The sequence below is a fragment of the Eptatretus burgeri genome, chromosome 4 (genome assembly GCF_056783735.1).
Source record: "Eptatretus burgeri isolate ZD-2024b chromosome 4, Ebu_testis_v1, whole genome shotgun sequence".
NCBI classification, from domain to species: Eukaryota; Metazoa; Chordata; class Myxini; order Myxiniformes; family Myxinidae; genus Eptatretus; species Eptatretus burgeri.
Genome location: NC_140964.1, coordinates 119,264,732 through 119,538,605, shown reverse-complemented (window position 1 = coordinate 119,538,605; position 273,874 = coordinate 119,264,732). Strand labels below are relative to the sequence as shown.

At 43.7% G+C, this 273,874-nt stretch overlaps 8 protein-coding genes and 1 pseudogene across 14 annotated transcripts in view; 2 read left to right on the top strand and 7 right to left on the bottom strand.

Annotated features, from left to right (window-relative positions):
• The window catches only part of LOC147028984 (solute carrier family 2, facilitated glucose transporter member 1-like), a 180,269-nt gene extending 164,487 nt beyond the window's left edge, over window positions 1-15,782 (top strand). For all 3 annotated transcript variants that reach the window (XM_085879884.1, XM_085879882.1, XM_085879883.1), the window contains exon 12: window positions 15,380-15,782. In XM_085879884.1, coding sequence (XP_085736010.1) covers window positions 15,380-15,385 — 6 coding nt within the window. In that variant the 3' untranslated portion in view covers window positions 15,386-15,782. The remainder of the gene's footprint in view (window positions 1-15,379) is intronic.
• Window positions 15,783-23,244: 7,462 nt separating this feature from the next.
• IER3 (immediate early response 3) lies at window positions 23,245-26,570 on the bottom strand. Its single transcript, XM_085879880.1, has 3 exons — window positions 26,446-26,570; window positions 24,606-24,855; window positions 23,245-23,803 (listed from the first exon to the last, which is right to left on the bottom strand). The coding sequence occupies exons 2-3, from the start codon at window positions 24,843-24,845 to the stop codon at window positions 23,645-23,647; spliced, it is 399 nt and encodes a 132-aa protein (XP_085736006.1). The 5' UTR covers window positions 24,846-24,855; window positions 26,446-26,570; the 3' UTR covers window positions 23,245-23,644.
• Window positions 26,571-38,487: 11,917 nt separating this feature from the next.
• Window positions 38,488-61,545, top strand: MPC2 (mitochondrial pyruvate carrier 2). The gene is made up of 5 exons (XM_085879879.1): window positions 38,488-38,734; window positions 48,505-48,545; window positions 49,700-49,784; window positions 55,331-55,442; window positions 61,208-61,545. Exons 1-5 carry the CDS (start codon window positions 38,638-38,640, stop codon window positions 61,242-61,244), a joined length of 372 nt encoding a protein of 123 aa, XP_085736005.1. The 5' UTR covers window positions 38,488-38,637; the 3' UTR covers window positions 61,245-61,545.
• A 3,347-nt stretch (window positions 61,546-64,892) lies between these two features.
• Window positions 64,893-153,503, bottom strand: LOC147028980 (ras-related protein Rab-39B-like). 3 transcript variants are annotated; one of them, XM_085879876.1, is made up of 10 exons: window positions 151,808-153,503; window positions 139,565-139,619; window positions 138,454-138,607; window positions 137,911-137,950; window positions 137,512-137,621; window positions 113,446-113,547; window positions 94,815-94,921; window positions 92,716-92,825; window positions 81,541-81,721; window positions 64,893-67,142 (listed from the first exon to the last, which is right to left on the bottom strand). In XM_085879876.1, exons 6-10 carry the CDS (start codon window positions 113,453-113,455, stop codon window positions 66,897-66,899), a joined length of 654 nt encoding a protein of 217 aa, XP_085736002.1. In that variant the 5' UTR covers window positions 113,456-113,547; window positions 137,512-137,621; window positions 137,911-137,950; window positions 138,454-138,607; window positions 139,565-139,619; window positions 151,808-153,503; the 3' UTR covers window positions 64,893-66,896. The 3 variants fall into 3 exon arrangements, with proteins under 3 accessions (XP_085736002.1, XP_085736004.1, XP_085736003.1); XM_085879878.1 differs by lacking the exon at window positions 137,512-137,621; XM_085879877.1 differs by lacking the exon at window positions 139,565-139,619.
• Window positions 100,281-100,421, bottom strand: LOC147028981 (signal recognition particle RNA; annotated as a pseudogene).
• Window positions 153,504-160,453: 6,950 nt separating the features above from the next.
• SOD1 (superoxide dismutase 1) lies at window positions 160,454-171,828 on the bottom strand. The gene is made up of 5 exons (XM_085879875.1): window positions 171,632-171,828; window positions 171,457-171,544; window positions 168,451-168,520; window positions 168,052-168,169; window positions 160,454-160,712 (listed from the first exon to the last, which is right to left on the bottom strand). Exons 1-5 carry the CDS (start codon window positions 171,713-171,715, stop codon window positions 160,605-160,607), a joined length of 468 nt encoding a protein of 155 aa, XP_085736001.1. The 5' UTR covers window positions 171,716-171,828; the 3' UTR covers window positions 160,454-160,604.
• A 15,549-nt stretch (window positions 171,829-187,377) lies between these two features.
• On the bottom strand, window positions 187,378-223,658 carry DNAJC8 (DnaJ heat shock protein family (Hsp40) member C8). Of its 2 annotated transcripts, none has more exons than XM_085879873.1 (9): window positions 223,495-223,657; window positions 223,285-223,386; window positions 219,345-219,401; window positions 212,455-212,521; window positions 203,190-203,284; window positions 201,142-201,216; window positions 200,862-200,953; window positions 200,171-200,246; window positions 187,378-187,826 (listed from the first exon to the last, which is right to left on the bottom strand). In XM_085879873.1, the coding sequence occupies exons 1-9, from the start codon at window positions 223,609-223,611 to the stop codon at window positions 187,686-187,688; spliced, it is 822 nt and encodes a 273-aa protein (XP_085735999.1). In that variant the 5' UTR covers window positions 223,612-223,657; the 3' UTR covers window positions 187,378-187,685. The 2 variants fall into 2 exon arrangements, with proteins under 2 accessions (XP_085735999.1, XP_085735998.1); XM_085879872.1 differs by lacking the exon at window positions 187,378-187,826 and adding an exon at window positions 195,857-198,367 and having other exon boundaries at window positions 223,495-223,658.
• LOC147028978 (uncharacterized) lies at window positions 222,541-223,200 on the bottom strand (the record flags this gene model as incomplete). The annotated part of the gene is made up of 1 exon (XM_085880277.1): window positions 222,541-223,200. A coding segment is annotated over one exon (660 nt), but the record flags the coding sequence as incomplete, so codon positions are not given.
• Window positions 223,659-233,763: 10,105 nt separating the features above from the next.
• The window catches only part of LOC147028976 (uncharacterized), a 163,636-nt gene continuing 123,525 nt past the window's right edge, over window positions 233,764-273,874 (bottom strand). The window contains exons 10-14 of one of the 2 annotated variants that reach the window (XM_085879871.1): window positions 265,740-266,009; window positions 257,402-257,563; window positions 248,631-248,723; window positions 246,690-246,759; window positions 233,764-241,253 (exon numbers count right to left, since the gene is read on the bottom strand). In XM_085879871.1, the coding sequence (XP_085735997.1) occupies window positions 241,234-241,253; window positions 246,690-246,759; window positions 248,631-248,723; window positions 257,402-257,563; window positions 265,740-266,009 (615 nt within the window). In that variant the 3' untranslated portion in view covers window positions 233,764-241,233. Of the gene's footprint in view, window positions 241,254-246,689; window positions 246,760-248,630; window positions 248,724-249,807; window positions 249,918-257,401; window positions 257,564-265,739; window positions 266,010-273,874 lie in introns of those variants that run through there. The other variant, XR_015057788.1, reaches the window with a different exon arrangement.

The following is a 273,874-nucleotide window of genomic DNA, read 5'->3' as shown; positions in this document are numbered from 1 at the left end:
TTCAATGAACACTTTTGGTTCGTGTTTCCATGACTTTTCTGGAACTGAGATATTGAAATTTCTTGCAGATTTGCCGGCGGATTACTCCACATACTTTATTGTGCCTTTATGTATACAGCTGTTCTGACATGAGTTGTTTGTTTGTTTTTACATCCCCATAGTAGGTGGCTCAGACTTTCTGTTTCTACTTTGCAGAACCTACACCTGTCCGATTGTTTCAGTCCTGCCATTTTCTCAAAAGCCATTCTTATTGTGTCCCTGGTCTTGGGCATTTTTGCAACAGCTTTGCAACAGCTTTGCATAACCCTAACAATTCCACCAAATGCACACAAAAAAAAGAAAACACAATTCCATTTACACAAAAAGCAAACATAAAAGTGAAAACACAGTGCAGAGCTAATACCGACTACCGAGCACACGGCAACACTTATACAATTCTACTTCACAGACGGCGCCGACAACACATACCCAAAACCAAGGAAAAGAAATCCCCCAAGAATGGGGCAGGCCTGAGGCCGAGACCGGGTCGGGCCTACCCGTCTGGTGATGAGACGCGGAGCGGCGATGGCCCCGCAACCCGCGGGCCTCGTGGACCGTGCCTGGCAGGGGGTGGGAACGGGGCCCCCTTGGTCGCACTATCTCAGCGCGGGGGGAAACAGGAGGGGGTTGCTGATGCTCGGGGTATAGAGGATCTTTATTATCCCTGGTGTGCGTCTCCACCTCGGCCAGGTCGCGCTGCCGGCCTCCCTCGGGCGTGCAGCTCCTGGCACCGACGCGAGCACCCCCTCGTCCGACTCTCTTCTTCTTGACTCTCCGACCGACTCTGACGCACACGACGAGCAGCTCCACCGCCCGCGAAGTCTTGACCCTTTGCTTCCGACTCTCCTCTTCTTGACTCTCCGACCCGTTCTTGTTTGCGACTCTCTCGTTCCGACTCCTCGTTCTCGTTCTGCTGACTCTCCTCTGACTGACGAACACCGTCCTTTTATCCCCCCCGTAACTTCGCCTTTGACCCCCTCCCTTTGACCTTTCACCTCGCTCCCCATTGGCCCGAGAAAAAGTGGGCGTGAAGGCTTTTTGATCCACAAATTTGCATATATCGATCGCCCTGGGGGCGGGGCCAAATCGCCCCTCGCTCACCGATTGGACGGCAAAAAGTGGGCGTGTGTCGTTTTTGATCCGTTTTTGAAGCAGAAAATCCGTGATTTTGTACACGCTGTTCGACGCGCGTTCTGGATGAGTCCAACACCGGTACCCACAGCGGGGCAAGAACGGTGGCGATGCTACGGTTGTGAGGTGTGCGTGAAGGTCGTGGCGGTTGTGGTGAAGCGGTGGTTGTGGTCGGTGGTTGATGTTGTGGTTGTGATCATGGCGGTTGGTCCAAAATAAAGATAGTAAAAGAAAAACGGCTATCCTGAAGAGTCGCAGCACGTATAAATGACATGTATTCCCACTAGACAACGGGTTTGGGCCTAACTACACATGCACTTACCGAGATACCTCACCTAAGGGACCTGAATGGTGGTTTGCGAATCTGGTAACCACAACACTACCCCCTTCCCTTTTTACAGACTCGTCCCGAGTCGTCAAATTTTCGTGTGCCATCATGTGTAGTTTTCCCCTAGTACATTTTACCTACGGATCCCTGAGTGCGACATTCATGGTATTCGTGTCCCCAAAATAAATAACCTGAGGGCTGCGTAACTATCCAAACAAACTCACTCATACGGACGACTTAAATAAAATTGCCGGCGCTAAGACATACATGCCGGGGGCGCACTCATATTTACAGTACATCTTACCTTAACTTACAAATTTTACACTAAACCATGGCCCAGGATCATTGACTCTGCAAAAAGAAAGCAGTTAGCAGGGAGCCAGGCTGCCCGCATGCAGTCTCTGACTTAAACAATGCAGGTGACAGGGAACGTGGCTGGCTGCTCACACGCAGTCCAAGGCCTTCCCTTTTGAACTGAACTCAATGAACCACAACGGTGCATGGGCTGCACAACGCAGTCTCCGTGCCAGCTCAAGTGGCACACGCAATGAGCACAACGAATGGATGCATGAACACAAACACAGTGCACGGGCCGCCACTGCAGGCCCGTGTTGTAGCTGCCAACAGGGCAGTTCTTGCAGCTTGCAAACTGTTGCCTTGCGGATCCTGGCGCACATGGAAATGAACAGGGGGGGGGCAAAGCAAAAATTGAACGGGGCTGGTGAACATGGGCAGTGGGCATGGCATGGCAAAGGTGATCAGGCAAACACAGCCCGCAGAAGAAGGCCGCTGCAGGCAAACACAGCCCGCAGATGAACTGGCCGGCACAGGCCTTGAAGTACCACAGCTGCAGATGAACTGGCCGGCACAGGCCTTGCAGCACAGCAGCTGCCGATGAAGTGGGCCGGCACAGGCCTTGCAGTAACACAGCCAGCAGATGAAGCTGGCCAGCCTTTGCCGTTCAGTGGAGGTTGGTGGAGGGAGTGCGGTGGTGCTGGCCACTCGGAAGGCGGGCTCGGACCTACCTACCTGTCTCCCTCCCAACCTATCGCCTTTGCCTGTCACTGTACATACCCACTCCCTTAATTTGTCAAACCCCAATTTAGCCCCAACTTATTTTTTTATTGTTTTTATTTTTACTTCCCCACTATAAATCGTCCCCTAACCCCCTTTATCGTCCTTGTTCGGCTAACCTATCCTGTCACCTAGCCTACTCCCAACCCCTACGTTCCCTTCCCGGAGGGGAACAAGGGAGAGCTAACGTCCTGTGTCGAGGCCCAACTCAAGCCTCAGAATGGCCTCCCCAGAGTTCGGTGATCTATAACCAAAGTGGGTCCAGCGGCCCACAACGACAGCGAGGGGATGGATGGTGCGGAGGGGTACATCTCCTAATCTACCCTATCCATTTAACTGTTAAACTACCCCGGGGCTTTCAACAAGCGCCTCTCGCTTAAACTATTGGTTCTAACAACCCAGATTCCCGTCGCCTGTGTTGGTGTCCTCACAATTTCGGGCCTCGCCCCCCAATTTTCTCTCCGTGCCCTCACACGGTCTCCTGGCTGGGACACGTGGCTCCCTTTGGCAGGCACGACCCTCTGCCGAATCTCCCGCTATGGCACCCCCGGGCACTACACTGCCTCCGAGCCTACCAGCTCCCTAACACCGGGGAGTGCCCCCCATGACACCTCCCCTGAAACGCACACGTGGCAGGCCGGCCTCCCGGGCCCCTTTCCGAGGGTCACCCGTGCCCACAACACTGCCCACGCGGCTAATGGCGCCCCGGGCCCCCGCACCAAGCAGGCGCACCCGTGCCCACCACTCTATCCCGGCCCCCCATGGGCCCATGGCCTACCGCGGCCGACGAGCCTGGTGCCCGGGGTACCCACTCAGCGATACTCACCTTTCGCAGCCACGCTCCCAAGCCCGTCAACAGGGCTCCTGCACCCCTCCAAATGGGTCTCGAGCCTACTTTCCCACCAACAGCAAAACGACCTCCATATTTCAATTTGACTAACCCAGCTAACTCACTCTACACTGACCCCGGGGTCCCTTGGGCGGGAGTCACTCCTCCCCCCAATCACTCATCGCACCATGCATTCCCCATTCACTCCATACACACAGACCCGCTGGCCTCACTCACTCACCAAGCACATGCTTCCACCTCACAACCCACAACTCTTCAACACACACACCGCTGAACTCTGCCATCCTCCTAACTACATCCCCTAACTAACTCGTGCTCCCACGTCGTCCCTTATACTACAGCACGTTCCTTTTAACACTACGTAGCTAAACTACGTCCCCTCTACACATCCACTGTCTGTCACTGTCTCCGAAATAAATCATTTTATTTCCCAACCTAAATCTCATCTAAATCCCTCTAACTAATCCATTCCACGGACTCCATGAGGACTTACCCCTGCCCCATGAAGTCGGTCTAACTAAGCTAACCCTTCCCCCTAACTAGTTTCCATCCTGTGCCCAGGTCAAGGGGGTCTTTTACCCCTTGCCCAGGAATCCTGTACACCCGAAAGTGAGGCTTGCTTTTCCCTTTTTTTTTTTTTTCATGCGCAGCACCTGCGCGGCAACTCAGAGCTCGCGCACTTTGCACCTGTCCGTGACGTCATGCAGCTGCACGTGTTCCTCGTCCCTCCTTGGACGGTGCCATCCGGCAGAGATACCCCTCCTGCCGGATTCCAACCCCACGTGCAGCCATGACGTCACCGTGCGCATAAAAAAAAAACACAAGCCACACGTCTCGAGGGGTTCCCCACGCGAACACATGTGCTTTGCCCGTTGGAGCTTTACACACACGATCGCGTGGAGAACCCGTCCGGTCCAAATCCATTTACCTGCCTAACTTTGTCCGTCCGCGGGATCGGCAAATCCACCGCGTGCGTTTCCGGACCGGGACTTCACTCTCGCAAGCGAGCACGTGGTGGTCTCGTGCGTTGCACAGCACGAACCGCGTGCTCACTGCTGGGTGAACCCGGCACGGTCCACGAAACAACTACAGCCGCTACCCGGCTTTCTCTCCTCTGTCGCCGTCTTCGCCATTCAACCCACGCACACCTGCGTGTTACGACGCACACAGTCCACTCCATCACATTCACACCGGGAGACGCGGCTGCGTGCTCCCGCATGCCAACCGACATCTCCCTCACATACCGCTCTCTCACACACACGGTCTCCCTGGCACACAGCGACCTTGCACACGGCCGTTCACTCACGCGTGCGGGGGCACTCACCCGCGGTGCCTCACTCGCACTCCGTGCCTCATCCACACACGCGGGGGCACTCACCCGCGGTACCTCACTCATACACACGGCGACACACACACGCGGTCTCTTCCACACACGGTGCCTCGCCCACACACGCGGGGGCACTAACCCGCGGTGCCTCACTCACACACAGCGTGCTGGGAAGCACACACTCCGGCACACTCGCCACCACACCACTCACACGTGGTGCCTCACTCATACTGGCCGTTTCACTCACACACACGGCCTCACTCACACACGGTGCCTCATCCACACACGGCGTGCTGGGAAGCACGTACTCCGGCACCATCGCCACCACACCACTCACACACGGGGTCGCTTCCACACACGGTGCCGCACTCACACCTTGCACCACACACACAGGGACAACCACACTGGGGATTCGTGTCCCCACAAGGGTCTCCGGGGCCCCTACACCCCCAAGCTTTCCGTGCACCCGTTCACAGCACTCCTCCCCTCAACCTCGCAAAGCACGACCGAACTCACCTGGTCGTGATCCGCCTCAAGGGGGCAGACTCCCTCCCCTCGTTCCTGGAGGAGGCCATCCAGGTGCTCGCACTGGGTCTCTACACGCTCCGCGAGCTCACCCCCATTGTCCTCCACTACCTCCGTGTGTGTGTGTGCGTCACTTACCCCGTCTTCATCGTGTTGTCTCTCCTCTATTTTTTCTGTCTCCCGTGTCTCTATACATTTATAAATTTCTGTTGTCCCCTCCTGTCTATTAGTCTCCGCTTCTTTCTGGCGTCTTTCCCTTATCTTTAAGTAGGTCAACCTTGCTTTCTCTTTAAGTCGCTCCCGTCCTTCCCTGTTTTTCACTCCTTGCTCTTTCACGATCTCCGCGTACCTCATCCTTGCTTTCCGTATTAATTGTTCTTTTCTCTCCCTCGCAATTACTTTCACCTCGTCTCTTGTCTCCCGAATTACTTTTTCCTTACCCGCCTCCACCGCGGGCCTGTCAGCCGTTGCACCCCCTTCCAGCTCGTTCGTTCCGACACGTGGAGTCGCCATTTTAAGTTCCCTGCTCACGGCCTTCATGCCCGCCTGCAGGCTTCGGCCCATGTTCTGCGTCTCACCCCGGAACTTTTTCATCTCTTCCCTCATTTGCTGTGTATTCGCATCCATCGTCGTTTTCACTTCATTTGTATTTGTATCCATCTTTTCATCCATTTTTTTCATATTCGCATCCATTTTTTCGATCATTTGTTTGTTCATTGCCGCCAGCATGGCGCATAGCTGGGCCATGTTGGATGCACTCAGCTGAGCCGTTTCGGCAAGGGTTGGGGAAGGGTTTTGGTGGAGAGGGGGGGGAGGTGTCATACACCGCGGCCGCTGCCGCACCCACCTCGGGCCCTGGGTTCAGTTGGGCGAGTCCGTGTTCCTGCGCAATCAACATTTCCTGCTCGGGGATTCCATCCTGAGCCATGGATTCTACACATTCTACATCCATTTCTAATACCCCCGGCTCCCGCTCGCCTTGAGACGCCATCTTGCTTCTCGTGAAGGGTTAATTTGCTCGCTCGTAATTTGGAGGGAATCGGGGGTCGCTTCTCTCACCCCTGGACCGATTCCCGTAAATTTAGCCGGAGACAGGAGAGCCCGTTTTCCTGTTCTCCGATACCAGTGCCGCGAGGAGGGCGATGGATTTGTATCCCACTCCTGACACCAGTGTTGCGGTTTTCGCGCCCGCCGGCGTGCGACGGCCACGTAACTCGAATCGCGGCACGTCGCCCACCGGACGGACAATCCAGTCGTGACCCTCTCGGACTAACGCCGGGAACCAGTCACGGGTGGACCTTTCGGTCTCACCGCGATCGAGCCAATCAGCCCCCGCGTGGGATAGGGTTGCTCGCCAAATTCGAACTACCTCAGTACCCACGCGGAGGGTAGACCGGGCGATCGCACCTCGCCGCAGGTCGACTTCGGACACGGGCCACTTAAGCGACCCGTTCCGTACTATCAGAATAACCGAGCGGTGTTATCGTCGACCTCGACGGTTCGATTAATTATCGGGCGTATTCAGCCCACTACCAACCCTTTACGTGAAGCAAGATGGGGATTCAATGGAGGAAAAGACGAAGCGAAGCGGGAGAACAGTTCAACAATAAAGCACATTTATTCGCGACGAACGGAAAGCACACAAATACAATTCCACCAAATGCACACAAAAAAAAAGAAAACACAATTCCATTTACACAAAAAGCAAACATAAAAGTGAAAACACAGTGCAGAGCTAATACCGACTACCGAGCACACGGCAACACTTATACAATTCTACTTCACAGACGGCGCCGACAACACATACCCAAAACCAAGGAAAAGAAATCCCCCAAGAATGGGGCAGGCCTGAGGCCGAGACCGGGTCGGGCCTACCCGTCTGGTGATGAGACGCGGAGCGGCGATGGCCCCGCAACCCGCGGGCCTCGTGGACCGTGCCTGGCAGGGGGTGGGAACGGGCCCCCTTGGTCGCACTATCTCAGCGCGGGGGGAAACAGGAGGGGGTTGCTGATGCTCGGGGTATAGAGGATCTTTATTATCCCTGGTGTGCGTCTCCACCTCGGCCAGGTCGCGCTGCCGGCCTCCCTCGGGCGTGCAGCTCCTGGCACCGACGCGAGCACCCCCTCGTCCGACTCTCTTCTTCTTGACTCTCCGACCGACTCTGACGCACACGACGAGCAGCTCCACCGCCCGCGAAGTCTTGACCCTTTGCTTCCGACTCTCCTCTTCTTGACTCTCCGACCCGTTCTTGTTTGCGACTCTCTCGTTCCGACTCCTCGTTCTCGTTCTGCTGACTCTCCTCTGACTGACGAACACCGTCCTTTTATCCCCCCCGTAACTTCGCCTTTGACCCCCTCCCTTTGACCTTTCACCTCGCTCCCCATTGGCCCGAGAAAAAGTGGGCGTGAAGGCTTTTTGATCCACAAATTTGCATATATCGATCGCCCTGGGGGCGGGGCCAAATCGCCCCTCGCTCACCGATTGGACGGCAAAAAGTGGGCGTGTGTCGTTTTTGATCCGTTTTTGAAGCAGAAAATCCGTGATTTTGTACACGCTGTTCGACGCGCGTTCTGCATGAGTCCAACACCGGTACCCACAGCGGGGCAAGAACGGTGGCGATGCTACGGTTGTGAGGTGTGCGTGAAGGTCGTGGCGGTTGTGGTGAAGCGGTGGTTGTGGTCGGTGGTTGATGTTGTGGTTGTGATCATGGCGGTTGGTCCAAAATAAAGATAGTAAAAGAAAAACGGCTATCCTGAAGAGTCGCAGCACGTATAAATGACATGTATTCCCACTAGACAACGGGTTTGGGCCTAACTACACATGCACTTACCGAGATACCTCACCTAAGGGACCTGAATGGTGGTTTGCGAATCTGGTAACCACAACAATATATATATATATACCTTCCTGTTCTTTTATCGTTTTCCCAGTTGTCGGTGTATATTTGTTGATATATTGTTTTATGTTTTTCTTTTGTCTTCTTTGCAATCATTGGCGTGATACTTGTTGCCGTTTCGGTTTCATGTGTACCATCTTCTATGCGCACCTGTTTTTGGGAATTTTTTTGTTAAGGCCCTGTCACACCTTGATGATTTAACCAGCGTATGCCTGACGTATGAAAAATTTGGCTAAAACGCTGGCACACGTCGAATACGTTTTGGGTAAGTTTGTTTACATTAAGAGCATGCTGGCATACGTCATAGTACGCTGGCATACGTCGTAGTACGCTTGAGCTGTTAGACAAATTTTCCATGCTTGAAATTTTTCGACATATGCCAGCGTATGACTCACACGTTCTTCATACGCTGGCCATAAGTTGTAGGCACGCTACGCGATCGCTGACACATGTCGACACACATTACTTGTAAGTTACTCATAAGTCGAAACGTGTTGAGGTAATGTTTAGCATACCTGAAACTTAATTCTAACCTATGAGTAACGTGTTGTAGGCACGTTACGCGATCGTTGACACACGTTACTTGTAAGTTGCTCATAAGTCGAAACATGTCAATGTAATGGTTAGCATCAGTGTTCCAGACTCCCTGTTTTTTTTTTGTTTTTTGTTCTTCGATATGATGGTGATGTTGACACTTCGATTTCTCGTGCGGTTATAATATAATAAATAGGCTGCCGCTCAACGATTTAAATCATAACCACACTAGAAATCGAAGTGTCAACATCACCGTCATACCGAAGAAAAATACAAAAAAACAAGGAGTCTGGAACACTGACGCTAACCATTACCTCGACGTGTTTCGACTTATGAGTAATTTGCAAGTAACATATGTCGACGTGTGTCAACGATCGCGTAACGTGCCTACAACTTATGGCCAGCGTATGCGGAACGTGTGAGTCATACGCCGAGTACGTCGAAAAATTTTCAACATGCTGAAAATTTGTTGACGTACTCGGCGTATGACGACGTATGCCAGCGTGCTACGACGTATGCCAGCGTGCTCTTAACGTGTACAAAACTTACCCATAATGTATTCGACGTGTGCCAGCTTGGTTCGGCAAATTTTTCATACGTCAGCATATGCTGGCTAAAACGTCAAGGTCTGACAGCGGCTTGACACTTCGATGTCTAGTGCGGTTATGATTTGAATCGTCGAGCCGTAGCCTATGAATAGCCTATGCCACGTGATCGTCGCCGATACGCTGCCGCGCTATGCATAAATTAGACTATCGTTGGGCATAGGTTGTAAACGCCGACAACACGCTCAGCATTCGTTGGTATAAGTTATCTATATGTGATTGAAACGTTCTGTGTATGTTACTATATGTTATGCATACGTCCAACTCATAATGAATACGTCCAAAACTGGGAAAAAAACACCAATAGTTCAGCGTACACGAGCGTTTTGCATACATTTTGATACCTTGCCATACGCTGGCTAAAACGTCAAGGTGTGACAAGGCCTTTAGCTGGGTTTGGGCTACCTTTTCTGGCTTGCTGTTTGTCTTCTTGTTTGTGTTTGTTCAAATTGGATTTGGTTGTCTGTTGAACTTTTGACGTACTCAGCTAATCCTACAGTTGTCATTCTGTGCACTTAGTTGAGTTACGTCATGTCGCTGCCTCCTCATCTTGGCAGGTACATTCTTGGGATGCATTGGTTTTTTTGTCTAACATTTTGTGGATAGTGAGGAATTCCTTGTTTTGATATCTAATTTGTTGGTTTCTGATTGTGGCCAGTTTATTATTCAGCAACTGCATTAGAACACTGGTATTGCGAATTGGTTTATGGCTTTGATTTTGTTTCTTGGGGGTGGGGGGGGGGGAGGTACATTTTCTGGATCATCCTCATTCTATGCAGGTATTTTTTGGTAATCAACCTGCGTACGCGAAGCAAAAAGTGTGGCTAAGCAATTGGTTCATGTCTGTTTCATCCATCTGTCTTATCAGTTTACGATTGAGGAACAACATGTTCAAATTGAACGTTATATTTTGAACACGAATCGGAACATGAATAGGAAGACAAATTTCTCCTTTTACCATACTTTGGCTTTGAATACGTCCCAATCGTGTAAGCGCAGATAGGAGTGAGATAATATTTTTACTCTGTTTGCCTGCCTGGCAGGTAAACAAAATTGAAAATCTTTCTAAACAGGAAACTTACTGTTTTTTTAGGATGTCATAAATGACACAAACAGGCACAAATAACTAATGCAATGTGTTAGAGAGGGTAATGGAACAGAGTCTGGATGAAACGGTAGTAAAACCACGAATTAGTTTATTTATACACGTTTAAACTTTTACTTAAATCTCACGATGTACTTGAAGACTGTAGAACACAAATCACCTTCAAAATACTTCTAAGAACCTGCAGTTTTGCAGTATTTCAATTTGAAATAAAGGTTCATTGGAGTGGTTTTCAGGAGTGCTTCTGGACCTCTTTTATAGCACAAAATGTTGAATATTTTTTTAACGATCATTAAAATTATTATTTTATTTAAATTGAAATACTGTATGTACTTGAGCATTGCGTAGGGTATCGTTTTCTATGAACTCTCTAGTTGTTTTGTGCATTTGTTTTGGGACTTATTTGGAGGCCCTTTTCTACTCCGAGATATCTGTTTGATGCTGCACTGTCTCGGTCCAGTATTTCTGGATGAGGTCGATTTTTATGCTGTCCATTTTTGTTGAATTACCATGTAAACATTGTATTGGGATTTGTGGACCTCGAGAAGGCCTATGACGCTGTCCTAAGAGAGATGTGTGATGGCGACACTGAGATGGATGGGAGTCAGTGTGACCACTCCTTGGCTTTTTTCACAAGATCTTGGCTGTTCGTTGTTCACTTTGGCGTCTTGGTTTTCTATCTGTTTTCTTGGCGCATAGGTTTTCCATTATCATCGCTTTTCCGAAACCTTGTGAATTCTTGGCTTTTTTCATTGGCTCACCTTGGCATTTATGAAAATGAGGAGTGGTCACACTGATGGGAGTGCCAGAAGCAGAAATTAGGTTGTTGGAAGGGATGTACAAGCGAATGAAGGGAAGAGTTTTGGTTGGTCCAGGGATGTCTGAGTAGTTAAGCGTGAACGTTGGTTTGATGCAGGGAAGCACTCTCAGCCCACTCCTGTTTATCATGGTGATGGAGCTAGTAAGCAGGAAGGTAAACATGAGGGGTAGTATGATGAGGATGCTGTACGTGAACGATCTGGCTGTTGTGGTGGAGAGATGCAGGAAGTACTGGGGGAGTGGAAGGAGGAATTTTGGGTTGAAGATGAGGATGGAGAAGACTAAGGTGATGTGGGTCAGGTAGCAGATAAAATAAATGAATATTAGGTTAGAGGGGAAGGAGATCAGATGGAGAAATAGGTTTGAGATTCTTGGAGGAACAGTGACTGGGGATGGTAAATCCAAGGCATTGGTGTGGAGGAGGATTCAGGTGGGTGTGAATGTTTGGAGGGAGTAATGGTAGACAGAAGGATAAGGAAAATGAAAGGGAAGGTTCTGATGTCATGTATTACACTGGCTTACCTTTATGGTCTGGAAATGGTGGCACTGACAGAGAGACACCAACAGAGGCTACAGGTTTGCGAGGACAACTAGCAACTGGGTCAGGAGGATTGAGGCAGTGAATCGGGTGGACAGAAGGAGGATGGATGAACTGAGTGAGAGGATTGGTGTGCAGATGTGTTTGACTGGGAGATTGATGAAATGCTGGCTGAGATGTGCTGGCCACTGAGTGTGGATGGGAGAAGAGAGAATGGCAAAGAGAGTGGATATGTTGAGGGAGCAAGGTAGGATGAAAAGATGTGATTGAGATGGGAGAATTGTGTGAGGGTGAATATCAGTAAGGTGGGGGTGTTTGGAGAGTGGAGAGGGTTTGGTTGAGGACAGAGGGAAGTGGAGGAGTATCGTGGTCGAGGCAGGACAGAAGCTTGGTGCCATTTGACCTCAACCCTTATAAAGGATGATAGAGGATGATCACCTGTCTCAGCTGTCATCTGAGCACCAGCATTTGAACATAAATGATGCAGCAATATGTTAATCTCCAATAAGCTGACTCCAATGATAATTGAGGTAACATCGGTCAATGAGCGTATTGTGAGACTGAGGTCTTGTCACTCTTTGGGTGTCATTTCCCTGGTCTCTGTATATGCTCCGACTGAAGCGAGTAATCTCGCTGTGAAGGAGACATTCCAAGCCACTATTGAGTCTGTGGTTTATCAGTGCCAAAGGCGAGACGCTCTTCTTGTCTTGAGGGATTTCAATGCATCAACTGGCCCTGACAGGGATGGTTATGAAGCATGTGTTGGTATCCAGGGTCTGAAACTGTGAACCAGAATAGCACTAAGTTCCTTGACATTGCAAGAAATCGTGGACTTAGGGTGGCTGGTTTATGGTTTCAGCGCCCACAGCCTCATCACTGAGCTTGGTATCCAATGCTGGTGGTGTAGCAAAGGAGATTGACCATGTATGTGCTTGTTGATGGTCACTGGAGAATGCTCCAGATCTGCAGGGTCTACTGGAGTGCTCAGTCCCTCAATACCAACCACAGGCTTCTTGTAGCAACTTTTGAGTTTCAGCTCAAATCTGGGAGAATGACACCATCCCAGACTAGGCTGGATGTTGGCAAGCTCAAGCAAGAGATGGTGGCTGAGGAGTTTGCGAACAGGCTGAGTGGAGCTTTGGGTGGTCTGGGTGTTTTGGGAGATCCTTAAGAGTTATGGAGTGCCTTCAAGACTACCATCCTCTCATCTTGCCAGTGGATGTCTTTGAACCCACTGTCAGGCAAAGAAGAAGGGAGACTGAACACCATTGATCAGAGTCGCAGAGCCAAGCTTAATGGCAGAGCTGAGCTGTTCAGGGAATTGAGGCGTAACACTACATTTGCTGAGGGTGGATAAGGAGACCTGTGTGCGAGGGATCTTTGAAGGGGTAGAGCATCAGCTGTGGTCAAGTGATTCTCGCCATGTTTCAGAGGAATTTGTGCATTGTGGTCCTCCATGCCTATTCCTCAGTGTACAGCAGTTAGAGTAGAGGATGGTGAGCTATTGACAGAGTGTGAGGTGAAGGCCTGCGGGGCTGGTTACTTTGAGTGGCTGCATCAGGCTGACCCACCAGCTATTGAGTTGGATGTCAGGGGTGTTATTATCCCTATGGCTGACCCTCCAATCAGCTGTGAACTGCCTTCGTTTGTGGAAACACAGGCTGTGGTGAACTAGTTAAAAGAGTGTAAAGCTCCAGGGATCTGTGGCATCCATGCTGAACTTCTCAAGGCTGGTGGAAATGCTGCACTCATGTCATTGCACGCAGTTTTGTGCTATGCCTGGAACACAGGCATCATCCCAACTGAGTGGAAGAGGGGCCTTGTTGTCCCTCTCTGGAAAGGGAAGGGTGATCACCAGGAATGCAACCACGACCGAGGAGTGACGCTGCTCTCAGTGCCGGGCAAGGTTTTACTCGGATAATTCTTGAAAGGGTTCGCCACCATCTGCTTGAGCTCCAGTGCCCAATGCAGTCAGGCTTTACACCAAAGAGGTCGATGATTGACCGTATCGTTGCTTTTCAGGTCCTCGCCGAACGCAGGAGAGAGTTTAAGCAGGGGCTGCTTGCGGACTATGTTGATCTCCACAAAGCATTTGATTAAGTGAGGCGGGATGCCCTCTGGTGTATTCTGTGTTTGTGGGGTGGTACCAAAACTGATTGATCAGATTTCTGAACTATACTGTGGTACTGAGAGTGCTGTGAGATGTGATGATACCATCTCTGACTTATTTCCAGTTGTTACTGCAGTTTTTCAGGGGTATGTACTGCCTCCCATACTATTCAGTGCTTGTATGGACTGGATTCTGGGGAGCATGTCAGAGAGAGCAAGTTGCATTGCATCATTTGGAAATGTCAAGATGTCTGACCTTGATTTTGCAGATCATGCATTCATCTTTGTGCTGACACTGGATATCCTTATGGGGGGCATCCAGGCACTAAATGAGGAGTCAGAGCCGCTGGGATTCTCGGTTTCCTGGGTCAGATATATGATCCAGCCTTTCAGTGACATCCTGAATGCTGCAATCTTATCTGTTCCTGCTTTTGGTGAGGATGTTGAGGTTTCAGAGATATTCACTTACCTTGGCAATGATATTCATGTCTCCAGATGTGTTGAGCCAGAGGTCAATAGATGTTTGGATCAGGCCTGGGAAGTGGGAAGTAATGGGTTCACTGGATGATGGGGGGTGGTGCTGTCAGTACCGATGCAGGAGGAGAAAAGTCTGAGTCTTTAAGTCCTTGGTGCTATCAGTCTTGCTCTATGGATGTGAGACTTGAACTCTGACCAGGGATCTGAGACGGAGACTTAATTCCTTTGGTACCAGGTCTCTTTGGAGAATCCTTGACTATCACTGGTCGGACTTTGTGTCCAATGAGCGGTTGTTGAGAGAGACTCAAATGACATTTGTTACCTGTGTAGTCCGTGAGCGTCAGCTGTGGTTGTATGGCCGTGCGGCTCGTTTTCCTGATTCCGATCTTGCTCACCAGATTCTGCTTAGAATTACACTGTGTCAAAGTGCAGAGTTAAGAATATTTGTGTGGTTGGAGTTTAGGGACAATTTCATAACAGATTACATTGTTTACATCAGATAAGGAACTGTAGACTAAACGGACACTAACCAATCACGCTCAGCTCCAATTAGTTTCCATGGCCACCACATTCCTGCAGATTGCTGTAATAATGAAGTATTTTGCAAGGCTTCACGCTAAGACCAATTCTCAAAAGGCCATGAGATAAGTCCACTGGCCAGCTCAACATTGACCTTTTGCACAAAGCCACTGGATTGGCATGACACCCAGAATGTTCTGGCAATGCGGTGTGCTTTAAAAAGTTGCGACATAAAAGGCATTGTAACAGAGTACAGTCACTCTATAATGTCAGTTAACTGTGGTCACAGTGTTCTCCAATAACCAATAACAGAATTGGAGTCGTAAAAATGTACTGATCAAGGAAATAAAGGTTAAGTTTGACTACCATTATCCAACTAACTTCACATGTCGACATATTCTTACGTGCATTCAAACATGTGTAGTGGTTTCTGGGTCACCCTGGATAACTTATTGACAGTAGTATTGATTTACATCATTTTGTGCATTTCTCTGCTCTTGCAGGTGTGAAAGTGCCACATAGCAATTTCTGTGTCAGCCAAATATCCAAGAAATGCCGAGAGTTTTCGTTATTGCGACCGAGATGGAGAAAGCGAATTGAGGATTTGGACACAGCACCACACGAGACCAAGACTAAAGGTCTGTTTTGGAAAAAGATGTTAATTTTAAACTCATCAGGTGGTAGAATCTATTCATCAACATATCACTTTGAACATTATGCATTTACCATGTGTTAACGTTGCACAGGAGTTTTACACTGCCACGCATCAAAGCATGTGCATTGTGAATTGGCAAAAAGGAAATGCACATCAGCTGATTTCAGGTTGCAGAATCAACATTGAGCTTTGCAACCAAGACTACTTTGTGACATTATGACGTGTGTGAGTAATAAAATATGGTCTTCTCATTCGTGGCATCTTTCATCCTTAAACCTTACTGCTCTGTGTTATTCTACACAACGCACATCCTCGGTCTTCTCCAGATTCCTTCTTGATGCATCTAAACGATTGCAGCCATCTTTCATGGTGGAGCTTTTGTCACGGCATTGATTCTCGTAATACCAATTTTCTGCTTCTCTGACCTGCTTCCAGACCTCAGAGTGAAACTGATGAGCCGCAGATAACTCCACGTGGCGTGACAGGTTGTTAAGCAACCGCAGACGTAGTCCGAGATGATTAACTTCGGTAGGGTCCTCGCGTCAAAATTCCGCTTTACCTACCCAGCAAATTAATCACCCCAGATAAGGACTGTGCTTCCAAGCACTCCATTATTACCAGTCAGAACAGCAGAGTGAGACCGTGACTGGAACACTGGCTAGTACTTACCATCACAAAACTGCGGGGCAGAACTCCCATTCACTATTTACACTCTCCGTCTAATCAATGGAGGAAAAGATGATCGGGCAGCTTGGAAACACTTTATGAAAGATTTGGCCAAGGACACACATCTACAGGCAAAAACAGGTATTTACAAAGAAAAAACAGTGACACAGAGAAAGATGTCACCCCTAACAGGTAAGCCTCGTAGTCGGTCATCTTACCATAAATGTACACACACAGGCACTCAATCTTTCTAGGAGAAGGAGAGAAGAAAGGTTGATTGACAGAGAAGCAAAGTTGGTGTGGTATGGTGTCGACCCTGACCTCACCTGCACGTGAATCCAGATGGCTCATGTGGTAATGAACAGTGAGTGCGAAGTGCAGGTGGAGGGTACAGCGTATGTGGGTTCGTGGAATTAGAGTTCTGAAAATAACTGTTGTGGACTCTGTTAACACTCCGCAAACCCAGGTTGAGTGAGTCAATGAGGCACGTCCACTGGAACATGCAAGGGTGTAGAATGTGTGTATAAGATGTGTCGGGAGAGAAGGCAGTTCTCGTGAGAATCACTGTTGACACTTTTCTACGCTCGAGAGTTGATGGTTGGTTTTACAAGGTGAATAGGAGGTACTGTCAGGCTTGGAAGCCCGTGTCTTCATGCTCTGCTCACCTGCTGCTCTGTGCCTATCCCGCTGCATTTCCAGCACTCGGTGCTTTGCGTTCCCAAGGCGCAGTGCTTGGCGTGGTTCACCCTGAAGTTGCTCTCGAATCAACTGACCTCTTGAACCAACTCCACTTGAGCTTCTCTCTCCTCTCCTCAGAACTGGACTCCACTCTCCTTCGAGAATCGACTCAACTCTCCTAAGAACTGGTCTCAACTCCCTTCTGAACTGCTCCACCAGGGATTTCATTACCCTCGCTTCTGTCGCCTCTCATGTCCGCTTTTCGTGATCCAACCACCCAATGTGGCTGGAACTCTGCTATCCAGTCATTGTGATTGGTTCCAGGGATGCGATCAGCGGGGCCGCTGGTACAACTCTGGCAGCCTGGCTCTGGTGTGTTAGATGCGTCGCACCGGGGTCTTCCAAAATCGCAACAATATTTTTGCTTTAATTTTTTTTTTTCTCTCTGCAACCGCTTGTCCGATCAAAGCGAAACTGTAAACATAGGAGGGATTCCCTGTGGAGAATATTTTATTGATAATGGTGACATCATAGGTTACATGGTATGGCAGTCATATTGGATTAAAGGAAAAAATTTGGGCATCTCCAAAACGGCTCAATGAAAAAAATTGAAACTTGGCATACGTCATCAACTCCCCATGAGTTATTTCGGATGATAACGATGATGTCATCGGTGAAGTGGTATTCCAGCCACAATTTGATGAATCAAAACCCTTATACAAAAAATCTGGCACTTAATACACCTGATCTACAACCGGATGTGAGTGACAAATTAATTGTATGATGTCATCGGTTACGTGGTCTGGTGGCCATATTGGATTTAAAAAAAAGATGTAAAAAAAATCTTCTTCTCCTCAACTGCTTAACAGATTGATACGAAACTTCATACAAATAATTGACTAGCCATGGGGAATATAGTTTGAAATTATTTTCATATTCACCTTCATTGATGCAGCCTGGTGTTGGCTTAGTGGTTAGGGTGCCTGGCTTGGGATCCTAGTGTTCTGAGTTAAAGCCATATTTTCCACTGAATTAACACCAGGCGCTTGACTCAGCCTGCCATCCTTCCGAGGTCGACAAAATGAGTACCGGTGTTCTGGTCCCGGTGTATGCCCCGGTTAGAATAGGTGTACCATATCCCTGTGTGTCATAAGAGGCGACCAGGGTTGGCGTCAGGAAGGGCATTCGGCCATAAAACATTGCCTCAAGAAGGGGACCATAATTGCATGGAGCCCGCAAAAAGCTAACCCCTGCTCAGCAGGGAAAAATGGCTTTAAAAAGGCTGTTTTTTTTTAATTAACCTTCATTGATGTAATTTAGCCCTTGTCTGCACAAAAGTGGGCGTTCGATATCCTAATAATCAATCAATAAAACTACAGATAATGGCAATGCATCTAACATAAGAGGGTGCATGGATAATACTGGTATATAGACCATAATAGCAGTGATCCATAACAATAGCACGTTCGGTTAACGATGGTATTGGGGGGAGAGGGGGTTATTTTGTTATCCTTATTCAAAATATCTTTTGCTGTGTAAATCAAAACACCTCATTGCACGAGAAAACATGGGGACAGGAATATTGTGCAGGACTCCAAATGGTAGAGACTTGTAATCGCCTCTCCCACCTGGAGCGACGCTACACAACACACATTTACATGGAGAATTTGTGTTCCCCTCCACCCAGTGTGACCACTCCTTGGCTTTTTTCACAAGATCTTGGCTATTCGTTGTTCACCTCGGTGTCTTGGTTTTCTATAGGTTTTCTTGGCGTAGAGCTTTTCTATTATCATCGCTTTTCCCAAACCTAGTGAATTCTTGGCTTTTTTCATTGGCTCAACCTTTCCATTTATGAAAATGAGGAGTGGTCACACTGCCTCCACCTCCTCCCCCCAAAGACCACCGGCAAAGATAAAAACTCCCCTATGCACTAATTGTGGTCATGTGATCCGATGTAGCAAGTTTGGATGTAATCGGCCCATAACTGTCAGAGGAGTAGCATGACAAACAAACAAACAAACAAACAAACATCTTATGTGCGGTTGGTGGGAGATGGTTTTAAAATTTTATGCTCGCAGCTGGTGGGAGATGGATTTTGTGCCTGCAAAAACCGCGAATATGCGAGGCACAGGGCTGCGAAGGTAGAACCAGGTCTCATTTTATGAAGAACGAAAACGGGGGGGGGGGGGGGTCCATGAATGAGAATCCACAAATGTCGGTGTTTCACGGTATATGTACTGGCAGGATTGCCTATAGAGGTCTCATACTAATGTCTAAGCGGTCTAGACTGGGTTTGAATCTCGGCCCAATCGTAAACTGTAATGTCAGTGTTTCGCAGGCAGGGTGATTCATCATTTTGTGTGCCATCCCTTGGATGGACGTTTAAACTGGGCGTTCCCATCTTCCGGCATTAGTTGGTGAATGCTAAAGATTCCACGTTGTCTTTCGTGAAAAGGAGGTGAGTTATCACCAGCACCTTGGCCAAATCCCAAAATCCCTGCTCGAACCTACAAAGGGCATTGCATCAGTGGCAAAGCTGCACCCTCAGCCAATGAAGCTACCCTGAAGCCTTGTGCAGTATATGAAGGAAGAAGATTTATATCCTGACAGTGAGAAATTGAGAGCTTCATGTAAAGTGCAGCTCCTCCGCCAGGTCATGGTTCAGTTCTCTCAAAGTGGAAGAGACAATAGCCAGGGAGAGGAATTAATGTGTCAAGGATGTGTTGTGGAGGAATGATTCTGTTAAACAGTTGATGTCCGGATTTATCAGCAGTGTCCTGGATTGAGAGATGTGGCAGGTTGGAATGGAGGCCTCGGATGTTTGAGGTTCACACAGCGAGGGAAAGAGGAGGAGGGGTGGAGTGGGAGAGGTGTAGAGGGTGTGGAACGGGTGGGAGGGTGCGGGATGGGGGAGTAAGAGAAGAAGGAGCGGGACGGGGCGGGGGGGGTAATATGGGAGGGTGGAGGATGAGGGGTGGGATGGGAGCTGGGATGGAGTGCGCAAGGGCGTGAAGCCTGGAGGGGGTGGGATGAGGGGTAAGCTTTGAAGGGGTGTAATGAGGAGGAAGATTTGAGGGAATGGGGTGAGGGGCATGCTTTGAGGGGAGGAGGTGAGGGGGAAGCTTTGAGGGAGTGGGGTGAGGGAGGATACATGAAGTGGAGGAATGCTGAAAAGTGGGCACATAGTAGGGGTGGAGTTGGAAGGGCATGGGCCTGTAGATGTTGGGGAGGTTACTGACATGGAGGGTTTTGACACTGTTAAAGGACTTTTCACCTGGTCCACGTGCTAGTAATCATGGCCACTCTTGCTCGTCACCTATACAAATTATCTGACTGACCTGCATACCCCCAAAGCAAAGCATGGGAAATTATGACAATGGGAAAAGGTAAATTAGCACAATGAGTCGACCACTTCGAGCGCTGAGCCGACCCCAAGGGGTCCAACTCCAACCCTCACCACCACCAGCTCACACACCTCGATGGACACAGCCTTACACATCGTGGCAGGCTTGGCCTTGCATATCACAGGTTCAGCCTCACAAGGTGCAGGCTCAACCTTGTATGGCAGCAGGTGCGACCTCGCATGGCACAGGCTTGACCTCATGTCGCAGGCTCAATCTCACGCATTGCAGACTCGACCACTGACTCGCACACCACAATGAGCTCTGGGTCACACATCACGGGGCCAGGGAGCACCGACTCGACCCCTACAGGGTACAACCACATCTCCACGAGGGCCATCTTGCACACCATGGTGACTTGTCAACCCCTGCTCATCTTTCTGCCTGGCCCATCTTGTGAAGCGTCTATCTTTTCCAGGGCAGGTCGACATTGACACCAATATGATGATGATCCAGGTCATGATATAACGAAACCATCCCTCGGTCCATCTGTCCAGACTGATTTATCTTTGGGTTCTCAGTTTCCAATTTCTCTTCAAACCAAATTCATTTATTGATTTTTTTTTCTTGAACCTTGGCACCAATCTCATACATCCTTCCCTCTAGTTGGTATAATTTCGTGTACAATTTTTTTTGGGGAATTTCTGGAGTTTTTCGTCCAACGACTCTTCCATATTCGTTAATTTAACTCCCATCTCGTCTTTTTGTCTGTTTAGTTTAATCTCCGAAATCGTTAAATTTCGTTCCAAATCTACAAACTTCGCCTCCATTTTATTTCCCAATTTTTCATTGCTTTCATTTATTTGTGCCCAATCATGCCATTATAGCCCATGCCCACATCAGCCCATGCCCATAACATTTTTCTTGCATGTCCAGCTTGGCTGTTTACTTCCTATCATTTTGTACTAAAAGTTCTACCGGATCAATATCCATGAAATGTGACATGAACTTGGCTGTTTTTGCTTTCTCAGGATGACTTATTCTACAGTACATGTAAACGTAAATACATAACTTGGGTGAATTTATATCAATTTTATCCTGATAAATTTCAACTTAGTCACAATATAGCAGCCAGGTGCCTAATTCAACGTCAGAAGTTTGATCGCATCTCTCCACTCCTCAAAATACTTTAGTGGCTGATGACAACATGTGGATTTTTTTTTAAATATAGCTGATAAATTTTAGAACCAAAAATAAATTGGTTCCTTCCTTCATTTCCAATTAAATTAACAAGAAGAAACCTCTGGTGAAACAATGGAAATCTTCTGGTCGCTCCTTGCACAAGGATGAAGACTTTTTTTTCCAGTCTATTTACCTCCGTCACCGCATGTGAAGGAGGTTATGTTTTCACCCATCTCTGTCTGTTTGTTTGTTTGTTTGTTTGTTTTTGTGCACGATATCTCAAAAAAGTTGTAGATGGATAGGGCTGAAACATGGTGGACACGTTGGGTGTGTGACCATGATGAATTGATTCAATTTGGGTGAAGATCCGAATCCGGATCCAGATCTAGATATGAGAATTGTTTAATTTTCAAAATGATTTGTCACCATTGAGAGAGAGGGCCAAAAACGATGTACAGAATGATATTTCAAAAATGTATAGGGCCTGATATGTTCTCGTGGATCAGGCATTACGTGGTGGAGGTATGCGCTCTACAGAGTGCCCTTCCAGTATTCTTCATATTATACATCTTTCATACGATTGTCTGCCTTTTAAAATTCACACAGCTCATTCATGGTTTTTATATGTCTCTCAACATCCTCTTTTCAAAAATAACATTTTCGTATTGTTCACTTTTCAGGTTGGAGAGCACTTTGAGATTTCACTTTATAAATTGATTACCAACTGACATTTGTTCGATTATCCAATAAAAAGTGCCTGCGCCTTCCAGAAAAAAATGTATTCTGTGTTGTAAATTCAAATCTCGGGACAAGTCTGATTCAAACCTTAGTTCAAGCTTGTGTGCATGTGGTGAGTTGTGAAGCAGCACCCAAATGGTAAAAATCAAAATCGTTTTTTTGTATACAAGGTCGAGGCTCGTATCAGAGCTAACACAAATAACGTACAACAAGGGGAGGAGACAAGGAGGGTGGGAGAGGGAAGCACAAAAGTGGGGAACATGGGTTAAACTGCAGTGTGCATCTTGGACACTGCAGGGACTTTAAGGAAGGAAAGCAGGGAATTTGAAGGAGGAGGGTTTGGATGGGGGAAGATAAGAGATGGCGGTGAACAGCTGTTTTGAAGACCTGGAGGGAAGAATGGGAGTTTGTTCCAAAGATGTGGAAAAAAAAAGTGGAATGAAAGAGTGAAGGTGCGCAGTGATTCTTGATTTTGGTAGTTTTACAAGAAGGGGGTTGGTGGCAGACCTTGAGCACCCTGCAGAAATATGGGGGGGGGACATATCGCAGACAGAGCAAGGGGGGCGAGGCTGGGGAGGAGACGGTAGAAGACAGAAAGACCACCGACCTGCCTGCGGTAAGAGAGTGAGAGACCCAAAGACTCAGCCTCACCGCGGGAGATACCAATGATCCTAAAACCCCTGGTTTCCACAGCATGAAGCCGAGAAAGATGAGATGCGGGAGCAGTACTCCATCAGGCTGTGAACGAAAGCTTTGTAAGTGGTTAGAAGCTCAGGTTGGCCAAGGAAGGACTTTGCACGACAGATGATTCCAAGTCAGCGACTGGCTTTGGAGGCCAGGTTGGAAATGTGGCTTTCCCAGGAAAGATCATGGCAGATAGTGAGACCCAGAAGTTTGAACAAAAGAACTTCAAGAGGATTGTTGAGAAAGTAGATGGGGGGAGGGGTTCCAGACAGTCCTTTTGGAGAGACAAAGTGAGTGTGAGATTTGTCAGGGTTGAAAGACATGTTCCACGTGTTGGTTTTTTTTTTTGTGATTTTATCCAGATCGGCAGAAAGCGAAGAAGCTGCTGCTTGCCGATCTGAGGGATGATAGATGGTACGGCAAGTTTAAAAAAAAAACTTCCTTCATTTATTTGCACAAATAGAAAACCATATTTCATGATATAAATTAAAATAAATACGAGCTTCTATTTGCCACATGGCAAAACAAAAGAGATTTCAATCTCAAGTTCAGCACATACATATATAAATAAATAAATAGAGAAAATACATAAGTGAGAGAAAAAGTGTCATTTAGAGCAGTGTCTGCCTGGATATTGAAGGCATAATAGGCCTATCCTTTGGTGGTACATCAATATAAATACAGTAATGTATAATAAATAAAGTGGTTTTAACATCAAGTAAACAATGTTTAAGACAGTTTTCTTTTTTTTTGAAAACAATAAATAAGTTTGTTGTTGAAAGTCTGTCTGTCTTTGGAGAGATCTCTCTCCTCATTTAGTGAAGTCACTCAGGAGCCATCCAGTGGTGATCAACTCTGTCCAGTCTTGCAGACCAATCAGCAGGTAGGATGTCATCCATAGTCGAGTGTTCCACAACTGTAATCTCATTTTCACTTTGTTTCGTGCCCATATCGGGTAGCAGTTCTTCTTCAGCAAATAGAATCTGTATTGAAAGAAGATCAATTTTAGTAATGTACATTTTGAAATACCATATAGCGTCAGACAATATTGAGGTTAACGTTTTGCCTTGTTTACATCTACACAAGCTATTGCCATCATATTCGGTCTACCCTGTCAAAACCCGAGCATCATTTAAGTTCTACCGTGGAATATGCACGAAAACAAGTGAATAATGCATCCTTATGCAACCTATACACCGATGTTGTTTTCACTCGTACACATGAATATGTTACGTATTGACGAGACAAACATTCACTCAGCCCTGTGTGATCAAATGAACAAAATATCTCATCCTGATCCCAAATTAGCACAAGAATGGTTTCAACACCACAAAACCGATCGATAAATCAGGCAGCCAATAACTGATAAACTTGAATTCATCACTCAAATGAGGGTGTTTGTACGTATGTGGCATCGGAAGCTATTTCACGAGCATTGGATTGTGTATACAAAAGGGTGTTAACTCCAAAGTACAAATGGTGTTTATTTCTTTTCAAAACGACATTTAATTATATTTGGAGACAGATGGCTCCTCCTATGGTTTGCGTGCGAGAACTACGGCCAATTGATCGTTGTACACGCAAGTTGCGTTGAAAAGCAACCATTACAGTCATCAATCACCACTAAAGTTTAAGAGTTCTTTAAAGCTAAATGCGTTCCACATTATCAATACAAAATGCTTGCGCTCACAAAAAAATAATAATAACAAGAAATAAACATCACTTCCTTGCCGACAGGAAAAGGACCGAGTTTAATATGCGGTACATGATGAAAAATATATCTACCTGTGCAAGCATGATGATGGCGACAAAGACAGCAAGACGCCGAGCGGGGTTAGGATGACTCCGTGAAGGACGATGAGCTGGAAGAGATGGGTAAAGCACGCGAAGCGGTCGGCGGCGTGGTTTTGTCGAGGAACGGTGACGAGATCGCAAGTTATCTGGAATTTTCATGAAAGAGCCCTCGTCCACAACATCGAAAGTGAACATGGTGGCAGCAGTTGGTGATGGAAGGCACGATGACATTCTGAAGAGGCTAAAATACAAGAGGGGAAGGAATCATTTTAAAGGTCACTCACATGTAATAACATATTGCACAAGGACATTCAAAATGTTCGACAAAAATTTTAATCCAAAAAGTAGAAACAATGATAGTTTTCATGTTATATTATGTGCCTTGTTGTACTTATTTCTGTACATCTTGAATATCATTTTATCCTTCCATGTGTCCCGTGTCCACTCAAGTTGCTGCATTATTCCAGAATTGTTTTTTTTTGTCTCGATGTGATATCAAATTGACAAGTTGGATTACACGACGTTTTAACATCTCTGTTATTGTCGTGTTTTTTTTGTGAAAGCAAACTTTACTGGAAATGACACATGACAGGAATTAAGGAAACCGAGGCGTGCATGCTGGACACGTCACTGGAATTTTCTTCCGCTTTCCCAACGTCCTGGAGGATGTGGGTTTTCCCGACATTCAGCAAAAATGGAAACGCTTTGCATGGGATTGAGATGCAAAGAAAGTCCAAATTGAAGTGCATAAAGGCCAAAACATGTGGTCCTATTTTAAAATTCTTTGGTATGACTCAAGTGGGGTTTGAACCACTGACCTCCCACACTCAGAGGGGACACTCGAACTAAGCATTACACCACCGAGGCTAGTATTGATTTTCGTTCGCCATCAAGACAGCTTACACAAACCTACTTACTAACTGTTTCAATCTTGTGGTGTGGTCACATCACGGCCTTAGTATGATTAACTGGTGCCAAGTGAAAGTATTTGCCAACGTTGATGTCGAAGCCGAATTAAATGGTTGATTTGGGTCACATGGATAATGGAGCAAAGCAAATACACAAGTTACAAACAAATCAATATAACTTCAACTGAAAGATATGAACAGTTAAACTTTTCAATGCTCAGTCATGCTGTCCAAGAGTGCTTGCTGATACCAAGAAAAAATGGGGGGAAAAAAAATCAGGCTAACCATGAAAAACTCATGAAGAAGGGGGCAGAGAAACAGACAACTATTGTGAGAGCAATTATTTGAGGTTACAAAACAGCCACGTCCACAACACACCCAGCTCATCCTCAAACACACGCAGCTCATCCAAGTCGACATTGTTCAGTCGTGACGTCAGTAACCTGAACCAGGTGAACTGGTTTTCCCTTGCCACGGTCCGTATGCAGGTGTGCAATAGCGTGAGCACCTTATATCACACGATTGTGCAACACAAAGCCAAACTTTTCGTGTTACATCATGTTTATACAACTTTGAGAGATAGGATAGATTACAACTCAGTAAATAATGCCGTAAAAAAAAAGTACTTTTCACGTCGAGAAATATAAAAACAAGAAACTTTTTTTGAAATCACAGGTATTAAAAAAAAGGTTAACTATCCATACTTTACAATAGTTTTTAAAAACAATTAGGCCAATCAAATTTTTGTTTCGAATGAAGTTCCCACGGGTTTTCGTGCACCCGACTCTCCAGGTACCGCTTCCCAACCTCTCTTCCCAAAAGCAGGAACACAAGCAGTTGTTCTTTTAACATGTTAAACCCAAACACGCCAAGTAATCGTTTTCCGATGTGTGATGTGATCATCGTGTTGAGTGCAGACTTACCTCGCTCGTGGTGTACTACGTGCCCTGCGGTAATCTCGACGCGAATGGAAGGCGAACCACTAGTGGAGCGGGATATAAAGAGTGCGCCTGGAGGCGTTGTCCATTTGAGGGGGCGTGGTCTATTTGAGGGGCGTTGTCCATTTGAGGGGGCGTGGTCTATTTGAGGGGCGTGGTCTATTTGAGGGGCGTGGTCTATTTGAGGATCGTGGAAACAAGTTAGGTATTTTTTTGGGGGTGGTTTTTTCTGTTCAGCAGCCCCACAGCAACGATGACGCAGATGGGTGAAGTTGACTTTGTCTCCATCTCCAGTGAAGTCCTCGCCACACAAAGGGAAGGAACTTCGCCAGGGTGCCGGTGATAACTCGCCTGCTCTTCGCGAAGGACAGGGTGGAATATTTAACGTCCACCAACGAATGGCGGCAGAGACGGGACCCAGGACACCCAAGTGACACTTCCATGAATCGCCGTTCCTGTTTTTGTATTTTTTTTTTCCTCGTATGCAGCCTGTTGCTGCTGGGTGGCATCATTCCTGGAAGCGAACCTCTTCCACTGATGCAATGCTCCGTGACCAGTCAGCTGGTACTCATTTTTCCAACCTCGGAAAGATAACAGGCTGAGTCAATCGCTGAACTGAAAATACCAAGAACGCTCATTGTCATTCACAACACACGGAGCACGGTGTCGCTTCCGGGCGCCATCTTGGTCAGCCCAAGATGGAGCACGGTGTCGTTACTGGGCGCCATCTTGGTCAGCCCAAGATGCGCGGTGAAGGCGATTTACGTGTAATTTGGAACACGATCACGTTATTTCACCTTTTGTTCGATCGTTTATCAAAAGTAAACTTATCATCAATAACTATAACTAAAACACTTTCCTTGATCTTTTCCTTTTCACAATCGAGTTCGAGAACAAATCGTGTTCACGTGGGAGCGTCAAGAACTCGGGATCATTGGAATGAAACTTACAAACATCAAATCTTCCCGTTTATTACACATCCAGCATAACCCGCGCTCTGCGCGACATGTTGGGGTGGGTGTGTTTGTGTGTATGTGTGTGTATGTGTTTGCATTTGTGTGCGTATGTGTGTGTGTGTGTGTGTGTGTGTGTGTGTGTCTGTGTGTGTGTTGTGTGTATGTGTGTGTTTTGTGTGTGTATGTATACGTATGTGTGTATGTGTGTGTTTTGTGTGTGTATGTATACGTATGTGTGTATGTGTGTGTTTTGTGTGTGTATGTATACGTATGTGTGTTTGTGTGTGTGTGTGTGTGTGTGTGTGTGTGTATGTGTGTTTATGTTTGTGTTTGTGTGTGTGTGTGTGTTTGTGTGTGTGTGTGTGTTTGTGTGTGTATGTTTGTTTGTGTGTGTGTGTATTTGTTTGTGTGTGTATGTGTTTGCGTGTGCATGTTGTTTGTATTTGTGTGTGTATGTATGTGTGTGTTTCTGTTTGAGTCTGTTTGTGTTTGTGTTTGTGTGTGTGTGTGTGTGTGTGTGTTTGTTTGTGTTTGTGTGTGTGTGCTTGTGTTTGTGTGTGTGCTGTCCCTCGGATGGACATAACAATGGACGTACTGTCGCACATTCGCCTCTAAGCTGTGTTGCCTGGGTTCGAATCCCAACCGAGCTATACACCTACAGCTAACACTAAGCAAGGCCTAAATACAGGATGTTCTCTTATGGAAAATTACCATCAGATGTTTTATGTCCACGAGTCAGTGAAGGTGGGGTGTCATCAACTCAGTTCGGTAGCTTCCTTTCGAGGGAAAGGAAAGCAGGAACAGCTGCTGGCTTTACATTCCCTCTGAATGGTGTTTTGACATGCACTCTTGTGAAGCCTGGAAAAGCAAACATCTCTGTCGTTGGTATGTGATCTGTGATAATTAATCGATCAACGAGTGAGGTTTCAGCACTGCCACACCTTTCAGGTGGAATGGCCCAGTGCGGTTTAAGCAATGCCACACCTTTTAGGTGTGGTCGTGAAACGGAGAACTTTGGAAAATTACTCAATACTGATATGCAGTCATGGATTTTTGAAAGTTCGTGTTTTCGTGTGTGTGTGTGTGTGTGTGTGTGTGTGTGTGTGTGTGTGTGTGTGTGTGTGTGTGTGTGTGTGTGTGTGTGTGTGTGTGTGTGTGTGTGTGTGTGTGTGTGTGTTTCCTCCATAACTCCAGAACTATAAAACCTAGCAGCCTGAAACTTTGCATGCCCACAAAGAAAACTCCAAGGAAGTGCAAGAGTGGAAATTGGGTGTTTGAGTTAATTAAAACACCCCTTTTAAAGATAATTAACGGCCTAATTTAATTATATTCTTCATCAGGCGATCCTCGGCCACCGCAATCTATGGGGGTCTTAACGCGTTTCCTGGGTAACCCCGCTGGGGTCTGAAGCCGCCATGTTTTCTGGCTTGATCAACCATGCCTTGATTTAGAACAGGCCGCAATGATTTCTTAACGATAAAGTATTTTTTCACTTTCCTCACTCATATCGAATGCCTGTTCATCAGAGCTATGACTCTGTATATATCACTTTTGTAAGTGCTATAGTTATCAAATTAGGAGCTTGGAGCGATTTCATGCATTATGTGATCCAATTTTCCACAATGAACTCAGACGGACTAATTAAAGTATATCATCGAAATATTATTTCTTTTTTGAGGATCGGATATCATCTGGTCTTACAAGTGTTCAAATCTGTTGTGAAATCTGAAATTTAAAGAAACAACTTAGCCGATATACCTATTTACTTTAAGCAAACAAGGCTACGTTCCCTCTTTCTCCCGAAATACACAAGAAAATGTGTAATTTTCAAAGGATTAAACTTTTCTTTTTCTACTATTTGAAGAATTATATTGAGTGAACAAAAAATTAAGGAAAGTAACAAAATTAACTAGCTTTATTGAGATATATGATTTGATGCATTCACTGCGAGACCTCGCATCCTGTCCCCCAGAGGGACTGATTATCCATAGCATCTGCCAGATCTGTGTCTATATTTTCGGAGGTTTCACAATGTGTTCTCCAGGGAAACAAAGCAAATCTGGTGAAAAACGGACGTTTAAAAAAAAAGTTATTATGTTTGTGTGGACGCCGAATTGATGTATCATTTTACACGTGCACAGACGAGCAGGCAAGATGGTGGGTTATATCTGCAATGTTTATATCATGGGTGACAAGGCTATGTTTCCTCTTCCTCCATAGATACACAAGAAAATGTGTAATTTTCAAAGCATTAAACTTATATTTTTCTACTGTTTGGAGAATTATATTGAGTGAACAAAAAATTTAGGAAAGTAACAAAATTGTCCAGCTTCATTTAGCCAAATAATTTAATGCATTCTCTGCAACACCTCGTGTCTTGTTCCCCATTGGGACTGCCTATCCATAGCGTCAGTCAGATCTGTGTCTATATTTTCGGAGGTTTCGCGAGGTGCTCTACAGGAAATCAAAGCAACTCTGGTAAAAAAACGGATGTTTTAAAAAAAAGTTAAAACGTTTGCGAACCAACGTATCACGTGAAGCAATGTACCTGAACCTATAGACCACGTGATGTGCATAGACGAGCAGGCAAGATGGCGGATTATCTGCAACGTTTATTTCACAGCTGATTGAACTTTGCGATATCTCCAGGGTTGTTCTGCATTAAGCTGCAACTCTGTTGTGTATAAAGTCATGTTATTTCACTAATTCATTTTTTTTTCAACAACTCCTGCGTGCACGGTGAAGGCTGGCTTTAAAGTCAAAGGGATGTGATATGATATGCAGTGACAGCCTGGCTAACCATTCCTTATCAACCATTTCATTGGAGTGCTTGCATGAGTGCTTAAGCCACTTGCTGAACGCCTTACAATCGATAGCGGAACTGCACCATGCCATTCAGAGTGAGGGGTTCATGCTTCGTCATCCTGAACGCGATTTTCATGCTTTGTCACCCTGAGCGAGTAGTTAGTGTACTGCCACCCTGAGCAAGTGGTTCGTTCTCCATCACCCTGAGTGAGTGGTTAGCGCACATGTCACCCTGATCGAGTGGTTCATGCTCAGTCACCCTGAGCGAGTGGTTCATGTTCAGTCACCCTGAGCGAGTGGTTCATGCTCCATCACCCTGAGCGAGTGGTTCGTGCCCCGTCACCCTGAGGGAGTGGATCGTGCTCCATCACCCTGAGCCAGTGGATCGTGCTCCGTCACCCTGAGGGAGTGGATCGTGCTCCGTCACCCTGAGCGAGTGGATCGTGCTCCATCACCCTGAGCCAGTGGATCATGCTCCGTCAACCTGAGCGAGTGGATCGTGCCCCGTCACCCTGAGCGAGTGGATCATGCCCCATCACCCTGAGGGATTGGATCGTGCTCCGTCAACCTGAGCGAGTGGATCGTACTCCATCACCCTGAGCGAGTGGATCGTGCTCCATCACCCTGAGCAAGTGGATCATGCCCCATCACCCTGAGCGAGTGGATCGTGCTCCGTCACCCTGAGCAAGTGGATCATGCCCCATCACCCTGAGCGAGTGGATTGTGCTCCGTCAACCTGAGCGAGTGGATCGTGCCCCGTCACCCTGAGCGAGTGGATCATGCCCCATCACCCTGAGGGATTGGATCGTGCTCCGTCAACCTGAGCGAGTGGATCGTACTCCATCACCCTGAGCGAGTGGATCGTGCTCCATCACCCTGAGCAAGTGGATCGTGCTCCATCACCCTGAGCAAGTGGATCGTGCTCCATCACCCTGAGCAAGTGGATCATGCCCCATCACCCTGAGCGAGTGGATCGTGCTCCGTCACCCTGAGCGAGTGGATCATGCCCCATCACCCTGAGCGAGTGGATTGTGCTCCGTCACCCTGAGCGAGTTGTTCGTGCTCCATCATTCTGAGCAAGTTGTGAAATAACACCTGATTTCCGAGCCATTTGCTGTATTAACTTATTTTCTAAATTTCTGAGCCAAAATTTTTTCCACCCGTAAAATGCAGCTGTTTATGAAGAATAATGTTTGTGAACATACCCCTGAAATGTCTATATAAATGTGATGTTTTTATTGGTGAAAGCCACTCAAGGTTTCTGGGTTGTATACAATGCATACTGTAATCTGTAATCACGCTGATTCCAACCTGCTGATTCCCGAAAAATTGCCGATATCAGCCAAGCATGTGCGTGCGTGTTGTTCATAAATCATAACATATTCTCTCTGCTCACTCCCCTCCCCTACCCTCATCTCTCTCTCTCTCTCTCTCTCTCTCTCTCTCTTTCTCTCTCTTTCTCTCTCTCTCTCTTTCTGTCTCTCTCTCTTTCTCTCTCTCTCTTTCTCTCTCTCCCTTTCTCCCTTTCTCCCTTTCTCCCTTTCTCCCTTTCTCCCTTTCTCCCTTTCTCCCTTTCTTCCTTTCTCCCTTTCTCCCTTTCTCCCTTTCTCCCTTTCTCCCTTTCTCCCTTTCTCCCTTTCTCCCTTTCTCCCTTTCTCCCTTTCTCCCTTTCTCACTTTCTCCCTTTCTCCCTTTCTCCGTTTCTCGCTTTCTCCCTTTCTTCGGTTCTCTCTTTCTCTCTTTCTTTCTTTCTCTCTTTCTCTCTTTCTCTCTTTCTCTCTTTCTCTCTTTCTCTCTTTCTCTCTTTCTCTCTTTCTCTCTTTCTCTCTTTCTCTCTTTCTCTCTTTCTCTCTTTCTCTCTTTCTCTCTTTCTCTCTTTGTCCCATCCTTCCTCTACCTCCCTCCCAAAACACTTCAGCTCCCTCCTCCCTCATCCCTCCTCCTCTCTCTCCCCCATCTACCTCCCTTCTCCCCCCTTTTCTCCCCCTTTTCTCCCCCTTTTCTACCCCCTTTTCTCCCCCCTCTTTTCCCCCACTTTTCTCCCGCCCTTTTCTCCCTCCTTCTTCCCCCCCTCTCTCCCTCTCTTTGTCCCATCCTTGCTCTATCCCCTACCAAAAAACACTGCATCACCCTCCTCCCTTATCTCCTCTATCTCTCTCTCTCTATCTGTCTGTCTCTGGACATATCCGGATGGTGGTTATGTCTGGATGGGGTTTGTCTCCAGACGTGTTCGGGCAGTGTTCGTCTCCGGGCAGTTTTTATGTCTGGCGAGCTTAGCTCTTTACGTGCCCAGGCGGTGTTTATGTCCGGACGGGAGTTTGTCTCCAGACGTGTCCGAGCGGTGCTTGTCTCCAGACGCGTATGGGCGGTATTTAAATCTGGACGTGAGTTTGTCTCCGGACTTGTCTGGACACGAGTTTGTCTCCAGATTGGAGTTTGCCTCCAGACCGTGTTTATAGTGTGACTGGAAGAAAATGGATTTCAGACATTATTTTGTTTCCATCTTCACTGTTATTCTATGCAGAATCATATTGATGAGACGGTGTGAATCGTAATTAATGCTCCACCACACATCTGCCTTCCCTTCCTCTCACCTCATACTGTCTTCCATTCCCCCACCCCTCTTCTCTCCCCCTCCCTCCTCTCCCCCTCCCTCCTCTCCCCCTCTCCTCTCCCCCCCACTCCTTTCCCCTCCACCTCTTCACTCTCCCTGCTCTCTCTGCCCCACCCCTCTCTCCCTTCCCCACCCCTCTCTCCCTCTTTTTCACCCTCCCCCCTTTTGAATTACCATCAGTGAAGCGACGGGTGGTATTTGCTGGTGTGGAATATCACACATTTCCTTTCTGGATTAAATGCCCTTTTGGACATTTTCTCTGAATGTCTCCTTTTAGGTCATTGTGTACTTTTTCCTTTATTTTATTTTTATTTTTTCACAAATACATTTCTCGCACTGAAAAAAAACGTCATGAAAAAAAGAAGTAAAAACAAGACATAAAATGTCATAGCCCCTGTTGTTTTAGTAATTTTGCTGAATGGAATTAAAGGGCTTGCCCATATTTATGTCCAACTAAAATGGCCGCTAGTCTACGAGTCAGCCATCTTTGATCAGATCACAAAATAAAGTGAGGGACAAGTGTATGCCATCATGTACTGTGCTTGTGCCAAGTTTGAACTAAATCAGAGTATGCATATGTGAGAAATGTTTGGGGACACATTTAAGTAACAAAATGGCTGCCAGTTGGCCATTTTGGATCTTGTCTTGAAAAAAAAATGATGTGCTTATGTAAACCATCATTCTTTACCTATGTGCCAAGTTTGAACCATATCGGTAAATGCATGTCCGATAAATGGTTGAAGACGTGTTCTACACCTGTTTTTTTTTACAACTGAAATGGCCGCCAGTCGGCCATCTTGGATCAGGTCAGGTATGGGAGCATGTGGCAGAACAGCGCGTCGCTGCGTCCACTTTCCGCCGGTACTCCAGGGGCCTCTGTCTGGCCATCCCCCAGGCAGATGCCAGGCCCATCCCCATCTCCTTGAGATGATGGTCAACCTGCTGCAACCACGAGGCACGTGGTCGGCCCACTGGCCTCCTCCACTCATGAGACTCCCTCGCTGAGAGAATCTAGTGAGCAGGATCAGCGTCAGGAAAATGAGCCACATGTTCATACAGCCGCAACTGACGCTCACGGACTATGCAGGTAACAAATCTCATCCGAGTCTCTCTCAGCAACCGCTCGTTGGACACCAAATCCGGCCAGCGATAGCCAAGGATTCTCCGAAGAGACCTGGTACCAAAGGAATTAAGTCTCCTTCTCAGATCCTTGGTCACAGTCCAAGTCTCGCATCCATAGAGCAAGACTGGAAGTACCAAGGACCTGAAGACTCAGACTTTAGTCCTCCCGCACAGGTACCGGCAGCGCCACACCCCATGATCCAGTGAAACCATGACTCCCCAGGCCCGACCCAGATGTCTATTGACCTCTGACTCACAGCCAGCAGAGACATGAATATCACTGCCAAGGTAAGTGAATCTCTCCACGACCTCAACATCCTCACCACTAACAGACACAGACAGGATAGCAGCATCCAAGATGTCACTGAAAGCCTGGATCTTAGTTTTGACCCAAGAAACCAGTAATCCCAGCGGCTCCGACTCCTCATTCAGCACATCGAGGGCCCCCAAAAGGATATCTAAAGTTTCCGCAAAGATGACTGCATCATCTGCAAAATCAAGGTCCGAGATCTTGACATTCCCAAACGATGCACCGCAGCTTGATCTCTCAGACATCCTCCCTAAAATCCAGTCCATACAAGTGCTGAAAAGTGTGGGGGCCAGTACACACCCCTGATGAACTCCAGTAACAACTGGAAATAAGTCAGAGATGGTACCACCACACTTCACAGCACTCTCAGTACCAGAGTAGAGTTCAGACATCAGATCGATCAGTTTTGGTGGCACCCCACGGAGACCAAGAATCCTCCAGAGGACATCCCGATTCACTGAATCGAACGCTTTACAGAGATCGACATAGGCTGCAAGCAGCCCCTGCCGAAACTCTCGTCTGTGTTCGGTGAGGACATGAAGAGCAAGGATATGGTCAATCGTTGACCTCTTTGGTGTAAAGCCTGACTGCTCTGGACGCTGGTGCTCAAGCAGATGGTGGCGAATCCTATCAATAATTATCCGAGCAAAGACCTTGCCCGGCACTGAGAGCAGCGTCACCCCTCGGTAGTTTTTGCAGTCTTAGCGATCACCCTTCCCTTTCCAGAGAGGAACAACAAGGCCCCTCTTCCAATCAGTTGGGATGATGCCTGTGTTCCAGGCAGAGCACAAAACTGCATGCAACGACACGAGTGCAGCATTTCCACCAGCCTTGAGAAGTTCGGCATGGATGCCACAGATCCCTGGAGCTTTGCCCCGTTTCAACTGGTTCACCGCAGCCCGTGTTTCCACAAGCGATGGTGGACCACAGTTGATTTGAGGGTCAGCAACAGGGATTGAAACACCCTTGACGTCCAACTCGACAGCTGGGGGATCAGCCTGGTACAACCGCTCAAAGTAACCGGCCCAGCGTGCCTTCACTTCAGACTCGGCTGTCAAGAGCCTACCACTCTCTGCTCTAACTGCAGTGCTCCGAGGGATGGGCTTGGATGAACGCAATGCGCGAATTCCCCTGTAAGCGGGACCAGAATCACCTGTCCACAGGTGATGCTCTACCCCCTCACAGATTCCTCGCAAATAGGCCTCCTTGTCCACCCTCAGTGCACGTACAGTTTTACGCCTCAGCTCCCTGAACAGCTCGGCTCTGCCAGTAAGCCTGGCCCTGCGACTATGGTCAATGGTATCCAGTGTCCCTTGAGAGACAAAATTCTTCTTTGCCCTGCGGTGAGTTCCAAGACATCCACCGGCAACATCAAGGACGGTGGTCTTGAAGGCACTCCACAACTCTTCAGGACCCCCCAAAGCACCCAGACCCCCCAAGTGTCCACTCAGCCTGTTCGCAAATTTCTCAGCTACTCTCTCATCCCTGAGCTTGCCAACATCCAGCCTAGGCTGGGATGGTACCATTCTCCAGGATTTAAGGTGCAGCTTTAGAGTTGCTACAACAAGCCTGTGGTCAGTATTGAGGAACTGAGCACTCCGGTAGACCCTGCAGTTCTTGATCATCCTCCAACGACCGTCAATGAGGACATGGTCAATCTCCTTTGCCACACCGCCAGCGTTGGAATACCAAGTTCAGCGATGAGCTGTGGGCACTGGAACCATGAACCAGCCACCCTAAGTCCATGACTTCTTGCAAAGTCAAGAAACTTAGTGCTATTCTGGTTCCTAGTTCCTGACCCATGGGGAACAACACACACCTCATAACCATCCCTATCAGTTCCAGTCGATGCATTGAAATCCCCCAAGACTACAAGTGTATCTCGTCTGGGGCACTCATCAACCACAGACTCAAGCATGGCGTAGAATGCATCCTTCACGGTGAGATCACTCGCCTCAGTCGGAGCATAAACAGAGACCAGGGAAATGACACCTAAGGAGTGACGAATCCTTAATCTCATAATACGCTCGTTGACCGGTGTTACCTCAATTATCATTGGGGTCAGCTTATTGGACACAGCTACAGCAACTCCTTGGGTATGGTAACCATCAGAGCGACCAGACCAATAGTAGGTGTAACCACCCACCATTATCTCGCCGCAATCCGGTCTCCAAACCTCAGAGAGAGCTGCAATCCCGATGTCCAAACGCTTGAGCTCAGATAATAACAGAGACAGGTGATCATCCTCTCTTAGGGATAGGACATTCCAGGCACCCACCCGAAGGGACCGCCTCAGGTTAACCCAAGGAGACCGCCGTCTGGTGGACGACACCTCAGCACCACTCCGACACACTCTCCCGCAATCTGACCCAGGGATGTTACCCCGTGGTTTCCCTCCTATCATCAAAGATTGGGGTCCCGAAGGCTTTGCCCCAATCCCGTCATCCGGTGAGCTGCCCTGCGAAGGGAAGCTGCACAGGAGGTACTCCCACAGAGTGGGTTTTCAGATTTTTTTGCGTTTTTGTGTTTTGCGGAATGAAGGGTTTTACGGTGGCCGGAGTGCAAATCCTGCCACCAACCTCCTAATAAAAAAGTAACCCAACTGCAAGAGGACATCCGCAGACACAATTGGGCACTAGATATGGATGGCCGTTGGCTCACAAGGAGCTCCTTCGCCCTTTGACAGGTTTTGTTTTTAATCCTGCCGGGTGTCCATATCCAAACACCCTCCTCACCAGAAAACCTGGTGGGGGAGACGGTTTAGTCACCGATAACCCGACCATGGAACAGGTTAGTACAGGTTTACATGGTACCTGTAGCAGGTCACAGATCTAACCTGACCTGACATTAAAGATCCTGATCTTGGATCTGATGTCGAAAAAAACATGACGTGCATATGTAAGCCGTCATTCATTATCTGTGTGCAAACTTTGAAGAACATCGGTAAATGCATGCCCGAGAAATGGTTGAGGAGGTGTTCGACATCAGGGTTTTTTTTACAACTAAAATGGCCGCCATTCTTCCAGTCGGCCATCTTGGATCTGATAGAAAAATATTGTTCGGTGCAAGTGTATGCCATCGTTTACTGTGCTTGTGCCAAGTTCGAACAAAATCGGACCATGCATGTCGGAGAAATGGTTTGGGACATGTTTAAGTTACAAAATGGCCGCCAGTCGGCCATCTTGGATCAGATGTTGAAAACAAATGACGTGCATATGTAAGTCATCATTCTTTATCTGTGTGCCAAGATTGAACAACATTAACCAGGCCGGGTGGTGTAGTGGTTATGTTAACCAGACAGGATGGCGTTATGGTTATATTAACCAGACAGTGTGGTGTTATGGTTATATTAACCAGTGTGGTGTTATGGTTATATTAACCAGTGTGGTGATATGGTTATATTAACCAGACAGTGTGGTGATATGGTTATATTAACCAGACAGTGTGGTGATATGGTTATATTAACCAGACAGTGTGGTGATATGGTTATATTAACCAGACAGGCCGGTGTAATGGTTATAATAACCAGACAGGCCGGTGTTATGGTTATATTAACCAGACAGGGTGATGTAATGGTTATATTAACCAGACAGTGTGGTGTTGTGGTTCGAACATCCGCTCTGAGTTTGCGATGTCACGATTCGAAACCTCCGCTGAGTCACACCAAACTAACCAGACATTAAAACCCTAACTTGTCGCCTCGTTGGATGTTGAACGTTTGGAAATGTGAAGAACAGATCACGGACAAAGAACCATTTATCACACAGACAATGTTTCATCGGCTGAATAACCTCCTCGACGTCCTCCTCCTCCTCCCCTCCTCCTCCGATAAAATTCCTCGTCAGAGCGAGGATCTTGACCTTACGTCATCAAGAAACACTCCTTTCCTTCCTTCCGTGTAAACGTTTCCTCATCAGGATGATTACACCACACTCCGATATTTGGTAACCTGTTATCATCGATGTCATTTGATATTTTGATGTCGAATCTCTTTATTAACCCCCTGATCCTGAGGTGAAATATTTTTTTAATCCCTTAAAAAAAAAAAAACACCTATTCTATTCGATGCCACAAAATGGTATCCGGTGGGTTTTTACACAAGGGTTATGTTTATAGACGCGTTGCACACACCGCACGTTCTGCTGAACAAGTGGAAGTACAACAACGTACGTATTAAATAGATAGTACTTGACTAGACTGTTAACTTTTATGAGACCTGAGTCGAAAATATGATGGTGATCGGTGATTGGTTGATACAATCAGTCGGCATAAATTAATCAGTGTAGGTCATCGTCAAAAAAAAAACAACAACAACAACGGCAACTACAACAACAACAACAGCAGCAGCAGCAGCAGCATCATCGCCTCCCATGAACATGGCGTTGCGGGTCGCCTGGGTTCGTGCGATGGCGATGATCGACTCAGCGCTGCCAGCTAACCTGCAGTTGATTTGGAGACACCCTGCGGGTGAGAACGATGAGGGCGATGAGGGATGACAAAGCGTTTTGTGTAATGTGTTGGTGAATGATATGTAGTTTTGGTTGAAGGTCGTTGTTGTTTGTCGTTCCATACCTGTTATCGCAAGGTTGTTCATATCTGTAGGAGGACCTCGAGTGTGTTTTTTGGGTGCGACCTCTGATATATGACAGAGAGAAAATGTACTGAGACGGTGCAACAACAAATAATAGAATGATACTAACATTAGGAAAGAGTAGTGACAGTTGTGGAGTGAAGTCAGTTAGTTGTTGGTTACCCTTGTTATCCGAAGATGGTTGTTCATCTGCAGTCAACTCGTTTCTGGTGCGGAAACTTCTGACCAGACAGCAGCCGCAGTCGAAGATGGCAAGTGGTGTCATCTGGTGTCAAGGAACCTCCAAGAAGATCAGACCACCCTCCTGAGGTCGGATCAGTCGGATCGTTTTAAAAATGGTGCATTCAGACTTACCTGCAGTTGAGGTAGGAACCTGTAATTTGTTCAGGGTGCCGGCGATGGCTCGCCTACTCTTCGCGAAGGACACTGTGGGATCGTTAACTTCTTTCAAACGAATGCTGGCAAAGGGGACTGCCGGTTTCGTCTTCTTTTTTTTTTGTGTACGTAGTCGAGGCTCTTTGAAGAACTCGAACACGGAACGGATAAGGATGCAACAAAACGAAAGGAACAGTGGGAGAAGGGTGAAACACCAGCAGCAGGGCAGAGGGAGAAAACAGCCTGCGACGGACAAACAAGGGACGCAGGCAATGAGGAGTAGGGGAGAATTCAAGGGTTGGACAAGATGGATACAGAAGCAAAATTTGGGGAGGGAGAGAGGGGTGTTTAACAGGTGTAGAAAAGATCATTGTTTTGGAAGAGGGGATGATTTGAGATGGTGGTGAACAGCTGTCTTGAAGAATGAGATTGAAGAGCACATGTAAGGTGGTTCCACAGGTGGGGAAAAAGAGGAATAAATGAGTGGAGGTGAGCAGTAGTTATTGGTTTTGGCAGTTTTACTAGGAGTGGATTGCTGGTGTGCCATGTGCATCCTGCAGATATCTGGGGGGGGGGACAAAGAATGGAGAGGGCAGTGGGTGTAAGTGCAGAAAGGAGGTGGAAGAAGACTGACAGACCACCGACCTGTTGGCGATGATGATGTGATAGGCCCGTAGACTCAGCTTAATCGCGAGAGATTCCAATGATATTGAAGGTCTTTGTTTCCACGTTGTCAAGCTGAGTAATTGTAAGAGGCAGTGCCACCAGCTCAGAGGGGAGAGCAGCACTCCATCGAGCTGTGGATGAAAGCCTTGTAGGTGGATAGGGGCTGAAGTGTGCCAAGGAAAGAACTTTTCATGACTGAGGATGTCCAGTTGAGGGAATAGTGGAGATCGACAGTCTCCAGAAGGCTTGTCTAAAGCTGAGTCCTTAAATTCACAAAATATTTTAACTCCCAGATAAGTGTTTTGTTTTTGAAAATATTCCTGAGATGTTTAACCACCTGTCGAGGCCATTAAATATTTAAATTTCCAAAACATGAAATGGTACTTTTCAATATCCCATCGTCCATCATCCACTACCATCCATGCTCGTCAATCATCGAATTTCAATGGTGTGAATCGCACTATTTGCCTGGAATTGAAATTGGAACACTGTAATTTAGTTGTCACCAGTCCAGTCACTCCCTCCTCTCGAATTTAAGCATTAAAATATTTTCATGAATTCATCTAGTGTACGTCATCGGGTGCCATTATCTGGCATGCTTCTTTGTAAAAAAAAAAAAAAAAAATTGTATATATTCAGGTTGAAATTATGCATGAATTGTTCACCTTGCAGTGCCTATAGTAAGTCGACACCCCCTTTCAAAATTTTCACATTTTGTTGTCTTATAATCTGGAATTAAATTTCATTAAACCAGACTTTTCCACATCGTAACCCACAACTTCCTAGTGAAAAACAAATTCCAGAAAATTAATTTAAAATACAAAACAAGAATATCTTTGTTGGATAAGTGTCCACCCCCCTTATAATAGCAATTGTAAATTAGCTCAGGTGTAACCAATCACCGTCAAAATCACACACGAAGTTAATTGGCCTCCACCTGTGTTAAATTGTGGTGATTCTGATTATTTAAGAATAAAATCAGCTGTTCCTGTCAGTTTCCTCTGTTGCGTAATGCATTTCACAGCAAAGACTCAACCATGAAACCAAGGAGCTTTCAAAAGACCTCCAGGATAAAGTTGTGGAAAGGCACAGATCAGGGGATGGGTATAAAAATATTTATATCCCTTGGAGACAATCATTAAGAAGTGGAAGGTGTATGGTACCACCAAGACCCTGCCTTGATCAGGCCATCCCTCTAAACTGGATGACCAAGCAAGGAGGAGACTGATCAGAGAGGTCACCAAAAGGCCAATGGCAACTTTGAAAGAGTTACACACCTTTATAGCAAAGACTGGTCATTGTGTGCATGTGACAACAATATCACAAGCACTCCACAATTCTGGCCTGCACGGTAGGCTGGCAAGAAGGAATCCATTACTAAAACTAGAGGGGGAGCACTCGGAAGAGTGCAAAGCCTCCACCGCCAATACTGCTAGGTCACTCAAGTGAACCTGACATCCTATTCATTCAATTTGACGTCAACAGTGCTCATAGAGTTATAGTTTGCAACTTTCCCTTTTACTTTTAACTTTTACATACTCAATTCATTCGTCATAACTAGATTCCTTGAGACAGAAATTGATTTTACGTGGGTATATCCACCTGAAGTTCCAAAATCAACCGCAATTATAATTAACCTCCGCCATCTTCGAAGATGGATGGAGGTTACTGTTTTCACCCCTTTCTGTTTGTTATCTTGCCAAAACGAAGTTTTTGCAAGATATGTTAGTCAGCTTGTATGTTTTTTTTTATTTTATTTTATTTTTTTTGTTTGTTTGTCTGTAATCATGTATAAATCACTCTGCAGAGCACAGTTATCATTGGAAATTTTTGTAACTTCGCATATCAGAGGCCTATAGAGGTCCCTTTCAGCGCATACAATTTTGAAGGTCAAGGTCAAAGGTCAAGGTCACTTTGTCGCAAATCAGGGGAGTCGACGAAACCCTTATTTTTTGAGCAATTTTGATCGGATCGTCTTCAAACTTCATGGGAATATAGATCATGGTTTGGCGCTCAGCTGATTAATTTTTGGTGGCGATTGGCCTTGACCTTCATGGTTAGCGCCGAAGGTCAAACATATTTGACCCCAAGGTCAAATTTTCAAGTTTTAGGAACCATATCGTGTAGTACCTCAAATTGAACACCTCGATGAGTGCTTTCTAGATATGTCAAGCTTGAGACATTATGGCGTCATTTGGTGACGTTATGAGGCAAACACATTTTTCATGGTTACTCTGTAGAACAATTCTCATCAGAATCTCTCGTAGGGAGATATTCCTCAAGGAGTCGCTCCTGGTGGATAGCAGCTCTGTTCACCTCAGTGTGACCTTAAAGAAGTCACACGTGGTCACCTTTTGGCAAGATACGGGTCACCCTGAGGTAACATTGGTTTATTTGTTTGTTTGTTTGTGAACAGTATTACGGAAAAACTCCTCGACGGATTTCGACGAAACTTGGTGGGGGGGGGGTTGGGTATGGTCCAAGGATCATGCCATTAAATTTTGGACTTGGTCCCCCCCCCAAAAAAAAAATTGTTAGAGAAAAGAATTTTTTTTTGCATTTCTACAAGTTTTAAGTGATTTCCAACCTCCCCCCAAAATTTTTTTTTACCCCTCCCCCCAAAAATAGAGAAATTTTTTTTTTATTTTGCATTTATACATGTTTTAAGTGATTTCTTAAACATCTGTTTATTTTGTCTGTCAGGTCAGGTTCGATCTGTGACCAGCTACAGGTACCATGTAAACCTGTACTAACCTGTTCCATGGTCGGGTTGTCGGCGACTAAACCGTCTCCCCCACCAGGTTTTCTGGTGAGGAGGGTGTTTGGATATGGACACCCAGCAGGATTAAAAACAAAACCTGTCAAAGGGCGGAGGAGCTCCTTGTGAGCCAACGGCCATCCATATCTAGTGCCCAACTGTGTCTGCGGACGTCCTCCTGCAGTTGGGTCACTTCTTATTAGGAGGTTGGTGGCAGGATTTGCACTCCGGCCACCGTAAAACCCTTCATTCCGCAAAACGCAAAAACGCAAAAAAATCTGAAAACCCACTCCGTGGGAGTACCTCCTGTGCAGCTTCCCTTCGCAGGGCAGCTCACCGGATGACGGGATTGGGGCAAAGCCTTCGGGACCCCCAATCTTTGATAGGAGGGAAACCACGGGGTAACATCCCTGGGTCAGATTGCGGGAGAGTGTGTCGGAGTGGTGCTGAGGTGTCGTCCACTAGACGGCTGTCTCCTTGGGTTAACCTGAGGCGGTCCCTTCGGGTGGGTGCCTGGAATGTCCTATCCCTAAGAGAGGATGATCACCTGTCTCTGTTATCATCTGAGCTCAAGCGTTTGGACATCGGGATTGCAGCTCTCTCTGAGGTTCGGAGACCGGATTGCGGCGAGATAATGGTGGGTGGTTACACCTACTATTGGACGGGTCACTCTGATGGTTACCATACCCAAGGAGTTGCTGTAGCTGTGTCCAATAAGCTGACCCCAATGATAATTGAGGTAACACCGGTCAACAAGCGTATTATGAGATTAAGGATTCGTCACTCCTTAGGTGTCATTTCCCTGGTCTCTGTTTATGCTCCGACTGAGGCGAGTGATCTCACCGTGAAGGACACATTCTATGCCACACTCGAGTCTGTGGTTGATCAGTGCCCCAGACGAGATACACTTCTAGTCTTGGGGGATTTCAATGCATCGACTGAAACTGATAGGGACGGTTATGAGGTGTGTGTTGGTCCCCATGGGTCAGGAACTATGAACCAGAATGGCACAAATTCCTTGACTTTGTAAGAAGTCATGGACTTAGGGTGGCTGGTTCATGGTTTCAGCGCCCACAAGCTCATTGCTGGACTTGGTATTCCAACGCTGGTGGTGTGGCAAAGGAGATTGACCATGTCCTCATTTACGGTCGTTGGAGGATGATCCAGAACTGCAGGGTCTACCAGAATGCTCAGTTCCTCAATACTGACCACAGGCTTGTTTTGGCAACTCTAAAGCTGCACCTTAAATCCTGGAGAATGGTACCATCCCAGCCGAGGCTGGATGTTGCCAAGCTCAGCGATGAGAGAGTAGCTGAGGAGCTTGCGAACAGGCTGAGTGGACACTTGGGGGGTCTGGGTGCTTTGGGGGGTCCTGAAGAGTTGTGGAGCGCCTTCAAGACCACCGTCCTTGATGTTGCCGGTGGATGCCTTGGAGCTCACCGCAGGGCAAAGAAGAATTTTGTCTCTCAAGGGACACTGGATACCATTGACCAGAGTCGCAGGGCCAGGCTGAATGGCAGAGCCGAGCTGTTCAGGGAGCTGAGGCGTAAAACTGTACGTGCACTGAGGGTGGACAAGGAGGCCTATGTGCGAGGAATCTGTGAGGGGGTAGAGCATCACCTGTGGACAGGTGATTCTCGTCCCGCTTACAGGGGAATTCGCGCATTACGTTCATCCAAGCCCATCCCTCGGAGCACTACAGTTCGAGCAGAGAGTGGTAGGCTCTTGACAGAGGAGTCTGAAGTGAAGGCCCGCTGGGCCGGTTACTTTGAGCGGTTGTACCAGGCTGATCCCCCAACTGTCGAGTTGGACGTCAAGGGTGTTACAATCCCTGTTGCTGACCCTTGAATCAACTGTGGTCCACCTACGCTTGTGGAAACACGGGCTGCGGTGAACCAGTTGAAACGGGGCAAAGCTCCAGGGATCTGTGGCATCCATGCCGAACTTCTCAAGGCTGGTGGAAATGCTGCACTCGTGTCGTTGCATGCAGTTTTGTGCTCTGCCTGGAACACAGGCATCATCCCAACTGACTGGAAGAGGGGCCTTGTTGTCCCTCTCTGGAAAGGGAAGGGTGATCGCCAAGACTGCAACAACTACCGAGGGGTGACGCTGCTCTCAGTGCCAGGCAAGGTCTTTGCTCGGATAATTCTCGATAGGGTTCGCCACCATCTGCTTGAGCACCAGCGTCCAGAGCAGTCAGGCTTTACACCAAAGAGGTCAACGATTGACCGTATCCTTGCACTTCGTGTCCTCACTGAACGCAGACGAGAGTTTCGGCAGGGGCTGCTTGCAGCCTATGTTGATCTCTGTAAAGCGTTCGATTCAGTGAATCGGGATGTCCTCTGGAGGATTCTTTGTCTTCGTGGGGTGCCACCAAAACTGATCGATCTGATGTCTGAACTCTACTCTGGTACTGAGAGTGCTGTGAAGTGTGGTGGTACCATCTCTGACTTATTTCCAGTTGTTACTGGAGTTCGTCAGGGATGTGTACTTGCCCCCACACTTTTCAGCACTTGTATGGACTGGATTCTAGGGAGGATGTCGGAGAGATCAAGTTGCGGTGCGTCATTTGGGAATGTCAAGATCTTGGACCTTGACTTTGCAGATGATGCAGTCATCTTTGCGGAGACTCCATATATCCTTTTGGGGGCCCTCGAGGGGCTGAATGAGGAGTCGGAGCCGCTGGGATTACAGGTTTCTTGGGTCAAAACTAAGATCCAGGCTTTCGGTGACATCTTGGATGCTGCTGTCCTGTCTGTTTCTGTTTGTGGTGAGGATGTTGAGGTCATGGAGAGATTCACTTACCTTGGCAGTGATATTCATGTCTCTGCTGGCTGCGAGTCAGAGGTCAATAGACGTCTGGGTCGGGCCTGGGGAGTCATGGATTCACTGGATCATGGGGTGTGGCGCTGCCGGTACCTGTGCGGGAGGACGAAAGTCCGAGTCTTCAGGTCCTTGGTACTTCCAGTCTTGCTCTATGGGTGCGAGACTTGGACTCTGACCAAGGATCTGAGACGGAGACTTAATTCCTTTGGTACCAGGTCTCTTCGGAGAATCCTTGGCTATCGCTGGTCGGATTTTGTGTCCAACGAGCAGTTGCTGAGAGAGACTCGGATGAGATTTGTTACCTGCATAGTCCGTGAGCGTCAGTTGCGGCTGTATGGACATGTGGCTCGTTTTCCTGACTCTGATGCTGCTCACCAGATTATCTCAGCGAGGGAGTCTCATGAGTGGAGGAGGCCAGAGGGTCGACCACGTGCCTCATGGTTGCAACAGGTTGACCATCATCTCAAAGAGATGGGGATGGGCCTGGCATCTGCCTGGGGGATAGCCAGACGGAGGCCCCTGGAGTACCGGCGGAAAGTGGACGCAGCGACGTGCTGTTCTGGCACATGCTCCCATACCTGACCTGCCCTAAGTGATTTCCAACCCCCCCCCAAAAATTGTTACCCCCCCCCAAAAGAAATTGTTCGAGAATTTTTTTTTTTTGCATTTCTACATGTTTTAAGTAATTTCCAGCCCCCCCAAAAATTTAGAGAAGGAATTTTTTTTTTTTTGCATTTCTACATATTTTGTGATTTCCACCCCCCCCCCAAAAAAAAAATGTTGGAGAAAACTATAACTGTCAGCACTGTTGACATCATATTTAATGAATAAGATATAAGGTTCACTTGAGTGACCCAGCAGTATTGGCGGCAGAGGTTTTGCACTCTCCCGAGTGCTCCCCCTCGAGCTTTGGCATGTTTTTTTTGTTGGAAATCACTTATAACATGTAGAAATGCAAAAAAAAAAAAAATCGAAGTTTTGTTGAAAAAAAGTTGGAAAAATCTTTTTCTTTAACAATTTTTTTTTGGGGGGGGGGGGTGGAAATCACTTAAAACATGTAGAAATGCAAAAAAAAAAAAAATTCAAATCTTTTTTCAAAATGGCCGCCATAGCGGCCATATTGGATTTTGGACCAAGTCCAAAATCTAATGGCATGATCCTTGGACCATACTTAACCCCCCCACCAAGTTTCATCGAAATCCGTTGAGTTTTTCCGTAATACTGTTCACAAAAAAACAAACAAAGGGGTGAAAACAGTAACCTCCGATCTTCGATGGCGGAAGTTAACTTGAGGGGGAGCACTCTGTAGAGTGCAAAACCTCCGCCGCCAATACTGCTGGGTCACTTAAGTGAACCCGATATCCTATTCATTGTAGGTCAAAACGGATCAGACTCTACTGAACCACGATTTAATAAACTAAACTAGATCGACGCGCATGTAGAAATACAAAAAAGATAAATCGCATTTTTTTTGAAAAAAATTGCAAATTTTTTTTTTTTGGGGGGGGGGGTTGGAAATCACTTAAAACATGTAGAAATGCAAAAAAATCGAATGTTTTCAAATAAAATCGAATTTTTTTTTGAAAAAAGTAAAATTTTCCAAGTTTTTTTTTTTTTTCCAACTTTTTTTTTTGGTTGGAAATCACTAAATACATGTAGAAATGCAAAAATTCAAATTTTTTTTTTCAAAATGGCCGCCATAGCGGCCATATTGGACTTTGGACCAAGTCCAAAATCTAATGGCATGATCCTTGGACCATACCTAATCCCCCCACCAACTTTTGTCGAAATCCGTCTCGGACTTTTTCCGTAATACTGTTCACAAACAAACAAACGGGTGAAAACAGTAACCTCCGTCCATCTTCGATGGCGGAGGTTAAAAAGCCCACCTTGATACCTTTTCAAGGTCTGCAAAAAAAACTCTGGAGATTCTGAAGCCATGTGGCAAAAAAGTTTTGTGGTCTGACGAAACAAAGATGGAGCTTTTTGGCCTAAATGCACAATGTTACATTTGGTGCAAACCCAACACAGTACATTACCCAAAGAACACCATCCCTGCTTTAAAGCATGGTGGTGGCAGCATCATGTTATGGAGATGTTTCTCATCAGCAGGGACTGGGGCACTTGTCAGGATAGAAGGGAAAATGGATGGAGTAAAATACAGAAAAATCCGAGTGGAAAACCTGTTACCCTCTGCAAGAAAGCTGAAATTGGGACGGAAGTTCACCTTTCAACATGACAATGACCCGAACCACACAGCCAAAGCTACACTGGAGTGGATAAGGAACAAAAATATAAATGTCCTTGAATGACCCAGTCAGAGCCCCGACCTAAATCAAATCAAAAATCTGTGGCATGACTTGAAGATTGCTGTCCATCAACACACTCCACACAACTTGACTGAGCTTGAACAGTTTTGTACAGAAGAATGGGCAAATATTGCCCAATCAAGGTGTGCAAAGTTGGTAGAGACCAATCCAAACAGACTCATAACTGTAATTGCTGTTAAAGGTGCTTCCACCAAGTATTAACTCAGGGGGAAGGACACTTATCCAACCAAGATATTCTAGTTTTGTATTTTTACTTAATGTTTTGAAATTTGTAGAATTTGTTTTTCACTTGGAAGTTGTAGGTTACGATGTGGAAAAGTCTGATTTAATGAAATTTAATTCCAGGCTATAAGGCAGCAAAAGGTGAAAATTTTGAAAGGGGGTGTATACCCTTTATCGGCACTGTATAACTCTGCTCGTAGGAATGTACTTAACATTTAATGGAACAATAAAACGTTGTAACGATAACAATACAATGAAATGTTATAAAACTTTGCATGCGATGTGTTACAGGATAGTTGAGCATGTACAACCTACGACATTTTATACCCTCAATGTTCCTTATATGTACACTGTATATGATTTAGTATTACTCCTGTGATAGTTTGCTGTAAAATGAATTGAGTTACAAGAAAAGTTTTTGTTCCAAATATTTATGCATATGTACTAACTTGTTGCCTTCATTCCTCAGGTCCTCAAACTGTGTTCTTCTGGGCACCAATGATGAAATGGGTAAAAGATGGCTGGAAGGGTTCAGGGTGAAGAAATAGCAGAGATGATGCTGGGGGTGCATGGAGGTGCATTTTCGGATAAGAATGGTGTTCAGCAGATGAAGATGATCGAGATAGTGTATCAGTCTAAAGAGCACATATCAAAGATGCCACATTTGAAGGAAAATATATAATTAAAAGGAAAGTAAACTCAAATCTTTTTCTTTTTCTGCAGGGTCTAAAGCTTTTAAGGAGCTTCAACAGAAATCACACATGCATGTAGACAAATAAAGGAGACCACACCACACTGGACCTGACCTAGGAATAAACAACCACTAAGCTTGGGGAAAGTAACATTAATTTCCAAAATATATATATAAAAAGGAAGCACTCTGAGTACCAGCGACACAATCTTTGTGATGTCATTTTTTTTTCTCCACACTCGACATAGCAATTAAGGAGGAACATATGGAGGTGATCCATGCTCCATCCTTTAAATGTCCGGGACAAAAATTAAATTGGAGCAGAAGCTACCGAGTCTAGTTTCCTACCTTTGTTTCATTCAATAGCCATAATAGATACATGCTAGATTTGTACCATGTTTTTGGTTTGTTCTATGTTATTTGCCACTAAGCTGTCTAGCCTTGGTTTGAATATCTGCCCAGCTCTAAACTCTTGTCCTGGTGTTTCACAGGCAGAGCGATTCATCGAGTGTGCCGTCCCTTGGATATACGTTAAACTGGGCGCCCCGTCTGCTTAGCATTAGTTGGTGGACATTAAAGATCCCACAGTGTCTTTCACGAAGAGTAAGTGAGCTATCGCCGACACCATGACCAAATTCCAAATTCCTGCCCTTACTTCCTCAAGCATCTGGACCGCAGCATCAACTCTAACTTTTAATGGGCAGACTATATCAAAGCTTTGGGAATTATAAGTAATTATATTGTGGGAGGCAGCAACAGCTATCTGGCCAAATATGTGTACGACTGAAAAATATGTGCAGATATTACTCTTGTTTGCAGACACATCTCTTTGGTGATATGCCCATTTAACATTTGGCAGCAAGAGTGGAAACTCCACTTTGATTTCTGGGTTTACTTTCCTTTTAATTACAAGACTGTGAATGATAAAATCAGATGTTTCTTTTTACCTCTTCATTCTACACTCTATTTTTAGGGACTAGTTGTAGCCGGTCTGGCTGACCTAGCGCGACCAGCGGAGAAGCTCAGCACTGCACAATCTGGTGTTCTCACTGCAACCGGTTTGTATTCTTTTCCTTCACGTCCGAATCCCTCCACATGACTCCTGCTTACCTGTTCCCATGCACCGTTTTTACCTTTCTGTGAATCCATCCCATTGTATGTTTGCTACCCTCTACATTCTTGTGTCTCACCTCAATTTCCTTCTGCATATCTGCACATTTTAATGCAATTTTCCCTTTTGTGTATCTGCACTATACCATTTTGTTGTTATTATTTTTTTAAATTTATTTCCTCCTGTGTGTGTGTGTGTGTGTGTGATTAGGTTTTCTTGTCCTATAATTTCTTTATGACTGATTTTAATCTGAGAACTGCCTATGACATTTTCCTTTACTTTGCTTGAGCCAGCTCACCTGGGAAAGTTTATCATAGCCAGCATGTCCTCAAGGAGTATGCTCAGACTCCAACATTGCCAATGTACTCTAAAATAATTGTGCAGAGGTAATACACTTCTTTGAGCTCTCTATACTCGGTTTGATTTCTGAACGAACAACATACTGTCGAATTTGTGCATCACAGGCAAGGCGTTGTATCACGAAGTGTGCCGTCCCTTGGATGGACGTTCTACTGGGTGTCCCATCTGCTAGCATTGGACGTTAAAGATCACACTGTCCTTCACGAAGAGAAGGCGAACTTTTGCTGGCACACTGAACAAATTCCACATTTCCATTTTGAAAGCAAAGGCAAATCATCCATTGTAATTCTTGCCATGGGGGCCGCACTGATTATATATATATATATATATATATATATATATATATATATATATATATATATATATATATATATATATATATATATTTTGTTATGGATTTCAGAATCCGGTCTGATGAATGCACCCACACATCCAGGTCCTCAGACAGTTATTTCCTTAAATGCATGTTCAGATTATCCCCATCCCCATGTCTAATGGGATCTTAAATGTGATGCGTTGAGAAGCGTAAAGGATAGATCCCCTCTCTTATGGGAAGCCTTTATGACAGACACGTTCACACACATTTCTTTCACGAGCTCTGAAGCCCGCCCTCATTCTTCCTCAGCAACATTCTTTCGCGAGCTCCGACGCCCGCCTTTTTTGAGAGTGCACGGGTTGTCATGGTAACCGTGCGCAAGTGGGGTGGGGTGAGCTTGAGGCGGACTCCGTCCACGGAGACGGCCCGGAGATGAAAACAAATGGAGGTCCGTTCTGAGGGGAGAGGAAAGCAAAGGGCGAGAGAGGCGGGGAGAAAAAGCGGGGGCGAAAGAAAGTGGGGCGAAAGAAAGTGGGGCGAAAGAAGAGAACGAGAAGTGAGCTTGAGAAGCGAGCAAGAAGCGGGTGTAAGCACGCAAAAAGAGGAGAAGGAAGCGAGCGTGTGGTGCACGTGTGGGTGTCTGACCAGTGCCAACAATGAGACAATTCATCCTTCCCTGTGCTTGGGCAAGCGAGCGTGTGGGTGTGAGCAGCGCCGCCAAGTCGGTCACTAACAATACCAGGGTCTAAACCCACGACAGACGATCTCGGTGACCTCCAGACTTCGACTGGCGTTCAAGGCTGTTCGCGAGAGGGTGCACGGCAAAGCTGGGTGCTGGCGACGGACGTGACACACACACGCACACATTTCAGGATGTTTTCACTTCACGGACGACTTTCTCGTGAGCGAGACGATTCTTCCCCCCCCCCGCCCCCACGAATGATCTGTTCCCTGTTTAGCTGTAAGTAAGTCAACCCCCGATTAGCATCTGCTCTTTGTCTCTTTCCTGGCATTTTGATTGATTTTGCTTTGAAATTTATTCTTTATTTACCTCAGAAAATAAAAAGTTGTTTTTATTTATTAATTTTATTGTTAATAAATTATTTGTCGACTTCCAACCTGTCTGTGTTTGGCCTTTCCTTCATTGGTCTAGCATTGTCCGAACCGAGATAGACTGGGAGGTAATTACCACAGATTTGACCAAAAATAGTCGGCACGCACCAGCGATTAAAACGCTCAGCCGCCCTAATTAAAATCTAATCAGATAATATTGGTGCTTTGCCGAGGGCGCGCTCCCCGCTCAGGTAACCACGTGACCTTTAGTTAAACAGAATAATTAGACGGCGGACACTGGAACTCGTGGTTGACTGGGTGGCGTTTGTGGTTCTAAAACAACCCACCGTACCACAATGTTAATTGTGAGCGGTGGTCCCAGGTCCGGCTCTACCGAGGACAACCGGGGATTAATCCCCCTGAATGACAATTCACGGGTCTCGTTACCCGTGGCCGTAACAAAATATATATATATATATATATATATATATATATATATATATATATATATATATATATATATATATATATATATATATATATATATATGAGCCTGGTGTTGGCGCAGTTGTTAGGGCAGCGGCTTGGGATCCAAAAGGTCCTGAGTTCAAACCCCGTTGGGCCACTGAATTAATACACCAGGGGGTTGACTCAGCCTGTCATCCTTCCGAGGTCGGCGAAATGAGTACCAGTGTACTGGGCCGGTGTATACCCCGGTTAAAATAGGTGTACCATATCCCTGTGTCGTAAGAGGCGACCAGGGTTGCGTCAGGAAGGGCATCCGGCGTAAAACAGGTGCCAAATCACAATGCGGATCATACGGATGATCCGCTGTGGCGACCCCTAACGGGAGCAGCCGAAGGAAGAAGAAGAAGATATATATATATATATATATATATATATATATATATATATATATATATATATATATATATATATATATATATATATGTATATATATATATATATCATTATTTTTAGGTTCTTGCTCCCCTTATAATCTTGGGCTGCTTCATTTTCCCATCTGAGCACTACTCATGATACTGCTGTTCCAGATATGCTGTGTTGTCTGTTATATATTAATATCCTGTTCATGCATTGAACCTTATTGCATTGTAGAATCCTCATTGAGCATTATTGTAGAAATCTTCCACAAGGTATCTGTGAGTGGTTTATCCACTCGACTGTAATGATATGCAGGGGATATTAATCCGCCCCAGGTTGCTCATTGTGCAAGCACATAAACCCTTCATAACAAGTTAATGGTGGTGGCCCTGGCCGTATTTCATGACTTCCAGACATGGATTGGAGCATGGAATGACTAAAAAAAAAACTTTTAAAGAAGCTGAAAATACCTGTGAGACAGGGGTGTGCCTCTGCACAATGAAACTGATGGATAACTTCCTGAACAACTCGTCCAAAAAGTTGATATATCACAGTGTATGTTGTAAAAACTTCTGATGTGGGCCTGTAAGAGGCCAAACGTTCGTCGATGGTGCGTTCCACCAAAACCTTCCTGCTTATTAACATGAAGTGGGAGGGTGGGAGTGGTCGCTGTATTGGTTGTAAGTGCCGTTATATATGTATATATGTATATATATATATATATGTATATATATATATATATACCGGGCGTAGTGGCATGCGCCTGTAATCCGGCTACTTGGAGGCTTGGGTTGGAGGATTGCTTGAAGACGGGAGCTCTGCACTGGGCCACGCTATGAGAGGGTGTAGGGCAGCCCGGAATCATGGCGAAACCCAATCCTTATCCCTGTGTCGTAAGAGGCGACCAGGGTTGCGTCAGGAAGGGCATCCGGCGTAAAACCTATGCCAAATCAGTATGAGGATCATAACGGATGATCCGCTGTGGCGACCCCTAACGGGAGCAGCCGAAAGACTAACAACAACACATATATACATATATATATATATATATATATATATATATATATATATATATATATATATATATATAGTTAGGTTTTTGGTCCACAAAATAAATTTTACTAGATTTTGCATCAGTCGGTGAAAGGAGAAGTGTGTGTGTGTGTGTGTGTTATAACCACGACAGCCGGCTAATTAATTATATTCACAGAAATGGTACGAACGTAACTCTTCTCTTCCACAGATATTTCTCGTGTTCCTATATTTCTGTGCATTTGGGAACAACAATTCTGGTTTTTTCAAAACCATTTTGAAATTCAAATTTTGAAATTCAAAACCATTCAAAACCATTTTGAAATTGCCACTCTTTCGTTTAAATGCTGAAAATTACGTTTGAAAGACTATTTGAATCACAGATTTCATGCCAGCAACGGTAGGTTAAAAGTACCCGGCGAGCAGATCCGAGTCAGTGTTAAAACGCACACAGCATGTGCGCAAAAAGCCTCATTTAGCATTCATACACCATTTCGATAGTGCCGTTTTCAAATTTCCTTATTTTATATATATATATATATATATATATATATATATATATATATATATATATATATATATATATATATATATATATATATTCAGCATTGATTTAAGGCTCCGAGTGGAGCTTGTACATAACCTGCACACAAGGCAGATATTAGGAGACATTTGTGTACTTTCACATGAATTTGAAGGACACATGCATATAGTATGTGATTTATAAACCTGCGTTCTCAGTAATCGATCCATGGGAATGCTAAACAAGGCCAAACAAACACATCAATATACTTTATTTTGTGGGCTTTTAATTTTTCTTCATTTTTATTTGCATGTGTTGTAATTTTATTTTTAATTCGTGTTTTTTCTTCTCCTTTTTACCACTCTGCCCGAATTGGGCAAATATAAGGGGTATTGTCGTCACAGGCGTTGTCCGGCGGGCGTCCGTCCGGGCGTCTGTCAACTTTTGGTTTCCGTCATTTTAGAGGAGAATGCCTTGTCCGATTAAATCCATTTTTGCAGGTTATGTTGGGGTTGAGTAGAGGAAGGTTCCTTTCAAAATGGGCGCTACGATTTTCAATGTGGCCTCCATAGCAGCCATCTTTAAATTGGCTAATGTTGATTTCGAGAAGCCTTGTCCGATTAAATCCATTTTTGCAGGGTGTGTTGGGGCTGGGTAGAGGAAGGTTCCTTTCGATATTCAGTGCGATGCGATATCTAATATGGCGGCTAGGGCAGCCATCTTGAATTTGGTTTCCGGACAATAACTTGAACGGCTTCACACATTGATTTTATTCTGGCGAGGTATAATGGAGTTGAGTAGAGGAAGGTTCCTTTCCAAAATGGGCATGCTGCGATTTTCACTGTGGCCGCCACGGCAGCCATCTTGAAAATGGTTTCCGTCAATTTCGAGAACGCCTTGTCCGATTAAATCCATTTTTGCTGGGTGTGTTGGGGTTGAGTAGAGGAAGGTTCCTTTCTAAAATGGGCGTGCTGCGATTTTCAATATGGCCACCATCTTGAAATTGGTTTGCGTCAAGGGGCTGAGGGGTTACGCCCGCTTTGTGGTGCTATTTTTAATCTTTAAATGCCAGGGTAATTGTCTTTTGCTGCCCCTCTTTTACGTTTCTGGCTGGTTCTTTTTCTTTGCATTAGAATTGCATCACCCACTTGTTTGTCGTTTGTTTTTGCTAATGAGAAACTAGTAAGTTGAAAGGGGCAGTTTAAGAATGGTGTTTATCGAGAAGGTTTGCATGTGACACTGCCTCTTTTCTGTGTGGTGTTGTATGCTTGTGTTTTTGGAGACTATCCGGTCTCTCTAATTTTGTATCCCTATCCCCCCATAGGTGTTGTCTGGTCTCGGTACTCCCTCGTCATCATTCCCATTAACTACAATTTGTTTGCTGTTAACTGCTTCCTCGCCTGTGCTGGGGGCACTCAACTGATACGCATATGGAGGTAACTCTGTTTTGTTGCAACCGTTTTCCTCAATTTTGCTTTGGGCATAGTGAACCAGGGCATTCAAATGTTATTGTCACTTGGTAGGGTTTTTAGCAGTTTGACACCTTTTTAGCTCGCCTTTTCAAAGAACAGAGAGCTATAGTGATAGCGTCGGCGTGAAAATGTTAGTTTTTGGTGCAAGTTATTTAGAAGCTTGCCATTCATTTAATATGTGTACGAGGATGCTGATATTTGACATGGAGGTTCCTTTGGAATACATTATTGATGTAGTGAAGTTGAAATTAAAAAATAATTTCAATTTTTTTTTAAATTTTTGACCTGTTTTGAACTTAACTTTTTTGTAGCACATCAACGTTAAAGTTTTTGGTGCAAGTTATTTAGACGCTTGCTATTCATTTAATATGTGGACTAGGATGCTGATATTTGGCACGGAGGTTCCTTTGGGGTATACTATTAGTGTAGTGAAGTTGAACTTAAAAAATGATTTCAATGTTTAAAATTTTTGACCTGTTTTGAACTTAACTTTTTTGTTGCATATCAACGTTAAAGTTTTTGGTGCAAGTTATTTTTTAGAAGCTTGCCATTCATTTAATGTGGACTAGGATGCTGATATTTGGCATGGAGGTTCCTTTGGGGTATACTATTGGTGTAGTGAAGTTGAAATGAACAAATGATTTAATTTTTTTTTTTTAATTTCAACCTAAGATGGTGTCAAAGCCACCCAATGCTCGCCTGTTTATACGAGGCGCTTGCCATTCATTTAATATGTGTACTAGTTTACTGATTACAATATACAAATACATATATTGCTTTAAAATTATTTGGATCAGACTTCACTGCAATGCTTTATAAAAAAATATTATTAGACTAGTCTTAAAAACGATAAATGTATAAACAGGTGAGCATTGGGTGGCTTTGACACCAACTCTCTGGTATTACCTCCACTACTGAAAGTGGATGGAGGTTATGTTTTCACCCCTGTCTGTCTGTCTGTCTGTCTGTCTGTCTGTCTGTCTGTCTGTGAGTGGGATATCTAAAAAAGTTATGGACTGGATTCAGATTAAACTTGGATAGGTCGGGTGTGTTGCAAGGACAAATTGATTCGATTTTGGTGAAGATCCGGAACTGGATGTGGCTACTAAAATTTGAAGTGATTCTTCACCATTGAGATTGGGCCAAAGACTATAGACACTGCCTATAGAAAGTCTACACCACCTTTCAAAATTTTCACCTTTTGTTGCCTTATAACCTGGAATTTAATTGCATTAAATCAGACTTTTTCCACCTTTTATTTTAACATCGTAACCCACAAATTCTACAAATTTCAGAAAATTCATTTAAAATACAAAACTATCATATCTTGTTTGGATAAGTGTCCACCCACCTTATAATAGCAATTGTAAGTTAGCTCAGGTGTTACAAATCACCTTCAAAATCACACACCAAATTAATTAGCCTCCACCTGTGTTAAATTGTGGTGATTCTGATTATTTCAGAATAAAATAAACTGTTCCTGTAGGTTTCCTCTGCTGGGTAGTGCACTTCACAACAAACATTCAACCATGAGCACCAAGAGGAGGAGGAGAATGAATGCAAGTCACCTGATGTGGTTAGGGTGGTGGGCTTGGGATCCTAGGATCCTGAGTTCAAATCCTGCTCAGCTGTTGAAGTAATACTAGGTGGGGGTTGACTGCCTGACGTCCTTCCGAGGTCGGCAAAATGAGTCCCAGCTTGCTGGTATCCTGTGTCGGAGTGGCGACCCGCCAAGGAGACTGCTTAGGCAGCACCAACGCTCTGCACAGAGTATGGTCCCAATGGATAGACGGATGGAAGTCACCTGATAACCACTGCCTTGTTAAAGAATTCAATTTACCAGTTTCTAAAGGATTGACATGATGGCTTATTTTTGAGAGTTTTGATTGGAGTTCAAACCAGTCGATTACAATCAACACCAGTGGGATCTGGCCTCTTGTAACGGAAAAGAAAGTAGCCAGAGAGATGAACATAAGAGAGTCGTGCACATCCTGTGGGAGGAACATTGCTGTTTAACACATTCTGGTGTAACAGTTGCAAACTGTGTGAAGAGAGCTGTGTTATTTGAATGCCATCCTCTGGTGTTTCCGGGTCCATGCTGTTTGGACGGGACGGGACAGGGGGGGGGACGAGGATTGCTTCGTGGTACTGGAGCACACGGGTCGGGCTGGATGAGGATGGTGTAAGGATCGCTGGTGGGAAGTGGGGCAGAGCTGTTGGGGTTTGCAATGCACCTGCATTCATTGCGTATCGGGTTCCATTTTGGAATCCCCGTCCTCAGGCAATTATGCAGGTACACCTCACCTTCAAGGTGTTCATAAGAGCAACAAAAAGTAAGGCCATAAGAATGTGATGGGACCCAGGATGTCGTTTCGTGAGCAGGCCAATATGAGGGAATGGGTCAAGAGGTGAAGGAGCAACGAAGAAAAAAGCTTGCGGAATTTTCATACAAATTATTTTATTTGTTTTTGGAAGTATTTTGAAGAAAACTAACTCGGGTGTCTCATTCTTGCTTTAAATGTTTTCATCAAAACCAAACTATAATTCTGAAACTATCAAAGCTCTTTCACATTGCAGAGCATGTTGAGATGAGACAAACGAAATAAAAACTCCATTCTTCTCGCCAGAGCTTTGAGAATATGTCGCGATCCTTTTTAAAAGACGATTACACAATACTGTAATTGATTACATAGTCATTTCAAAGTAGGTTACGTAGATTACTTGCTTTTACAGATTATATATATATTGTCGTGGGCTGGCGGGGTCGGGTGAGAAGACCACTGGGGGATCGAACAATGCTACGTCGATTCCCACCAGACTCCCTGGAATTGTAGGCCATTGCTCATGGATAATTCCGTGATGCGGCATTCCAGATCGGATGCAGCCGAGCGGCACTGCCAAGGACGTACCTGCTAGAAGGAACGGATTGTTGGGAATAAAGACCTGGCTAAATCTGGATTCGAACCATGCTGGACCAATGAGGGAAAAGACAAAGGCGAGCTGGGAACATTTCTAATGATGATTATTTATTTACAATAAGCGAGGAAAAGCATGTGGCACAACAGAGGTTTATTGGGTGTGTCATGCGGGGAAAGATGAGAGAGGTGTGGGGTGTGGCAATTTTACAAGCAACTTGCAAAGCAGACACAGTGCAGACTTGACATGAGATTAATAAAAGCAACAATCACAACAATAAAAGATCTTGTACAGGCTTACTTAATGGACAGGTGCCAACACTCTCAGACAAAGTAAACCTGATTGTGAAAGGGACTTTTGCAGCCAGGGAGGGAGTTGAGGTTACAGTTTCTCGGTACCTGAGCATTTCGGGGGAAGGATGCTACGTGGTGCGGCACCCGACAATGGTTGAGTTGTTCGGCCACAACCATACGTGTGGAGATTGTCTGCAGGAGGGGCTCGAGTGAAGAGCGGAGTACAAAGGGGTGGGGGGGGTGGGGGCAGCGAGAGATGAGCAGCAGGCAGGACCAAGCAAGAGGCCTTTCGTCAAGAAGCAAGGGGCGGTTCGACGTCGTGTCGACGGAGACAAGTGGCAGGAGCACTCACTCAATGACTCCTTCTCTCCTTCAATTCTCCTTACTCCTTCTTCAATACTCAAAAACCTCTCTCAATTCTCCTTCCTAACCCACTTGCAATTCTCTTCCCAACTCACTTGCAATTCTCTTCCCAACCCACTTGCAATTCTCTTCCCAACCCACTTGCAATTCTCTTCCCAACCAACCAACTACACAGAGGTCGGGGAGGAGCCTTGCCGAAACCTGACGTCATTGTCCGAGCCGAGCATGCCGATTGCACCGGCCCTTCACGTGGTCCGCCTTTCTGGGCTGGGTTTCAGCTAGACTCTGGTATGGTCCGTGCATATCCGGCCTTTGGCAGGTGGATGGTGGTGCAGCTTTAGCGTTTGTCCAGCCGAACGTCGGGATTTTGCCTCTTAAAACGAGTCGCTGGGTAGACGGTGGTACGCTGTGGCCAGTGAAACGAGGGTAGCAAGCGAGATGAAGGCACCGTGGATCGTAAAAGGAGGGAATAAAATAAAAGGGGAAAATGATTTATTAATCCTAACTAATAGCCCATCGCAACGCACTCCCTTGTCTTCCCACTAGACAAAAGGTATGGACCTAACTACACGTATATTAATGGAATAACTGACTGAAGACAACTGAATGTTGTATGCATACGGTTCCAAGAACCGTAACAATATATATATATATATATATATATATATATATATATATATATATATATATATATATATATATATATATATATATATATATATATATATATATATATATGATATGCCTGGTGTTGGCGCAGTGGTTAGGGCAGCGGCTTGGGATCCAAAAGGTCCTGAGTTCAAGCCCCGTTGGGCCACTGAATTAATACACCAGGGGGTTGACTCAGCCTGTCATCCTTCCGAGGTCAGCAAAATGAGTACCAGTATACTGGGCCGGTGTATACCCCGGTTAAAATAGGTGTACCATATCCCTGTGTCGTAAGAGGCGACCAGGGTTGCGTCAGGAAGGGCATCCTGCGCAAAACATGCCAAATCACTATGCGGATCATACGGATGATCCGCTGTGGCGACCCCGAACGGGAGCAGCCGAAAGAAGAAGAAGAAGAAATATATATATATATATATATATATATATATATATATATATATATATATATATATATATATATATATATATATATATATATATATATGTATGTCCTCAACTCTCCGACCATGGTGGTTTATCTCCATGTCTTGTGTTAAATCGTTGGACAATTAATTTGTTTTATAAAATGTTCGATCTCAACAGAAAGCTGCTTGTGTTTAAGTGTTTTCTTTTCTCGGCAGTGAGACCACTTAGTAGATGCCCAATGACACAAGAGGTCTTGGTGAACACCAATGAATAGTCCTCGACATTGTTATGTGACATGCGGAACATAGTGTTGCAGAGTTGTCGTACTTGATGTGTGCTGTTCAGATTTTTTTTTTTTATTTTTTTTTTTTTTTTACGTGATGGAGAGCTTGCTGGTAATCATAGTGTATTGTTGTGTCTTGCATTTAAAATTCCCGGCATGAGAGATTTTGGCATTTTCTGAATTCGTGACATTTGCAATATTTGCTTAAATGATTGCTAATAACATCCGGATCGTACTGAGATGCTCAGTCGTAACATTGTTGGTACATTTAATTTGTCAAGCCTCCGTTGAGCTGCATGAAATGTGAGTGTTTTCAAGGCCTACCCATCGAGGCTGTGAAATATTTTTAGGTGTTTATTCCTCCTCTGCTAAATTTCAGGATGCCATTGTAATTGGCTCCTTTTGAACAGCCATTGTAAAACAGCATTGCACGTGTGGTGTGCAATGTGATGTCATCAGAGCAGTGTCGTAACAGCTACAATTACGTGGTTGCATAACCTGCTGATTAACGAGCGTGCTCTTCCCATTTCTCTGAAGTGTTTTTCATCACCGGCCCCACAATTAGCACAATGATTCCACGTTGTTGCGCAATATTTCCTTTCTGCAGTATTTTCCTCCTCCTTTTCAAACTGACGCACCCTCACTCCTGAATGTGTATCGAAACTTGTCATGACTCATCGGAGATTTTGATGATTGCTTCCAGAGTTTCGCAATCTCCTCTGTATCGATGTGTTGCTTTTATCACGATCCATTTGCCTTTTTTTTTTAATTGCCCACGTCTGTTTACTTGTGTGTTGCAGGTACAATCGGAGCTTGAAGAATCAGGAAAAACAATGATATTGTCGTACTACCATGGCGCTCTTAAGATGACTTCAATCTCTTCCTTGTATTGTTTGTTCTGTTACAACTTATACTATAAAAAGTAGGTCTGAATTTTGTGCACAGTAAGATATGAACACCCAAATCATTTGAAGGTGTAATAAAGAAGGAAACAAATGTTAAGGAAAGGAGGGTTCGGAGGGGATAAAATGAAGATCTCTTGCTGTGCACAGTGGGATTTAGCACAGCAGCTCTATGATGTACAAAAATGTCATAACTCTTAAATTTACTTAATAAAGTTGTTCTGAATAATTATTTATATGCGTTTGAGGTGCGAGACTTTGATGGTGACCAGAATGTTGCTGACGGCTGTTATTGTTCGGATGGTAGTAATGCAGGGGTCGATCACTTGGTGAGTCGTTACACATTGAATGGTTACCTGGAAAGGTGGTAGCAGAATAAACAGTTGATCGTTTTAAATTGGAATTGTATCGGTAGGTTGAAGCATTTGGGAATAGAGGTTAATGGATATTATGGACGGACGGTTATTATTATGAATGGTTAATGGACGGGTGATTTTCTACAATGTGTTTTGTGATTGTGATGTCCGTGAGAGGGTTTTCACAAAAAGATTGTGCTGTTGCTGTTTGTTCATTCATTACCCGAAAACCATCTTCACATCCCCATTTCCCCCCTCCCTGGTCCCCAAAAAATAATGTTTAAATGTTTTTTTTCGTAATGCCAACGCATTACCAAACAATGGGCTAACATTGCCAAAAAAACCAAAACAGCACTCAGCAGAGCGCATACCTCCACTAGGCTGGACAGTTTGTTTTGTATCCTGCTGATGGGCTGGATCTGCGTCCAGACCTTCGCAACGCAACCAAAATACAATCAGCTTGTTCTTGTCACCTACCAACTCATCCACCAAGTTTTGTCACAATCCTAAAACTTTTCGAAATGTGCTGTCATTTTTTGACCCCATCTCCTCATGGTGAAGAATCATTCAAAAAGTTTTTGTATCCAGATCTTCACTAAAATCGAATCAATTTGTCCTAGTCACACACCATAAACTTTTCAGATGTTCTGTTCAAAAATAGATAGATAGACAGACAGATAAGGTGAAAACATAACTTCTGCCACTGAACAACAAAAGTTGGCTGATTGATGTGTGGACTGCAGTGTAGCAGCTGACACAATGCTTGTTTGTTGTGGGAGGTTCTGTGCAGCTTAAGCTAAAAATGATCATGGAGTATGGCAATGACATGGGGAAAAAATGTCTGCTGCATTGCATGCGTATAAAGTGATACTCTGAAGTGTCTACGATAAAGTAATTGGCATTTAAAAGCCATACCTTTTATTCACGAACATTTTCGTAACACAAAGACTGATATTTGCCAGAACACATCGATAAAGCACCAAATCAGATCGCCAAATTGTACTTTTCTTCAGCCAGGCCAGCACAATAATGGTTGAAGTGATTACAGTGATCGTAATGTGAGGAAGCAACATCGTCTCTGGGGTATTGCACTCAAACCACAGCTTTTTCAAAGAAATGTAACTTGTTCGGCAATCAGCAGTCATTCGCAAAGTCATTGCACGCACGCTGGGAAACTGCCATGGATTTCAAAGTAACTGCAGTATGCATAATTTACAAAGGAAAAGAGCTCAGAACAAATAGGACTAATCCCCCTGCCATCCCCCACAAAAACCAAATAAAAAAAAACATTGAAAACAAAAGAAAAGCATGTCGGGGTGGAATCCTCCAAAACAACCAAGCAAGGTAGAAATGACACCACAATCCTTTTACGGATTGCCATCACATCTTTTTTGTCATCTTTTTGCTCGTGAAACAAGTACATTGTATGAAGATGTCTTTGTGGGAGGGAGTTGTAGATTTGTCGTGTGAGTTCGTGTAATTGTGCATATTTGTTGTGTGGCAAACAGAAAAATGTCAAAGGATGTTGTAATGGCAATCCGGAAAACGATTGTGGTGGCATTCCTTCCTTGTTTTCCAGGATTTCATCATCATTTCATTTTTCATTTAAATTTTTTTTTGTGATTTGTACACTACATGGCCAAAAGTATGTGGACACCCGTTCTAATTAGTAGATTTGGCTATTTCAGCCACACCCATTGTTGACAGGTGTATAACATCAAGCACACAGCCATGCAATCTCCATCGACAAACATGGGCAGTAGAATGGGCTATAATGAAGAGATCAGTGAATTTCAATGTGGCACTGTCACAAGATGCCACCTTTCCAACAAGTCAGTTAATCAAAGAGCTGCCCCGTTCAACATGGAAATGTCTTGGAGCAACAACAACTCCACCACAAAGTGGTCGGCCACACAAGCTCGCAGAACGGGACTGCCGAGTGCTGAAGCGCGTAGCGTGAAAAAATCGTCTGTCATCAGTTGCAACACTCACAACCGAGTTCCAAACTTACTCTGGAAGCAACATCAGCACAAACACTGTTCGATAAGAGCTTCATGAAATGGTTTTCCATGGCTGAGCAGCTGCACACAAGCCGAAGATCACCATGCGCAAGGCCAAGCGTCAGCTGCAGTGTTGTAAAGCTCACCGCCATTGGACTCTGGAGCAGTGGAAACACGTTCTGTGGAGTGATGGACCACACTTCACCATCTGGCAGTCCGACGGACGAATCTGAGTTTGGCGGATGCCAGGAGAACGCCACCTGCCCGAATGCATAGTGCCAACTGTAAAGTTTGGTGGAGAAGAAATAATGGTCTGGGGCTGTTTTTCATGGTTCGGCTGGGCCCCTTCGTTCCAGTAAAGGGAAATCTTAATGCTACAGCGTACAATGACATTCTAGACGATTCTGTGCTTCCATCTTTGTGGCAACAGTTTGGCGAAGGACCTTTCCTGTTTCAGCATGACAATGCCCCTGTGCACAAAGCGAGATCCATGCAGAAATGGTTTGTTGAAATTGGTGTGGAAGAACTTGACTGGTTGAATTGGAATGCTGACTGCAATCCAGACCGAATCACCCAACATCAGTGCCTGACCTCATTAATGCTCTTGCGGCTGAATGGAAGCAAATCCCCGCAGCAAGGTTCCAACATCGAATGGAAAGCCTTCCCAGAAGAGTGGAGGCTGTTATCGTGGCAAAGGGGGGACCAACCCCATATTAATGCCCATGATTTTGGAATGAGATGTTTGACGAGCAGCTTTTCACCATGTGGTGTAGATATTGTACATCCTGGTGATTGTCCCTGTGTCTGCTCCTGCATTCTCTTCCTCATCCTCACCCACGTTCATTAACACCTGGAATATTTGTGTTCGAAAATAAATAAATTCATGGAGAAAGCAGTTTTTGTTGGACATGAATCAAAGGAATCAATGCTGCTAGCAGACTTCCTGTGAAATAATTACCCTCGCCAGAGGATAGGGTATTGCATTTGGGTCTGTTTGCTTGTTTGTTTGTCTGTCTTTGTTTGTCCGCACAGAACTTTCGTGTTTTTCTCTGCAACCGCTTGTCAGATCGAGATGAAATTTTCACCATTGGTGCGACGACTCATGTAGAATGTTTTAATGATAATAATTATTACATCATAGGCCACGTGGTGTGGCAGCCATATTGGATTTACCCTAAAACCTATAAAAATACCCCACTCAAAAGAAGTTCTGGCGAGGGACTGCAATTTGATTGTTCTTTTTTTTTTTTTTTAGCTCATATCAACTTGATAGCATTCTTTTGGTATTTGATTATACTTGTATGGGCTGTCACCAAGTTAACAAACAAATATTAGAATACAGGAGAGGTAAAATATTTATTTCTAACATCAATTCACTCCTTGACTGTTACTTATTACATAACACAAAAAATGTACCCCGTGGTTGATGAATTGGCAAATGGGCAGTAAGTGTACAGACAGCAAGTGATAAATCCACAAAAGATAAAATTCAACAAGACAAAATAAAAAATATATAATCAAACAAATGTTGTTCTTGCAAAGAGTAAAGAGACAGTAATTTTTGCCATCATCTTAATCCGATCTTTAAAATAACACTTTCTTCGTTCTCCGACTGTGTGGTTTTTCTTCATGGTCTTTTTGGATAACCTGCTTGAAAAATGGAAGTACCATGAATTGCATCATCAAATGTGAATGATTAAAGTGATGTCTGGAATTTGTAATGCAGGACTTCAGATTTAAATTTTGTTCCGTTTCTGCCTGGCATTCGCATCATCATTACACGCACGCTGTGAAACTGCCATGGGTTTAAAAGTAATTTACGTACACATTTCAATAATTTAGCTCTGTCTTTTTCCCTCTCACTTTGTCTATCGTCTCCTAATGTGCAAACACATTTATCCTGAGGGTATGAACAGATTGTCAGGCTGGTGTGAGTGCTTAAGCAAGCTACGACATTATCACAGCCACAATAAACACTAAAATCCAGAAGCTTTGTCACCTGTATTAAAGTCAAAACCGACTCAACATTACAATTCAAGATACCAATGGCGAGGGATGACCAATCAATAAACATTACCCTTGTTGATACCCATGAAGCCACCGTGCCGCAAGATGGGTGGCAAAGATAGAAAAGCTTCGAAAATGCTAAAGAGCCAAAAAGCTGATTTTCTTCCACCAAATAATTAATCGGACTGGAAACTCACTAAATTCCCAACATTTGATGTGTGCCTGCCAATCTTGGAGTTGGCTCGTTTACTCGTGAGACCCCCACACTCACTATCAAACTAGCTGACTCCAAGAGTGGCAGCCACTTGCCTCCCACCACCACACATAGATGTTACCAACTTGGTTATTAAAGTCCCCACGATGAACAGGATACCTCAAAGTTCGACTGATTTTCAATTGTCCAGTTTAGGTGGGATCCCCAACATCTTCTTCGTCTTCTTGCATATGCCAGCTTGGCTGTCAGGTAGCTATCATTTTGTTGGGGCACAACTATGCCATTGACGCTGAGCACCGATACCAGTACATTGGTATACTGATGACAGGCTGAGTCAACCCCACCTGGTGTTAAACTCAAACGGGGCTCAAACTCAGGACCCTAACTAACCACTAAGCTAACACCAGGCTTATCCTCAACATAGTATGATCTAATTAAATAATTCTGGAACTTTCTGAGTAAGCTTCACCTTGTAGTATACCTTGTCTGCTAGCACTTACTTATAGAAGTTAGAGATCGCACAGAATGTGCTGGCACCCGAGTGAAACTCCAAATTTCTTTCATGACATCAACCAGACAGGAAATGCCCACTGCCAGGTGGATTAGCCATCAGACAAATCTTGATAACTAAATTCAAAATCTGATGCAACAATGACCGTTCTAATTTGCCGATCAGCTAGGTAAGACACCTATGAAATTGTCTTGAAAAGAATACTTTTATTGCTGCATTCTTTGTGATGTGGAGCATTACTCCTTTGCCCTTTCCCTTCATTGGAAAGCATCTGAAAGTGTTGAAAGTAAGAAATAAATAAATTAAAACAAAAGGACAGCTGACTTTTTTTTTTTTAACTGATTTTATGAGCCTGCAATTTACCTTTATCTTCTCAAAAAAATTATAAAAAAGAAATGATAATGAACTAACATGACCAAATTGAGATCAGCATAATTTGTGATGCAATATATTATTATAAAATTAAGGAAATTCAGCACATGAAAAACAAAATATTTCTTTAGCAAGCACAAGGCCTGAGCCCTGCTCTGGCTTCTTCACTGGAATGCACAGTTGAGGGGACAATGCCACATGTCACCCCTGAGCCCTCACCCCCTGCTGGTACCAGCCCTGCTTTCACAGCTCCATACACTTCCTTGGCTAAGCATGTAAAAGCTTCTTCCACACCTTGGCCTGACAATGCTGAGGCTTCAGCATATGGCAATCCTTGAGCAGTGGCGTAGGCCTCAGCTTCTTGTCTGCCCACCTAGAGTGGTAAGGGAAAGACGTTATTGTGAAAAGAAAAAAAAGAAAGCATCAGTAATTACTTATGAAGTCACACCACAAAGGTGTTAGAATGCAACATTAAAATTTAAACATTAAAACATCAAATAAGTTGGTATCGACATAAATGTTATGGAACAGAGGAAAGTACAGTCTTTGGAAAGATAGCCAAACAAAACCACCAATTTATCTCCACCATAAACCACGGAAAGAGGGTTCACGCTCTTGAACTTATGGGCCGCATCATCAGCCACAACCTCTCTTGAGCAGACAAAGATAGCCTCCAGAAAAAAAATGACCAAGTATCAAACCTAAAAGCTAGCTGCAGACTGGGCATCCTTTGACGGGCCAAGTCCTTCCTTGGTACATCTGAACTTCTCCGCACAGACAAGGTCTTTGTCTGTCGCTTAATAAAGTGCTCTCCCTTTAGTTCCTTCACTTCGTACATGGTTCAGCTGGATGCTGTTGCATTCAAAGCTCAATATAATTGGGGTCTTCCACAAATAAGCAGAAGCACAAAGCCAACTGCTCTCGTTACAGACAGGTTCATGGTTTTTCTGATTTGTAAATCTGATTTTCTTTTCTGCTTTTCTGATTTTGGTGTTGCTCACTGGGCTTTTTCATCCCCCCATCCCACTTCAGTCGACCAAGGTCACACAGGTTTTTCTAGTAATCCCTACATTGTGAAACTCCCAAAATACAGGCTTACTGCTCACCTTCATTCCTTTCCTTTCCCACTTGTGGAACAGATCTTCTTCAATCTTCCCTCCTGGGCTTCAAGTTGGCCGTAGACCACAACCTCAGGACATCCTTCATTCCAGCTCATGATTTCCCCCCCCCCACCTTAAACGCTTCCCTACTTTTTAGCTCATCTGGAACGTAGTTCCGGGAAGCTTATGGGATGGCGCATTGTCTGTCTGTCAGTCCGTCCGTCCACAAACACTTGCAACTTCTTCTGAAACTACACAAGCAATTCCGATGAAACTTGACGACAACCTTCATCACCTGTGATATACCAAAGCTTGTTCACGACATTAAAAAAACAAATCCATAGGTATTTACTTTCTTCTCAGTTATATATTTTGTGGGTCCTCCATGCTTTCCAGTGGTTCCCTGGTTATCTTATCCAGCCACTACCAGATGAGCACCCAGGACCACCACGAGTTCTTGGAGCCCTTCTTTTCATCCTCTTCTTCTTTTGTATGCACAACAAGGCTCCAAAGTAGCATCATTGGTTGAGGGGCACAGCTGTGCCACTGATGCAATGCCCTCTGCTGGTTCGGGCAGAAATTTGTAATTTGTTCACGGTGCCAATGGAAGCTCACCGAGTTTGTGAAGGACACCATGGGATCTTCAACATCCACCAACAAATGCTGGCAGACGGGACACCCATTTAACATCCATCCGAGGGATGGTACACACACCCTGCCTGAGAAACACCAGGATGACAGTTTATAGCTGGGTTAGGATTCAAACCTGGGCTAGACAGCTTAGAGATGAATGTGCATATCTCTAGGCTATGTAGTCAGCCTGCTGGTTCAGGTAAGAATGCACATATTAAATGTGTAGTTTATGTTTATGCAGTTTTCAAAAATGATAAATTTGAAGGTGTCTCATGGTTCCTTGTTTCTAGTCTTGGTGTTATTGTTTGGAAGCCTTGATAGTTGCTCACAACTTTGTTTTTATTTTTCATACCTCAAGGTTTATGGAAAGCATGCTCACTATAATTCATGGACCGGTGTTTGTGTGTTTGTTTGTTTGTCACGCTACTACTCCTCCAGTTGTGGGTCAATTCCATCCAGACTTGCTACATATGATCAGCATGACCTCAAATAATGTATAGGTGTGTATTTATCTTCGTCAGTGGTTTTGTGAGGTGAGTTTAATGGTTCGGGTGGCGGGCTTGGGATCCTAGGGTCCCGAGTTCAAATCTTGCTCGGCCGTTGAATTAATACCAGGTGGAGTTGACTCAGCCTGTCATCCTTCTGAGGTTGGCAAATGATGATTGAGCCATTCGAGTATCCTGTGTCAGAGTGGCGATCAATCCAGGATTGTACCCAATAGCCCAGGAGACTGCTTTGGCAGCACCGACGCTCTGTGTAGAGTATGGTCCCAATGGATTTGGGGGGGGGGGGTGGGAGAGAGGGTGAAGGGAGGAGAGTACAGTGGAGGGGAGCAGATGGGAGGGGAAGGAAGTGAAGGGAGGGACACACGCACCCACCCAAATGTGTATCGTGTATAACCTCCTCCAGGTGGGAGAGGGTATTACAAGTCTCAACATTTACAGTACAGTATTCCTGTCCGCATGTTTTCCAGTGTAGTGAGGTGTTTTGAATTATAAGCAGCAGGTATGTTTTTGCTTCATGTACCTAACCCAGGTTTTGTTTTTTTGTGCATCTATAGAGCTGTCAGTTGTCTATACACCACCAAACTAAAGGTATGGAAGAAGATCGCCCGTAGCATGGGTACTTTGCTACTTCTTCTAACATGCAGGACACACATGCACTTGCACTCACCACCACTAATAGCAGGGAAAATAACTGCATGCAAAGGATTGAAAAATAAATAAATAAAAAGAAGAATCTTAAGGAATATTATTTAATGGGATTAAAGTAAAAGAGGTATGAAATGAAGAATACACACATTTAAAAATAATAGAATAACACATTAGGCAAAAAGTCTTTAAAAATCACTAAGCAGAGAACATCATATCAATTTCACCTCAAATGGTTATCCTGAACATGATGATTCAACTTGTCACATGACACATCACATTTCTTGGGAATTATGTTAAGAAGTGAAACGAGGTAAGGTGCAGAAACAGGTGCTGATATTCTGATGAACACCCTGCTGAAAGGTAACTGTACAAGCACAAGAGTGAATGAGAAGGGAATTCACGCAAGAGGTACGAATAAATGGGCAGAGGTCACTTATTGGTGTTGGATTAACGGAAATAAATTTGTTTATGTGGGACTAAACCATTATAAACAAGGACAAATGTGTCCAAGAGCCACGTCCTAAAGGTTTTGTCTTCACCAGAAGAAGAAGAACAAGAACAAGAAGAGGAAGAAGAATAAAATAACAACAACAACTTCCGATATTTCGTCACGTGCCTTGATTGAGCCAATAGCGAGACCCGTCATGGACGATCGTCATTCATGACGAGAAAATCGTGTATTTACGATATCACAATACATTAAATGGAATAATATTTAAATAGTAACGTGAACTTTTCGAAACTTTAAAGCAAATGTCCGAATATATTTAAAAGTTCATAATAGACGCTCTCAAAAGGCACCGTCAATGCGACGATGTGTACAAGGGTTTAGTATTTAAGGAGATCCGGATCCTGTATATAAAAGAGCCGCGTCCAAAAGGTTTTGTCTGAACAAGAACAAGAACAAGAACAAGAACAAGAACAAGAACAAGAACAAGAACAAGAACAAGAACAAGAACGCAGAGCTCTCTTATAGTTACGTCTCATGTAAATAATTTAAAATACCCGTTTCAGTTAATCTTCAATGAATGGAATATCTATCTCGACAGCATATAATGGCACTGGAATTAGTTGCATGGTGCAAAACACAACAGGACAACTGCACAGTGTGGGGGAAAAATTTATATTAATATATTTTAAATTGTAACAAATGGAGTTTCAGAAATGTAACTTTTATGCTGTAAGTTGAATTGGCTGTCATTTCTGGCCAAAAGACTTTTGCCCGAAATGATAAGAAATGTGTTGTTCTGGAGCAGAGTGACCGAGCTGATAAATGAACCTTTGCTTAGAAATGTACGAAGTGGCTTTTCGTCGAAAGGAAACGTCTACAGTGTGGGTGAATAGCCCCCAACCTCTCTCTCACGAAAGTATAAAATGCTTTGAAATCTGAAATTGTTTTCAGTGCAAGCACGTGAGGAAGTATGGTTTCTCAGTGGCTTGTACTCCTTGGAACTGACCAAGTACCAAGTTAGAATAAAACTCTCTGATGTAATGTAGAAGTAAATTGAATTGGGTTGGTCTAACTGTTAACTAAAGTAAGAATAAATGAAATAAAACCAAATAATATTGCAATCAATGGGGATTCTTAAGTTCATTGTACAAGGGTGAGAAGTGTATGGTGGATAATTAGGAAATAAATTGTTTCACAAGGAAGGAGTTGTGTGGACATCAGTTTTATCAGTGTCAATAGGGTTTTTGTAGGATTTTATAATCAAATCGGACAAACGTTAAACTCTGTGTGAAGTCAAATAGGATTCCACAATCGGCCAGTTAGAATCCTTCAGGAGGACAACGATCACAACAAGGTGGGTTAAAAAAATCCACATCAACAGCAAGAAACTTGACAGAACAAGTGAACAAAAACATGAAAAGAAAATGGTTAAAATTATCCACCTTAAAAGAACAAGCAAAGCACAGCAGGACAAACTTTTGTCACAAACAACATAATTGTGAGAAAAGCTAAAATAAGGTTCTCAAAGTATTGGTTCACGAAAAATATAAGTGACCACGATATTCGTTATTGTTGTGTGTCTGTCTGTCTGTCCCGAGCATAGCTCCGTGGGTTTTGATCCGATCCTGATGAAATTTTGGTGTGAGGTTTATATCATGATCTAGTTGTGTTTTCCTGAAAATGGGCGTGGTGCGCCCATTATGGGCGGAGCGACGCCCAAAAAAACATGTGTTTTTAGGGGGTAGCCGATTTCAATTTGCATGTTCTCCTAGGGGTTTTGTCAAATCTGACAGGGGTTTTGGTATTTGGTTAGCCCAATGGCACCTGCATAGCCCCACAGAGCTCGATTTTTCATTTACGTCCCAAGGTCAAGGTCACAAGGTCAGGAACTTAGAAAATTGCGATTTTGACATAAAAAAATTTCTTCTCCGAGGGGGTTGTCGAATCTGGCTGGGGTTTCGGTATGTGGTTAGCCCAATGGCACCTGCATAGCCCCACAGAGCTCGATTTTTCATTTTCATCCCAAGGTCAAGGCCACAAGGTCATGAACTTAGAAAATTGCGAATTGTGTTTTTAGGGGGTAGTCGATTTCAATTTGCATCTTCTCCTAGGGGGTTTGTCGAATCTGGCAGGGGTTTCGGTATTTGGTTTGCCCAATGGCACCTGCATAGCCCCAACAGAGCTCGATTTTTATTTTTGTCCCAAGGTCAAGGTCACAAGCTCACGAACTTAGAAAATTGCGATTTTGACATAAAAATCCATCTTCCCCGAGGGGGTTGTCGAATCTGGCAGGGGTTTTGGTATTCGGTTAGCCCAACGGCACCTGCATAGCCCCACGGAGCTCGATTTTTCATTTTCGTCCCAAGGTCAGGAACTTAGAAAATTGCGATTTTGACATAAAAAAATTTCTTCTCCGAGGGGATGGTCGAATCTGGCAGGGGTTTCGGTATTTGGTTAGCCCATTGGCACCTGCATAGCCCCACGGAGCTCCATTTTTTCATTTTCGTCCCAAGGTCAAGGTCACAAGGTCAAGGTCACAAGGTCATGAACTTAGAAAATTTCGAATTTTGACATAAAAAAATCATACGACCGCCCAAACTTTGAGAGCAAGGATGACAATATTTTTTATGCATAATCTTGAGGCCATTCCCCACCTAAAGTCTTGAAACCATTTTAATCTATCTCGAACACCTTGCCCGTGGCGCCCCCTTCAAGTTTGTTTTTACGCTGATTTCATCAAAGTCTGGATAATCCGAGGAGTGAGAAATGCCATATAGCCTATATGACGTTATATTGTTCCTGGAATGTTCCAGGGGAAGTTTTGCACCAAAGGTCATAATCCTTGACCTTTGACCTTTAAAGTTCACAAAGGTCAATTTTTCAAAGTTGTGGGAATCAAACCGAGTTTTCGACCTTCTTCGACGAACTAACTCCAATAAGCTATAGCACGTATCCTGTTTCCTTATTTTAATGTCCAAAACATTGTTTTGTGACCTTTAAAGGTTATGCAAAGGTCAAATTTTTAAAGTTGTTGAACGAAACCGGGTTTTCGATATTTTGCAGCTAATAACCTGTCACTCGTACCACATTATGTTGATCATTTTTATAACTTGGTCAAACATTATCACATTGTCTCATCCTTGACTTCTGAAACAATCTACATCATCAAATACCCCTCGTGAACCATTGTCATCTTCAGCCTTGTAATAGACTTATTTTACAGGATTAAGATTATGAAGAGGGTTAGCTATTATATTAAAAAAAACTGCTACCAATAATGAGTTACAAACCGCCACTACTATTGTCAATATTCATGCTCTGAGCTTTGTCAGGTTTGCATAGCATTACCAAGCATCGCCCTCACTAACAGAAAGAAAATGAACATGGATCCATTTTATTAGCTTGGGCAAAGAATATACATTGCAAGTTTGGATGTGGTCAAAATTATCGAAACTCACTGGCCATCTTGAAATAAATAGCAACCATATTGAAATATACAAACAAGTTAAAATAGTAAAGGTGTCCGAATAAAATTTTATGGGACAAAAATCAACATATCGTTGCGTGATTCATCATCATATACAACATCAACATCGTTATTCAACATTGCCTTAGAAGTGAAAACTTTAGGTCCATTGGTTTTCAATGACTCCCATATTGAAATCCAAAATGGCTGCCATAATGGGGACATTTTCACTTGGCATCCCTCCCTGAAAATATTTAATGTATGTTTAACTGGTATCCTGCCAAATTTCATGCTTTTATCAGAAAATGCACATTTATCTTTCATATTATAATGCCATAAATCTGTCCCACTACTATAAGGAATTCAAGTTTCCTTTGATTTAGATATTTCTTCACATGGTCAACCATATATTATTTGAACACCAGTTGATTGGTCAACATATTCTGATCCTGTAATTTAGATTACTTCTGTTGGACATGGTGAGGTGAACTGTGATGATTGTTGGGGATGAAGGAACAAAGTAATACAAAAACAAAATTTCAAACAAAGTCGGAGGAAAAAAAGACAATTTTGTCTCAAACTCAAGAACACTTGTTCTGACTACATGTTGAGTGGTCACGCAAAGCCTAGATGGAGAGAATGAACTAACCACACTTAAGAGCCTGTGTTTGAAATGAAAATAGAAATGAAAAGATTGGTAGAGGCAGAGAAATATGGAAGGAAAAAGAGGGATTAGACTTGGAGAAAATCTCCAGAGGGCATTACCATGGACCACCACCAAAAGGAGCAGTGCAGGTGGAGCCAATGGATGTAGCCGAGCAATCCAAGCACAAGCACATTCATCTCAGTGGATTGTTAAAGTAATTGCAACTTGGATACTCAAAAATGACGTTATGCAATCCACCATTATGGTTGGCCTTTGAGAAAGTTGAAGAGTAGCAAACAGTTTTCAGCAACCAAAAATGTCTGTACCTCACATATTTCTACATTATGATTGGCTTATGTTGTGTGTGTGTGTACATATATGTGTATATATATATATATATATATATATATATATATATATATATATATATATATATATATATATATATATATTTATGAATCTGGAATCCATGCGCACTCAACATTCAGGTCCTAAAGTTAGTTAGGCCGGTAAGTACGTGTGGAGTCAGGACCCCGTCCTTTTGTTTAGCAGGAGGATTAAATGTGTGCGTTGTGACGTCTTTAGTTAGGTTTTACATCCAACGAGCCATCCCAAACCTCCCCATCACACTCCATCACCACCCGCTGGCTGCTCCTACCTTGACTTTCCGAGAGGGGGGCCTCGCGGTTCCAGTCCTCGGGCCCCACAAATGATAGTTTTTGTACGGTGGGCCTTTCAGGGCAGACCCTCTTGCCTTGCGCGAGTGAGGCCACGTGGCCACGTGGAGAATATGGGGTCTCCGAACAGGGGGCATGGCTCCACCCCGGTAGGGTGCGGCCATAGGCCAATGAGGGACGGACAGTGAGATGATTCTCGCCAAGGCCCCTCCCCGTGTGGGAGGAGATATATCCCCGAGCAGACTCAGTTGTCGTTGTCGTTGGCACTGGGAGATCTGGAGTACTTGAGTGGTTACAAGTTGGTTGACGGTGGTTGGACTGGAGAGTGAGTGAACCAGCCTGTTGTGGAGCCTTGGTGGGTCCCGTCTGTGACCCTGATCTCTGCCCCCAAGCTCCGGTTGCTCCATGCGGCTGCCACCACGACTCACGAGTCCCACACGTGTGGCTGGGACCTTCGATGACCCACGGGTGCCAATCCGAACTCTGACCCCCAGCTTGTCTCTCTCTCATCGGCTGGGGGGTCCAATAAAACACTCCGGGGTTTCTTTTCTTTTTGTGTGTGTGACTGTGTGTGGGCCCGTCTATAAGTAGAATTGAGTAAGTGCTTTGAATCATTGTAAATTCCTGCTCTGCATATTCACTTCAAGTCTTGCCTCCTTGTCTTTTATTGTAAATAAATTATTAGAAATGTTCCCAGCTCGTTTCCGTCCTTTCTTTATTTGGTCCAGCATGGTCCGGGTCTGAGTTCAGACGGGGTTTCATCCCCGATAATCCGTTAATCCTAGCCGGCATGGCTTTGGCAGTTTCCGCTCGGCTGTAACCGAACCGGAGTTGGTAGTCGGTAGAGTGACCCGGTTTGAGAAAGACGTGCCGAGGGCGTGAATTTCCGGTAGCCAAGATTGCGTGGTTATTTAGGTATATTGGGATGTGGACAATTAACCCTACACCACACGGTGGAGATATTGGCGTTTCATGGTCGATTAATTGACCCGCCGGCTTTGGAGTTATCCGGAGCGACGGCCTATAATTCCGAGGAGACCGGTGGGAGATGGCGTAAACTTCCCCACCTAGCGGTCGTTCTCGCCACCGGCCAGCGGCCCACAACAATATATATATATATATATATATATATATATATATATATATATATATATATATATATATATATATATATATATATATATATATATATATATACATACATACATACACTAATAAAAGGCAGTGTGTGTGTGTGTGTGTGTGTGTGTGTGTGTGTGTGTGTGTGTGTGTGTGTGTGTGTGTGTGTCTCTTCCATAACTCCAAAACCATAAAACCTAGCATCCTGAAACTTTGCCTGCATACTAACAAAACTGCAAGCAAGTGCAAGACTGAAAATTGGGTCTTTGGGTTAATTAAAACACTCCTTTTCAAGATAATTAACGGCCTTATTTAATTATATCCTTCATCAGGTGATCCTCGGCCACCTCGCTGTCTGGGGTCTGAAGGTGTTTCCTGGTAACCCCGCTGGGGTCTGAAGCCGCCATGTTGTTTGGCCTGTTCAACCTTACATTGACTTGCAACAGGCACAACGATTTCTAACTGATAAAGTTTATTTTTCACTTTCATCACTCATATTGAATGCCTGTTCATCATAGCTACGAATCATTGTGTACATCGCTTTTGTAAGTACTGTAGTTTTCAAATTAGGAGCTTGGAGCGATTTTCTGGATTATATGAGACAATTTTACACGATCTACTCTCACGAATGATTGATAGTATATCATCGAAACATTATTTCGCTTTTTTGGATCAGATATCGTCCGGACTAAATTACTGTCGAAATCTGTTGTGAAATCTGATAATTTAAAGAAATAACTAGTCTTATAACGAAGCCGATATACATATTTACATTCAGCAAGCAGGGCTATGTTCCCTCCTCCATACATACACAAGAAAATGTGTAATTTCCAAAGCATTAAACTTACCTTTTTCTACTGTTTGGAGAATTATATTGAGTACACAAAAAAATTAAGAACGTGCCAAAATTGTCCAGCTTCATTGAGCTATATGATTTAATGCATTCACTGCAAGACCTCGCACCCTGTCCCCCAGCGGGACTGCCTATCCATAGCATCTGCCAGATATGTGTCAAGATTTTGGGAGGTTTCGTGATTTGCTCTCCTGGGAAACAAAGCAAATCTGGTAAAAGAACGGACGTTTAAAAAAAAAAAAGTGAAAACATTTGCACGGACCTCAAACTGATGTACCATGTGATGTGCACGTGCACCATGTAACACGTGCACAGATGAGTAGGCAAAATGGTAGATTCTCTGCAATGTTTATTTCAGGAAATCAGCTTCATTGAGCAGTTCGATTTAATGGATTCGCTCGAATGCTTGTTCATCATAGCGAAGAATCGCTGTATACATCGCTTTTTTAAGTGCTGTAGTTTTCAACTTAGGATCTTGGAGTGATTTCGTACTTTATATGATTCGATTTTCCACGATCGACTCTCAAGGACCCATTAAAGTATAACATCAAAATATTATTTCGGTTTTGAGGATCGGATATCATCCTGACAAAACAAGTGTCGAAATCTGTTGTGAAAACTGAGAATTATTTAAAGAAATAGAGAGTCTTATAACTAAGCCGTTAAACCGATTTACTTTAAGCAAGCAAGACAATGTTCCCTCTGGCATACATACACCAGAAAATGTGTAATTTCCAAAACATTAAACTTACCTTTTTCCACGGTTTGGAGAATTATATTGAGTGAACAAAAAATTTAGGAAGGTAACAAAATTAACCAACTTCATTGAGCTGTAGGATTTAATGCATTCACTGCAAGAGCTCATACCCTGTCACCCTGAGGGATTGCTGATCCTTAGTGTCTGCCAGATGTGTGTCTATATTTTCAGAGATTTTGCGAGGTGTTCCACAGGGAATCAAAGCAAATCCGGTGAAAAACGGACATTTCACAAAAAAGTTATAACGTTTGCGCGGACCCCAAACCGATGTACCACTCGACACGTGCACAGAAGAGTTGTAAAAATGGCGGATTTTTTGCAATGTATATTTCACAGGCGATTTAACTTTGCAATGCTTCCAGGGTTGTTCTGCATTATGTATCAGCTCTTTTCTGGAGAAAGTCATTTTTTCAACGAATACATTTTATTTCATTAACTGCTGCATGCCTGGTGAAGACGGGTTTTAAAGTTGAAAGTATCCTTTATGCGATAAAGCGAAAGCCTGGCCAACCGTTCCTTATCAACCATTTAATAGGAATGCTTTCATGAGTGCTTAAGCCACTTGCCGAGCACCCAATGTCGATAGCGGCACCGAGCTATATCATTCTGAATGAACCGTTCACTCTCTGTGGACGCTTTTGCCACACCATGTCATTCAGAGAGAGTGGTTCATTCTCCATCCCACTGAGCGAGTGGTTTGTGCTCCTTCACCCTGAGCGAGTGGTTCGTGCTCCATCACCTTGAGCGAGTGCTTCCTGTTCCGTCACCCTGAGCAGGCCGTTCGTGCTCCGTCACCCTGAGCGAGTGGTTTGTGCTCCGTCACCCTGAGCGAGTGGTTCGTGCTCCATCACCCTGAGCAAGTGGTTCATTCTCCATCACCCTGAGCGAGTGGTTCGTGCTCCATCACCCAGAGTGAGTGGTTCGTGCTCCATCACCCAGAGCGAGTGGTTCGTGCTCCATCACCCTGAGCGAGTGGTTTGTGCACGGTCACCCGGAGCGAATGATTCATGCTCCATCACCCTGAGCGAGTGGTTCGTGCTCCATCAACCTGAGCGAGTGGTTCATGCTCAGTCACCCTGAGCAAATGTTTTATGCTTCGTCACCCTGAGCGAGTGGTTCGTGCTCCATCACTCTGAGTGAGTGGTTCATGCTCAGTCACCCTGAGCTCGTTGTTGTGAAAGAACACCAGATTTCTGAGCCGTTCACAGTATTAACATATCTTCTAAATTACTGAACCAATTTTTTTTCTTCCCATCACATGCAGCTGTTTATAAAGATTATTGTTTGTGAACATATCCCTGAAACTTCTATATAAATGCAACGTTGCTTTTCAGTGAAAGCTACTCAAGGTTGCTGAGTTTTATATAGTAAGTACAGTACTGGAGTTGGTAATCACACTGAATCCAACCTGCTGATTCCCGAAAAATTGCCAATATCGGCCAAGCACTTGTGTGTTTCTATATTTGTTGTTTTTTTGTATAATTTGTCGAGGCGGCTCGTATGAGAGCTAACACACACAACGCACAACAAGGGTAGGGGGGGGGCAGGAGCCAAAAGGAGTGGGAGAGGGTAGGACACAACAGTGGGGTACAGAGACATTAGGAGATCTGTGGCAGGGAGAGGGATGGGGTGGGGAATATGGGGTATACAAGATGAGCATTACAGGCACTTTCAGGACCTTACACGACAGGGAACTTTTGGGAAGGAAGGCAGGGAATTTGAAGGAGGTGGGTTTTGGGTGGATTAACGGGGATGGAAAAGATTGTGGTTTTAGATGGGGGAACATAAGAGGTGGTGGTGAACAGCTGTTTTCATAAAGCATAACATAGTCTTTCTGCTAACTCCCCCACCACAACACTCTCTCTCTCCCTCTCTGTCTCTGTCTTTGGACATATCTGGTCAGTGGTTATGTCTGGACGGCGTTTGTCTCTGGACATGTCCGGGCAGGGTTCGTCTCCAGACGAGGCCTGGCAGTGTTTATGTCCGGATGCGAGTTTGTCTCTGGACGTATCCGAGCAGTGTTTGTATCCAGCCAGCTTGGCTCCAGATGCATCCAGGCAGTGTTTGTCTTCGGATGTGTCTGGGCAGTGTTTGTCTCTGGACACAATCCAGGCGATGTTTGTCTCTGGACGCGTCTGGGTGGTGTTTGTCTCCAGACTTGTCTGGACAGGAGTTTGTCTCCGGGCTGTTTTTATAGTATCACCAGTTGAAAATAGATTTCAGACATTATTTTGTTTTCATCTTCACTGTTATTCTCTGCAGGATCATTTTGATGCGACGGTGTGAATTGTAATTTTATGCTTCACTGCACATTTGCTTTCCCTTCCTCTCACCTCATACTGTCTTCCTTTTCCCTCACCCCTCCTCACTTCCCCTCCCTCCTCCCTCCTTTCCCCTCCACCTCTTCACTCTCCCCATGCTCTCTCCCTCTTCTCTCTCTTTTTCTCCCTCTCTCCTTCATTATTTCCATCAGTGAAGCGACGGGTGGTATTTGCTAATATCTAATATATGTATAAAGCTCTTTCTAACCACTGACTGACTCACTGACTGATATTAAAGATCGGTACCTTCCAGATGACATAGAAAACTGAAATTTTGTGCGCCGATGGACATTGAAGCTGGTACACTGGAAAAATTCACAGAATCGTCGGAAAACATCCAAAAATTAAAGCATAAGTATATAGAAAACAAATAAATGGAAAAAAAATGCAGGTAAGTGACTCGAGACAACGGGGAAGCATGGTAATTTTGTGTGACTATGGACATCGAAGCTGATACACCAGGAAAAATCGCAGAATCCTCGGAATGCATCAATAAATTAATAGATAAATATATGAAAAAAATTAAATAAGGTCAAAAAACATTCAGGTGAGCAACCCGAGACAATCAGGAAGCACAGTTCGTTATTGCTTACAATGTGTAAGCATACCCTGCTAGCATTATATGTGTATATATATATATATATATATATATATATATATATATATATATATATATATACACATAGATACATACACATGACCATACTCTGTGCAGAGCGTTGGTGCTGCCGAAGCAGTCTTCTTGGCTATTGGGCACAATCCTGGACGGGTCACCACTGCGCACAGTATACCAGTATGTTAGCACTCATTTTGCTGACCTCGGAAGGGTGACAGGCCGAGTTAACCCCACCTGGCATTAATTGAACAGGTGAGCGGGATTTGAATCAGGGCCCTCAGATCCCAAGACCACCACCCTAACCATTAAGCCAACACCAGGCATATACATATGTACATATGACGTATCTCAGTACCGCTATCGATACAAAAATCGATATCTAAAATATAAACTTTTACGCAAAGTTTTCCCAACGAGTTTTAAGCAGGAACTGTTGGGGACCGATGAGAACAGGCCAATATAAAAAAGTCTTATTCTGCTGTTTTCTTTTCATTGGAGTGTATTTAAGGCTCTCACTAAGTGAAAGAGACAAATATGAGAGGAAATGTATTTGTATGTGCCTCATACAAATTGTCACCATCCACATCGTTCCCCCACATTCCTCAAGAAATTACACCTTTTTCCTCTTTCCCACTCTCCGATACTTATTTCAAACCCATCCGTTCTGCTGTGCAATAATGACTGAATTCATCAGATCAGGTTCTCAGCCCAGATTCAGATCCTGGTGCAAGGAGTTTGGCATCTTTTCTAGATGGGCCCATTTTCCAGTGCTGCACGACAGCGACAAAGGTACACGTGTGGGGTGTTGATAAGTTGGAGTGCAGTGACGTACCAACATGATGTAAAACGAAACAATGAAAGCATATTAGCCGAGAAAGAAGAAAAATTGTGTGAGGATATAAAGAAAGTGAATGCAAGTGTTTCAAAAGGATACGGATAATTCTAAGCAATGAATTTTAGAGAATCAGGAGAACCAACCTGCCTCTCTTCAGCTTTGTCAGCCTTGTGACCAAGTAGCAGGAGCAGTGGTCTTCCAGGCTGTCCGTGCATACGTGCCTCTGCGAGCCATCTTGGGCAAGATTCAAAGGTTGCTCTGGAAGTCACATCGAACACTAGAATCCCCCCAACAGAGCTACGGTAGTACGACTGGGTGATGGAACTGGGATAATGGATAAGGGCCAAGTGGAAAGGAAAACAATATCTCCAGTGCAAACACACTTGAACTGTCTACCATATGACAATATCTCTCATGAAGAACACTGACCTAGAGAACAACATAAATGACTGTTCATTGCTGAAATGAGCAGTAATTTTTGAAAAGCAAGAGTTCAACAAAAATAGATCCTGAGTGAGGAGGTACCCGATACAGGTCTCTTATATTCTGACAGATCGATCACCCATCCTGGTGGTGTTGCTGCTGTTCCTCAAGAACTCCGTTCCTCACTGTCCACTACCCACAGTAACTCCTCCTAGCCCTCTGAATTACTTCTGCTGACTTACACTTCTCCGCATCAACAACTGTTTTACGACCATTTTCCCTTTGTACCTCCACTAACGAAGGTTGAAGGAGGTTATGTTTTCACCCCTGTCTGTCTGTTTGTCTTGTCTGTTTATCTGTCTGTGAAGAGGATATCTCAAAAAATTGTTGACGGATTTTGACGAAGTTTGGTGGAGAGGTTGGGTGTGTGACACAGACCAAATGATTCGATTTTGGTGAAGATCCAGATACGCATACTATAAATTTTGTTGATGGAGCCAAAATCGATATACAGCATGATATTTTAAAAAAGTTTTGGGTGAGTTATGACAAAACCAGGTGGATGAGTTAGTTATGTGACAAGAACAAGCCGATTAGATTTTTGTTCAGGTCCGGATCCAGATCCGGCCTATCAGTGGGATACAAAACGTACACTGTTCAGCCTGGCGGAGGTGTGTGCTCCACCGAGTGCCGTTGTGGTTTCTCATTGGGTTGATCGAATGATGGCATTCCTCCAAATGGATCTATGCATCACATCAGTTTTATGCAAACCCAAACATTCCTTATCTTTTTTGACAGTCTTTCTTTCTTTCTTCTACCACGACCCTTATTTCTTTCCTTACAGCTTCATATTTTGACCTTCATTGCATGTTCCCAAGTTCTTCTTCAGTAGTATTGATTCTTCGGTCATTTCTCCAAAATCAGCTCAGAGAGCAGGACCCCGTGTCCGTCCGTCCATCCGTATACGTATGTACATCCGTTAACATTTGACTAACATCTCCTCACAAACTACCTGACCAATATGGATAAATACTAAGTCATCAGTGTCCAATAACTCACAAGGGAATTGCAACCTTTCATTCTCCTTCAATTCTTCCATCACAATTACAAACAGTGGAGGACTTAAAATTGATCCCTGGTGTAACATCAAGCATTTCATCGCATTCTAATTTGGTCTTTATCATAGTTCTTGATTTATTTTATACATTCCCAGAACTACTTTTACCATTTCTTCAGGCATTAGTTTCCTTCTGAGAGTCCATTCAACACCTGCTCTTGATATAATCGATCGGATGTGTTTTGACATTGTCAGTGTGTGTGTGTATGTGTGTGTCCTCCATAACTCCAAAACCATGAAATCTAGTGGCCCGAAACTTTGCATGCATAGTAAGGGAAGTCTAAGGGAGCGCATGAATGAAAACTGGGTATTTGTGTTAATTAAAACACCCCTTTTGAAGATAATTAACGGCTTACCTTCATGAAAGGTCAATTCTGGTACCTCTGGTAGCTTGTACATGTTGCTGCATTTGAGCCTGGAGAGTAACTGCTGAAATCTATCGATTTGGGTTCTTCCGGACATTTTTGTTCTTTGTTCCTTTCACACGTCTTTCTACTTTTTTTTCACAATTCTCTTGATTCATTCTAATTCTTGCTTTTTCGTCTTTTTCATTACTTTTCTATCATTATCTAGCCCTCCAAGGACAAGTGAATTCTTGCAGAAATTTTTCTGTAAGGCTCACTTGGCTGTGCCTGAATGGGTTTGAGGGTAGTGGGGTCATGGCTGAAACCCCAATCTATCCAGGTTCCTCCTGATGACTCCATCTTTCCTCTTTACTTCTTGGGGTTCCCTCTGGGTCTTCAGTTTCATTATCCTTGGTCAGCCCAATTTCACCTCGCAGGGGTTTTAGCTGCCCATTTGATTCGGACGACTAAATATATGCCTTGCCTCGGAAACACAATCGATACTCACAGACTAATTAAGGTATGTAATAGAATTGATTCGGAATTTGAGAATCGGGTTTCGTGGACTAAATAACTGTAGAAATCTGGAGTGAAATCTGAAAAAAATTTAAGAAAACAGCGATTATTGTGACTCAGTGTGTAAGTGTATTTATTTAAGCAAAGCATTAAACTTAACCTTTTCTACTGTTCGGACAATTATATTGAGTGAAGAAAAGATTAAGGAATGTGCAGAAAGTGGAACTTCATTGAGTGCAACAAAAATAATTAACCAGCGGGATTGCCACACTCTACAAGCTGATTTTTTTTTGCAAGTCATGGCGATACAGTCCACAGGGGTCCTTTTTGTTTTTAGCAATTACATACGCAGTTTGCCTTTTTCACCTTTTTGAGCGATCAGCTTTCATTAAAAAAAAATTATTAATATAAAGATATTAATAGTTGCTGCAATATATTAATAGCCGGCAGTTGCTGAAAGCACGAAGAGGTACATAGACAGCATACATGGACGTGGTACAAATGGGTATATTGGGGTTGTAAAGGGACTCTCCGTGGGGCGTATATGTGTGCTTGCATGCTTGGTTACATGTGTGCGATGTGCAGGGCTCATGGATCAAACTCGCACACAGGCCGTAGTGTGTGGAGCCGTCTTTGAGGATAAGCGGCCATCTCGCGAGCCATATGCTTCGGCACACGGGGAGCTGACGTGTTGCGGTGCCGAAGCCATGTGGGATGTGCCATACAATGTGGATGTGAGGATCAAGTTGAGCATGCTGGTGAGAATCTGTGCACTTGTGCGAGTGAGAGAATGAGTATATCGCTGGTGCATGTGTATGATTAGCATGGACTACGAGTAGGTTAGAGGAACACTGTGGGGGTTATTAAGGACTGACGATTTAGTTTGGAAATTAAAATGGCTTCCCCAGAGTATAGCGTGCATGAATACAATTCGGAATGAGCCAACCGGACAGGTGCAAAACGTTGCTGCATGTGCGAGCATGCATGCAGGCAGGCCTGTGCCAAGTCGATAGCAGGTTTTAAATGCTCCTGCCTGGATTTATATAGAACCCGGTGGTTAAAAAGAAAACATTGTTTGGGAATGTTTTATCACTCTGGTACAATGCCTTCCCTTTCCCTCCCCTCACGCTACCTTCCCCACCCCTCACACTGCCTTCCTTTCCCCTCACACTGCCTTCCATTCCGCTCCCCTCATGCTCACCTCCTCTCAAACCACCTCCACAACGTACAACTCTCCGGAGGTCAAGGAAAGGAAGGGTTGTCAAACAATGTGCAAATTGGACAAATTAACACATCTTTTTAATCAGTCAGAACTGCTGCTAGGATCAATTCCGCAGTTTAAATTTTAAAATTCGGCTCAGGTTAAGAGATTCTCGAGTTTATCGCATGTGGAGAAATTAAATAAAGGCACAAACACTGCCGCAGTTTTTTCAATAATTTAAGGAAAACGCCTTTTCTTCCCTTCCCCTCCCCTCACAATTACAGGGGCCTGCGAAAGCATTCAGCCCCGACTAGTAATGCCACATTTAGATAAATTACAAAATTACGCAGAACTATTTTCTCCAAATGAACTTTTTTATTCATAACTGAAGAGATCAAAGTTAAACACTGTTGTCGCTGAAGAAGGTTACGTGTCAAGAATACCTGCAAAAAACATGTGCAAATCAAGATTTACTGGTTGTAAAAGTATATTCAGCTCCTTAGGTTAGTACTTGGTTGAAGCACCTTTTACAGCAATGACTGCAAGGAGTCTTTTGGGGAAGGTCTCTACCAGCTTTACACACTGAGATGGTGAAATCATTACCCATTGTTCACGTGAAAATTGCTCTAGTTCTGCCAAGTTTGATGAGGATCGTCGATGGACTGCAATCTTCAAATCTCGCCATAAATGTTCAATTGGGTTCAAGTCAGGACTTTGACTGGGCCACCGAAGAACATTTATTTTATTATTATTCAGCCACTCTTGTGCAGCTTTCACTTTGTGCTTTGTGCTTTGGATCGTTCCATCCATCCATCCAATGGCACCATACTCTGTGCAGAGCGTTGGCGCTGCCGACGTAGTCTCCTTGGCTATTGGACACAATCCTGGACAGATCGCCACACATGATACCAGCATGCTGGCACTCACTTTTGCTCACCTCGGAAGGATGACAGGCAGAGTCAACCCCACCTTGTATTAATTCAATAGCTGAGTGGGATTTGAACTCAGGACCCTTGGATCCCAAGCCCACCACCCTAACCATTAAGCCAACACCATGCTTCCCTTTGGATCATTGTCCTGTTGAAATGTGAAAGTCTTACTCAGTTTCAGTTTAATGGCTGATTCAATCAGGTTTTCATTGGGGATCTCCTGTACTTTTCACCATCCATAATCCCTTCTATCCTGACAAACTAGCCAGTCCCTGCTGATGAAAAGCAGCCCCATAACGTGATGCTGCCACCACCATGCTTGAGTGTAGGGATGGTATTGACTGGTTGAAGTGCAGCTTTAGCTTGTGCCAGACGTAACGCGTTGAATTTCGACCAAAAACTTCAATTTTTGTCTCGTCTGACCACAAAACGTTTCTTCACATTTGTGCATTTTCATTGAGATGCTTTTTCACAAATTCCATACAAGGTTTTTAATGTGTCTTTTTCAGTAATGGCTTCTTTCTTGCCACTTGCCCATGGAGGCCAGCTTCGTGACGGGAACGGGATATTGTTGATTGATGAACAATGACCCTCAACTCGGAAATAGAGCCTTGCAGATCTTTCAAAGTCATTGTTGGATTTACAGTGACATCCCAAAAGCAGTTTCCTGTTTACCCTGCTGCTGAGTTTGGATGAGTGACCCGATCTGGGTAGAGTCTGGGTGGTGTGGGAAATTGAATTGTTAATTGAATTTATAATGAGGTAAAATGCCAAATAGCTTCAGTTTGTGCTTTGAGAAAAATTTTAATAAACATACGCTGGGAAAGCTAGAAGAAGGCAGAATACACACATTCCTCTGTAGTTGTAAACACTTTGTAAAACCTTTTCTGTCTGCTGTCCATCTGGGTCAGCAGCAAGGAATCAAGTACTCTTTCACCGGGGCAATAAGCAAGCTCCAAGAACAGACCATTTTTTTTATCTTGTGTTTGTTATTCTAACCTTACGAAGTTCCATCTGTTGTTTCCCCAAGAGGTCTCTCTTTGTTTAGTTAATTTATTTTGATGTATTAACTACGCCGTGGAGGTATAACATCTATACTCGAAATACGCTATGTAAAGTTAAGCTTTTTGCTCGCGACATTGTTGTAGGCTAAGCTTCCTCTTGTGCATGAGAGTGTCTTTTATTCGTAACTGAATAAACAGCTTAAACTGAACGAAAGGGTTTTCTGTCTTGAGGTGGCCAAAACTGCCACGACAGTGGTATGATACATCTTTCACTTCTTTATGACGGATTTCACCAAACTCAAAGGGATAATGCGTGACTTTGAAATCTTCTTATAACCCTCTCCTGAACAGTGTTTCTCCACCACTTTACAATATTTCTGACTTCTTTGGAAATCCCCTTCATCTTCATGTTTGCCTTGTTGGTTGACCAAGTGAGTTGCACCTTAAAACTCCTTAGATAAGTAGGGGAGCTTAATTTTTTAAAAATAAACCACTGACTACATACAGTGGAAACATATTACACTAGTTTTGTAATAATTTTCTAATAAACAAATAATTTGCTCCTGAAGTGATTTAGGGGTTAATTAGGCAAAGGGGTTTAATACTTATGCAACTGATATTATCATCTGATTTTCTCTGTTCATCTCACTTATTCACATTTTATCTTCATTTTTAGCTTTATCACTTTGGAGTAGTTTGTGAAGATTATACATTAAGATATTACCATAGAGCAGATAGGAATGTATAAAGTGGCATGGTTTGTGTACGAGTAGTTAGCCATCTCAATGTAAGTAGGGATAGGTTAGCTTAAGAATTGTCTTGTGTGCATGTGCACCATAGAGGGGGAGGTGCATGGTAATAAGTAGTTAGGGATTATAGTTAACGAAATTGTGTGTAAAACCATCCTTCTCGTCCCTCTTCATCGCCTGCTCATCCCCGTTGCTGCCATTGCTGAGTCCCTCGGTTTTGTCCCCTTCCGGCCAGTGACTGAGTCTGGTGTGTGGCATCATAGTTTTTATTGTCATTGTCCATAATTATTTATTTTCAATTAAGTGTCCTCATTTCTTCCTCACCACTACCCGCCGTCGTCTTCTTGCGATTACATAATCTGTGGTTCTTTTTATTGTTTGGGTTACAGGAAATAAACCTGTTGATTTTACAAGAACGAAGTTTCTCGTGTCTCTCCTCACGACCCACGCATGCATTGCCCGCCATTAATTTGGAATGTCTCCTCAGGAGTCCTTCCACTCTCTCTTCCCCACCTCTCAATATTTCATCAGCGAAGCGACAAGTTGTATTTCCTAGTATTTAATATTCCTTCTCCATAATAATTTTCAGGAGCATTATTACCTCTGCCACCAAAGGTGAAGGAGGTTATGTTTTCACCCCTTTCTGTCTGTTTGTTTGTCTGTTTGTTTGTTTGTTTGTTTGTGTACAGAATATCTCAAAAAGTTGTGGACGGATCCGGGTGAAATTTTGTGGACAGCTTGGTGTGTGACAAAGAAGGATTGATTCGATTTTGGTGAAGATCCAGATCCAGATCTGGATCTGATAATTTTTTAATTGATTCTTCATCATTGAGAGAGGGCGAAACCGATATATAGCATGATATCTCAAAAAGTTGTGGATGGATTCAGATGAAACTTTCTGGGCAGGTTGGGCATGTGACAAGGAAGAATAGATTTGATTTTGTTGAAGATCCGAATCCGGATCTGGAGACGAGAATTATTTAATTTCTAAGTAATTCTTCCCCATTGAAAGATAGAGCCAAAAACGATATAGTACTGTACAGCATGATATTTCAAAAATGTATTGGGCCAGATATGTTCTCGTGGATCAGGCATTATGTGGCGGAGGTATGCACTCTACCAAGTGCCCTTCTTGTTTGACTTTGTATCTATTTATTTGAAATACAAGTTTCAAAAACATAACTGTTGATGTAGTAACTGTAATGCTACTCAGAAGTCACAGACACCAACTGACAAAGATCCATTCAAGTGGTTGCTGACCTGTACGTTCGTTCATGACCCTGGATTGCAGTCGTTAGAGAATGTGCTGGGTTCGGCACTACAGACAACGTACATACACCAAAGGGAAGGAAACCCCAAAGGTGTGTGTATCATCCCTCACACACAGTCACCCCAACATCATCTATTTTCTCCTATAATCTGTGGAATCAAGTCTCAACATGGATCAATTGTCAATCAAAAGAGGTGGTGTTGACATTGTACAGTAATTTAGTGAGGGCCACAACCAGAATATTGTGTGCAGTTTTGGTCACCACGACTCAGGAAGGACATAGCTGCACAGAGAGGGTTCAGCACAGGGCTACTAAATTGATTCTCGGCCGAGCTAGACTCAGCTATGAGTACCGGCTGAAGGTGATGGGAATTTATACACGAGAGAGGAGGTGGTTATGAGGAGATATGATGGATATGTTTAAGATAATGAAAGGTAGAGACAAAATAGGCGCAGATGAATAATTCAGCAGAGTAGGACCAGGGCCATAGCCTGAGAGTAAAGAAGAGGAGAGTAAAGCTGCTGTCACACCTTGACGATTTAGCCAGCATATGCCGACTTATGAAAAATTTGTCTAAAATGCTGGCACACGTCGAATACGTCATGGGTAAGTTTGTATACGTTAAGAGCACGCCGAAAAACACTGCCATACGTCGTAGTACGCTGGCTTTCATCGTTGTACTTTGTGGTTGTCCTCAAATTTTAGCATGCTTGAAGTTTTACGACTTATGACTCGCACATTCCGCTACGCTGGCCATAAGTTGTAGGCACGTTATGCGATCATTGACACGCGTCGACACACGTTACTTATAAGTTACTCATAAGTCAAAACACGTCGAGGTAATGATTAGCGTACCCGAAACTTATTTATAACCTATGAGAAATATGTTGTAGGCACGTTACACGATCGTTGCACACACGTTGAGGCACGTTATGCGATCGTTGACACATGTTGAGGCACGCTACTTGTAAGTTACTCATAAGTCGAAACACGTCGAGGTAATGTTTAGCGTACCCAAAACTAATTTCTAACCTGTGAGTAACGTGCTTTGAACCTATGTGTAACGTACCTCCAACGCATATTGACTTATGTAGATGTATTTGATTGACGTCTTCCAGATTACCAGAGAACTTACTGAACGTGTTTCTAATTTACAGCTACCGTATAATGGCGTATTGGCAGCGTTTAAAAAAAAACAAAAAAAAACACAATAACTTCCGATATTTCGTCATGTGCCGTTACGTCACGTCTGATTGCCTCTTCAGTTTGCTCATGTCTTATTCTTAGTTCCTCCTCTGTGAATATTTTCTGTTGGAGGATATTGTCACGTCGACGTCGAAACGTAAAAGGAAATGTCTGAATAGATTTTAAAATTCGTGATAGACTAAAAAAAAACAAACAAAAAAAAAACGACGACGTCGACGACGACGACGACGACGACGACGACGACGACTTCAGATATTTCGTCACGTGCCTTCACGGAGCCAAGGAGAAAAAAGAAAATGTGCCTTGACAGAGAAAATAAGTTTCGGGTGTGCTAAACATTACCTCGACGTGTTTTGACTTATGAGTAACTTACAAGGAACTTGTGTTGACGTGTGTCAACGATCGCATAACGTGCCTCGACGTGTGTGCAACGATCGTGTAACGTGCCTACAACATATTTCTCATAGGTTATAAATAAGTTTCGGGTACGCTAATCATTACCTCGACGTGTTTTGACTTATGAGTAACTTACAAGGAACTTGTGTCGACGTGTGTCAATGATAACATAACGTGCCTCGACGTGTGTGCAATGATCGTGTAACGTGCCTACAACATGTTTCTCATAGATTATAAATAAGTTTCGGGTACGCTAATCATTACCTCGACGTGTTTTGACTTATGAGTAACTTACAAGGAACTTGTGTTGACATGTGTCAACGATCGCATATCGTGCCTACAACCTATTACCAGCGTATGCGGAACGTGTGAGCCATTCGGCAAGTACCTCGTAAAATTTTCAGCATGCTTGAAATTTCATGACGTACGAGACGTACCACGAAATATGACAGCATACTTCATCGTTTTTCAGCGTGCTCTTAACGTATACACAACTTACCCATACCGTATTCGACGTGTGCCAGTGTTTTAGACACATTTTTCATAGGTCGGCATACGCTGGCTAAATCGTCAAGGTGTGACTGTGATGTTGACACTTCCAATTTTCAGGCGGTTATGATTTAAATCGGCGTGCGGCAGGTTTTTAACAGGCTACGCCACGTGATCGTCCGCAATACGTGCAGCACGCTATGCCTAAGTTAAACTATCGTTGGGCATAGGTTGTTAACGCTGACAACAGGCTAAGCATTCGTTGGTATAAGTTATCTATAAGACAACGAAACGTTCTGTGCCCGTTACTAATATGTTATGCATACGACCAACTCGTTATGAATACGACCAAAACTTAAAAAACATCAAAATTTCAGCGTACGCCAACGTTTTACATACATTTTTAGACATTGCCATTGCTGGCTAAATCGTCAAGGTGTGACAGCACCTTTACAATGGTAGTACGGCAAGGGACTTTTACTCAGAGAGTCGTTAATGCATGGAATGGGCTCCCTGGAAAAGTATGGCAGCAGAAACAGTAGATAAGTTTAAAATGGAACTAGATAGGTACTTGGAAGTTCTGGAGAAAGAGGAGTCGGGATTTTGGCACGACCTTTGGGTAGTTTGAGCATTGATGGGTGATTGTGTGCAAGTGTACGGAGTGCTGTTATTGGTGGGGTCTTGTTAAGGGGTGTTGTGTGGTTGATGTGTGTGTTTTTTACCCAAGACCATCTACACCAATGCCCACTCCCCTGGAAAGAAAAAAAAAAAACACAAAAATAAGAGCAAAAACCACAAAAACACTTAATTAAAAAAAAAAAAACATTTTACATTTTTCTTGTTTTGATCTGTTTTTGATAAATTGGTGTGGTGTTGATGAGGTGCAGGCATGATGCGCCGAACGGCCTCCACCTGCATCTAATTTCCTTGTGTGTCGGCATCTCCTGTAATAAGGCCTAACACAAGGCCTGTTGCTTTTGAAATTTAGAAAATCAGTCGCCTCCCTTTCTACTGCATTTGCTCCAGTCTAGCTACTTCTGCTCTTAACTCTCAACCACCACCCATCCCCAACAACCCTAGGATGCAGATGGTTCTTTGTATCACCACTTTCTTTTCAAACTCCCAAAATTCAGGTTTACTGCACAAATGAGCTCTTTTGTTATTCATTTCCACAGGATGTTGAACTGCTTTGCTGACGCTGTTCAATCTCACTCTTACCTCTATGTTTTCAAGCAGGCAGCACACTACCACCTCATGTTGTCTCCCATTACTTTCTATATATTTTATACACACAATAATCTCACCTGTCCGAACCCAACCTTCTTCCTGCAAGTCAAATACATCGGATGAATATCGGTACCCTCTTCCTGCATCTTACCTCACCATTGTCTGTCTGTCTCTCTCTGTCTCTCTCTGTCTCTCTCTGTCTCTCTCTGTCTCTCTCTGTCTCTCTCTGTCTCTCTCTGTCTCTCTCTGTCTCTCCCTGTCTCTCTCTCTCTCTTTGTTCATTCACCTGATTTATTGCCTACAACTATCTTCCAACTGCTCGTTTGTTGCCTATCTTGTATGAAAAGTTGAAAACATGCTAATGAGGAATAAAATTACAGCAAGAATTATTATTATACAATGAAATAGAATGTTTTCGAAAAATTGTAAGTGAGAAAAAAATTTACCGAAATCTTTCTTGCCCAGCTGTATCCCATAATTGCAGTTTGACCCTTTTTCCAGGCTCGAGCTCCAAAAGCCGAGAGAAAAAGTCAACTCCGACAGTTGGGTCTGACACCTGTTAACAAAGGAACTTGAAATTCAGCAACAAAAGAAATACATCTCGACAAATCTAAAATCAATCAGCATGGGAAATAATGTGAAAAATAGGAGATTTAAAATGTCAAGTCAAAGAGTGTAGTTAAACAAGGTAAAACAACATTTACAGGAGATTGTGTTAGGGGCAATATATTTATTTTGTGTCCATGATGAGGAAAGGAAAGGTGGTTTAGATAAGTGTGCACATGGTGCATATAGTGGTCAGGGCATTTTCCAAGGATTACCAATCCTGACCCATGATCTTAATTAACCTACCCTATTAACCCTTCCGAATCCAACCATTGAACTTGCTCGTTCTAGTGATATCTCTTCTCTCTTCTCTCTTCTCTCTTCTCTCTCTCTCCTGTTTGTTCATTCCCATGCTGATTGTGCTATTCTACTACAATTGTTGTCCTACTCACCCACTGCCAGTTCAACATTGGTGTTCAGCCACACTCTTGGAGGGAGGGGGGGGATGCTGTGTACATTCAGATGGCACACCTCTCAAGAAGCAAATCATTCATTCTCGTTCTGTGACCTATCATTGCTCGACAAGAGCAGCCAAAGGATATCTACAGTGACGACGGCACCAACTTCTAAGGAACCACCCGAGGGATGAAACTCAGCTTGATTGGGGTGAAAACAAGCAGCTCAGATTTTCAAACATTGTGATTTCTTGCTTCCTTTTGTAGGCTGGCACGACCACGACAAACCGCTCGCTTCTCTTCTGGATGTTGTCGAGACCGATGCTCAGAATATTCTTAGCACAACTAACTAAAAAGGCTGACGTGCAGTGTTTGCTTTATCTTTATCATCTTTATCTTGCTTTATTTGTGTTTGCTCATTTGGTCTTGCCCTCCACCCATCCTCGAATCAAGGCGATCGTCATCGAGTTCACACACACACTTTACGAGTTACCCCTCATTGCTAACCCAAGAAGTTTCAGGCTTTGCGCTCACACCACACTATTTTGTTAAATTATTTTTTGAACTTCTCAGCTGTGGAATCATCTCACATTGTCAATCCAATGCTACTCTTCTTTCCAGAATGACAAGATAGTAGTGCTCTGATCTCCAAAAAGTGTTTGTTAACCTCCGCCATCGAAGATCGAGGTTACTGTTTTTACCCGTTTCTGTTTGTTTGTTTGTGAACAGTATTACGGAAAAACTCAACGGATTTCGATGAAACTTAGTGGGGGGGGGGGGGTTAGGTATGGTCCAAGGATCATGCCATTAGATATTGGACTTGGTCCCCCCCCCCGAAAAAAATTGTTCAAGAAATTTTTTTTTTTTTTTGCATTTCTACGTGTTTTAAGTGATTTCCAACCCCCCCCCAAAAAAATTGTTACCCCCCCTCCCAAAAAAAAATTGTTACAGAAATTTTTTTCTGCATTTCTACATGTTTTAAGTGATTTCCAACCCCCCCCAAAAATTTAGAGGAAAATTTTTTTTTTGCATTTCTACATGTTTTAAGTGATTTCCAACCCCCCCCCAAAAAAATTGTTAGAGAAAATTTTTTTTTTTAAAACTATTTTTTCAACAAAATTTCTATTTCTTTTTTTTTTGCATTTCTACATATTTTAAGTGATTTCCAACCCCCCCCCCCCCAAAAAAAAAATGGAGAAAAGAACTATAACTCTGTCAGCACTGTTGACATCATATTTAATGAATAAGATATAAGGTTCACTTGAGTGACCCAGCAGTATCGGCGGCGGAGGTTTTGCACTCTGCCGAGTACTCCCCCTCTAGTTTTTACTGCAATTGCATTGAAGGTGGTGGCTGCTGAAAATTTTTACACATCCATAAAGAGTGCTGAAACCACACTTGATTTTTAAGTTGAATGGAATATGATAAAATCATCTAAAGCATCATGACATAAGTATTTTAAAATGTACCGAAATGTGATGAAGTACAATGAGGTTGTTATTGTATAGTTTATTGACTCAGCAATACAAATAATGGAAACACACCTGCACAAACCTTCCCTCTGTGAAGCGACGAAGCAATGAAGATTTCCCCACAGTGGAGTCTCCAACCAGGATTATTCGAAACTGGTATAACCAGATTGCTTCCATATCTGTAATAATAGAATTCTGTTACCAAAAAGCCAATAAAACAGAATATCACATGAAGCCAGCATTGCTTGTTTAAAGTTTCCTTCATTTTAAATTCACCAAAAATTGCTCATTCTGTACAAAATGGAAGTGGTGAAGGGATATACCTTTCTGTTTAAGATTCCTTACCGGAATATGCAACCTATCGCTGGCACTATGGCCAAATTCCTCCCCGAACGACTGCTGGGAAGGCAATGGAAAACCACCCAGTGTAACCCTTGTTGAGAAACTGCTTCAACAGCACCGACGCTCTGTGAAGGGTATGCTACATATATATATATATATATATATATATATATATATATATATATATATATATATATATATATATATATATATTTACGGTCACGGGATTCTAATCGCACTGACGAACCACCGGGTGGGTAGGGGAAGAGAGGTCGACGTGCCTGCCCATAACTTACGTGCCAGTCAGTGCATTAAAAACGACGCGCCATTCCAAATCTACCCTCCCAGATTTGGCTAAACAATGCTGAAGGGCAGTTTGGTTTTAACTAATCATGCCTTATCACGCCGATTCCCAATTTCCTACATATGGGTTTACATGTCGAATTAACTGACACATTACAGAACCCCCATTCCCACAGTGACTAGAAAACAGGTTATCATTAACAAGGCAAGGGAAGGGAGAGAGAAAGTGAGAAACACGATAAATAATTCACCCCCGCACACTTCGTAAGTGATTGGCTTACTTATCTAATCTTAAAGGCCTCACTCAGGTGACAGGACAGATAGAGGGAGAAGACAGGGCACAGAATAACCTGGGGGGGGGGGGCAAGTAGGCCATGCTTGCGCCTGATTTTGACGCCAAGATGTGCGGCCTTGAGCGGCTTTGTCCATCCCGCGATCTCCCGGCTTTGTCAATGCAGTGCACCACTGTGTATCGCGTACAGCTGGTAACCATGCCAAGAAAGTTGCAAGACCAGAGCGCCATGGCAACTGAAGCTGGACGCAGAGAGCAGGAGGTCCCATGGAAAGTAGGTCCAGGCAAAGACAGGTCCACGAATCAGACAACTTCAAAAAGACATGGTTATGAGCAAGGGAAGACTCTGCAGGAGATGGCCACCAGAAGATGGCCACCACCTGTAAGCTTCTGCCCATTACGTCTTTTATTAACTCCCAACAGGACGGGGCCGTGGGATGCCCATGACATGCCTATCGGCCACTTGCCAGGGGGGAAACGCCCCCAAAATATCAGAGTCTCTCACCCATTGAAGGTTCTTGAAGCATATCCTACTCATGGGGGTCATGTGGAAACTGCTTATTTGTGTTATTCAATGAAAAATACATAATGACACATTACAATGGGGAAAAGCCACTTGAAACACAAAAGTGGGGAAATGGGAAATGTGAAATAAACATTTCGGACGGAAGACAAAAGGATTTTTAGAACAAATTCGACCCTGCCCGTTGTTCACTTATTGCATATGCTTATGCTGAACATGTTCTATGAAAATAACTAGTATAATTTCCTCCACCATTACCACTTAAGCCATTTCTGTAACAATATCATGCAATCCACACATCACCATGTCCCACCCAGACAGAGTGCCCCAGAAACACAAAAACAAGAACGAACACACACATTCATTCACCCCCATACAAACAGGATACATAATTACCAGATCACTAGTAAATAAAAAGAGCAGAGGAGACCATCGATGTCATTGGCATTTTGTTGCTTAAGGTTCGGTACAACAACAACTCCCCTCATTTGACCTCTCACACTGGCACGTGACCGGAAATGAATTGTCGCCTTGGGAATAAAAGTCGACACTTGCTAAGGATTGGGGTCTATTGGCAAGGGGGAAGCCTGCTGGGATGCGGGAGAAACATCACATGAGATCGGATCTGCTCTTGCTTGTTTGTTAATAGATTATCAGGGAAGATCTAGTTACTTTTTTGGTGGGATGCACCTTTTTTCCTTAAAAAAGACAAGTAAGAATGACATAAAATGTCAAAACCCCAGATGTTTCAGTAATTTTGCCATATGGAGTGAAAGGGCTAGCCTATATTTATGCATAACTAAAATGGCCAGCAGTCTACCAGTTGGCCATCTTTGATCAGATCACTACTGTAAATAAATTTAGGTGCAAGTGTATGCCATTGTGTATTGTGTTTGTACCAAGTTTGAACAAAATCGGACCACGCACGTCGGAGAAATAGTTGGGGACACGTTTAAGTAACAAAACACCCAGCAGTCGGCCATCTTTGACCTGATCGCAAAAAAAATGACGTGCATATGTAAGCCATCATTCTTTATCTGTGGGCCAAGTGTTAACAACATTGTTAAATGATTGTCCGAGAAATGGTTGAGAACATGTTCAACATTGGGTTTTTTTACAATTAAAATGGCCGCCAGTCGGCCATCTTGGAATTGATCTCGAAAAAAAATGACGTGTATGTGTAAGCCACCATTCGTTACCTGTGTGCCAAATTTGAACAACATCGCTGAATGCATGTCTGAGAAATGGTTGAGGACGTGTTCGACACAGAGTTGTTTTTTTTACAACTAAAATGGCTGCCAGTTGGCTATCTTGGATGTGATCTCGAAAAAAAAAAAAACGTGCTTTTGTAAGTCATCATTATTTATCTGTGTGTCAAGCTTGAACAACATCGGTCAATACATGTCAGAGATATGGTTGCAGACGCACGGACATGAAAATCAAGACCAAATTAATTAACCCCGATTTCGGACAAGGTCAATGGGGCCGAAAAAATCATATATATATATATATATATATATATATATATATATATATATATATATATATATATATATATATATATATATATATATATATATATATGTATACATCGAAAAAAAAACTTTATTAAAGCCTGACGTTTTGAGCACAAGCTAGTTCTCTTCTTCAGAGGCATTAAGAGAGGGGTGGTGGTGGCGCCACGTTAAGTTCTGTTGGGGACGGTACTGTGTCGTGGATTGGCCCAAGTCCTCGCCAATCACAGGGCTCCCTGTATTCAAATTATTCTGCCGGTTTTGTTGGCATTGTTGTTGATTGTGTAGTACTTTGTATGTGGGATGTAAGTCGATGTGTCGGTTGATGGAGTTTTTCACAGGAATATCAGGCCTCGATAATATTGTGGTTCACCCTTCATGAACCTGTTAGGCCATGAGCCAAACCAGGTAATTTTTGGCCAACAGTACCATCCCAGAGGAATAATGCTCATCATAATTTTTGGCAGCAAGCCTGGTGTTGGCTTAGTGGTTAGGGTGGCGGCTTGGGATCCCAGTGTCCTGAGTTCAAGCCCTGTTGGCTGCTGAATTAACACCAGGGGGTTGACTCAGCCTGTCATCCTTCCGAGGTCGGCGAAATGAGTGCCAGTGTACTGGTCCCGGTGTATGCCCCGGTTAGAATAGGTGTACCATATCCCTGTGTGTTGTAAGAGGCGACCAGGGTTGGCGTCAGGAAGGGCATCCGGCCATAAAACATTGCCTCACAAAAAGCCAAATCCCTGCACAGCAGGGAAAAATGGCTGTAAAAACGGTCATATATATATATATATATATATATATATATATATATATATATATATATATATATATATATATATATATATATATATATAATTTTTGGCAGCGTATACATCTCCACAGTCAGTAACTATGTGAAAGCATTGCATTAGTGGTAGCCTTTTGTGTGTTATTCGCTGTTTAGTAACCCCATTCCAAAATAAACTTTTCTGAATCTGGCGTAAGACAGAAGACATTCTATTTAAAACCAATGGTTCTCTCTTATTATAGCATATATCTTCTTGAAAATTGTTAGGCACGTAGCTCATGTTATTTGCTTTTCAAAACAGTTGTTCAAACTAGCCTAGCATTTAGTGTTTGCAATTACAGGCACTGATAGTCCAGTGCTGATACATTGTAGAACATATGATTTTGTTTTCATACAAAGTGGTACGGAAGTTTTTTGCCCATACCCTAATTAATGGATACCATGGTTAAATACGTGAATTTGAAGAAAATTGAATCATAAACTAAAATAACCAAATATATTTTAAGTTAGATGTTTTACTCCAAAGAGTAAAAGGTGATGAAGTGACTTTTGTAGATGTCACCACTACAGTTTTGTCTGTGGCACTGAGGGAAGGAGATGAGGGAAATTAGGTATTTTTTCATTTGGTGGGTGGGGTAACATTGACTGCTATACTGATCTTAATGTACAACATACAAAAAATAAATTTAGATTTTTGGATTTCTTAATAAATTTGCTAAACACCCATGTAATTATATTGTTCCAGAACTTTTACTTACTTTCCACAGTGAATGATAGACAAATACTTTTCTAAAGGTGGTATGATTTATCACACAGGAAATAGACACTGATATACAAGTGTCACCAATGACACACCTTTCAACCTCGGCATGTTTAGCACTTTTTGTTGAGAAGCAAATGATTCCAGCAAACGGTGAGACAAAAATAAATGTTAATGTTTGACTGATAAAAAAAATGTTGTTAAGTTGAAGTAGGATGTTTTACCTTGTACTGGCCATTTTGAACAAAAGCTTATTAAAGGGTAGGCATATAAACAGGGTGATAACACACAAAAAGCTATCACCGATGCAATGCTATCACATATTGTCCAACTCTAGGGTTGTATACCTTGCCAAAAATAAATCACGATGATAATTATTCCCCCCACATGGTACCAACCAATGCGACTGACTCGTGGACTATGTGCCAAGGATGGTGGTTTGATTCCATGAGAATGTGGTGCGTGTGTGTGTGTGTGTGTGTGTGTGTGTGTGTGTGTGTGTGTGTGTGTGTCACGACAAAGGACAACCGGTCTTGTCACCTCACAGCCCGTTGGTGTTTGGTTAGCCGTGTGATTAAGCGTTTGGATGTTTGGCCAACATACTTGACTTCACAATCTTCACATGGTACAGTATGTTAGAGAATATACAGTACATGACGTTCTTTCTGTTAAATTTGTTCACGTGGTCCTTAAGTTTGACAGCTGTGCTCATGAGGATGATTGTGGTTTGTGGGTGTGTTAATGTGATACTGATGTGGTATGCGGATTGTTGTGTCAGAAGCATGTTGTATGTATGGAAATGCCACTATGTGTTGATGTGGTTGGATTGTTGCTGCTGTGGTTGGGTTTCCGGCAACAAGAAAGCACAAGGCGCACAGATCTATATGTTGTTCTTTCGGCTGCTCCCGTTAGGGGTCACCACAGCGGATCATCCGTTATGATCCGCATACTGATTTGGCACAGGTTTTACGCCGGATGCCCTTCCTGACACAACCCTGGTCGCCTCTTATGACACAGGGATAAGGATTGGGTTTCGCCATGATTCCGGGCTGCCCTACACCATCTCATAGGATGGCCCAGTGCAGAGATCCCGTCCTCAAGCGATCCTCCAACCCAAGCCTCCGAGTAGCTGGATTACAGACGCACGCCACTACGCCCGGTATATATATATATATATATATATATATATATATATATATACATATATATATATATATATACATATATATATATATATACATATATACATATATACATATATATATATATCCATCCACTGGGACCATACTCTGTGCAGAGCGTTGGTGCTGCCGAAGCAGTCTCCTTGGCTATTGGGTGCAATCCTGGACGGGTCGCCACTCCGACACAGGATACCAGCATGCTGGCACTCATTTTGCCGACCTCGGAAGGATGACAGGCAGAGTCAACCCCACCTGGTATTAATTCAACAGCCGAGTGGGATTTGAACTCAGGATACTCGGATCCTAAGCCCACCACCCTAACCATTAAGCCAACACCAGGCATATATATATATATATACATATATACATATATACATATATATATATATATATATATATATATATATATATATATATATATATATATATATATACACGTACACACGTAATGCCTGGTGTTGGTGCAGTGGTGAGGGCAGCGGCTTGGGATCCAAAAGGTCCTGAGTTCAAGCCCCGTTGGGCCACTGAATTAATACACCAGGGGGTTGACTCAGCCTGTCATCCTTCCGAGGTCGGCGAAATGAGTACCAGTATACTGGGCCGGTGTATACCCCGGTTAAAATAGGTGTACCATATCCCTGTGTCGTAAGAGGCGACCAGGGTTGCGTCAGGAAGGGCATCCGGCGTAAAACATGTGCCAAATCACTATGCGGATCATACGGATGATCCGCTGTGGCGACCGCCAACGGGCGCAGCCAAAAGAAGAAGATACACGTACACACGTACACACACGCACATGTATTCTCCACTAGACATTCAGTCAGTTTGCCCATTCGAGGAGGGTCTTTCCAGTTCAGCAAGGGGCTTCAAAATCAAATTGCCACCATTTGGTTCGCTCCGGATGTGTAGCCTATTTTGTAAGGCTAATGCTTTCTTACACTCTCATGGCTTTATCTCAACTCTAATTCGATACCTGATTTCACTTTTCATCGTCGCTAATATGGTTTAAGACAGTTGCAAAAAACGGGGAAAAAATTGGACGAAAAGTTTCCGTTTTTAGGCAAAAATGTATTTGAAGTGAAACGAAGGCCTGCAATATAAATTCCATTCAAACTCCCTCATGGCTTTATCTTAAATTTAATTTGATATCTGATTTCATTTTTGTAGTCACCACGACGGTTTAAGACTCAGTTGCAGCAAAAAGTGAGAAAATCGGACAAATATTGACATTTTCAAAGAAAAATTCATTCTAATAGCCATTTTGAATGTACGTATCTGGTCAGACGTGATGTGGGGAGGGAGAGGGAGTAATGAGAGGAGAGAGGAGAGAGATGGAGGGAATAATGAGGAGGAGGGAAGGGGGAGGAGAGGAGGGAGGAGGTGGAGAGGAGGGTGGAGGTGGAGAGGAGGGAGGGAGAGGAGGGAGGGAGAGTAGAAGAGGAAGCGTACGTGGTTTCCTGCTTGGGAAAACTGAAGTTCTGGATCGATAAACAACCAAAGAGATCAATGATTAGCAACCTTCAGATATGCAGTGCAAAGGGGGTCCTTGAAAAGAAGAAAGAAATAAGGTACATTCGAGACCTTTAGTACCAAAGCACACTTTTCTCCAATATGGTCAATTGCTCCTCAAGGACTGTGCTACACTCCCAGCTTATAAGAAGATTAATGGAAAGTTGATAGAGCTAATAATTAATCCAAGTCAAAAGGACAACATGCAAATAAAGTGTGACCAAACAATGGAAGAAGAAAATAGAGATAAAAATCAGTCGTGACATAAACAAAGGAAATGAGCAATTGTGTATCCTCCATGTATGAGTAATATGAAAATGAGAGATCTGGGACAACCCCAATGTAAGATTGGAGTCAAAGGGGAAAGGGAAACATTTTGACTATTTTTTTTTTTTACACCTCAATTTCTCCCTTGTATTACTTAATTTTTGTTATATAAAAGGGCAATACAGTAAACCCTCAAATATCGTGCGTTTTGACTAATGTCGGGCAAACTATTGTGTTCCGATTGCTTATCTCGGGATTTCATTTTGAGCAATATTGGTTTTTGAGCTGAGATGAGTCATCATTTGTGTCCCGTGCGTGAATGATATGTCACATTATGAGTGTTGTGTTGTTTCTTGTGCACTGTTTTTAATGAGCCCAAACATAAAGCAATGGACAAAGTTAGTTGTGCCAAAAGGCAGAGAAAGGTTATGACGTTGGGCCAAACTAATGAGTTGCTTAATTGGTTGTCTCGAGATGAAAGTGAGGCATCTGTGGGCCGGCATTATGGGGTCAATGATTGTGGATAGAACCTTCCCCATTGTTCCCTTCCTCATTCCAAAACCTTCATTTTTGTAACAAACCTCATTCCCAAATCTTCATTTTCCAATTCTGTTTTCAAACTTCATTCCCAAACCCTTATTTTCTGACACCCGGACTCGAACCTCCGTTCTCAAACACCCATTCTCAAGCACTTATTTTCTGACATCAGAAATTGAACCCCTGTTCTAAAACACCCATTCTCAAACCCTTATTTTCTGACACGTGGACTCGAACCCCCATTCTCAAGCACTTATTTTCCGACACCTGGACACGAACCCCCGTTGTTAAAACCACGTCATCTCACCAGGATTATGACAAAATCGTCGCCACTTTAGCGTTGTAATGGTTGTAGTTCTTTGCCATTCCAGCATCCAGTCAAATCAGATTAAAAGGAGGCACTTCCTGAAATGCGGTAACCAAATCAAAAGCTCCAGTTCAACCACAGTTTATTTGTATTTAAATGTCTGATTGTTTTATATTTATTTATACGGATGTACAATTGAATATAACTGTCATAAATCAAAAAGGCTTCGGTACTACACTGTTGTGGGCAAAAATATTGGCACCCTCGCACTTTTTTTCAAATAACTCACAATTTTCTCTAAAAAAATAAGTTGAAATTGACAGTATTTTGTCTCCACTGTTCTTTATTTCACTGTTAATATTACAGAAACTTTGTTTGTGATTCAGAATTTAATATATCCTTTTAAATGAGAAAATATAAAGAAATGCCATTGCCAAATTTATTGACACCCTTGACTTGATATGTGGTGTCACAACCTTTGGACAAAATACCTGCAGTCAAGCACTTCCTATAACCATGAATGAGCTTCTTTCACCTCTCCACTGGCAGTTTGTCCCAATCTTATTGTGCAAACTGCTCCAGTTCTCCCAGATTTGAAGGGTACCTTCTCCCAACTGCTGTTTTCAGATCTCCCCACAGGTGTTCAATGGGATTTCGATCTGGACTCATTGCTGGCCACTTCACAACAGTCGATTGTTTTGTGTTGAACCATTCCTGGGTGCTTTTTGAAGTGTGTTTGGGGTCATTGTCCTGCTGCAGGACCCATGACCTTCGACAGAGACCCAGCTTTCTGACACTGGGTTAAACATCGTGCTCCACAATGCCTTGATAATCTCCTGATTTCATGATGCCATGCACACATTCAAGGCACCCAGTGCCAGAGGCAGCACACCAACCCCAAAACATCACTGTACCTCCTCCATGTTTGACTGTAGGGAATGTGTTCTTTTCTTTGAAGGCTTCATTTTGTTTTCTGTAAACATGGAGATGATGTGCTTTAACAAAAACCTCTAATTTGGTCTCATCTGTGCCCACGACATTCTCCCAGAAGGATTTTGGCTTGTTCAGATGCTTTTTGGCAAACTCTAGTCAGGCGTTCAAATGTATCTCTCTTAGCAGAGGGGGTCCTCCTGGGTCTCCTACCATAGAACCCCCTTTCATGGAGTTGGTAACGGATGGTGCGAGTTGAAACTGTTGTACTTTGTGTCTGAAGGTCAGCTTGAATCTGTTTGGTAGTTGATCAAGATACTTCCTCCACCATTTGAACAATCCTTTGCTGCAATCTTCGATCAAGTTTTCTCTTGCGGCCACATCTCGGGAGGTTGGCTACAGTGCCATGGGCCTTAAACTTCCTGATAACATTTGGTACGGTGGACACAGGAACATCAAGGTCTCTGGAGATGGACTTGTAGTCTTGAGATTGTCCATGCTAGGCTACAATCTTGTGTCTGACCTCCTCAGACAATTCTCTGGTTATCTTTCTTTTCTCCATGCTCATTGCGGTACACACAGTGACACAAAACAGCAGAATGACTCCTTTTCTCTATTCAAACTGGTTGAATGAGTGGTTTTTATTTTGCAGGCACCTGTAACTCACCACAGGTGAGTTCAATTTCAAAGTAAAGGAGAATCACCTGCTTGAAATCAAATTATTTCTAACAACTTCTCAAAGGTGCCAATAATATTGTCCGGGCCATTTTAGGATTTCTGTTTGGAATAAGATAAGATTTAGCATTTTTTTCAGATTTTTTGTTTTGTTCCACTGCAAACCAAAGCAATAACTGCAAACCAGTTTTGTTCCACATTTGTGGATACTGACGGGCCTCGGTAACCATCCGCTCGGGTTACACATGGTTCGAGCATGGTAACAGCTCGTTCCGCTCAAGGCCTGCCGAGGGTGTGAATTCCCCGGTAGCTTGCCGCGTGGGTACTTAGGTATATTGAAGTTGGCAATTAACCCTACTCCTGGCGATTCATGGTCCTGTAAGGGACCCGTGCCTTCGGACTTATCCGAGGGTCACGACCTAAATTCCGGTGTGTTCGGTGGAGCCGACTCTACTGCTCCCCCTAGCGGTCGTGCTCACCACCGATACCTGGCCCCACAACAATATATCATACCCCAAGATTTTTCTCAGAAAAACTAAACACCCTTTTTTATAAAATCTAATTCCAATTGGAACATTTAATTGGGTATGTCCTGGTATTGTAGCTCACATTTCCGTATTTTTTGAATACAGAGCAGTTTTATTTAATCACTAACAAATACCACTCATCACTTTGCTGATGGGAATACTAAGAGGGTGGGAAAAGAGGAGGGAGAGGGAGAGAGGAGGGAGGGGGAGAGAGAAGGGAGGGGGGAGAGGAGGGAGGGGAGAGAGGAGGGAGGGGAGAGAGGAGGGAGGGGAGAGAGGAGGGAGGGGAGAGAGGAGAGAGGGGGAGCAAGGAGGGTGGATGATCGAGGAGGAGTTGGGAAGCGGAGAAGGTGGAAAAGTGAGGAGGGGTGGAGGAAGGGTAGGCAATTAGAATTGACAGGAAGGGAAGGCCGATGTGTGGTGGGGCATTAATTACGATTCATATTGTCTCATAAAAAATGCTTCTGTACAGAATAACAGTGAATATGGAAACAAAATAATGTCTGAAATCCATTTTATACCGGTCATACTATAAATACTGCCCAGAGACAAACACCACCTTGGCACGTCCGGGGCCAAGCTGTCTGGAGACAAACACTGCTTGGACACATCCGGAGATGAACTCCCATCCAGACTCGTCCAGAAACGAACCCCCGTCCGGACATGTCTGGAGACGAACCCCCGTCTGGACATGTCCGGAGACAAACACCACCTGGACACATTCAGAGACACACTCCCATCCAGATATAAATACCACCTGGACACGTTCGGAGACAAACACCGCCCGGACGCATCTGGAGCCAGGCTTTCTGGAGACAAACACTGCTTGGACATGTCCAGAAACAAACTCCCATCCATACATATCCAGAGACAAACTCCCGTTCAGATACATCCGGAGACAATCTTCCATCTGGACACATTGGGCGACAAACTCCCGTCCGGACGCGTACGGAGTCAAACTCCCATCCGGACATGAATACCACACGGACACGTTTGGAGACAAACACTGCCCAGATGTGTCTGGAGCCAAGCTGTCTTGAGAAAAGTACCACCCGGACACGTCCAGAGACAAACAATGCTCGGGCGCATCCAAAGACAAACACCGCCTAGACGCATATGGAGACAAACATCGCGCAGACACGTCCAGAGACAAACACCACCTGGACACGTCCTGAGACAAACACCACCTGGACACGTCCTGAGACAAACACCACCTGGACACGTCCTGAGACAAACACCACCTGGACACGTCCTGAGACAAACACCACCTGGACACGTCCTGAGACAAACACCACCTGGACACGTCCTGAGACAAACACCACCTGGACACGTCCTGAGACAAACACCACCTGGACACGTCCTGAGACAAACACCACCTGGACACGTCCTGAGACAAACACCACCTGGACACGTTCAGAGACAAACACCACCTGGACACGTTCAGAGACAGACACACACACACACACACACACACACACACACACACACACACACACACACACACACACACACACACACACACACACACACACACACACACACACACACACACACACACACTTTACCGATATCGGGAGTTTTTCGGGAATCGGCAGGTTGGAGTCAGTGTGATTACCGACTACAGTACGTACCGTATACAACCCAAAATCCCTGAGTAGCTTTTAACCGAAAAACAATGTTGCATTTATACAGACGTTTTGGAGGTATATTCACAAACATTGTGTGATGGGTGGAAAAAAACATTTGGCTCGGTAATTTAGAAAACACATTAATATGGCAAACAGCTCAGAAATAGGGTGTTATTTCACAACTTGCTCAAAATGACGGCACATGAACAACTCACTCAGAATGATGGAGCAAGAACAACTCAATCAGAATGATGGAGCACGAACCACTCGCTCAGAACGACGGAGCACGGAACACTCGCTCAGAATGACGGAGCATGAACCACTCACTCAGAATGACGGAGCACAAACCACTCGCTCAGAATGACGGAGCACGGACCACTCACTTAGGATGATGGAGCACAAACCACTCATTCAGGGTGACGGAGCACAAACCACTCACTCAGGGTGACGGAGCATGAACCACTCGCTCTGAATGACGTGGTGTGGAAAAAGCGTCCGCAGAGAGTGAACGGTTCATTCAGAATGACGTAGCGTGGTTCCGCTATCAACTGTAGGGTGCTCGGAAAGTGGCTGAAGTACTCAATTTAAATGGCAAACATGCAAATTAAATGGTTGATAAGGAACAGCTGGCCAGGCTATGGCTTCATGCCATATAGGATCCCTTTAACTTTAAAGCTGGTCTTCACTGCGTCTGCTAAGCCTGGTGTTGACTTAGCGGTTAGGATGGTGGCTTGGGATCCTAGGGTCCTGAGTTTGAGTCCCGTTGGCCACTGAATTAACACCAGGGGGTTGACTCAGCCTGTCATTCTTCTGAGGTTAGCAAAATGAGCACCAGTGTACTGGTAGTAGGGGCACTGCATCAGCGGCATAGCTGCGCCCCTAACCAATGATGCAACCAGCAGCCAAAAAGGCAGCACACAATGGGAACCACGCCTGCAGCAATAAAATAAATTAAATGAATTTGCTCAAATAATGACTTTATCCACAAAAGAGTTGCTGTTTAACATAGAACAATCCTGGAGACATCACAAAGTTTAATCGCCCATGAAATAAACATTGCAGATAATCCATCACGTTGCCTGCTCGTCTGTGCATGCGTCACGTGATCCATCAGTTCATGGTCTGCGCAAACGTGATAACTTTATTTTAAAACGTCCGTTTTTCACCAGATTTGCTTTGATACCTTGTAGAGCACTTCACAAAACCTCTGAAAATATAGACACAGATCTGGCAGACGCTATGGATAGGCAGTTCCTCTGGGGGACAGAGTGCATGGTCTTGCAGTGAATGTGTGAAGTCATATTGCTTAATGAAGCTGGTTTATTTTGGCACGTTCCTAAATTTTTTGTTCATTCAATATAATTCTCCAAACGGTAGAAAACGATAAGTTTACTACTTTAGAAATTTCACATATTGTTTTGAAAATACTCCACCGGTCAAAAGTTTTAGAACACCCCCATTTTTTAGTTTTTACTGAAATTTAAGCAGTTCAAGTCCAGTGAATAACCTGAAATGGTACAAAACTAAGCGGTAAACAGCTAGAGGTTAAAAAAAAGTTTAGGTTACCAAAAATTGAAAAATAATGTAAATTTCAGAGTTGGTAAAAAAGGCCCTTTACAGGGAACAAGTAATGGGTTAGCAATTGCAGCTGTTCTGCAGCAACATAAGTAAATTGTCTTGAAAGTTGATGAAAACAATTCCTACAGGTGTCCCAACTTTTGTTGATTCGTTACAAACCCTTTGTATGTATAAAAGCAGTGTTGGAACAGACTGTGTTGCTCCACCCTCTGAAGCATTACTTGGACAATATTGCTATCATAATAGCGACAAAAAGACAATCCGGGCGTAGTGGCATGCGCCTGTAATCCGGCTACTCGGAGGCTTGGGTTGGAGGATCGCTTGAGGATGGGAGCTCTGCGCTGGGCCGTGCTATGAGAGGGTGCAGGGCAGCCTTGAATCATGGCGAAACCCAATCCTTATCCCTGTGTTGCAAGAGGCGACCAGGGTTGCGTCAGGAAGGGCATCCGGCGTAAAACTTATGCCAAATCAGTATGCGGATCATAACGGATGATCCGCTGTGGCGACCCCTAACGGGAACAGCCGAAATAATAATAAGAAGAATGGCGAGAAAAAGACAATTAACAAAAGAAGACAGACAGCCCATTATAACCCTTAAAAGTGTAGGTCTTTCCTTAAGAGAGATTGCAAAGAATCCAAGGTTTCAGTGAGTAAAGTTTCCTACACCATCAAGCTGTTAGTTTGTGAGAGTCAACAGCTTGCGTGATAGGCAGCTCACAGGACAGCAGCTTCAAGCACAGCTCAACACTGGTCGAAGTAAGGAAGTCTTAGTTTCAACTCTGAAGAGAAGACTTCGAGCTGCAGGTTTGACAGGTCGAGTGGCAGGAAGAAAGTCATTGCTAAGATAACAAAATAAGAAAAAGAGGCTTGCCTGGGCCATGAAGCACCGCCAGTGGACTACTGAAAACTGGAAGAAGGTCGTATGGACCGATGAATCATAATTTGAAATCTTCGGTTCATCACGCAGGGTTTTTCTATGCCATCGAGTATGCAAAAGGATGGTTCTTCAGTGTGTGACACCAACTTTCAAACATGGAGGAGGAAGTGTGATGATCTGGGGCTCTTTTGCTGGATCCAAAGTTGGCGACTTACACAGAGTGACTGGCGCCCTGAACCAAAAGGGCTGCCACAGCATTTTGCAGCACCATGCAATACCCTCTGGTCTACGTCTAGTTTGTCAGGGGTTCATCCTACAGCAAGATAATGACCCAAAACATACCTCCAGGCTTTGTCAGAACTACCTTAGAAGAAACGAACAAGACGGTTGGCTTCAAATCATGGAATGGCCAGTACAGTCTCCAGACTTAAACCCCATCGAGCTTGTTTGGGATGAACTGGACAGAAGGGTGAAAGCAAAGCAAACTACAAATGCAACACATTTGTGGGAACTTCTGCAACAGTGTTGGGAAGAACTTTCCGAACAATATATTGATTTCCATTGAAGAAAGAATGCCACGAGTATGTTCGGCTGTTACATCTGCAAAAGGTGGCTGCTTTGATGAGTCAAAAATTGAGATTAAATTTTGTTCAACAAAAGGATTCCATGATTTCTTTTTTATCTGCAATTGTTTATTTGTTATCTACTTTAATTTCAGAGTACATTGAAACATTAAACTGCTTAAATTTCAGTAAAAATTTGAAAAATGGGGGTGCTCTCTTACTTTTGACCGGTAGAGTATGGAGAATGAGGGGCCATCACCTTGCTTGCTTAATGTAAGTAGGTACATAGCCTTAGTTATAAGACTCGTTATTTATTTGAATTATAAGATTTCACTTCAGATTTCGACACTGATTTAGTCCAGATGTTATCTGATCCTTAAAGACGAAATAACATTTTGATAATATACTGTTACGGATTCGCGCCCGCCGGCGTGCTGACGGCCACGTAACTCGAATCGCGGCACGTCGCCCACCGGACGGACAATCCAGTCGTGACCCTCTCGGACTAACGCCGGGAACCAGTCACGGGTGGACCTTTCGGTCTCACCGCGATCGAGCCAATCAGCCCCCGCGTGGGATAGGGTTGCTCGCCAAATTCGACCTACCTAAGTACCCACGCGGAGGGTAGACCGGGCGATCGCACCTCGCCGCAGGTCGACTTCGGACACGGGCCACTTAAGCGACCCGTTCCGTACTATCGGGATAACCGAGCGGTGTTATTCGTCGACCTCGACGGTTCGATTAATTATCGGGCGTATTCAGCCCACTACCAACCCTTTACGTGAAGCAAGATGAGGATTCAATGAAGGAAATGACGAAGCGAAGCGGGAAACAGTTCAACACAAAGCACATTTATTCGCGACGAACGGAAAGCACACATATTCAATTCCACCAAAAGCACACAGAAAAACACAATGCAATTTACACAAAAAGCAAATGCGACAATGCAGATCTAATACTGATTACACGAGCACACGGCAACACTTATACAATTTTACTTCACAGACGGCGCCGACAACACATACCCAAAACCAAGGAAAGAATACCCTCAAGGATGAGGCGGGCCTGAGGCCGAGACCGGGTCGGGCCTACCCGTCTGGTGATGAGACGCGGAGCGGCGATGGTGCCTCAACTCCGCGGGCCTCGCGGGCAGTGTCTGGTAGGGGGTGGGAAAGGGGCCCCCTTGGTCGCACTATCTCAGCGCGGGGGGAAACAGGAGGGGGTTGCTGATGCTCGGGGTATAGAGGATTTTTATTGTCCCGCGACGAGCGTCTCCACCTCGGCCAGGTCGCGCTGTCGGCCTCCCTGGGGAGCAGCTCCCTGCACGACGCGAGCACCCCCTCGTCTGCCCTCGCCGCCTCTCCACAGCTCCGTCCCCTTCGTTCCGACTCCAACGCACACGACGACCAGCTCCTTCTTGCCAACTCCACCGCCCGCGAAGTCTTGACTCTCTGTTCCCTTCCGACTCTACTACTCTCCGGACTGACGAACACGGTCGCTTTTTATCAGCCCCGTGGCTTCGCCCTCTCATCTTTGACCCCCTCCCTTCGACCTTTCACCTCGCTCCCCATTGGCCCGAGAAAAAGTGGGCGTGAATGCTTTTTGATCCATAAATTTGCATATATCGATCGCCCTCCAACGCCCTGGAGGCGGGGCCAAATCGCCCCTCGCTCACCGATTGGACGGCAAAAAGTGGGCGTGTGTCGTTTTTGATCCGTTTTTGAAGCACAAAATCCGTGATTTTGTACACGCTGTTCGGCGCGCGCCCTGCACGAGTCCAACACCGGTACCCACAGGCGGCGCAAGAACGGTGGCGATGCGACGGTTGCGAGGTGTGACGTGAAGGTCGTGGCGGTTGTGGTGAAGCGGTGGTTGGTGGTGGTAACAATGGCGGTTGGTCCAAATTAAAGATAGTAAAAGAAAAACGGCTATCCTGAAGAGTCGCAGCACGCATAAATGACATGTATTCCCACTAGACAACGGGTTTGGGCCTAACTACACATGTACTTACCGAGATACCTCACCTAAGGGACCTGAATGGTGGTTTGCGAATTTGGTAACCACAACAATACTTTAATTAATCCATGAGAGTAGATCGTGGAAAATTGCATCATATAATGCATTAAATTGCTCCAAGCACCCAATTTGAAAACTATAGCACTTCTAAAAGCGATGTATACAGCGATTCATAGCTATGATGAACAGGAGACATTCAATAATATGAGTGAGGAAAGTGAAAAAACCCAACTTTATCGTTAAGAAAGTGTTGCGGCCTGTTCCAGGTCAAGGCATCGTTGAGCAAGCCAATAAACATAGCGGCTTCATACCCCAGCGAGGTTACCTCAGATACGCCTTTAGACCTCATTGAGAGTGATGACAGAGGATGCGCCTGATACAGGATATAATTAAATAAGGCTGTTAATTAGCTTCAAAAGGGGTGTTTTAATTAACCCAAACACCCAATTTTCAGTCATGCACTTCCTTGGAATTTTCTTCCAATGCATGCAAAGTTTCAGTCTGATAAATTTCATGGCTTTGGAGTTATGGTGGAGAAACACTGACACACACACACACACACACACACACACACACACACACACACACACACACACACACACACACACACACACACACACACACACACACACACACACACACACACACACACACACACACACACACACACACACACACACTTATTTGGATAGAGAAACATTGTGATAAATCATTTAACCTCACCAAGTCATTTGCTTGTGCCGGACCTGGATAACTGATTAATTTGTAAGCATTTTTCATGTCAATATTTTGCATTATACTGTACTGCACTATACTCCTGTCACTCAGCGTATGCATTTGTATATTAATTGGACAAATCAAAATCCAACTCTTGGGATACACTGAAAGTTGATCCATCCTTTCAAACATAAACCATTTATATTAGTTTAAAAATTATGTCAATCCAATCCGATTATTTTTGAGATGAAATAATTCATATAAACATAATTGATCACAACATTTGGAATTGATATCTTGTGTTTGACATGTTTGATGAACACCATCTTTGAAGAATGCTACCAGTTCAATGGGTGTTGGAAGACCACAACTATCACAATAATATTAGTGTTGACTATTATAAATACATACCCAATGAGAACCGTTCCTCTTATTATCTTCTAAATTCATGATAATATTCTTCGTATTCTTCAGCAACTCAGTTAATTTGTCTCTCACACAGATTATTACTACATTTAAAATTTTCAATTTATCACAATATATATATATATATATATATATATATATATATATATATATATATATATATATATATATATATATATATATTTTAAGTTCTACTTTAGTCGTATTCTTCATAAAATTATTTAAACCAATCATCAATTGACCAAGCGATTGCTTTAACAGACAACATTATTTATTTAGGAGAAATAAATAATCCATTTCCTCTTTTAGTTAGTTTTACACCGGCCTGGTGATGGAGGAAAGCACATTGCCAACACAATTTTGCTTTTTCAGGCAGGCTTTCATGTTTTTGAGCAAAATCTACAATTGCACCACTACCACTAAGCTGTATGTTAATCTCTTTCTTACGTCTTTCCATCTCTTGTTGATCTTGGGGTTGAGCCTTCCTTTCGTTAGCAGTTTTTATCACTGATGAGATACCACCAGTCAAAGCTCCCGCTGCACCAAGACCTGCCAATAAAAGAGGGAGGGATATAAGAAATCCTTTACTTGTCTCCCTGACTGAATATGTATTCAACATAGGTTTTGACATTTTTACTTTAAGTGAACCAGTATCATTTTGGGTTTCTCCTGTTCTCTCATGAGCAAAACATCAATTCTTACAGCACATTTTCTTTGAAACATACTAATGGTAATCATACAGGGCTTTTGATTTTATTTCACAATTTTAGTTTATTAAGATTGATTTGATTCATATATACTCTTGTTGGAATTTTATTACTCATCTTATTTATTTACCATAAAATAATATCAATATCTATGTAAGATTAATCATAACACCATTTTCTACATTAATCAACATTTCAGTTTCTTCCAAAAACAGACAATTCACATCGACTTCTTCACTCTCTCTATCAATACATAGAGAAGTATCCACTCTGTTCGACTTTATCGGGTTTTTTAAGCATTCAAGTCAATCGCACAGATTGAATACATTTTAAATGCTTTTAAATGTGAGCATATCCAAAATAGGTTCTTTAAAAAAAACACAACAAAGTAGTCTATTTTCATAATAATTTCTTTGTAGTTGAAACCTAATTCTTAGTCCATGCAGAACTTTATCATATTCACAAAATCTAAATATACCTTAAATTGGAACTGCTATGGTAAAACTATTTTCTGTTTTTGTATCATCATTATACATTCCCTTTCTTTGATTATCACCGATAATGCTGCTGCTTCAACTTTGTGAGTTCCAATATACAAAATGAGCATTATTATCAAACATTTTCCAGAATAAACAATATACGAGTGTGATGTTTGTGTTGTTCCTGGTCTTATTGAATGTAAATTTACACAATAAACTCTCGGCAAGATTCAAGTAAGTTTGTTGATTGTATATTTCAAAGCCTTTTGTCGCATTTGTGTTCTAGTCTGTTCCAGTTATCACATTTATCTTGAAGTAATCTTACTTTTTAGTGGAGTTTGAGATGACAATAGTGTCATCCAAATTGGAGATAGTATCAATGGCTTCCATATTGTATTTTTAGTGCTTGCAAGGTATACGCAGCGCTGTCCATTGTGGGAGCGGGGAGGGGGGGGTTGGGGGTGGGGGAATACCTGGCGTTGCCCGGCTGGGAGAGCTTTTCCCGGTAGTGGTTTCGGAATGTCTTGGAAATTGAAAAGTTATTATATTGGGTTATTGGCTTCATGGTGGTTTGTTTACCTTTTGCCTGCAAGCCAGCAGCAGCACTGCCTGACCCCACATCCCAAAATACAGTTTATAGTGGCTTTTAGTGGCCACAAAACGGAAGTCAAGGCCAATGTGCGGGAGCTTAAAACCTTGCCCAGATTCTAAAGTACCTACTCCAAAATTTGGGGTTTCTAGGTGCTACAGTTCGGCCATGAAAAAATAATGTACAAATGTACAAACATACAAATAAGATAGATGTCATGGAGAGCACAATACTTACAAGTATCCTCAAAAAAAAAATTGACCATAAAAATAATTTGTGGCTGAATTCAGTGACCTGATAAACAAAACCTCTTCAAATTTCAAGTCAATTTGATGAAAATTGAGGATTTCAGAAATTGCACTTAAATTGTTGACCTTTGGCCTATGTTGACCTCAAAAATAATTGGTGGTTGTATTCAGTGACCTGAAATATAAATCATCTTCAAATTTCAAGTCAATTGGATAAAAATTGAGGATTTTAGAAATTTCACTGAAGTTGTTGACCTTTGGCCGATGTTGACCTCAAAAATATTTGGTGGTTGAATTCAGTGGCCTGATATGCAAATAATGTTCAAATTTCAAGTCAATCAGATGAAAATTGAGGATTTTAGAAATCTGGCCTATATTGACCTTCAACACCAGTGATGTACCAAAGTATGTCGACATCAAAATCTGTGCAGATTAGGGGGTCCATGGGGGGATTTTTGTCCCCCAAAATAGTTATTTGCTGTCTTCTCCAAAACTACACAAACAATTTTGATGAAACTTGACCACAATGTTCTTCACCTGTGATGTACCAAAGTGTATCAACCGCAACAAAATCTGCGCTTATTGGGGGGGTTATGGGTTTTTTTTGACCCCCCAGCCCCCCAAATAGGTATTTGCTCTCTTCTTCGAAACTACACACACGATTTTGATAAAACTTGGCCACAACATTCATCACCCATAATGCAACAAAGTGCATCGACCACATCAAAATCTGCGCTCATTAAACAGGTCTATGGGGGAGGGGGGGGGGTCAATCATGGTCAATGATGCCTCTGCGGAAATGTGTTGTGAGGTGTGCGGAGCCGCCAATCCACTCTAGTTCATTTTAGGGCGTGTTTAGTTTGCAAGTGATTAGCTTTTGCTGCTATATTGCAAACGGGATTCCCCAGGGAGTATTCCTATTCAATTAATACATAACCAAGCTACGTGTAACTGGAACATGCCCAGCAGAAACTTTTTCCCAGAAAAATATATTTTTTGTTTATTCCCTGAAAAAAAAAAATCACTTCTTTCTATGAAGTTGGAATTATTAGGAATCGACGTCGATTCCAGTTCACTACTCGATTCCTTTTGAATGCATGGTTGGAATTGAGTACTTTGAAATAAATTGCACCTATCAATATTCAGCATGCAAGCAAGCACACCAATGAAAGGGTTGATGAGGAACAGCTCGCTGGGTCATACTAAACACCATCCGTTGATAGCCACTGCCGGGACACATCCAGAGATAACCACTGTCCAGACATATGTGGTGATAATCACCATCCGGACGCGTCCAGAGATAAACACTGTCCAGACACGTGTGGAGACAAACAGTGCACAGAGATAAACACCGCCCAGACGCGTCCGGAGACAAACACCATCTGGACACGTCTGGAGATAACCACTGTCCAGACATAACAACCGTCTGAATACGTATGGGGATAACCACCATCTGGAGTATCAAATAATGTGCAGATACAACTCTCTGGACATTTACAAGTACTATAGCTGAAATGCAATAAGCTCGAGAATCTCTTCACCTGAGCCAAATTTCAAAATTCAAAATATGGAATTGACCCTTGCAGCAGCTCCAACTGCTAAAATAGAATACATATTCAATCAGAACTGCTGTCAAGGTCAATTCTGAAGTTTTATGAAATTTGGCTCAGGTGAAGAGATTCTAGAGGTTATCACATGTGGAAAGAAACTAAATAAAGCCAGAAATACTTGGAGATGCCTGGAATGTCAAACAATATCCAAATTGGACAAATCAACACTTGCCTTAGTGGTCGGAACTACTGCTGAGATTAATGAGGAAGTTAAAATTTTGAAATTCGACTCAGGTTAAGAGATTCTCGAGCTTATCACATTTGCGGAAATGAAATAAAGCCATGAGCACTGGCGTCTCCGGGCGTTTATAAGCATTGCGATGTATCGAGTGATTCATAGGGATGAAGATGAGGCATTCAATAATATGAGTGAGGAAAGTGGAAAAAAACAATTGTGAACTTTACCGTTAAGAAACCGTTGCGGCCTGTTCCAAGTCGAGGCATTATTGAGCAGGCCGAAATAAAATGGTGGCTTAAGACCCTTGTGAGGTGAATGCAGCCTGACAAAGAGTAAGCCCTTTTTTGGTGTTTTATGATGAGCACCTCTTTAATTATCTTCAAAAGGGGTGTTTAAATTTACCCAAATACCCAGTTTTCAGTCATTCACTACCTTGGATTCCATCAGTATGAATGAAAAGATTCGGATTGCTAGGTTTCATGGTTTTGGAGGAGACAAACACTGACACATATTCACACACTGACATTTATTATGATAGACGAGCAAAGGTACCCAGCGTTGCCAGGCAATGCCAAGTCTTTCCTTCCACCCCATTCACCTCCCTCCTACCACCCGCAACCTCCTTCAACCTCCACCCTTTCCATCCTCCTTCCCACTTCCACCCATTGTCCGGGATTCAACATACATCCAATGGACTACCACAATTAAGCACTTATTTAGCAACAAATATCACTCAAGGCTTCAGTAATGGAAATACTAAGAGACGAGGGAGAGAGAAAGAGGGGGGAGGCAAGAGGGGGGAAGGGGGGAGGTGAGAGAGAGAGAGAGGGGGGAAGGGGGGTGAGAAAGAGAGAGGGGAGGAGGAGGGAGAGGGAGAGAGAGCGACAGATTGCGAGAGAGAGTGGGGGGGAGAGAGAGAGCGACAGATTGCGAGAGAGAGTGGGGGGGGGAGAGAGAGAGAGAGAGATTGCGAGAGAGAGAGAGGGGGAGAGAGAGAGAGAGAGAGAGAGAGAGAGAGAGAGAGAGAGAGAGAGAGAGAGAGAGAGAGAGAGAGAGAGAGAGAGAGAGAGAGAGAGAGAGAGAGAGAGAGAGAGAGAGAGAGAGAGAGAGAGAGAGAGAGAGAGAGAGAGAGAGAGAGAGAGAGAGAGAGAGAGAGAGAGAGAGAGAGAGAGAGAGAGAGAGAGAGAGAGAGAGATATATGCACTTTATTAGGAGGGATGAGCGAGGAGGGGACAAACAGGGAGAGAGAGAGGGGTGAGGGGTATATTCTAAATTATCCTCAAAAGGGGTATTTTAATTGACCCAAACACCCACTTTTCATTCATAGACTCCATTGGAGTTCCCTTAGTATGCAGGCAAAGTTTTGGGGGGCGCTAGGTTTCATGGTTTTGGAGTTATGGAGGAGACACACTGACCGACTGACTGACTCGTCCACTGACACACTGACATGTATTATAGATGGGATAAAATATTGTTTTGGGAATGATCCTTAGGGGTTGTGGGAATAAAACTGTTTAGTAGAGTTCAGATATCTCCTTAATATTTGCTTCGAAGAAGTAAAACGTAATCAATTGTGAGGTTAGACATGTGTCACGATAATGTGTGGAGAGATTTTTGTTTTTCCCCACTGCTGCTGTTGTTCTATCCCCCACATCGAACCTCTGGCTGTGTGTTTTTCTGTCCTTTCCTTTGTTGTTTGCTTAAATGTTCTCCTTACAAAACTCTCACATACGAGTCTTGCAGCTCAAGACACCAGGAGAATGTAGACAAAGACACAGGAGGCTAATCGGCTGATCTCGTGTGATTGACAGTTGAAGGCAGCTCTAGTAGACAGACATTACGCCTGAGAGCACCAGAGAAGAAAGAGCTTTAAGGAGAACGGCCGACTGTACAGAGCTGCGACAGAGCAGAGGGTTTTCACTGAGTAACGCCTCATTGAAAGAGCTGTTACTCCAGGAATCAGCTGACGACACATCAATTTATAGCTTCATAACTGTTGCATGGCTTTCACACCCACTGGTTTGAAAACAACTTCCCGACATTGGTGTGTATTTCCTTGTACTGCACTTTATTTGTTGAATGAATCAAAGAGCTGGCCATGACATAAGAATCGTTAAGGACCGTTCATTTGCTTGTATTGTTTTGAGGGTGTGTATGAGTAGGGGTTAATTAGTTTGTTGATCACATGATTGATTTTTTATTGTGATTGTTTTTTTTTGGGGGGGGAGTCGAGGCTCGTGGAAGAGCCAGCAATAGTACACTGAACAGATCAGGATACAACAGGACAAAAGGAACAGGGGGGGAGAGAGAGAGAGAGAGAGAGAGAGAGAGAGAGAGAGAGAGAGAGAGAGAGAGAGAGAGAGAGAGAGAGAGAGAGAGAGAGAGAGAGAGAGAGAGAGAGAGAGAGAGAGAGAGAGAGAGAGAGAGAGAGAGAGAGAGAGAGAGAGAGAGAGAGAGAGAGAGAGAGAGAGAGAGAGAGAGAGAGAGAGAGAGAGAGAGAGAGAGAGAGGGGGGAGAGAGAGAGGGGGAGAGAGAAATGTGGGGAGAGAAGAGAGAGAGGGGGGAGAGAGAAATGTGGGGAGAGAAGAGAGAGATGTGGGTCGAGAGAGGGGGAGAGAGAGAGAGAGGTGGGAGAGAGAGGTGAGAGAGAGAGGGGGAGAGAGGGTGAGAGAGGGTGAGAGAGGGTGAGAGAGGGTGAGAGAGGGTGAGAGAGGGTGAGAGGGGGTGAGAGAGGGTGAGAGAGGGTGAGAGAGGGTGAGAGAGGGTGAGAGAGGGTGAGAGAGGGCGAGAGAGGGAGAGAGAGAGAGAGAGAGAGAGAGAGAGAGAGAGAGAGAGAGAGAGAGAGAGAGAGAGAGAGAGAGAGAGAGAGAGAGAGAGAGAGAGAGAGAGAGAGAGAGAGAGAGAGAGAGAGAGAGAGAGAAAGAGGAGAAAGAGGAGAAAGAGAGAAAGAGAGAGAGAGGAGAAAGAGAGAGAGAGAGAGAGAGAAAGAGAAAGAGAAAGAGAAAGAGAAAGAGAAAGAGAAAGAGAAAGAGAAAGAGAAAGAGAAAGAGAAAGAGAAAGAGAAAGAGAAAGAGAGAGAGAGAGAGAGAGAGAGAGAGAGAGAGAGAGAGAGAGAGAGAGAGAGAGAGAGAGAGAGAGAGAGAGAGAGAGAGAGAGAGAGAGAGAGAGAGAGAGAGAGAGAGAGAGAGAGAGAGAGAGAGAGAGAGAGAGAGAGAGAGAGAGAGAGAGAGAGAGAGAGAGAGAGAGAGAGAGAGAGAGAGAGAGAGAGAGAGAGAGAGAGAGAGAGAGAGAGAGAGAGAGAGAGAGAGAGAGAGAGAGAGAGAGAGAGAGAGAGAGAGAGAGACAGAGAGAGAGAGAGAGAGAGAGACAGAGACAGACAGACAGACAGACAGACACACCAACAGTAGAGCTAAACGCCAAGACAGAGGGAGGCAGAAAACCAATGGATGTGGGAAGGAATAGGGAGGAGGAGAGGATGCATGGGGTGGACAAGATTGATACAGAAGGGAACTCTCAGTAGGGAAATCTGGAAGGAGGGATTGGGCTGGGAATAGATGATGGCTTTGGATTGTGGACAATCTGAGATGGTGGTGAACAGCTGTCTTGAAGACCAAGAGTGAAGAATGGGTTGAAGAGGATGTGGAAGTTGGTTTGACAGGCAGGACAAAAAAAAGAGGAACAAATGAATGGAGGTGAGCAATGATCCTGGACATACTGCAGGTATTTTCACAAGATGGGGTTGATGACTTTAAAATTATTTTGTTTCTTTTCTGTGATTCTTTCTCCCATGCCATTTGCTTTTTGTTAGTAAATATACCTGGTCTCTGCGTTGGATTCTGCTGGTTCGGGTGTCCTTATTTGATGGCTTAGGCTGGATGTAGTGTACTTCGGAAGACAGGGTAAAACCAGCTCAGGCTGCGCTCATGATCAACGGGTACTCAGCTAGCTTATAAAGGTCACAAGCGCCTATCGGCGCTTCCTCGGGTTAGTTCCACGGTCCCAATACAAGCCGCATTGTTTTGGCATGACCCGTGCAACTCAAACCAGGTAACTGGAATGGGCTGCGACAATAACAATATCACTAAAATAAAATTCCCCATGTGGTGTTGGCAGGGAGCCGAGATGGGAAGCTTGGGTGCAGAGCTAGAGTTTAAGGTTTCCTGTCATTCTTCAACAAACATTTAGTCATGAGTTTTTAAAAAGCTATTACACAATATTGTTATGTTTGTGGGGGTAGATGGAGTTATCCCACAGTGAAGATAGGATTGGAGAGTATAGCATGGACTGTGGACGGGTGGGAGACATCTTGATATAATTTAAGTTGGAAAAACTGTGAGTTTAAGATTGTTTAAGTGTCACCAAACAGGGGAGGGGGGGGGTGGTGTCGTGTTAACTTGGTAGAGTCTTAGGCTAGTTTCTCCCAGGATGTGATTTGCCCCCCCCCCCCCACATAACCTTCTCCTACCTTTTTTGCATTTACAGGGCCAGCCATAAAGAACCACGTTTTTGCAACAACAACAACAACAACAACAACAACAACAACAACAACAACAACAACAACCGACCCAACTGCCGACAGAAACCAAACATTCCAGAGCAGACTAAATATTGCCTCCCAGGAATCGGAATCGATTTTTCGTCGTTTTGTCGTGTCCACAGCCGACACCAATTTGTCGTGTCCACAGCCAATGAACACCAGCCTTGGACGAATAGCCGAACGGTCTCAACTCCAAGGCGAAGAGCCAAAATTCTTGTGGTTATGACACGTGCAGGATGGAAAGCAGCAAAGGCGCTTACCTGTACGGAAGTACACAGGTTTGTTCTCGAACCCACAATGAACATGTAAACACAAGGAAATTCAACAATAATGGTTTAATAAAAATAAATCAGAGTGATCATGAAAATAAATCAGAGTGAAAATGAAAGATGAGGTAAAACTAAATCCGAATTTGAGACGTCTCCACTCAGACACAAAGAGACAAGGGGAAAGATAAAATAAAAGAAAATCCTCCCTTTATGCCAGCACTCAGCTTTACATCCAGAGATGACCTTTAGGAGGCAGGTGATTGTCGAACCGCAAAGTCACTATGCGGGAAGTGCACAAGATGGTGCGATGTCACTCTCTGTCACGCCACGTACGTGAGGTAAATCGTGCGGGCAATCCTCCTTCGCTCTCACTGTGTCCAAAATGCCACAAACCTCCACCACATTTCCTTCTCACAATTGAAATTGCCACACCGCTCCTTCTCAGTACCATGTCCACACACACCAAATGACGTCGCCTTCCTCCCAGGCCCGTCGCTAGGGGGGGGGGCATTTGGATGCAATGCCCCCCATGGTGCATCTGGTGCCCCCCACTTGTATGCCACCCATTTATGCCCTGTTTCACCCTGTGAACAACTTAGTGTTTAAGGACGAGCACCCACTGTGAACTACTTGTGTTAAAGAGTTCACCTGTGTGAATTAAAACCCTTATTCCAGATGTTCAACGTGGTGAATAATAAGGCCTTCTTGGATAAACTGTTCTTTAATAATATCCTTCTTTGAATAACAGTCAAGAGATAAGTGTGTGCTTGCCAGCGCATCTCAAAAAGCAATTGGCAAGTCAATACAGTCCAAGACCTCAAGATAAAAGATAATGACGCAAGCACCAACGCCAGAAGCCAAGACGACAGACAGCCGCAAAACCTTGTGTCGAATGTCGATGCTGTGGGTGGTTTTAATATATTGTTGTGGTTGACGAAATTCGCAAACCACCATTCAGGTCCCTTAGGTGAGATATCTCTGTAAGTATATGTGTAGTTAGGCCCAAACCCGTTGTTTAGAGGGAATAAATGTCATTCATGCGGGCTGCGACCCTTTTAGATAGCCGTTTTTCTTTTACTATCTTTATTTTGGACCAGCCGCCATTACTACCATTACTACCACCACCAACCATGTCTCAACAGCCATCACACAACAACCACCAGCCGCAACGCCGCTTCACAACAACAACAACGCCAACAGCCACGACCTTTACCGTCACAACTCGCCCTCGCAACCATCGCATCACCGCCATTTCCTCGCCGCTTGTGGGCACTGATACTGGACTCGTGCAGGGCGCGCACCGAGCAGCGGGTGCAGAAACACCAGCCTTTCCGAAGAAATCAGATCAAAAACGACTCACGCCCACTTCTGTTCCGTCCTATCAGCGAGTATGGGGCGATTTGGCCCCGCCTCCAGGTGCGTCGGAGTAATATCGCTATATGCAGATTCATGGATCAAAAAGCATTCATGCCCACTTTTCCTCTGTCCAATGGGGAGCCAGCCGGAGGTGAAGGGTCAGAGGTAAAGGGTCGAAGGTGAAGGAGCGAAGCCCCGGGGGCTATAAAGGGCCGCGTTCGCTCGCCAAAGAGTGAGTTCGGAGTTGAGTTGGGAAGAGCCAGTCAAGAGAGGAGTCGGAGAAGGCAGTTGGACGGAGCTGTGGAGAGTTGGAGAGGTGGCGGCGGCGAAGGCAGTCGAGGGGGTGCTCGTGTCAGAGTCGGGGAGCTGCGGAGAGGAGAGGCCGGCAACGCGACCGAGGTCGTGGTGGAGACGCTCGTCGCGGGACCCGAGCCAGGGAGATATCCTCCTTCCCCCGAGCATCAACAACCCACTCCTGTTTGCCCCCGCGCTGAGATAGTGCGAGAAGGGGGCCCCGTTCCCACCCCATTCCAGACACTGTCCGCGAGGCCCGCGGAGTCGGGGCGCCACCGCCATTTTGCGGCTCATCATCAGACGGGTAGGCCCGACGCGGTCTCGGCCCCAGGCCCGTCTGCCCCCATCATCCTTGAGGGTGGTCCTTTTCTTTTGCTTTGAGTATATGTGTTGTCGGCGCCGTCTGTGAAGTAAAACTGTATAAATGTTGCCGTGTGCTCGGTAGTCGGTGGTAAATCTGCATTGTGTTTTGCTTTTACATTTGCTTTTTGTGTATTATTGTGTGTTTCTTCTTCTTTTACATTTGCTTTTGGTGTAATTGTATATGTGTGCTTTCCGTTCATCGCGAAATAAATGTGCTTTATGTTGAACTGTTTTCCCGTTTCGCTTAGTCTTTTCCTTTATTGAATCTCCATCTTACTTCACGTAAAGGGTTGGTCGTGGGCTAAAACGCCCGATAATTAATCGAACCATCCAGGTTGACGATAACACCGCTCGGTTATCCCGATAGTACGGAACGGGTCGCTTAAAGTGGCCCGTGTCCGAAGTCGACCTGCGGCGAGGTGCGGTCGCCCGGTCTACCCTCCGTGTGGGTACTTAGGTAGGTCGAATTTGGCGAGCAACCCTATCCCACGCGGGGGCCGATTGGCACGATCGTGGTGAGGCCGAAAGGCCCACCCGTGACTAGTTCCCGGCGTTAGTCCGAGAGGGTCACGACGGGATTGTCTGTCCGGTGGGCGACGTGCCGCGATTCGAGTTACGTGGCCGTCCGCACGTCGGCGGGCGCGAATCCGCAACAATATATATATATATATATATATATATATATATATATATATATATATATATATATATATATAAAAAATATATATATATATATAAAAATATATATATATAAAAAAAAAAAAATATATATATATATATATATATATATATATATATATATATATATATATATATATATATATATATTGTTGTGGTTACCAGATTCGCAAACCACCATTCAGGTCCCTTAGGTGAGGTATCTCGGTAAGTGCATGTGTAGTTAGGCCCAAACCCGTTGTCTAGTGGGAATACATGTCATTTATACGTGCTGCGACTCTTCAGGATAGCCGTTTTTCTTTACTATCTTTATTTTGGACCAATCGCCACCATCACAACCACAACAACAACCACCAACCACAACGCCGCTTCACCACAACCGCCATGACCTTTACCGTCGCAACTCGCCACCATCGCATCACCGTCATCTCGCGCCACTCATGGGCACCGATGCTGGACTCGTGTAGGGCGCACGTTGAACAGCGTGTACAAAACCACGGATTTTCTGCTTCAAAAACGGATCGAAAACGACACACGCCCACTTTTTGCCGTCCAATCGGTGAGCGAGGGGCATTGGCCCGCCCCCAGGGCGATCGATATATGCAAATTTGTGGATCAAAAAGCCTTCACGCCCACTTTTTCTCGGGCCAATGGGGAGCGAGGTGAAAGGTCAAAGGGAGGGGGTCAAAGGCGAAGTTACGGGGGGGATAAAAGGACGGTGTTCGTCAGTGAAAGGAGTAGTAAAAGTCGGAACGAGGAAGAAGGGAGTCGTAAAGGTCGGAACGAGGTGAAGGAGAGTCGGAAGCAGAGGGACAAGACTTCGCGGGCGGTGGAGCTGCTCGTCGTGTGCGTTGAAGTCGGAACGGAGGGGACGAGCTGTGGAGAGGCGGCGAGTCGGACGAAGGGTGCTCGCGTCGTGCAAGGAGCTGCGCGCCCGAGGGAGGCCGGCAGCGCGACCTGGCCGAGGTGGAGACGCTCGTCGCACATAATAAAGATCCTCTATACCCCGAGCATCAGCAACCCCCTCCTGTTTCCCCCCGCGCTGAGATAGTGCGACCAAGGGGGCCCCGTTCCCACCCCCTGCCAGGCACGGTCCACGAGGCCCGCGGGGTGCGGGGGCATCGCTCCGCGTCTCATCACCAGACGGGTAGGCCCGACCAGGTCTCGGCCCCAGGCCTACCTCATTCTTGAGGGTATTTCTTTTCCTTGGTTTTGGGTATGTGTTGTCGGCGCCGTCTGTGAAGTAGAATTGTATAAGTGTTGCCGTGTGCTCGGTAGTCGGTATTAGCTCTGCACTGTGTTTTCACTTTTATGTTTGCTTTTTGTGTAAATGGAATTGTGTTTTCTTTTTTTTTGTGTGCATTTGGTGGAATTGTATTTGTGTGCTTTCCGTTCGTCGCGAATAAATGTGCTTTATTGTTGAACTGTTCTCCCGCTTCGCTTCGTCTTTCCCCCATTGAATCCCCATCTTGCTTCACGTAAAGGGTTGGTAGTGGGCTGAATACGCCCGATAATTAATCGAACCGTCGAGGTCGACGATAACACCGCTCGGTTATTCTGATAGTACGGAACGGGTCGCTTAAGTGGCCCGTGTCCGGAAGTCGACCTGCGGCGAGGTGCGATCGCCCGAGTCTACCCTCCGCGTGGGTACTTAGGTAGTTCGAATTTGGCGAGCAACCCTATCCCACGCGGGGGCTGATCGGCTTGACCGCGGTGTGACCGAAAGGTCCACGCGTGACTGGTTCCCGGCGTTAGTCCGAGAGGGTCACGACTGGATTGTCCGTCCGGTGGGCGACGTGCCGCGATTCGAGTTACGTGCCCGTCGCACGCCGGCGCGCGCGAAGACCGCAACACTGGTGTCAGGAGTGGGATACAAATTCATCGCCTCCTCGCGGCACTGGTATCGGAGAACAGGAAAACGGGCTCTCCTGTCTCCGGCTAAATTTACGGGAATCGGTCCAGGGGTGAGAGAAGCGACCCCCGATTCCCTCCAAATTACGAGCGAGCAAATTAACCCTTCACGAGAAGCAAGATGGCGTCTCAAGGCGAGCGGGAGCCGGGGGTATTAGAAATGTATATGTGTAATAGTAATGTAGAATCCATGGTCCAGGATGGAATCCCCGAGCAGGAAATGTTGATTGTGCAGGAACACGGACTCGCCCAACTGAACCCAGGGCCCGAGGTGGGTGCGGCAGCGGCCGCGGTGTATGACACCCCCCCCCCCCCTCTCCACCAAGACCCTTCCCCAACCCTTGCCGAAACGGCTCAGCTGAGTGCATCCAACATGGCCCAGCTATTCACCATGCTGGCGGCAATGAACGAAAAGATGAATGCGAAAATGATCGAAAAAATGGATGCGAATATGAAGAACGAAATGAAAGGCATGAACGAAAGGATGGATACAAATACAAATGAAGTGAAAACGACGATGGATGCGAATACACAACAAATAAACGAAAAGATGGATACAAAAATGAACGGAATGGAAACAAACATGAAAGAAGAAATGAAAGAGCTACGGGGTGAGACGCAGAACATGGGCCGATGCCTGCAGGCGGGCATGAAGGCAGTGAGCAGGGAGCTTAAAATGGCGACTCCACGTGTGGGAGCAAACGAGCTGGGTGGGGGTGCAACGGCTGACAGGCCCGCGGTGGAGGCGGGTAAAAAAATAATTCGGGGGGCGTGTTGGGCGAGGGTCGTGACGATGACCGAAAGGGAAAAATTAAATGGGGAGACCAAAACGTGTGAGACGAGACACGAGGTGACGACAACAGAAATAATAGTTGAGACAAGGGAGGTAAAGGGTGAAGAGTTGGCAGAGACACGGGAGATGGGAACGATAGAGGGAAGACTACACGATGAAGACGGGGTAAGTGACGCACACACACACACGGAGGTAGTGGAGGATAATGGGGGTGAGCTCGCGGAGCGTGCAGGGACCCGGTGCGAGCACCTGGATGGCCTCCTCCAGGAACGAGGGGAGGGAGTATGCCCCCTTGAGGCGAGTCACGACCAGGTGAGTTCGGTCGTGTTTTGCGAGGTTGAGGGGACGAGTGCTGTGGACGGGTGCACGGAGAGCTTGGGGGGTATAGAGGCCCCGGAGACCCTTGTGGGGACACGAATCCCCAGTGTGGTTGTCCCTGTGTGTGTGGTGCAAGGGGTGAGTGCGTCCCCGTGTGTGGAAGCGACCCCGTGTGTGAGTGGTGTGGTGGCGATGGTGCCGGAGTACGTGCTTCCCAGCACGCCGTGTGTGGATGAGGTACCGTGTATGGAAGAGGCCGTGTGTGTGAGTGAAACGGCCAGTATGAGTGAGGAACCGCGGGTGAGTGCCCCCACGTGTGTGGATGAGGCACCGCGGTTGCGGCCCCCGCGTGTATGAGTGAGGCACGGTGTGTGGATGAGGCACAGCGGCTGAGTGCCCTCGCGTGTGTGGGTGAGGCACCGTGGGTGAGTGCCCCGCGCGAGTGAATGGAGCACCACGTGTGAGTAGTATGGTTTGTGTGAGTAGTGAGGCACGCGTGAGTGAACGGCCGTGTGCAAGGTCGCTGTGTGCCAGGGAGACCGTGTGTGTGAGAGAGCGGTATGTGAGGGAGATGTCGGTTGGCATGCGGGAGCACGCAGCCGCGTCTCCCCGTGTGAATGTGATGGAGTGGACTGTGTGCGTCGTAACACGCAGGTATGCGTGGGTGGAATGGAGACGGAGACGGCGACAGAGGAGAGAAAGCCGGGTAGCGGCTGTAGCTGTTTCGAGGACTGTGCCGGGTTCACCCAGCAGTGAGCACGCGGTTCGTGCTGTGCAACGCACGAGACCGCCACGTGCTCGCTTGCGAGAGTGAAGTCCCGGTCCGGAAACGCACGCGGTGGATTTGCCGATCCCGCGGACGGACAAAGTTTAGGCAGGTAAATGGATTTGGACCGGACGGGTTCTCCACGCGATCGTGTGTGTTCAGCTCCAACGGGCAGGGCACATGTGTTCGCGTGGGGAACCCCTCGAGACGTGTGGCTTGTGTTTTTTTTTTATATGCGCACGGTGACGTCATGGCTGCACGTGGGGTTGGAATCCGGCAGGAGGGGTATCCCGGCCGATGGTACCGTCCAAGGAGGGACGAGGAACACGTGCAGCTGCATGACGTCACGGGCAGGTGTAAAGTGCGCGAGCGCGAGTTGCCGCGCTGGTGATGCGCATGAAAAAAAAAAAAAAAAGCAAGCCTCACTTTCGGGTGTACAGGATTCCTGGGAAAGGGGTGGAAGACCCCCTTATACTGGGCACAGGATGGAAACTAGTTAGGGGGAAGGGTTAGCTTAGTTAGACCGACTTCATGGGGCAGGGGTAAGTCCTCATGGAGTCCGTGGAATGGATTAGTTAGAGGGATTGTAGCCAGATTTAGGTTGGGAAATTGATTAATGGGATTATTTGAGGACATGGACAGACTTATGAATGTGTAGTGGGGACGTAGCTTAGCTACGTAGGTTAAAAGGAACGTGCTGTAGTTCAAGGGACGACGTGGGAGCACGAGTTAGTTAGGGGAGGTAGTTAGGAGGATGGCAGAGTTCAGTGGTGTGTGTGTTGAAGAGTTGGTGAGTGAAGTGGAAGCATGTGCTTGGTGAGTGAGTGAGGCCAGCGGGTCTGTGTGTGTGGAGTGAATGGGGAATGCATGGTGCGATGAGTGATTGGGGGGAGGAGTGACTCCCGCCCAAGGGACCCCCGGGGTCAGTGTGGAGTGAGTTAGCTGGGGTAGTCAAATTAACAAAAATGGAGGTCGTTTTGTTGTTGGTGGGAGTGTAGGCTCGAAACCCATTTGGAGGGGTGCAGGAGCCCTGTTGACGGGCTTGGGAGCGTGGCTGCGAAAGGTGAGTATCGCTGAGTGGGTACCCCGGGCACCAGGCTAGTCGGCCGCGGTAGGGCCAAGGCCCATGGGGGGCCGGGATAGAGTAGTGGGCACGGGGTGCGCCTGCTTGCTGCGGGGGGCCCGGGCCGCCATTAGCCGCGTGGGCAGTGCAGTGGGCCCGGGTGACCCTCGGAACCGGCCCCGTGAGCCCGGCCTGCCACGTGTGGGTTTCAGGAGGTGCCATGGGGGCACTCCCGGTGTTAGGGAGCTGGTAGGCTCGGAGGCAGTGTAGTGCCCGGGGGTGCCATAGCGGGAGATTCGGCAGAGGGTCGTGCCTGCCAAAGGGAGCCACGTGTCCTGTGCAGCCAGGAGACCGTGTGAGGGCACGGAGAGAAAATTGGGGGCGAGGCCCGAAATTGTAAGGACACCAACACAGGCGACGGGAATCTGGGTTGTTAGAACCAATAGTTTAAGCGAGAGGCGCTTGTTGAAAGCCCCGGGTAGTTTAACAGTTAAATGGTTAGGGGTAGATTAGGAGATGTACCCCTCCGCACCATCCATCCCTCGTTGTCGTTGTGGGCCGCTGGACCCACTTGGTGTTAAGATCGCCGAACTCTGGGGAGGCCATTCTGAGGCTTCGTTGGGCCTCGACACAGGACGTTAGCTCTCCCTTATTCTCCGGGAAGGGAACGTAGGGGTTGGGAGTAGGCTAGGTGACAGGATAGGTTAGCCGAACAAAGACGATAAAAGGGGTTAGGGGACGATTTATAGAGGGGAAGTAAACATAAAAAATAAAAATAAAAATAAGTTGGGGCTAAATTGGAGTTTGACAAATTAAGGGAGTGGGTATGTACAGTGACAGGCAAAGGCGATAGGTTGGGAGGGAGACAGGGAGGTAGGTCCGAGCCCGCCTTCCGAGTGGCCAGCACCACCGCACTCCTCCACCAACCTCCACTGAACGGCAAAGGCTGGCCACTTCATCGGCTGGCCGTGTTTTACTTCAAGCCGGAGGCCGCCCAACTTCATCGGCAGCTGTGTGCTACAAGGCCTGTGCCGGCCAGTTCATCTGCTGGCTGTTTTTCTTCGAGGCCTGTGCCGGCCAGTTCATCTGCTGGCTGTTTTTTCTTCAAGGCCTGTGCCGGCTAGTTCATCTGCCGGCTGAGTTTGCCTGCAGCGGCCTTCTTCTGCGGGCTGTGTTTGCCTGCTCACCTTTGCCATGCCATGCCCACTGCCCACGTTCACCAGCCCCGTTCAATTTTTGCTTTGCCCCCCCTGTTCATTTCCATGTGCGCCAGGATCAAGGCAACAGTTTGCAAGCTGCGAGAACTGCCCTGTTGGCAGCTACAACACGGGCCTGCAGTGGCGGCCCGTGCACCGTGTTTGTGTCCATGCATCCATTCGTTGTGCTCATTGCGTGTGCCACTTGAGCTGGCACGGAGACTGCGTTTGTGCAGCCCATGCACCGTTGTGGTTCACTGCGTTCAGTTCGAAAGGGAAGGCCTTGGACTGCGTGTGAGCAGCCAGCCACGTTCCCTGTCACCTGCATTATTTGAGTCAGAGACTGCATGCGGGCAGCCTGGCTCCCTGTTAACTGCTTTCTTTTTGCAGAGTTCGATGATCCTGGGCCATGGTTTAGTGTAAAATTTGTAAGTTAAGGTTAAGATGTACTGTACATATGAGTGCGCCCCCGGCATGTATGTCTTAGCGCCGGCAATTTTATTTAAGTCGTCCGTGTGAGTGGGTTTGTTTAGATAGTTACGCAGCACTCAGGTTATTTATTTTGGGGACATGAATACCATGAATGTCGCACTCAGGGATCCGTAGGTAAAATGTACTAGGGGAAAACTACACATGATGGCACACGAAAATTTAACGACTCGGGACGAGTCTGTAAAAAGGGAAGGGGGTAGTGTTGTGGTTACCAGATTCGCAAACCACCATTCAGGTCCCTTAGGTGAGGTATCTCGGTAAGTGCATGTGTAGTTAGGCCCAAACCCGTTGTCTAGTGGGAATACATGTCATTTATACGTGCTGCGACTCTTCAGGATAGCCGTTTTTTTTACTATCTTTATTTTGGACCAATCGCCACCATCACAACCACAACAACAACCACCAACCACAACGCCGCTTCACCACAACCGCCATGACCTTTACCGTCGCAACCGCCACCATCGCATCACCGTCATCTCGCGCCACTCATGGGCACCGATGCTGGACTCGTGTAGGGCGCACGTTGAACAGCGTGTACAAAACCACGGATTTTCTGCTTCAAAACGGATCGAAAACGACACACGCCCACTTTTTGCCGTCCAATCGGTGAGCGAGGGGCGACTCACTCGCCCCCAGGGCGATCGATATATGCAAATTTGTGGATCAAAAAGCCTTCACGCCCACTTTTTCTCGGGCCAATGGGGAGCGAGGTGAAAGGTCAAAGGGAGGGGGTCAAAGGCGAAGTTACGGGGGGATAAAAGGACGGTGTTCTGGCCAGTGAAAGGAGTAGTAAAAGTCGGAACGAGGAAGAAGGGAGTCGTAAAGGTCGGAACGAGGTGAAGGAGAGTCGGAAGCAGAGGGACAAGACTTCGCGGGCGGTGGAGCTGCTCGTCGTGTGCGTTGAAGTCGGAACGGAGGGGACGAGCTGTGGAGAGGCGGCGAGTCGGACGAAGGGTGCTCGCGTCGTGGGCAAGGAGCTGCGCGCCCGAGGGAGGCCGGCAGCGCGACCTGGCCGAGGTGGAGACGCTCGTCGCACATAATAAAGATCCTCTATACCCCGAGCATCAGCAACCCCCTCCTGTTTCCCCCGCGCTGAGATAGTGCGGCCAAGGGGGGCCCCTGTCTCCCACCCCTGCCAGGCACTGTCCACGAGGCCCGCGGGTTGCGGGCCATCGCCGCTCCGCGTCTCATCACCAGACGGGTAGGCCCGACCAGGTCTCGGCCCCAGGCCTACCTCATTCTTGAGGGTATTTCTTTTCCTTGGTTTTGGGGTATGTGTTGTCGGCGCCGTCTGTGAAGTAGAATTGTATAAGTGTTGCCGTGTGCTCGGTAGTCGGTATTAGCTCTGCACTGTGTCTTCACTTTTATGTTTGCTTTTTGTGTAAAATGGAATTGTGTTTTCTTTTTGTGTGCATTTGGTGGAATTGTATTTGTGTGCTTCCCGTGTGCCGAGAATAAACGTGCTTTATTGTTGAACTGTTCTCCCGCTTCGCTTCGTCTTTTTCCCCATTGAACCCCCATCTTGCTTCACGTAAAGGGTTGGTAGTGGGCTGAATACGCCCGATAATTAATCGAACCGTCGAGGTCGACGATAACACCGCTCGGTTATTCTGATAGTACGGAACGGGTCGCTGAAGTGGCCCGTGTCCGAAGTCGACCTGCGGCGAGGTGCGATCGCCCGGTCTACCCTCCGCGTGGGTACTTAGGTAGTTCGAATTTGGCGAGCAACCCTATCCCACGCGGGGGCTGATTGGCTCGATCGCGGTGTGACCGAAAGGTCCACCCGTGACTGGTTCCCGGCGTTAGTCCGAGAGGGTCACGACTGGATTGTCCGTCCGGTGGGCGACGTGCCGCGATTCGAGTTACGTGGCCGTCGCACGCCGGCGGGCGCGAAGACCGCAACAATATATATATATATATATATATATATATATATATATATATATATATATATATATATATATATATATATATATTGTGGATCATTTAGTTTTAAGGAATAGCCAATCAGCGACTTCGATATGGAGGCCCTATTAAGCAGGTTACCTGATTGGTTGTAAGTTAGGTATAAATGTAATATCGTCATATGATAATATGATTAAGGAAAAGACAAATTTACATAATTAACGATGAAGTGCACCGCGTGATCTTCACAACCCTCCATCTTATAAAAGTAATTTTATAATAAAAATTAAAAAAATGTGTGTTTGCAATCGTGCTTACATTTGAAATTATGCAGATAAAACCTGTTTTTGATGCATGGACCATTTAATAAATAAAACCGTCAACCGTCAAATCTGGCGAGTCGCGAGATTAGTGACACGAGTCACGAGGGACGAGTCACGGACAGCACTAGCTAGCAGCAGCAGAAAAAGACATGGATGTATGAAAATGAAAAAAAGGAAAAAATGCAACCGATGAAAATGAAGATGATGATGAAAGACATGTTGTGGGAGGAGTTGGAGGGGGAGGAGGAGGAGGAGGAGGAGGAGGAGGAGGAGGAGGAGGAGACGATCATGTCGATGAAATAGACAGAAGCTGGCCAACCTGGCCAAGCCAGCAATGTTAGCCCTGCGGCTGGAGCCCCAGCGCAGGCAGCCGGGTTACCACGCTCGGTGGCGGCCTCGGGATCGGCTATGACTGTCAAGCCGCTTCCCGATGATCTTGGAAGTGAGAGACCGAATCAAGTTGTTCTACAGCGGTACCCTGGCCATCTGTTTCAGAACAAGAGTCGCTCTTTTGTGTCCTCGTGGTACCAGACTAATGAATGGCTGGAATACAGTGTGCAGACAGATGCATTCTGCTATCCATGTAGGAAGTTTAACACTGCACGCGGCCCAGTGGACTCTACTTTCACAGTGCGAGGCTACCGGATTTGGAAACATGCCGTTGAGAAAGACAGGGGGTTTCACAAACACGTTGAGAAAGACAGGGGGTTTCACAAAACTTCAAAGGAACATTTAACTTGTATTTTGAGGTGGAAGGAGAATGAGAGGCGCATCGATTGTGGTAAGGAGATTTCCACACTCCTCAATGCTGACCAGCTAAATAGAAACCGGTACTATGTGTCTGCTCTTATAGATGTTGTGGGATTTCTCGTGTTGACTGCTTTAAAGCTGTGTAATTGACTGCTTTCAATGCGGACTTTGTGGTATCTTCAGGCTGGTTGTATTTGCTGTTGATAGTTTAACGTGATGATCGCAGGTCATAGCCTACTGTATCTTATTTGAAAGTGCACTGATGCCGGTGCCAACCTCCCCCCGTTTAGTAATTGTATCTCTGGTATATTAATTTTCTAATGCCAATTCTTGACAACACCTTGTATAAGTTCACCTGAATTGGTGCCAATTGTCTAATCATTGAATATCTGCATTGTGAATGTGACAGTTTTTTGCGGCTCTCCTGCATTCGAATAATTTTAGGCCAAAAACATCGGAACATTAAATCTAGCTGAGATCAATTTGGTTAGTATGCAACAGCATCTCAGTATAGATGTGTCAATGCCGCATGAATACAAAAGCCCTTATTCAGACGACGTCACCGGTCATGTGACTGTGGCAGCTCCACCATATTGAGTGGCAAGAAAGTATACCGCATCCATAACAACCGATAGTCTCCACTTCAACTACACCGTTATTTCCAAGCAAGCGATTTTTTTCTGCAAATGGGTAAGAGTTGTTGTGCCCCGGGATGTACTCGGCGATATACTCAAGGCTCTGGAATACAGTTTTACCGCTTTCCCGCCGAAGTAGACTGACGAAATCTTTAGATATCGGTTCTGAGAAGAGAAAAATAGTGACCTGGCGAACATGACTGGTTGTGAGGCCTTCATTTTGTCTTCGGTATGTAACTAATTTCTGATACGTTATTTGAGTAGTTGGTATTAAATAGATGGTGGTTACAAAATATCGTCTGATTTGTATCATTAAAATGCATTATATCCCTTGTTTTATTGACAGAATGAGATAGGCCAGATCGCCTTTCTAACAGCTGTCTAACGCGCACAGTTCTGAGTTGTTTCACCACAGAAAGTCACATTGATGTGTATAATACATAAAAAACTAGCACTTGGAAATATCCACAGCAGCGTGGCATTACACCGGATGTTTGTCATGGAAAAAATATCATGTATCTGAAAGCAAACTGACGAACGAAGATTTTCTACAAATTCAGCATTTAGACAAGAGCTTCACTTGGAATTAACTTGTGGCAGCAGTCAGGTTAAAAAAAGTGATGCTGGTTGTTGAACAAAACGAGCAACAACGAATACAATAATCGTGAAATGAAAGAAAACAGGCTTAACCTTTACCCTCACGATAATACAGTTCTTGTCAGCTTTCGTCGAGGTTATATCACTAACAAACCCGGCAATATAATATGAGTAAGCGTCCATACTCTTGAAGGCTTTCAGGCTGGCTTGAGTGTAAGGACTCGGCGTTTCAACAAGGTAAACATAGATGTCAGGGAAAACGATTTGAGGCCAAAATTTCCTTTCTGTTGTCCATTTATCCTTTGAAATAATATAAGGATCTTCACTAAGACCACACAGCTTCAGTTTTTCACAGTACCTCTTCTTAGAAATATCATCTAATCCAGTGCTACTCAAAGTGGTGGTACGTGGACCGTTTCCGGTACGCGAGTCATTGGCTGCCGGTCCGCGGAGAGTTTCCAGTTTCACATTATCATAATATATAACATGTAATGTATAAAATCTTGAAAAGTAATATATTTAAGCCGACAAATTCAAAATACGAGAGAGAAGTATATATATATATATATATATATATATATATATATATATATATATATATATATATATATATATATATATATATATATATATATATATATATCTTCTTCTTTTTTCGGCTGCTCCCGTTAGGGGTCGCCACAGCAGATCATCCGTGATGATCCGCATAATGATTTGGCATAGGTTTTACACCGGATGCCCTTCCTGCCGCAACCCTGGTCGCCTCTTACAACACAGGGATATGGTACACCTATTCTAACCGGGGTATACACCGGGCCCAGTACACTGGTACTCACTTCGCTGACCTCGGAAGGATGACAGGCCGAGTCAACCTCCTGGTGTGTATTAATTCAAGCGGCCAACGAGGCTTGAACTCAGGACCTTTTGGATCCCAAGCCACTACGCCAACACCAGGCTAATATATTTTATATATATATATATATATATATATATATATATATATATATATATATATATATATATATATATATATATATATATATATATATATACATATGTCAACTCTTATGAGATTCATTATATTTTAATATTTTTCCGGTATAAATTAATATTACTATGGATGTTCAAACAATATTTTCTCGGATCATAAACAAATAATAATATGGCACAAATATGGTACCGGTCCCTGGCACATTGGAAAAAAAAACCTGCCGGACCACCACATCAGATAGTTTGAGAAGCACTGATCTAATCCATGGAAATAGCCCAGAAGTTCGTGTGACACGTGCGTGGTAGCCATGCCTTTTTGCCACTCAATATGGTGGAGCCTTACCTTCCGCTGTGATGTCACTCGCTTAGTGCATAGGGTCAATAGCATACCAGGTTATCAAAAATATTAAATATTATAATTGCCCCCCCCCATCCAGTTCATATGCCCCCCTTAATACTGAGCCCTGGCGACGGGCCTGCTTCCTCCTCGACCATTCAACAAGGGAGACTGCCGAGTTATAACTGAGAGATGCACTCTTCTTCCTCCAACTGCCGTTTCTCTCTAGAACCTTCTTTTTGACGTCACCCTGACCAATCATGAACTTTGGGGGCATTGCCTGCCAGTTACGATTCCTGGGAAGTGGGGTTTAGTCTGCTCAGGAATGTTTGGGTTCTATCGGCAGTTGGGTCGGTTGTTGTTGTTGTTGTTGTTGTTGCTGCAAAAACGTGCTTCTTTGCGGCCGGCCCCGTAAATGCAAAATGGTAGGAAAAGGTCACGGGGGTGCAATCACATACTGGGAGAAACTAACCTTAGACCCTACTTAGTAAACACAACACCACCCCACCGTGTGGTGACACGTAAACAATCTTAAGCTCACAGTTTTCCCGACTTAAATTACATTGAGATGTCTCCTACCCATACAGTGTCCATGCTGTATTATACAATTCTATCTTCACTATGGGATTCCTCCATTTATCCCAACAAATGTAACAATATACTCAATTGATTAAATAGTCTTTTGTTTATGGACAAATATATTTGATTAATTTTAGTCATGTTGATTCAAAAGTGGGGTGGGATAGTCAATATGTTTTAACCCTTTTTCATTTACTTCAATGCTAAATATTTTTTTATACACGTCCAATACAACTTGAATTGAGAGATTGTGGGGGGAAGGGGCAAGGGGGTGGGGGAGGTAAGAGGAGGGTGAGCGGAAGAGCAATTGGTTGTGGAGAATATCTGCTTCATAACTTCATGAGAATAAATCATAATACAATTTTTAGTATTATAAATCAACTTGTTATATTGTTCTTTTACATTAAAAAAATATTGTTGAGTAATACTCGGGAGAAATGGAGGTGCTCAAAAATACAGCTGTCAAAAAGTTTATCCCTTTTCCCCATTGACGTCAATGTTAAATTGGGGATGTCCCAAAACTCTCATTTTCGTACTACTGATATACAACCTGAACAAATTCCAAATTCCTGCACCCTCAGCCGAGTATCCTGCGTCAGAGCGATGACGGCCCAGGATTGTAACTCTTGCCAAAGAAACTGCTTCGGCACATCCGATGCTCTGTAATAGAGCATGGTAGATGAATGAATGAATAATTATGAAACATCCTCAGTTACATTTGTTTATGCAGAACATATAAATAATGTATACATTATGTGTGCAAGAGTGATTGTAACAGCAGTAAACTTTTCTTCTTTTTTTATTTTTTTTTAAAGAAGCCATTTAAGCATATCCTTCTCGGATAATAAAATGGACCAAAACAAAAAAAGGATGTATATTGATTGCAAAAGTTTACAAATGCGGAATGGTGACTTTTGTTTGCAAACATTCAAATCGGCTTCTAACCTACCTTATTGTGTGATGTAAACAAGCACTTCAGTCTTAATCCTCTGCACACCACAAACAGAATAATCAGCCACCATATTCACAACAGAATTTCAATATTAAATCATTTACACAAATGGAGACCATTCTGTTTTTGTAATAAATTAATTTTAGGAGTTATTTATTATTTCAGCAGAAATGAAGACCAAAGAAAATTTCTCTCGATAATGGCATGCATCTCTGGGTCAGTAATAATCAACACCCTAAAGCTGGAGCTTTGAGAAATGCAATCTCAGATGCTCGATCAGTCGAGTGGATATACTTTCTCGCTTAGCATTCCAAGTGGTTGGATTTAGACCCGAATTTCACGAAGGAAGCCGAAGAGTAATTTCACCTTGATTATGAATAAATCATTTATATGCAAGAACATACAAGGACAGAAATACTACTAGAATGGCGCTCACTCGGTAGAGTGCATAACCTCCCCCATGCAATGCCCGATCCAGTAGAACATATCGGGCCCAATAAATTTTTGAAACATCATGCTATACATCGTTTTTGGCCGCACCTCTTTATGGTGAAGAATCACTTTTAAATCAAATGATTCTCGTATCCGGATCTGGATTCAGATCTTCACCAAAATCGAATCTATTCGTCGTTATCAAACACCCAACTGGTCCCCAAAGTTTCATCCGAAGCCGTCCCCCACTTTTTGAGATATCCTGCACAAAAACAGACAAACAAACAGACAGAGAGGGGTGAAAACAACTTCCTTCCACCTTTGGTGGCAGAGGTAATAATTATAGGCATACAAGAACAGAAACTAAATAAGCTCGAAAAATAAACAACTCACAACAATAATTATAATGCTACGGGCCAGCAGGGGAAGCGAAGGAATAAGGGGGACAGACTGAAATCAAATGGTGAGGGATTATTAAAAGGAAAAAATAAAATGAAAGAAATGAGGCCTCGTGTGAGGATACCAAGAGTGGGAGGACATGAAGAGCAAAAGTCAGAGAAAGTACTTCAGAGGAGATACGACTATTATCAACCACAGTAACTTGTAGAGCCGCTGTGGCGAATGAGGAGCATCTAGTACAGCAGGAGAGTCTTGGGGGTATCAGCACAATTCAAGGCAGTGACTTGAGTTGAGGTGTAAGAGCCCTGCCACCATTCATGGTAACTATCCAAGGAATATCGAGGTTACAATGCCAGAATATTGCCAGACGATATCCTAGGAATATCGAGGGTTTAAAATATCGTAGGTTGTACGTGCTCAACTATCCTGTAACACATCGCATGCAAAGTTTTATAACATTTCATTGTTATTGTTATAACATTTTATTGTTACATGAAATGTTAAGTACATTCCTATGAGCAGAGTTATACAGTGCCGATAAAAAGTCTACACCCCCCTTTCGAAATTTTCACCTTTTGTTGCCTTATATCCTGGAATTAAATTTCATTAAATCAGACTTTTTCCACCTTTATTTATACATTCCACCCACAACTTCCAAGTGAAAAACAAAATCTATAAATTTCAGAAAAATTAAATAAAAATACAAAGCTAGAATATCCTCATTGGATAAGTGTCCACCCCCCTTATAATAGCAATTGTAAATTAGCTCAGGTGTAACCAATCACCTTCAAAATCACACATCAATTTACTTGGCCTTCACCTGTATTAAATTGAAGTGAATCCTGGAAAAATCCTGGAGGAAATCCTGCTGCCCTCTGCAAGAAAGTTGAAATTGGGACAGAAGTTCACCTTTCAGCCTGACAAAGACCCGAAGCACACAGGCAAAGCAACACTGAAGTGGCTACGGACCAGAAAGATAAATATCCTTGAGTGGCCCTGTCAGAGCACTGACCTAAATCCAATCTAAAATCTGTGGCATGACTTGAATATTACTGTCCATTAACACTTCCCACACAACTTGACTGAGCTTGAACAGTTTTGTTCAGAAGAATGGGCAAATATTTCCCAATCAAGGTGTGCAAAGTTGGTAGAGACCTATCCAAACAGACTCACAGCTGTAATTGCTGTTAAAGGTGCTTCCACCAAGTATTAACTCAGGGGGGAGGACACTAATCCAACCAAGATATTCCAGTTTTGTATTTTATAATTAATTTTCAGAAATTTGTAGAATTTGTTTTTCACTTGGAAGTTCCGGGTTACGACGTGTAAATAAAGGTGGAAAAAAGTCTGATTTGATGCAAGTTAATTCCAGGCTATAAGGCAGCAAAAGAAGAAATATTTGAAAGGGGGTGTACACCTTCTACAGGCCCTGTATGTGCTGGATGAAATAGTATGTTAAATGAAATGGTACTGCAAAATCAAAGATGGGTGATGAAAAAGTTGACCAGCTCATTGCAGAACTGGAGCATTTATGACAGTTACTGAAGGAGCAGCAGCAGGGGTTGACACCTTGAGCATATCTGCAAGGTCTGTGAAAGGAAAATTAGCCCATGATAATGCTTTCCAGCCAACGAATAGAGAAATTTTGAGACCATCCAAAGAAGCCATCCAAGCCGTCAGTGCAAGAGTCGGTAGCGGATGTTCGCAGCCAGGCGTAGTCCCGCAAACTGTCCCGGTGTCCCCCTCTTATTTTGGGAACTTTATCATAAACCACTTGGGTGGAAAGGCTTGAGTGAAACCAAGAGTGCAACACAATTAACCTTTTTAAAGCCCATGAAATAATGTAAATTGGTAGATCAACTTCAACTTTCTCGTCACTGGGGATGGGTACTTTTGCTTGCTGTATGACAACGTTGCAGTAAAAATGACAATATTCAAGCAGGGAAGTGTCAGGGCTATCTCATGTGATTGCACACATCGATCTTTTTTCACATGCTCTGAAATAAATGTAAATTCTAATTTGGTATGAGTTCTCATTGCCTCCCAGTATACTAACCAGAGAGTTGGTGTCAAAGCCACCCAATGCTCGCCTGTTTATACATTTTTCGTTTTTAAAAAACTAGTTTAATAATATTTTTTATAAAGCATTGCAGTGAAGTCTGATCCAAATAATTTTAAAGCAACATATGTATTTGTATATTGTAATCAGTAAAAAATAGTGTGGTCGATAAAAACATTAGAAAGGAAATAACTTGTACCAAAAACTTTAACATTTTCACGGTCACGCTGACGCTGACGCTGACGCTCACGCCGGGGGTATCGCTATAGCTCTCTGTTCTTTGAACAAGCGGGCTAAAAACTACATGGGGAATTGAATTCTATGAACTCTCGAGTTACATCCACCATTGAAGGTGGACAGGGGTGATGTTTTCAACCCTGGCTGTCTGTTTGTCTGTGAGCAGGATATCTCAAAAAGTTGTGGACGGATTCGGATTAAACTTGGTGGACATGTTGGGTGTGTGACAACGACAAACTGATTCCATTTTTGTGAAGATCCGGATCCGGATCCGAGAGTTTTTCAAGTGATTCTTCACCACTGAGAGACGGAGCCAAAAACTATGTATCATATGAAGTCCCAAAACGTTGTGGACGAGTTATGACAAAACAAGAACTAGTTACATGCGTTGCTTAGGCGACAAGAACAAACTGATTCGATTTTGGTTAAGGTCCGGATTCAGATCCGACCTATCAGTGGCATACAAAATGTAAACTATTCAGCCTGGCGGAGGTATGTGCTCTTCCGAGTGCCATTCCTTTTTGCCAGGTGTCATGCTATGAGCAATTTTTCATTACTTTGCAATTTTTTTATTGACAAGTATGTTGATCGCCTCCAGTTGCTTGATACGGCTCAGCACGGCACGGATCGGTTCGACTCAGCACGGCTCGGCTCAGCTCGATATTTACTGTTTGTGTTATAACTTGTTTGTTACTTGGCAATTTATTAATTTTTTTTGACAAGTATGTTAATCACCTCGGCTCGATTCGGCTCAGCTCGGCTCGGTATGTTTGTTTGTTTGTCTGTCTGCTCACCTCCAGCCCAAACCGCTCAACTGACCGTTCTGAAAATTTTGGAGAGTAATGTCACCGACCCTGCGACGGCCCCACATTGAAGTTTGTTTGTTACTTGGTTCAGTCGACACAAAAGGTCTACATAGTCCAAGAGGCCGATTTGAGCCAAAGTTTCTAAAATCCTCAAATTTCATCCGATTGACTTGAAAATTTAACAGGACTTGCATGTCAGGTCAATGAATTAAACCACCTATTACTTTTAAGGTTAACATAGGTCAAAAGGTCAACATAGGCCATAAGGTCAACCCAACATAGGCCAAATTAATAAATTGTTTCTAAAATTGTCAATCTTCATCTGCTGGACTTGAAATTTGAAGACCATTTGCACATGAGGTCACTGAATTCAACCACCTATTAATATTGAGATTTATATCGACCAAAAGGCCAATTTGAGCCAAATTTCCGAAAATCCTCAATTTTCATCCAATTGACTTGAATTATTTGAAAAGGATTTACAGATCAGGTCAGTAAATTCAACCACCTATTATTTTTGAGATCACCATCAGCCAAAAGGTCAAAATATGAAAAAAGGCCAATTTGAGCCACATTTTCTAAAACCCTCAATTTTCATCTGATTGGCATGAAATTTGAAGAGCACTTGCATATCAGGTCGGTGAATTCAACCACCTATTAATTTTGAGGTGAATATAGGCTATAAGGTCAAAATAGACCAAAAGGCCAATTTGGGACAATTTTCTAAAATCCTCAATTTTCATCCAATTGACCTGAAATTTGAAGAGCATTTCCATATCAGGTCAATGAATTCAACCACCAATTAATTATTTTTTATGGTCAACACAGGCTTAATTTATAAATAAGGCCAAACACTATGTCTGTATACTGTGTATCATTATGTCTCAAATAGTTGAGGATGAGTTATGACAAAAACATGTAGATGGGTTGGTTAGGTGACAAGAACAAGCAGATTAAATTTTGGTTCAGATCCAGCCCATCAGTGGGACACAAAACGTAAATTATATTATTCAACATGGCGGAGGAATGCGCTCAACCGAGTGCCATTCTACTTTGTTCCATTTTGCCAAGTGTCGCTCTGTAAGTGATTTTTCATTTGGTTATTTGTTTGTCCGCACAGAACTTTAGTGTTTTTTTCTGCCACCGCTTGTCGGATCGAGATGAAATTTTCACCATAGTAGTGACTACTCATGTGGAATGTTTTGTTGATAATTATGACGTCATAGGTCAAGTGGTGTGGCAGCCATGTAGGAAAAACGAGAGAACTTTGGACCTCTGTATCTCTGAAATCACACAAAGGAAAAATTGAAACTTGGCACATGGCAAGCACTCCTTATGGGGAATGTGTTTTTTTTTAATGACATCATAGGTGCCTTCATTATGACCTCATAATTGCAAATGTAGAACGCTACATCTGATCAGTATGAAATTTTTTACGTGTCATCTCGGGATAAAATGGTGCACAGAATTTTTTTTTTGATGATGTTGTCAGTCATATGACTTGTCAGCCATATATATATTTTTTAATCCTTCAAAAATCTTCTTCTCTGAAGTGTCTGAAGTGATCGAGGTGAAACTTTACATATATGACTGCCTATCCATGAGGAACAAAAGGTTCACATATACAATGTCATAGCTCAGATGGTTTGGCAGCCATCTTGGATTTACCCGAAAACCTATAAAAATAAATTCTCCAGAACGGTTGGACAGATCGAGGGAAAACTTCACACAATATTCCCCAAGACTTTGGTGTACAAGTTTGTAAAGGAATAATTGATCGCTCACATGGTTTGGCAGCCATATTGGATTGAAGAAAAATATTAAATAAAGGTTTCTCTGGAACTGCTTCATCAATCGATGTGAAACTTCACAATTATGATCTTGACGTGATGGGGAATACATGTTTTAAATTTCAACTTGATCAGATGCATGGTCTGGCAGCTGGAATTATTTATTTATTTATTTTTTATCTTTGTCTGTTTTTTTTTTTTTGTTTTTTTTTTGAATCAGACTCACTTGGCTATGCCTCGATGACTTTGAGGGTAGAGGAACAGCAGCTGAAATGTGAATCCCATCTAGGTTCCTCTTTATGACTTCATCTTTGCTTTTTACTTGTTTGGGTTCCTTCTGATTATTCCAATGCAGGACTTTGGTCTTCCATTTGATTTGAATTCAATTTATTTTCATCCCATTCTAAATTTAATGAAATAGGACTGTAAAATGTCATGAGTCAGGGTCAGGTGTCCAATCAAAGTGGGGTTGCACCAAAGCAGGACGTCTTGGTACCCGGTCATCACTGGCAGCAGTTATAATGTGGCAGTTCCAATTATGTTTCTTATTAATTTCACAACACACCAATACACAAATGCTACACAAAATACACCGCACAAAACTACACAAACACCGCACAAAATAAGCCCTGGCGAGGGTCTGCAATCAAAGATTGCTCTTTTTCTTGTTTACATTTGAAAATGGAACAATGCATTGTTTATCATGAAAGAAAAGCAGGTTTTGATTACAACCAATGCAGAGGAAAGAAAACAGTCATGATTAATATTTGAAGTCCAAAAAAACAAAACAAAAAACTCAAACCTATCCTATTGACGGCCTTTTATGCAATACACCAGTGATAAAAATGGAAGGTTGTACACTTGTACGTAATTTCGGTTTTCACCCGACTTCTCAAGGCGGAATAATGTGCAAATACAGGATTTATGAACAAACTCTATTTCACATGTGCATGGACAATGGACAGGTATTCACATATTATGTGAAGTGTATACAGCAGTGCCTTCAGAAAGCATTCACAACCCTTGACATTTGTCACATTTTGTGTTACAGCCTGAATGTAAAATGGATTAAACTTTTTTTTTTTAAATGTCACAGATTTATAAACATAATACCCATAATGACAAAGTGAAAACATAATTTTAGAATTTTTTACAAATTAATTAAAAATGAAAAGTTGAAATGTCTTGCATCAATAAGTATTCAATCTCCTGAGTCAATACTTTGTAGAAGCGCCTTTGGCAGCGATTAGAGCTTCGAGTCTTCTTGGGTATGTCTGTATCAACTTTGCACATCTGGATTTTGGGATTTTCTCCCATTTTTACTTGCACATTTGCTCAAGCCCTGTCAAGTTGGATGGAGAGTGTCAGTGAACAGCAATCTTCAAGTTTTTCCACAGATTCTCAATGGGACTTAACTCTGGGCTTTGGTTGTAGTGGGGAAACTTAGCTAAATATAGCATAACAATTGTGCATTTTGTGAGGAAAGCACCAAATTTGGCACACTAGTAGCCTATCATATTATGAACAGATTTGGATATTGGGCCATCTCAAATTCAGCCACTGATGGCTGTGGCAGCCATTTTCCACTGCCATCAAAAATTTTGAGATGGCCCAATATCCAAATCTGTTCATCATATGATAGGTGACTAGTGTGCCAAATTTGGTGCTTTCCTTACAAAATGCACAATGGTTATGCTAAGTTGCCCCACTATTGGGCGAATCAAGGACTTTCACATTCTTGTTCTGAAGCCGTTCCAGTGTTGTTTTGGTTGTACGCTTGGTGTCATTATCCTGTTGGAACATAAATCTTTGCCACAGTTTGAGGTCTTTTGCACTATGAAGTAGGATCTCCTCAAGGATTTCCCAGTATTTGGCTCCATTCATTGTTCCCTCTATCATTTCAAGTCTCCCAGTCCCTGCCACTGAAAAGCTTCCCCATAGCATGATGATGAAACCACCATGTTTCATGGTAAGGATGGTGTTAGATGGTTGATGAGCTATGCTCAGTTTTCGCCAGATGCAGCGCTTTGCATTCAGGCCAAATAATTAGTCTCAAGAATTTTCGTCTCATCTGACCACAGGAAATTTTGCCTCATGCTCTCAGAGTTTTTTTTTTACACGCCTTTTTGCAATCTCCAAGCATGCTGCTATGTGTGTTTTTCTCAGGAGTGGCTTCTGTCTGGCCACTCTCCCATAAAGCCTCGATTTGTGAAGTGCTGCAGAGATTCTTGTCCTTCCGACAGGTTCTCCCATCTCAGCCAAGGAACTCTGTAGTTCTGTCAGAGTAGTCATTTGGTTATTGGTCACTTCACTGAACTAAGGTTCTTCTTGCTTAGTTTGGTCGGATGGCCAGCTCGAGGAAGAATCGGGATTGTTCCATATTCTTTCCATTCCCTAATGATGAGGCTCATCTAACTGTGCTCATGTGAGCTTTTAACACTCCAGAAATTGTTTTATACCGTTCCCAAGATCTAAACCTCCGTACAATTCTGTGTCGGAGTTCTAACGACAGTTCCTTGGACTTAATGGTGGAGTTACTGCTCTCAGAAGTTACAGTTAAAATGTAGCAACTCTGAAGTTTCAGCTTAAATCCGGGAGAATGGTACCATGCCAGCCGAGGCTGCATGTTGGCAAGTTAAGGATTATTGGGTAGCTGAGGAGTTTGCGAACAGGCTGAGTGGGGATTTGGGGGGTATGGGTGCTTTTGGAATCCTGAAGAATTCTGGAGTGCCTTCAAGACCACCATCCTTGATGTTGCCGGTGGATGTCTTGGAACTCAACAAAGGGCGAAGAAGAATTTTGCCTCAAGGGACACTGGATGCCCTTTACCAGAGTTGCAGGGCCAGGCTTAATGGTAGAGCTGAGCAGTTCAGGGAGCTGAGGCGTAAAACTGTACGTGTGCCAAGGGTGGACAAGGAGGACAATGTGCGAGGAATCTGTGAGAGAGTAGAGAATCCCCTGTGGTCAAGTTATTCTCGTCCTGCTTACACGGGAATTCACGCATTGCGTTCCTCTTAGCCCATCCCTTGGTGAACTGCAGTTAGAGCGGAGGGTGGTGGGCTCTTGACAGAGGAGTCCGAAGTGAAGGGTTGCTTGGCCGGTTACTTTCAGCAGGCTGATCCACCAGCTGTCGAGTTGGATGTCAGGGCTGTTACTATCCCTATTGCTAACCATCCAATCCACTGTGATCCACCTTCGTTTGTCGAAACACAGACTGCGGTGAACCGGTTGAAATGGGGTGAAGCTCCTGAGATCTGTGCCATCCAATGGTGACCTTCTCAAGGCTGGTGAAAATTCTGCACTCATGTGGTTGCGTGCAGTTCTGTGCTCTGCTTGGAACACAGGCATCATCTCAACTGACTGGAAGAGGGGCCTTGTTGTCCCTCTCTGGAAAGAGAAGGGTGATCACCAGGACTGAAACAACTGCCGAGGGGTGACGCTGCTCTCAGTGCCGGGCAAGGTCTTTGCTCATCTTGATAGGGTTCGCCACCATCTGCTTGAGCACCAGCATCCAGAGCAGTCAGGCTTTACACCAAGGTCAGGTCAGGTATGGGAGCATGCACCGGAGCAGCGTGTCACTGTGTCCACTTTCCGTCGGTACTCCAGAGGCCTCCGTCTGGCCATCCCCCAGGCAGATGCCTGGCCCATCCCCATCTCCTTGAGATGCTGATCAACCTGCTGCAACCACGAGAGATGTGGTCATCCCATTAGCCTCTTCCACTCACGAGGGTCCCTTGCTGAGAGAATCTGGTGAGCACGATCAGTGTCAGGAAAACGAGGCACATGTCCATACGGCCAAAGCTGACGCTCACAAACTATGCAGGTAACAAATCTCATTGAGTCTCTCTCAGCAACCGCCTGTTGGAAACAAAGTCCGATCAGCGATAGCCAAGGATTCTCCGAAGAGACCTGGTACCAAAGGAATGAAGTCTCCATCTCAGATCCCTGGTCAGAGTCTGTCTCACATCCGTAGAGCAAGACTGGAAGCACTAATGACCTGAAGACTCAGACTTTCGTCCTCCCGCACAAGTACCGGCAGCGCCACACCCATGATCCAGTGAATACATGATTCCCCAGGCCCCACCCAGATGTCTGTTGCCCTCTGGCTCACAGCCAGCAAAGACATGAATATCGCTGCCAAGGAAAGTGAATCTCCCCGTGACAAACATCCTCGCCACAAAAAGGTACAGACAGGATAGCAGCATCCAAGATGTCATTGAAAGCCTGAATCTTCGTTTTGACCCAGGAAATCCATAATCCCAGCAGCTCCGACTCCTCATGCAGCACCTCGACGGCCCCCAAAAGGATATATAAAGTCTCCGCAAAGATAACTGCATCATCTGCGAAATTAAGGTCAGAGAATTTGACATTCTCAAACGATGCACCGAAGCTTGATCTCTCCAACATCCTCCCCAGAATCCCGTCCATACAAGTGCTGAAAAGTGTGCGCGCCAGTTCACACCCCTGACAAACTTCCATAACAACTAGAAATAAGTCACAATTGGTATCACCACATCTCACAGCACTCTGAGTACCAGAATATAGTTCAGACATCAGATTGATCAGTTTGGTGGCACCCCACAAAGACCAACAATCCTCCAGAGGGCATCCCGATTCACTGAATCGAACGCTTTCCAGAGATCAAAATAGGCTGCAAGCAGCCCCTGCCGAAACTCTCGTCTGCGTTCGGTGAGGACCCGAAGAGCAAGGATACGGTCAATCATTGACCTCTTTGGTGGAAAGCCTGACTGCTCTGGATGCTGGTGCTCAAGCAGATGGTGGCGAACCATATCAAGAATTATCCGAGCAAAGGCCTTGCCTGGCACTGAGAGCAGGGTCACCCCTCGGTCGTTGTTGCGGTCTTGGCAATCACCCTTCCATTTCCAGGGAAGGACAACAAGGGCCCTCTCCCAGTCAGTTGCCATGATGCCTGTGTTCCAGCCAGGGCAGAGAACTGCATTCAATGACATGAGTACAGCATCTCTGCCAGCCTTGAGAAGTTCAGCATGGATGCCACAGATCCCAGGAGATTTCCCCCATTTCAACCGGTTCACCACAGTCTGTGTTTCCACAAATGAAGGTGTATCACAGTTGATTGGAGGGTCAGCAATCGGCATAGTAACACCACTGACATCCAACCTGACAGCTGGTGGATCAGCCTGGGACAGCCGCTCAAATTAACCGTCCCAGTGGGCCTTCACTTTGGGCTCCTCTGTCAAGAGCTCACCACCCTCCGCTCTAACTGCGGTTCACCGAGGGATGGGCTTGGAGGAACGCAATGTACGAATTCCCCTGGAAGCAGGATGAGAATCTCTTGACCACAGGTGGTGCTCTATCCCCTAACAGATTCCTAGGATATTGGCCGTATTGCAGAAACTGTATGTCCACCCTTAGTGCATGTACAGTTTTACGCCTCAGCTCCCTGAACAGCTCAGTTCTGCCACTCAGCCTGGGCCTGCGCCTGGGCAGTGGTATCCAGTGTCCCTTGGGAGACAAAATTCTTCTTTGCCCTCCGGTGAGTTCTAAGACGTCCACCAGCAACATCACGGATGGTGGTCTTGAAGGCACTCAACAACTCTTCAGGATCCCCCAAAGCACCCAGACCCCCACAAATCTCCACTCAGCCTGTTCGCAAACTCCTCAGCTACCCACTCATCCTTGAGGCTACAACATCTAGCCGAGGTTGGGAAGGTAACATTCTCCTGGATTTAAGCTGCAACTTCAGAGTTGCTACAACAATCCTGTGGTCAGCATTGAAGAACTGAGCACTCTGGTAGACCATGCAGTTCTGGACCATCCTCCAGTGACCATCAACGAGCACATGGTCATTCTCTTTTGCTACACCACCAGTGTTGGAAAACCAAGTCCAGCGATGAGCTTGTGGGCGCTGAAACCATGAACCAGCCACCAAAAGTCCATGACTTCTTGCAAAGTCAAGGAATTTTACACCAAAGAGGTCAACTCACAGGTTAACAAAGAGATCAACCAAAGAGGTCAGGAGTGGCTTGCAGACGATGTTGATCCCTGCAAAGTGTTTGATTCAGTCAATCAGGATGCCCTCTGGAGGATTCTTGGTCTTCATGGGGTGCCAACAAAGGTGATCGATCTGATGTCTGAACTCCAATCTGGTACTGAGAGTGCTGTGAGATGTGGTGATACCATCTCTGATTTATTTCCAGTTGTTACTGGAGTTCATCAGGGGTATGGAATGGCCCCCACACTTTTCAGTGCTTGGATGGACTGGATTTTGGGGAGGATGTCAGAGAGATCAAGCTGTGGTGCATCGGTTAGGAATGTCAAGATCTCTGACCTTGATTTCACAGATGATGAAGTCATCTTTGCAGACACTCTGGATATCCTTTTGGGGGCCCTCGAGGTGCTGAATGAGGATTTGAAGCAGCTGGGATTACGGGTTTCTTGGGTCAAAACTCAGATCAAGGCTTTCACTGACATCTTGGATGCTGCTTTCTTGTCTGTACCTGTTTTTGGTGAGGATGTTGAGTTCACAGAGAGATTCACATTCCTTGGCATAATATTCATGTCTCTGCTGGCTGTGAGCCAGAGGTCAACACACATCTGGGTTGGGCCTGGGGAGTCATGGATTCACTGGATCATGGGGTGTGGCGCTGCTGGTACCTGTGCAGGAGGGTGACGGTCCGAGTCTTCAGGTCCTTGGTGCTTTCAGTCTTGCTCTATGGATGTGAGACTTGGACTCTGACCATGGATGACACGGACTTAATTCCTTTGGGGCCAGGTCTCTTCGGAGAATCGCTGGTCAGACTTTGTATCCAACGAGCGATTGCTGAGAGACTCAAATGAGATTTGTTACCTGCATGGTCCGTGAGTGTCAGCTGCGGCTGTATGAACATGTGGCTCGTTTTCCTGACGCTGATGCTGCTCACCAGATTCTCTCAGCGAGGGAGCCTCGTGAGTGGAGGAGACCAATGGGCCGACCTCATGCCTCGTGGTTGCAGCAGGTTGATCGGCATCTCAAGGAGATGGGAATGGACCAGGCATTTGCCTGGGGAATGGCTAGATGGAGGCCCCTGGAGTACCGGCGGAAAGTGGACGCAGCGACGTGCTGATCTGGCACATGCTCCCATACCTGACCTGACCTTACTGCTATGATATGCACTGCCAACTGTGGGACCTGGTATGGAAAGGTATGTTTCTTTCTTTATCATCTCCAATCAATTGAATTGGCCACAGGTGGACTCCAATGAAGTTGTGAAGACATCTCAAGGATGATAACAGGAAATTGGATCCATCTGAGCTCAATTTGGAGTGTCGTAGCAAAGGCGTTCAATACTTATTGACGCAATACATTTCAGTTTTTCATTTTTAATTTGTTTGTAAAAATTTCTGAAAACATGTTTTCACTTTGTCATTCTGGGGTATCTTGTGCAGATCGGTGACAATTTTTTATTATCAATTTAATCCATTTTAAATTCAGGCCATAACACAACAAAATTTGACAAAAGTCAAGAGGTGTGAATACTTTCTGAAGGTGCTCTGTATATCGTCTGAATTGCCAGTACCCATTTCTTGGAACACTCAACATCCAGCATATCTAACTGAACATGTCGAAACGTTATACATGTCCATACCCGTGGTGGTTTATCCCGCGTGCCGGCCTTCAAGTAAGATAATTATCTTATTATATTATAATATTATATTATAATATACTGTTTGTAATGACATATACAATGGAGTACAAGATTGCACAGAGTCATTCTCAAAAGCCTCAATAAATTTCGATGTTCAATCAAATCAATCAAGGTGAGCAATCACAAAGACAGCAAAATCATGCACTATTGCACAATCTTAGAGATTTTAATATCCATGCTTATTAAAATTACTGTAACGGGTGGAGAACATCAAAATGATATACGAAGCAAGTCATTTTTGCATGTCACAAAGCTATGGCACAAAGTGTGTAATACAGTTCCCTCTGTAGTGCACGTAGTACAGTTTCCATCATATACTGTAATAATAATAATAATAATAATAATAAATATATATATATATATATGCATACACTGTATACACTGACACTGCTCAATAAACATGAGTGCACTCCAGTGATTATTTACTGGCGCATCCACCGATGTAAAATCTTGTAATCACATGATGATGCTGTGTCATTAAATGAATCGGTGCCTTTAGCGTACCTTGTAAAAAAGAGACACAAACGGGGAATGAGAGGGGATAGAAATGCAGAAAGAGAGCAAGAGAGGACTGGCGGACAGCGTGAGAACGGACAAACGGAAAAAGATAAAGCGAGATTTCGCTCCCTTCCTCCTTGGTGCTGAAACGGTCCCTCCAGTGCGGCTCGCGTGACGTCAGCACGCAGCGGACAGTTTTTGTCTGACGTCATTCCGTGCAATGCAACATCATTACACATTTTTGGTTGAAATTTTTTTTTTTTTTTCCTTTACTTCAAATGAAGAATTTGAATTGGTCAAGTATCAAGTATCAGATCAATTGGTCAAGAATTGAATTGGTAAATTGAAGAATTGGTCAAGTATCCAATCAAAAAAAAATTTTTTTTTTCTTCCTTTGCTTCAAAGAAAGAACGAATGACGAATATAAATCACGGACATTGAAGAACTGGGATGGTGTGTTGAAAGCAAGAAACGAAACATATTAAAAATTCACTTTTTTTTTGGTTTTTCCTTATTAATAATACTGGAAACGATGTGGAACGACCGACGTCACAGTGGTAAAATATGTGACAATGAGAAAAATGCACAATAGATGAAGTGGCATGATAAAGGGGAAATGGTGACAAAGCAATACGAACCGTCAGGTAGTTATTCTTTGGAAGTTCCATATACTTAGAGCTTACAGGGTACAAGTACAACCATGAAGTTTGCAACAGATTGAAAGTTCATTATTCATCAATGGGCTGCAACCTGAGATTAAATATCTCCAACAGGATCTGAGATACACCTTCCAAATTCGGTGACCAATTCGTACAGAGAAAACTACTCGAGAAAGAGTTTGATGGGGTGGGGGCACCGACAAAAATGGTTCCGGAGTTTATTGGGGCCAGGTTGTTAGCCAGGTGGAGGGAAGTCTTTGTTGGGAAGTCTGTGTCATGTGCTCTGATGAAATATTCCCATCGAACGGTCCTTTCTCACCTACTGGACAATGAACCAATATTAAGGCATCTCATGATCATATTTCATTGGCAAACACATTCCGTCACACTTCACGGTGCCAAATGAAGCCGATCATTTCATATGGAGTAACACTGGGACACAAATTCATGATTATGTATATTATATATCAATTCATAGTATCGAGTACGCAGTAACACAAATGAGTGTACCAAAACACACGCATTTCAGATTGATCATCTGTCATCAGTCCCATCGTCGTCAACATCGACGCGCCACCACTCCGCAGGCACTGTTCTTGGTCAGTGGTGGTATGATGATTGCAATCCTTACATCCACAAAAATCGTGACAACACAAACCCCACCTATGACATGAGCACAGCCATCCTTCATAATGAGTTTTCACACAGCTCCAATGAACATTCTCTTTGAGGACACACTCTGGGGTTGGGTCCATCGTTATTACCCTCCCCGAAGGAGAGTGTCTTGTCTACGGGTCCGTTTGTTTGTCCGCAAAGAACTTTCGTGTTTTTCTCCTCAACCACTTGTCAGATTGAGATGAAATTTTCACCAGGGGTGCGACTACTCATGCAGCATGCTACAATCATAATGATAACGTCATCAATAGGTCACGAGGTGTAACCATGTTGGAAAAACGGAAAAAAAACTTTGGACCTCTGTATATCTGAAACTGCACCAAGGAAAAAATTGAAACGGCACACGGCAAGTACTCCTCATGGGGAATGTGATTTTTTATATATATATATATATATATATATATATATATGACGTCTAAGGTGCCTTCGTTATGACGTCATAATTGCATATGTAGAACACTACATCTGATCAGTATGAAAATTTTTGAGAATCATCTTGGGATAAAATGGTCCACAGAAAAAAAAAATTGAATACGTCATCGGTCACTTGAATCTGAGGCCATATTGTTTTACAAAAAATAAAAAAAACCTTCAAAAATCTTCTCTGAAGTGGCTGAACAGATTTAGGACAAACTTTACAAATAAGACCGCCTATCCATGAGGAGCAGGCTCACACATAGGACATCATAGGTCACATGGTTTGGCAGCCATATTGGATTCACCCCAAAAACCGTTAAAAATCTTCTTCTCCACAATGGCTGGACAGATTGAGGGGAAACTTCACACAAGTGTTCCCCAAGCCTTGGGTGTACAAGTTTACCGAATAATTGATAGGTCACATGGCCTTGCAGCCATATTGAATAATGGTTTCTCTGCAACCGCTTAATCAATCGACGTGAAACTCCACAATTATAATCTAATCGTGATGAGGAATACTTTTTAAATTTCAACTTGGTCGGACACATGCTCTGGCAACCCGAATTATTCGATTTTTTTTTTTTGATTAAGGCTCACTTGTTGGCTGTGCCTGGATGGGTTTGAGGGCAGAGGAGTAGCAGCTGAAATGTGAATCCTAACCAGGTTCCTCCTGATCACTTCTTTACTTTTTGTTTGTTTGGGTTCCTTCTGATTTACTCCAATGCAGGACTGGTACTTATTTAGTCTTCCATTTGATTTGAATTGAATTAATTTTAATCCCAGTCCAAATTCAATTGAATAATAATTAAAAACTCCATGGGTCAGGGTCAAGTGTCCAATCAAAGCGGGGTTGCATCAAAACGGGATGTCTTGGTACCCGGTCATCACTGCCAGCAGTTATAAAGGGGCAGTTCAAATTATGTCGATTATTGTGAGACACACCAGTACACAAACACCACACAAAACAAGTCCTAGTGAGGGTCTGCAATCTCTGATTGCTCTTTGTAGTTATCCATGAGACGGTTCATTTGTCCATCGGGAATTTATCAGATCAGGGAAGACCCTTCAAAGCCAAGTAAACAATATCTTGCCAAATTGGTGTTAATGTGACATCAGTGTCATCATCTATCTCAACGAAGTTTGTCATTATGGGATCATCGAACAATCCAACACTCCAGGCAAGGAATTTATGCAGTTAAATGGCAATGGTATCTTCAGCAGATGCAAGCGTAACATCTGCGGCAGTTGGTGGCCAGGGATAGTGCTGAGCAGGTGTTCTTTGCAAGACATTCTTTATGATGAGCGCTGCTTGGTAGATTTGCAAAGTTTCATCAACCTTTGGTGCTGAAGCTCCTCAATGACTTCATTCAGTCTCAATGACCCAGATGTCACTGCACATGAAGTTTGAGGCCATTTTCAGATTGCTATCAGCAAATTATACCATGTGCCATTCACTGCACACCTGCGTTTACCTGAAGTCTATGAAGGTAGCTCGTTCTCTTTCAGGGCATTTGAGGAATAAAGTGATGAGCTTGGTCATCCAGAGTAGTTCATGATTTAGTTCCTCCTCTATGACCATACTGAGAAGTGAAGTGTAGGCTGCGGTACAGTTGGCAGACATTATATAAATATATCAGATCATGCCATCCTTAATCTTGGATATAAACTTACTGTTGTTTTCAATACTAGTGTGGGCCCGTAGGGGCGGGCCAGTATGTGCAGCTTCGTGCCTGCAGTATCAGGTCCCCAGCATCAATTGTGAGGTCATATCAAACGAAGAAGAATTGTGACCTCCCCTCCCCACTCCTCTCTCTGTAAATGTATTCACAAATGTCTACCAAGCCAACAATTAATTCCAACCTTGGGAAAAAAACAGCTTTCAAATCCTTGGGAAACAGCTGTTTCCATTGGGAAAATTCAAACCTTGGGATTAATGAATTATAATTTGAACAATTAATTCAAACCTTGGGAAACAGCTGAAATGAATGAGGAAGAACGATATCAAACTCTGAAAAGGCACATACTCAGGTCCCCAGTGTCGATTGTGACGCCATACCAAACGAAGAAGAGGAATTGTGACGTCAACCGTGCAAAATTTTTTTTAAAATAAACATTCATTCGTGACGTCATTGCACCATGTCCGGTCATTGGTTGACAGATAAATGGCCGTAACTTGGGAACCGATCGTCCGATTGACATCAAACCTCGAAAAGGCACATCTGCGGGACCCCGGCAATATTCCTGGCAAGTTTCAATGAGATCGGATTGGCGGTCGTCGAGAAACGGCGGTCGCAGACAAACAAACAGACAGACAGACACACAGAGATTGCTGGAATTATAGATCGATGATTATTTTTACCTGTAAGGTACAGTTCTTGCTTTCTGTCTGTTCAACAGGAATCTGCACTATTCCTTGCAGCAAAGTTTGTGACAGTTTACTGCAACAGCAACATGGTCTTTTTCTCTGATGTACATAAGAATGCCTGCATCGTGTTTCAGTGTGGCAGCTTCCAGTAGTTTACCTGAAAAGTCATCCAAGTCAGCATAAAATAATTTCCATTTAACCTTTTCACTTATTCAGGAAGTTTGATCGTTTAACACTGGGAAGATTTTCCAACCTGCTGTCAATGGCTCAGCTCACATGAAGGTGTCTTCTGCTGTTTTACGAGGCACGCTGATGTGGCATTCTACCTTCTTGCAAAGTGTGTACACTGGAGGTAGGACATCTGCTTGGGCATGAATGCTCGATCGTGAATGTCATTTTCTTCCACGGGCTTTGCTTGGGATGAAGTACGTATTAAGTAGATAGACAGAAGTGGAACATTCAACTCTGACCCCTCAAACTCAGAGGAGGTGGACCACAGACCAGATCGTGCACATCATGTGACACACGCGAGCGCTCTGATTGGTCAAGATTCAAAAAGTAGTGTGAAATTCATCGAAATAATGCAACCTTTAAGCTTAAACATCGAAGCTGGCAGGAATCAAGAGTTAAACTTCCAGTATATTCTAAATCTTATCTTGTTCGCTGAATACAAACATTTACATTTCAGAATTTCCGACGTCAGAATGAAACTTAACGATAAATGGTCTCAAGTTGCACCTCCAAAAGATGTTTGCTTCCTTGGTAAGAAGACATTCCAAGAAGAGCCTGAAAGATGATCCATGGGCTGATTTAAAGGACCACAATGTGACTTTTCATTCAAGAAATAGACCCACACCCTTTTGTAAGGAATCTACAGGTCTTGTTTCAACCATCCATTGTTCCACCTATTCACCTTCATGAGCAAGACTCGTTCTTCATTTCACACATTACAGTTTTGGTCCACATAGCAGAAGCAGGGAATACGAGATGAATGCAACAGCTCCAATGACATCAAAAACCCTTTAGGACTAGGCCAGAGGCCACAAAATTGCAAATACTTCTCAAAAAAGTAGGAGAAAACGAGTTCAGAGAACACCTTACCCCACGCAGTCTTGTGAAACGACGACATGGGCGAGCGACAAATCTGATTGGTCGTGATGATTTAAAATGCCGTAATCGTTTGTGCAAGTACCGATAAACGGAAGGGTTTTGAAAGTGCCAATAAGACGATTTGTGTACTCGTGTTCAAATATATCATTCAATAAAAAAAAAATTGACATTTATCACCATTGATGCAGTCTTTTAAAAACCCTGAACACGTTACATTACTTCTTCATGCCTGGTGTTTTTTTCGCTTTAGGATGTACTTGATTTAATTTTCTATTTGGAATGATTTCCAATTTTGTTGGACTGCCAGGCAGAGATAAAAGAATAAAATAATTAAAAAAAAAAACATCCAAAACCTCACTCCTCATTTATCAAGATCAATTCAGAGCCAAAGTTGGGCCAAGTAAAAGTTCATATCCAATTCGCATGCAAAATAAAACATCAAATTGGAATAAAGTTGTTCCTCGTTCATAAAGTAACGTTTATCGACAGACAAAGCGAACCAATCGCTTAATAACCTCACTTTTTTCTTCGCATGTGCGAGGTAAATATAGAAAAGTACACGGAAGAAGAACAGACCACAGCAGCAACATGTTATTTTAAAATAAATAATAACAATAATAAATAAAAATTGGTATTTCACTTAATTTCACATCCTCCACGACACTCACAATTGGAATGTTTCAAGTACAACAGGCCGTCTTGCGATTAAACCCATTTCTGAAGTGACTAAACCCATTTCTGGTTTGGCACACCTAGCTTACCTTAAATCAGGCAAGTTACATTCTTCAAAGAAAGCGCTTCAATAAGTCAAAAACACACATGAATGTCATATGTGTGCTTGACTATATTATTGGCTCCATGGCGTAACTGTGGCGATTCGCCTTGGGGGAGTTAAGCCCCCTTTTAAGAGGTCAAGTCGAGATATCGTCCAGAGCGATAACTTCTTACTCCACGTCACTGCAAAAGAAAAGTGGAAACTCATTTCGAGCTAAGCACATCTCACTTCAACTTCCAAACATAAATGGTTGTTCAAAGCCGAGTTTTGGTGGGGTGACAAATAATAATAAAAAGAAATCGAAATTTTAGAATGCAATGCTGTCCAGAGAAGTAGCTGTTAACACCTCACTCAAGTTTAAGCAAATCAGATGATCCACAAGTCACGATCTCCGAGATAACGGGCCATTTTTCAACCAGGGACACTTGTATTTGATCGAATGGGTTGACGACCACAAATATTTTTTGGTCTCAACCACGTTTGATAGAATAACCCAAGAGTGCTTGCAGGCGAGGATAATCCATGGAAATTATTTAATCTTTAAATACGAAGCTGGGGCCTTCCTGTTGGACCAGAGGGATAATTACAAGCCCAATGATCTCATCCTTGTACCTGACCACCAGTGATAACATCCCAAAAGACAAGATTACTTCTTCAGCCAACTTGATTGCTAGCCTATGCCAGTAGGCTGCCCAAACTAATCTGATCATGCTGCTGAACGGCACAATTACCAAACCGATCCCATCGTTAAGTCTAGGCAGGCTCAATTTGGGTCTAAAAATAACACTGTGCCAATGAATTACCCTCCAGTTGTCTCCAATTGAATGACATCAATGGCGTTGCTGGTGGGGTAAGGAGCAGTAATCTTCTGGACTGCATACCACTGACACGAAGCATTCCAAACTCTGCATCAACATTCGAGGATTGAATCATGCAGGTCATTCTGCTGAGATTTCATATACAGCCAATGGCTGGGCCGTTGTTGCAGTGCCCCCTGTAGGTGAGGGCAGCAACAACTTGCCTACTCCTCATGAAGGACGCCATGGGATCTTCATCACCAAACAATGCTGCCAGTCAGGACAGTTTACATCCATTCAAGGAAAGGCACACTGATGTTTCACCCTGCATGCGAAACACAAGAATGAGCTTCAGAGATCAGTTCCTCCTATCAAGGGTCACACAACAATCTTCAAGGCTACAAGCATTGACCAACCTGAACATGGTCTCCACAAACTATCCAATCTGACTGTTATTAATGCCCAAGAAAAAAAGACCAACATTCTGAAGCAACACCAGTTCAAAGTCCACCTTCCTTGAACCATCTGAATAGTGTGAACAAACATTTTGGTGTCAAATGACAGCAACCCATTCCTAAATTTGACCATGTCTGAGTCTTACTCAACACGTATGACAATTTATTAAATGCGAATGCAGTTATTTCACAATTTGAAAAATACAAACATTGAGATGGCATGGCTAGTCAAATATCTTGAATGTCATCTTTACGAGATCAGCAAAATGAGTGCCAGCTTGCTTGGATGATCGAGCCATTCGAGTATCCTGCGTCGGAATGGCGACCCATCTGGGATTGTGCCCAATATCCCAGGAGACCGATTCGGCAGCACCGACACTGTACGGAGTATGGCCCCAAATGGAAGGATCCATCAATGCTAAGAACAATGAAGCACACAGCTGAAAGATGCTCATGTTGCCAAATGTGGAATGAAGTATGCATATAAGCAATCTGGGATGAGATGAGAAGATGGCCAAGTAAAGTGTGGTTGCTTTCAAACTATAAAATGTGAAGTTGGATTCCCAACACAAACAAAACAACATACCAGTATTTTGAATTTTATACATATATTACACACATATAATACCAATTTTGAGGTTACATTATATTATGAAGATAAAGAGGATATGCAATACCGGCTGCCACCAGAGGCGGCGCCATTTCTGCAACATACGCATCTGCTCCATTCGAGATGGAGCAGATGATCAAGTTAGATGCCCAGTCTTAACATTCACAGGAAAACCATAAATATCCTCATGCATTTCACAGCAACGAAAGCCATTTTGTATTAGTACCCTGGCCAAGCCAAGCCAAGAAAAGGCAATGACAAACAACCCAGTGTATTAGTCCAGACTAGGTGGCACTCGAAACGAGTTATTAATTAAAAAAAAAAAAAAAAAAAAAAAGAGAAAGAATGGGTATTGCGAGTGAATATTTGGGTTGGTAGAATGACCAAGAGGTACACACACTCACTTCCAAGCTGTCTTCCCTGGGTTTGAATCCCAACGAAGCTGTAAACTGTCATTCCAGTGTTTCACAGACAGGGTTTTTCAATATGTGTCGTCCGTTAAACTGGGTGTCCTGTCTGCCACCATTAATTGGTGGAAGTTAAAGATACCAGAGTGTCCTTGAAGCGAGGTGAGCTATCACCAGTACCATGAACAAATCACAAAATTCTTGCTCCAATTCTTGCAAAGGCAACGGCAAACACCGAGCCATTATCAAGCAATGCTTTTGCAGCAATGACACTGCAAATCAGAGGATGGTACAAGATGAAAGAGGGAAAAAGAGGGGGGGGGGGAAGAGAAAAGAAAAGAGAAAACACACGCACACAAAAAAAAACAATAAACAATGTATGTTCTGTGGCTAGAATCTTTATTTCCCTTCACTCACAACAACAAATGCTGAAGACAATCAACAATGGAATATTGGACTACATTCACAATCACCAAAATTCATAATTGCAATTACAGCATTTAGCAATCTCCTTGCGAGAAGAACGATTCAGGTCATGCTGCCATACCAATGACCCCACAAGCAAGGCGTGCTCCAGCATTCCCAGTCTTAAGGCTTTCATCATTGCCACCTTTCCCCAAGTCATCTGGAGATGCATGTACCTTGAGGGAGATGCAAAAGGGAGTGGGTACAGGAGGAACAAGACTGTCAGTACATTTGGAATATGTAAACAAACATCCACCTACTTGGTGGGGAGGGGAGGCAGCAGATAACTTTCTTCCACCTCTCACAAAAGCACACTTTGGTAGGATTACAGAAAAACAAAAAACAAACAAGAAAATTTTTTTTAAAAGTCAATTGTTGCACATCACAAACGAGCACAAGGTGGCATCTGGGGTTACACAGTGAAGCTGGTCTCAGCAGTGATAAATACAGCATATCATCAACATGGCTCATCAGGACGTACGAAGGAAGTGAAGAATACCAATCCATACAAGGCAAGTTGGAGGTGAAGAAAAACGAGTTGATCAGAATCCAAAGCGTTTTTTAAAAAATATATATTTATTTATTTATTACCAAATGTGGTAAAAACACCGAGCAGTTGTCAACGACACAAAATACACCAAAATATCGAGATCGTCGTTTGACGACGTGGTTTTGTAGCTGTTTGGAACCAACTTCAAATGTTTCGTTACCGTTATAGTCTTAGTGTAGAGTCAACTTGACGATCGTGAAGCACGAAACGAGCAGAAATCAATCAAACTGACATGGCCAAGACCTGACGGAGGAGTCACTTCATGTGACTGTGCTCGGCATTGCAGTCACGACAGGCTTTTTTGGCCTGACAAGATCTCTTGAAGGATCAAACTTATGACCCAGGGTTTTTCAGGAAGAGTTGGTTTTGCATGCGAGGAGAGCAGGTGACATCATTTGATAAACACCCTCAGCAATCGATCTTGTGTACTTGTAAGATACTTTCCTCTTCGGTATTACTGTGATGCAGGACAAGCATGTGCTGAACTACTGCAAACAGAAGGCCAAGTAGTGGCTCTCAGTCTGCCCTTCTGATCAACGATACAAGCCTGGTGTTGGCTTAACGGTTAAGGTGGCCGGCTTAAGATCTTAAGGTCTTGAGTTTGAACCCGTTGTGCCATTGAAATAACTCCAGAAGAAGAGAGCAGAGGGTTCCACCATCTCAACACTTGCTCTCAGGCTGAAGGTGAAGAGCTCAGCTAAGACAGATGACATTGGGGCCTCCACGGCCAGCCATCATGGGCCAACAGTTTGATGACATGCCGTCAACTGTCGGTCCGATGCCGGACACATCTCCCAGATAATATGGCTGATAAGATGACATGCTTCCAGTCCGAAATCACACTTCACCGAGAGCATGAATATCCCCTCAGCAGTATCAGGAATGCGAACCAGTAACCCCCTTTACAGCGAAGGGGGAGCACAATGCGACGGTCTATACTACTGGTCACAAGAAGGACTGATTCACAGTCATGCTCGCCTGCACCGCAGATGGTGACAAGCTTCCCCCATATGTTGTGTTGAAGAGGAAGGCAATGCCCAAAGCCCATTTTTCAGCCAGCATCATTGTTAATGCGCAGTGGAAGGGGAAGATAGATGAGACTGGTCCAGAACTGGGTGCAAACGGTCTGGAGTAGTACGACAGATGGCCGTCTCTCGATGACAAAGCATGTTAATCCTGGATGCGTTCAGATGTCAAGACCGATGACACCAAAGTGCTACTCTGTTGGACCAACACCGATCTAGTCTCCATCCCAGGTAGGATGACATCGCTCCAGCAACAAGCCGTTTAAGGACGGGCTACATCACTGCTGATCCAACTGGACAATAAGCGGGGAGAAGACCTACACCAAGAGCGGGAGGGATGAGAAAGGTCAACCTTCCGATGATCTGCGGCTGGATCATCAAAGTGTGGGAGGAGATACCGTTGGACATAATCAATCAAGCATTTCTGAAATGCTGCATCTTCAACAACATGGATGGCACAGAAAACAACATCATTTGGGAGGAGGCTGCAAATGACCGACAGCGACATGAACTTGCTCTACCCTGATTCAGACAAGGAGTTACGTGACGTCTTCAACGAGGAAAGCATCGATGCGGATTTCCTTGGGTTTAGATGAAAAGCTTCAAACCAAACAGCCAATTTCTGGGCCACACAACCACAAGAAATACGAATGATACCGGTATAAATCCCATTTCTTCCTTTATCTAGCAACAAGAAAAAAAAAAATCTACGACATTAAAAAATAAGAAAGAAAAACAAAAACTTATTGGTAGCCTCTCCTCTCACTCTTCAACTTCTAGAAAATGAGAGAAAGACTGTTTGACAAAATTAAGTGGACATGGGAATAAGCCTGTTGATACCTCCGTCACTTTGTTCCATACAAAGTTAATGTACAAATGTATTTCGATCTCTATTTGAAAATAAAATCAATATATTCAGAGATTTGAGGGTCAAAAACAGGCGTGCAGTTTATACACCGGAAAATACATTCGGTGTTTATTTTTTTATATACCCTCTCGACAGCATCTATGGCTTTCCTGAGTAGTGGTGACCAGAACTGCACACAATATTCTAGATGTGGCCTCACTAAATTCCTCTGCAATGTTAACACCACCTCTTGATTGATAAATGATCCCCCTCCTAATACAACCTAAACCCCTATTTGCTTTACCGATAGCTGCCTGGCACTGTGCTGCCAACTTGCCTCCCATATCTATTACCACCCCCAGATCCTTCTCCTGTGTGACACGCTCTAAAATTTCCCCTCTCATCCTGTAATCTCCACTTTCATTGTTCTTTCGCATCCCCAACACCTTACACTTACTCAGGTTGAATTCCATCTGCCAATCTTTTGCCCAATCTATGAAAGTATCAATACTTTCCTGAATCCGATCACCACCCCCTCTGCGATCCACCTTTCCGTCATCTGCAAATTTGGAAAGCTTACTCTTCCCCCCACTATCTAAATAATGGTCCGAGTACTGAACCCTGACACACCCCGCTACTTCCATCTTCCCAGCAAGACATCCTCCCACTCACAGCCACTCTTTGCTTCCAAGCACTAATCCAGGTTCCAATCAAATGAGCTACCTGACCAGCCACTCCACAAGACCTCACTTTGGCAAACAACCTCCGATGTGGTACCTTATCAAATGCCTTCTTAAAATCGATATACTATGTCAACTGCCTTTCTCTCATCCACCCAATTAGACATGACTTCATAGAACTCTGAAAGATTTGTTAGACAGGAACTACCTTTGGTAAACCCATGCTGACTGCCTTTAATTAGTTTGCATTTGTTTAAATTGTTCTTCATCTGGTCCTTAATGTCTCCAACAACTTCCCCACATGCCTGGTGTTTGCTTAATGGTTGGGGTGGTGGGCTTTGGATCCTTGGGTCTTGAGTTCAAATCCCGCTCAGCTGTTGAATTAATACCAGGTGGGGTTAACTCGGCCTGTCGCTCTTCCGAGGTCGGCAAAATGAATGCCAGCATGCTGCTATACTGTGTCAGAGTGGCAACCCGTCCAGGATTGTGCCCAATAGCCAAGGAGACTGCTAAAGCAGCACCAATGCTCTGCACAGAGTAAGGTCCCAATCTCCTCCTCCTCCTCCTCCTTCCCCACAACTGAAGTCAAACCAACAGGTCCATAGTTTCCCAATTCTTCTCTGGATCCTTTCTTAACCCTTAGATGCATAAGTGGGTCAAAAAATGACCCAGTTTGGCTGTAAAATTGCAATCTCTTTTTTGCACTCATGCATCTAAGGGTTAAATAATGGCGTTACATTGGCTAATCTCCAATCCTCTGATTGAAAATATCCATGAACATCTCGCTAACCTGCTCAGCCGCTTCCCTCAATACTCTCGGGTGTATATTATCTGGACCCGGAGCCTTATCTTCTCTAAGATTACCGAGCTCTTACTTTACTTCCTCCGCTCCAACCTGAATCTTCTGTAAAAGCCCTTCCGCACCTCCTCGATAGATACTCTCAGCTATTGGCAATTCTCCTGACTGTTCTTGTGTAAAAGTTTAAGGTAATACCTGTTTAACAAGCCTGCCATCTCACTTTCATCACTAACCACTCTCCCAGTGCTATTCCTCAATGGACCCACACCAGATCCTCACCTGTTCTTTTCCCCTGATACACTTAAAGAAAGCCTTGCTATTATATTTAATATTCTTAGCCATGTCCTTTTCATACTTTTTTGGCTTGCAAAGTTATTTTTATTAACTTGCCTCTGTTTACTCCGATCGTGATATAAATCTAACTCCAGTCCTGATATTTTAAACCTAATAAATGACTTCTGCTTCTCCTCAATAGCATTCCTCATCTCACTGCTCAACCACGCTGGTCTCTTTCTGCTTCAAGTTTTACACCTCATTGGAATGTACTTGCTCTGCACTTGACACATTTGGTCCTTGAAGGCTTCCCATTTCTCTGATGCCGATTGTCCTGTTGTTCGAGTCTCCCAATTCTCTCCTCCTCCCCTCAAAGTTTGCCTTCTTGAAATCTAATAGCCTTACCCTGCTATCCTGAACTCTAACCCTTAACAGAATCTTTGCACACACTACGTCAAGGTCACTTGCTCCTAAATGTTCCCCGACCTCCACGTCCTCCACCGTATTGGGATCGATACTTAAAAGGAGGTCCAACACTGCACTCCCCCTCGTGGGCTTATCGACAAACTTGGTTAAAAAAACAATCCTCATCCGCTCTGCCCTTTCCCTGTTACTGGACTCAATCGATCCCTGCCAAGTTAAAATCCCCCATAATCAATACTCTTCCCCAACTGCATGCCCTTTTGAATTCCTCATGTACTCCTCCTTCCTCCTCTTCCTTCACACCCAGAGCCCTACAAAAGCATCCAACCAGTATGTTACTGTTTTTACAATCTCTAATCTCAACTCGTACAGAATCCTCCACATCAATTCCTTCCTTAATGTCACCCCTTTCTCTTGATGCAATGCTGTCCTTTACCCAGAATGCTACTCCACCTCCTATTCTCTCCTTCCCATCACACTGACACACCTTGTAGCCTTCTAATCCTATCCTCCAGTTACTCTCCTCCATAAACCATGTCTCACTCACTGCAACTATATCGTACTCCTCATTATCAAATTTGGCTTCAAGCTCTTCAATCCTATTATTTAATCTTCTGGCATTGGTATGGAATACGCTTAACTTTTCCCTTCCTGAAATTCTATTTTCGTGCCTGGCCTTATTCATCACAATTACTTCAGCCATTCCTTCCTTAATAGCTTCCCCACCCTCCGCTGACCTAAAAAAGCCTGAATTCCTTCCTAAATTCCCACTGCAAACCTTGCTGCCCCATTTCTAGTTAACATACGGCCATCATTCTGGAAACACTCCCTTTGTCTCTGAAATGATTCTCACTGCTTCTTAAATGTAAAACCTTCCTTCCTACACCATTCTTCCAGCCATTGGTTGATGTCTATTGCTCTGCTCATAATTTCTATATTAATTTCCTAATCTTGGGAGAAACCCAGAAAACATGACCTCACAACCCTTTGCTTTCAGCCACTTACCCAATATCCTGTATCTATTTTCAAAACCTCTTTGAAAATAAACTTTCCGGACATCATTCGCACCTCGGTGTACCACAACCAACTTTTTCCTGCGATGACCAGATACAATATAGTTTACCTTTCCTTCAATGTCCCCAACTCCTGCTCCTTCAGAACTGCACAGAATTCTGTGTCTACAATCCTTCGTGCAGAATGTACATATTTAAAAGTCTAATCACAAAAAAAAATCTCCCACACCTCATTTAAACCAATCTCTTTTGCTGCACCTTCACCACTGCCAGCATCCACTGTACCACAACAGCATTTTTTTTTTCTGTCATCCAATTTATCGCTACAAGACTCAAAAATTTTCACACCGATCGGATATAGTATTCTACGTATGCAATGAAGTCATAACAAAGGTACCAACGACTTGATTTATATAAAACTCGTTTCGAATGGGGAATACTTGACATGTACCAAGTTTCAAATTTTGCCATGGAGTATTTTCACAGCTCGAGGTCCAAAGTTTTTCCTTTTTTTTTTTTTTTCAACATGGCTGCCACACCACATGACCCATGATGTCACAATTATCATAGAAGCATTCTACATTTGTCACACCTTCGGTGAAAATTTAATGTTAATCCGACGAGAACTACGTTGTCGATGGCACACCATCGCATATTCCCGCGCGCACTGCTTTGTCCCATTAACGCTAGGGGAAATTTTATCTTGCAAAATGGATTGACTATTCTTTTCTATTTGATGTGCTTTATGACCAGACTTACTATGTTAAATAATCAGAAGTCATTGCAAGCATGTCAACATTTCAGGAAACATTAATTTAACAAAACTGTGCATAAATTTAATCATAGGAATGAACTGTGGATAATATTAATTATCATTATTCATAATAAATTAGATAAATACAGTAAAACCTGTGACTGTTTGTCACTCATGGGGGCCACATAAGTAACTTATTTATAAAATAATTTACCATGTACAATGGTAAATACACTTAAAAAAAAAAAAAATCAGCCCCCATGACCCCACCCCCTCTGGCCCAGCCCCTAGGGGTCATATCAAAAATCCAACAATGTTGTGCGCTTCCCCATACATATATCTACTATGACCCAAAGTTTCAAGATCCTATCAAACGGTGTAGGAGGAGCTATTTTGACCCCCTATCCGCGAAGCACCCCCTACCTCCCAAGCACCCTCTGATCATCATGTGTTCAAAATAATATGTTGTTAAATGTACAACTCAAGAATATGCTTGATTTACAAAGCTATGACAATTTTTTTTTATTTTTAAATCGACTCCCATGACCCCACCCCCTCTGGCACGGCCCCTAGGGGTCATATCAAAAATCCGAAAGTGTTGTGCACTTCCCCATACATATATCTACTATGTCCCAAAGTTTCAAGTTCCTATTTCAAACGGTGTAGGATGAGTTACAGGGTAAGACAGACGGACATACGGACGGCGGAGACAATCACAATATTCCCGCTTTTCTTCGAAAGCGCGGTAATAAAAAGCGGTTGCAGAGAAAATGAATTTGAAAGGGAACAAGGCCAAAAATTGCTGGCGGAATAAGAAACAGAAGAAAAAACAATCGGTGACCCAGCTTGAAAGGCTTGATACCCTAACTAGAACAAAGTCAATAGGCATGCTGTCCAAATCCCCATGCTTCCCACCTAAAGCAAAGTTGAAAGACAGCAAAAGAAGTTCCACCAGGAATGACCTGATGAAAAATTTTGATTTGATAAAATGCTGCTGCACACAAGGCGCAGCAAATGCACAATGGTTGTACATGTACCTCTTCAATTCTCAATCTAGGCAATGAACAATACAGAAACTGGCACAAACTTAAAAAACAAAAACAACAACAAAAAAAAAACACATTGCAGACATTTTAATTAATGTTACAAACCACAAGTGTTCGTCCAATAATAGAATTCAGGCCTGCAAGAGAGATAATCTTGTCAGAGATCTTCACGTGTGCAGTTCCAGTAGAATCTGCTTCAATGTTCCCAAGATCACCAACGTGTCTAGTTTAGGAAACAAAAAAAATATATATTTATGGAAAGCAAAAGGGGGTTGGGGGCATACAAGCGAAATACTTGTAAACATGATCAAGAGAACCCTTCCCCTTAAGCATCAAGCAAAGTGCAGCATCGATGGTCATCCTTGTATGCACCAATGCAACTTGAATGAAAGTTTGGTTTTGGCCTCACAGGAGTAACCCAGGGTGAATTTTTAACTTGCACTGGAAAACAAGTATATAAAAGATACCGCAAATGTGACATTGCAAACAAACAGTGAACTTTACCTGATGCTATCTGTGGGACCTCCATGGTTATGGTTGAGAGGGTTGAAGTGAGGACCAGCAGACAAGCAGCCTGGAAAATAAAAAATAAATAAGTCAAATTCTGACATTTTATGTATAATTTATTAATGGGATTCACATCATGAAACTTAAAATGCCTATTTTTTTTTTTTTAAATCACCAATTGTATTTTACAAAAACATATTTAAAAGTCCTCTCTACTTGAGGCCAGTAAGCTTACTTTTAATTACAAGCAAAGTCACAAACTCAATCATAAACAGCTGCAGACATCAAGTCTGTTCCCTTTTGAAAGAGCATGATATCTGAGCATCAGTTTGGATTCCGTCCCAGTCACAACGATGTACAGTACATGCTGTTTCTCCCCTCTCTCAGCAATGGTGGGAGGCCCTATATCTCAAACAATAGGTCAGGAAGGATATTGGATAGGGGATTCAGTCTGGCATACTACTCTGCTCAAGCTCACGACATGTGGCACATACAAGGAATCTTGATACCTGGCCGACTCATTGACCCCCCCCCCCCCACTCATTGCGCTCACCTCCTGTACCCTCATAGCTAAAGGAGGAGTGCCTTGGACCCAATATCGTTCTAAATCCAAGGGGCTCGTAGAGGAGCTCGACCATTGAACGGATAAACACATTTATTAAACAGAAGAAAAGGAAGAGTGGGGCCACCAACAGTGGGGTTGAGGAACAAAATAGAGGGAGATGTGGAGAGGAATGCAGAGTCAGGGAGGATGCATGGGGTGGACAAGACCGATACAGAAACAAACTGTCAGGAAGGAAAAACTGGAAATTTGGAAAGGTTGTCTTGGGGTAGGGGTTAGCTGGGTGTAAAAAAAAAAGATCACAGTTTGAGATCGGGGACAATCCGAGATGGTACTGAATGGCTGTCTTGAAGACTTGGAGGGAAGAACGAGATCAAAAAGGATGTGGAAGTTAGTTCGACAGGCAAAAAGAAAAAAAATGAGAACATTTTTCAAACCTGACAAATCCCTCCTATCCTGTCGCTCAGGACATCTAAACATCAGTCCACAGCTGTTTTCACCTTTTTGGCACCGTCACCCCTCGAGCTATTTCGCAAAACATTTATTTATTTGCATGGCAGGGGTTCCTGCTTCCGACTCAACATTTATTTATTTATTTATTTATATCTTTCTTTCCCTCTTCCTCGTACTCTGCACCCAGGCTAAATACCACTTTAGTACAGCAAAGGACTCGAACGAAGCAACCAACAAAGGTGTGAATAAATAAATATATAGATAGATATATGGGACTCGATGGATCGATAGATGGATAGATAAATAAATAGGAGACAGATAGATAAATAGGAGAGATAGATAAATAGAAAGATAGGAGATAGATAGATAAATAAATATAGATAGATAAATAGATAAAGATATAAAGATAGGAGATAGATAAATAGATTTTAATAGATAAATACATAGATATAGATAAAGATAAATAGGAGATAGATAAATAGATATAGGTATAAAAATAGGAGAGATAGATAAATAGGAGAGATAGATATTGATAAATAGATAAAGATATAAAGATAGGAGATAGATAAATAGAAATAGATAGATAAATAGAAATAGAAATAGATAGATAAATAGAAATAGATAGATAAAAGGATAGATAAATAGACATAGATATTCACATACGAGATAGACAAATAGAAATAGAATATGGATAGACAAATAGATATAGATAGATAAATAGATAGATATAGAGATTGAGAGATAGATAAATAGGAGAGATAGATAAATAGATATAGAGATAGATATAGAGATTGAGAGATAGATAAATAGGAGAGATAGATAAATAGATATAGAGATAGATATAGAGATTGAGAGATAAATCGGATAAATAGATAAATAGATAAATAGGAGAGACAGATAAATAGATATAGAGAGATAAATATAGAAAGATATCGATAGATAAATAGATACTAGGAGATAGATATAGATAGATAGAGATTGAGAGATAAATCCGATAAATAGATAAAGATAGATAAATAGGAGAGATAGATAGATATAGAGATTGAGAGATAGATAAATAGGAGAGATAGATAAATAGATATAGAGATTGAGAGATAAATCGGATAAATAGATAAATGGAGAGATAGATAAATAGATACTACGAGATAGATAAATAGGAGAGATAGATATAGAAATATATCGATAGATAAATAGATACTAGGAGATAGATATAGAGATAGATATAGAGATTGAGAGATAAATCGGATAAATAGATATAGACAGATAAATAGATACTAGGAGATAGATATAGAGATAGATAGGAGAGATAGATATGGAGATAGATATAGAGATTGAGAGATAAATAGGAGAGATAGATAAATATATAAAGACAGATAAATAGATAAATAGAGATAGATATAGATAGATAAATAGATAGATAAATAGGAGAGATAGATTAATAGATATCAAAAGATAAATAGGAGAGATAGATAAATCGGATAAATAGATTAATAGATATATAGATAGATAGATAGCCCAAGGAGCCTGGTGTTGGCGAAGTGGTTTGGGCAGCGGCTTGGGATCCAAAAGGTCCTGAGTTCAATCCCCGTTGGGCCACTGAATTAATACACCAGGGGGTTGACTCAGCCTGTCATCCTTCCGAGGTCGGCGAAATGAGTACCAGTAAACTGGGCCGGTGTATACCCCGGTTAAAATAGGTGTACCATATCCCTGTGTCGTAAGAGGCGACCAGGGTTGCGTCAGGAAGGGCATCCGGTGTAAAACATGTGCCAAATCACTACGTGGATCATACGGATGATCCGCTGTGGCGCCCCCTAACGGGAGCAGCCGAAAGAAGAAGAAGAAGAGATAGATAGCCCAACAGTTATGAGAATCCAATTCGTTGTTACAACATATCGGCGCCTTGCCACAAACTGGTGAACAAATCATTTATTTATTTATTGCTCAACAGACAGACAAACAGACGAGGGTTGGAGCGCTGGGCAAACCGTTGGTGTTGTCCCCAAACTGGTGGACATGGAAGCCGTGCTGTCCGGGAGTAAGATGTTTCACCTCGCCAGAGAGCTCGACCGGACTCTGCAAACAGGACAAGAAACTGGGAGATTGAAACAAACAAACAAAATAACAAAAACCTCAACTACCGAGGATGAGGTCGTCTCTTACCCCTTCAGCATCGTCCTGAACCATATAGACATTGCCGGTCACATCGCCATCGCCACGCAACACACAAACGGCACGACGAACCATCGTGAGCGAAGGAAAGAGCGACGACCTGTCGAAGTCTCGGGTAACGACTTTTAATGGCGCGCGCCAAGGTGAACCCGGAAGTGTTTTACAAAATGACGGCCCAGGTAACAAGGGTGAAAAATTTAAACTTTATAATAATTACAAAAAAATCCGAAATAAAAATGCGATTGAAAGTGAAGAAGGTGAAACGATTGCAATTTAATCGCAGCAATATAATATGTATCTTCAATTAAATGATGCAACACAGGTACGATGGGCCGAATGGCCTCCTTCTGTTGTAAAGTGTTGTCCGAGGAGTTGGGCGGTGTATTGAGTGTCAGGTTAAGCTAATGTCGTTATCTTTTTTTATTATTATTATCCCCATCATTCACATATTCTCCCACATGTATATCTGAGCTGCAGAAAAAAAAATTCATTTTTTACAGTATTCGCCGTTGCCTTTTGCCCTTTAGTTCAATTCACGAGACGGTCGTATGACGTCACATTTCGTTGATCGGTGGATAAGAGCGGTGCGTTCAGTTACCAAGTTTCTTGTCGAGCGCTCGCCAAGTGGCTTAAGCACTCAAGCAAACACGCCATTGGAAACTTCATGAGGAACAGCTGGCTTGGCAAGCGCTAGCTAACTGCTTAGTAACTGAATACACCCAAAGGATTGACAATCTGAATGTTGAGGTCAACGCACCACTATCTTTAGACCCCCAAGGAAGCGACTCAACGCACCACCATCTTTAGACCCCCAACGAAGCGACTCGACGCACCACCATCTTTAGACCCCAACGAAGCGACTCAACGCACCACCATCTTTAGACCCCCAACGAAGCGACTCGACGCACCACCATCTTTAGACCCCCAACGAAGCGACTCGACGCACCACCATCTTTAGACCCCAACGAAGCGACTCGACGCACCACCATCTTTAGACCCCCAACGAAGCGACTCAACGCACCACCATCTTTAGACCCCAACGAAGCGACTCGACGCACCACCATCTTTAGACCCCCAACGAAGCGACTCCAACCATTCAGAATCCGGCCACATCGGCCATTTTGCTCACACAAGAGGGTGCGTTCCCTTAGCAAGCGGCTTGCAAAACAGTCGACAGGGAACGTTTGGCTTGGCAAGCGATAGCAAGCCGCTTGTTAACGGAACACACCCCCAGGGCTACTCAACAAAGATTTCCTTTAACTGTAGACATCAACTCTCTTATTCCTCGTTTCTCCCGGTCATGGACCCACCGACCAAAGGCTGTTCCGTCTCTTCTCTCCAGGATTTTTTAGCAAGTAGTGCACCGCCATATCATGGCAGCCACAGCTCGAGGGGGAGCACTCGGGAGAGTGCAAAACCTCCGCAGCCAATACTGCTGGGTCACTCAAGTGAACCTGATATCTTATTCATTAAATATGATGTCAACAGTGCTGACAGAGTTATAGTTCTTTTCTCCAACATTTTTTTTTGGGGGGGGGGGGGTTGGAAATCACTTAAAACATGTAGAAATCCAAAAAAAAAAATTCAAATATTTTTTTCAAAATGGCCGCCATATTGGATTTTGGACCAAGTCCAAAATTTAATGGCATGATCCTTGGACCATACCTAACCACCCCACCAAGTTTCGTCGAAATCCGTCGAGGAGTTTTTCTGTAATACTGTTCACAAACAAACAGAAAGGGGTGAAAACAGTAACCTCCATCCATCTTCAAAGATGGCGGAGGTTAATTATTTGATCATGGCATCCACCGTTGGACTTCGTCCGAAAAGGGGGCTTACAGATTCAGTTTCTTCCATCCGTCCGTCTGTCCGCAGTCATATCTCGGACATGTATCGGGACCGATTTTGTTCAAACTGTGCACAGACACAATTCATGATGGTGCACATGTACACATCGTTTTGTTTCGTGGTTCGATCAAAGATGGCCGACTGAAGGCCATTTGACTTGTAAAAACCCGATATTTAACACGTCCTTGACCATTTTTCGGACATTCATTTACCGATGTTGTTCAAACTTGGCACACAGATATCGAACGAAGACTTACATTTGCACGTCATTTTTTTTTCGAGATCAGCTGACTGGCGGCCATTTTGTTACTTAAATGTGTCCCCAAACATTTCTCGGGCATATTTGGTCTAATTTTGTTCACACTTAGCACAGACACAGTACATGATGGCATACATGTGCAACTCACTTTATTTTGTGAACTGAGCAAATATAGCCGACTGGTAGACTGGCGGCTATTTTAGTTGAAAAAAAAAACCCCGGTATCGAACACATCCTCAACCATTTCTCGGACATGCATTTAGCAATCTTGTTTTATTCTAAAAAAATTTCATACCTATACCATGAAGCATCTTTCAAGAATTTTTTTTTTAAAATTGAGGCCCCTAAACACCTGGTCCGAATTTGTTATAGTTTGGTAAAATGTTTTTGTGTGCACCAGGACGTCATCCAGGTACACCAGGCATGGCTGATTGGAACAGCAGACATCTCTGAAAGGTTGTGGGAGTGTCACACAAACCAAACGGCATCACAGTGAACTCATATAGTCCCTTACCCGTGGAAAATGGCATTTGCTCCTTCTCTGCCTCATCCATCTCCACCACGACCCTCCATTGAGGCCCAGGGTTGATAAGCTATTTTTGCCCACAACGGCATCGAGGGTATTGCCAATTCTAGGCAAGGGATAGGGATCTGAGTGTTGCGTTGTTTAGCTGGCAATAATCCACACAAAACCCCATGCCCCATCCTTGCTTTTAACCTTGGGGCCGTTGCTCTGGGAGCCAACTGCAAATTACTTACCATGAGAGTGAGAACTCTGGTCTCTCTACCACTGCAGAACACGGCCCTGTATTCACGGCACCCCTTGGTTTCCCGGGGTCTGACGGGGGGGGGGGTGGTTGGCTATTCCGGGGCACTCTGGTTGGAGTTGAGGTGCCGGTGGGTCGGGGTCTATCCCTTACGGGAATGTCTACAGTCCAAAGCTATGTAACCCAACTGGTCGCAGTTATAACACCTCACCAGGTAAGGTGTATGCCTCCTAAATTCCAAATTCTTCCCCCCTGTAGTTTTAAGTTGTGGTATTCCCTGGTGACCTCCTTCATGCCATCAATGGAGCCACCTGCCATGGTTCAAGTCTTCTCAATTGATTGTTTACCACCTCCCAAACCAGTCTCTCCAAGTTCGCTACATTTTCGGCGACCCCTTCCCTAGACCTGCCGTTGCTTGCAAGGCCCACCTGCCTTACAGTCACCGGATGATGCTCATCCCCCCCCCCCCATACAAAGGGCCTCGCTGCCTCCAAATGAGCTGCAGTGTTGGCCGCCTCGGTCAAGGTGGCTAGGTGCCAAACAAACAGGTGTGCCCTGAGGTCGAGGTCTGGAATGGGCCTGGATAAAGTAGTCCAGGGCCAGGCTTTCCTGGGCAGGTGCCCCCATGCACGATTCCCACCTGCAGTGAATATCGTGTGACAATTCCCCAATAGTATCATGGAGATTTTGTTTTAGTACCACGAGCTGAGCTTTAACAAGCTCGCTCTGTTGTTCTACTTCAAATCAGTGTTTCAGAGCCCCAATGAGGTTCAGTACCGACACCGCATTATCGGGTATAGTGGTTAAAACATCTGCCACCACGCCGCACAATGCTGCCATCAGATGCACCCCACTCTCATCCATCTCGTATCCTCTCCACCTGTACCTGCAATGCGTTATCTTGATCTCTCAGTGTCGTTTCAACACATTCCATCAATTTTTTTTGCTTCTTCCTTCACTTTATCTATCTCGTCTCTTATCTTTATGATCTCCCACTTGGCTCCCTGAAGTTCCTCTTCCAGAATTACTTTCATGTCTTCTAGATTTCTCTTTCATTTTCCGTCCCCTCGTCACAATATGTTCCTTGGTCTTCATTTGTTCGTTCATCTCCTGTTGTTTTGTCTCTATTGTTTGTCCCATCTCCTCTATTTTCTGGGTTACCTTGTCTTGTCTCACCTTACATTCCTTCTTGACCGCTATCAGTTACACCCTTAGTTTCTTTCTGGGCCGTTTTCAATTCTTTGATCATCTCTGTATTACCTCCGATTTATATTTTAATTGTTCCTGCCCTTCCTCAAGTCCTTTTTATCTGTCATTTTGACCTGACCCACCTTTATCTGTTCCCTGACACCATCCACACACCCCCTTACTCCATTCACTTAATCCCATACAGCTTCGAATTTCAATGCCACATCATCGCCTATCACCTTCTGCCTGTGCCCCATATATTTTGCTGCCAATCGCTTCCATGCCATGCCTTCAGCCATCACCCATCACCTTCGTGTCATTGCTTAAAGCCTTAATCCCTCGCCCATCGCCTTTGACTCCGCGAACCAGTCGTCCATTCTGCTCATCATTTGATCAAACATCCTCGCTAACCGGTCCATTTCCAATGGCGCTAGTGAGGCTGAGCTGCTTCTCTGGGGAATGGACTCAAGGAGGAAGCGTCGCATTTTCCGGGATACAAATTTGGGGATGGGGGTCTCTGAGCATTAGCAGTGACTTTGCTGTGCCCCTACCGAATATTCCCGCAAAGAATCACTTTCCTCAATATCACCCTTCTGGATCCTGGGTTCCTCCTCGACCTCCTGATAATCTTCAAAACACACCTGGATAACCTGCTCACCTTGGTCTGACATAGTTGCATAATTACTTTTTAAGTAAGGTTTGCACGCTAATAATACTCAGTCACAATTTCGAATTTCCACAATCCTGACTCCTGATGTCAGGGGTTACAAAAGATCCCACTCCAAGACCACAAAATATTACGGCCTGGGGTTTGAGGTTTGCTATGAAGGGAAGCCCTCGGGTTCCTTCCAAACGCCAGGTTTTGAGGCCACCAGTCGCGGATAAATCCACGGTCCGGCGGGTGGCTAAGCAATTAGGAACATCAATTAGGCCTAAGTCACATTTGGCACGGCGGCCGTAGGGTCGACAAAATCTACGGCCACTTGCAATTATAGGGCGGCTGCAGTATTTCCACGGTCACACAATGTAGCAGTCACATGTTTTTATTTTTCGGGGAGCCACACGGCATATTTATAAATTGTGGAGACCGAAAACGTGGTGGTGCCGTACGGTCTTTGATTTGATCTCGCACGGTGACCTCAGGGCGTCCCTGCGGCGGCCATAGAATTTTCAAGGCAGACACAAGGTAGCCTCAAGGTGCCCGCAAGGCAACCGCAGGGGGGCCCCAAGGCGAACGTGCGGCCAGACGGACGGTAACGAGTGGGTATATATACCAGTTCTTTTTTTACTGAAATAAAAATATAACAGTTCGGAATATACCAGTATATATAACTGAATATACTATAAGCCTGGTGTTGGCGCAGTGGTGAGGGCAGCGGCTTGGGATCCAAGAGGTCCTGAGTTCAAGCCCCGTTGGGCCACTGAATTAATACACCAGGGGGTTGACTCAGCCTGTCATCCTTCCGAGGTCGGCGAAATGAGTACCAGTATACTGGGCCGGTGTATACCCCGGTTAAAATAGGTGTACTATATCCCTGTGTCGTAAGAGGCAACCAGGGTTGCGTCAGGAAGGGCATCCGGCGTAAAACATGTGCCAAATCACGATGCGGATCATACGGATGATCCGCTGTGGCGACCCCTAACGGGAGCAGCCGAAAGAGGAAGAAGAGAAGATATAACTGAATATACTATAACTATAACTATAATATATATATATATATATATATATATATATATATATATATATATATATATATATATATATATATATATATATATAACTGAATATACCAGTTCGGAGTATAGGCAAACACCTATACTCCGATCTCCAGCGGTAGCGCACGCTGGACGCACGGTCGACGCAGACTGCCACGGAGGCCGTACGTAGGACGCACGGCGGGCGTAGGGGAACCGTGCGTCGACCCTGCATTGCCCGCATGTAGTCACACAGACCGCAAGGCCACCGTACGTTGAACACGGGGACGCCTTCGGACTACCCTACGGCGACCGTAGAAATAATGCGGTCGCCGTAATGTTTTGGGGGTTGGAAAAATTCATTTTTCATTGATAAGAGCCTACTGCAGCCGCACGAATAACGCAAGCCCATCGTACGCCCTATGTACGGTCGACGTGGAACACATCTACGTCACAGCTTGGCTTGTCGAATTGCTACGGCCAACGTAGAAATGAAAAAAGTTATAACTCCGCGCTATAATTCCACGGAGACCCCTACGGCCTGTAAAAGATAGCCATACGGCGTAGGGCCACCCTGAGGCCACCTCAGAAACTCTGCAGCCACCGCACGTTTCTGTCAATTCAGGGGGTGGGGGGGGGGGTACAGCCACCGTATCCTAGCCGTAGAGCAAATGTGACTTAGGCTTAAACCTCATTAACTCCACCAGGGTTATCCGTCTAACTACGTTTACCTGAGGAGGCGACTAAATTAACTGAGTTTCGTGCCCTCAGCGCAGTCAGGTTACTGCCGAGCGATACACTTGAGTGTACGCTGGCTAACGATTAGAGCCAATCGGTGGGTACAACTTCTTGTCTAACTATATTTATGCAGTGTCAGACCAATGGAGGAAAGGATAACCGAGAGAGATTTGAAACAACCAACAACTATTTGTTTGCACACAAAAGCAATGGTGAAAAGCACATTATTTACAGGCCTTTATTCACAGAAGCAAGTAATCACTAAAGCGAGTATTTGCAGTCAGAAAGCAAAAGGTACAAAAGAGCAGACTTAACGCCAACACGTATTCTTATACAATATTATTTACACAAAAGACATATGGCCATCATTCAATCCGGGGAAAAGAGACAAGAAAAATTTAGAGAAAAGAAAAGTACGGAGCATGGGGTCGACTCCTTCCCTCACATTACACAGCCCAATGGGACCGTGCCGGACCAAATATACTTGCGGGTTGGGGCGGGGGAAGGGGAGGATAGGAAAGATTGCCAGTGGAGTGGCAATATGGCACGATGAAAAGCACATCAACGTCTCAGGCATCCAGCACCAATAGGCAAGGTCTCTCCGGCATCCCATATATGCCAACGTTTCTGCTCTGCACCCGTGTCAAGCAGCTCCACAAGAACCAAGCAGCGTTCTATGTTTTCTAATCTTGCTCTCCTCTGCAATATGTCTCCTTCCTTTTCTCCTATACACTATCCACTCCTGTCTGCTCCTCCCTGGACAAGCTTTTGAGAACAAGCACAAGCTCTGAGCTCATTTCTCCTCACAGCACATCACTTTCTCTCATGCAAGCCTCTCTCTCATTCATGTGCATCAGATGGAGGCCGGTCCACGATCCAGCTTGTGGAAAGTCCCGCTGTCCTTGAGGGAGCCTTCCCACTGTCCCCGAGGGAGCCTTCCCACTGTCCCTAAGGGAGCCTTCCCACTGTCCCCGAGGGAGCCTTCCCACTGTCCCCGAGGGAGCCTTCCCACTGTCCCCGAGGGAGCCTTCCCACTGTCCCTAAGGGAGCCTTCTAACGCAGCCTCACCCTGCCCCTTGCACGCTAAAGACACGGCAAGTGCCTCCAGTCCCTCCCTGTGCACTCAAATATCCTTTGTATTGTACATAGTGTTTGCATGCGAGAACTTTACTGTACTTTATTGTGTGTGCGAAGAGTGCTTAAGTTTATCATGAATGTAACAAGTCTTGTGCCACCAACATGTGAAATGCAAAATAATGCGCAGATGGAGTGGCAGCGGAGGGTGATGCAGACAGACCGAAGGACGACCGACTGATTGTGGGGTTGAAGGTAAGACCAATCGGGTATTGAAAGAAAGATTGAAAGGAGCAGGGAGGGGGTGGGGGGGACGGGTGGGGAGACATCACACCAGGACTATACAAACTAACCTCAACACATGTCTCCCCAAAACCATTACAAAAGGGTCTGCAATTAAACAAAACCATACATGTAGACAAATGAAATACTCATCCTCGGGTCTCCGATGGGTCCATGTATGCTCTCCCCAGTGATAGCCAAGGATTCTCAAAAAGTGACCTGGTACTAAAGGAATGAAGTCTCCATCTCAGATCCCTGGTCAGAGTCCAAGTCTCACATCCATACAGCAAGACTGGAAGCACCAATGACCTGAAGACTCGGACTTTCGAACTCTCACACAGGTACCGGCAGTGCCACACCCCGTTATCCAGTGAATCCATGACTTCCCAGGCCCGACCCAAAAATGTTGACCTCTGGCTCACAGCCAGCAGAGACATGAATATCACTGCCAAGGTAAGTGAATTTCTCCATGACCTCAACATCCTTGCACAAACAGGTACAGACAGGATAGCAGCATCCAAGATGACATTGAAAGCCTGGATCTTAGTTTTGACCCAGGAAACGCATCACCCCAGTGGCTCCGACTCCTCATTCAGCAACTCGAGGGCCCCAAAAGGATATTTATAGTCTTCCCAAAGATGACTGCATCATCTGCGAAATTAAGGTCAGAAATCTTGACATTCCCAAATGATGCACCACAGCTTGATCTCTCAGACATCCTCCCTATAATCCAGTCCATACAAGTGCTGAAAAGTGTGGGAGACAACACACACCCCTGACAAACTCCAGTAACAACTGGGAATAAGTCAGAGAGTGTGTCACCACATCTCACAGCATTGTTTGTACCAGAGTGTAGTTGACATCAGATTGATCAGTTTTGGTGGCACCCCACGAAGACCAAGAATCCTTTAGAGGACATCCCGATTCACTGAATCAAACGCTTTACAGAGATCAACATATGCTGCAAGCAGCCCCTGCCGAAACTCTCATCTGCATTCGGTGAGGATTGGAAGAGCAAGGATACGGTCAATCGTTGACCTCTTTGGTGTAAAGCCTGACTGTTCTGGACGTTGGTGCTCAAGCAGATGGTGGCGAACCCGATCGAGAACTATCTGAGCAAAGACCCTGCCTGACACTGAGAGCAGCATCAGCCCCCGGTAGTTGCTGCAGTCCTGACGATCACCCTTCCCTTTCCAGAAACGATTTCCAGTGTCCAGAGTGTCCATGAAAAACTCATCATCATAACCTCATCTTGAAAAACAAGGCCCCTCTTCCAGTCAGTTGGGATGATGCCTGTATTCCAGGCAGAGCACAGAACTGCATGCAACGACACGAGTGCAGCATTTCCACCAGCCTTGAGAAGTTCAGCATAGATGTCACAGATCCCAGGAGCTTTACCCCATTTCAACCGGTTCACCGCAGCCTGTGTTTCCACAAACGAAGGTGGACCACAGTTGATTGGAGGGTCAGCAATAGGGATTCTAACACCCCTGACGTCAAACATGACAGCTGGTGGATCAGCCTGTTAAAACCGCTCAAAGTAACCGGTCCAGCGGGCCTTCATTTCAGACTCCTCTGTCCAGAGCCCAGCACCCTCCGCTCTCACTGCAGTACACCGAGGGACGGGATTGGAGGAACGCAATGCACAAATTCCCCTGTAAGCAGGATGAGAATCACTTTTCCACAGGTGATGCTAGACCCCCTCACAGATTCCTCGCACATTGGCATCCTTGTCCACCCTTAGTGCACGTACAGTTTTACGCTTCAGCTCCCTGAACAGCTCAGCTTTGCCATTCAGCCTGGCCCTGTGACTCTGGTCAATGGTATCCAGTGTCCCTTGAGAGACAAAATTATTCTTCACCCGACGTTGAGTTCCAAGACATCTTCCGCAACATCAACGACAGTGGGCTTGAAGGCACTCCACAACTCTTCAGGATCCCCCAAGGCACACAGGCCCCCCTAAATCTCCACTCAGCCTGTACGCAAACTCTTCAGGCTGCCCTCCAACTACCAAGTCCAGCGATGAGCTTGTGGATGCTGAAACCATGAACCAGCCACCCTAAGTCCATGACTTCTTGCAAAGTCAAGGAACTTAGTGCTATTCTGGTTCACGGTTCGAGTCCCATGAGGACAAACACATGTCTCATAACCATCCCCATCAGTTCGTCAAACCACAGACTCGAGTGTGGCATAAAATGCGTCCTTCACGGTGAGATCACTCGCCTCAGTCGGAGCATAAACAGAGACCAGGGAAATGACACCTAAGGAGTGACGAATCCTTAATCTCATAATACTCTCATTGACCGGTGATACCTCAATTATCATTGGGGTCAGCTTATTGGACACAGATCCAGCAACTCCTTGGGAATGGTAACCATCAGAGCGACCAGACCAATAGTAGGTGTAACCACCCGCCATTATCTCGCCGCAATCAGGTCTCCGAACCTCAGAGAGAGCTGCAATCCCGATGTCCAATCGCTTGAGCTCAGATGATAACAGAGACAGGTGATCATCCTCTCTTCGGGATAGGACATTCCAGGCACCCACCCGAAGTTACCTCAGGTTAACCCAAGGGGACCACCTCAGAACCACTCTGACACACACTACTACAATCTGACCCTGGAAGGTTACCCCATAGTTTCCCTCCTATCATCAAAGATTTGGGGGTCCCGAAGGCTTTGTCCCAATCCCGTCATCCGGTGAACTGCCCTGCTAAGGGCAGCTGCACAGGAGGTACTCCCGTTACCCGATTGACATGAAATTTTCACCATCAGTGCGACTATTCATGTAGAATGTTTTTATGATAATTATGATGTCAGACGTCACGTGGTGTGGCAGCCATGTTAGAAAAAAAGGAAACACTTTGGACCTCTGCATCTCCAAAACTGCTGCACGGAAAAAATTGAAACTTGGCACATGTAAAGTACTCCACATGGGAAACAAGGTGATTTTTTTCAATTTCCACATAGGTGGCTTTGTTATGATGTCATAATTGCATGCATCAAACGCTTTATCCCATTGGTATGAAAATTTTGAGAGTCTTCTTGGGTTAAATTGTCATTGGGGGGAATAAATGATGGCATCATCGGTTACCAAAATTCTCCAAAACGGCTGAACAGATCGAGGCGAAACTTTTCAGGTGGGATCACCTATCCATGCGGAACAAAAAGTTATCCAACGATGACATCATAAGTCACATGGTTTTGCAGTCATATTGGATTTACCCTCAAACCTTTAAAAATCTCCCCGAGAATGGTTTGACAGATCGAAGGGGAAACCTCACCCACATTCCCCAATCCTTGGGGATACCAGGATGTTCACGGATAATTAATAGGTCACATGGTATGGCAGCCATATTGGATTGAACAAAATCTTTGAAAAATTATTTCTCTTGAACCGTTTCATCAAATCAACATGAAACTTCACAATTATGATCGAGTGGTCATGGGGAATTATATGCATTAAACTTCATTCTGATCAGATGCATCATCTGGCAGCCAGAATTATTTAATATTTTGAAAAGTTCTCCACCTATGTTTGTGGAAACAGAAAGAACCATAGATCACATGGTTTGGCAGCTATGATTTTTTTGAAGAATAAACATTTTAAAATCTTCCTCAGAGTGATTGGACAGATCGAGGGGAAACTTTGCTAACATGTTCCCCCAGGCTTGGCGATACCAGGGTATTCATGAATAATTAATAGGCCACATGGTATGTCATCCATATTAGCTTGAATGAAAATCTTTAAAAAAAAATGTCTTGAACTGCTTCATCAATTGACGTGAAACATCACAATTATGATCGAGTCGTCATGTGGAATGTACACTGATGAACCAAAACATTATGACCACTGACAGGTGAAGTGAATAACATTGATTATCTTCTTACAATGGCACCTGCCAAGGGGTGGGATATATTAGGCAGCAAGTGAACAGTCAGTTCTTGAAGTTGATGTGTTGGATGCAGGAGAAATGGCCAGGAGTAAAGACCTGAGTGACTTTGACAAGGGCCAAATTATGGCCAGATGACTGGGTCAGAGCATCTCTGAAACTGCAAGGCCTGTGGGGTGCTCCTGGTCAACAGTGGCGAGTACCTACTGACAGTGGTCTGAGGAGGGACAAACCACAAACCGGCGACAGGGTGTTTGGCGCCCAAGGCTCATCGATGCGCGAAGGCAACGAAAGCTATCCCGTCTGGTCCGAACCGACAGAAGGTCTACTGTGGCACGTCACAGAAAATTTTAATGGTGATCACGGGAGGAATGTGTCACAATCCACAGTGCATCGCACGCTGCTGCGTATGGAGCTGCGCAGCCGCAGACCGGTCAGAGTGCCCATGATGACCCCTGTCCACCGTCGAAAGTGCCTACAATGGGGACGCGAGCATCGGAACTGGACCTTGGAGCAGTGGAAGCAGGTCACCTGGTTCGATGAGTCCCGTTTTCTTTTAGATCACGTGGATGGCCATGTACGTGTGCGCCGTTTATCTGAGGAAGTGATGGCACTAGGGTGCAGACGACAAGCCGGTGGAGGGAATGTGATGCTCTGTGCAATGTTCTGCTGGGAAACCCTGGGTCCGGCCAATCATGTGGACGTCAATTTGACAAGTGTCACCTACCTAAACATCGTTGCAGACCAGGTACACCCCTTCATGGCAATTGTATTCCCTGATTGCAGTGGTCTCTTTCAGCAGGATAATGCGCCCTGCCACACTGCACACATTGTTCGGGAATGGTTTGAGGAACATGATGAAGTGTTCACAGTGTTGCCCTGGCCTCAAAATTCTCCAGATCTCAATCCGATTGAGCATCTGTGGGATGTGCTGGACCGACAAGTCCGATCCACCTCACAACTTACAGGACTTGAAGGATCTGCTAATGTTTTGGTGCCAGATACCACAGGACACCTTCAGGGGTCTTGTGGAGTCCAGGCCTTGGCGGGTCGGCACTGTTTTGGTGGCACACAAAGGACCAACAGCATATTTGGCAGGTGGTCATAATGTTTTGGCTCAGTGTATGTTTAAAATTTCAACCCGATCAGACGCATGGTCTGGCAGCCAGAAATATTTAATATTTTGAATCTGGGTTCAGGGATTTAAATCAAACTTGGTACATGTATGGAAAATGATGTAATAATGTGGGTGGAGGCTTAATCGGGCGATGTCGCAACGTCGATGAGTGCCCTTCTCGTTTCTACGGCTTTGAGAAATATTACGAAACGTAATTTTTGTTCTCCCTTAATGTCCTTCTAAAGAGTTCCTGCTGTCATCGAATAAATATCTTTGGAACCGCTACATGCAGCTCCCATTTTATTTCCAATTCTTGAATCGCAAAATGACAGGCTTTTAAAACAGGCACCCTTATGATTAAATGGACACAAATTATTGCTCCAAGTCAATAGATCATTCGCTTTTCAATGGTACCATTTTTATTATTCTATGACAGCAAGAAATGCTACATTAAAGCTCAAGGTCAAACTTCTTCTTCACATGATGGACAGACAATTATATTTTTATTAATAGTCATACCTGTTCCCACTGGAATTGAAAAAAAAACGGTGTCACCACCCACTACATCTCCAGCAGGGATGAGTGATTAAATCACTTGCACGCTTCCACGCATATTGGCAAAAATCACAAGTTGTCTTCCCACACTCAAGGGGGAGTATTCCATGCCAATGAGGGTATTTCAATGGGAGGGTGAGGACTTGGTGACATTTTAGATTGTGCTAATGTTCTGGAGGTCCCTGCTAGTTTTATATGGTTGGATGTCATTTGTAACCAGACAATTTGAAGAAAGATTATTTATCTTGTTTGGCAGCAAATCAATGATTTTGAATCAATCTTCTTCTTTCGGCTGCTCCCGTTAGGGGTCGCCACAGCGCATCATCCATATGATCCGCATAGTGATTTGGCACATGTTTTACGCCGGATGCCCTTCCTGACGCAACCCTGGTCACCTCTTACGACACAGGGATATGGTACACCTATTTAACCAGGGTATACATTTCGTAAACCAGGGTACACTGGTACTCATTTCGCCGACCTCGGAAGGATGACAGGCTGAGTCAACCCCCTGGTGTATTAATTCAGTGGTCCAACGGGGCTTGAACTCAGGACCTTTTGGATCCCAAGCTGCTGCCCTAACCACTGCGCCAACACCAGGCTTAAATGATTTTGAATCAATAGAAATAATTTATTAGGTAGGACAATATATACAGAATAATGATCTAGCTCCCATCACATCTCAGTTTCCTTTCGTTCCAGCATACCAAAAGGACATAAACGGTTTCTCTCAGCTGCTAGCAAAGGTGCTCAGTTACTATGTTGGTTGCAAACAGCAGTTAGTTCAGAAATAGCTGCAACCTGCCTTTCAATAGGCGAGGAACAACCTAACCAACCAACAATAAGTGAGGAACAGTCTGACAAAATAGAATGACATGTGAAGTGGTACAAAATATTTTCCAAGGAGGTAGAAACATTAAATGAGATACACCAGAAGAGAAGTATTCAGAGGATGTTGCATTGAGGGACACCAGACTCTATTTGAAGGGTCATAGAATGGACAAGATGCTGCTTGAGTGTGTGGTGGAAATCAATTTACCTGAAAAGAGTACATTGGATACTATTGGTGGACACTTCACCAAGCAGATTTGATTCCATATGGCAGCAAAAGCTTGTGATAGACAGCGACAGAGAGCCCTAACCTCTTTCTTGTTTGAGATTCAGTGCACAAGATAGCAAAAGAGGAATGTCAAGGGTAGACAGGCTATGTGGATACCTATCTGGTGCTCTGAGTCAAGTTTGAGAAGAGAATAAACTTGGAATTGTGAGCAACAGTGGATTGCTTTACTTGGTCGAAGATAGTTCGAAGCCTGACTGGTTTGGTATTTGAGGTGATTCATCCCTCACCTTTCTTGTAATAAAGTTCATATTTGCATTTTTTCAGGATGATAGGAAACAACCTTCTATGAAGAACTTGCAGAAGAGAAATAGAAAGTAAAGTAAGAACAGATGCACAGCTTCTGAGGCTAAAGGTAATCATAGTTTGTCATCGACAGGTACAATGGGCGGTAACCAACGTTAACCCCTCTTTGCAAGTTACTTCTGAACGTCCTCAAAAAACGTTTTGTTCAAAAGGCCAACAATTTAATCATAATTGTTTCTTGTTTAAGATGAACATGTTCCCCCTTTAAAAATCTATACAAAACTTGGAGCAAAGTTCATCTTGACTTTATCATGTCATAAGTTGGTCCATTTTCAGTAATCGCATCGAAAGAAGGTGGAAATATTTTCGCTATAAATGGCCAGTAACTTGGCTTTTATTCACATCAATGCTTTGTACTTCCATGATCAGCAAGGTGAACTGGTTTGTCCACACTCTTCAAAAATGGCAGCACAGGTAGCGATTAATATCTTATGTGAACGGTTTGGTGGCTTTGTTTTTTTGTAACGAAAATGTCACCACCTCTCAAATTACAAAAAAACAAAAACAATCATACTGTTTGGCATGTGTATGCTTTGACTCGCATGCACTCCCAAACCGTTTGAGGGAATGACTTGAAATTTGGGGGTTGTACTTGAGATGTGCCAGGGAAGGTTTTCGGCATGGAAAAAAAAAAACAATAAAAAACAAAAACCAATCACCAGGGTGGGGGATACAAATTCTGCATGTAAATGTGCATCGTATTCTACCCCCTATTGGTGGTGGAGAGTGAATTCCAAGTTAGCTGCGATTAAGACTTGCAATTTTTCACTGTACACACAACCTTTACTAACCCCCGGTAGAGGGAGGGGGTATTACTCTCCCATAGGGAACGAGCATTTCTTACATTTCGACAATTCACTTCCAAATAGAATTGATATATAAACAACAAGCACCACAGAACAAGCTAAAAGTTTAATGAAGTAGACAAATAAACACCAATTAATACACTTATTTCTCGAATCTATTTTCTCAAGTTCTGTCAACGTCGAATTCTTGAACAATCAACACTTTTCCATCAGTGCTTTGCCATATTTTTATGCCACAAATTATGTCTCCCTTGCGTATCGCTGACTTTTCCTTTTTAAATAAACACTGAAATGAACCTCCCATTTCATTGCAGCCAAAGATTTTCTTCTCAATGAACTTGCACCCCTCCCCACAGTGAATCCTGGTAAAACTGTTGAAACCGTTTTGGGTTTTTTTGTTTTCACCGTTTTTCCATCTTCACTTTTGGTGGTTTAAGAAAAGTTCTCTCCTTGCGTTTTTCTTTCTGGCGTTCTCCTGATTTGCTCTTTTTGCCTTTTGACTGAAAACTCCTCCAACTATCGACACGCCCATCTCGACTTGCCTGCAAAAAACAACAGCAACAACAACAAAAAAAATAGGACATGAGGGTAGTGAACAAAAAGGCATTGCGTGATCACAAGTGAGCTTAAAAAAAAAAAGTAAAATATTCCTTCAGCTTATACTGCACTAAACAGATAAAAATGTCAACAAGAGGGATTGAGAGTGAGGGAGAGGGAGGAGGATGGGGAAGAAGAAAATTACGAGAAAAAGGAGAAAATAAGTCAGGAAGAGGAGAAAAACAAAAGTGCGAGAGAGTGTGCAACCGCTTTGCAAGGATCAGCTCACATGTCCTAAAACAACTGCTCTTGCACATCGTTCTGTCTGCACTTTTCATCCTATGTCATCTTCCATCTGCTTGGAAATCCACCAACATCACATTGGATAAAAAAGGTGAAAAAAACGGATTCCCTTAACGCTACACCGATTAGCTTACTTCCATCCAACAGCAAGGTCATGGAATCTATAATCACAGTATGACATGAAATTATTACTTTTCTCCAACAACCTCATTTCAGACATGCTGCTTCCACTCACTCGATAATGGATGGAGGCCATCAATGTCAGAAATGAGATCAGGGCCATCCATCTCGTTTTTTTCGATAATCTGGCATCCTGCCTTGCTCTCCAAACTCTCTGCCTATATCATCCAAGGCCAAGTCCACACATAACTTACTGACTTCCTCTACGCTCATAGCCAACGTGTGGTGCTCAACAGAATCCTTTCATCTCCTCTCCTCCTGTCAAGGCTGGTATTCCCCAATGCAGTGTTCTGAATCCATTCCAATTCTTGATCTTCATTAATGATATTGCTGACTCTGGTAAATCCACTTTTTCTATTTTCTGATGACTACACCATATGCTGTGACATCCCTCATCCTTCAGACAGGCAGGCTGCAGCCTCTTCCCTCTGTTCAAACCTTGCCAAAAAAACAACAAAATCACAAGCTGGTTAAACACTTGAAATTTGCCTTTCAATCCCGATCAATGTTGATAGTCTTCTACCGTCTCCTCTCCAGTCTCACCCCCCCACCCCCCCTGCTCTGTCTGCGATTTGCTCCCACCATATTTCCATCGACAACCCCCTTCTGGTAAAGCTACCAAAATTATGAATCACTGCTCACCTTCCCTCTTTCATTCCTCTTTTTTCCCGCCTTTGGAATAAACTCCCTCAACTCTGTTCAATCCCATTCTTCCCTCCAGGCCTTCAAAACAGCTGTTCACCACCACCTCTTATTGTCCCCCATTCAAATCCTCAATCTTTTCTACCCCCTTAATCCACCCCAAACCCACCTCCTTCAAATTCCCTGCTTTCCTTCCTGAAAGTCCCTGTAATGTCCATCTTGTATACCCCATGTTCCCCACCCCATCCCTCTCACTTCCACAGATCTCCTCATGTCTCTGTTCCCCACTGTTTTGTCCTTCCCTCTCCCACCCTTCTTATCTCATGCCCCCCTTGCTGTGCGTTGTGTGTCAGCTCTCATACTGTTATAGATTTGGAAACCTTGTGCACACAAACAGCCAGAGTCCCCGTAGTTCAGTTATTTCTACAAGTATGTGTACAGTTAGAATCCATCCCCTATGTCTAATGGGAATTTTGTGTGTGCACTGTTATTTTATATTTAGGTTATTTAAACCTCCAGATCCCCTCCACTTGCAGCCAGTGTCTTTCAGCGCTTGCGCGCTCGCCTCGCGGCCGTCGCAGATAAGGCGAGGTCCTAGCGTGCTTGATTAGACTTCCTCGAATTGGTCTGCATTCCAACAGCACGAGGCAAAATCGTTGTTTCTCCAGCAAGAGGGGTACAGACATGCGCAGTGGGGCGGGTTTTTCCTGGCTCGGCCTTAATCCCGCCCAGAAAGGGCGAATCCATGGAGGTCCCTGTCCAATCAGGGTGATCAGTGCGTCAGTTCCACCAAGGCCCTGCCCCACTCAGAGCGGTCGATAAAGGACGACGCGACCCTCAGTGTGTGGGTGTGTGGAGAGTTTTTGTGCTCATTCGAGTTCAGAGAGTTCAGAGGGTTCTTGCGTGTGCTTGGGAGTTCTTTGAAGTTCTTTGGAGGGAGCAGTTCTTGGAAGGTAGTTTGGGTGCGTTGTCATCATTGCTAGAGCTCTAAGCCTGGAGTTTCCGCTGGCCTTCTACAAGGAGCGACCCTGGATCCGCTATCCACCATCCAAGCCCCCACGAACCACGTGTCCCACACGTGCAGTCGCGGGCCAAGCCGCCCAAACTCGGTCAGGTACCCCGAAAGAACTCTGACCCCCAGCTCGACTCTCCCCTTGGCTGTGAGGGTCGAATAAAGACCAATTGGGTCCTTTTTCTTTTGGGTGTGTGTCTGTATGTGGCGCCGTCCTATAAGTGATACTGTTTAAGTGTTTATGATCATTGTAAATATTTGCTTGCATATAGTCGTGAATAAGTCTACACTTCGTCCCTTTCTTTTATTCCTGTAAATAAAATAATTGTTTAAATGTTCCAGTTCGTTTCTGTCCTTTCTTTGATTGACCCAGCATGGTTCGGACTTGAGAATGAGTGAGGCCATTCGGACCAGTAAATTGTTAATTTGGCCAGACGGATCTTGGTAATCCCTGCTTTGTTTACACCCGGATCGGGCTCGGTAGACGGCCCGTTCCGCCCGAGGGTGTGGTTTTCCCCGGTAGTTGGACGACGTGGATATTTCGGTATATTGAAATTAGGCAATTAACCCTACCCCACACTGTCAAAATATTGGCGACCACAGTCCGCTAAGGGACCCGTGAACTCTCGGACTTATCCGAGAGTCACGACCTAAATTCCAGGTGTTCGGTGGGAGACGACACTACTGCTCCACCTAGTGGTCATTTATCGGTCGGCGAAATGAGTACCAGTGTACTGGTCCCGGTGTATGCCCCGGTTAGAATAGGTGTACCATATCCCTGTGTGTCGTAAGAGGCGACTAGGGTTGGCGTCAGGAAGGGCATCCGGCCATAAAACATTGCCTCAAGAAAAAGCCAAACCCCTGCACAGCAGGGAAAAATGGCTGTAAAAAACGGTCCTCCACATCTTCAAGACAGCTGTTCACCACCATCTCAGGTAATCCCCAATCCTACCCTAGTTGTATCCGACCCCCAAGGCCACTTGCTTCCAAATTTCCATTTATTTTCCTTCCTTCTCTATCCATCCTGTCAACCCATTCCTCCCCACACTGAGTGTTTGTCCAAATCATCTTCGATTTTCTTCTTCAACATCTGTCTGTCTCTCTCTCCTTTTGTTCTGCTGCGTCCTGATCCGTTCATTGTACCAGCTCTTCCACTAGCCTCGACACTGCATACAAATATATATATATATATATATATATATATATATATATATATATATATATATATATATATATATATACATACATACATACATACATACATACATATATATATATATACATACATATATTATATATACATACATATATATACATACATATATATATACATATATATATACATACATATATATATATATATATATATATATATATATATATATATATATATATATATACATATACATATATATATATATATATATATATATATATATATATATATATATACATATATATATATATATATACATATATATATATATATATACATATATATATATATATATATATATATATATATATATATATATATATATATATATATACATACATACATATATTATATATATATATACATATATTATATATATATACATATATATATATATATATATATATATATATATATATATATACATATATATACATATATATATATATATATATATATATATATATATATATATATATATATATATATATATATATATATACATATACATATATATATATATATATATATATATATATATATATATATATATATATATATATATATATATATATATATAGTCAGTGCACAACCTCTGTCGATAAAAGATACAAACAGCCCTATATCCACACTCATAGCTCAGGTACAATCATGAGATAATGAAATCATCAATTTATCTTGCATTATTGCAAAAATGTCAAATGGCTGCCATATTCTGAGGTCAGTTCTGCACTGTCTGCTCTCTGTAGAGAATTCCATAGAGTGCAAAATTGTTCAATTGCAACCGGTGCAATATGTACCAAATTCTTTGACATCACTCAGCCAATGTATGTTGGCCCAGCACCTTCAAAATCTTGAAAAAAAAAAAGAAAAAAAAAAAAAGGAAAAGAAAAAGAAAACAAGACTTGAAGAAACTTGGTACACAAAAGTACCTTCCACAGTATCCAAGAAGTCTGTTTACTTGAGGCTTCTTGTTAATTTTCAATTTAAATCTTGTACCCTCGAACATAACTCGTCTAAATAAAAAGGTAATTTGGCAATAAATTCGTCTAATTTTTAATTTATGTTCACACATTTGACACTTTAGACATAGCCAGCGGTAGACAGTTTTACACCTGCCAAAACTCTGGAGGTGTGCGGTTTCTTATGAAAAGTTCGTGAAGCCAATCAAAATTCGTACACTTATAAGAAAATGTACGCAAAGAGAGACAGGGTGGCCACAAAGGTATGCACACTCACCGACAAGCCGTCTCGCATGGGTTTGAATCTCGGCCCAGCGATAAACTGCCATCATGGTGTTTCACAAGCAGGGCGATTCATGAATGTGTGCGCCGTCCCTCGGATGGACGTTAAACTGGTGTCACATCTGCAAGGATTAGTTGGGGTACGTTAACGATCCCATGGTATCCTTCTCGAAGAGGAGGCAAGCTATCGCCAGCACTCTGACATAAAAAAGTTCCAAATTCCTGTACCAACGACTGCTGGGAAAGGGACGGCAAACCGCCCAGCATGAACCCAGGCCGAGAAACTGCTTCGGCAGAACACTCGAACACAGAGTAGGGTACACATGATCGGATCGAGGTTTGCAAATAGACAGGCAGACAACAGCAACAAATCATAGAACACGTTACACCAAGCAGTGTTCAAGTATATACAGAGCGCCTTCAGAAAGACTTCCCACCCCTCGACCTTTGTCACATTTTATTGTGTTGCAGCCTGAATTTAAAATGTATTAAATTTAAATTTTTTGTCACCGATCTATACAAAATACCCCATAATGACAAAGTGAAAACATGTCTTTCAGAATTTTTCACAAATCAATTGAAAATGAAAAGCTGAAATGTCTTCTGACAATGAGTATGCAACCCCTTTGCGATGACACTCCAAATTGAGGTCAGTCGCATCCAATTTCGATTGATCATCCTTGAGATCTCTCTACAACTTGAGTGGAATCTCTCCCTGTGGCCAATTCAATTGATTGAACATTATTTATAAAGAAAAAACACCTTTCTATATAAGGTCCCACAGTTGACAGTGCAAAGCAGAGCAGAAACTCCACCATGAAATCCCAAAACTGTCCGTAGAACTGCGAAATATAATTGTGAGGAAGCATACATCTGGGGAAGGGTATAAAACAATTTCTCGTGTTGAAAGTTCCCAAGCACACAGTGAGCTCCATCATGAGGAAATGAAAAGAATATAGAACTACCCAGACTCTTCCTACAACTGTCTGTCCGACCAAACTGAGCAACTGGACAAGCAGGACCTTGGTCAGGGAGGTGACAAAGAACCAAATGACCACTCTGACAGAACTAGAGTTCCTTGGCTGAGATGAGAGAACCTGCCAGAAGGACAACAATCTCTGCAGAACTTCACAAATCGAGGCTTTATGGGAGAGTTGCCAGACGGAAGCCATTCCTGAGAAAAAAGACAAATGACAGCACACCTGGAGTTTGCAAAAAAGGCACATGAAAGACTCATGAGTGCATGAGGCAAAGATTCTGTGGTCTGTTGAGAAGAATATTGAACTATTTTGCATGAATGCAAAGCGCTATGTCTGGTGCAAACCAAGCACAGTTCATCACCCATCGAACACCATCCCTACCATGAAGCATGGTGGTATCATCATGCTGTGGGGATAATTTTCAGCGGCAGGGACTCAGAGACTAGTGAGGATAGAGGGAACAATGAATGGAGCCAAATACAGGCAAATCCTTGAGGAGAATCTGCTTCAGAATGCAAAAGACCTTCGGCTGTAGCAAATATTTATTTTATAAGACGACAATGACCCCAAGAATAGAGCCAAAGCAACACTGGAACGGCTTCAGCACAAGAACGTGAAAGTCCTTGAGTGGCCCAGCCAAAGCCCAGACTTGAATCCCATTGAGAATCTGTGGAAAGAGGCTTGAAGATTGCTGTTCACCGACAATCCCCACACAACTTGACAGAGCTTGAGCAAATCTACAAGGAAGAACAGGAGAAAATCCCCAAATCCAGATGTGTAAAGCTGATACAGACAAACCCAAGAAGACTCAAAGCTGTAATTCGCTGCCAAAGGCACTTCTACAAAGTATTGACTCAGGAGTTGAATACTTATTGATGCAAGAGATTTCAGCTATTAATTTCTTCATTGCTTTGTAAAAAAATTCTAAAAAAAACATGTTTTAACTTTGTCATTATGAGGTATTTTATGTAGATTGGTTGCAAAAAAAAATAATTGAATTTAATACATTTTAAATTCAGGTTGTAACAACAAAATATGATAGAAGTCAATGGGTGTGAATACTTTCTGAAGGCACTGTACTTCAATTTAAATAAATTAATAATTTTAAAGATAGTTTTGAAAATTATTCTAGAAGTTTAGTGCGATTGAAGCAGTCTTTCACACCACCCTATTTAACACGTCAACGTAATGCTAAATTAAAGGGTTTTGGAAGTGACGTGGCAAGTAGTGTTCGGCAGTGATCAAAATATAAATGAAATTAAACAAGAGCGAGAATTCCTTTGCAGTACATGTCCCCTACAGGTCCTCGTGAGGCAGAAGAAACCCTATGACCCACCGTGCTTGGGTCTATTTGGAAAAATAAAAGGAAAAGCAATTTTCACTTACCGATATCTTTTGTCGAAGAGAAACCTATAAAAACAACTCGAATAACAAACTGGAGATAAAAATTAGGTTGCATTAACGCACGCTCGAGCCGATACCATAAACAAAATTAAGAACCACCTTTCTAACCCACCGCGTTTCATTCGTTTCTAAGCTTTGCCGATTTCATATTAAAAATAACCCGACGTACATACATGAAGTAAAAACACGAGTACGGCTTATGTGCATAATATATAAAATAACACATCGTGGTTATATACCTGGCATCACGACAATTGCAATGGCCATGGACCAACACCCAGGCCTAAGACCTGCTGATCGATGCTGCTTCATGCAATGGTGGCACATGATTTTATTGGGGTGGAGTCAGGCCAGCTGTCCAGCCAATGGGTGTAAAGCAGTGGGGTGGAACTGGGGCAGCTGAACACTAACCCATGTATAATATGTGATATTTTCTCCAAGTTTAAAAAGGGCATAACTCTGAAAAAATTGATGAAATGTACTGAAACTCGAACTTGTTGTGCAACTTATCATAGTAAAACCCTGTACCAAGTTTCAGTTGAATATGTTAAAGGGTATGGGAGGAGAAAAAAACAAAAAAAAGTCTGAAAAACTACAGGTGGAACGGACGGACAGATGGACAGCAAACCTGTAGTCCCCTCCGGTGAAACCAGAAGGGGACTAATAAAATAAAGAATGCAAAAGTCATACAAATAAATTAATAAATTCCAGATTTTACCACCGTTTTACCTAGTGTCAATTCCACCGCGTTATGCAACACGTTAAATTAATTATTCTTGCCCCTTTGTGTCCTTGATGACATCCTTAAAAACAGTAAGTTTCCTATTTGGAATGATTTTCAATTTTGTTCAACTGGCAGGCAGGCAGAGTGAATAAATAAAGCACACCCATGTCCAAAGGAAGCGGTTCAGTTTGGCAGTTTCAGGGATCATACGGGCAATTTGCAGTCCGTCACATTTTGTCACGTCACAAAAAAAATCGTTTTGTCACATAGAAAGTCCATTTTGTCACATATATTTTGGGGGTTTAGACGCACAGATTGGACAAGCCAGGATCACTTTTTAACATTCTTTTAATTCCAAACTCAACATTCTCGTAATTCCACAACGTCGCTCATTCTGCAATACCGGGGTACCAGTTCATCGGAAAGCTCGGGAGGAAAGTGCTATTTCTTTTTCTTCAGGTTATTCAGTTCATTATTGGCCCCATCTAGCATTTTTTTGGCATTCTGGATGGTAGCATTCGCAGCCGCAACTTTAGTGACCAAGTTCTCAGATTCTCCCTTCACTGCATTGTCGAGAATAGTCATGCCCTCCGCCAACAGTGCTTCAGCCCTCATTTTCTTGGCCAGAATTTGAACCTCCTGCTGAGAGTAGTTCGGAGCAGCTGCTTCCGCTGGTCGTTTTGTGGCCCGTCTCTCCCGTTAAATTTGAGTCATATATGCCGACCTTGCTTGCCGAGTGTTTGATATCAGTTCCTCCGAATAAGGCAGCATCTGTGGTTTGTTATCAAATCTCTTCATATACGAACTTACTGTCCGCAGTCCATTGATGCGAGGCATAGTGAGCCGGGTGCGTTGAGATGTGAGCAATAGTTTGTTCTTACTGGACCCCCTCTCAACATCGGCATTGCCATGATTCAATGCGAGGGCCATCTGAACCAATGTCATCAGATTGGAGTATTTCAACTGACCACTAGGTCTTTTCATATTGCCGACTCTGTACCAGTACACATCAACTCTTCCATTGACATTTCCCGCATTGGTGTCGGTGTTGTCCTCATCTGAATCTTCGTCTTCGGAAGTGCTGACCTGTGGATTATCGGTGTACCAGTCTTCCGGTATGTCCTCGCTCGAGTTCTCCAACCACTCATCAGATATTGCGTCAATTTTATCTCTCCAGAACATTTTGATGCCAACGGCAACGCGCTTGATGGCTTGCTTAGCTGATTCTGACTGCCGAGCTAAAGGATGAAGAACTTGTAGGTCATGCAAGAGCTGGTTGTCCATTGGGAATGTTTTGAGGAGTTTACCGATCGCCTCTGAATAAAACAGTTTGGCTCTCTTGAAGAAATCCAGATAACTCCCCTCGGATATCCTTTTGGATTCTCTCATGGCTTTTATCTCCTGTGAAGCCGCTTCTCCGATGTCCACTTTTGGAAGCCAGACATCGCGATTCGTGAGATCGATGCTTCCAAGTTGCTTTCCAGTCTTTCGACCAATAGCTCCTTCGGTCAGTGCACGTCGCATCAGCGATACGATCAGTGTGTTCATTTCATCGTAGAGAATGTGGATGAGCGGGTCCTCGCTCTGTATCAACTTATTGAAATGGTTGAACATGGACAGGACGGATTTCATGAATAGCAGTTCACACTTGAGAAGCTCGTTACTCAAAACACCACAGATCCTCTTGATTCTGTCGTTCTCCCTCTCTTTGTCATTAAGAGTTCTGAGAAAATACTCTGTCAAAGCCGGAAGTTGCTCCATCAGTCTTTCTGTGACGTCTTCCAATGTCGTCCATCGCGAAGACACATGGTGGAGAAAGACATTTTCTTTAATGCCCTTGGATTTTTGCACAGCCTCGTAGTCTTCTCTCCGAGCAACTGAGTATTTGAAAAGATAGCATACGTCAATACCTATAGATTCGATCTCAGAACCGAATTTTTCGAATGCACTAGAAAAGGCGTTGTGCTTTTGTGCAAGTTACACGTGCCAATATTGATCATTTTTGGATTGATCTCTTCCGTAGCCTTTTTCTGCAGAGATTTCATGACATTCGGTCCATCGGAGGAAATTTGCAACAACTTGTCATGGTACAGACCGCTGAGGGATCGAACAATGTTGTCCTTGAGTTTAGTTGCATCAGCATGACCCATCTCAAACGACTCCAGATGTTCTACATGAACACGATCACTCTTTGCTGGCCAGTAACGGACAATCACATCGAACTGTCTCCAATGTTTAGCAGTTGTTGCCTCATCAACCTGAATACTGTATGCTGGAGCAAAGTTCCTAATTTCTTTTTCAATTAGAGTATGCATATACAGCCCCATTCCATCCGAAACTACGTACGCTGTTTTGTCTGAAGCGCATTGGAACTCCTTCGCGATCTTCGAGTCAGGAAACATGCGAGGAAACATAGCGATCATAGAATCTGAGTCTAAAGGACAAATGATTCACTGAAACATTGGCACACCACATCGTTTCCGCATAGGTCACATTGTTATTTAAGCTCCGCTTTTGCCAGTCTTCCCGTCCATCATCAGCACCCGTGCTGCCACTAGCAAAACAAGTCTGTATATTCCTCTACGCATCCACTAGTCGCTTCAATTTTCGATCATCACCCAAATCGTTTTGTCTTCGCTTGATATGTGTACCAGTCTTGAAATGACAGATAAGCTGGTCCTTCCCCCTCTGAGCAATGCTCACGATCTCCTGACAAAGAAGACAGCAGACGGAGTGATTGTCGTGGGGTTTCGCCCAGTTTTGTATAGGGTCTTGATTGGAGTCCTCCCCATCCAACATGGACACTTTGAAGGCGGTATTCCTTTTACTCATGATCGACAGCTGAAAAAAAAAAAACAGAAACCCTCGTGAGGCCTGACAATTTTATATGTGGTCATATAGTGTACTTCAACCACAAATGAAGTGTCACACCCATAACTAGAGGGGGAGCACTCGGGAGAGTGCAAAACCTCCGCCGACAATACTGCTGGGTCACTCAAGTGAACCTTATATCTTACTCATTAAATATGTCAACAGTGCTGACAGTTATAGTTCTTTTCTCCAACATTTTTTTTGTGGGGGGGGGGGGGGTTGGAAATCACTTAAAACACATAGAAATGCAAAAAAAAAATTCTCTAACAATTTTTTTTTTTTGGGGGGGGGGGTTGGAAATCACTTAAAACATGAAGAAATGCAAAAAAAAAATTTTTTCTGTTGTTTTTGGGGGGGGGGGGTAACAATTTTTTGGGGGGGGGGGTTCGTGTTATTGATGAAGAACATCAGTCTGGGCATTATGCAGAAATTAACGAAACATGTTCGCAGCAGACTAACGTCGTTTGATAAAGCAAATTCTGAGCACAAAACATCATTGAAATTCAAGGACCACAAAAATGCTCCCCATTTCATAATGCATGTATATTTCCTGCTTTGTACTATTACGACGTAATGCCCCCAACTTTGAGGACGACCGTCCCATCTAAAGCCCTTACACACGTAGGCTGGAACCGAGACAAGACGGCTGTCCAATTTCGGTCCCAGATTAATCCGAGCAATTTTAGGTTGTGGTCCTTAATTTCCATGCATTTGGCGTCAGACATCTAGCATACCTGTTTTTAGTCCAGGAATCTGCACAATAAGCGTAAATGTTCAGCATAGAATGGCAGGAGGCATAGTGATGAAATAGCTGCGGGGCTGACGGTCAGGTCTCTAATTAACATGGTTACATACAGCATAGTCGAACACTCTTGTCCAGAATGATATCATTCCTTTCTAAAAAGGAATACTTGTAACCAAGAACCCTTTTAGCTCCCGGAGTTTCCCGTTCCAGTGCAAGCAAAAAGTATTATTAACTGAACAGTGTCAATGCAAATAAGTCTGCGGTACAAGTGATAAACAAAGCGCAAAAATGAACAAACAGAAATCGCGACACAAGTTATAACAAAGCACAAATATGAACAAAACTTGACGTGAGAAGTGTTGATCTTACCTCTCACCTTGCTGATGGTGGCTACCGATAAAAAAAAGTTTGCTCTAGAGGGATAGTCATCGTGATATATCTGGTAAAAAGCTAGCGCAGACAAAACTGTCAAATGTGCCACAATTCTCTCAACACTGTCACATGAAAACCTAGTTTGTTTCGTCACAGAATGTCGCAGTTTTTATGGCTTTTGTCAAATGTCACAAAATGTCACACCGTATGATTCCTGCATTTTAAATATGAAATAGGCAAAGCCGAGAAACGAACAAAACCCATGAGAATTACACTTTAGAATTAAACACAGTGGATTAGAACGGTTCTTTTTATTCATTTTTGATGGATGGAAGGAAGGAAGGAAGGACATACCCAAATATTGAAGCAGCTTCACCGCTTAAAAATTATCTCACTCCTCGCTGCGCATGCACAATCATGATGGATTCAGAGCCAAAGTGTGGCAAAACTGCAGGTTTGTTTTCCGATTCATATTCCAATCAGTTTTCAAATAGAACATTCAATTCAAATTTACAGTTACAGACAGACGGACTGATGGACATGAGCAAATTGCTTAATCCCACTTTTCGCTTCGTGGGTGTGGGGGGAACATACAAGGAGCAGTGTTTTTAAAAAAAACAAAAAGGGACAGGGAGGGGGTTGGGATCATAACAAACCTCAAAATTTTTCTCCCATTCTTTTTCTTTCTTTGTTCTCTCGTCCTCTGCCAGCTCTTCCTCCCTCTGCCGCTTTCTGATAAGGAATATACATTGCAATACATTCAATATATTGATAATCCTGTCATGCACATAAAACCAAATTCAGTTGTGTGGATGGATTCCATGACAAGAAATCCCTTGTGTAATGCAAGGAACGTGATTGGGGTGGGGGCAATAAAATTTGGGGAAATCTATTTGAAGAGATGGGAAAAGGGAATTGAATCTCTGAATATCCCTTATAAATAGTCCAGTCATTTAAACGTATGCACTCACACTAATTGCAAAAGATACATCCATCGATTCATACCCACAAACCTCCTCTGTGACATTCAAAATGATATAAGTGGGAGGGAAAACCCCCCCAAGATGGCAAAGTATAAAATGTCTCCCAAATATAATACAAGTAATCAAAACTCACCAACTAAAGGTTGAATGATGATCTAAAGACACGACGGCATTTTTGGCCTCCAGATATCCAATAGAAACAAAATAAAATGCATTGGATTAGCCCTTGCCAGCCATTTATGAAAGATAAAGGTCATTCTCCATTCCACAATTTTGCGCCGTTAAAAGGATCGATGCGTATTTCAACAAATAAATAACGTCAAACATTTTAAGAGTTTTAAAAGTGTGTCCAATGTCCATTCACCTCTCGTGCATCTCTCTTGCCTCTCTCTGCCTTCGGCTCACTTCAAGGTCAGCAAAAAGCTTCATTGTCTGTTTGTTGACGGCCACACGATACTGGAAGCAAAAAAGGTACAGCAGATGTAATATTGGACCATCGAGATCCTCACTCCAATAGTCTTGATCATTTTATTTCCAAACAGTCAGGTAAAACCATTCTTTTGGATCACGTGCACATGTCAGAATCAAAAATAATGTGCAAACAAGGTTGAAAGATCATGGCACGACTTGAAAAATAAACTCACAGCTTCTGGACTTTGCTCCTCAGGCACCAATTGTGGCTTTCCTTCCTTCTTCAGATGCTTCTTTCTTTCTTTTATCTGTGTTCAGAGGAGAGATTAAACAAATCTTAATAAAATAAACAAATTTTGGTAATCAATTTAATCATTCACATGTATTCGGCAACTGAATGTTGGCGTACATATCTGTGATGGCCCCTGTAGATTGAGAAACAGTTAGAATGTGACCAGGGGACCAGGGTACCAGGATATAAGCACATTATGGCTGATACCTTTACCGTTCAAAATGCACTTTGAGATCTTTAAAGTCTTCAGATGAATTAGAGCAAATGCGGGGAGGGGGAAACGAGTTTAAACATCACCTCTAAAGGATGGCATACTCATTGACACAACACTGAGGAAGCAAATCATACCGCTAACTTATAATCAGGACAAGAATCAAATCGAGACAAGAAGGTTCCACCATCCTGTCAACCCTTTATTTATGAGCAGGATTCAAAAAGCTCCAATCACGGGGTATTTGTCATCACCCTAGAGCAACAATACTTTTGTTTTTTGCAGATTGTAAAGTTGTATGTTTGATAAATACCGTTGGTTTCATTCAGCCGACCTTTTGGTGTTTCAGAGGATATTCGAGAAGTTTACAATAATATAAATCAAACATCAGCGTCATCAAATGTTCATACAAAGAAGGCGCAAAGAAATCAGGAAATGTGTGGTTGCCGTGTGTGTACTCATTCTACAGAAGCCAATTGAGTGGCTGATGTGTGGAGGTGAGTCCCATGAGGATGACTCCCGCACAGCAGGATGCCCAGTCGATAAAAATGACCAACAAACCTTTGCATCGGTCAAAGCATGAATCATGGAGGGTCACTGTGTGGAGATCACCAGAATATCGACAGAACTTGGAATTTCTCAAGGCAGCATTTTCAACATCATCCATGAACACTTGGTCATATCTAGGGTGTCAGCACAATAGATCCTCTGAAGCCTCAACACTGATATTTGACATGCTTGGTGTTGGCTTAATGGTTAAGGTGGTGGGCTTGGGATCTGAGGGTCCTGAGTTCAAATCCCACTCAGCTGTTGAATTGATATCAGGTGGGGTTAACTCGGCCTGTCATCCTTCCGAGGTCGGCAAAATGAGTGCCAGCATGCTGGTATCCTGTGTCGGAGTGGCGACCCATCCAGCATTGTGCCCAATAGCCAAGGAGACTGTTTAGGGAGCACAAACGCTCTACACAGAATATGGTCCCAATGGATGGATATTTGACCACAATGACTGGCATTGTGTGAGCTTTTGAAACAGCACAATGCAGACCCAGCCAACTTTATCACCTGGTAAGGAATGACAAACCGTGGTTTCCTGAAACCAAAACAAAATCCATGCCATGCAAGCACAAAGGATCAGCAACATCCAAATTTCACACCAAACCTTCAACCAGCAAGATCATGGCTTTAATTTTCTGAGATGTTGAGGGAATCCTACAGATTGCTTCATCGAGTTACAAAGTGTATGAAACCCATGTTGCAGAGACTGCCGTTTGTCTTGCATGCGAGTATTTTGACAATTGAAAGTCCCACCTGCATGGCCACAGATTTGCCAAAAATGAGGAACTGACTGCAGCATTCACTATATGGCTGAAGAAGCAACCTAAACACTTTTTGAATGAGAAATGGTACAAGAGCAATGAAGTTAGGATCACTATTAGAAAATAAAAAAGTTGGTGCATCTTGGATGACCATGAGCATCTTGCTCCTAGAACTTTTTGAACACCCATTGTAAGCAAGACGGAAACCGAGATGGACATGGTGGGGGAAATGGGAAAATAAAATTTGTAGAGACAGGAGAAACGATGGTGAAGATGAGGACAAATTTTGATCATCAAATATTTGATTTGAGGACATTAGCAAGATGACTCATTGCTCTCAACAGCTCTACATGTGCACACAAACCAAAAAAAGCATTGTCTGGAACACTTGATACTTTCCTTCTTCCCATTAAAATGTATTAACCCTGTTGATCAAATTTGAAGATCTGTCCCACTTCTCACCGCTCTATCCACAGTCTCTCGAGCTGCAGACAAAACCTCTTGGCACCGCTGCCTTGTCTCCTCATCTTGCAAAGACTTGTATGCACGATCAACAGCTACACAGAAACAGAAATAAAAAGATTGAATTGTACTCAAGTGGTACGAGCTAACTCCACAGCAGTTGCGATGAATCTACTGTTTCATGACAAAACAGGAAGTGTCAGAAATTAAGCAGAGTTGATGGATGAATTGATCGAGTGAACCTGGTTTCAGCAAAAATAAAAACATAAAAAAATCCTCAAAAGAATTTTCTGCAGCAGTCTTGCAACCTGCTCACCGTGCTTGTGATACAATGATGGTTGGCTGTTTCCAATGCATCATACCAGTTGTCATCAGCCCTGGTTCAACAATTTATCTTCTTGGCCAAGAAGAGAATAAACAACAAGAGCTACATTCAAAGTACATCACCCCCATGCCAAATAAATAAATAACAAATCCTCCAGCATGTGACATTGCCGAGGCGCCTTAGGCTTCCTGCGATGCCGCCTCGCAGCACGTGGAGACGGAATTGGGAGGGAGCGGTGCACTTCCGAGGTGAATGAATACAAATGATACTCGCCGTGCAGAACATGGAGACGGAATTGGGAGGGAGTGGTGGACAAAAATTAATTGCATAATTAAATAAATAATAATCACAAAATAATTAATTTATTAATCAATTGGATAATAGCATACCCAAACCACCACCATTTCATCCGGATCGATAACTTTTTTGAAAATCAAGTAATTCATTGAAAAAATGAATAAATCTGTTACTTGATTAATCAATAAGTCAAAAACACCTTTTATAGCAAAATTACTTGGTCATTGTTATGTCCAAATATCAGTTTCCTAGCTAAAAAGGTGCCTGAGATGTTGCCCAGAAGAGAAAGAAAATAAGTAATTAATTGATGAATCAAAAAAAAAAAAATACTGTTTTTGCCAAAACAGATCTTCATTTTTGTCACCAAATTTCAGCTTCCAAGGTCAAAGAATGGCTGAGATATCGCCCGGACAAACAAACGGAGTAAAAACTGAGTACTCCCTAACTGTGGTGCCTGGTGTTGACGTCATGCATCGCCTAGATATGGAATCGGGAAGGAGCGGTGTACGACAGCTTTGTCAAAGTCGCATGGCTCAATGGGGAAGGTTTTCACAGAAACCTCCAGAAGTTAAAGTACGGTCGAACTTGGGAAAAGCGAAAGACAACGCAAAACTGAGTAGAGCCAACTCTCAGTCTGAGAACATCGGCTACAAAGAATGCCACTTTTGTCCACAGGACTTGCTGATTGATGTACGTTTTGATTTATTGAAATGCCTTTGTACTGTTTTATGTCCATATGCATATACAGTGACTAGAAAGTCTAGACCACCTTTCAAAATTTTCATCTTTTGTTGCCTTACAGCCGATAATTAAATTTCATTAAATCAGACATTTTTGTCACCTTTATTTACACATCGCAACCCACAACTTCCAAGTTAAAAACAAATTCTACAAATTTCAGAAAATTAATTAAAAATACAAAACTACAATATCTTCGTTGGATAAGTGTCCACCCCCCTTATAAGAGCAATTGTAAACGAGAAGGGCACTCGGTAGAGCGCATACCTCCGCCACGTAATGCCTGATCCATGAGAACATATCGGGCCCATTACATTTCTGAAATATCATGCCAGACAGTACTATATCGTTTTGGTCCCATCTCTCAATGGTGAAGAATCACTTAAAAAATTATCAGATCCGGATCCAGATTCAGATCTTCACCAAAATTGAACCAATTCTTCCTTGTCACACACCCAATATGTCCACCAAGTTTCATCCGAATCCGTCCCCAACTTTTTGAGATATCATGCTATATAAAATATTTGGTCCGATCTCTCAATGGTGAAGAATCACTGAAAAAAATTACAGAAGTCGGATCCGGATCTTCACCAACATCGAATCGGTTCGTCCTTGTCACATACCGAACCTGTCCACAAAATTTCATCTGGATCCATCCCCAAATTTTTGACATATCATGCACACAAAAAGATAAACAAACAGACAGATAGAAAGGGGTGAAAACATAACCAGCTTCACCTTCGGTGACAGAAGTAACTAACATGTAAAAAAAAATTATATATATATATATATATATATATATATATATATATATATATATATATATATATATATATATATATATATATATATCATGTCAACATTGAAATAAATATGTAATTTAAACAATAACACAAGAGTTTTACCTTGTAAATTTATTCCAAAACAGCGAGGTGGGTAAGGGAAAACACATTACGTACTCGTTCGTACTGTACTCTTATAAACACACAAGACTTAGCTCGGTATTATAAACACAACTATAAAACACAAGACTGAGCTGACCTCTTTCAAAATAATGCTGGCTCTGGCGTTAAAACTCTAACAACTCTATTTCTTCACACAATGTCATCACCTTTCTCTGCCTTTTGACATGATCAATTTTGTCGAGAGTTTTACGTTTGGGTGCTATTATTAACTGTTGTGCATCCACTCGATCTTGGAGACCGAGTATTACAGGATCTCTGTATGTCATTTCCCATTCGATGACGATTCATTATTAAAAACTTAGCTTCGTTCCGGTATGCTGGTCTGATTACGACAATTAACGGTGCGCAAAAAATAACAAAAGGCTGGTAATGGGATGCAATTGTACATGCGGACCCAAACGACGACTCATGTCAGCTCAAAAGCCACGATTGGTTGAAATTAAACACCGCGATAATGAAATCGGAACAAATAGGTTGCCCGCGATTGGTAAAAACCAGTGATATTTGAGGGTCTACTGGATAGTTATACATGTATAAACAGCGATGCTGACAAGAAACAAGCGAACGTTTCACCAATTGTAGCACCAGCAATATAAAGGCACTTTCGAAAAGAGAGGTTGCACACACAAAGCATCAGTCAGCAGGTTGTGTAACAATGTAATTTAACACCATGCAAATATTGAATAATGTCCAATGCAGCACCAAACAAAATAACAACTGGATCTTACATTTACAGTTTGCAATTATATTGCAAAATTGCAGATGAGAAACAAACATAAAATTTAATTTATGTCATTGGAATGCTTTATATAAAAATTTGTGTATATATATATATATATATATATATATATATATATATATATATATATATATATATATATATATATATATATATATATATATATATATATATATATATTACACAACCAGTCAAAAGTTTTTGAAAACCCCCATTTTTTCAGTTTTTACTGAAATTTAAGAAGTTCAATTCCAGTGAATAACCTCAAATGGTACAAAGCAAAGCGGTAAACTGCCAGAGTTTAAAAAAGAGGTTTAGGTTACCAAAAACTGAAAAATAATGTAAATTTCAGAGTTGTTAAAAAAGGCCCTTTTCAGGGAACAAGTAATTGGTTCGCAACTGCAGCTGTTCTGCAGCAATGGAAGCAAATTAAGCCTTGAAAGTTGATGCAAACAATTCCTACAGGTGTCCCAACTTTTGTTGATTAGTTACAAACCCTCTGTCTGTATAAAACAGTGTTGGAAGAGACTGTGTTGCTACACCCTCTGAAGCATTATTTGGACAATATTGCACTGCAGGAAGTAGTATATTGCTGCAATAATGACAAGAAAAAGACAATTAACAAAGGAAGACAGACAGACCATTATAACCCTTAAAAGTGTCGGTCTTTCCTTCAGAGAAATTGCAAAGAAGCCAAGGTGTCAGTGAGTACAGTTTACGACACCATCAAAAGGCACTTGGAAACTGGAGGAAACTGACAGGAAGAGGTCTGGCAGAGCTGACAGGAAGAGTCTGTAAAAAGGGGAGGGGTAGTGTTACGGTTGTGGAATTTCACAGAACACCGTAAAAGGTCCTTAGTTAGTTATGCCGATAACTCCGTGTTCACTTAGATTTCCCCACCGTTGTTCAATGGAATTATTCGTGTGGGCAGGACTGTGAATCTTCAGGTACCCGTTTTTCTTTGCTATCGTTATTTTGGACAAACCACAATGCCAGCCACAACAACCACAACCAACTTCTCCACAACCGCAGACATCTCCACGAACACCAAACAACTCCCGCCCCAATTTCTCTGGTAAACAAGATTGACGGTTGGGAAACAATGGGTCGGTCGGATGGAAGAGAGTGTCTGTCGGGGTTCGGAGAAGCCAAGGAGCTGCGTGGAGGTCTGGGCTCGTGTCAGAGTCGGAGGCTTAGAGCAGTCAGTCGGGGGAGGTCCGGGCGTCGTGAAGGAGACGTGGGCTGGAGGTACAACCCTGCCTGCCGTGTCGCGCAAGCCTGCGCGTTTGTGTGGGGAGAGCCGGAGAGAGCTCGCATGCCACGGAGAAGGTGCGCGAAGCGCGAATAGCTGCCGTGGGGACGGGACGTCGCGACTCACCCAATCAAGTCACCACGAGGGTGCAGGTAACCTGCACGGTCTCGTGGGACTCGTTCGGTCTGCCAAGTTCCACGCCATAAAGGCCTACGGGCCCAGCCTGACCCCCTTGTCTATGAGGGTGATCTTTTTGTTTCTGTGTGTGAATGATGTGGTGCCGAGTCCCGACAAGTAGAACTGTTAAGTGCCTGTAAATAATAACAATAGTCGGTTGTAGTGCTCTGTCCTTGCTCGTATTTTGTGCCCATCCCACACATTGCTTGCTTGGTTGCATGCCTGCATGCGTGTTTCATCAATCGATTGCATTTATTGTTGTGTGTGTGTGTGTGTGTGTGTGTGTGTGTGTGTGTGTGTGTGTGTGTGTGTGTGTGTGTGTGTGTGTGTGTGTGTGTGTGTGTGTGTGTGTGTGTGTGTGTGTGTAGAAATAAATGCGCTTCTTTAAATGTATCCCGTTCGTCGTGTCATTTTCCCCCATTGAAGTGCCATATTGTTTTTTCGGAATACTAGTTGGTTTTGGAATACCAATAAATAGAATCGGGTCCGGCGAGGTCTGGCGATAATACCCGCTCGGTTATCCCAGAACGGAACGAACCGCTTAAGCGGTTTGTGACCAAACAGGCCTTCGCCGAGGTACGGTCCCTCGGTATGTTAAACACGCGAATACTTAGGTATATCGATATTCGGCGATTGACCCTATTTCGCGTGTGTAGAATACGGACTGGGCCATGGTGTGCGTTGAAGGCACACCCGTGACTGGTTCTCGGCGTTGTTTCGGTAAGTCACGACTGAATTGCTCGTTCGGTGGGCGAGCGGCCGTTATTAGTTAACGCGGTCACTACCACGCCGGGCGGGCGTAGATTCGTAGTAATACATATATTCAGACAATTTGCATGTTTCGACTTTGATAGATAAGAAAAAAAACAAACTGTGTTCAATACAAATAAATACACCTTTATGAAAAAAGAAAATCTTATTTCAAAATAACCAAATTCATGTACAACTGGAGGGGGATCACTCGGTAGAGTGCAAAACCTCTGCCGCCAATACTGCTAGGTCACTCAAGTGAACCTGATATCCTATTCATTCAATTTGACATCAACAGTGCTCAGAGAGTTATAGTTTGCAACTTTCCCTTTTACTTTTAACTTTTACATACTCAATTAATTCGTCATAACTAGATTCCTTGAGACAGAAATTGATTTTACGTGGGTATATCCACCTGAAGTTCCCAAATCAGCCGCAATTATTATTTGGCCTGTTTATTGTTGGAAATCACTTATAACATGGAGAAATGCAAAAAAATAAAAAAATAAAAAATAAAAAAAAATAAAAAAAATCGAAATTTTGTTGAAAAAAAAAGTTGCAAAAATTAATTTTTTCTCTAACAAATTTTTTTTTGGGGGGGAGGGGGGGTGGAAATCACTTAAAACATGTAGAAATGCAAAAAAAAAAAAATTCAAATATTTTTTCAAAATGGCCGCCATAGCGGCCATATTGGATTTTGGACAGAGTCCAAAATCTAATGGCATGATCCTTGGACCATACCTAACCTCCCCACCAAGTTTCGTCGAAATCCGTCGAGGAGTTTTTCTGTAATATTGTTCACAAACAAACAAACAGAAAGGGGTGAAAACAGTAACCTCCGATGGCGGAGGTTAACAAGAAAGAGAGCAATCATAGATTGCAGACCCTCGCCAGGACCTCTTTTGTGTGGTGTATTTTGTGTGGAGTTTGTGTACAGGTGTGTTTCATTATTGATGAGACAATTAGAACAGTTTTTTTTAATTGATGTTTTAAAAATTGTGAATTGTTAAATTAAATTTAAAATGGGATTAAAACAAATTGAATTCAAATCAAATGGAAGACCAAATAGGTACAGTCCTGCATTGGAGTTACCAGAAGAAACCCAAATAAGCAAAACGCAAAGATGGAGTTAGCAGGAGGAACCTGGATAGGATTTCCCATCTCAGCTGCTACTCCTCTACCCTCAAACCCATCCAGGCGCAGCCAAGTGAACCTTTATAAAAAAAAAAAGACAAAAATAACCCACATCAAGAAATCAAATTATTCTGGCTGCCAGACCATGTATCCGATAAAGTTGAAATTTAAAAAAAAACATGTATTCCCCATCACTACTGGATCATAAATGCGAAGTTTCATGTCCATTGATTAAGCAGTTTCAGAGAAAACATTCTTTAATAGAAATTCTTCAATCCAATACAGCTGTGCAAAGCCATGTGACATATGTCATATGTGTGAACCTTTTGTTCCTCATAGATAGGAGGACATATGTGTAAAGTTTCACCTCAATCTGTTCAGCCACTTCAGAGAATAAGATTTTTGAAGGTTTTTTTTATTTTTTTTTTCAAACAATATGGCTGCCGAATCAGGCGACCAATGGTGTCATCAATATTTTTTCTGTGGCCATTTTATCCCAAGATTACCCTCAAAAAATTTATACTGATCAGATGTAGTGTTCTACTGATGCAATTGTGACGTCACAACAAAGGCACCTATGATGTCAAAAAAAAAAATAACTCATTCCCCATGAGTACTTCCAATGGCAAGTTTTAATTTTTCCTTGGTGCTGTTTCAGAGATAGAGGTCCAAAGTTTTTCTGTTTTTCCAACATGGCTGCCACACCACGTGACCTATGATGTCATAATTACGTATAAAACCATTATATATATATACATATATATATATATATATATATATATATATATATATATATATATACATATATATACATATATATACATATATATATACATATATACACACATGTGATGTTAGTTAGGAAGCAAGAATAAGTTCCCCAGTATATAATTGCCCCCTGTGACTTTTTTCCTGTCTTTATAACCAGAAGCATTATCATAAACAAGCAAATGTGCCGAGCAGGCAGTAGCCTCCAAGGGTGATGATGGGCGAAGTCACGCTTCCCCCCCCCCCCAAGGCTGATTGATGGGCGTGAAGTCAGAAGCTAGCAGAGCAGGCAGAAGCCCCGCCTTCCCGGGTTTCGTGCGAGCAGGCCATGCCCTGGAGGCAGAGGATTGTTGGGTGGGGAATCAAAAGGCATCAGACCCAGTCAGACAGAGATTGGAGTTCAGGGTGAGCGCACGCACGAAGCAAGATGCTAGCCTTTGGCTCTTGGTTGAGTTGTGAGAAACGGACCCCAAACCTCGTGCATGTCATAGCAGGTCGGTGAGGACGATTGATGCATGAAGCGGCTGCACTGGGGCTCTGAGTCTTGGTGTTGAGTGCCGCTTGCGGATTGCCTGGCGTGCGTTTGTCCCACTACGAGAGAAGCAACGGGGCACCTCGATTCCAAATTCCACAAAGACCAGCTCTGGGCCAAGTTAAGTGCAAGAATAGTTGAAAAGGATGGGTTTTCTTTTTTTGTTTTCCCTTTGTATTTGAATCCGTGTGACGAGATGTCCCGACTTTAGGATATATGTACTTCACGTTTTTATCATCACCTTTTGAATTATTGTCCTTTGTAAATATTTGTTTATTTTCATTAAATGTGTTCATTTAAAAAAAGACTGGAGCCATGTATTTGTCGTGGGGTTCGAGTATACACCTCCCTTGTGCTATCCTGGTGCAGCGCCCCCTGTGCTGTGCTCCTCTACCCCTCCGCCATTGCCCCATGCCCTTCCAGCATGCGTGATCATCTCCAAGGATCAACGTGTCTGCCTCCTATTCATGAGGAAGCGCTCGGCCGTCCGGGGGCTGGCTGATAACCGGCCATCACCATAAATTGGGTCAGGGGGTTAACCTGGGCCGCCAGCACCACGACAATACCTTACCTGAAATGTAAATTTCAGATTATCTAAAAACACAAGCAGAGGTTTTGGGTAAACTGATGATGCTGCTCATAACTTCCATATATATATATATATATATATATATATATATATATATATATATATATATATATATATATATATATATATATATATATATATATATATAAAACACATGAATGTGTCTCAGACTTTTGTACAGTAATGTATGTCTATATTCTATATGGAGCTACAAAAAATGACTGGGGGGGGGGGGGGTTAATGATGGGTCAGTTATTGAATGTTATCTTCTCATGAATGTTTGGGTAAGTGTTTTGCAATCCCAGTTATAAATTATGAGAATTTGGTGTATGGGAAAACTCCTTGCTGGCTGAGCCACTCTCGCTTTTCCCTTTTGTTTGTGTTGGGATTAGAATTCAGAAGATGGGGAAACGTATTCTTCATGCCTCACGGCCAAGAAGAGTGCATGATGTTGCAAGTCCAGTTGCTGTTTCATCACAACATACAAACTCACTTTTAAACATGTCGAAGGCAAGAAGTTACGAAATATTGTGAATGATTTTCAGTTCACACTATGGGTATGTAAAAGAGGTTGCTTTAAATGATAGCACAAAAAGTGGAATGAATAAAGGAATGCAAGCAACACAGTAGGTGAACAGAATTGAACATATTTACATATTTGTTCATGAAACGTTTTATTTTTTTCTTCTTCTTCAAAGCAAGACTCATGGAAGAGCACTATTTATTTCCAATATATAAATAACAGATTAAAATTTGTCTGCTTGTGGAAATCTTGCATTTTGCAGTGTACGTCATGATATATTTATATTAAAAAGTGTAGTTAGGATAGGAGGAACAACTTGCCTTTTAATGACACTTTCCTTTTCTATCATTACTGTTTAAAAACCTGTGTACTTCTTAACCTCAACAATTATGCAGCGCTTTATTCCAAAAACAACCTGTGCCACATATCACTGTATGTAAGAGTTGACAAAAATAACTAATTTAAGCAAAGCAAACCTTCAAATGCTTGTTGTGCTTTGGAAGCACATTCCTGGTTCTTGTCAGGATGAACAAGAATAGACAGCTGTGTGGAAAAACAAAAAAAAGAAAAAGAAAATTGTAAAGCGAAAAGGAAGAATTTGTGACAAAGTAAAGATGCAAAGTAGCAACTCTGAAAAATGTGGCAATATTCCTAAACATTATGACAAGAGGGCCTGAAAATTCAACAGAACAATATAAAAGAGGTAAACAAGATACGATTTGGCATAAAGAAAAGTTAATCTGCAGACATTAAAAACAGACACAAAGGAAAGCCTCCATTCGGCTGTGCGACAATCCACCATGGTAAAGGATGAACTGGAAAAAATACAGAACCTATACTATTGGTTCACAAGTCAGTAAGTGACCACTATATTCGTTATGGGTGTGTGTCTGTCTATCTGTCTGTCCCGAGCATAGCTCCGTGGATTTTGATCCGATCCTGATAAAATTTGGGTGGGAGGTTTATATCATGATCTAGTTGTGTTTTCCTGAGAATGGGCGTGCTGCACCCATTATGGGCAGAGCCACGCCCAAAAAAATGGATGCGTTTTTAGGGGGTAGCCGATTTCAAGTTAAATCTTCTCCGAGGGGGTTTGTCGAATCTGGCAGGGGTTTCGGTATTTGGTTAGCCCAATGGCACCTGCATAGCCCCACGGAGCTCGATTTTTCATTTTCGTCCAAAGGTCAAGGTCACAAGGTCACAAACTTAGAAAATGTCAAAAAAAAAAATCAATAAATTGGGCATCGAGCTCCTCGGGTTTTCAACTGTTTCGAAAGAAAGTTGGTATGCAAGTAGTGCTCTTCGAGTACTACAACTTTCATCATTTACGTTTTTCCCGATTCCCGCCAGTTTGCCCGTGGCGTCCCCTCGAAGGTCAAAAAACAAAAAAGGCAAACCGTGTACATTGCTTGTGAACCATCACAGTCTCCAGACTTGTTTAATATAAAACCCTCATTCATCACTCAAATGCTACATTTTTGGCACAGATTACCTTGAATAGGCCAATTCTTAACTGTGCTAAAACGCCATGCTCCAAATGCTTGCCAGGGCGCTGCAATCACACTTCGATTCGACGGTCAGAAATGGTTGATCATTCCGACGCATTCCACTGGAGGAATCAAGCGAATTTCCTCGGCAATTGTTGCTTCGAGTTCTTCAATGTATTGTGGTCTTCCTCTGTAGACGTTGTTCTTCAGACAAACCCAAAGATAGAAATCTGGTGGTGACAGATCTGGTGAGTGTGGAACCCATTCAACAGCAAGTCTTCACCTGATGACTGTCACAAAAGTGCATGTTGAGCCAGCTCAGTGAATCATTTGAAGTGTGGGGAGTTACTCCATCCTGTTGAAACCATTGTCCCCTCTCTCAACCCCCCCCCCCCCAGCAACTGCCTCGAGCCGTCCAAAACTTCCCAAGAAGTTGGATGTAACATTTCATGTTGAGAGTCAATGCCTTGCCCGTGTCATCCTGAAATGATAAAGGGCCGAAGATTCCACATTTAGTGATTGCGACCCAGGCAGTACATTTTTTTGATTAGAGATCGCTTAAACACTACATCTGGGGGAGGAGGCGGAGGGTGAGGGTCAATCCCCAGTTCCTGGATCAATGATAGTCACCAGGATGGGGGACACAAATTATCCATGTAAGTGTGTGTCATGTAGCACCACGTCCAGGTAGGGGAGGGAATTACAAGTCCCCACCCTTTACAGTCCTACATTTCTGTCCCCATGTTTTCCAGTGCAGTGAGGCATTTTGAATTTATAAAAAGTAGGTACGTTTTTGCTTCAGACATAACCCGGGCTTTTTTTTTTAGCTTATACAGAGCTTGCAGTTGCCTATACACCACCCAAATAGAAGGTATGCATCTGAAGAACGTGTCGCATGCTTTTCTTTTCTTTTTTGTATACATTGTCAAGGCTTGTATGAGAGCGAACACACAACACACAGCAAGGGGGGCATTAGACGTTTTGGGGCGGGAAAGGGAAGGACAAAACAATGGGGAACAGAGACATTAGGAGATCTGTACAAAGGAGAGGGATGGGGTGGGGAACACGGGGTATACAAGATGGACACTACAGGGACTTTCAGGAAGGAAAGCAGGGAATTTGAAGGAGGTGGGTTTGGAGTGGATTAACGGGGGTAGAAAAGATCGAGGATTTGGATGGGGGAGGATAAGAGGTGGTGGTGAACAGCTGTTTTGAAAGGTTGGAGGGAAGAATGGGATTGAAGAGAGTGTGGGATTTATTCCAAAGGTGGGAAAACAGAAGAATGAAAGAGTGAAGGTGAGCAGCGATTCGTGATTTTGGTAGTTTTACCAGAAGGGGTTGCCGGCGGACCTGAAACGCCCTGTGGAAATATGGGGAGGGGGGCGGGCAGGGGGATGGGGGGTGGACATATCGCAGACAGTGCAGGGTGGCGAGACCGGAGAGGAGAAAGGTAGAAGATAAAGACCACTGACCTGCCTGCGGTGAGAGAGAGAGGCCCAAAGACTCAGCCTCATCGCGGGAGATGCCAATGATCTTAAATGCCTTGGTTTCCACTGCATGAAGCCGAGAAAGGTGAGAGGCAGGAGCACCAGTCCAGAGGGGAGAGCAGTACTCCATCAGGTTGCAGACGAAAGCTTTTTATGTGGTCAGGAGCTCAGGTGGACGGAGGAAGGACTTTGCACGACGGAGGATTCCCAGTCGGCGATTGGCTTTGGAGGCCAGGCTTTCCCAGGAAAGATCATGGCAGAGAGTGAGACACAGAAGCTTGAAAGAAAGGACTTCTTCCAGAGGATTGTTGAGAAAGCAGATGGTGGGGGGAGGGGGGGTTCAAAGCGATCCTTTCGGAGAGACAAAGTGAGAGTGTGAGATTTGTCCAGATTGAAAGACATGTTCCACATGTTGGACTCGTTTGTGATTTTACCGAGATCTGCAGAGAGTGAAGAAGCTGCTGCTTGCCAGTCTGAGGGATGGCTGATGGTGTGGCAGAGGGTGGAGTCCTCAGCAAAGAGATAGAGTATTTTCCAGAGTCAGAGAAATCATTAATGAAAACCAGAAAAAGAACAGGGCCCAGAACACTGCCTTGAGGAACTCTAGCCTGGACAGGAAGAGGGGATGAAAGAACTCCATTTCGGGCCACACGGTGACTGCGACAGGAGAAGTCTACGAGCCATGAGTGGAGATGGCCTTGGATACGATAGGAAGAGAGTTTGGTGAACAGGGGCAGGGTGCCACACAGTGTCAAAAGCACGCGATATGGATTTGTGCCACACGCTTGGAACAAGATCGCCCATATGGTGGATACGCTGCTGGTAAATATAAATAAGCAATTCAAAGTTGTGCGTCGGTAGTTGATGTGGTAAAATTTATATAAATAAATCAGTTGGTTTTTTTTAACAAATCAAATCTGCACAGAGGTTTTAGTAAAAGCTACAGAACTTTCACAGTCTTCCTTTGAAGTGTCAGGCCGACAAAAGTTGATCAAAATACTGCAACATGTGGCGAGTTGAGGTAACCCTTCCTCTCGTCATCCACCACATTCATTTTGTGTTTTTTCTTGTATGCAGTGTTGAAGCTGGTGGAGGAGCTAGAACACAAAATTAAAAAGGACATAGCAGAATGGAAAAAAAAACAGCATAAAGAGGTGGGGGACACACCAACAGGAAGAAAATAGAGGGAGACTTGGATAAATAAAGGGATTATGGGGAAGAACGAGAGCAAGGGGAGGACACTGGAGGTGAACAAGATGGATACAGCCACAACTCTTAATCACAGAGGTACAAGTGAAAAATGGAAACTTGGAAAGAGGTGGGCTTGGGGAGGGTTAATGGGGGTAGAAGAGATCAGGTTTGTGGATGTTAATAATGACCTGAAATGGTGGTGAACAGCTGTCATGCTCATCTGGAGGGAAAATGTGATCAAAGAGTGAGAAAGATCGTTCCACAAGTGGGAGAAAGTGGAACGAATAAATGGAGGTGATCAGTGAGTCTGCATTTTGGGAGTTTTACTGGAAGGGGGTTACTGGCAAATTGCATGCACCCTGAAGAAACTTGTGGGGTGGGGGAGGGAGAGGTGAGATCATGGAAAGGGAAGAGAGTGCAAGACCAGAGAGGAGGTGGTAGCAGAGAGACACCATCAGATCATCTACGTGGCACCTTGCTGTCTGCGATGTGAAAGTGATAGGCTCAGAGACTCAGCTTCATCGTAAGAGATTCCAATGATTTTGAAAGCCTTGGTTTCCATGGTGTCAAGATGAGCAATGTGTGAGGAAGGGGAGCCAGCCCATAGGGGAGAACAGTAATCCATCAAGCTGCGGATGAAGGCCTTGTAGGTGGATAAGCGTGGAGGTGTGTCAAGGAAAGTTTTTGCACGATGGAGGATGCCCAGTTATGGACTGGTTTTGGAGGTCAACTTAGATACGTGGTTTGACCAAGAAAATCATGGCTGATCATGAGGTTGTTGCATCTGTAACGACTGTATAAATATTTTGTGAATGATGCACACATGTCCCAAATGCTAAAGGAGGAACTAACAGAGCAGCCACATTTGTCATACCGGTTCAGCATCCCCTCCATCCCACCTCCCAATAAAATTATGTCCACCACCACTTCTGTCAACCACAAATCCTGATGGGTGAACCTATGCACCATGATGGCTGGCTTATTAACACTTAGGCTGTACGACTTTCACCCCACTGGATACTGTTCCGGATAAAAATGACGGTGGCAAGATGAGCGCAACAATCGATTTCAGCAGGGAGCAGAGTCATCTTCAGACTGGAAAGAATACGGGACACAGTGGTTTGGCGCATTGCTGATGGAGCACCACAGAGAGTCGTGACGCACAGCATAGTCGACAGTGAACCGTGCAGCAGAGAGCAAGCCGGAGAGCTATGGGCGCTTGGATTGATGGCCAGAGTGGAGGAACTCACTAAATCACACGCGGGATACTGGAAAGATCAGCCGTGTGGCACCCTTGCTATTACTTTCCTTTTATTCTCACCTTCGCATCTTTGATCTTTCACTTCTTTATTTGATTCTACCAACATTCCTGACCTAAATCATACATCGTATAAAGATGTGTGGCCATAATTAAAGGTATTAATTTTCCTTAACGATGCAATAGGTCCATGTTCATCCGCTGTTGAAGCTTCCATCAGGATTTGTACCCCGTGTCGTTTGGAGAGTAAATTATTAAATACGTGTGATTATTGCAAAATCATTGTCACCATTATTTTCATCAAATTGCTCAATAGCAGTGATAGGGCACCATCCACCAGCACTCAGTGCAGCAGCATCCATTGCTTTCAGTTCAAAATGGGTCACATGATGATGGTTTAATTTGACTTCTCACCAATCGGCAATTTTGGGGCGAAGTCAGACGGACGTGTGACACCATGAGACAGTCGTGGCAAGTTGCAACACTCACGAAGTGATCAACTACAAATCCCCCAAGGAGCTATATTTCCAAAGTTAGCATATCTTAACCCACCCATATACTGTTATGGATTTGGAAGCCTCTTGCACACAGTCAGCAGTCCCAAAGTTTAGTTATTTCGTTAAGTATATGTGTATAGTTAGAATCCATCCCCTGTGTCTAACAGGAATTTCATGTGTGCGATGCGAGTTATTTTGTAGTTAATTTTTTTTTATTTTTAATATTCCCCAACAACAACATCCTGCTTCGTTCCACCACCCAACCAAACCTTCGCACACCGCCTCTACTACCCACGTGTTTTTGGCTGAAGGCGTGGGTGGGGCCTCCATCGCCCCAGATCGAGGCTCTGCTCGGAAGAAGGGCAGGGAGTGTTTCCTCCAGCCAATGGACGAAGAGCGAGCAAAGCCGAGGTGCTCCAGCCAATGGGAAGCCAGAAGGCCAGAAACGACGACAGAACCTCTTCGGGGGGCGGGCCACCGACATGCCACCCGTCCAATGGGAGGCAGAGTAACCTCAGGACGGATCCCTCCCGCCTCGCAGAAGGGGTGGAATAATTTGTCAGTGTGATCCGTCTGGTCTGCTGGCCATCTTAGTCTTGGTGCTGGCTGGGGTCTGCCGCTTCGTCTTGGTTCCTTGGTGCTTGGTTGTCCGTGTGGGTTTGAATCCCACCGTGGTGGTTGGAGCGTCCAATCTTCCCAAGCCCTTCCACAAGAATCCCGAACTCCACAAGGGCAGGTCGGCAAGCCGTGCGAACGCGGCCAGGTACCAGCAGAGCTCTGACCCTCCAGTTCGCCTATCCTCCCGGGCTGGAGGTCAGAATAAAGGCCGGCCGGCCCCATTTCTTTTTGGGTGCGTGTCTGTGGTGGCGCCATCCTATAAGTAGAAATTATACAAGTGTTGATTGCTCATTGTACATTGCCTGCATATTCGTGATTAAGTCTGCTGTCTCCCTCCCTATTATAAATAAACCACTGTTAAATGTACCAGCTCGTTGCCTGTCGTTTCTATCATTGGCCCAGCACGGTGCGGGCTTGAGAAATAGTGAGGCCGTTTGTGCCGGAAATTGTCATTTGGACCGGCGCGGCTTTGGTAATTTCCGCTCGGTTACGCTGGACCCGAGTTGGTAACAGCGACTCGGTTCGGACAAAGCCGGCCGAGGGTGTGGCTTCCCCGGTCGTTAGATGGCGTGAGTACTTAGGTAAATTGGAATAGACAAGTGGACCCTACCTCACACCGTCAAAATATTGGCGACCACGGTCCTTTAAGCGACCCGTCGACTCCGGAGTTATCCGGGGTGATGACCTCTCCATTCCGGTGTTCGGTGGGAGACGGCCCGACTGCTCCGTCTAGCGGTCGTCCTCACCACCGAACCCGGCACCACAACAATACAACTGCCAGAACCCACAATCACTTTTTGTTCCATCTTCTTGTGCATTCTTATTCACCTGTCGAAAACGCTTCTTTATGTCTTCCATCGTAACTTCAGGGTCAATCTGAAGAACCTGAGAGGCAAACAAAGCATGGGTAAAAATAAACAGAGCAGTAATGACAATTAGATACAAAATGTTTCACAGCCACCCAGCTGCAATTTATTTGTCCTTTTCTCCTGAACTTTCCAATCATAAAATATATTTCGACATTATGGTTTCTTGAGCTCTAAAGGCCAATCAAGAATACTGTACTTCTTTTATGCCATTTGATGAAGGTCTTGGTTTTAATTTAACCCTTTGGAAGACCACAAGCATCTTGAAGGTAATTTTCAGATAAAAGTCCAATTTTAATAGTTTCGCTAACTTTCATTTTATGTTATTGAAATTAAAGAGTAAGCATGATGAAAAATACAAGTTTTTCACTTCAACAAAAAAGCAGAAAATTTAAGGAAACGACAAAAGCTCTTACCCAGTCTGAGCTACAATACGAGGTGTGTTCAAAAAGTATCCAGCCTTAATTTTTCGTACGTAAACAAATGAAGCTAGGGAGGAGGCGTGGTTTGGTGCAAGTATGTAGGCGATCCTAATCAGTATGCGTGAATATTTTCCCGCCTGCAGAAGCTGTCAGTCGCCGACAGACCGCCGATGAGTGAGGAAGTGTAAGTCAGCACCGTCAGATTTTCGTTTTTGAGAAAATGACGGAAAAACTTGAACAACGCTACTGCATCAAATTTGGTTTAAAGCTTGGCGATTCCCAAGTGGAAACGATCCACAAGATTCAACAGGCCTTCGGGAACGAAGCAATGGGCACCACACATAAAAGAGTGGCACAACCGCTTCAAAGATGGTCGCACATCAGTGGAAAGTGAAGCACGTTCTGGTCGGCCCTCAACATCCCGAAATGAGATCGTCATTGACCAAGTGAGGACCCCGCTGATGCAGGATCGTCGAATCACGATCAGAGAACTTGCAGACGAGGCGGGCGTCAGCATTGGATCCGTTCATTCCATTGTGACTGAGGATTTGGGCTTAAGGAGAATATCAGCGAAGTTCGTGCCAAAGCTGCTAACGATTGAGCAGAAGCAACTCCGTTTGGAGATCGCACAGGACATGCTGGAGACTGTGAACAGCGATCCCAACTTCAACACAGTGATCACTGGCGATGAGACCACAGTGATCCGTCATTTTGTCAAAAACGAAAATCCGACGGCGCTCACTTACACTTCCTCACTTACACTTCCTCACTCATCGGCGGTCTGTCGGCGACTGACAGTTTCTGCAGGCGGGAAAATATTCACGCATACGAATTAGGATCGCCTACATACGTGCACCAAACCACGCCTCCCTAGCTTCATTTGTTTACGCACGAAAAATTAAGGTTTGTATACTTTTTGAACACACACCTCGTATTTGCCAATGTAGAAACAAAGTAACCTAAAATTGCATGGAAAATATCGAATATACACCACTTTAAAGTTTAGAGACATACACGACACGACCAAAAGTATGGACACCTGCTCGTCCAACATCTCATTCCAAAATCATGAGCATCAATATCGAGTTGGTCCCCCCTTTGCTGATATAATAGCTTCCACTCCCCTTGGAAAGCTTTCCACTGGATGTTGGAACATCGCTGCCAGGATTTGCTTCCATTCAGCCACAAGAGCATAAGTGAGGTCAGTTATTGATGTTGGGTGATTAGGTCTGGATCACAGTCAGCATTCCAATTCATCCCAAAGGTGTTTGAAGGGGTTGAGGTCAGGGCTCTGTGCAGGCCAATCAAGTTCTCTCACACTGACCTCAACAAATCATTTCTGTATGGACCTCACTTTGTGCACGGGGTCATTGTCATGATGAAACAGAAAGGGCCTTCCCAAAACTTGCCACAAGGTTGAAAGCACAGAATCGTCAAGAATGTAATTGGATGCTGTGGTATTAAGATTTCCCTTCACTGGAATCAAGGGGCCTATACCGAACCATGAAAAACAGCCCAATTATTCCTCCTACAACAAACTACAGTTAGCACTATGCATTCTGGAAGATGGCATTCTCCTGGCATCCACCAAACCCAGATTCGTCCGTCAGACTGCCAGAGGGTGAAGCATGATCAATCACTCCAGAGAACACGTTTCCACTGCTCCAGGGTCCAATAGCGGTGAGCTTTACACCACTCATGCAAACGCTTGGCATTGCGCATGGTGATGTTAGGCTTGTGTGCCGACGCTTCAGCGATCTGAGATTGGCCATGGAAACCCATTTCACGAAGCTCTTGACAAACAGTGCTTGTGCTGATGTTGCTTCCAGTCAGTTTGGAACTCAGTAGTAAATGTTGCAACTGACAGACGATTATCCACGCTACGTGCTTCAGCATTCAGCAATCCCGTTCTGCGAGTTTGTGTGGCCTTCCACTTCTCGGCTGAGCTGTTGTTGCTTCGAGACGTTTCCACTTCACAATAACAGTACTTACAGTTGACTGGGGCAGCTCCAGCAGGGCAGAAATTTGATGAACTGACTTGTTGGAAAGGTGGCATCCTATGACGGTGCCATGTTGAAAGTCATTTTGCTCTTCAGTACAGCCCATTCTACTGCCCATGTTTGTCTTTGGAGATTGCATGGCTGTGTGCTTGATTTTGTACACCTGTTAGTAATGGATGTGGCTGAAATAGCCAAATATACTAATGAGAATGGGTGTCTGCATACTTTTGGCCATGTAGTGTGTGTGTGTCCTATGATCCTTAAATGGTTGATCTAGTCCACTTTCAGTGTTGTAGTCGAGTCCGCTCGGCCCGAGTCCGAGTCCTTGGCATTCCGAATCAGAGTGCTATGTTGAAAGTGTATTGTAAAGTGGAAAAAAAAAGAGCAAATTTGTGTTTATGTATTATGTAAATGAAGACAATAAAATATCAAAACCAACCAACAGTGAAACTTGTTAATTGCAACATTTTATTCTACACTATTGACTTCTTGCTGTAATTTGCTTATTCTTTTCAGACGACAAGGTTTCTGAGAGCATACAAACCTTGTCCATAAAATATGGTGGTTAAAAAAAAAAAAAAAAAATTGCAATTAGTTGTCAACTGTCAAAGTTATGACATTCCAAAACAGCAAACTACAAGGACACTCGGTGCAGCACGTACCTCCGCCAGGTAATGCATGATCCACGAGAACATGTCAGGCCCAATATATTTTTGAAATATCAGGCAATACATCACTATGGGTGACAGTGCAGGGGACAGTGTGTGGGACAGCGCAGGGGACAGTGCGTGGGACAGCGCGTGGGACAGTGCGTGGGACAGCGCGTGGGACAGCGCGTGGGACAGCGCGCGGGACAGCGCGCGGGACAGCGCGCGGGACAGCGCGTGGGACAGCTCGCGGGACAGCGCGTGGGACAGCGCGTGGGACAGCGCGTGGGACAGCGCGTGGGACAGCGCGCGGGACAGCGCGTGGGACAGCGCGCGGGACAGTGTGTGGGACAGCTCGCGGGACAGTGTGTGGGACAGCGCGTGGGACAGCGCGTGGGACAGCGCGTGGGACAGCGCGCGGGACAGCGCGTGGGACAGCGCGCGGGACAGCGCGTGGGACAGCGCGCGGGACAGTGTGTGGGACAGCGCGTAGGACAGCGCGTGGGACAGCGCGTGGGACAGCGCGCGGGACAGCGCGTGGGACAGCGCGTGGGACAGCGCGTGGGACAGCGCGTGGGACAGCGCGCGGGACAGCGCGCGGGACAGTGTGTGGGACAGCGCGTAGGACAGCGCGTGGGACAGCGCGTGGGACAGTGTGTGGGACAGCGCGTGGGACAGCGCGCGGGACAGCGCGCGGGACAGCGCGTGGGACAGCGCGCGGGACAGCGCGTGGGACAGCGCGTGGGACAGCGCGCGGGACAGCGCGCGGGACAGTGCAGGCCCCACTCACCATAACTCAGCGAACACACATCCCCGTTATTTGACCTCCTCACCTCGTAAGGGTTCAGGTTGATGTAAGTGCTCCCCGGCCGAGTGAGGCGGGTGATCTGCTGAACCGGAGTGAGCACCGAATCCCGCTTCTCGATCTGCTTCACCTGTGAGTGACCAAAACCACGACCAACCGGGTTCACAGACGAGATCGCCAAGACGGGCGGAGAAAAAGGGATGATCATGATGATCATGAACCGACACGTGTGGCTCACCTCGGTGTAAAACAAGGAGAAAGCGTCTTGATCGTTTCCCTCTTCATTTTTCCCTTCACTTTCATTTTCTTGGCTCTTTCCACTTACGCTGTGCCAACCTCCCAACGTCTGCGCCATAATGGAATCACCGGACGTCAAATGTTCTTCCTGAGTTGTTGTTGTTGTTTTATTTTTTTTCCTCCATTTTAATAATCGAGCGTCAGTCAATCCGTGAAAACACGCAACAAGGCCAGACCGAAAGGAAAAGTGGAGAAATCTATCCCTAAAAAAAAAATTCAATGTGCTTTTAATTTTCAAAGGTTATCGAATGCATAAATTTCACTGGAATTCGATCAAGATCCGGACTCTTCTCTTCTTCTCATTATTCTTCTTCTTCATCAATTTCTTCCTCTTCATACAAATCTTCTTCCTCTTCTTCCTCTTAAACTTCTTCTTCTTCTTCATAAATTTCTTCCTCTTCAACATCATCCTCTTCTTCTTTCCACCTTTGTTTTGTTCGTGTGCAGCACAAGGCTCCGAGAAGCATCATTGCCTCAAGGTGCGGCTTTGCCGCTGATGCAGCGCCCTCTGGAGGTCAGGGCAGGAATTTGTTAATGGTGCCTGCGATAGCTTGCCTCCTGTAAGATCATTGTAATAAGTTAATGGTGTTGGTGTTTTCTCGTTTACCCTTGGAACAGGGTGCGATTTTGTAAAAATTCTAGTAGGCCAGAGGGATAAAATTGACAGAGGGAGTTTTTTTTTTTTTTTCCATTTCTGACTTTTACAACTTACAAGCTCTAGATAACAACAGTGACATCAAGCTGAAAAGTCACATTACAATTAAACAAGCTCAAATGAGCTAAGATCCTCGTCCTCTTAATTATGACGTCATAAAAACGAATATGACGTCATTGTGATGTATCAGGTTTACGATAAATTATCTGTGCTCATGCCCGGCTTGATTCCCGCAAACAAAATTCACACAGCTTGCCTAGTTTCGGAGATAATTTTTAGGCGATTTCCATTAGCGGAGATATTTAGACGTCATAACTTTTTTTTCTAGGAGGAATTTTCAAAATCGGAGATGGTTACTGTCTGCACAGGGTATTTTTACATATATCTGCCAAGTTTCAGGAAGTTTCGATGAAAACTGTAGGCTGTGAAACAAAAAAGTCCACAAGAAGAAGATGAAGAACAACAACGTGAGTAAGACTTAGAGATCCTCCACGAGGATCTAAAAATATATAGCTAGGAGCAGGGGTACCCGGCGTTGCCAGGCAACGTGAGGTCTCTCCTCCCACCCTTTCTTCTCCCCTTGCCTCCTCCCTCCAGAGATTCCACCATGCTGATAATGGACGAAGTTGTAATCAAGCTCAGAGCCGTTATCTCAGGCCATTTGCTGAGAAGATCATGGACTACGATTCAGTACCTCTGGTTGTGAGGTGCAACTCGAACCTCACCGAAGATGTCCACCTTGCAGCTGTTGCCACGGTTTCTCCGGCCATCATCGAGGCTGAAGAGGAGCTGGACGTCGATCTCCTGCTTTCTCACCGAGGATGTGATTCTTCGCAATTCTTCACAAACTGTTCGATGTGTGGGTCAATACCCAGCCACCATACTGAATCGCCACATTTCTGTTTCATTTTGATGATCGACATGCGTCATTCGTTGCTGTAGTTCTTTTGGGATCACCGCACAGGTGCCATGGGCGAGACAACCACCAACGATAGGTAGCTCATGTTGAATCCTATAAGAGGGTTATACCTCCTCTCTGATTTGTCGAGGCCAGTTCGTTTGGAGAAAATTGCACAGTTCTTGTAGAATTTCATCCAGTTGATTACGAGACCCCGCCAAGTATTCCATGTCAAAGTCACACTGGTAGAGACAGTCTGACCACCTGTAAATTTGAAGTGGTCGATGTCCAGATCCCGATGTAACGAGTAGTGTTGTCAGTGCTTGGTGGGCAATGTTGTGCGTGAACTTTCCACCATATAGATAGACGTGCCAGTTAAGTGTCCGCATGTGTAGATACATGTGAGCGCTTTGTGTTCCCCTGTGGAGTACTTGCATTCTGACTCCGAAAGTGTGCGAGATGCGAATGCTACAGGTTGTTCACTACCTGTGATCCATTGGAAAGTACTGCTCCCACTGTCGTACCTGATGCATCTGCCATGATGTTACTCTTTGCATTAGGATCAAAATGTGTGAGGACTGGAGGAGATGTGACCTTCTCCTTCAGCATGACAAATGCATGTTGTTGGGTATTACTCCATTCCCAGAACACATCCTTGCGCAGTAGTTTGCAGAGAGGTTCAGCGATCTCTGCATGATCGGGTAAAAACTTGAGGTAGAGGTTGGTAGTCCCAAGGAATGTATACACCTTCCTCCAAAGTTTTCACATTTTGATGCCACCTGAGCTTATTTCATGATGCTTTCAAATATAGCTTCACATGTAGTCTTCACAAGCTACTCCAAAGTGATAAAGCTAAAAAAAAATGGAGATAAAATGTGAATAAGGTAGATTAACAGAGAAAATCAGATGATTCTCAATTGCATAAATAGTTTAATCATTCGCCTAATTAACCCTAAACCACTTCAGGAGTAAAGTATTTGTTTAAAATGTTACAAAATAATTGTCATTTCAGTTGTTTAACTTAAAAATTAAGCTCTCGCACATTTTTATCTGAGGAGTTTTGAGAGGCAACGCACTTGGTCGATGAACAAGGCAAACATGCAGACCATGAAGCTTTCCAAGTAAGTCAGACATAAAGTGGTAGAGGAGCACCGTTCAGGAGAGGGTTATTAGAAGATTTCAGTCACTCATGATCCCTTTGAGTACGGTGAAATCCATCATTAAGAAGTGAAAGATGTATCACACCACACAGACTCGACCAAGATCAAGTCTCCCATACAAACTCAGCAGCCAGGCAAGCAGTAAACTGGTGTCACTGTCACTGCAAATCCAGCAATGACTTTGAAAGATCTCAAAGGCTCTATGTCCAAGATTGGGGGGGGGGGGTCAGTGTTCATCAATCAACAATAGTCCTTACCCTTCACGAAGTTGGCCTCTATGGACAGGTGGCAAGAAAAAAGCCATTACTGAAAAAGACAAATCTAAAAGCTCAGATGGCGTTTGTGAAAAAGCATCTTAATGAAATTGTAGGGATGCGGAGAAAAGTTTTGTGGTCAGATGAGACAAAAATTGAACTTTTTGTCGAAATTCAAAGCCTTACATCTGATGCAAGCTAACAGTGCACATCACCCAGTCAACACCATCCATACTATCAAGCATGGTGGTGTCAGCATCATGTTCTGGGGAAGCTTTTCATCAGCAGGGACTCGCAAGCTTGTCAGAATAGAATCCTTCATGAAAACCTGTTTGAGTCAGCCATTAATCTGAAACTGGGTAGTAGATTCACAGGAGGACAATGAAATTGGCTAGGAGGACAATGACCCGAAGCACAAAGCTAAAGCCACACTGGAGTGGCTAAGTAAGAAGAAAAGAAATATTCTTGAGTGGTCCAGTCAAAGTCCTGACTTGAACGCAATTGAACATTTATGGCGAGACTTGTAGATTGCAGTTCATCAACGATCCCCATCAAACTTGGCAGAACTAAAGTGAAGAATGGGTGAAGATTTCACAATCTCACGGTGTAAAACTGGTAGAGATCTACCCAAAAAGACTCATATCAGTCATTGCTTCAAAAGGTGTTTCCACCAAATACCAACCGAAGGGGCTGAACACTTTTACAACCAGTGAATTTTCATTTGTACAGGTTTTTTGCAGGTATTCCTGACATGTAACCTCCTTCAATTATGTGTTTCGTTTGATCTCTTCAGTTATGAATAAAAAAGTTCATTTGGAAAAATTGTTTCTAGACAATTCGTAACCCTAATAAAATACACAATTTGGTGTCTGTCTGTCTGTCTGTCTGTCTATTTTTCGACCTCGATACATTTGGTGGTTACGTATCCAATCGCAACCAAACTTGACAGGGAGACTAAGGGTCACATGACGGAGGTTGTAGCAATTTAATTCCCCCCCTTACCAAGGGGGATTTGTGCCTTGAACAAACTCTGTGTTAAGGTGTATATCCGTACTAAGATAGCTTATCATGGCGTTTTTCGAAAGCCGCTACTAACAACAAAAGTACAGTGATAACAACACAAATTATAACAGCATAATATTAATGTTATTACAAAACAACATTGATACTAATAACATCCCCCCTCCCCGAGGAATTTTTCCTCCTTGAACAAACGCCGTGTTAACGCATATAAATAGCTTATGGCATTTTGTGGCAAACCCCGACAAGAAGTAAAAAAAAATTATACACCACAAACACGTGTGATTACCTTTTGAAACATTCGTTACTGCTGTTTAACACTAAACTGAAAGGGAGGAAACCCGGGGTGTGTTCAGTTACCAAGCAGCTAGCTGACGCTTGCCAGGCCAGCCTTTCCTTATCTCAGGTTTCAAATTGAGTGCTTGCTTGAATGCTGAAGCCATTTGGTGAGTGCACCACAAGAAACTTGGTAAATGAACACACCCCTGATGTTCTTGAGGCCTGACCCTAGATCTACTGTAATCTATATAGCTCAGAGAGGATAATAACATGACCCTTTGTGTCGCTGCCAGTGCGACCACTCCTCATTTTCATAAATGCCAAGGTGAGCCAATGAAAAAAGCCAAGAATTCACAAGGTTTCGGAAAAGCGATGATGATAGAAAACCTTTACGCCAAGAAAACCTAAAGAAAAACAAGACGCCAAGGTGAACAACAAATAGGCAAGATCTTGTTAAAAAAGCCAAGGAGTGGTCACACTGGTCCCTCCAGTAGGGAGTGGGTGTATTAGTTTATCTAAATGTGACATTATGGGTTGAGGGGTGAATACTTTTGCAGGCCACTGTATCTCAGTATTTTCTACCGGTTTTCACCCTTCTCTTTGCTTGTCAATATCTCTGCCTATTTATAGGATAGAAATAATATTTCTTCTCTCAGTTGAGGCTGGAGTGCCCCAATGAAGTATCTTGAGGCCAGTCCTGTTCCTCGTTACCAATGGCTTTCAGCACCCTCTGCAATATTTCCTTTTCCTCTTAACCTTTCAGTGTTCTGTTTCCCTCTTTATTAGTCTCCTACCAGCTTCACCGGAGGGAACTAGAAGTTTGCTCTTTGTCTGTCCGTCCATCAAACCTGTGGTTTTCCAGACTTTTTCCCCCCATACCCTTTAACATATTCAACTGAAACTTGGTGTATGGCTTTAACATGATAAGTTACAGAACAAGTTCGAGTTTCATGGTGTTTCGTTAATTTTTTCACAGTTATGCCCTTTATAGACTTAAAAAATGTCACATATTATACACAAGTCAATGTTCAGCTGCCCTGACTGCACCCTGCTGCTTTACACCCATTGGCTAGACAACTGGCATGACTCCACCCAAATAAAATCATGCCATGCCATTGCATGAAGCAGCACAGATCGGCAGGTCTTAGGCCTGGGTGTTCGTCCATGATGGCCCATTGCAATTGTAATGATACCAGGTTATATAATCACAATGTATTACATCTGCACAGAAGCCATAGGCATGTTTTTGCTCCATGTATGTATAATCGAGTTATTTAAAAAAAAAAATAAGCAAAGCCTAGAAATGAACAAAACAGGGTGGGTTAGAAAGGTTCTTCTTTTTCATTTTGTTTCCATTATTGGCTCAAATGTGCGTGAAAGCAAAGTACATTTTTATCTCCGGTTTGTTATCCAAATCATCTTTTTTCGTTTCCAATCTACAAAAGATATCAGTAAATGAAAATAGCTTTTTCTTTTATTTTGCTGAATAGACCGAAATACGGTAGGTTATAGGGTTTCTTCTTCTTCATTTTGGTTCCTGCATCGGCTCGAGTGTGCGTTAAACATAAAATAATTTTTATCTCCCGAGCTTTCATTTCATTTTCTTTCATTTTCACACTTCTCCAAAGGGGACATGTATTGCAAAGCAATTCATTCTCTCATTCATTCATTCTCTCTCTCTCTCTCTCTCTCTCTCTCTCTCTCTCTCTCTCTCTCTCTCTCTCTCTCTCTCTCTCTCTCTCTCTCTCTCTCTCTCTTTCTTTTCCTCAGCCCCAATTCACTCTCCTTCCTTTTCTCAACACCTCATGTTCTATATTTGTAGTGGCATGACTGATGATATCCCAATACCTCAAAATATAAATAAAAGCTCTAATATCCAGCATTTCGACAAAATGGCACACTTTGCCTATAAAAAAACCTTATTTCTGATGATAATGAAAATGAGAAAAACCAACCATTCAGAGATTTGTACTACACAAAACTGAGACCTTTAAGTTGCAACTACTTTTGATCCATCACAGTACACCACCCAAACAACAATGTGGAATTCCTCAAGCAGAGCTTTTACCAGGGAGGTTACGCAGGTCCTTGATATTATTTCTGACCTGTTTGCTTTTATGATTGGGAGGAGGGTGAAGAGGAAAGGACAGAGTAGGGGTTGGGAGGGAGGAGGGGGGAGAAAAGATGGGACAGTGTTGGGAGGGGAGGTTGAAGAGTTGTGGTGGTGGTGGTGGTGGTGGTGAGGGGGTTGAAAGATTAGAGTGGGGAGGGGATTGACATATTGGGGTTGGGAGGATGAGGCTGAGGACTTGGGGTTGGGAGGTGGAGGTTGAGGGATGAGGAGCTGAGGGGAGAGTTGAGGACTTTAAGTCATATTTTACATTGCATGCATGTTCTGTGAGTCCCTGCTAGTTATTCAGAATAATGATTACTCAGCAAAATCGAGAAACATCACATGTGTAATTCCAACACAAAATCCAGCTATTTCAAGAATTCAAAAACATTCAGGAAACATATTTAAGATTTAATGATGAATTTGTGTTCTTCACTTCTGACGGATCAATATTTAATTGAACCGAGAGATTAATGTTTCCACTAACAGATGGTCATCAAAGATCACATTCTTATAAATTGCTGATTTAGGAAGATTATGCTGATACCAATATAAATGCATTTCAAAAATGACAGGTTGGAAATATTTTATTCAAAATATTCAAGGAGACTGGAAGACATGATGTTTCGTATCAAGAAGCATCATTTTAAAACACGACATGTACAAATGTGATCTTTTTTATTTTTATTTTATTTTAAATTTTCTGGGACGTTTCATTTCGACGATACAGCTTCGTGAGCATGCCAAAGTCTGAAGACTCGGCCTAGTGTCAGGTGTGCTTCTTTATTTATTAGACATCTGACACATAAATAAACACTCATTTTACTCTGCGCGCGTTACACATTATGTGCAGCAAATTTTGCATCCCTCTGCCTTATATTTATTATTTTTAAAAAAGTTTCTGTACACTGCCCTCAAGGCTCAGTTGCAAGTCACCATCTATATTTTCAATAGAAGAGATGTAATTACTCTTTTATGAAAAATGTTTTCGAACTTTATAATCCTGAAAAATAGACCGTAGTGAAAACACAGTCATGTTAAAAGATTGGCCTTTAAAAACCCTATTTAAATCATCCTTGTAAAGGGGGGCAGAGAAATACACAAATACACACTGTTTTATATAGGTAGATAACATATTGTTACGGCTGTGGAAATTCGCAGAACACCATAAAGGTCCTTAGTTCAGTTATTCCGGTAGGTCTGTGTTCAGTTAGATTACCCCACCATTGTTTCATGGGAATTATTTGTGTGGACAGTGCTGTGAATCTTCAGGTAGCCATTTTTCTTTACTATCGTTATCTTGGACCAACCGCTTCACACCAACCACCACCACCACCAACATCGCTCTCAACAACCACTTCCCACAACCCTCATAACCACACCACCGCGTTTCCACTTCAGCACACGGTTGCCAGAGGCCTGGCCTTCGTCGAGGGAAAGCGGCGGTCCTCGTAACCCTGCCCCCCCCTCCTGGACGAATGGCGTCTCCACAGTGAATTCCACCCGGCATGTCGAAGAAGACAAATACAGCGGCGAGGGAGCGTCCCCGATTTGGCGGAAAAACGCTTCCTTCGAGAAGGTTCCCGCATGTTCTAGAAGTTTCCCGCAGGTTCTGGAAGAAGGGTGGGGCGAGAGTGGAGGGGTGGAGCGTGGGTAATAAAAAGCACGCACGGAGCGTTCGTTCTCTCTCTCTCTCTCTGGGTTTGCTGCCGCTCTCTCGCTGTCGTTGCTGAAGCTCTCTTGGTCGTCGCTGAATCTCTCTCTGGGGTTGCTGCTGCTCTCTCTCTGTCACTGCTGGTGTTGTTGCTGCCGCTGGACGCTGCAGAAGGAGCTGTGTTGCTTCTGCCGGAGCCGCGTAAAGATCTGGGCTCGTGTCCGAGTCAGGAGCTTGGAGCGGTCAGTCGGTGGAGGTCCAGGCGTCGCGAGGGTGACGCGGGCTGGATCGCGCGAACATGCGCGTGCATGTGGGGAGAGCCGGAGAGAGCTCGCCTGCCGCTTGGCAAGGCCTGGGCGCAACCGCGGCTACGCTACCTGCTGTGGGGACGGGACGTCGCGACTCGCCCCATCAAGGCACCACGAGGGTGCAGGTAACCTGCAATGGTCTCGTGGGGCTCTTTCGGTCTGCCAAGTCCCACGCCATAAAGACCCAAGAGGTCCAGTCTAACTCCCTTGTCTGTGAGGGGGTCTTTTTCTTTGCTTTTCATTTGAGTGAATGTTGTGGCGCCGAGTCTTTCAAGTAGAACCTGTTTAAGTGATTGTAAATAATAACCATAGTCGGTTGTAGTGTTTTCGCCTTGCCCGTGTCTTTGTCCCCATCCCGCAGTCTTCAACAAACAACTGCATGCGTGTTTTTCCATCATTGCTTACCTGCATGACTGCATGATTGTTTGTATATGTGCTGTATAATAAATGTGCTTGTGTGAATGTTAACCCGATCGTCGTGTCCTTTTTCCCCGAATTGAACTGCTATCTTGCTTTCGGAATACTAGTTGGGTTTTGAATACCGATAGTAGAATCGGGTCTGGCGAGGTCTGGTAATAATACCCGCTCGGTTATCCCAGAACGGAACGAACCGCTTAAATTGGTTCGTGTCCAAACAGGCCTTCGCCGAGGTACGGTCCCTCGGTAGGTTACCCGCGTGAATACTTAAGTATGTTGATATTCGGCAATTGACCCTGTCGCGCGCGGGTAGAATGCGGACTGGGCCATGGTGGGATTAAGAACCCACCCGTGACTGGTTTCTGGCGGTGTCCCAGAAAGTCACGACTGAATTGTCCGTTCGGTGGGCGAGCGGCCGTTATTAGTTAACGCAGTCACTCGCACGCCGGGCGGGCATAGATTTGTAACAATATATTTGATTCAATTCACAAAATTTGATTGATTATAAGACATACGTAAAATGTTAAGCAAAGAAAAGGTAAAATAAAATGTAAAAGATAAAAACAATGGTTTCTGCACAAGATTCAAAGCTATTTCAAAAGGTTTGTGAAAGAAACGGTTATAAAAAGGCTAATTTAGTCGTGCCACGATTCAAAATAATGTACACAGTCAATGCAATTTATCGAAAGAGAAGAGCTGAAGAAATTGATTTTTATTGTCTCCTTGATACTTATAACTCCATGGGAGGTTTTTACACATATATAAGTGGCAGGTTTTCGCAAACAACTTGTGGGAGTAGAATAGTAGATGTACACAAACACTCTCCTCAAAAACTGAATTCGTATTTCTGAAGTTAAAAAACCTTGAACAATTCATAGGATGTTGTACAATTAAACTAGAGTCGGTGGTGTAATGGTTACAGCACCACTATGAGTCTGCAGAGAGGTCGGTCATACAAATCCTGTGCAAGTCATACCAAAGACTTTTAAAATGGTACATGCTACTTCCTTGTTTGAAGTTCAGCATATAAAAGGATAAAGCATAGAAAAAAAAAACTTATGTTGGAATCCATGGGGAGGAGGAATTTTTCCTTGATTTCGCCACTAAGTGTGTAGAGAAAAGCAATGTCATAAAGATTATGTCATTGGTACCCGCAGTGCTCGAATGTCACATCTCGTGTTGTCTCATATATCTGTCTGCATGTGTGCGTGATTTGTGTCACAGCTCCTCCATGAGCCTTAGAGACTGTAAAAAAAAAAGACAACAATTCAAAGTAAAGGAACAATTAATTCTGTTTTAAAGGAAGATTGTTTTTCTCACAAAACAAAAATGAAGACCCAAAAAGAAAATGACATGCGTAACCAAAAGTGACAACATTCCCGTGTTATAATGGAATTATATATTATTATAATATAATAATTATATATTATTATAATAGAATAAGAGGCAGCATTCTTCCATTTCTATTTCCTTTATTTGCAGAACTCAGTCTCTCATAGGAGATATTTCAGCAGCAGTAATAGTTATCAATAAAAGAAAAGCTCAATAACAACCCCAAAAGGAGACAGAAAGGTACAACAAAGAGATAGAAAAAAACAAATCACAGGAGGCCCTCCATGACTGGGTCAGGGGAAATTGTAGATCTTCTCCAAAGCTTGAAAACATCCCAGAATAAAGCCCATGCCCAGATGTTTTTTTGGGGGAAACCTTTGCTGACCCACCAGGAAAGGTCTTTAGGTAGCTATTATACACTCATTTAGGCCTTCCACTAATATGCATTGTACCGTTATTGAAGAAATGTTAACATCCGTAATTTCAGCTAAACCATTCATAAGATCTCAACCGGATCATTGTTTATCATGTAGAGAACATACCATGAGGTACGTAACATCACTTTTGGAGAGTTTGGACTTTCTTCCTTGCCTGTTGTTATGTTAACACTACCAGTTTCACATATCCTCTTGAGAGTCTCGCATACAGCTCTTACTGAAACATGAAGGCTCGGTGTAATATGCCACATGGGATAGCCTTCACTCACGAAGCCAATAATTTATATACCCTTATCCTATAATATTTCCTCCCCGGGGGCGCTACTATTCACCACACTTCAATAATATCAACCACTATACTTGTATAGTCTTTATGCAAGTGTGGCACTTTCCGATTGCTTGCAATGATAACCAATCTCAGTGTACTATATCAGCACTTGACTGTATTCTGGAGCATTTCATTTCTACTCATGAGATGCGATTCTATCATGTTATTTGCATTTTACATCCAATATTTCCTCTTTTCAAAGTTATTTGCAATACTGTGCATATTGTAATAAGAAAAACTCCCCAAGATTGCTTTGAGCGTGAGGTGAGTTTGCACGCATGCCTGAATCATGCGCATGGTAATTAACATTGCCCTTTTGATTTGTGCAAAGATTTGGCTGGCTTTAAATTTTTTTAAACCAAAATGAATCTAATACACTGGGGGCACATCTAAAAACCAAATACCACAGCAAATAAGAAAAATAATTCCTGTTTTTAATTAATAACAGGGTGGGGACACAACAAAACAATCAAACGGAAGAAGCAAAGGAAACCAGCGCTAACACACTTATTTTAAAACACAGATACTAATTCCCCGACTTAAGACCGACTCTTATTGACAACACATACGAGTAACGAGACAACAAAAAGGGGAAAGAGAAATAAGATAGGGGATAGAGGAAGGGTAGGCCTTCCCTCTGCCTTGAGGTGGTGCAGGTTGAACGCAGGTGGGCCAAGCAGGCCGGGTCCTGTGGGCTGCAGGTGAGGCGATCTGGTGCGATAGCAGATGGTAGACTTGTCCCAAGTCTATAACATCGCAGACTAGAACAATTGGCAATTTGAGCTTCCCAGCTGAATCTTCTCTCGATCTCGCACAGACTTCCTGTGGTTGAACTCTCACCAACTCAGCCTGGCTGAACCGTCTCTGCAGGAGAACCGCGGCTGACTGTCGAAGCGATTGTGTGACGATCCTTTTATGGCCTCTTGCACATGATGTCACCACAACTCCACTGTTGGCAGTGTGCTCCATCATGCTCAAAATGGAAGTGATCCCTCAGACTCAATCAGGTGCTGGTTCTCGAGCACCTTGAGATCACACCCCAGAGGTCCTGCCTCCAGGGGTGTCATTACACGAAGCTTGAACATTTAATAAAACAAAAGGGGAATGAGAGGAAATGAAAGAACATGGAACAAGAAAAAGAGCAATCGGAGATTGCAGACCCTTGCCAGCACTTCTTTTGAGTGGTGTATATTTTTTAATGGGTTTTAGGGTAAATCCAATGTGGCTGCCAACTAAGTGACTTATGATATCATATGTGTGAACATTTTGTTCCTCATGGACAGGTGGTCATAAGTGTAAAGTTTTTGCCTCGATTTGTTCAGCCACTTCAGAGAAGAAGATTTTTGATGGTATTAAAAAACAAAAACAATATGGCTGCTAAGTCATGTGATTGATGACATAATCAATTTTTTTTTTTGTGGACCATTTTAACCCTAGATGACCCTCAAAAATTTTCATACTAATCGGATGTGGCGTTCTACATATGCAATTATGACGTCATAACGAGAGCACCTATAACGTCATCAAAAATAATCACACTCTTTCCCCCATGAGAAGTATTTCCAATGTGCCAAGTTTCAATTTTTTCCTTGGTGCGATTTCAGAGATAGAGGTCAAAAGTTTTTTTTTCCGGTTTTCCAACATGGCACCACACCACGTGACCTATGACGTCATAATTATCATTACAACATTCTACACGAGTAGTAGCACCAATGGTGAAAATTTCGTTTCAATCTGACAAGCGGTTACGGAGAAAAACACTGAAGTTCTGTGCGGACAAACAGACAGGTTGACAGACAATCAAATGGACCTAAATGCAAGACCCTCTCCCCTTTGGCAAAGGTAATAAATGAAAATAGAGGAATGGCAGGAAGATGAGAAACTATATTAGATGATAGATCCTGACAACAATTATGAGATGACTGAACTAGCATCAATTCTGAGATACCTGCCAAAATAATTAATCCCCAACAGTGTCCCTCTTTAAGAGTAGCCGAGTTCTCATCGGCACCCTGGCTAAATTCCAAATTCCTGTCACCTATGCTCAAACATTAAACCTTGTCACCCAATTTATGAAAGACGTGGGCAAAAAAACATTCCTCGGCCAACCACACATGAAGGCTGGAAAAATGGGGGCCATTTAATGAATCATTTGGTGCCCATTCTCCAATCTTACAGGTGTTGTCTTAACTCCAATGAGCTGTTCATATCGGCTAACATCATGATCATCTGTTTTGCAACCTCCATCAATACTCTTAGATGCACGTTATCTCGTCCTGGGGTTTTATCTTTTTTTTTCGCTTTCTTAAATGTTTCTTTATTTCCTCTATTTCTACCTGGAAGCCCTCTAAAAGATCTTCCTCACCACCTACATAGACTCTCTCAGCTACCGATAATTCTCCTGAATGTACTTGTGTAAGTGTTGAAGTGGAATAACTATTTAATGAGTTTGCCATCTCACTTTCATCACTAACCAATCAACCTTTTGCTATCCCTCAATGGGCCCAAGCATATCTGAAGCAGCCCTTGACCCCTGATATACTTAACTAATTCCTGACTATTATGCTGAATATTCTTGGTCATATCCTTGAATATTATTTTAGCTTGCCTCGTTATTTTTTTAACTTGTCTCTTTTTACTTCAATACTGGTCTGAGTCAGACACCAGTCCTGTTGGTTTTGACTTGATAAACGCCTTCTGCTTATCCTGAATAACACTACTTACCTCCTGGTCTCTTTCTGGCTCGAGCTTTGGACTTCACTGGAATATAATTAATCTGTACATTGCATATTTTGTTCTTTTAAGGTTTCCTATTTCTCTCCTGCCAATTAACATTCTTTTAGCTTGCCCCAATCTATTGTACCCAAGTCTGTCATACCTTTAAAGTTTACCTTTCTGAAATCTAATGTCTCAAACTCTAACTCCTCACAGAATCTTTGCACACACTATGTTATGGTCACATGGCCCGAAAGTGTTGTATCACCTCCAGATGTTCCACCATATTCCGATCATATTCAGACAACCATATTCAAAATTAAATAATTCTCCTATCCAATTACACATTTCAATCTTCACCAAAGTTGAAACAATTCGTCCTTGCAACACACCCAACATGTCAATCAGGTTTCGTCCGAATCCGTCAACAACTTTTTGAGATATCGTACTATATATCATTTTTTAACCTTATCTCTCGATAGTGAAGAATAACTTTTAAATTTCTTGTAGTCAGATCCGTATCTTCACCAAAATCTAATCAGTTCGTCCTTGGCACACACTGAATCTTCCCACAAAATTTCATCAATCCATCCACAGCTTTTTGAGATATCCTGCACACAGACAGACAGACAAAAAGACAAACAGACAGACAAACAAACAAACAAGACGTCGTGTCAAGCACGATAGTTGCAAAACAAATTTGATCTCAAAAATAATGTGTTGTTGAATTCAATGACGAAATATGCAACTCCTCTTCAAAATTCAAGTGAATCGGATGAAAATTGACAATTTTCGAAATCCGGCCTACGTTGAGCTTTTGGCTTATGTTGACCTCAAAAATAATTGATGGTTCAAGTCAGTGACCCAAAATATATATCCTCTTCAAACTTCAAGTGAATCGGATAAAAATTGACAATTTTAGAAATTCGGCCTATGTTGATCTTTTAGCTGATGTGAATTTCCACAAAAAATTGGTGGTTGAATTCAGTGACCCGAAATAGAAATCCTCTTCAAATTTCAACTCAATCAGATGAAAAATGAGGATTTTAGAATTACAACCTTAGTTGTTGATCATGGGCCTATGTTGACCTTTTGACCTCAAAAATAATTGGATGGTTGAATTCACTGTCCTCTAATATAAATCATCTTCAAATTTCAAGTCAATCAGATGGAAATTGAGGATTTTAGAAATCACACCGAAGTTGTTGACCTTTGGCCTATGTTGACCTTTTGACCTCAAAAACTATATGCCTCTTGCTTATGACAAACTCTACCAAGTGGTGAAGTTTCGTGACTTCACAGAATAACAAAATCGACTCACCAATATACTTGCTTCGATTTTGCAAGAAACAAACAGACAAGCCGGTAGGCGACGAGGGATTCGCTAGGATTGAAGCGCTGGATATGATGCTTTTCATTCTGACCGATCCACCGACGAAGATTCATTGCCAAGTCGTATTGGTTCACATACAATTGTTCCTCTGCCTGGCAAGATTTTTCCTATTGCGTATTTTGCCAACTGGCACTACTCATAAAAAATGACGGTAAATAGACACCCTATTTTTGAAGGACTACCATTGCTGTGGAGCCTCGCCTTGCAGACACACACACACACACACACACACACACACACACACACACACACACACACACACACACACACACACACACACACACACACACACACGGAAAACCCGATAAACTTCTCTCAATGCTCTTGTTTGACCACACCTCCTGAGCCACACAATATTTTTCATAAGCCACGCCCACTTTCCATAAGCCACGCCCACTTTCCTACGCCACTCCCACTTTCCATCAACCACGTCCACTTTCCATAAGCTCCGCCCACTTTCCTAAGCCCCTCATAAAAAATGACAGTAAATAGACACCCGATTTTTGAAGGACTACCATTTGAAAAATAAAATCTCAATCAAAAATCGGCTCAACTAAAATTTTCTAAATATCTTGAAGTGTTTAATTCCGAAGTCTCATTTCTCTACATTCAAAACTGAAGGACAAGTATTGAAAATGCTGTACGCGGTTTTTCGGCCGCTGCACAGCAACGGGTGGTTGCTAGGCAACAAAATTCAAACGCGCACATTCCCAGCACATATTGCATATGTTGGCAAAGTTTCATCGAAATCGGTTTGCTGGTTCGTGCTGTGGAGCCTTGCGTTGCAGAGACACACACACACACACACACACACACACACACACACACACACACACACACACACACACACACACACACACACACACACGGAAAACCTGACAATAAGGGATATCTAGCATATATAGCGAATCCAACAAACAGACAAAGGGGTGAAAACAACCTCCTTCACCTTTGGTGGTGGAGGTAACAAAATGAAGGACAGATAAAAGGATAAGGTCAATAAATCTCATTCTGTAAGGTGAACGTTCACAAGCACACAGCTTAGCTGAGGCCTAGCCAAACACAAACGCGAAATTTATACAACAGCACCAAATAAATATGTACAGGAATACACAGGAAAAGATTCACATTATGATTGACAGTGCAGGGAACAAACACCAGTTCAAAAATACAAATCTGGTATGCTTCTTAGCTTTTGAAGAAATTATAATAAAGTCCAATTAGCTTCCATACTGCAGTAATTGTCATTCCCTTTCATATCAAAATAAAATTTTGCAAAACAACTCAATGAATTTCATCAAACAGTCAGGAAAAGCAAATGGATTCTAAATCCAGTGTGGTCAAACTTTCCAACAATTACATTTTCAATGTAATTTTATCTTAAAGAATTTTATCCATTCATTGCTCCTTTCTTGATCTGGGTGTTCTCGCAAAGTATGGATTCACAGATGTCCACGTGGACCCTTACTTTAGATAAACAGGAGTCATACATGGTTTTCACAATGGATGACAGACTGGGGAGATGTCAATACATTCACATGGAGTCGTTGCCTTAGAATTAGAAATCCTCCTTGCATATAATCATAAATTGGAACAGTTGTACTATTTGTAAAGTAGTATATACAAATATAAAACATCCCTTTTTTTTAAGTACCAAATAAGAATGATTTTAAATTACCTACAAATCACCAAAGGAAAAGCTGTTTCGTCATGGATGAGTAATATTTGTTTAAAACATGTTGCATCATTACACATAATGATGAAAATACAGACATTGGACATCAAAGATGTACACAGATCATCATTACGTTCACAATACTCAAGATATAATGCTCAATACCCCTCTAGAAATGCCCTCTGCCTGATCTATAACAAAAACTTTAGGTCTTGCTTTTATAATTGACTAGTGCCATAAAAGGTGAAACAACTTGGCGAAATGTCTTTTCTTATCGTCAAAGCAACCAGTGAAAAACGTGACGATTTAAACTACTAATTGAGAAACAGACTGGTAATTTAGCATGCGTTTCGAGGTAGGAAACTTGAGGTTGAGTCCTTCAAGATCATGTTCTCAAACGTAAACTTATTCATGGCATTCTTTATATGAGGCTGAACTCATTTCCTGATCTTTGATTATTTAAAGTTGATTAAATGCCAATGATTCACTCATCAATTCAGAAAAGGTTGTGTGATAAAGACAACTGTGATTCATGGGGTATTCTACAGGGGTGCTCTGATGCAAGATTTTAATTCCACTATAGCAAAGTAAGTGGGTATTACTGAATCCAAGACTGAAGCTTCAATCAACTCCATCAACTTTAAAACTTCATTGTGATAAAAGTTGTTATTCAGTGGAGTGTGCTTAATGCTGTCCTTGGGATCATAGTGGGTATGGGTTTAAGATGAGAGAAGAGAGACACGGTGATTATGCTTATTCTGATAGGATGGCTTCTCACAACCTGAATACATAGATCCTTTGTCTGGTGATGTAGGTTGTCAGAAAAATTCAATATCAAAGTTTGGCACAACATACAGGTTATTTTTTTTATCTCCGAATTCTGTCTGGGGAGAAACATGTGGATGTACATTTCCTTCATTGCTAATAATTTGCTCAATTGTGTTTGAAAGGAAGATCTTGCTCCATCACATTTAAATTTCAGAGTGAATGTTTTTCAGAAGGCACATGATGCTTGGAAGAAAGAGCTCTTCAGGTTTATCACCTACAGCGTGCTCGGTGTTGCTGAAACAAGCAAACAAAGCAAATGATTGGCATTGTTAAACCAAAAAAACATTTTTTATTGGTCACCTCTTGTCATCCATTTATTGCACTTAAGCAGCAAGAGAGAGAAAGTGTCTTCATTTGAAAGGTTGCTAGTTATCAAATATATAGCTATATTAAGGCCACAACGCAGAACTGTAAAGTTGGTCAAGTTTAGTATTCCTATATCAGAAATAATCAGAGTCCTTTTCGTTGACCAGAAGATGCATAAAAAGAAAGGAATTCAAAAGTTGGAAAATACAGTAAATAAGTACATTTGCAAAGAATAGGGATCATTTCCATGGGCTCTTTAACGTTCAGCAACTCATGCCGGCAGATGAGATGCATGGTTCAACGGTTCAACTAAGTTGGAATTTACAATATATCTGCTCTAAACATGAAAATTGGGATGAAACTACTCAGCTAATGAACACCTTAATCCCTAAGAGTCCATTTTAAGAACACTGCCCCCCATTTTTTTTATTTGAGCCTCGTCCCAAGGCTCACTACCTCAAAAGCAAAAGGACAAAGAAAATGTGCTCCCTTCCGTGACAACAAAATCTGGCCTTGGTTTCATCGCGAAACATTTCAAGTGTGGTGAGTGTGATTAATGTTCCTATTTCCATCTGCCAAGATCCTGTTTGCTTTCACACTCGTCCATCACTGTGCAATATAGTGATCAATTGTAATTGGCAATCAAAAGAAACAAAAATTGGGAACCAGGATGGGCAGTGCTGATAATGTCAACCCCAACATTGCATAAGAACAATAAATGTTTAAAATGCAGCAAATGTTCAAAAGGCCGGAGAAATATTGTTCATGACAGTGGGCAATGTCATGCTTATAGGAGTTTGTAGCAGAAATCAGGTACTGATGCTTATTTCAGTGGGTCAATGACATGTTCATATTAGTTCATGGATCAAAAGTCATGTGAACAGCAAAAATCATGGCAGCAATGAGGAGGTTAGTGGGCAGCAGCAGTGATGTTAGTCGTGATTATGGTTGGCGTGATGTCAGAGGACAGCCAGCTCAATCTTCCTGTAATTACTTGAGAAAAGTGAACTATACTACGAACTCTTACAAAGAGCTGGTAGAGAGGCAGACTGTGCAAAGGTCTTCTCATTCATTAAATATGCTGACAAAACAAATTTCAATTGCCATTTCAACGATAATTTGGGGCACCTAGATTTCATATGGCAAGCTCAGTCATTCCTCATTCAGGGTGTTATAACCATGAGCAGCAATGCTGAATCAATGAAAGAAAATTTAACCTCCCTGTTAGCACACTGGTCACTTGCATTCAGTTTGAAATCCAGACAGGGTACATCAAGTTTCACTCACCTCTTCGCTCTCTATCCCCATGAGATTGATGTCATAATAACTGGGTGGTTCATACACCTGGGTCTGTTTTCCTCCTCAATGAACAACAAAACACAACTAGCATTGCAGCCCAAGGGGTGGAAAATCATTTCCCTAACTCAACAAGTGGGTCCTACTGTTAGTTCCCTTTTAATTCTTCGTCACTACACTGTGCTCCATTCACACCCAATTGCTCGGGTCCTCACGCCGAGCTTCACAATTTCCCTAACTTATGCCGTCTTGGAATTTACATATGATTACACACTCACTCTCTCTTCTATTCACCCTTTCATTTGCTCAAGGTCATCTACCATCTGTTTGGAAATCAGCAAACAATACTGCTCTGCATAAAAAAAGGTGAAAAACAGATCCCTGCAACTACAGACCAATCAGCCTGCTCCCCATCAACATTAAGGTCATGGAACCCATCATTACTTCTGACATCAAATCCTTCCCCTTTGACAATGGCTTGATTTCTGATCATCAATTTCGATTCAGACCAGGTCACTCTACCCTGGACTTGCTAATTCTGCTTTCCCAACAACGGATGGAGATCCTCAATGGCAACCATGAGATCAGAGCCATCTCCCGAGACATATTGGGAGCTTTCGATATAGCATGGCACCATGCACTGCTAAACCAAACTCACTTCTTATGGTATCCAAGGTAATCTCCACTCATGGTTCACGAATTTGCTCTCCTGTCGTAGTCAACACGTGGCACTTAATGGAATTCTCTCATCTCCTCTTCCTGTCTACGCTGGAGTTCCTCAAGGAAGTGTTCTGGGCCCTGTGCTCTTTCTGGTTTTCATCAATGATCTCTCTGACTTTCTGGAAAATCCCTTTTATCGATTTGCTGATGACTCCACCCTCTGCTGTACCATCTCTCATCCCTCAGATCGGCAGACAGCAGGTTCTTCACTTTCTGCAGACCTGAGTAAAATTACAAGCTCGTCAAACACGTGGAACATATCTTTCAATCCTGACAAATCTCACACTCTCTCTATGTCTCTCCGAAAAGACCGTCTGGAACCCCCCCACCACCACCCCCACCACCACCGACATCTAGTTTCTCAACAATCCTCTTGAAGAAGTTCTGTCTCTCAAGCTTTTGGGTCTCACTATTGGCAATTATCTTTTTTGGGATTGCCACCTTTCCAAGATGGATTCCAAAGCTAGTGGCTGGAACTGGGCATCCTCCATTTGCAAAGTCTTTCCTTGGCACACCTGAACGCTTAACCATAAACAAAGCTTTTATCCGCAGCTTTATTGAGTACTGCTCTCCCCTCTGGGCTGGTGCACCTGCCCCACACCTAGCTCAGCTTCATGCTGTGGAAACCAAGGCTTTTAGGGTCATTGGTATCTCCCATGATGAAGCAGAGTATTTGGTTCTCTCACTCTCTCATTTCAGGCAGGTCGATGGTCTTTCCGTCATCTACCGACTCCTCTTCGGCTTACACCTCCTGCTCTGTCTGTCCTTTGCCCCCCTGACATTACTGCAGAGTGCTCAAGATCTGCCAGCAACCCTCTTCTGGTGAAACTACGAAAATCAAGAATCACTGCTCACCTTCACTCTTTCATTCCTCTTTTTTTCCAGCCTTGAGAACAAACTCCCACACTCTCTTCAATCCCACTCCTCCCTCCTTCAAATCCCCTGTTTACCTTACTGAAAGTCCCTGTGGTGTCCATCTTGTTTATCCCATGTACCCCCCTTTCCCTCTCTCTTCCACAGATCTGATGTCCCTGTTCTTCACTGTTGTTGTGCTTCCCTCTCTTGCCCCTTCTTGTCTCCTGCTCCCTTTGTTATATGTTCTGTGCTTGCTCTTATACGAGTCTCGACTAAATGTACAAAAAAAATAAAATTGAGCCTGGTGTTGGCTTAACGGTTAAGGTGGCTGGCTTAAGATCTAAGGGTCTTGAGTTTGAGCCACTGTTGGAAGTTGAATTAACACCACGTGGGGTTGACTCAGCCTGTTATCCTTCTGAGGTCAGTGAAATAAGTACCAGTGTACTGGTAATGGAGGGCACTGCATCAGCGACACAGCCGCGTCCATACAAAAATGATGCAACCAGTAGCGACAGACTGCATGTGATAGCTTTCTAGCTTCAAGAGAAATATCGACATGGGGATAGACAACACAACCAAATCCAGACAGATCTGGTGTACAAGGACAGCCCAATGTCGAAGATAAGACGCAAAAACCTAAACTTAAGACGAGTTATGCTGTCTGGGGGTGAGGGATTATGGCATATGTGCCCACATCTCTCCAGGACGTCCTTCCTGCACGGACAATGGAGAGAGAGAGAGAGAGAGAGAGAGAGAGAGAGAGAGAGAGAGAGAGAGAGAGAGAGAGAGAGAGAGAGAGAGAGAGAGAGAGAGAGAGAGAGAGAGAGAGAGAGAGAGAGAGAGAGAGACAGAGAGAGAGAGAGAGACAGAGAGAGAGAGAGAGAGAGAGAGAGAGAGAGAGAGAGAGAGAGAGAGAGAGAGAGAGAGAGAGACAAAGAGAGAGAGAGAGACAGAGAGAGAGACAGAGACAGAGACAGAGACAGAGACAGAGACAGAGACAGAGACAGAGACAGAGACAGAGACAGAGACAGAGACAGAGACAGAGACAGAGACAGAGACAGAGAGAGAGAGAGAGAGAGAGAGAGAGAGGGAGAGAGGGAGAGAGAGAGAGAGAGAGAGAGAGAGAGAGAGAGAGAGAGAGAGAGAGAGAGAGATGAGATGAGATGTGATGAGATGTTACCACTCCCTACGTCTGAGTCCAATTCTCACATGCAGCAGGGTTACAGACTTTATAAACTGGGCAGGAGGTTCCGTCATTGGCCACACGCTGGTGTGGGTGGCACCTTCATTCGAGCTATCCCGCCCTGTGGAGTGGACCCTTAATAAAGTGTTAGGCCCTCAGCCAGGGCTCTACAGCCCATTTCACTGCCACAGCCTGTGGTCCATTGGCCAAACGGTTTGTGATGGTTGGTTCTTCGAAAGGTGTGTAGCGCTTTTTGGTGCCGACAAGTCCTCCATATGGCCTCACTTACACAGAAGGTCAGACATTATACAATCTTACACGATGCTACATTAAGGTTTATATACACTCGCATATCTCTCGGGATTCTGAGTTGGACAGGTGACCATGACGGCCATAACCTGCTCATGGACACATATCTTTTCCGCCTATCTCACAGGATTATGAGTTGACCTGGCGACCATAACGGGCTATGACATGCTCATGGTCACATATATTTTCCACATATCTCACGGGATTGTGAGTTGGACAGGTAACAGTGATGGGTGGGGAAGGGGTTTGAAGGGTTGGGAGGGGGAGGAAAGAGCAAAGATGGACAGAGTTGATAGGGGAGGTTGAGGGCTTTGGGGGAAGGTTGGGGGGGGGGAGTAGGTTGAGGAGTTGTGATCGGTGGGGTGGGTTGAAAGCTTGGAGTGGGGAAGTGATTGACGGCTTAGTGTTGGGAGGGGGAGAGTTAGGACTTGGGGTTGGGGGAGGGTAGAGCAAAGATGGGACAAAGTTGGGAGGGGAGGCTGAGCCTTTGAGTGAAGGGGGTTTAGGAGTTAAGGTCGAGTGGGGGGAGGGGGGGGGGTTGAAGGCTTGGAGTGGGGAGGGGATTGATGACTTAGGCCTGGGAGGAAGAGGGTGAGTACTTAAAGTTGGGAGGCAGAGGTTGAGAACTGGGGGTTGTGAGGGGAGGAAGGGGAGAAATTGAGGACTTAAAGGCACATTTTACATTCCCTGGAATTTCCTTTTGTCCCTGCTAGTTATATAGTAATCTGTAATGGTGGGCATGTCTGTATTTTATCCCATGCACACCCCAAAATGTGTCCCATAATATACTCTGCCTGACAAAGAAAACCATTTTTATGTGAAACATTTTCATAGCTCATGCATGCCATCCAGTTTCAGTGTTCGCAGGTCAAGCTATAATCCATAGCACAAAAATAATCCACATATTGTATGCATACGGTTATTCACACAGCCAGTGATGATACAATGTTTCTGTTCTCTAATTGTTTATCAAGGACTTGAATGAGTAAGGGTTTCCATACCTTCTACTTGGCTATCAGTCAGTGGAGGAGCTGGGAGTTTTCTTCTCCGCAGTGCTGTTGTCATTGGTTCCTGGAATGACATGAACATTGAGTTGAGATGGCTTTGCTTCATTTAACTGTCCAACAATATTTCATGGTCCATTTAACTCTGCGCCATCATGTCTCTATTAATAGCTTATTTGGAATTGGAATTCCAGATAAGGTATTGTCATCATCCATCCATCTGTCCGTCCGTCCGTCTGTTTCCTATTTCGACTTCTCTGGCTAAACTGGTGGGTTGATCCGGCTGAAATTTGGCACCAACGTTCTGCTCCTAACTGGTAATGGGGATTGCAAAGCTTGTTCTGTGACTTTAAGTAGGTAGGTCAAAATGGCTGAGTTAGTAAATTTCTTCAAAAATCTTCTTCTCCAGACCCATCAGTCAGAATGCTACCAAATTAGGGTTACAACATTAGTACAGGGTCGTGATGTCAAATTGCGGAGGTCATGCTGATCATATGACCAGAAGTGTATTAAAATGGTGGTCGCGAAAGTTCCTTCAAGAATCTTCCTCTTCTGACCCACCAGTCAGAATGCTACCAAATTTGGGTGCCAACATTAAGCTCGGGCCCAGATAAGCTACAGGTCCAGTGGTCCTATTTTTGGTTCACAAGCGCCAGCCAGAGTGACCACTATATTCGTTATGTCTGTGTGTCTGTTGGGTAGTCGATCTTGTTGGAAAAAAAAAATATTTCCCCAAAATTTTTTTTGGAAATTTGTTCCACCCTTATTATCAGTATTTCCGTCGATATGTTTGTCTGTCTGTCCCTCTGTTCGGTCCAGTGCTCCGTTAATACAATGGCGATTTTTATGAAACTTGGTTGGTAGGTTCATACCATGACCTAGTTGTGTGCAAATGAGAACCGTTGCTATGGACACCACCGTTGCCTAGCAACGGGACTTTGAAATTTTTGAAAAATCATAAAAAAATTTAGTTTTCGAAAATCAAAAATCGGGCCACGAGCGACTGTGGGCAGTACATTCAGCCATATTGTCAAAAATTTCCAGCCGGATCCTATGAAAACTGTCGGAGAAGATAGACTTTGAATGAACTCTGGTCGAAAACAATAAGAAAACGAAGTTCGTTATATCTCAGAGACTATGAGTCAGATATACCTGAAACTGGTATGGTAGGTTCATGGTATGTCCTAGTTATGGGTGAGAAAGAACCGTTGCTATGGACCCCTCCGTTGCCTATCAACGGCCGACTACCTATGTCCGCCTACCGGCTTGTCTGTCTGTGTGTCTGTCTGTCCAGAGCATAACTCCGTGGACTTTGATCCGATCTTGATGAAACTTGGTTATTTGTTCGATATCAATGTCTAGTTGTGTTTTCCTGGATGAGGGCGTGCTCCACCCATTGTGGGCAGAGCCACGCCCAAAAATAGCTATTTTTAGGGGGTAGTCGGATTAAAAATCTATCTTCTCCTCGGGAATTTACTGAATGGAATGGGTTCTTCGGTATTTGAATAGCAAAATGAATTATCCAAAACTTGTCGTTGTCCGAGTTTTCATTTTCGTCCCAAGGTCAAGGTCACAAGGTCAAAAACATAACCTTTAAAGGTTATGCAATGGTCAAATTTTGAAAGTTGTTCAACGAAACCGGGTTTTCGACATTTTGCAGCTGTTGATTGAAGGCCACTATAATTAATTATAACTTGGTGAAAAATTATCACATTGTCTCATCCTTGACTTATGAAACAATCTACATCGTCAAATACCGCTCGTGAACCATCGTCGTCTTCAGACTTGTTCTTCTTGCTTTGCTCATTCTGCCCCTAATATTGTTAAAGTTGGTAAAGCCTTATTCTTCAGATATTTAATGCTGCACAAACCACAACTATCAACAGTCATGTTTCTAAATCACTGCAAACATCAATGGGGAACCAATTTCAGTGTTACCTTTGGAGCATTGCAGACCTGCAAGCTTCCACCAAGAGTTGCATCACAGCCTGGCAACTTCATGGAATGTAAGTGCCGTTCTATTTCAGAAATCTGTAATAAATGTAAAAGTCATTAATTTGTGGCAACTGAGTAAACGTTATTTTGTGAAAACTCAGTTAAAGTATTTTTTGAAAAGCAGTTTTTTGTACCTTTGTTCAACACAAAGTTGAGGCTCATGCAAGATAAGAATAAGAACAATGGAAGGTGGAGGGGATATCACTGATAGGGGAGATGAGGAGAAATGTCCCGTGCAGATGAGGAGGAATGACTGATGTAACCGTAATGGTGGGGAATTAAAAATGGGCAGACATTTGATAGATGCACATATTTGGTAAATACACAGTTACATACACAGAACAAGGGTGTTACTGGAGGATCATGACCGTGTTTGCCCTGGTAGGGCTGGAAAAGGGTGGTGAAGGCCTGTAACAAGATGAAGGATGATAGAAGACCAAGAGACCACAAATTTCTATCTAGTGATAGATCACTATGCCTCTGTGGCCGTGGTCACTTCACTACTGATGCCAATTACTTTCAGTGCTTGTGATTACAGAATCCACGAATATGGTATGAGACAAGAAGGCTGTCTGTCCCTCTGTTTGGTCCAGTTCCAGAGGAAGTTTTGCACCAAAGGTCATAATCTTTATATGGTAATCGTATATAGAGAAGATATACAAAGGCCAAAGGTCAAGCGTTCATAAGAGAGAGCATTACTCCATATGTTTATGAGGAAAAACTTAGTATGTTGGTGTAATATTTAAGCTTTGTAAGAGGTGCTCAGGAAGAATAAGGCCTGCAAAAGTGTGCCTGGTGTCCAACTGACTTTTGAGACCAGCTTGACAATAGGATCTGGCGAGGACAAATTGTGGCTGATAATGAAAGTCAGTTCAGGATACTATATTTTTGTATACAGATCCAAAGTCATGGAAGAATAACAGTGGGTCGAAGGTTATCATACTGAAAGCAGAAAGGTGGGGAAGAAATCAACAAAGTTCAAGCAGATTGATGAACAAATGGGAAATGAGGGTGTGGGGTGTCTGCAGGAAATAGGAGTGAATGAGGCTAGGGTTAACATGAGTATAAAAAGATAATTGATGAGGAAAGAAGATGACATGCGATGGCAGTGTACTACCACCTTGAAGCCCTGGAGGAAAGAGTGGAGTGTAGATGAGGAGTCAGCCTGGATTTTGAAATGGTTTCTCAACCAATGTAGAAGGAGTTACAAAGAAGAAAGTCCAGGAGGGGCTGGGGAGGTGCACATGGTTGAAAGAGTGGAAGAGCAAGATCACACATTGATGTAAATATTGTGATGGATCTGATTTATGGAGTAAAATGGGGGATAGATAGTTATTTCATAATATGTGTTCACGTAAGTGTGGTGTAATTCCCGTAATGATAAAACATGTTGAGCACTGCTCATAAACCCTCCTTATGTATCACTCCATTCGTATTCCCACGGTGGGCACAATGAGGGCACAGACTATCTTAATTCACAGACAACAGGGTTTGACAGTTTAGAAATCCTTGGGACACCAAAATTAAGGAGAACTTCATGCAAACAAGGAGAAATGACCCAGGGTGCGGTGCACATTTTCATATTCAGCCAATAATTGTGAGGCATGTACATCTCAAAACTTTTGATGGCACTGGGAGTTTGGAAGCCTTCCTGGCAATGTAACTGCATCACTAGACTTTAAATGGTTGGGGAGAGGACAAAAGTCTGTTTAATATGGGGGCTACATTACGGAAACCCATTGTTGATTTCCTAACTGCAGAGATGGAGCAGGCAAGCAGCTAGGTGGACTCTTTAGTTTTATGTTGCCTCAATTTTGGCCTCACTCCACCTATGCTCCGTCCATACATCCTTACTTATTCCCGCACAGGTTGCAAGCATTCTTTTTGGAACCCACACCTAGTTCCCCTACCTAAGTCAATGCTGGATGCCCACCATCTTTCCTTCATCTCACTTTTTTTTCCCATTCTCTTGCACTCTTCATTCCAAATCTCTAAAGACTGAAGACAATCACTACCTCATGGTTTCTGCTCTATCCAGAAATGATCTCTGCTAACTACTCTTGCACACCCTTAAACTCATTTTCCTTCTCACACGACTCGTATAATATGTTTGTGCAACCTTTGTCCATCTGGTACCGTGTGCTGTTCTGTTGGTCTCTCATTCTGCTGCCCTCTGAATATCAGGAACATTTGCAAATTCCCAACATATGGTTAATGCCCCAAAATCCCTATTTCCCTTCTTTCAATCCACATCCTTCCCTGCACTCCCAGGGAGACAATGAGCGGGAGAGCTGAGGTGAGGGCTTGGTGAGCTAAATGCAGTGGTGGGAGAGCTGCAAGAAAAGGTGACATAAGGGGTAGAAGTATGTATGGAAGGGTTAAGAGCAGGATGCAAGCAAGCATTTATAACAATCTGGTTCTCACTTCTGCAGCCTAAGTTCCAGCATATAATCACAAACCTCATGACCATGCCAGAAAAGTGCTGTATTAAATCACCTGCAAGAAGACAGCAAATTATACTTTAATGATGTGCAAGCCTTTTAATTAATCTATATTTTAATAAGCCATTTATTAAAGGATGTCTAGTCGTGGCTGAGGATCTTAGAGTCCTGAGTTCAAACCCCACTTGTGCCAAAATAATATCATATAGATTGACTCAGCCTGTCATCCTTTCAAAATTGTCAAAATGAGTACCATCTTGCTGGGGATAAGAAATCCGCAATTGTCTCTGACTTTGTTAAAAACCTTACCTTACCTTTTGCATATGAAAGATAAATTAGCATTGTTGAGAAAAATGCCAGGGGCATAGAAAAGGCCCCTGTATACGGTGCCAGCATGGATCGGCTCACTACACTCGCCTCTCCACACGTCATTGTAGAGATTGATGTGTTGTCATGATTTACACCAATCATTATACAAACATTAATTTTGTTCAAATTTATTTGTAATGTTGGTGATATTATATTCATTTGAAATTACATTTGTGATAGAAGAAGGTCGAAGTGGTCTAAGTGGTCAAGGGTCTAAGCTGTCTAATCTGCCTGAAGGGTGTAAGGAGTCTAAATGGTGTTCAGGTCTCAGGGGTCTAAAGGGTCTTTGGGACCTTTTGGTATTCAGGTATTTTTGGGTCTTCAGGGTGTTTTTGGGTCTTCGAGGTCTTCAGCGTCTTTTTGGGTTTTCGGGTCTTTTTGAGTCTTCGGAGTATTTTGGGTATTCGGGATCCATAGGGTCGTCTAGGCCTTCAGGGTCTTCTGGGTCTTAAGGGTCCTCGGGGTCTTCGATGGTCTTCAGAGGTCTAAGGGGTCTCAGCTGTTTAAAGGGTTGAAGGTACATTCCAATAGTACGAAAATAATAGACATATAGTCACACGGCTGGATGGACGGATGGATGGACGGACAGACGCCGAGACCAAGCTCTTTTAATATGTTGATGTGCCATGTGGCAAACCACAGAAAAGAAGGCACATTGCATAGTTTGTAGGAAATGCTAAACAATAGAAAACAAGGCACATTACAAAAATAACGTGTGCATGCTGTACTACCCTTGTGTTCTTAGGAGGACCCATGTAACACTCTCAAAAAGTTCATATAAAGGGGGCCAATTAAAACAAAAATTAATCACACACATGCACATTATCTTCAGTGTTTTCGTTTTCAAGGTACACAAAAAAAAAAAAACTTTACGCCTTCACAGGTTTGAACCGATATATATATATATATATATATATATATATATATATATATATATATATATATATATATATATATATATATATATATATATATATATATATATATGGCGCCCCTTTATATGAACTATTCTAGAGCATTACTTGGTTTCTCCTTAGAACACAAGGGTAATACAACATGCACACGAGATTCTTTGAATGTGCCTTATTGTCTATTGTCTGGCATTTCCCACAAGTATTGGAATATCCCTTCTTTTCTATTGTTTGGCATTTTCTACAAGCTATGCAATGTCCCTTCTTTTCAACAGTTGGCCACATGATACATACCATGTAAAGGGGTCTTTTCTATGTCGCTACCATTTTCACCAAGAATCCTTTTCAAATTTCAAGTCAATTGGATGAAAACTGACAATTTTAGAATTTCGGTCTGTGTTGACCTTTTTTAAAATTCTTTTTGTATACCTTGTCAAGGCTCGTATTCGAGCTAAAAATGAGAGCTTTTGGCCAATGTTGACCTCAAAATTAGTTTGTGGTAAAATTTACTGACCTGATATGCATATCCTGCTCAAATTTCAAGTCAATTGGATGAAAATTGAGGATTTCAGAAATGTGGCCAAAGTTGACCTTTTGGCTTATGTTAACCTCAAAAATAATTCATGGTTGAAATCAGTGAGGTGATTTGAAAATTCTGTTCAAATTTCAAGTCAATCGGATGAAAATTGACAATTTTAGAATTTGGCCTAAGTCGACCTTTTGGCCTACGTTGACCTCAAAAATAAATGTTGGTTGAATTCAGTGAACTGATGTGCAAATCCTGTTAAAATTTAAGTCAATTAGATGAAAATTGTGGATATTAGAAATTCGGCCTATGTTGACTTTTTGGTCTATCTTGACCTCAAAAATAATTTGAAGTTGAATTAAATGACCAAATGTGCAAATCCTCTTCAAATTTCAAGTCAATCGGAAGAAAATTGAGGATTTTATAAATATAGCCTATGTTGACCTTTTGGCCTTTGTTGACCTCAAAATAATTGGTGGTTGAATTTAATGACCTGACATGCAAATCCTGTTCATATTTCTCATCAAGCGGATGAAAATTTTGGATTTTATAAAATTGGCCTCTGTTCACTTTTGGCCTGTGTTGACCTCAAAAGAGTGACCGCTTTATCACATGGTCATGTAACATGTGTTAAAGTTTCAATTTCTTCCGCCGAATGGTTTTCGATCTTAACAAAATGCTGACACAAATGACGTACGACATACGTACGTATGCTCCTGATCGCTTGACACTGCTTCTTGCTTTGCGAGCACAGGGTAATGAGTACGTACAATTGTAGACGACTTACACGATGCATAAATAAATTGATCTACGAGTACATATCCATAAATTGTAGATAGTGCAGCCCTCCGGTGGGAACTCAGCAGAATTGCATGATATTTCTGACATTTTTGGATGATGCGTGGATTGTTGAATAAGAGCGAAAAGTCGCAAAAAAGCAAAAACGATGGCACTTTGGTGGAGTTTGTTTCATAAGCCACTAATTAGACATTTTGTTCGATGTATATTCCAAGTTTGAGCTGTATAGCCTTTGAGATATGAGTGCCAACACATTGTGGGCAAACGGACAGACGGACGGACAGACTGACAGAACCCAACGTGAATTTCGAGGGTTTTTGTAAAAAAAAACTCAGGAATGCGGGAATGGACGTTGCTGAAATTAGGAACATATTACCTCGACGTACAAGATACTGAAATTTGAACAGGATATGCATATCAGGTCACGAAAGGATTTACTTCTGAAATTCACAGCCAATTTCGTCCAGTAGAAAACGTCCCATATAAAGGGAGGGGCGCTTTGCACCTCTCTTGATTTGATCTTTTTACCTCTGCCACCGAAGGTGGACTGAGGTTATGTATTCACCTGTTTGTCTGTTTGTTTATCTGTGTGTGAAAAGGTTATCTCAAAAAGTTATGGATGGATTCGGACGAAAGCCAACAACTCATGCAGCTCTCTTGTATGTGCAAGGCGGCCAGCAGCAGGGCGAAGTGCGGCCCCATCGTGCAAGAAAGAACCAAACATCCTTGGTGGGGAGATTGTGCCATCTTGTATCCAGGGGCAAACCTGTCAGGTAGTAGCAGGCAGCGGAGGGGAGCAGCAGCTGCCGCGGCACTCTTTGGCGTCAATAATCTCAGCAAGCGCTCTTGGTGATCCTGTCATCTCGCGCTCTTCATTATCCTGTCATCAAGCACTCTTGGTGATTCTGTCATTTAGCACTCTTGGTGATCCTGTCATCTCGCACTCTTGGTGATTCTGTCATCAAGCACTCTTGGTGATCCTGTCATCTCACACTCTTGGTGATTCTGTCATCGAGCACTCTTGGTGATTCTGTCATCGAGCACTCTTGGTGATTCTGTCATCTAGCACTCTTGATGATTCTGTCATCTCGCACTCTTGGTGATCCTGTCATCGAGCACTCTTGGTGATTCTGTCATCTAGCACTCTTGATGATTCTGTCATCTAGCACTCTTGGTGATCCTGTCATCGAGCACTCTTTGTGATTCTGTCATCTAGCACTATTGGTGATCCTCTCATCTAGCACTCTTGGTGATTCTGTCATCGAGCACTCTTGGTGATTCTGTCATCGAGCACTCTTGGTGATCCTGTCATCTAGCACTCTTGGTGATCCTGTCATCGAGCACTCTTTGTGATTCTGTCATCTAGCACTCTTGGTGATTCTGTCATCTAGCACTCTTGGTGATCCTGTCATCTAGCACTCTTGGTGATCCTGTCATCAAGCACTCTTGGTGATCCTGTCATCTAGCACTCTTGGTGATCCTGTCATCGAGCACTCTTTGTGATTCTGTCATCTAGCACTCTTGGTGATCCCGTCATCTAGCACTCTTGGTGATTCTGTCATCTAGCACTCTTGGTGATTCTGTCATCTAGCACTCTTGGTGATTCTGTCATCTAGCACTCTTGGTGATCCTGTCATCAAGCACTCTTGGTGATTCTGTCATCAAGCACTCTTGGTGATTCTGTCATCAAGCACTCTTGGTGATCCCGTCATCTAGCACTCTTGGTGATTCTGTCATCTAGCACTCTTGGTGATCCTGTCATCAAGCACTCTTGGTGATCCTGTCATCTGGCACTCTTGGTGATTCTGTCATCAAGCACTCTTGGTGATCCTGTCATCGAGCACTCTTTGTGATTCTGTCATCAAGCACTCTTGGTGATTCTGTCATCAAGCACTCTTGGTGATCCTGTCATCTGGCACTCTTGGTGATTCTGTCATCAAGCACTCTTGGTGATCCTGTCATCTGGCACTCTTGGTGATTCTGTCATCAAGCACTCTTGGTGATTCTGTCATCAAGCACTCTTGGTGATCCTGTCATCTGGCACTCTTGGTGATTCTGTCATCAAGCACTCTTGGTGATTCTGTCATCAAGCACTCTTGATGATTCTGTCATCTAGCACTCTTGGTGATTCTGTCATCAAGCACTCTTGATGATTCTGTCATCTAGCACTCTTGATGATTCTGTCATCAAGCACTCTTGGTGATTCTGTCATCAAGCACTCTTGGTGATCCTGTCATCTAGCACTCTTGGTGATCCTGTCATCAAGCACTCTTGGTGATTCTGTCATCAAGCACTCTTGGTGATCCTGTCATCTGGCACTCTTGGTGATCCTGTCATCTAGCACTCTTGATGATCCTGTCATCTTGCACTCTTGATGATCCTGTCATCTAGCACTCTTGATGATCCTGTCATCTTGCACTCTTGATGATCCTGTCAGCTGGCACTCTAGGCGACCCATTTAGTGAGTGCTCTTGGTGATCCTGTCAGCTTGCCCTCTTGGCGACCCAGTGAGTGAGTGTTCTTGGCTATACCGTCAATGAGTGCTCTCGGCGATCCCATCAACGAGTGCTCTTGGCGATCCCATCAACGAGTGCTCTTGGCGATCCCATCAACGAGTGCTCTTGGCGATCCCATCAACGAGTGCTCTTGGCGATCCCATCAACGAGTGCTCTCGGCGATCCCATCAACGAGTGCTCTTGGCGATCACATCAACGAGTGCTCTTGGCGATCCCATCAACGAGTGCTCTCGGCAAAATAAATTGATTCGATTTTGGTGAATATCCGCATCTGGATCCAGATGTTGGAATTTTTAACTGTTTGAGAGCTGAATTTTCCAGTATGCAACACGAAAATATGGTATCTTTTCATGCAAACTGAATAAAACGTCTGTATTGTTTATAAGGAAACCAGAGCAGACAACCAGAGGAACAAACAGTTAAATAGGAACAAACAATACAGCTTGTTGAACAATAATGTGGGCCACGATCATCGCCAACAGCACTCAAACAGTTAAAGTGATTCTTCACCATTGAGAGATAAGGGCAAAAACGATACACATCACAATATCTTTAAAAATTGTGGACAGGTTATGGTAAAACGAGGTGGATGAATTGGGAAGGTGACAATATATTTTGGTTCAATTCCGGATCCAGATCCGGCCTATCAGTGGGATACAAAACGTAAACTGTTCAGCCAGGTGGAGGTGTGTACTCTACATCTTTTCCCTTTTTTATACATTTTGTACATGTGTGAGATTCAACATTATTCTGAATTAACAACGAGTGTGCATGTTTCAGTAAATTTATTTTAATTTCAAAAACATTACTTGGTCACACGGTTCAATGTCTTCGACTCCTTCATGTTGTGGTCATTATAAAATACCTGGCTGCGGTAGTAGTTGCATGTGCCTGAATAAGCCGAGTGCCAGAAAGTGTAGTTTTGTTTTCACCAGTTTTTGTGGTGATCCAGTCAAAGAAAGCCATATGTGTCACAAATGTTCTGAGATTGTTCACACAATGTGAGAGAAGAGGTAACCATTTAAATCGATGATCTGATGTGTAAAATGCTTGGACATTGCAATGTGAAATCAATGGTTTGTGCAAGCAATATTGCGATCGCAATTATGACAAAATTGATGACAAGTCCCTCTGAATTTAAAACAAAGCCCACCTGTGCCTCACTGAGTTGCAGCTGGGCAGCAGCTGAGGCCACACTGTCTTCCAGTGAAGATAGCTCCATGTCAGGTGTGTGGCCCTGGACAGAGCGAGCTCTCAGTTCCAGCTCGTTCAGCTCCTCTTCGAGTGCAAACACTCGACCTGCTCCCATATACACCTGTGAAAGGTGGGCAGCACTGGAGTGATATAGAAAATGACAATTCTTTTTAAGGGTTGTGGCTTTTTGGGTATTTTCTTCAAATATGATGTTTTAAGATTTGGCCATTCTTTTGTGATGTGGAAATTGTACTCGCCATAAACTTTAAAGACATCTCATAATGCTCCTTCTTTTTGGTGACATCATCATATTGATTACTCCTGGTTTGTAGCCCGTGGCTGGTGATTCGGATTTATTTGGTTTAGTCTTGAAATTTGTGCTTGTTTTGTTTGTGGAAGTGTAGTGGAAAAGTGAAATTGAGATTTGGATTATCATTTTCGTGTGAAAGTGGTTATTCGAGTTAGTTTCTGAAACAACACCTATTTGAGGCCTATTGTTGTGAGTTTGTGCAAGTATGGTTGTTATTGGGGTGTTTATTTTGCTGCTGTTTTGTCAGGTGAAGTTTCAATTCATTTGCAGTTCTGGAGGTACATTATTGAAGATTGGGCTTGAAGGACAGTTGGAGTCACTTGCCAAAACGGCATGCGTAAGGACAAGTCAGATAAAGAAGACGGTTGTCCGCATAGCAATATGTGTTGGTTGTTCATGAAGAGGGAGTTGACTGAGAAGGGTCAAAATGGTGTGGAGGGTCTGCTAGCTGGCAGCAGCATGGACAGGGTGGTGGAAAACAGTGTCGAGCGAGTGCTGGCATGCAATGGTTTGGAGGAGGTGTGGACAGGCAGTGGTGTTGAGGAAGTGCAGGTATGGGTGAAAGACAGTGGAATACAGAACTAGGAAGCTGCAAGGTGTACAGATGTCACAGAAAGGAAAATCAGAGGCAACTGTAGTAATCTGAGTAACAGTGTTATATCAATATACAATAAAGTGATGATATTAGTCATGAAATGGGTGAAAATTTCTTTGATTCAAACAGGTACAATAAGAGTTGTAGGGTACTTCTCTTATGCTGCCGCAAGGCACGTGCAGTGGTGGAAAAGCATGAGGAAAGGAAGCTCTAAGAGGACATGAGAAGGATATGTATGATAAAAGGGAAGAGTAATGGGGTTGGAGGATCTTAATTTGGCTGGTAGAGATTCTGTCGAGATAACAGAGGAGGAATCGGGCAAAAAAATAGTTTCTAGATTAAATCCAGGAATGTGATTTAAACAATTCTGTCGATTATCCAACAAGATATAGGGCAGTGTTAGAGCTGTTTAGGGTAATGATCTGGGGTTCAGAAGAGAGGGGGGAAATAGGTGAACATTTTTGGATATACAAAGTCGAGGCTCATGGAAGAGCTGGAACACAGACACAACAGACCAAAGTGGAAAGCAGGGAAACATTAATTGCAGGGCAGAGAGACAATGGAGAGACACTTGGAGGAAAAATTGGTGAGGGGAAGAATGAGAAAGCAAGTGGAAGGTGGAGGACATCGGTTGTGATCAAGTGAGATGGAAGCTGCAACATAGCAAGAAGGGAGCTGAAAGAAAAGGAAGAGAAAACCAGGGATGAAACAGCAATGAAACAAAAACCAGAAAGGTAGGATGAGGGAGAGGAGAGAAAACGTTAACTTAGAAAGGAAGGTGTGAGCTTTGGGAGGTTTATGGAGGGGAGAGAACATCATGTGTGTGGATAGAGGATGACACGAGGACCTGGGAAACTGCCATCTTGAAGCACTTAAGAGAAGAATGGGAATTCATATATTGAGGAAATAGTTTCCACAACTGAGTGGAGGTTGGATTTTTGGAGTCTCAACAGTAGAGGGTTAACGGCAGAACATTTGCACTGGAGAACCCCAACGGCAGTGGGAGAGTGATGGGCAGAGCACAAAAATAGCAGAGGGTGCACAACCAAAAGGAGGTAAGAGAAGACAAAGAGACCACCGTCCTGTCTGTGATATGGGATTAACTGCCCCAGAGATTCAGCTTCACCGCAGGAGATTTCAATAATTTGAGGGCCTTGGTCTTCATGCCTTCATGAAGTGAAAGAAGTGAGCAAGGGCGCCAGCCAAAAAATGGAAACAGTACCCCAATCGAGCTGTTGCTGAAGACCTTGGAGGTTGACGGAAGTTTAAATTTGCCATGCATCACTTGGCACGATGGAGGTTGCCCAGTCGATGGCTGGCTTTGGAACCTAACTCTGACATGTAGTTTGCCCAAGATATATTGTGGCTGATGACAGGCCAAAAAGTTTGAGGAATTGAATCTCTTCAAGTGGTTTGCGAAGGAAGTAAAACAGGAGGGTTTGCCACATGGTTATATGGGAGAGAGAGAGAGTGTGATTGTGACATTTGCCAGAATTGAAACTCATATTCCAATTGGTGGATCAGCTCCGAATACTATCAAGTTCTGCATCGAGAGAAGAGACAATAGAGGAATCTACCTGCCAATCTTAAGGATGAGGAATGCTGTGACAGATTGTGGAGTCATCAACAAAAAGATAAAGAGGGTTTTAGAGAGAATCAGAAAGATCAGTGATGAAGATGAAGAAAGAACGAGGTCCAACACGTTGCCATGGGGGCACTCCAGCCTCAACAGGTAGAGGAGATGAGAGGATCCTGTGGAGAGACATGCACTGACTGAGAGTGGATGAAGTGAGCAAGCCATGAGGGGATGTGGCCTTGGATTCCGGCGGTTGAGAGTTTTGAGAGCAAGGAAGACGGGGTGCCAGACCTGTCAAATGCTCAAGGCATATGCAAAGAGATGGGCCATGATCTCATATATTAAATTCAGAGCATCTGCCGATTGCTGGCACAGCAGCATCAGCAGCAGCAGCATGTACAGCATAGAGTGACCACGTCAGAAATCAAACTGATTGTCTGGGATACGGCTGTTGGAGAAAATGAAGCATTTAATGTCAACTGTGATGATCAACTACATGACCTTGCTTATAAATGGAAGTAAGCAAATAGCAATGGAGTTAAGAGGATCTGTTTTTGTTCCATTTTTGTCATACAGTAACATCAGTTAGTTTATTTTCACATGGAGAGAAGGTGACCCATGGTAAATGATCATAGATTGAACAGGCAGAAACAGGATTCACTATAATGGCAGAGAAGGTTGGGGAAGAAGAGACCAGAACATTTGCTATGAGTTTGACTTTGGGATAGCAGAAAAAGAGGATGGGATTTTCACGTGGAAGATATTGAAGGGATGAGGAGTTGGTGCTGTAGATTGGGCCAGGACAACAGGAGGCAATCTGCCTTCAAGGTCTGGGCAACATTTAAAGAACAAATGCAAAGAGTAAAGCCATAGATTCCAGTTGCGAGCAAAGTTATTGACAGTAAGAGACCAAGTTAGTTGAGGAGTAAGCTTAACAATAGTACCAAGGAAAAGTATAATGCATAGTTGAGGTAAATCAATTGGTGTGGAAGAAGATTGGAATAACGAGAAGAGTAAGCTGAGGCTGTTTAAGAACTGAGGCTATTTAAGAATTTGGGGGGTCCGGGTGCTTTGGGGAATCCTGAGGAGTTGTGGAGAACCTTCAAGACCACCGTCCTTGATGTTGCCGGTGGTGTCTTGGAACTGACCAGAGGGCGAAGAAGAATTTTGTCTCTCACGGGACACTGGATACCATTGACCAGAGTTGCAGGGCCAGGCTTGATGGCAGAGCTGAACTGTTCAGGGAGTTGAGGCACAAAAGTGTATGTGCGCTGAGGGTAGACAAGGAGGCCTCTGTGTGAGGAATCTGTGAGGGGGTAGAGCATCACCTGTGGTCAAGAGATTCTCGTCTTGCTTACAGGGGAATTCATGCATTGCGTTCCTCCAAGCCCATCCCTCGGTGTACTGCAATTCGAGCAGAGGGTGGTGGGCTCTTGACAGAAGAGAATGAGGTAAAGCACCGCTGGACCGGTAACTTTGAGTGGCTGTACCAGGCTGATCCACCAGTTGTCGAGTTGGATGTCAGGGATATCATTATCTCAATTACTGATCTTCCAATCAACAGTGATCCACCTTTGTTTGTGGAAACACAGGCTGCGGTGGACCAGTTGAAATGGGAGTAAAGCTCCTTGGATCTGTGGCATCCATGCTGAACTTCTCAAGGCTAGTGGAAATGCTGCACTCATGAAGTTGCATGAAGTCTGTGCTCTGCCTGGAACACAGGCATCATCGCAACTGACTGGAAGAGGGGCCTTGTTGTCCCTCTCTGGAAAAGGAACGATGATCTCCAGGACTGCAACAACTACTGAAGGGTGACGCTGATCTCAGTGCCAGGCGAGGTCTTTACTCAGATCATTATTAATCAGGTTCGACACCATCTGCTTGAGCACCAGCGTCCAGAGCAGTCAGGCTTTACACCAAAGAGGTCAACGATTAACCGTATCCTTGCTCTTCCAGTCCTCGCCGAACGCAGACGAGAGTTTCGGCAGGTGCTGCTTGCAGCCGATGTTGATCTTAGCAAAGCATTGGATTCATTGAATCGGGATGTCCTCTGGAGGATTCTTGGTCTTCGTATGGTACCACCGAAACTGATCGATCTGATGTCTGAACTATATATACTCTGGTACTGAGAGTGTTGTGAGATGTGGTGAGACCATCTCTAACTTATTTTCAGTTGTTACTGGAGTTGGTCAGGGGTGTGTACTGGCCCCCACACTTTTCACTGCTTGCATGGACTGGATTCTGGGGAGGATGTCAGAGATATCAATCTGCGGTGCATCGTTTGGGAATGTCAATATCTCTGACCTTGATTTCACAGATAATTCATTCATCTTTGCAGAGACTTTGTATATCCTTTTGGGGGCCGTCGAGGTGCTGAATGAAGAGTCAGAGCTCCTGGGATTATGGGTTTCCTGGGTCAAAACCAATATCCTGGCTTTCAATGACATATTGGATGCTGCTATCTTGTCTGTTCCTGTTTGTCGTGAAGATGTTGAGGTCATGGAGAGATTCACTTACCTTGGCAGTGATATTCATGTCTCTGCTGGCTGTGAGCCAGAGGTCAACAGATGTCTGTTTCGGGCCTGGGGAGTCATGGGTTCACTGGATCATGGGGTGTGGTGCTGCTGGTACCTGTATGGAAGGATGAAAGTCTGAGTCTTCAGGTCATTGGTGCTTCCAGTCTTGCTCTACGGATGTGAGATGTGGACTCTCACCAGGGATCTGAGATGGAGACTTCATTTCTTTGGTACCAGGTCCCTTCGGAGAATCCTTGGCTATTGCTGGTCGGACTTTGTGTCCATTGAGCGGTTGCTGAGACAGACTCAAATGACATTTGTTATCTGCAAAGTCCATGAGCATCAGCTGCGGCTGTATGGACATGTGGCTCGTTTTCCTGATGCTGATCCTGCTCATCAGATTCTCTTAGTTCAGGAGCTTCGTGAGTGGAGGAGGCCAATGGGTGGACCACGTGCCTCATGGTTGCAGCAGGTTGATCAGCATCTCAAGGTGATGGGGTTGGGCCAGGCGTCTTCCTGGGGGATGGCCAGACCGAGGCCCCTGGAGTACCGGCAGAAAGTTGACGCAGCGACGAGCTGCTCCGGTGCATGCTCCCATACCTGACCTGACCTGATTTATGAAACTTACGAGACAAGCAAAAAGGATATGGATATGGCAAGGAATTTAAAAAGATTATAGCAAGGCCTTCTTCAGTCCATAATTGGAAAAAGCAGTTTAAGACAGGTGCCGACTTATTGAAGGAAAACATAGGAAGATTGGTTATTGACGAAAGTGAAATGGCAGGATTATTACATCGCAATTTTGCTTCCTCATTCACATAAGAGTGAATAAAAGATGCACCAACAATTGAGAGGATCTGCAGTATCTTGGAAGTGAGGAAGGACTGTTAGATGGCTTTTAGGTGTGATGGGAAGAAGTAAGGAGAAGATGACTCCAGGGCTAAACAATATGCATCGGAGGATGTTAATTGGGAGTTAGCAGAGCAGATAAATTATATCTTATCCAATTTCTTCAAAAACCCACTGGAGTCAGGATAGAAGCCAGAGAGTTGGAGAGTCGCAAATTAGAAACCATTATTTCAGAAGGGACCCAGGCGAGCATTCAAAAACAGTCCTATTAGCCTAACTTTGGGAGTGGGGAAGATTTTGGTGACATTTATTCGGAATCAGATGTGGAACCGTTTTGAATGATTTAAATTCACCAGCAGAGAACCCGTACTTTGGGACGGATAATTCATCTAAGAATTATGGATGGGTCAATTTTCGCAGAAATGGCGTATGACTTGTAATAAGCACTCCAACCGGGAGCGGTGCTCTGCCATACGTATTTACATTGAGAGAATTGGGGTCCACCCCCCACCCTGAACACATGGGACAATTAATTATTTTTTAACTGCCGAAAACCTTGCCGTACACACCCTGAGTGCAACCATCAGTTTCAACTCATTCAATCCAGCGGTTCAGAAGTGGATAGAAGTCAAACACACAAACAAACACAGATGCTTCTCCTCGAATTATAGTATCTGCTAAAATGGATGAGGTGTGTGTGTGTGTGTGTGTGTGTGTGTGTGTGTGTGTGTGTGTGTGTGTGTGTGTGTGTGTGTGTGTGTGTGTGTGTGTGTGAGTGAGGCATGTTTTTTTGTGGAGTTATACTTGAGCTTTCTGATGTGGAGTGTGATACACAAAAATGATCGTCATGATCTCCTGAGTTGATTAGGCTAATTAATGCCAAAGAACCCAGAACAATTCCCACTTTTTAAACGCACACCATGTTAAGGTGTATCGAGCAGCTCAATAGGCCCTTCCATGGCATGGCATTCTAATTTTAAAAGAAATAACAAAAATAATGATAACATTGTAACACAGCAGATATTAATTCATACTAATAATATTAACAACAATAGTAACAGTAGTATCATTTGGCAATAATAATAACGAACATATAATCCCCACCCGGGCCCAAGCATATCTGGGCTTGGTGGAAAGGCAAGCTAATGCGCTCAAGCAGTACAGCAGGCACCAATGCTTCAAGGCCATGAAGATCAATGAAAATTTGGTCCAATAGACCAATGAGCCCACGAGTAATTGAAATTAGCCAGCATCAGTTTTCTAAAAGGAGATCGTTTCTGTGTTAGACATACAATTTGTGTTACACACCTTTACCATTAAACATTTAACAGCCCTTCCTGAAATGGAATTTTTTCAATCCCCTAAAAAAAAATACCCATACTGTGATTGTTATCCTTTTTGTCATGTGCCTCTCCCATCCTTGCCCTCCCCTCAATATTTGCTTGCCCCTGCCCACTGAGTGGATGTCATGTTGAATTGGGTTTTTGGTGTGGGTGGGATTTGTGTCATGGAGATTGATAGTCCTTGTTGATCTGGTGATTGGGTTGCGGTTGGGGGTGGGGGGGGGGGTAGATGTAACAAAGGCACAGGGGCTTTCAGCCTCTGCCTGTGTCAAGATTCCTTTGCATTTCCATATATAATGTTTGAAAATATATATGTTCCAAATTTTCTATAAAGAGTTTACAAATGGATTCTAAAGGGGTCAAAATGTCTTACTTGTATCATATATAATGCCCACTGTCTTCTAATTCCCTGAGGACATGAATGATGTCCATTAAAGTCTTGGTCTCATTTGTGATTTCTGTCCAAGCTTCTCCACAAGACATCAAAAAGCTCTATGATCTTTAAAGAAAAGGTTATGTCTGGCTTTATACTCTCAGCTTAAGCTTAAAGTTTAATTAAAAAAAAATTAAAAAAAAAAGACTTCTCGAACCTTGGACAGCCAAAGCAGGAGTCCGACAAACTTTGTATCACGTGTATTTCAAATTGCCCAACTTCAAACAAGTTTGTTGCCAACGATGTCAACAGCCTGCATTTCCTGAACAATTTCATTCTGACCCAAAATTAATGATGGCAGTTTGTGAGAGTTTCACCTGCTAATTGGATGTGAGTTTCTTTGGAGTAACCTAGAATCACATGGATAGCAAATTGGTATGAAATGGACAGCAAAGAAAAATTGAAACTCAAGCAATGTGCAGGTTATGCATTTTCAACATCAAATAATGTGAACATGCACAAGAGCAACAAATTTTTTTTTCAAGCACACCAAAATTGCAGTGGGCATTACAGTCATGGAGCATTGAGATGCAAAAGCTTCCCAAAGCATGGAAAAGAAACCCCACAAATCAACAAAGCTTTGGCTAATACTGCCACGGGCACATTAGCCGGTTGCAAAGGCTTAAACGGAGTCACAATTCTTTGGAGGTATTGACGAAACCACTTGTTCCTTACATTTTCCTCGAGTACAGCAAGCCATCCATCTGTGGCCCACGCTTCATCAGCGGACAGTATGGAACGGTCTCTTGCACCAGCATTATCCTCTATGACAGACATTGTGGTTCTTGCTTCTTCACTTGTCTCATTTTCTGCATTCCTGCTATTTCCGGCTGGGCAACCTTCTTGCCTGGAAATGGGCCCAGCAATGGCCATGGCCATCTCAGCAGAGTGTATGAGGCGCAGGGCTTTACCGGTGATGCTGCTCAATGATGTGGCGGAAAATCGCTAATGGGATGTCCACCAATCCACCAGGCCAGCAGTAAGTAAAGGAATATGGAAACATAATCAGAGAGGCACCCGGATGACAGGACAAAAAATATTTAAAAAAAATACACTGCCACATGTGGGAAATGTACAAACCACAGTAACCTTTATCATCGTGAGATTAATGATGTTCTCATAGGCAGCTACAAGCAAGTCACAGTCAATCAATATACTATAAAGACCAAGAAAAGTATACTTCCAGACATGGTGAACAACACTAATTATGGCATCTCAAAATAACAAAAAACAAGTAAAATCAAAATGAACTTTCTCTTCGGTCTCGTATGAGCCTTGTTCTACCATCCTTTATTTCCGACCCACTTTAGTGGTTCAATGATGAATGGTAGGCCTGTATTATTTCTTCCCCAAACTAAGAATTGTATTTACTTTGTGTATTTAAATGAAAATTATTTTGAAATTGTGTAACTGGAGGTTGTGCATGTATAAACTCAGACTTGGATTCAAGGAAAAGAGTCAAGGAAGCAATGTCTTACGTATCCGAATGGTGTTTATAGTGGTGAGTGTGATCCAAACTGGCCACCAGAAACTATACTGTATACAAGGAACTCTTAAAAATCAGAAGACTATTTGACCTGCAAAGCCTGCACGACATCAATACGACATCAACATGAGTTCCTTTACAAGGAACTTCAATGCAGGAGCCTGCACAGTGGTTGCCCACATATGGGTGTTTGTTCATGCTCTATCATTTTAAAATCCTGAGTGTCAAGCAAGGAAACAGCACGTACTATTTTTTAAAGTCTTTGGTATGACATCTCACATTGGGGTTAGAATCGCTAACCTTCCAGATTCATAGGAGATGCTCTAACAACTATGCCACCGAGACTGGTGAAACCGTTACGCCACTAAGTCATGTATTCAATGTAACAATTTATCAACTTCAATTCACTGAAAAAGGGTGGAGGACGTGGATGAGAACAGTGGGGCAGGTACAGAAATGACAATCATCATGCACGTTTGCAATCACCGATCAATACTTCAGGTACATACAATTCCTGTCAATATTCATATGCCCCTCTATCCAAAACGTGCATAGGTACATATCCAATTCCAGTTTAAATCCATGTACTTTTTTGCTGCTACTACACTTCCAGGTAGACTATTCCATGCCTTAACGAGAACAACTAGAACAGCACTCAGTAAAGCACATACCTCCGCCAAGCTTAACAGTTTAGGTTTTGTATCCTACTGATGGGCCATAACTCAATCCAGACATTAACCAATATCTAATCGGTTTGTTCTTGTCACTGACCCAACTCATCCACCAAATTTTATCATAATCCATCCACAACTTTTTGAAATATCATTACTTTTTAAACAATTATCAGATACGAGAGTTGGTTAAAAAGTAAGGCAAAAAGCAGAGGATGTAAAACTATATATCGTTGTTGGCCCTGTCTCTCAATGGTGAACAATCACTTGAGAAATAAACAATTCTCGTATCTGGATCCGGATCATCACCAAAATTGAATCAGTTTGTCCTTGTCACACACCCAACATGTCCACCAGCTTTCGTCTGAATCCGTACATTAACTTTTTAAGATATCCTGCTCACAGACAGATAGATAGAGAAGACAAACAGGGGTGAAAACATCACCTCCATCCACCTTTGGTGCCAGAGGTACAGTAACTAGTCTCTGAGTTAAAGTTCCACAGAGTCTGCAAAAATGAATAAAATTTTTTGATGTGATTATATTGATTTTTATGTAATAAACAAATAAATTTTTTAAGTGTTATAATTAGATAATAAAAAAGCAAACCCGTTGGGTACCGTCCCTAAAAATTCCAGAAAAACTGCCATGACGTAATGAAGGGAGAGGTTGTCAGCACGCAATGAATAATGGCCACACAACTCAATGTGAATTTGACGAATTATTTTTTCATCATGAATCCCCAGATTACAACGATAGTCAAGATCATTATGCAGAAGGTGCTGTCAGACCGTACGTGAATGAAGTCAAGGTTGAGATGACGTCATGGGGTGTGGCTAACGAGCGTTTTTTGGGGGGGTGGGGGGCAATCAAGTGGGTTTTTTGGGGGGGGCAGGGACCAATCTAATGTAAAAGGACACAAAATAATATAAAATCAGCCTTTCAAGATATTTATTCAAGAAAAGAATAATAATTAAGTAATAAGTGAAGCAATATACTATATATATATACTGTGTGTGTATATATATATATATATATATATATATATATATATATATATATATATATATATATATATATATATACATACAATGTGTATATATATACAATGTGTATATATATATACTGTGTGTATATATATATATATATATATATATATATATATATATATATATATATATTTATATATATATATATATATATATATATATATATATATATATATATATATATATATATATATTGTTGTGGTTACCAAATTCGCAAACCACCATTCAGGTCCCTTAGGTGAGGTATCTCGGTAAGTGCATGTGTAGTTAGGCCCAAACCCGTTGTCTAGTGGGAATACATGTCATTTATGCGAGCTGCGACTCTTCAGGATAGCCGTTTTTCTTTTACTATCTTTATTTTGGACCAACCGCCATGATTACCACCACAATCACAACATCAACCACCAACCACAACCACCGCTTCACCACAACCGCCACGACGTTCCCGTCACACCTCGCAACCGTAGCGTCGCCACCGTTCTTGCCCCGCTGTGGGTACCGGTGTTGGACTCATGCAGGGCGCACGTTGAACAGCGGGTACAAAATCACGGATTTTGTGCTTCAAAAACGGATCAAAAACGACACACGCCCACTTTTTGCCGTCCAATCGGTGAGCGAGGGGCGATTTGGCCCCGCCTCCAGAACGATCGATATATGCAAATTTGTGGATCAAAAAGCCTTCACGCCCACTTTTTCTCGGGCCAATGGGGAGCGAGGTGAAAGGTCAAAGGGAGGGGGTCAAAGGCGAAGCTACGGGGGGATAAAAGGACGGTGTTCGTCAGTCAGAAGGGTGTGGAAGTCTGGAGCCCGAAGCCTGCAGTAGCTGGAGAAGCTGAAGAGAGTCGGACGAGGAGAGCCCAAAGAAGAGTCCAGGGTGGAGAGTCCAGAGGCGGAGAGGCGGCAGCGGCGAAGGCAGACGAGGGGGTGCTCGCGTCGGTGCCAGGAGCTGCACGCCCGAGGGAGGCCGGCAGCGCGTCCTGGCCGAGGTGGAGACGCACACCAGGGGTAATAAAGACCCTCTATACCCCGAGCATCAACAACCCCCTCCTGTTTCCCCCCGCGCTGAGATAGTGCGACCAAGGGGGCCCCCTTTCCCACCCCCTGCCAGACACTGGCCGCGAGGCCCGCGGAGTGAGGCGCCATCGCCGCTCCGCGTCTCATCACCAGACGGGTAGGCGCGACCCGGTCTCGGCCTCAGGCCCGCCTCATCCTTGAGGGTATTCTTTTCCTTGGTTTTGGGTATGTGTTGTCGGCGCCGTCTGTGAAGTAGAATTGTATAAGTGTTGCCGTGTGCTCGGTAGTCGGTATTAGCTCTGCATTGTCTTCGCTTTTATATTTGCTTTTTGTGTAAATGGAATTGTGTTTTCTTTTTTTTGTGTGCTTTTGGTGGAATTGAATATGTGTGCTTCCCGTGTGCCGCGAATAAATGTGCTTTATTATTGAACTGTTCTCCCGCTTCGCTTCGTCTTTTCCCCCATTGAACCCTCATCTTGCTTCACGTAAAGGGTTGGTAGTGGGCTGAATACGCCCGATAATTAATCGAACCGTCGAGGTCGACGATAACACCGCTCGGTTATTCTGATAGTACGGAACGGGTCGCTTAAGTGGCCCGTGTCCAAAGTCGACCTGCGGCGAGGTGCGATCGCCCGGTCTACCCTCCGCGTGGGTACTTAGGTAGGTCGAATTCGGCGAGCAACCCTATCCCACGCGGGGGCTGATTGGCTCGATCGCGGTGAGACTGAAAGGTCCACCCGTGACTGGTTCCCGGCGTTAGTCCGAGAGGGTCACGACTGGATTGTCCGTCCGGTGGGCGACGTGCCGCGATTCGAGTTACGTGGCCGTCAGCACGCCGGCGGGCGCGAATACCGCAACAATATATATAGATACAGGGTGAGTCAGAAGTAGCGCCCGATTTCTGTCAGTTGATGGTTTGTTCGCCATTTTTATTACAGTGTGCAAGAAGGTAGAAATAAATGAATGACATGTTAATTTAACCATTTATTCAAGAAAAAAATATTACGAAACTGTACCAAGCTGTTTTACTTGCAATTTTCAAAGTGCCCTCCCTCGTGATCGATGCACAATTGCAGCCGAGCAGGCACAGAGCGGCACACACGTCTGCAGAGTTCGATATCAATATCCTCAAAGTTTGCAGTGATTTGAGCCTTCAACTCCTGAATGGTACGAGGCTTTTCACGATAAACAAGGTCTTTCATGAGCCCCCAAAGAAAGAAATCTGGAGGTGTAAGGTCTGGGGAGCGTGCCGGATACTCGATCGGACCACGGCGGCCGATCCACTTTCTGGGAAAGTTTTCATCAAGCCACTGACGAACATAACGTCCATAATGAGGTGGAGCTCCATCTTGCTGGAAATAACAGTCCTGATCTTGTACCCTGGGCCAAAAGACGGTTTGCAGCATATCCAGGTAAATTTCTGCAGTGACAGATCCCTCAAAGAAAAAAGGGTCAAATTATCCCTAATGGAGATATGGCTGCACAAACTGTCACTCCAGGTAAATTTACCTCCTCCTCAACTGTCACTCTTGGGTTATTTGCAGCCGAGTAGACACAATTGTGTCTGTTAATTGTGCCATTAAACTCAATTTGGTGCAAATTCAGTAAATTTCCAAACTCGCAGGAATAACCTGCAAAACAAAATCAAAAATAAATAAATTACGAAAATTAATAATCTGCAAGACAATTATTAACAACATGACTTCCCAGAAAGAATCTGACAGCCGAAAAAACAGAAATCGGGCGCTACTTTTGACTCACCCTGTATATATTATAAATATTCAAAAACCAAACATGATTTTGTGAATCTGTGGACCTTTAATTTTAAGACCCCTTGCTTACTGTTTGAACTCTCCTATTCTTCACTCTAAGACTGTGGCCCTTGGTCCTGACATTGTCCATTCTGTTGAAAAAAACTTGTTTTTGTATTCAAAGTTGAAGCTCATGCAAGAGCTTGATCACAGAATGGACTGCAACAACAGGGTAAGGTTAATTATCCAACAGAGCGACACTTGAGGAAGAATGGGTATGTGGAAGAATGAGATCAAAGAGAGGGTGAGGAGGACATGTAGGGTTACCAATCTGGACAGCAGCTCAAACATAGCAAGAATAGGAAGGGAAAAACTGGGAATGGAACAGAAATGCAAAACAAAAGAAAAAGAATGTGAGGAAGAGGGGGGAAAGGTAACAAAAAACATGGAAATGGAGACGTGGGCTTGGGGAGGGTTAATGAGGGTAGAAAAGATGAGTACAGATGAGGGGGACTTGATGTAGTGGTGAACATCCATCTTGAAGCTGGGGAAGGATGAATGGGATTGACCAGCCAAGAATTTGATTCCACAGGCGAGAGAAAAGAGGAACAAATGACTGGAAGTAAGCAATAATCCTGGATTTTCAGTTTCACCAGAAGTGGGTTACTGGCAGACCACATGAGCTCTGCAGAAACCTGGAAAGGCAAGGGAGAAGGGGTGGACAAAGCAAAACAAAGGCAGAGGGTGCAAGACCACTAAGGAGGTGGTTGAATATGGAGGCCACAGACCTGTCTGCAATGCAAAATAATGGTCCAGTGACTCAGCTTTATCGTGGGAGATTCCATTGATTAAAAAAGGCCTTGGTTTCCAAGGATGAGGTGGGGGGGTCATCCCAAAGAGGAGAGCAATACTCCATCAAACAAGGATGAAGGCTTTGTAAGCTGATAAAAGTTCAAATGTATCAAATAAAGTCTTTCAATGATGGAGGATGCCCAGTTTTTGGCTTGCTTTGGAGGCCAACGTTGGATATATGGCTTGCCCAAGAAAGCCAATGTCTGATTAGGAGCCCCAAAACTTTGAGTGATTGAACTTCAAGAGGTTTGTTGTGGAGCAAGGTGGAAGGGTTCATCAGATGTTGCTTTCAGAGATGGACAGGGATGGACAGAGTGTGAGACTTATCAGGGTTGAAAGACATATTTCAAGTGTCTGACCACTTTCTGATTCTATCAAAGCTCTGCAGAGCAAAGAGGCTACTGCATGCCTATCTGAAGGAGAAGAGAGTACATCAGCAAAGGGTGGAGTCATTAAGCCTGGTGTTGGCTTCATGGCTTGGGTGGTGGGCTTGGGAACCTAAGGTCCTGAGTTCAAATCCTGCTTTTCTGTTGAATTAATACCAAGTGGGGTTGACTGAGCCTGTCATCCTTCTGAGGTTGGCAAAATAGAGTACCTGCTTGCTGGGATGATTGAGCCATTCGAGTATCCTGTGTCAGAGTGGTGACCTGTCCAGGATTGTGCCCAATAGCTCAGGAGACTGCTTCAGCAGCACTGATGCTCTTTCCAGAGTATGGTCCCCATGGAATGGAATGTGGAGTCATTAGCAAAGAGATACATAATATTTTCCAGAGAATGGGAAAGATTGTTGATGAAGATGAGGAATATGACTGGGATGAAGACACTGCCTTGGAGCACACCAGCTTTGACAGCTATGAACTGATTATGAGAGTGGAGGATGTCAGTAAGCCATGGTGGAAGGTGACCTTGAATGTGGTGAGCATAAAGTTTGGAGAGTTCAATATCCTCCACTGTCTCTCCAGAGAGATAGCCCTGATCTCATGTCTAAGATTGAGAGCATCCATCCATTGTTGGGAAAGCAGAAGCAGCATGTGCATGACCTGAGCAGATCGCATGAGCTCTGCCCTGTTTTTGCCCAGTCTTAATCTGAACTGATGGTCTGGGATCAGGCCATTAGAGAAAAGGAAGAATTTGATGTTAACTTATAATTGGAAGCTAATATTCGTCTGTAGTTAAGGAGATTGGTTTTTATAACATGTTTGTTTTTTTAATGATGTTGTCTGACTTTGAAGTAGACAGAAGGTGACTTGGAGCAAATTATATGGTATACAAAGCAGAAAGAGGATATGCAAGCAAGAGTGGCAGAGCAGATTTTTAGGACACGTGTGTTGATGCCATCCAGGCCTGTTGCAGAATTGGTTTTGAGGGTTGCCAGAAGCCTCTCCACTTTATCAGGTGAGAAAAGACACAATGTGCAGGAGCATTTGGGTATGAGAAGGTAGGGTAGGTACGAGTGCAAGGGGTTGGTTACATGAGATTTGGAAGCATAGACTGAATTGACACATTTGGATTTATCATGAGCAGGGGCAACAACAGTAGTGCTATTTGAAGCAAGGGAAAGGATAGAGGGGGAGCATATGCCAAAGACAGATTTGGTAAGGTATCACCAGGTCTTTGAGGAAGGAGATAGGTTTGAAAGCTCAACCTTGATGTTGATCAGATATTGTCTTCTGCCTCAAATGTTGTGGGGGGTGGAGAATGAGTAGGTTGGGGGATTGGAGAGAGTATGGTTGTGGTGGGAACAGAGAGGGGCTGGGTGTGGGGAAGTAGTGAGGGTGGGAGAGGGGGAAGCGGAGAGGGGTTGGAGCATGGGGGATACATGCCAGAGGGACATGGGATACAGGGACATGGAATTGGGGGACACAGGGTGGGGGTGGGCGAGGCTGCAATGGGTATTGGTGGACTTGAGCGTGAAGGAGATGATGTCGAGGAGGGTACTGATGTGAATGTGTTTACCACCACAATCCCGCACTAATTTCAAAATGGCT

What these genes read in the sequence shown, in the direction of transcription:
- DNAJC8 (XM_085879872.1), bottom strand. Translation starts at nt 223,611, where the DNA reads ATGGCGCAGACGTTGGGAGGTTGGCACAGCGTAAGTGGAAAGAGCCAA. An exon ending in AGGAGCAAAGTCCAGAAGCT is followed by an intron (nt 200,954 to 201,141) that starts GTGAGTTTATTT and finishes TTTTGCTTCCAG; the next exon opens with TATCGTGTGGCCGTCAACAA. An exon ending in AATGGGAGAAAAATTTTGAG is followed by an intron (nt 198,368 to 200,170) that starts GTTTGTTATGAT and finishes TTTTTTTTTCAG; the next exon opens with CTGTCGATCATGAGTAAAAG.
- MPC2 (XM_085879879.1), top strand. Translation starts at nt 38,638, where the DNA reads ATGAACATGGCGTTGCGGGTCGCCTGGGTTCGTGCGATGGCGATGATC. An exon ending in TGGTGTTCTCACTGCAACCG is followed by an intron (nt 49,785 to 55,330) that starts GTTTGTATTCTT and finishes ATCCCCCCATAG; the next exon opens with GTGTTGTCTGGTCTCGGTAC. An exon ending in CAACTGATACGCATATGGAG is followed by an intron (nt 55,443 to 61,207) that starts GTAACTCTGTTT and finishes TGTGTGTTGCAG; the next exon opens with GTACAATCGGAGCTTGAAGA.
- IER3 (XM_085879880.1), bottom strand. Translation starts at nt 24,845, where the DNA reads ATGTCATCGTGCCTTCCATCACCAACTGCTGCCACCATGTTCACTTTC. An exon ending in CCATCATCATGCTTGCACAG is followed by an intron (nt 23,804 to 24,605) that starts GTAGATATATTT and finishes CTTTCAATACAG; the next exon opens with ATTCTATTTGCTGAAGAAGA.
- LOC147028980 (XM_085879876.1), bottom strand. An exon ending in CAGAGGGAAGGTTTGTGCAG is followed by an intron (nt 92,826 to 94,814) that starts GTGTGTTTCCAT and finishes CTTTGTTAACAG; the next exon opens with GTGTCAGACCCAACTGTCGG. An exon ending in GCTGGGCAAGAAAGATTTCG is followed by an intron (nt 81,722 to 92,715) that starts GTAAATTTTTTT and finishes CCATTATCCCAG; the next exon opens with TTCCATCACCCAGTCGTACT.
- SOD1 (XM_085879875.1), bottom strand. Translation starts at nt 171,715, where the DNA reads ATGGTTCGTCGTGCCGTTTGTGTGTTGCGTGGCGATGGCGATGTGACC. An exon ending in TTCAGGACGATGCTGAAGGG is followed by an intron (nt 171,545 to 171,631) that starts GTAAGAGACGAC and finishes TCCTGTTTGCAG; the next exon opens with AGTCCGGTCGAGCTCTCTGG. An exon ending in GTTTGGGGACAACACCAACG is followed by an intron (nt 168,521 to 171,456) that starts GTTTGCCCAGCG and finishes TTTATTTTCCAG; the next exon opens with GCTGCTTGTCTGCTGGTCCT.